The 232,001-nt window shown below is 38.6% G+C and overlaps 4 protein-coding genes and 2 long non-coding RNA genes across 22 annotated transcripts; 4 read left to right on the forward strand and 2 right to left on the reverse strand.

Annotated features, from left to right (window-relative positions):
- Window positions 1-23,879: 23,879 nt before the first annotated feature.
- Window positions 23,880-160,428, forward strand: MICU2 (mitochondrial calcium uptake 2). Its single transcript, XM_086881873.1, has 12 exons — window positions 23,880-24,134; window positions 98,756-98,903; window positions 122,991-123,022; window positions 123,135-123,210; window positions 127,904-127,951; window positions 131,642-131,724; window positions 137,770-137,832; window positions 145,696-145,793; window positions 153,644-153,815; window positions 154,091-154,199; window positions 156,905-157,062; window positions 157,350-160,428. The coding sequence occupies exons 1-12, from the start codon at window positions 23,895-23,897 to the stop codon at window positions 157,452-157,454; spliced, it is 1,332 nt and encodes a 443-aa protein (XP_086737999.1). The 5' UTR covers window positions 23,880-23,894; the 3' UTR covers window positions 157,455-160,428.
- Window positions 51,311-64,604, forward strand: LOC147654233 (uncharacterized). The gene is made up of 4 exons (XR_015284754.1): window positions 51,311-55,066; window positions 60,464-60,575; window positions 61,998-62,167; window positions 64,213-64,604. It is a non-coding gene; the product is annotated as an uncharacterized LOC147654233 (long non-coding RNA).
- Window positions 160,429-162,477: 2,049 nt separating the features above from the next.
- On the reverse strand, window positions 162,478-167,358 carry LOC147654234 (uncharacterized). The gene is made up of 3 exons (XR_015284753.1): window positions 167,271-167,358; window positions 166,066-167,008; window positions 162,478-165,968 (listed from the first exon to the last, which is right to left on the reverse strand). It is a non-coding gene; the product is annotated as an uncharacterized LOC147654234 (long non-coding RNA).
- ZDHHC20 (zDHHC palmitoyltransferase 20) lies at window positions 167,276-216,565 on the forward strand. 7 transcript variants are annotated; one of them, XM_086881877.1, is made up of 14 exons: window positions 167,445-167,670; window positions 185,338-185,364; window positions 190,165-190,259; window positions 194,268-194,388; window positions 195,740-195,809; window positions 196,916-196,948; window positions 197,755-197,875; window positions 203,074-203,109; window positions 204,184-204,316; window positions 205,900-206,026; window positions 207,165-207,254; window positions 208,369-208,484; window positions 208,869-208,946; window positions 211,113-216,565. In XM_086881877.1, the coding sequence occupies exons 1-13, from the start codon at window positions 167,553-167,555 to the stop codon at window positions 208,904-208,906; spliced, it is 1,125 nt and encodes a 374-aa protein (XP_086738003.1). In that variant the 5' UTR covers window positions 167,445-167,552; the 3' UTR covers window positions 208,907-208,946; window positions 211,113-216,565. The 7 variants fall into 7 exon arrangements, with proteins under 7 accessions (XP_086738002.1, XP_086738003.1, XP_086738004.1 ...); XM_086881874.1 differs by having other exon boundaries at window positions 167,489-167,588; XM_086881876.1 differs by lacking the exon at window positions 203,074-203,109 and having other exon boundaries at window positions 167,276-167,588.
- A 725-nt stretch (window positions 216,566-217,290) lies between these two features.
- Window positions 217,291-218,960, reverse strand: MRPL57 (mitochondrial ribosomal protein L57). 4 transcript variants are annotated; one of them, XM_023919607.2, is made up of 3 exons: window positions 218,832-218,911; window positions 218,230-218,257; window positions 217,291-217,765 (listed from the first exon to the last, which is right to left on the reverse strand). In XM_023919607.2, the coding sequence occupies exon 3, from the start codon at window positions 217,758-217,760 to the stop codon at window positions 217,449-217,451; it is 312 nt and encodes a 103-aa protein (XP_023775375.1). In that variant the 5' UTR covers window positions 217,761-217,765; window positions 218,230-218,257; window positions 218,832-218,911; the 3' UTR covers window positions 217,291-217,448. The 4 variants fall into 4 exon arrangements, with proteins under 4 accessions (XP_023775375.1, XP_023775385.1, XP_023775365.1 ...); XM_023919617.2 differs by lacking the exon at window positions 218,832-218,911 and adding an exon at window positions 218,708-218,769; XM_023919597.2 differs by lacking the exon at window positions 218,230-218,257 and having other exon boundaries at window positions 218,832-218,960.
- Window positions 218,881-229,752, forward strand: SKA3 (spindle and kinetochore associated complex subunit 3). Of its 8 annotated transcripts, none has more exons than XM_023919559.2 (9): window positions 218,881-219,153; window positions 220,682-220,746; window positions 221,640-221,805; window positions 223,723-224,143; window positions 225,763-225,866; window positions 226,583-226,764; window positions 226,967-227,182; window positions 227,321-227,433; window positions 228,260-229,752. In XM_023919559.2, the coding sequence occupies exons 1-9, from the start codon at window positions 219,048-219,050 to the stop codon at window positions 228,291-228,293; spliced, it is 1,407 nt and encodes a 468-aa protein (XP_023775327.2). In that variant the 5' UTR covers window positions 218,881-219,047; the 3' UTR covers window positions 228,294-229,752. The 8 variants fall into 8 exon arrangements, with proteins under 8 accessions (XP_023775327.2, XP_086737995.1, XP_086737996.1 ...); XM_086881869.1 differs by having other exon boundaries at window positions 226,586-226,764; XM_086881870.1 differs by having other exon boundaries at window positions 218,904-219,153; window positions 226,970-227,182.
- The last annotated feature ends 2,249 nt before the right edge of the window (window positions 229,753-232,001 follow it).

The raw sequence follows: 232,001 nt of genomic DNA on the forward strand, positions 1-232,001 counted from the left end.
AAGCAAAGCAGCAACATACAAGTGCTTGTGTCTTTCTTGGCTGGCTCGAAACAGGTGTTGCTTCTGCAGGGCTCCCTGTGAAATGTTGTACTCCAGCACTGAGCTGCAGCTCTTGACTGTGGATCTCCATCCAGCACGCAGAGTGGCGCAGGAAGAGGCATTGGGCTGGGTTTAAGGTAGTCCTGATTGCTGCTGGAAGGATTCTCCGAGGTCCTAGCGCTCAGCCCTACCTGCTGCAATACCGAGCCGCTTCCAGCGCTCGGCACGGCGCGGAGCGGCTCTTGCTGCTCTGCGGCAGCGCGGCGCTCGTCGGCAAATAAATAAATAAGTGGGCGAAACTTTGGGGGAGGAATAAAGCGATGCGATGCTAAATATACCGCGCCCGCCCGCTGCGGGAAGCGGGCTCCTCGGGAGATGCCCGCATAGCCCGAGTCCCCCCTGACATTGGCGGGGGGAGCGGGGCGGGCAGCGCCCTGCCCGCCCAGCCCGAGCTCGGCCCGGGGCCCGGCCCCGCCGCAGGGGAGGCGGAGGCGAGCCCGCCCCGCAGCGCTCCGCAGCCCGGCCCCGGGCCGCTCTGCCGCAGGTAACCGGGCTGCCGCTGTCCCAAGCGGCTTCAAACTCAGCTCCGGCGGGCAAAGCGGAGGGGCGAGGGAAGTTGGGGAGCTGGGGCGGGTGGTGGGGGTCGTTTTTGCCCACGCTGCAGTTTTTGCCTTCTCCACTCTGGCCCCTCGCCCCGGCAGCCCGCAGCCCTCCCGCTCTGCCCCTGCGCTGCCGCGGGGCACTTTCGGGGATGCCGCCGCCCGGGACACCCCGCGGGGCTACCGTGGCTCCTCGCTCGGCCCCAGCTTGTAAGAGCGCGGTGGAGGGAAGGGAGAAGCGAGCAGGAGGTGGCATGGGGGGAGATAGGGGTGCGGTGCGAAGTACGCGTTCTCTTTGCCCCCGACCCCTCCCCCCCACCCCCCAAAATGAAGTTATTTAAAACTGTCGGGAGAGACTCGGAGAGCAGAGAGAGGGCTTCTGTTTCTTCTGATTATGTCCAGAATTGGTGTTATTGTGGTTTTGCCCTCCGAAAAGAGCTGTGTGAATCAGCAAAGAGACAGAGGGTCTCCTGCATTTGTAGAAGTGTTCTTGAGCAGAGCTCAAGGACTGGGCACGATGCAGAGCCTTACAGGACGGAGAGGACACCCTGGCAGCCCATTGAATTGAGCACAAAACCTAAAGACAGGCTCTTTTGGGAATGGTGGGGGGAGAGGGAGAGGCAGGGAGAAAAGGAGAAACATAATATCTTGGGGGCTGGGGGAAGAGATTGCATGGTGTGAATGATGATGTGCACTGCTGAGGTAGCGGGGTCCGCGAAGGTCATTGATGGAGCCTGGAAAGAGAACTCTAGAGAAGGAGAATTTTGCAAGGGGGTTAATTAAAAATAATCGACTCTGCATGTCCTCTGCTTAATGGGCATGCGGTGGAGGGGGTGACTCTCTTTGCCTTCCCCACCACAAAAGCCAGCAGTCCAGCTCTGACTGGTGCAGCTTTCCTGCATCCCCCCGCTTGCCAATGTGACTAAAAACGAGAGGAGGGAGAGATACTAGTTTCCATGTCTAGCAGGGAAACTGCAGCAGGGAAAAGCTGTGTCCTGAATCCACACGGACCTTTAGGGAACTGACTCACGCCAGTGGCGCATGAGCCACCCCCTTTTTATTTGACTCCAACAGGCTTTAGTGCAATTTGAAGGACAGGATGCAGAAGCTTCAGAGCAGTGTCACATCACTCTAGTTCTGTACAAACCCACAACAAGAAACAGTTGCTGCATGTCAGCCCATGCATTTCAATATGCAGGAATAGAAAAAAAAAAAACAACACCAAAGCAGCAAAGTCCTTGCTCTCTGACAAATAGTTCCAAAGCATTTACCCTTTCTTTTAGAATTTAAGGACACTGCTCTCACACACTGGTTATATCAGCGTGAACAACTGCAGAATGACTTGGGAAAAACTGCAGAACTCACCATGTCAAAAATCATCATTCTTTATCAAGTGGATCATGGCAGTACCCAGAGGCCCCATTCAGGGCTCACAGTTCCATTGTGTCGGATACTGTAGACACATGTAATAAGAGAGATGGTCTATGCCCAAAGAGCTTATGATCTTAACCCATGATGAAAGACAACAGGTGTATAGTACAAACCCATGGGGGAAGGATAAGGGAAAAACAGCATTGAGAATAAAAAGCAACAGGCCCAGCTATGACAAGTGTTTGGTGTCAGAAGGAAGTTTTAAGGAGATTTGAAGGAGAACAATAAAGGAGCTTTACGGTTATTAATGAGGAAATTTTTCATGCATAATGGCTAACTTGGAAGAGAACATAAAATTGCTTGTTCAAAAATTGGACTGTGGAAAAGTGAAGGTTTGTGCCACTGGCAAAGCAGAGGGGAATATTGCTGAGTGACTGTAAGGGCCTGGTATCTGGTGTGCTCTCAGGAAAGGGGCTCCCAGCTCCTTTCTAGTGATTTAAATTTACATTTCTAGTCCCAGTGAAGAGTATTATGTGGATTTTTTTTTTTTTCTTTCAGGCTTCAGTATATTTTATCTTGTGCTTCACAGCAAATTTACCTCATGAAAAATATCTGAAGGTAAAGAAGAAAGTATTGGTATAGTTGCCTCTTTCTGTTTTAAAGGAACTTAAATGAAAGCCCACAGGTTATTTGCTATAGGAAGTTTAGTCTTATAAAAGTGTTATCTAAGTTGAGGCTTTGATGTCTGAATTACTCATAAGTATCAAAGCCACACATGAATTATGCAGGACATCCCCAAAATTATACCCATCTGTGAGTAGGTGGTGTTCCAACCTTGCTTCACATAAAATCTATGTGTGATGTGTAATGTCAAACTTACCCCTTGCAGAAGTTTGGCATTGCTGATAGCCAGGGCAGTATTAAAAACCTACACTTTTATCCCCAAGACACTGAGGCAGGAACATCCCTAGCTTCCCTCTACTCGAGATTCACACCCACTTCCCTTATACCCTCCTGAAATTAAAGACTGCATCTGCCACAGTGAGTCATCATGAGCTTACTCATCAGCTTTATGCAGGATTTTAACTCCTGAGAGCAGAACTGGTCAGAAGTATTCTGCATATCTTGAGAAGTTCCTGGTACACATTCTCTTCACATGTGCCGCACTAATGTGACACCTCTGTCAGGTTTTAGATACTATGACACTTTTAAAAGAAAACTGTTTCACCTGTGCTCTGTCAACTAGTTTAGTTTTAAAAGACATTTTCATATATCATTTTTGAGTTTCATTTAAAAAAAAAATAATTCAGCCTGCCAAAACAGTTTTTTTCTTGGGTTCTTGGGGGTTTTTTTAACCCCCCCCCCCCCCCCCATACTGTATCATTTCACCAAGAGCAGGTTCTTATTCTGGACTTTTAATGTATCTAACTCATTTATTTCCCAGCCTTGCAGACAGAGAACTAAAAGACTTAGTTATTAAAAAGAGAGGTGTTATGACTTTCCCATGAAACACATGGTATTTTCCATTTTTACAAAAATGTCTTGAGGCAGAAAATTTTTAAAGCGGCTTTTTTTTTTTTAATAAATGGAGAATAATATAAAAAGTAATGCTATTTTCAGCTTTCTTGACAAATAGGAATTTTTAGGGTATTTCAAAGCATGACATAAACCTGGATGTAAGACTATCCATTAATCTCATCTCACTTGAGGCTGCTAGAATTGAGACATCAAGATATAAATGACTTGTTCTTTAACATAGAGAAATAGGAGCAATTTTAGGGCACAAATCATCTGACCTATTCTAGGCATCTACTTTAGGATGACATGACTCATGTGCTAAAGATGCTTAATTCTTCCTTGTGTATGGAGGGAGCCTATATTAGATGTAGACCTCTACATGACAGAGGTCTAGATAGCACTGCATGGATCCCACCTGCTGCCTTTTACATGTGATTGAGCATTTCCCCAGAATGGCTGGTGAGAGCACTAAACTATTAATACGGCTACACAAATTAACACTCCAAAGAAAACTCATGTGATCTCAGCAATGAAAAATGAATGAAAGTCATGATTATCAAACATTAGATTGACTGGAAATAAAGAACACATTTGTCAAAACAAAACGAAAAGCCATGTGATTCAGGTTAACTGGATTAATGAAAGAAATGTCTACAAATTTAGAAAATTTAAACTAGAGGAATGTATTTGCTTTCTCACTTTAGAGTCTGTAAAAAAAATAGCAGTATCTATGACCAAAAAGATTCCTATAAGAATTCCAGAATTCAGGGCGTGTTCCCATTTCATCAAATTTTCACACTAGAGAAGTGTAAAACATGCAGTTTAGATGAAAAATTCCAAGAAAACACCAGTGTCAGCGTCACTATGGGATTCACTGCAACAGTAGGATACCTGATGTGGATTCTTCATGGTGTTACGGTAATTTGTAGTGTACAGGAATTAGTGACTTTGCACAAATACTGGCAGAATATGATCTTTGTGATCATCCTAGGGAGGGAGTTATTAGATTCCACGTTTTAAGATACCTTAATTTGAGCAGAAAAGTAATATTGCCATTACCAGCCAGATAAAGTCAAGTGCATTGACACAGGTGTCAATACAGTCTTTTTGAATGCACATCCTTGTTGATGATACTTGAATGTAGATAGGGTGGTGGGAGTATGAAAACTGCCAAATATGTTTGAAATTTCTATGTGATGTGTTTATTTGTACACAGCTTGTATCTGCTGATTTTAATAATGAATTGATCATCCACTACATTGCTAGTCCCTCCAGCTCAAGAGCCAAAGTGCCACTGATTGGAAGGAGAAAGGGGGAGGAAATCAGTGTTGCCATGTGTGCAGGTGACGGCAGAGGCCTCCACATGGCACGCAATTTGTGTGGCAAGGCTCACGGAACTGCTCGTTGTGAGAACCTCTTTGCCATGGCCACTGTGTTGCTTCGAGCACCTTCCCTGCCCGAGCACATGCAGTGCCTCATCAGAGCTTTCTGCCTTCTTCACGCTCCAGTACTGCCGGTGCTCAGTTCTAGCTGCACTCTCGGTAGGGTTTGCCAGCAGGCTACAGGGCATCCCAGAGGCTCTTCTTTTGCCTGATATTCTTCCTCTGTAGATAATTCACTGCCTGAGAGATGAGGCGGCCTTCGTACACCAACCAGGGCACATAGCTGGACCATCAGCTGGATGCTACTTACCAGTGCTAGACTGGAGCTGCAGCCAGCAGCTCGGCAGGTCCTCGTCACCTTGCCGGGCAGGGAGAAAGTGCCTCTGGGCACCGGGCCAGCTCGGCAGGAGCTGGGTGCGTGCCCCGCTTACGGCCCCATGTGCGCTGCGGCAGGCACAGCGGCAGCCCCGGGTGCCGTCCCCCGACGGGTTAGGTCCGTGCCAGCTCCATGATGGCTCTATGCCCGCTTTCTGGAACGGCCAAAGGCCTTGAGAGCTTTCCCGATAGAAGGGATTACCTCTCCCTCCACGGCCACCTAGGCTATTTCATGCCGACTGGCCCTGAGCCCGGGCCCGCTGCGGCCACCCGGGGCTGCTCCCCACGGGGCCGCGCCGCTGACCCCGCCGGGGCAGGAGGGGCCGGGCGCGGCGGGCCGGGGGCTGCGGGGCAGGGGCAGCCGCGCTTGTGCGGGGCTCTCTTGCCCTCTAGCGGGCGAAGCCAGCGGGGCGGCCCCGCCGTGCCCCCGGCCAGCGCCGCCGTGCCAGGCCGGAGCCTGCGGCCCGCTCTGCCGGAGCCCGGCCCCCGCCCCGGGACAGCCCCGCCGCACGGCGCCGGCAGCGCGGGCCGAGACCGTGCCCTGGGGCCGGGGCCGTGCCCTGGGGCCGAGGCCGTGCCCTGGGGCCGGGGCCGTGCCCTGGGGCCGGGGCCGTGCCCTGGGGCCGGGCTGCGGGAGCCGGGCAGCCTGGCGGGGCGGCACGGCAGGAGCAGCGCTCCGAGCACAGCGCCTGCCCAGGATGCCGCCAGCACCGCTCAGCCAGCTGCGGCCAGAGCGACCCAGCGCCACGGTGCCAAGCAGCAGCACGAAGAGCTGACGAGCAAGACCGTAATGGGGCAGTCAGAGACACCATTCGTCTTTGCGATTCCTTCAGCCGGTTTGGTGGCTGATCGTGACCCCGTAGCTGCGACCACAGCTACAGATGGGGAGCCAAAGGGGAGCTTGGAGCTGCGCACCCCAGCTGCTGGGCAAGCATCGTGCGCCCGCTGCTGCTCAAGAACAGAGCAGTCGCTGAGGACGAGGGAGCGCCGGGCACGGGCCAAGCAGAGACCTGCAGGCAGCTCTGCATCAGCCCACAGCTGAGTGGGATGGAAGTGGTGCTGGAGGCTGTGTTTGGGAAAGGAAGGACATCTGTGTTCATGTGGGGTGTGCTGACACATCATAATTTCGGTTTTTTGAGTTGTCTAGCCTGTGCTTACTAAGAATTTTCCTTTTCTGCTAATGGTTTAGAAAATATTTCAGTATTGTCATGTCCATCATCTTCCTTCCCAGTTCCAAATCAATAAAAACTTAGTCCTTTCCTACATTATTTTAAGTGTACTATCTCCATCTAACAGAAGTTCTTACATTATCACTAGGAATTCTTGCTTTACAAATACTTTAGAAAATTCATATGCCTTTCTAAAACTGACAGTGAGTGACTTTCTTCCTGTAGACTTCAGCTTGACTTTATCATTTTTCCCATTCTGCAAATAAATTTTATACTTTTTCTCCCTCCCGAATATTAAAATTATTTTCAGTATTATATATTGCATTTTTACTCTGACTGTTGTAACCCCTGAACCACAATAGGCTTAAAAGTTATCCTTTTCATGAAATGTAGCTTGTTAGCCATCTAACAGAATTCAGAATTTGTTTTCTTCCTCTCTAAAGCTTTCTTACTCTCATTTATAATCTCACATTTTTAGGGAATCACTGATACCTCAGGGGTGACTGTCCTCTCTCGTGATTTCTTGAGGCAGGGTAGTGATGAGAAAGTCCTCTGTTTGCTGGTAGTGAGTATAGCTGGGTCACTAGGAATGCAGTCACTTGGAAACCTCCACTCTCTGCTACAGTTATTGTAATCCTTTGCATGCCTGTCTGTTTCATTTGCTTAAATGCTATCCAATTACTTTGTTGATAACTAACATATTTTGCGTGGTTTTGCCTGATGATTTTCTTAATCATTCTGTTGCTATTTCACCAATAACTCAACAGTATGTAACTGCACTCTGATTCAGTAATGTGAAAGAACAGAAAATAATAAAACCATTTGCTTTAAATAACTATCCTGGATATATACTAATGCTTTCCTTTTGGCTGGCCAAGACAAAAGTATCCCTGACTAGAATCTTGCTTGTTTCTCCTGAACTTACTGCTTTGACAGCAAGCCTGGAGACCCCAAGAGGGGAGAAAAAGGAGAGAAGCTCTGGAGAAGTCAGTAGCTGTGGAGAGCTGAGGGACTGCAAGGTTACTGAGCCATTTCCCACAGAGGACTGCCATCTCCTGTTTAACCCATTTCTGTTTGCTCAGCCTGAATAAGTTTATAAAGGAACTGGGCAAATGGTGAAGGGGGAAGAGAAGGGACCATACTGTATAAACTGCCATCAGCGTAATCTTTTCATATGCTGTTGTGAGCTACCAAAAGTATTTTATATAGTGTCCTATTTGCAGGTGAAGAATTGGAAATGCCTGCAATGTGTATCTAAGGTATTTCAGATAAGGAGTTTTTCTGCTCCAGATCTTTGCCACGAACAGCTACAACCCATGTGTGCTGTTACACAGGGAGTTAATGGTAATAATAATAGCTGTCTCTTCTAGGTTTAAAACAAGTGAATTCAGGCTTTCCAGAGAAGGAAAAAGAAACTAACATCTGTGGTTCTGAGCTACCACACAGCCATCAATGTGACTCTCCCTGCCTTTCTCTGGATCTCAAGGCATTGCTTTTATGAGGGTCACCAAGACACTTCTGAGTACCAGGCTGTATCTTTATCCCTAGCTGGAATATCTCCTCCTTGCAGAGGAGCAGAACAGAAATGTCTCCATTCATTTGCCCTCACTCCTCAAAATTCATATGGGTTTCCACATCCTACCCTTCATTTCTCAGAAAAAAATTGTCAAGGAGATGAAAAGCTCTCTACTAACAAGAACTTGCTTCTCTGCCTTCATAGCTGCTCTTGACAAAAAACAGCTTTCCCACCCTGTTGTTTAGATTTCATCAAAGTTTGCAAACCTGAAATCCACCATAGGAATTTCAGTCCCTCCCAGAAGCTGTTATTACAAGAGAGCTTAGGAATTCATCAGAGGGTCTGAAAAACACATCAGCACTGGGAATCCACAACCAGGATTTCACGCCAGAAATAGATGCTGCCTGAACTACTTTGCTTTTTCTAGGCATTGCAGTGAAATCACTGACAGGCAACGGGGAAATAAACTGTTCGGGAAGTTCCTGTGCTTCCTCTGCTTTAAATATTGCTCTAGGTTTGAGGAGGAGAATGACAATTATTGTCAGGGATTCTCAGGGACTGACTTCATAGCACAACTAAGCATTGAGAACTCACTTCTGCAGATACGGACAAATTGGCTGTAACTACCTTGCCTTTACTGCAGTAGCACTGCAGCCAACAGAACTAAGTATGCAAATGTTGAGACATCAGGCAGATACCTAGTATTAACTATCCTGCTTTTTTTAATGGGGCACAGGCTTGCAAAGAAACACATGGCAAAACTGAAGGAAAATTATCTTGCCAAACCTCATGTTATGCTATTTGTATAAATCTTGATATGAACAAGCAGAAGGAATTTGCTTGAACTTTCTGGAATCCATATCTTATATTCCTGTGATCATCTAAGCGTCCCAGCTCTGTATGTGGGAACCTGGTTCTGCTGCCCTGCTGGGGGCTGCTGAGTAGAGCTCTGATATACTAAGCTTGTAAGCTTGCTCCTTTCTCTAGAACAGACATCCTCTGGTTGTGTCTTCCAGTGGAGAGATGGTGATGACACTGCAAACCCCACTCTTCAAAAATAAATGGAGCAAATTCCCACCTGAGGCAAGCTACCACAGCACCACTCCATTGCTGGAGCTTTGACAATTGATACAAATGCAAAACAAGCATATTTGAGTCTTCTATTCCCTCAGGTAAAAAATCCTCTTACAGTTTATCACTGCAAACACTCAGAATTTGTAGGCCATTCTCAGTCACAGCTTACATAATTAGGAAGCTGTGGAAGTCACCATGGTAGGACAGATGAAAGCAAAACCCAGGTACACCAAGCACAGGGGGATGAGTCAAAGATCCAAGAACTGCTTAAACATTTACAGAGTCATGCACTGGATTTCTGGAAAGACTGCAGTCCAGGTGCTCAAAACACGTGACTCTGTAAAACTGTAAAATCATGAGGACTGAGGGCTTAGAAAATGTTCTTGAATAGTCCTCTCTGTAGATTTGGTTGCCAGATTTTTCCTGCCTGCACACTTTGGTCCAGTAGTCCCCATATTTTATTTATTATTTAGGTCATATGCTGCTTTTATAATTTTTTGTCGAGTCATTTAAAGAATCTTTGCACAGTATTCAGACAAGAGCAAATCTTGGGGGTTCTTATTATGTTTTCCTTGGGTTTAAGCAAAATCTATACAGTGCAGAGTCTATGAAACACTTCAAATTCACTTTGAAACTTTACTTCAATTCTACTCAAAAGTTGAGGCATTAGAGTTGTCTATGAACAGTGAGAATGAAGCTCATTTCTTAACATTTCTGAAAGGTAAAAATAAATCTGTAAGATTTTTATGCAATTTTTAAAGCAATTTTTTAAGTGATCTAAAACACTCTTTCATAACACACAAATGTCACACTCAAAAAATAACTATACTGGTAACATACTTTGAAAAAAGTCAGCCTCTAATAAGGATGTTGTACAAGTGGAGTCTCTCTTCAAGAACAGAGAATCAGAAAACTTCCATTACTGAAATAACTTTAAATTATGCATTTATAAGAACAAATATTTTAAAAAAAAAAAAGAGCCTAAATTAAGACTGAAAGGCTAAAGATAAAAGAGTCTCAGTTCATTGGTGTCTCTTTTTGGCCAATTACATTCAAAACCTCTGAAGATGTCTTACATGAGTGCTCTGCACTGAACTGCAGGAAATACTTGGGAGAAAATTAGGTTCATTAAGATCTCTTCATAGAATCATAGAATTGTTTAGATTGGAAAAAAACCCTAAGATCATTGAATCCAACCATTAACCCAGCACTGCCATGTCTACTGCCACTAAACCATGTCCCTAAGCACCACATCTACATGACTCTTAAATACCTCCAGGGATGATGACTCTACAACTTCCCAGGTCAGTTTGTTACAACGATCGACAACCCATTCCAAGAAGAAATTTTTCCTAATATTCAGTCTAAACCTACTCCAGAACAAATTGAGGCTGATCTCTTCCATCCTGTCACTTGTTACCTGGCAGAAGAGACCAACCCCCACCTGGCTGCACCCTCCTTTCAGGCAGCTGTAGAGAAGGGTGATTCACCCTGAGCCTCCTTTTCTCTAGGTGAAAAAAGCAGCTGCTCCTCACAGCACTTGTGCCCCAGAGCCTTCCCCAGCTCCGCTGCCCTTCTCTGGACACGCTCCAGCCCCTCAATGTCTTTCTTGCACTGAGGGGCCCAGAACTGAGTACAGCATTTGAGGCGTGGCCTCAGCAGTGCCGAGTCCAGGGGGACGGTCACTGCCCTGCTCCTGCTGGCCACACCACTGCTGATCCAGGCCAGGATGCCATTGACCTTCTTGGGCACCTGGGCACACCCTGCATCATGTTCAGCTGCTGTCACCAGCACCCCCAGGTTCTTTTCTAATAGGCAGCTTTACAGCCACTGTGCCCCCAGTCTATAGTGTCGCATGGGGTTGTTGTGACTCCTCAAAGTCTTTTAATTATTTAATTACTTATGTCCTAAGTAAGGATAAGGACTTCCGTGCCTGAGGTTAAGCTCACACTGTTTAAAATTTCTGACCTCATCTTTTTATAGTAAGATCACACTTCCATTAATTTGTGGTAAGTTTTTCATATGAAAATTTAAAATACTCACTTTACATAACTTCATACCTCCTCAGCCCTTCTGAAAATTATGTCAACCCAGACTAATCACTACAGGTTTCCTATTTCATAGGATACACAGACATCACTAAAGATTTCCTATTTCATGGATATACAGCTATGATCTTTGCTTTAGAGTATTTGGGTAACACAGGGGTAAATCCTGCCAGGTTATGGAGAACAGACATAAGCTTCCAAGAAGTCTAATAAGCACAGTACTTCCTAATTCATGGTACCTTTTTATTCACATGATTCTCAAGCAAACTGAGAAGAAAAGCTGGTGCATGCAATATACACCATGAAACAAAGAACATTTCAAAGGTAATACTAAATCCTGCCTGTAACTGGCCTTCCCAGAAATTCCTTTCAAGAGTAGTCCTTAGATAAGCTATTCCCAAGTAGAAGGTAAAATTATATACTTTTTACATCTTTAAAGAGCATTTAAGAGCAGAGATCACAGCCTTTACTCCTTTTCCCATTAAACACAGATCAGTCTGACTCCTTCCCTACACTTTTTAGGTGGGCAGCACAGGCATACAGCTCAAAGCTAGTGTGTGTTCAGGGACTTACGGCTAACTGCAGCTGCTATGACCCTCAAGACTTCAGCCACCCTTGTGAGGCTACAAATGCACATCCAAATTCTGTCCACTGGCCAAAAACATTTAGCAGCAACCTCAAACCTCCTGAGGCAAGATTCACACAAGTGGTTCCAGTTTCAACTGCTTGATGATATAGAACTGCATGAGCTGTTCAAAGGGAAATATAAACAGCTCAACTCAAGGTCAGTTATGGCCAGAACATTACAAAGCACTAATTCACGCTGAGCTGGAGAGGAAAAGCTCCTGACATTGTACTCCTTCTTGAATATATTCACAAATGCAAGCACCTTTGCTCCTCCTAATGCTGATATTTAGAATACATGTAACTGCTGAAAATATCCATTAGGCTGCATTTACAAAAAAGAAGACTCTTCCATCCTCACTGAGAACCAAACTGAGTATTTACAGACACTAAAGAAGAAAAAGGCAAAATTCCTATCTCATGAGAGATACAGGTCCCAGTCCACCCAACAATCCACTAGTTTAGACTGACAGGCAAGGACTTCTCATGCTGCAGAATGCTGTCTCATGCTCTTCGGAGGATGTCTGCTCCCAGTCACGACAGCCTAGTTGGTTGCCATCAGTTCCAGCATTTCAATAATACTGACTGCTGCTGCATGGCAATTACTGTTGAGTCTGCAGAAACTCATCCAATCTCTTTTTGCTGACAGCATAAACTATGAGATTACAGCGTCATGTGAGCTGTTTTTACATCTTGTCTTCTGGCGTTTGTTTTCTCCCTCTGATTACTTATAATTATTGAAAGGTTCTTACCCTTCCCTGCTTCTTTACTTTTTAAGCAAGGTGCAATCAACTCAATTCAATCATCTTTTGATCTCATCTCCAGTTCTGCTCTCAGTATGGAGATATCTCATCAGCTCCACATTTCACTGCTGCCTTGCCTTTCTTCTTAGTCATGCTTTAATGTGGCTGTTTGATGACTAAAGCAAGAAATACTTACTCATGTACTCTGTCCTCAAGCTCTGAATCACTGAGCATTTAGCACAAAATTCTAGCATTTTGCTCTTAAGAATAATACCCAGAGATTTTGCAGTGTGCAAATTTGACATTTCATCGTGTTCCTACCTTTCTACTAAAAGTTCATTTAGTTCTTCGTCTGTAACAATAAGATTCTCTTCAACTTTTTTTCCTAAATTTGTCATCCTCAAACTATGAGTCTCCTCAAAGACCTGTATCTGTAAAACAGAGACTAAAAGAATGTGGTATTCTAGAGTGAGACCCTGTCTCTTCATAACAGCTATGGACCCTATGCCATAACCTCTTTGACAAAACTACCTTCAGCACCAAGAGCTCTGCATGGTAGAGACATCTTCATTGTGCAGACATCTTCTGAAATGCCAGGGGCTAATAGCCTTCTCCCACTTGTGACATGAGCATTCTCAGCTGTGGAGGGTTAGAGCTACAGCAGAGCCAGATGAACAGCTGACTTACTGCGTCCTGTCAATGATGCACCACATCCACACAGAGACAATCCCCTTTGCACAAAGTGGTCACTAGAAGTTCTCAAACTTCAAGCTCTTCCTTTAATTGAGCTTGTCAATATTAAGCAAAATTTCAGGCCTTTTTTAAAATTGTTTTTCTTTGCATTTGTGTGACCATTATTCTCTGTGATTTCTAAATGGCAATGTCCCTTCAGGAGAGGAATACTCTACGATACACTGGTTCTCTGGAACACTTCTTTTTTATCCTTGTTTAACTCTTTTGCCAGTTTTAGTACAGCCAGCAGTCTTTAATAGATGATGAACCAAAAAGAAAAGTAACTTCAGCTTTTAAATATCTGAAAGTCTGTAGAAGTCCCTGGGAAAAACAAAAACTGCTTGAGTTTAAATTGCATACACAAAAGGCAGTACCTGTAGGAATTAAAAAGCTCCACAATACAAACGCAATTTATGTAATCCCAAAATAACAGGCTGTCTTAACATACATTGATAAATAAGACAACATCTGTGCCACAAACTGGGTTAAGAGGGTTGGGGTACCAAGACTCAGAGGAGACTGACATGAGCTACAAGAAAAGGAAAAGAAAAATTTTTTGTGTATCTGTTGGATTGGTTTTGAACAGACCTTTTATTCAGCACTTCCTGACATGAAACCTTGATCCAGAAGCCTTCCAAGCACAAATTTAATCCAGAATTCATCAGAAATTCAGTGGATGCAGAACTCACGAGATTATTTCTGGTATGCTGTGTACAGTGGCAAGTGCTCACATATGCACATAAACAGCAACATGTTCTTTCTAACAGAAATTTAGAGATTTGTAGGCAGAGTTGCAGTGCTACCTTATAAAGGCACACTGTAAGTCACTGAAAAATCTAAAAAGAGAACACTCTTCCCCCTGAATTGAAGCTTTGGCCTGAGGTTCTAACCTTCATTTAAGTTAGTGACATGTAAAAACTACAGACAAAGACAAACAAAATTCCTCTTCCTCCTCTCATCACCATAACACTCTTGATCACAACATTCTTAGGTATTTTTCATGTTGCTAATTCAATGCCCACTGGCAATTCTGCTCCTTCCTCTTCAAGCACATTTTTAATGTTATCCCATCTGAAATTCAAGTCTGGTAAATATAATAAATTTGATTATAACTTAGATTCCCTAGTTATTAAATTAGCTTATTTTCATAAACCATGCTGAATCTAAAAGGAGAAAAAGCAGCAAATTATACCTGACAGCTTTAATGCTTTTATAACTATATGAATAAAAGATGTGATTCATCATAGATAATAAGTCTTGCAAAAACTTTGGGTGAGCTAAGAAAATAATGTTAACAGCTTTGCAAAACTACTTATAATTTTAAATCATTTGAGTGGTGGGGAAAATGTAGATTCCAAAGACTACAAAGTGGTCAAAATTCCATTAAATTTGCTCTTGCAGAATTTCTGTTTTTGTGTAAAACCACAGCAGTAATTTTTAGTCTCATAACTGCTGTTGTAAGATCAGGTATGGAAAAACGAGACAAGGCACCTCTTTTGAGTAAACATCTTACCATTCTCTGATTTGCTAGAGGACAATATAAACCTCACTTTGTATCCACAAGCCTAACACACAGTATTATCTATAACCTCTATTACAATAGAGTTGTGTTTTATACACTATCAGTACTGTAACTCCAGGATGCACAGGAGAAGACAGGACAGATGACTTTAAACCCATTTCTGTAGAACATTCACTATTTGTTCTTGCTAAACAATTTTTAAGGGTAGGAGACAAAGATGATGAATAAGGCAAATTAAGTTTTAGGCCATCAAGTATATGTAGAAGTACAAAAGCTAAGTTCTGGACTGAAATCTGGAAGTTTTGCTAATTACTCCAAGCATCTCAAGATCTTAAGAGATTGTCTCAGTCTTAGGGAATACAAGGGATTTTAAACTTGTATCATTATATACAAAGGAATTATAATAAGGTGCACTAAATAAGGCATGAAGTTAATGGTAGTAGTTCCCACCATGCTTTAGACATTTTTTCTAGTTAATTTTTTAGACATTTTTACATCTTATTACTTGCTTTTATTGGACTATAGTCTGTCTTATCTCTTCAGAATGTAAGCTACAACAAATTAGGAGCTATAGCTAGGAAAATTTAAAAACTACATAAGAAAGTGAAGAGTCATAGCATCAGACTGACAGATCTCCTTGGATTTAAAATCAAATGTGGACACCAAAAATGTGGTAATGCAGAAATTTTTATTTTATTTTTTAAAATTTGCAATAATCAATCAAAAACTGTCCAAATAAAGAAGTATTTGCAGAAAATATGTTACAAATATCACCTGCCTCCAGGTTTTTTCAGATTATTTCCAGCTCTGTCACTGCCTTGTTTTAAGATCTTAGACAATTCCAGCCTAATGTGTTCCATGGTACAAAAAACAAGGTAATCAGACTCTAGTGACTCTCCATGGATGCTGTTCTTCATACGGTACCCTGACCTTTCAGAGCAGCAGAATCCCCTGTTGCTCTCCCTGCAGGGATTCTGGTACCATCCCAACTACTAGTGGCAGCTGAGTTTTTGGTGATCAGCAAGCAAACTTAGCTGCTGAATACACCAGTATTACATATAATAAACCAGAGATTATATAAAAAGAGATTGAGGAGGAAAGTACACTAAAAGGAGAAGACAAAAGGGATTCCATGGATGTTACATCATTTAGATCCTAGATTTAAATCTTTTAATTTCGAACTGCTAGCCTACAATTTATTCATTATAGTAATGCAATATTTATCCCTCAAACTTGCCTTGCACTTCGTCCATCCAGGTCTGAACAGAGCAGTGGGCTCTTTGGGTGCTGAGATGTTATCAGCACTGACAGACCACTATCGTGGGTAGAGTTGGGGTAAGGTCACACCATGGATAGTCCCTGGTTTCCAGCAGATTACCCACAGGCTCTTCTGGTCCTCAGTGCTTCACTGGTGTCAGCTTCCTGGAGGCTCTCAGGGCTTATGGAGTGGGAGGCTCATGACTGACCTAAGGTCCTCTGAGTGAAAATGGCAGTTTCTCGTGCTGCTGTGGAGAACAACCAATAATTTGCTGTCATCAGTCACCCCCCTCCCTTCTCGAAGAATCCCTCCCACCTAAACTCGGGGGCAACCTAGCATGGTATGCTGAGCACTCCTAAATGCCTTCCACTACCACAGGCAAGTAGGCAAGTATCCTCTGGAACATTGGATAATCTACCTTTGAGCTCCCTTCAAGCTCTCTCTGCAGCAGATGACAGCAGTAATGTCTGGACTGACAGGATATATATATATTTTTCATGTAAGTCAAGACACAAAAAAGACATAAATTCCAGTGCTCCCAAATACAGATGTTCATAAGCCTAGTAACAAGTTAGTACACAGGGAGAGAGTGAGGATATCACAACTTCTCCCATGCAACATTCTTCCCACAGATGCACCTTGAAGTAACATGTCCCTGCTTTCATCTGTCATCAGGGTGGAATCCATAATCAAACCCTGTGTGATTATCTCCTTTGTTGCCAACTCTGACAGCATATGTGCCCAGCAAGTTTGATATCCAGATTTGCAAGAGTTCCTTTCCAACAATCTCTGCAGCAACTAGACACAGTAAAGAAAAGTGTAGACATTTACAACTGCACAAAAGTCATCTCTGTTCCCCTTACAGTCAGAAAGACCAATAATAGGTATTTCTTTGCTTGAGATTCAACTGAGCCACTTCAACATTTATCTTGGGATGAGACAATGATGAGATGAATACTTACCCTATTAATAAGAGCATAAGGAGATAAATTCAGATACAGACACCTATATGTAGACATTTCTTTTTAGTGGGATGAACCTTACCCATGTCTTACACACCTCTGCCCTTTCACAGAAACCTCCTTGTGAATGCTTTAGTTCCACCAGACTCCTCTGTTTCTCAGAAATTAAGTTATGGCTGATGTGCTGTGGATCCTCTGGACTACTTCAACTAAATCTCTCCATTATAGACCAGCCACAGGAGTCTACACCTAAGCTGCAGGAACATGAGGCCCATAAACAATATAAATGCCATGTGAGCAGGAAATTCCCTAAATCTTGTAAGACGGTCTGTGTATCCCAGTTTTGCTCTTGGTATAGCTTATACCTTCTCGGACACATGCAATTCAGATTTTCCAGAATACACAATACACTTATAAATAGTATTCCAAGCAAAAGAAGAAAACACTGTTTGAAATAATGGAATACATTAGAGAAAACAGTAATTTAGAGTTTTATTATTCCTTTCTTTTTCACAGAAATAATTATATATACTTCACCATCTTCAGTAGTATTAAGGATGCGATAATTAAAGTAACTTTCATTAACAAATCACAGTAGCAGTGCAACATGTTATTAATAGTTGCTTTAGACTGCAGTCTGGGAAAAGAAACAAGAAATAAATATATGATGCTTCTTCTACTTCAACATTTCCAGAAAACATATATTTTAAAAATATTTTACAGGTTACAATACTGATAATTTTATAATTGTGTCTTTGGTAATACTGTGAAGTAATGCCTTGCCACCTTTATAGTATTTCTTGAACTACATAGTAATAATTATTTTAAATTATATCAGTCTCAGTCACATTGCACTTAAAAATATAGTCAGAGTCCCTAATAAATCCTTCTGGTTTTTCAAGTAACACAGATAAAATTAACTTTGCTAATCTTGACATGTTTTATTGTACCCTTACACACAATTTCTACCCCACTCTTTTTAAGTACAGAATCTATACAGCACAAAGTCTTAGGCAATCTTAACTATAGTTATTGCTGCCAACTCTTCCTATAAAATTCAGGGCGAAATACTGGTATAATTAAAATTGATTGCAATGCTCACACTGATTTCAGAGAATGAAAGGAAAGAGAAGAAACACTCCCTGAAATATAGCAAGGTCTCAGCAACACAATTCTATATAGGAAGCACCAGTAATAAGATTTCAGGATATCCTATGATCAATATATTATAGGCAAATTACATGTATAAATGTGCATATATTTTTATGTATATAAAAATACAGGTTAAAGGTCAAAATAATAGGAACCATTTTGGATATGGGTCTCCTTTTAATCACTGCTAGCAGCACTGCAGAAGAATGTTTGCAAAGGAAGAAAAATGAAAGATAATTTACTCAGCTGGAAACATGAGGAAAATATAACCGCTAAAGCACATAATGTAATTCCATTACTTAAAGTGTTTTCAGGGGACCTCTACTATTGTTGCAAAAGTGTCATGGGATCTTATCATTAAAAGATAAAACAGAAGTTGAACTACATCTCTCATCTAATAGCAAGAAAGTCCCCAGACTTCAAAGATTTATGTGTACAGCTAATTTTATGTAGTCAAAGCAGTCTTGCTTCAGACCACAGAATTTTTCAAAATGCTTAAAATTAGGCATAATATATGAAACTTGTCACCGAATTGAGACCTACAGCCTTACCTGGAAAGTAATAGCAAATATACTTTTCAAATTTAAGAAATGGCTATTCCTTCACAAAAGTGTATCAGTTTTGATCTGCCTTTTGTATTCACATTACAGTGTACCATTTCTTCAATAAAACAAATATTTATCACAAAAAAGTCACTGCCAACTTAGAAACCGCATTTTAAAATCATTCCAATTCCATTACTCCTATCTTCCATTCTCAGATAATTTATTTTTTTTTAAGTAAGAATTTTGCTTTAAACTTTTTTCTCTGATTTTGAACTTAACTTCAAAAAAGTAATTCTGAAGCTTGAGGGAACTTGTTACATATGCCAGCAATGTTTTTCAGCTAACTACATACAAAGAGTGTGGGAAAACAGTGTGTTAGAAAGGTCAATATAAATGAATGCTATGAGAAGTATTTGGGGACACATATCTTAGATAAATTTTAACTCTTTTCCTTTTAAATGGACTCTATCATGATAAGCTTTCTAGTAACTTTAGCAAGTTGAAAATATTTGAAGTTATATTTATAGTGTAGCTCCTAACTGCAAAAATTGCTGTGAACTCTTATTTATGAGCTGAATAGTGTTATCTAGCCACAAAATGCTCACATTTATTTTCAGTTTTACTAGTGGATGAATGTTGACTGTAATTAGTTCCATTTCCATCATCTCCAAAACATACAAAACGACTGGACTTTTTGTAAACTAACAGCTTAAAAGATTCTTCACCTGAGGAAGGTAATTCAGATTCCTTGAAACTAATCTCTCCTCTTTTTGTTGTTTTTGCTTGCTTGTTTTTCTTGTAGAGGAGGGATGGATGCAAATTATGAAAATGGTCAAGGTTGAACAGAGCTCTGAGCAGCCTGACCTAGCTGAAGATGTTCCTCCTCATTGGAGGGAGGTGGACTGGATGACCTTGAAAGGTTCTAACTATTCTATGAATAACAGTCATACAAAGCAGCTTTGGAAATCCCTGAAGTCAACTTCTAGCCTTCACCATGAAGACCTTGGTAAAGGACTTTTGAGCATCTGGATAGAGACCAAGGTATCAGCTGGCCAACTTTAATAACTGTCCAGTTCTGTCCAATTACCCTGTACTTTTCTAAGTGTGCTAAGAATATTTTGTGCTATCGCATTTTGGAAAACTTGTCTTCCTGTGCTTACATCCTTACCTGCTTCAGAGTGTTTGCCTTTAATCACAGCAAACATGTTTGCTAAAGTAAAACAGAAGTGATATTCTTAAGAGATCATATAAGTTTGAAGGGGTTAAAGGAGGTCTGGCTTTGTGAGACCTTCCATTTCAATCTTCTGTCTGACATTGGGCAAAATATCATCTTAAAATTCAATTCTTGACTTACAAAACCAAGCAGTGATATTTGCTGTCTTTTGATTAGCTTGTCTGTTCACCTCTTCCAGGAAAGTATCAAAATACTGTTAGAACACTGCACAGCCTACTGTAATCTCACATTTGGTTGGAGCTTACTGTCATATGTACTTATGTTAAGTAAGTCAGAGCAACCCCCACGCTATTTCTTGTGAAATGGGGACACGTATACAAAAGATGGCTTGCCAGCTTCCCCCGTCAACTTACAAACGGCTGATCACTGCCTTCCCCAATCCAGTTCATGCAGCATTTGAAGTCCGGGAAGACTGACAAGCATCATGGGTGGCCTTCAGACTAACTGACTGAACTCAGCTCTCAACTCTTACTCTGTAAGAAAGGGTTTAGACAGAATGTAACAGGAGTTAATTTAAGCTGTTCTGAGACTAAATGAATGCTGGCAGTAAGCCTAATGCTCTTGCAGGGATTGGAGTTCTAGTAGAAAGTGAATCCCTCTTGGAACCTGGCCTAACACTCTTAAAAGACACAGAGATGTGGAAGTGGACCTTCAGACACGATGAGACGTCTGTTTACTCGGCATTTTAATTTTATTTTTTTTTTACTTTGTAATGAAACTTAAAAGAAATATGTTTCTGCCAAACATGATTTCCTATGAATGACAAGACTCACAAGGCTTTTGTCTCACAGTAGTATGTTACTATCTTTTGATGTGACTTTACATTATATTCATTATGCCTAATGAAAGACTAAGAAAAGACTGCATTTAAGCATTGTTACATAACTATTCAGTGGGACATTGAATCTTGAAGAAAATTTACATTTTAAACATTTCAGAAAACATTTTATTAGTATTTTCATTTGCTTTTTCCAATTTTCAGCAATGCAGACACCCCTAGTACAAAGTCTAGAGACGGAAAGTACACAGAAAACATTTTTTAAAAAAGCAGGTAGACATCTTGCTAAATGTAATGATTTCTGATTTCTACAAGAGCAAGGAAGAGCAAACTGAGCAGGATGGCAAAGGGAGGTAACATTTTAGTGCTGCAGTATACAGTAGCTGATGACATTTGTCACCACATAACTCAATTTGTCTGGTGAAACTTGTATTGCATTTATCAGACTGTCAGCGTCATTTCTACAGACCACAGAGATCTTTGCTTTCTGTCATAAACTCCCCTGCAGTGATACTGCATGGGGTGCAACAGAACTATGTCTGACTCACCAAGAGTATTCTAGCTGTTTAAGGCGTGTGTTCTAGCACTCACAACTGTAGCAGCACAGTGACAGCAGCACAGCTGGGAGCAGCACTAGCACAACAGCAGCTTCATACTCCGGGACCCTTGTGCCCAAGAGGTGAATTTACTGCAGAGAGAGAAGGGGTGGCTAAGGACACTTAACTCGCCCATCAGCATTGCGTGCTTGCAGCCATATGAGGATAGCTCTCCATTCACACTGCAGTTGTATCTGTTCCAGGCAGGAATGTCATCTGAGGAAAGACAAATGACCTACTTATTTGTTTTTACTTAAAGAAAAACTGAGAATGCCTGTCAGAACAATGAATTAAACCTCCTTGCCTAAGCTGTGGTCGTGTGTTCGACATCAAGGGATCTGGCATTCAGAAATCAAATCTCTCAGCCATCCTTTATAAGACATTTCTAAGATGTTGCCAGCACTCATGAAATGCTTGCTATTGGCTGACACAGAAAGCAAAGTACTTTTAAGGTGCTGGCACAAATACTATGTATCAAACTATAAGATTGGGATGGATGGAAAATATTTTGTCTGTCTAGAGGGAAACAGAAATAGGCATACAGAAAAAGTGGGATTTTACACTGTGTTTGAGTATAACAACTGACAGATTTTGCTCCTATGTTTTATATTGGGATTAAAAAGGCTTTTCCCATATGAGGTAGTTTCTAGGTCTCTGGGAATAGGAAAAAGCTTTTGCAATGTATATTAGCACGTAGAGATGGAAACCATTTACCCTGCAAGTAGCAGGGTAAATCACTGGGTGATTTTGCAATGAGCAGTCATTTGTGCTCCCCAGAGAAACTGTTTTTGAAGAGTTTGTATCCTGCTAAGGACTTGGGTCCTGAGATTCCTGAAGATATCTTAAACACCTCACAGAATGACACCCACTGAACAACTAAAAGAAAACTGCATAAATTCTGAGATGCCATTAGTAAAATGACTGAAATTATGTTCTATGAAACTGAATTAATGACTTGGAATTCAGGTCAGGGAAGGAGAGTGAAATGAAATTACTTTGGTGGCACTGATGGATGATCACCTTTTGTCAGTGAATGGAGGGCAAAAAAGCCCTGTTTTGAAACTGTTCCGTGTTTCAGAGCCTGTACCAGAACATCTGTAATGCTGACAACACAGTACTGGCTGTCATATCAGAAAGAGAAGGAAGACACAGTTTGATAAAAAAGACTGAGTACTTTCTGAAGGCACTCAACCAAAGACCAAAGTAATAGAAAATTGCATGCAGCTGTTCTCTCAGCAGTCTTTCTCCACATGCGCGTGGAATTGCCAGGTGAACTACTCTCATAACATGGACACTGGTACTGCCAACATAAAAATGACATTTAACTCATGCTCCATTTTACTTCATATGACCTTATCATTAATTTCCAGATGGCCCAATTTTCGAATGTGATCAACTAACTAATGTTTAAGTGTAACCAACCAAGACCTACATAGTTTTGTTAAAACTATGGCAGTGAGGGGGGGAAAAAAAGCACTCTGAAGCATTCACGGTGAGTAGTAGTCTTTTGGCACAAGTGTTACTACCAAAGAAGTCATTCTGTAATGCTTCTCAATTAACACCTCTGCCACGACAATTTCTGTAAGCACATCTTCTGTCATCTGTATTTCATGAGAAACTCTACTCTGCCCTTGAAAAGGATATTCTAAACTTGCTCATGCTTTTGTTGTTTCTGATCTGGATCACACACTGAGCAACACATCCATATGGGCCATCAACTCCTAGGAGATCATCAGCGCCGGGCCAGTCTCGCTTGTGGAAACTCACTTTAACCTGCCTTGCTCACCTAACCTGCCCTGCTCAGTACCCCGCAGGACCCCGAACCCGACTCGTGTCCCACTGTTCCTCATGTACTCAGCAGCGGGAGCCTGCTCTGGGAGCACAGTCCCATCAAGGAACGAGGTGAAGCCGCGCCCTGTGACAGACACCCGGGGGTGGCGGGGGCACCCCTGGGCCGCAGGACCGCTGCAAGCGTCGCCACTTCTCACTCCCTACCGCACAGGCCAGGCCTTCCGTGCCCTGTCCCCTGACACAACCCTGCCCCTGCCCTGCCGGGCCCTGCCCTGCCCTGCCTGCCTTCCCGCCCCACCAGGAACCCGCCTGTCTCCCAGCGGAATCCTGGAAGGGGGCCCTGCCGCCTGCCCTCACCTGGGGGGGCTCCCTGGTCCCTGACGGAGGCAGCGGGCGCACTCCGCCAGCGTTGCAGAAACAGGGCATCAATTGGCTTGGAAAAGACTTCCGAGATCATCGAATCCAACCTGTGGCACATCACACAGCCATGTCAACCAGACCACGGCACTGAGTGCCACGTCTAGTTTTTCCTTAAACACGTCCAGGGACGCTGACTCCACCACCTCCCTGGGCAGCCCATCGCAATGTCCAACTACCCTTGCTGTGCAGGAATTCCTCCTAATGCCCAGCCTAAGCCTCCCCTGGCGCAGCTTGAGACTGTGTCCTCTCGTCCTGTCGCTTGTTGCCTGGGAGAAGAGGCCAACCCCCGCCGGGCTACACCCTCCTTTCGGGTTACCTCTCTGCCAGCTCCGTCCCTCTGGCAGTGCGGATGCCATCGCTCCCGACAGCGGAGCGGGGCCAGCGCGATCCTGGCGGGACCGGGCCGGAGCTGCCCCCGCCCCGCGGCCTCGGGCCCGGCACTGCGCATGCGCCACGCCGCCGCCGCGCCGCTTTCCGGGAAGATGTCGGCGGCGTGGAGAGCGGCGGTGGCGGCGGCCGCCCGAGCCCCGCTGCGGGGGCGGCTCGCCGGGATGAGGCCCCCGCGCAGCCAGCGCCGCCCGCCCGCATGGGGAGCCGCCGCCGCCGCCGCTGCTCTGGTCGGGGGAGGCTGCCTGGCGGCGTGTTACAGCGGGCGGCCGCGCGTGTTCCCCGCGGTCCTGGCTCAGGTAAGGCAGCAGCATCCCCGCTCCCGGCGGCGGGCAGGGCTGGGCGGCAGCGCGGGGAGCCGGGGCGCAGGGGCGGCTGTCGGCGGCCCCCGGACGGGTCGGGGTCCGCGGTGTTCAGACCCCGTCGTGAGGCGAGACGTGGCTGTGGGAGCCCTCCTGGCCCCGGTGCCCGGCAGGTAATGCGCGTCCCCGGCCCCCTTGGCATCAGCAGCGTGTCACTTGGGCTGAGCAGCCTCGCCTCATCGACAGCGATTCCGCCCTTCTCCGCAGCGGGAGAAGGCAGGGTTTGCCTTAGCACGGAGTGTTTGCCCTCTCCCCTTGACAGCCTGGTGGTGCAGAGCGATGGACCTGTGTGCTTTGCACAGACACACGGCCTGTGGTGAGCTCCGGGTCTTGCTGGTAACTTTGGGGGCAAACTTCCACGGTGCCCGGTGTGCACGTCAGGTGCTGTTCAACAGTCATGCACGTTTTTGTCTCTTACAAAAATTATATCTGTTTCACGGAAGTGGTACTTCCGTAGTTCATACTTTGTCTGAAATGCATCACACAGAATGGTTTCTTCTTACTATGTCCAAAATGGGTGCCCTGGATGCTAAGATGTGGTTTGCCTTGGAGCATCAGGGCACACTTAGTAGGGTGCTCAAAGACAGATCGTTATTGTTTATAAAATAATCTTTGTACACGGTTTCCCAACTTCATCCTTTTCATGGAGGCAGTGACTTTTTTCCTGTTCTTTCTTCAGATAAGAAGTTACTGTCAGTTAGAGTTGGTTTTTTATTTCAAATCTGGAAGACCTAAATGCTTTGTAGGCCAGAGGGTTTAGGTGTGATGGGGGAAGAGGTCAGTCTATGCTTGCAGCGCCATTCATCTACTTATAGCTAAGAATTTTTGGAAGTATTCAACACTTTGTATGCTTTGATGTCTTATCTCTTAACAGTGATTAAACAGGCTGAGCTACAAGCAGATAAATAGCAGCCTTTATTCTTAAGGACAACCTTTATTCTTGAGGACAACCTTTTTTCCTGAGTCAAGAACAAAGAATTACTTTTTTAATACTTTTTTTTTATATATTGTAGTCTTCACTGTCGAAAATATCTAAGATACAAAAGTTTTTAGAAAACTCAATTTTTTTATTAGATGAGTATTTTTCTAACTAGATTGTCTTGTAGTCCTGATTCCTTGGACAACATGTGTTAAACTTCAATTTTCAGTATGCATCTCCTAGCAAGGAAAGCATCCATTATGCAGCAGATATCCTACTGAAAACATATCTCCTTGTTTTTCTTCTGTTTAATTATGTGAGGTTTTTAAACAGCATTGCATTATATTTTAAAAGTGTTGTCATTGAGACCAATTTCATTTATGCATGGAATTCTTGCATAAGTAGATGTGTATGTAGGTATATATAAAAGCTGTTAAATGTGGGAAGTAATAATTTTTAAAGAGTGTTGAGTGAAGGGGGTCTAACTCTGGTGCTGCTGTGTTCTCATGGAGTAGCTTCCATATAATGCAGGACTGTCCTACAAATATGCTTTTAATAATTTGCAGGAGACAGTCCAGAAATCTAGGACTTATTTAACTTATTTGGTTTTGGAGATGGTAAGTTGCTGGACTCTTCAAATATTTATTCAGTTTGAACTTTTTAGTTTTGCAATAAAAGGACTGTTGGAGAAGCTAATTCTCCATATGTGTTGTACTCCATATTGTTGCAGGCTATGTACTGAACATCTTAAAACTACCTAAGAAATGACCATGCAGAGCACATGCTGCAAGTGGATTGTGAAAGCTGAGAGCAACAGTGATAGAGCCAAAGAGGCACACTGCAAATCTTTTAAGCAGTTTAGATGTTACTTGTGGCTTCTGATAGAAAATATTCCAAAGCAAACCAAAGTGTTAAAACAAGTAGTCACCTTTATTACATGTTTTGAAGCCATCTTTTTCCCAGTTCAGAGATTGTGGAATCCTGACAAATGAAAATTTTTTATACATTCTCATCGTGGATAAACTTACTTCCTGTTATTCTTCCTTTTCATTGTAACTAATCTTAACCAGCCTTGCTTGAGCTTGTGCTGACAAACAGTATTGAACTATTTGTTCCTGTTATAGTATGCTATGTAGTGGGAATGTTGGCAGCATGGTATGTGAAATATTACAGGTTAAGGCAAGTATTTGAAATTAAACAGCGTAATTTTCACTACCTTTTTATAAAGGAATATGTAGTGGAAATATTTATACTTCTGTATCAACAACAAAGCTACTGGTTGCTCTTGAGAATACAGGGAGATTATGCTACAGTGCTTCCCAATTTTCCTTGGTAATTCCTTGACTGTTGAATTCCTGCAAAACAGGCCGTAATTTTTTAAGATATTTGATAAGATATAAGTGAAGCTGACAAAGTGACAGTGTATCTCCATGCTGTAAAGAACCAATATAATAAGACTGTATGCTTTTCAGCAGCATCATGTTTTGTTTAAAAATTCTGTCATTAAGATCAATGTCTGTGTGTGACTCTGGTGTAAGCATAATTTGAGTCACTGAGTAAATTTCATTCTTGTCCTAAATTACCATTAGTAACTTTGTTGCACAAAGACTTCGCTGTCAGTACTTCCTGATTGTTTCGGTCAAGTAGTTGAAGTTGATAGCTCTATTCAGATTTTCCGTTTTTCTCACTAAAACTAGTCTCTGTCAAAGTAGTTAGACTTTTTTCAGTTTTTCCTTGTTCTAGGCAATTTCAGACATAGAGTTTTTAGTGAAGCTGGCGAACAGCATGCTGAAGGTAAAGTTCTTTAAATTTAGTACTTACTCTTTTTTATTTCTTTCTTCTAAAGCTTTTAAGAAGTCTAAAATCAAAGACTTACACATTTGGCACCTATTTTCTTAAACCTATTTTTAATTCCCATCTTTTCTTCCCACTGGAGTGGGTTTAATCCTGCTCATATTGGTTAGGGGCACTTCTGAGTTCTGCTCAGATTAAATTAAATTAAATTACAGATTAAATTACTCAATATTGTGTGTGAGTCTTTGCGGAATCAAAGATCCCGAAGGGTCAGATAATCTGTTTTCTTTTTATGAGTTGTTTGAATAGTTTCTGGTTTATTTTGTAGTGGTGTATGTTTGGCTACTGTGTTTTAATATAATTGTTTATTCTGACAATGAGTTTTCAGTTCAGGCTTTTTTTTTTTTTAATTTTGGCACCATTTTCTCACCATTTTCACTGCCATTTACCTGTTCTTATAATGTACATTCATTGGTTAACATCTCAGTAATAAAATGTTTTATATTTAATGTAATAATACCTCTGATGTAATCTTTCATGATCTATAAAGTTGTTTTCATTCTCTATCTTCATTTCCTGACCTGCTGTTTAGAAACATATAGCTTATATATGTTGAAGTAAGTCCTTAGTGTTGATAGTAAAACTACAAAGATTATTATAGCAAAATAAACACAATATTGTTGAAACTTTTTCTTTATAGATGCCAGGTTTTGGTTCTATCTACACTTGATAATTACCAGTGAAGCTGCACTGACAATACCCAAACCAGATAATAGCTTTTGTTGGAAAAAAGACTAGATCCATTTTTTTTAATAAAATGAGCTAATCATCTTGTATCAAGAAGAGAAAAAAAGAAGGAAGGGGGTAAGGGCTTTTGTTCTACCAATATAACTCAGAATGGGAATTTATGTTGAATTTACTAAAAGTGTTTCTTCTGTTATCCTAACCAACACAGCCAGGTCCAAAATGTCCACATTGCTCTGCACACTGCATTGTTATTATACAGACTGCTTTTCTTTTTTTTAGTAGTGGAAATCAAATTGTGCAAAGGTGTATGGTTTGTAACCTAGATGAGACTTGGAGTATTGTTTCTTGTGCCTTTATTCTCTCAGAGCATGCAGTTCGCAATACTAACATGGCACACTGAAACTAAATTAAGAACTTTCCAGCAGACCGCAGGTTCGATCTTGGACGCATGCAAACTGCAGATGATAAGAAAATTCTGAGAAGCAGCAGGCTGCCAGAGGCAGTATATCCTGCCCCTGCTGAGTTTTTTATGGCCATGTTTAGGTCACTAGCTTCAGGAAGAATATAATTTGATTTGCCCTTGAAAAGTTGTGTTCGCTTTGGTGTGTCACAATTTGTGCTGAGTCTAAGTCACTGTTTTCTAAGTGAGACTGAAGTTGTTACTAGCACATATATGAAGTTTTATGTGTGCGAAGTCTTGTCTGCTGGTAAACATTACTGTGTTTCAGCATTCTCTTTTTAGGGTTGTGTTAGCATTGGCTGGTACTTAAATACTTGATACTGCTTACTTGAGGTAAAGAGGAACACATAACTTAGTAACAGCATTTTTTTGGGTTTATTCTTGTTAATACTTTCTGTTACACGATTGTAGTCTGATTGGTTCTCTTTATCTTACCTTTTCTTCTACTGCTGTCTTGCATCAGCAATCTTCTTCTAAATCAGAGGTGATTCAATTTGTGTCCTGTATATCTTAAATATATATGTTGTATTTGATCATACTGAAACTATTAAGGTAGTGTTTATAGCAATAAAAATGGTTTGTGATAATTTGTGAAGTATTTTTAAGTGTCTAAAATTCTAATTTTATTTAAAATACATTTATTGAAACAATTCTATTTTGGACTGCATTAATTTTTTTTTTTCACTTAAAAATGCATTGAATGTTTCATCATTTTTTCAAGTGTCATGATACTTAAGAGAAACAAAGATGGGGATGGTGGCTTTGTATGTCTCACTTCATGGGAGTGGTGACCCCCATGTCACACACATGGCAGTGGTGACTTTGTGTGTCACAATATGAAAACTGTTATTCTGAGAAACTGGGAGTAAAAAACTTTTTAGTGTTTAAAACTAGAGCTTAGATTTGTTTTCCAGGTATATATGCATACCCACCACAAAAACTTATTTTGGAACTATTGCCTTACACTGTTCAAAGAAACAAGAATACAGTAAAAGATTCTCCAAACATTGGTTTGTTCAGGGTGCACTCCCTTGGTTCTGCCACTGTGGAAAGGCAAAATGGTATATTAACAAATCCTAGGGCTATGGAGAACTCAGTATCACAGCTCATAGGATAATCTAGGGAGAGTGCATATATTAAATATAACTTAGGTTTGTCCGGGCTTTAGTAAAAGCCTCTGGACTCCCAGACTTGGAAGCTGATTAAAAAACAAAATCTATTTTAAAAGTTTTGTAATCCTACCTGTGTTTTTTGGTGGCACTTTGAGACATGTGCTCTCTCCAATGAGATTAAGTGCTAAAATGTAGTTCAGGCAAGTTCCAGTATTTTGTGCATGGTTTTTTTCTCAGGTAAAGTTTCCAACCCAAATCAATAGAAATTTTTTCAAAATAATGTCTGCTACAAGCATGTTACCTGTCTAGTATATATTTGCTTGACTGGTAACTTCTGGCAAAAACATGTAAACAGCATGTGCTTCCAAAACAATTGTAATCAGTTGCATGCAGGTCAAAACAGCATTTTTTTAAAACCATCTGAATTAATTTCTTCAGAGCAGTGGAAGGAAGAAGTACATAGCTCTGGGATTTTAATTGGACTTTTACACATTCTTAATAACTGGGATTGCTTTGTAACTTAAGTTATGCTTACACTGCTTGTAGGCCACACTTTCTCACTCACTACATTTACGATTGATTGGTTGGTTTTTTTGGTAATAGCTAGTGTTATTTAGGAAGCTGTGTATAATAAGTGCATGTGGAAGATTTTTGGCCAGATAAAAATATATATATGGGGTGTTTGAATTCAGTCACCAAATAGACAAAAAGAGTGTGTTTCTTATATATTAATAATGATTCCTACAAAATTAAACATTAGTGCTTTAAATTGTGAGACACTGATGAATCGTGTTAGAATGGGAATTTTTGTGAGGGTATCTTTGCCTGGTTCATGCTGAGGAAAGAGCACTGCTGTTAAGATGAGGCGTCTTGATAAATATAGAACCTGGAATAAAATTGCATAAGGACTTATAATGATGTATAGTCTCGCCTGGAGGGAGGAATGTGTTTCTAAAATAAAACCAGAAAGGATGTGTGCAGTCTAATCTAAGAAACATACAATAAGATTCTTGTGTTTACTCTGTCATCAAAAGAAAAAGGTTGCCTTTTGTTGGAGGAAAAATCCCAGGATAGGTAATTTTCTCCTAAGTAATATTTTGAAGTGTTTATCTTCAAGTCTTTATTCTATTAGAAATTAATTGAGAATGCAGATGCACATAGATTATTACTGGCATGCTCACTAAGTAAAATTAAGCATGTATAAAATAAGTCTGCATCATAATTTTAACATGCTTTTGAGACTTGTTGCAAATGTTTGTAATCCACATCAAACAAGCTGCTCAGTGATGGCTCACAGGCCTCAGAGAAGCCTCACAGTGGAATTCAATTTGTGTGAAGCTGACCACATGGTTACATTATTAATTCTTAAAATCTATGTAGTAAAATAATACCATGTGAAAATAATGAAAATTACCATTGCTTTTGTGGGTTGGAGCATCTTTAAACAAGGACTGTTTGTTTATTTATTTAGGTTTTTTAATCTCCTGCTTTGTGACTCCCTTAAAGGAAGGGACAGCTTTCTCAAAATGTTGTCCATCTTTTTGTATCTTACCTTGCTGCTGGTTATTGTTCTCCTTGCTGTCTTAGGCTGTTCTGAGTGGCAGTACACAGCCAGGCAGTGGTTCCCTGCACAGCCTTAGAGTTTTGTTCTGTTTGTAGCATGGTTGGAAAGGTCTTAAGAGTATTCTGACAGTATTCAGGTTGTGTCCTTGAACTACCTACAAGATGGTGCCTTTAAGTCTTCGTGATAAAGGACGTGCAAGACTTGCAGCCTTTGGAGGAGCCCCCCCACCCCACTTGGATTCAAGGTGCTTTGAAACCCCGGTGTTCTTTTCCAGCAGTGCCCAGCACTGGAGAGGCTCCGTATTCAGCTGTGGCAAACTACAGGGGATGCTCTTGTTAGCACATGCTAGCATCCATCCCTCTGCTGGCTTCATGGTTTATTTTCCACTGTATCCTTACTGCTGTATTTACTAGCTTAATAAATATTGCCAAAGAAAAAGTTGTCATTGATCATGACAAGGCACTTGACAAAGTAGGTAAATGCATTCGATACTGCCTACTCTATACAGGAAATCAGTAGTCATTTTTTTATTAAATGACTCAGATACCTGTAATATATGGCTATGAAAGAGTCAGTTTAACATAATTCATGCATGTGCCTGCTAACTCAGGTATATCATTTGAATATATTCCTATTAATTTTTTTCCTCTACATATAGAAGTAGACTGAACTACTACAGTTAGTTTGGTTCTGAGTTTAAATGACTTCTAACATTGTTGCCTCCAAATTAATCTTCAATGAATGAGTTTTGGGTGTTAGTCTCAAAATATTCTGAAAATAGTGTGTGCTCAAAACATTTTTAAACAACATTCCTCCATTTTTTTAAGCACTGATAAATATACATCTCTCCTGCAAGTAGACTGCTAGCTCAACCTACCCCGCTCTTTCCTTTTCCTTAAATATGCTTCAGGATTTCTGAAACTGTTCCTTTGTGCAGCCAGTGAGGGTAACCTTAGCTACCTTGTGTTTAATTCTGTATTTCACTGTGTTATGGAAATACTGTATGTATCAGGTATCCATCAAGCAGTCTAAATCAATAACTGGGATATTAAATATATCACAAGCATCATTCTCAGCATTGGTGACATACAGACATTGTCATGTTATGTGCCTAAAATAGAATGTGGTATAGAGAGTGTGGAATCTCTAGGACCGTGATTTTATAATTAATTATACCCTTAAATATTACTTATGTATGTGCATTTGTTCTACAACTTTAAATATATGGTATTTCTTCAGCTTTTTGAATATGAAATATTTATATCATTAGGTTTCTGGCTTTGAAAATATTTACATTTACTCCCTTCTCATTGTGCATGGAGATTCTTTGTGCAGGTGTCTTCATTGATACTAAAACAACATGATGTCAAATGTCATCTTGGAGGTCAAGGTTAAAATTTGACTATCTTTCATCTCATCTGTCACTTTCTCCTTGAATTCACTCTTGCTATATGACTTTAGTGATTAAATAAAATCTAACTAACATTCCTTCTAGGCACTTTGATACATGTGGACAGATGGGATGAGTTAAGCTGCATGGTTTTGTGCTTTTAGCTAATGTAATAAAAGGTTAGTGCTTGAGAGTCTTTGGCTGTTTATGGACAAACATAAACAGATAAGAAAATAGCTTGCCTGAAAACAAAAAGCCAGATTGATTAGAAAGAATTGGAGAAAAAAAAAAAATCTGATTTTTAACAAAGAACCTCGAGAAGAAATTAGCATTTATTTACTGGTTTTTCTCCAGTAAATACAGTAGGTGGTTTCAACGTAGATATTACAAAGTTTCTTTTTCGTTTGGTTTTGTAAGCTGTTTGCCTTTTTTCTCTTAGAAACTTTGAGCTTATTGGTAATTACCCTTTCTCTTTTTTTTGTAAGAAGTGGTCTGTTCTGTACAAGCAGTAACAACTGTTCTCCCATTGCTGCTGTTTTGTCCTGTTTTCCAATTTTATTTGCTGGGTTAGCATGACAGCTCCGTACTACACTTACTTGTAGGCTTCTGTGTAACATTGTGACTGAATATGGTTATTCTGGGCAAGTGGCTCAGCACTTCGGAAACATAATCTAGCCAGAAAGAACAAATAACTCAGAATCTGGTTTAATTAATCTTCCAAGATAAATGACAGGTGGAACTAAGTGAAATGCCCATTCTGAACATGTGTAGTAGGCTATAGCTACTTGCGGCTACTCACCAAGCTTTTTACTACACATACAGCTGAAAGACAAAAGAAGAGAGTCTTGCCAGCTTTAAACACCAGATGTCATTTCAAGTAGTTCCTCAAGGTTTGTGTCCCCTTCAGGCTAGGAGAAATTTCAAGAATGACTGTCTCGCACTCACATAGTCTATAAAAAGCGCTTATAGCAGATGTAGCTAATAAATATTATCGGTACTGATGCCTTCCCTGCTCCTTTGCCAAATAATCAGAGAAACTCCTTCCTCTGCCTCCAAAAACTGCACAAACTCTAGCACAGATGGAAAAGTTACATGAAATCAAGAAAATTGGTGTTTCCAAATACTTTTTTCTTAATATTTCATTTTTTTAAAAGTAGGCATTTTCTTTGATAATGCCTTTTATTTGCAATACTGCCATATTACAATAATCTATTAACAAATAATGCTGTAATATTAAAACAACATACACCAAGCTGCATAAAAAGCTATGTACATATATATTTGTAATTTAAATTTATACTTCATATACATTAGTATGGATATGTATGTGTATGTATAAAATACACTTCAAATACAGACTGTGTGGATACAATAATCAAAAATAAATATAAGAATGTGCTAATAGAGAAATTATGGGATTTATTTTGAAAATTTCTAGTCTAAATGGCCAGATGTGTTCAGAATTTAAAGGACTAAATCTGCCTGAAGTTCTACCAAAAGCTTCTTCTGGTGGGCCTGTAAGAAGCTGTGCTGCCAGAGCAGGCTTGGCTTTCAACTTGACTGCATGGGCTCACTGATGTGAAATCTTGCCAAGGAGGAAAGCACAAAGTTCTGTCATGTTGTATTGCTCACTGTGGTGAAATGGACTTTGTAATTATATTTTATGATCTCACAGATTTGCCAAAATGAACTTTATTTTTCAGTAGAGAAAAGTCTTAATGGTTACATATTGACCACATTATCTGACAGTCTGCTTCTCCTTTTATAAAACTATGAAAATTGGAAGATAACAAACCTTAATAGCGTAGCTGACAGTGTAATTGGTTTGGAGATGTAGTACAGCTTCTGTACCAGTCCTCTCTAGGCTTGTTTTTGAAGCAACTGTGGACTTGTCTAGTAATTTAGTGTCTTTAATGGGAATGCAAAATCAAAATTATACTTGGCATGGAGACTAAGAGAGTGTTCTTTGCTTTATAGCCTTATATTGTTTAAATGCATCGAGACAGTGGTCTCAATAGCCTGGGATTGTCACAATGAAATGTGCTCATTACACTCTAATGACTTTCCCTCGGGTTATAGTTCTTACTTGGAAATGCAGTAAAGCTGATGGATAAAACATCTGGCACCTTTTTTACTGAAAAATGCACTGGATGGTCGTAGGCATCCAGTGGTAGCGCCACTGCTGTGAAGATGTGAAACAGCAGGCGTAAACATTGTAATCTCCAAAAGATGAAAATACACAACATGCATCAATTTAAAGCCATCGTTTCCCAGATCAATTTAGATGATTTTATCTAATGTAAAGCATTAATATTAAATCTGTACTGTTCAATATAGAACAAATGAGGAAAACTGATGCTTGACTTAGTTGTTCACATTACAGAATCACAGAATAAGCTCAGTTCAAAGGGACCCTGAAGGATCATCAAATCCAACTCCTGGCCCTGCACAGGACCATCCCCAAGAGTCCTACCATGTGCTTAAAAGTACTGTCCAAACACTTCTTGAGCTCATTCAGCCTTGGTGCTGTTGATTCTTAGATGTTCTTCATGAGATCCATCTCCACTTAAGAGAAACCTTTCTACTTTTTGTTGTCATGGTTTAACCCTGGTTGGCAACTGTGCATCTCAGAGCCTCTCATTCCCTTCAGGGAGAGTCAGAAGGGTAAAGAGGAGAAAACTTGTAAGTTAGAATACAGAAAGAGTAACAGGTAAAGTGAAGGCTGTGCACACAAGCAAAGTGAAATGGGATGTTTTTCATCACAGCTCTGCAATGTGTAGATGCTTTTTCTGTGCTTTGACTTGTTTTGTCTGCCATTATTTTCTTCTAACCCTCCGCCAGACTATCTGCAGTGCATGCTACTATTTTTTCTTTACTTAAGTGAGAATTTTTTAAGTTCTGTGAACTCTTTTTATTTGAATTGGATGTAGCCAGACATTCCCATATGGAAACATCTCAACAAAATCTTAAAATATGTTTGGATTAATTTATAATAGTGAAACATGCTCTGTTTTGTCATATACAGTTAAAATGTGTATTGTAATTTGTCATTCCAATTAAATCAACTTCTGTATTATATCAGAGCTGGGGTTTGTTTTTATAGCTTGGTTGTTATTGTATGTACATGTTACTGTTACTGTTTAATGTTGCAGTATTTCTCCTTCTGGGGAAAAACCCAATTGTTAATTCTTTCACATAGAGCTGTAGTTAAGCACTGCTGTAAAGAAATTTGTCTTTCTGAGCTCTTTCCAGGAAATTTCTTGAAAAAGAGTACTAAAGATCTAAAAAGTCCTAAGTAGCAGCATTTAGGCTGTGACCTATGGAAAGGACTCAACATGGAAAACAAAAACTAAAGTAAGTCTTCTGTTTCTGGATTAAAAAAAGTCCATTAAAACTTTAGATTTTAATTTAGCTGAAGAACCATCATGAATTCTTAACAGTATAAAGGCTATAAAATTACTTTCCCTAGATCACAGTGTTTTTTCTGAATATACCAACTGTATGTAATGTTCCTACTCAGTCTTCTGGAAAAATACATTAGGAAATTGCTGTTAATTTTTTTCCCAACTGCTGTTAAATTTGGAAAACTGGCAAAGTCATATTGCCAAATGGTGTTGCATTGTTATTCTTCAATTTTAAGATTTGTGTTCTTGTTTCTCTTCAGCCTCAAAAATGAAAAAATAAAGAAAAATCTAAATATTTAGGTGCACCAGAAGTGTTGGATGTGTTAATTGAGCAGACTTTGTGTAGCAATACATAGTGGATCCTTTATATTAACAGCCTTATGAAAAATAATGCACTTGCATTGATAATACACCATTTGTTTACTGAATGTTTTTTGTGGGTGCCTCACTTTACAATCTGGGGTCTGAGACACTCGACAGTACTGCTCCTTGAAATGACAGCAATGCAATCAAGATGCATTGTGTGAAATCATGGAATCATAGTCAGATTCCTTGGTGTAAAACTTTTAAAGGACTATATGGTATTCCAGTACAGATGGATTTTTCCTTGCAATGTACACTCATTCTCTCTGGCAGTGGTAGGAGGTACCACTTCCAATATTGTAGAGTACTGGTACTGACAGCAAACAAGGAGTGATTATCCTGGGTGTCATCATATGGCTGAGTCCTTTGTGGGTAGGATGTGTGGGACTGTAGTTGTGGGAGTAATGGGGCATCTTTATTCCTTCTTCATCCCCTGTAGCCTGTGGGTTAGGTCACTCTCCCTCCACAACTTCCAGAAGCAGCAAACTCCGTGTGAGGGGCTGCTCTGCCAGCAGGAAGTGAGACTGCTTCCATTGCTGAAGCAAATGGACTGCTCTGGGCTCAGCTTTGAATGCAGAGTTGGAAGGTGATGAGTAATGGAAAGCAGACACAGTGGCTCTGGGCCAGGCTGCATGGGGATTAAATTCTGGATGTGGTATTAATAGGATGGAATGAGACCCTTCCATATGGTTCAGTAGAGAGCGTGTGTGTGACTGCATATCACCTCGGTGAATTTATGTTACATGCATCCAGTTCTGGCCATCAGAATACCCAGCTGATCTGACTAGGCCACTGTAAGTGGATTTAAAAGTTGCTTGCTGTTCTTCAAAGTGTATAAAACTTCATGCATACAGTTCCTTGCCATTCTGGAGGTCACGACCAGGCTGTTATCCTGCTGCGTCAGACCTGGGGATTGTAAGTTTGTCATCACTGCATGCTCATGGGATGTTTCTGGCCCATTGGGTGTCCCTGTGAGTGTGTTTGGCAAAAAAAAGTTGATGGACCCAACATCCTTTATTTGAGCAGCTTCTGTAACTGGGAACATTGCACAAGCTTTTGATCACCACACCAAGCTGTAGAACGTTTTCTGCTGGTAAACTTTGAATAAAGAGATGATGAGTTACTGATGGTGATCAGGTTATGTTGACATAGCCATGAGACAATAAATGATGCACCTTTAATTGTGGCTAACGTATTGATCCTTCAGACCATAATTTCCAAAGAGCAGACACCATTAATAGTTTTCATAAGAGTTTGAAGGTGACATGCTAGCAACACTATTCATAGCATGCCTATGCATCAGTTGAATAATTTTTTATATTGGGATATTTTGCTGAATGTGTGAAACTTCTATAGGCAGTTCATAAAAGCAGTTGTGCTTTTGCAGCAAAAATTTCTTTTGTTCCTTTATAATATTGGTTCTGCAATATTACTATTGAATATAATACTTTTATAGCAGAGGAAGCAGGAAATGGGAAGTGGATCTTTTCTACTCCAGGGGCTTCTCTACCATAGTTTTGCATGCCTTATGCATAAGGCACTGAGGAAAGCACCCTGTGTTGTTGGAGTTGTCTCAAAAAATATTATTGTATGCAATAAATGTATAAAATAACATCATTAATTTTCTGTTATTCATAAAATAGGTATCCATGAAATGTCTGACATTAAAAGAAATTATAATATTATGAATTATATATATCCACAAGTAATTTAAGTACTACATAGCAATGGTAGAACAGTGCTTTGGCAAGAGAGTGGAACTTCATGGTAGGGTGATTCAGTTGTCATAAGTGTTCAGAAATCATAAATCAAACCTTAGAATTTCACTGGATGAAGATGTAATGTTTTTACTTAAGGTCTGGTGGATTCCTTCTACTGGTTTTAAACCTCTAGGCTTGAAACTTCTGAATCATATGGGCTAGAAGCTTTTAAATAAAAATTAGATACTTTCTCATCATTGTGAACATCTACATGATTTTGATAGAATTGTAGGATATTAAGGGTTGAATGGGACCTTAAAGGTCATCTAGTCTCAGCCCCCCTGCCATGGGCAGGAACACCTTCTGCTACACCAGTTGCTCAAAGCCTTATCCAGCCTGGCCCTGAACACTTCCAGGGTTGAGGCTTCAATATTTTCTCTGGGCAACCAGTTCCAGTATCTCACCACCCTCACAGCAGAGAGTTTCTTCCTAGTATCCAGTCTAAATTTCCTCTCTTTCTGTGCCCATTACTCTGTGTCCTACCACTGCAGTTCCTGAGAAGAAATCCCTCTCCAGCTTCCCTGTACCCCTTTCAGACACTGGAAGGTTGCTACAAGGTCTCCACGCAACCTTCTCTTCTGCAGGCTCAGCAGCCCCAACTTTCTCAGCCCATCTTTGTAGGGCAGGTGCTCCAGTCTCCTATCAACTACATGGCCTCCTCTGGACTTACTCCAACAGTTCCATGTCTTTCTTATGTTGGGAGCACCATTACTGTGCTGGTCTCACCAGAATAGAGCAGAGGGGCAGACTCCTCTCACTCATCCTTCTGGCCATGCTGCTTTGGATGCAGGATGCAGTTGGCTTCCTGGGATGCAAATGCACATTGATAGCTCATGTTGAGTTTTTCATCAACCATATCTCAAGTCCTTCTCCACAGGGCTGTTTTTAATGATGACTTTTAATACTTCATTGATACCAAATGCTTTGCTGGTATTCATTATGGAATTAAATGGAAGAATTGATGCACTTTACTTTAGAGTTTAGACTTCAGAGTCAAGTGTAGGAAGAGCCTTGATGAGTTCTTTGGTGGCCTTTGTTACATCGCAAGGGGAGAAACTTCACCGAAGTGCCAAGGTGCACTACTTAATTGTGAAAAACAAGCCTGTAATAATGGAAAAAAGGCTGTAAAAATTGACAACTGCTGCAATCTTGTGAAATTCCTAGTTGGCTATCCATTTAATATCTGACACCTTTCCTAATAGTATGGATTTGCTCTATATGACTTATTTTCTTGCTTTGTTGAGGGCTGGTGGTCTTCAGAGAGGAGGGGTGAGAGAGGATCATGTCCCATGCAGAAGCAGCTTGAGAAGATCTTAGGTTTGAAAAAAAAAAGTGAGAGGGGATTTTTGTTATGTGGAAATAGTTTAGAAATATAAACTTAGATTGTCTGTATGTCAGTTGTTTTTGTAGCGTCTCATACGTTGAGATAGTTTTTAATAATAGGGTTCTCATGTATTGCAGAAAAACATATATAAGCTTATGATACCTGAGCTGTGAATCTATGAATTGAGATTTTGCTCTGGGAATAAAGAGCCCCTTGGGTTTTTTTGTGGTAGTGTGGGAGCGTAGTGTTGCAATTTGGGTTTTTTTCTAATTCTCCTCCTTATTAGCATAGGAATGAACAGCTGTGTTCATAATGCCAGACTTGGTGTGGAGTTTTAGTGGCCTTGTTAAAAGCAACAAGGCTGCACCTCAGCATAATGATAACTGTGCTAGTAAGTCCTGGGCATCTGCATTTCTGTGCAGAAAACCTCAGACTCTTCTGTAGTAGTAAGTCTGCTGCAAATGGACAGAAGTTTTTTTCAATGAGGTTTTTTCCCATTGAAAACAAAACAGGTGGGTGTAGTCTGCAAAGTAGAAATACAGTTGTTTTGATAATACATGGGAAGATTTCCACTGCATACAAGAGGAGAAGTAATTTTTCAGAACGAGAGTCTGAAAATTGGGATATGAACTATTTTGTCTCAAATCCATGATCTGGATACAGCAAAAAACAAAATTCAGTCTGCATCTTTCAGATCAGATATGCATGTTATCATCCAACTTACTGTGTGAGCTGATTTATTTTAAAAATAAAAAGGCACTTTCTGGAGAATTGTCTATTTTTTTTGCAAGTAAAAACATTTAGGTTCTTGTGGTACTGTTAGTCTGGGATAAAAATATGTATCTTTGGGGGCCAGAGTAAAAGAGACACACAGAATCTCAGAGGTACACCATTTCTCAACTGAATTTGGATACAACTGTTTACAGCAAATACCCATAACTGAAGAAAAAGCAAATCAGTTTTGAAAGGAAATGTTATCATTATATTTTCTCTATCCTCTGTTTATTAAGAACTTCTTGAGAAGGACTCTTTTTTTTATTGAGACAGTCAAAGTAATTATTTTTTAGTCAAAAAGAATTTTTTTTAGGGACATTTAGAGGATTCTTATGCAGACAACGTGGTATTCCAAGTCTGGGTAATTCAGTGTAGCTCATGTAAGCATCTGTGGGAACTGTACTGTTAGTTTAATTTGCTGTTTATAAAGAGCATTGGGAAGATAGCACAATAATTTACCAACTGCTAAACTGGGTTAAAATCCTCCTTAATGGTATAGCCTAAAATATGCATCTCAGATACTAAAGTTAAAAATAAAGAGGAGGAGGGAAGGCATATCTCTGGTGTCAGAGAGGTATGTGGTAAGCTGTTGTATAAAGGGAAGGGAATGGATCTGCTTGGAATCCAGCCAGTGGTGCCGGACATGGGCATTTTGCTGAGCCACATTCCAGGGCATTAAGAGCAATCCCTGAGTGTGCTCTGCATAATTCATCTTCCTCATGGTCCACTATGCCATGGGCCAGGCACTCAGTGGAGGTAATTTCATTTGCAGTGCAACTTTTTGGTAGTCACTTTTTCAGTTCAGGGCAGTGTTTGTCTTCTGAACAATTGGACAAGGGTGGAGAGCTCCATTTGAATCCCCTATGCAGGCACCGTCTTTCATCTTGCTGTTGCTTGGAATGGGTTATTGAATCTTATCTCTGCTCTCAGTTTCTGTGTTATAAGCAAGTCATCTTAAGAAGATGGCTTTTTAATCAATGTCTTATAAATGCTTTTGGGATTAGTTGCAAAATTAAGTGGTGGTGGGATTGCCTTTTAACCTTTCTGTCACATTAACAGCTTACTCTGATGCTAAAAGCTGTTGGCTACTTTATAGTGACACTAGAGGAAAAACTGTATAATGCATTTTTCCAAGCACAAACTGGGAGAACAGAAGGAAAAAGGCATTATCCATCAGTGCAAGGCACCTGTGTATTTCAACAAGTAATGAAGCACCACAGGAAAACTCACACCCCGAAGGTTTCCACCATGAGAGTTTGCATCCTCCAGTCCTTGAGTCTTGTCATTCCCATTTTCTCCACAACCTAGTTTTCCACCTTTTCCCATTTTCTTGGCCAGTCAAAAGCAAGATTAATTTGCCATAAAACTTTGTGTTATGTCTCCTGAAGTATAAACCTTCGAGACACAGAAATGTTTGCAGGGTTGCCCTCCTTCTCCTTCCTATGCTCAGATCTCCCGATGACAAGCATACACCATTTTGTGAACTTAATTCCTCCAAGGCTGTCTTTGACTGTGGGGATTATTTGGCCATTTGTTTTATGGAATGATCAGAGAGAGCCTGAAAGCACCAACTATAGCTTTGAATGTTTGATTATGTACAAACTCTTTATTAAAAAGTTATGTTATGAAAGCATCTAACAAAATATAAATATTTATAATGTTATAGCTTTTAATTTTGACTTTTCATGCTAACAGCTATGAAACAGCTTTTCATTGTTATTGAAAAGTTCTTTTGTAACAAGACCTTTCTGATAAATATTTCACGTCAAGCTAGGTTGAAATTGTCTAAGGATATCGTTATGCCCAAGGCGACTGTGACCTACACTTTGTTGAGGTACCATGCCTTAAAAATATAAAATGACCTGTATTTCCAGCATGAGTATTTATATTCACTTTTTAAAAGCTTAGTGACCAAAATCTATTTTAAAAATAACTTGTTTCTCTGATGTGTTGATAGCAATTAATCCTTATTCAAAGATGTACTCTGAAAAGTTAAGCTTGTTAAATTAAACTGATCTGCCTTTCACCTCTCCTGCCTTCTTAGAAAATCTTCCTACTTTGAGTGCTACATAATATTGTTTATAGTTGTGGATGCAAAGAACTAGAAATACTGGACAGTGGGAAGAATAAAGGAAGGGATGCCACTTTCCTTCTCTAGCACTGGGAACATAGTACACTGATGTCCGTCCACTTGCACTCCCACAGCCTTTCTTAAAAAGAAGTCAAGGTCCAAAAAACTCTTGTTTAATTTGATGCTGTCATTTAACATTCTCTGTGGTTCTGGAACAAAGCTATTTATGCGTGGGACCTAAATAGTCATTCACAGCTGCTGCCAGCTTATACCCTTGGTGATCGTTATAGCTCCTCGTCCTCACACTGGAAAGACTTCTTTTAGATAGAATATTTGAAGAGCACTGTGTTTCTTGGTTAGAGCTGTTGTTCATGTTTCACACATACAGGAGAACTGATATTAAGATCATCTATGTTAAATATGGGGACCCATAAGCACTTGAGAAGACAAAGAGTCTTTAAGAACAGCTAGATGTAATTGAGCAATCGTAGTGTGAAATGGTATCAAATAGGCCTTAGAATAGATAGTCTTTTGTGCCAACAGGAGAGTCGTGCCTCATTTTTGGCAAATTTCTCTGATTCTAGAAAGAGGCATTTTTTAAAATTGTAGTTGAACTACTGTGTCTAAGCTGTGTAGCTGTCCTTTTTTAGTTAATTTTACTGAGCTTTCCCAAACATTTAGCGTGTTGGGTGTCTAAAGAGAAATTAATATGAAGCTGAACCAAAGGCAGTAGTGTTTACATTAAAACAAACAAACAAACAAACAAACAAATCGTAACACTGAGAAATATCATCTCTTTCTCAACTCTGCTACCTGTTCATTCACGATCCTATCAAAATAAAGATAAGAAAATAAGTATCCACATCTTAAGTTGATGCTAGTGTGTAGAGTAGCATGGGAAACTGGCCCACTGGTACTTCTGACCCCTATTGGACAACCCTCTCAGGCACATGCTGTGACTCCTGGGGATGGTGCTGTGCCAGGCCAGGAGCTGGACATGATGAGTCTTGTGGGTCCCTTCCAACTCAAATTATTCCGTGATTTTGTCTTCCCAGGTAAGAATTTTCTAATTCTTTCTTCCAGTTTGCTTTTATGTCATCTTCCTCTTGCTTCTAAAGAGCATTCTCAGCCACCTTATTCCCACTTCAAACTTCCAGTCTCTCTTGGTGCATTTTGAATTAAACAAACATCTGTTTGAGGAATAATGGAGAGCTGTATCCTATCTTGAAGCTAAAAAATATGTATGAAAAATGAGTTAGAGACAATGGAATAGTTTTCTTTCTGCAGTAAGTAGTATAGCTTAAAGAACCAAAATATATGCTTCAAGGTATCCATGCACAACTAAGTAAAGCAATCAACTTCTTAAAAATTCTTGCACCTAATTTATACAGCTACTGCTGTACCAATCAGAACATAGTATTTTGTGATTTACGTAGTAAAATATACAGATCCCTGAACTACAAATTTCTTTTATGTTGTAATGAATAATGAGCACATATATCTTAGTAGATAGGTGCAAAATGTTAAATATAAATAATGAAAAGATACACAAAATATAATTTGGAAATTAATGTTATTTTTTAAGAGTTACTTTCTGTTGACACTGAAAGGAATTACATACTGTTTAGTTGCCTTCTGTAATTCATTAGGGCTTTTAAGCTACTGAGTTCAAGACAGCTTGGACTTCCCTCAGTAGAAGCTTTAATGACTAGCTTGAAGCCATTTTCTTTCAAGGAGTTAATATTTAGATGTAACATTAGATATGGGGGTAATTAACAGGTTTAGAATAATTAATTAATAAAATTTCAAGGGCTATAAATTGCCTTGTATGATACCAACTGTTAAAGGTTTCTTTAAAGATTTTCTCTAATTAAAATGCTAAATTAATTTTATTTCATGAACAGGATATGGAAAAAATTGCTGTAATTTCTTTGTAGACTCCATTAAACTTGACTCTTCATCAAAATCAATCCTGGATTAACTAGGAAGACACACTCAAAAAATCTCATTTGGTATTGTCTTTTTTTAAATCTCTGAAATTTCATTTTATTTTGATTAGATTTGCTTGGTTTTATTAGAAGTAAATACTTTATAGCATATATTGGTGGAGAGAAGAGGAAGAAGAGAGATGGGCTTTTGGATGGACTTTTGAGTTCAGTTTTGTGCTAAAAACAGTTTCTCCAGGGTGGAAAAAAGTTCTGTGACTGAGACAAAACATATTTAATGATTGCATCTTAGTTGACACACTTCATTGATGTTCAAATTGAACTAAGTGGATAGCATTGATATATGAGAAAAAGTAGAAGCACAACACATATTATAAGAATGCACGTTGTGCCGAACTTGTAGATTGGTATTCCTTCAAATTCATTATTGTTTTTAGGAAGCTCCTTTCAGGTCTTCCAACTCATTATTAGAAATGGACACTGCTAGCTGATATGGGAGTGGCATCCCAAAGCATTTGATCTTTGGTGTTAAATATTTTGTATTGGAAAAAATAATAGTTTAGAAAAACTTGATTAAAGATCACTTGAAATAAAAATGGATTTAATATATGGTTGCTAAACCAACATGTGACCTATAAAATTAAGACATGTCAGACAGCAACACTACAGTGAAACAGCTAGGCAATGCTTTATTTAAATAATGCTTTCAGATGCAGTATACATGCTTTATTTAAAGAATGCTTTCAGATGCTATCATACATACAGATTATAATCAGAATGACTATTTTATCTAAAGCGTGGGTAGAAACCATAAGAATCTGTATTTTATCAGTAAATTGCTCCAGTTACTGCTCGGCCCAGCTAATTGCCTTCCTTTCTATACTTTCTTCTAATCAAAGAGGAAACAAAACTATGATCCAGTAATGGCCAACATTGTGTAGTAGGAGCTGTCTCACACTGGTGTTTCACCAGAGAAGTGAGTTTTGTGCTATCTGTCTGAATGAGGTGTTTGGTTATGAGGCGTGATTATTGTTGGGTATGGTAAAGTCTCAAGTGTTTGTTCAGGACACCACTTTCCCAGCCTTAAGGATATATTGATCATTTGAAGTTGTTTCATTTGTAGAATATTTTTCATTTCTATGAATAAATATATTAAATCACAAGGATTTTTTTAAAAAAGTTTTTAAATATTGTCTTTCTTTTAAAAAAAAATGGGTGAGTTTTTACTATGTCATGCATGTTTTCACTTCAGGAATAAATTAAAACTTCTTGCATTTCTTGAATTACTGTGTCTGTATGTGTCCATTCTTGATACCTGCATCTTAAAAACAATAAGGCTTGATGATGACTAACATTTTATTAGCATTGTTATGTGATGTGGTGGCATGTAGCAGTTGTGAGAGAAGATACTGTTCTCTGACATGCTAATCCTCTGTTATGCCAGGCCATTCACAGACCATTCACATAGTCTTCATTACTTACCATTAATCTTCTATGTCAGATCTTCTGCCTACGATCATTCTTTACTTTAAATCCATATTTAAATATACAGAATGTGGAATTTGTGAGTAATGTGATGCCCAGGAAGGATTAACACAACTATCTTGGTTCTTCTTGATCTGGGTTTTCATCTTAGTAATTGATTCACTTTTTAGATCAGACTGTCAAATTCTGTCTCCTGGTTTTTCAAATGAATTCACTAATAATTGCAGACTTTCCTGACATCACTCTAAAATTATGCATCAAAGCACAGTGGTTCTTATCAGGTTTGTGTGTATTTAAAAATCTCCAAACCTATGTTGTTTTTACAGTCACTTGTTCTGCTTCACTCTCCTAGCAGCACTCAGTGAGTTTAACTGGAATCTGTGAGGTGCTTTGTAATGAGTATCTGTGCTATTACTGTGTTAGAAGACAAGAAACTATTTTCTTTGTAGTAATTAATTTATGAAAAGATTAGTTTTCATTGTAGCTCATGCCTCTTTCAGTACCTTTCAATAACCGTGTAGATTGTTTTCTTAAGCTGTTAGTAGCTTACGTAATTTAAATAAAGATTAATATATAGGTTCTTTTATTTTAACTATGAGTAAAATTACAGTGCTTTTAAGTGGTCTGTTGCAAAGCTGGCCAAAATTGGTGTAGCATGTCATTGCAGAAAATAAGCAGAAACATTGATGCTGTTGTGTTGTGTGTGCTTGGAGGTCAGCAAGATCTTCCTTATGATGAGCATAGAAAATTAAAGGGGGATTGTACTTGTGTTCTGGAATTCGAGTGGAGGATGAGTGGTGTGTCAGTTGTGTTTCTTCTACTGTGTTTTTTTTTAATGTAGTGGCTTTCCTTAGTTTTTCTCTTAGGAAGCAGTTCTAGTTATTCAAATCTTTTCTTATTGAGAAAAAATACCTGTATTTGATAAGTAACTGTAAAAGTTAGGTGTGAAGATTTCGGGGGACTTAACCAAATTGCTTGTTACTAAAGGCATATTTCATTTTACTAGTAGCATTAGGTATTTATAAATTCTGCAGATATAATACTATACATAGATAATTTAAAAATATAAGTATTTCCTGTTGTATAAATGTAGAAACTGTTATTGGTAAGCTACCAATGGTAAGTACCATTGTTTAGTAAGCTTAAACAAAGCTGTGGAGCAGACTGAAAAGTAAGTGGTATGGATAGTAAAATAATAGCAGACTTAGGGTCTTGTCATAATTCTTTCATGGATTAGATACATGATATTTTGCTGGCATTAAGTTCAAAAACCTGTTCCTTTACTATCTGTAATTTGACTTCAGTCACGCATAGACTTGCTGACAGCTATTTACTAGAAGCCTGCCTTTGCCAGAGATTGGTACCTTGCTGTGTAGTAATAAAGATATCAATATACCAACTGCAAGAACTGTTTTACAGATATATTAATATATAAGCAATAGAAAATGTGAAAGATTTACACTTTGAGCAGAAGTGTGCAAATACACTTAATTTCTGTAGTTACTTGGCTGCCTGATGATGATGTTTTCATTAGAATTGTAATTTTTTCTTGTGTATCTTTATTAAAGATTAGTACTCAAATTACTTTTTTTCAGGTTATCTGTACAAAAAAATGGTCCTGCTTAAATGTCCCTTGTGTTTAAGGCTTGTTGTGTGTTAAACTTCCTTCTTAGTAAATTGAAAAGAAACATTCCATTTGTGGAGGTCTTCTTCCGTATACTGAATGATAGATAGAATGAAGGGGAATGGCCTCGAGTTGCGCTAAGAGAACTCAGGTTTTATATCAGGAAAAATTTATTCACTCAAAGTTTGGTTAAGCATTGTAGACGCTGTCCAGAGAAGTAGTGTCCCTGTAGTAGTGTTCAAAAAAAAGGGGGCACTTCATCATATGCTCAGTTTAGTAGGCATGGTGGTATTTAGTCAAAAGTTGGACTTGATGATCTTGGAGGTTTTTTCCAACCAGTGATTCTACGATTCTATTCTGTGATGATGTGTAATTTATTTTTCTGTGTGCTTTCTTTTTAATTTACATGGAATTTTATCCTTCAGTCATTTATACCTTTTAATCAGATTTGGTTTTGATCATGCCAAATATTTTTTGCGTAATTATTGAGCCTTTTGACTTTTTTTTTAAACTGGCTTTCTAGACCTTAGATGAACTGAATCACACTGGCTCTAGGAGCTCCACTGGCAGAATCTCTCATATGAAAAATGCTTTATTTTCACTTTGGCTTGTAATTGTTTTAACTAAATATTTAATTCTGTTAGGATCTTCCCTTTTGTCTTGTGTTAGCATAGTTTGTTTGGGAGGTTTCTTACCTTTTGTTAAGTAGTTTGTCCAAACTTCTTGAAAATTCAGATATGTCCTGATACTGAAATCACACTTACGCAGCTGCTTTTCCGTTCTTCAGCTGCTACTAGCAGTAATGACTTACCACTACAAAAACTGCTGGGTTTTCCCGTGTATTTATCCATGTGCTTAGTCTTGCTGGTGTTGCTACAGTTTAAATTGTTTTGTTTGGTGCAGGCCTGGCTTATCTGTACCAAACTTCCCTGTCTGCTCCCAGAAAGCTATTTTTTTATTTAAATGATACACTATATGAGTATCGTTGCTGTCTTATGGAGCACTTTTAGGGGATAAATTTCACACCACAGTTGCTAGATCAACTGTTTAATATTTTACTCCGTCTGGAAATTATGGGTGAACACTGTCTGATCTTGATGACTTGTTAATGGTTTTATCTAGATTAACTTATGCTGATTGCATGAAAGGCTATCTCTTCTAGCCTTTTGGAGAAAGACTTGTGGCAAATTCCATCTGCTCTTCTATAGTCACCATCAGGGAGAAAAAAATCAACTTAGCTTTATTGGTGCTTTTGTTTGAGCTCTCCTTTCATGTTTCGATTACATATTTGCATTAGTAATTCTTTCTTATCTTCATGCTTGTTATTGGAACAATTGGTTTTAATTGTGAACTGAGAAAGTCATTAGAAAATTTGCTTTAAAACTTACTTTGCTTTTTCTTTTTACAATTTCTAGTTAACCCACTAAAGTTTATGGGAATTCCCCCTCCATCTGTTTTCATTGTTAAGGAGCAGCATCCGTGTTTAAAAAGACACTTTTCTACCTAAAATGACATTCTGCAGTGTTGTTTTTAATTAAGCTGGTTTTTCTACCGTTTTTATTGTTTTTTGCTTGCTTGTTTTTACTAAGTGGTGTGTGTTTAACCATTTTGGTGATTTTTATGAATGATCCCTCTCGTGTAAAATTTTGCACTTTGAGGCTCTTCTTTTGAATAGCCTCTTCATTTTTATGTAGCTTACTTCTGTGAAATTTAATTTTATAAAAAAATTGATTCCAAACAGGTTTAATATGCGTGTATTACAGTTGTGATTAGTGGCTCTTTGATTCAGGATGTAACTGGCATGTTGAACTGTGTGCTCCTGCATCAAAAGAGGTTTCTAATTTTTATGACAGCTTACAGAAGGAATAATTTTGCTGTCTAAAATGGTATAGTTCTCACAGTTGTGTTGTGTTTGCCTGTCTAACAGTGAGAGATTTTGGTTTCTGAGTAGCTGCTTTTCTGCTTTGAAAATTCCTGCAGATTTCATTAGTGAGTTACATTAACTCTTGTTCACGTGGTTTACAGTACTGCTTTTAATTCTCTGCTTGGAGAATGCTGTGGGTACAGACCTCTTGGCTTTTTGGTGCATAAGGGAAGAGCAGTGGGAGGTATTTGCTTCACATGTTTGTGAGGCCTTCGGTGCTGTCTCTCACAATATTCTTGCCTCCGTATTAAGGACCACAGTCTGGATGGGTGGACCAGATGAGTGAAAGAAAGGATCAGCCTCAGAGAGTAATGGTCAGTGAGGCCAGTGGAAGTGGACTGTAGGAGTCTGTCCTGGGACCAGTCTTTTTAATATCTTTGCCAATCAACCAGACAAGGTGACAGGATTCACTTGGCACATTTGTAGGCAACACTAAATTAGAGAGAACCAGTTTATAGGAACAGATCTGCTGCTAGGAGAGACCTAGATAGACTGGAGAAATGCGACAACAGGAACCTCATAAAATTCTAAAAATGCAAAGTTCTACACCTACAAAGAAATAATTCCTTGCAGCAATACTATCTTGAGGAGAGTTCTGGGGAGAAGAATCTGAGGGTTTTGCTGTACAGCATCCTGAGCATTAGTTAGCAGTGTGCCCTGGCTGCAAGGAGAGCAAAGTATCCTGGGTTGTATTAGTAGTATACTGAGAGAAGGAAAAGGATTGTCCCTCTTAACTTTGCAGTTTTTTGACATATGTAGTCCAAGATACTTCCAGTCTAAGACTCCCAAGTACAAGAAAAGTATTGACAAACTGGACTAAGTTCAGTAGAAAGCCTCCAGGGTGGTTTGGGGCTGAAACACTTGTTCACTGAAGAAAGATTGAGGTGTCTGCACTTGTTAAACATGGAGAAGAAGCAGTTTCAAGAGGACCTAATAGCAGTCTTCCAGTGCTCAGGAGGAGGTCATCAAGAAGACAGAGCCAGATGCTTCACAGTAGTGAATGGTGATTACAAGACACAATGGGTATGAATTTAAATAAAGAGGATCTAGATGGATTTAAAAAGAAGCTTGGTGGTGTACAGTAGCATTTTATGGCTGTTGAATTAATGTTGAATTTTTGGCCTCTCTAACTTTGACCTGATTTACATGGTAATTCTAACATTCTTTTAACACTCTTTCCTAAATAAAAGGAATTGTTACTGGAAAAAGTTAGAAATGTTTTGGGCTGTTGCTGTTCCAATTAGATCGTATTTGCATTCCACTGAACTTGTGTAAGAATGTTGTTCATGATGTACAGTCTAATAGTGTTGAACTGTATCTGGCTCTGTGGTTTTTGGGTTTGGTTTTTTTGCAACTTATCTGTCTCGATGCAAAGTAATAACCTTTAGGATTGTGGAATCCACAGGTAGTCATTATTTCAGTGTTAATGTTCCAGCTGTTCAGAAAACAGATTTATAAGGAGTGTTATGAATACAGATATGAAAACAATCTTAACAGAAAATATGTGTAGGTAAAAACAATTCCTTTCAGGCACTTCCAGACTTGCAAAATTGTAAGCATAAATGGAGAGATGGAAAATATCATTAGATGTCAGTAAGTAGGTTGGAGATGTCAAACACACAGAAGCCCTACCTTTATTTGTTGTGGAAAATCACATAATATTTAGTCTTTAAGAAAGAAATTTTATTCAGACTGTTAGTGAAACTTGCTGTTTTCTGAACTGTCTCAACTTGTACAGGTAGTATTATTTCCTCTGTTATCGTCAAACATATTTTTTCAGTTGGAATTCAGTACTGTAGGACTGAGTCTCCTAAGGAAACTCTCTTAACCTCTGATGATAGTTGTAGAAGACTGTAGCCCTCGTTTACTGAACTTGGAATAAAAAGGATGGGTTTCACTGTTGTTATTTCTTCTCTTAAGAAAAGTATATTACCTGAAATTCTCTGTAAGATATTTTATTTATCAATAATTTTAAAAAGCGACTCATGTTGGTCAAGGGTTTGTAGTTTGCTCTGCTAACTGCCTCATATTTCTAATTTCACAGTTGAGAAGTGATTCTTTTCTCAGAAAAACATGAGAACAGCCATCCAGGTTCAGCCAAGGAAGAACGGAGTGTATATGGCACTTTTTGTAGTATGCTGGCTATTTAAGGTTGGACAGCCTAAGGAGGAACTGTGTTTTACTCAGGATTTACTGGCTTTCAGGTTTTGGCAGTTTTTTTCTCTTTTCGATGGACATTTCCAGTTTTCACTTAAATGCAAAAATTTTTAGTGTCTGCAACATCAAATGACAGCCTCTTACAGCTGGTTAGGTCATGAACCATCTCCTTTCGGTTTTGAGCATTTGGTGTCCAAGACAGATGTCTCTTTTTTTATCTTTAAGGTAGAAGTCAGAATGGAAACTAGAAATGGACTGTAATGTTTTATTCAAATTCTATTATTTGCAGTTGAATAGAGCAAAGTATCTCAAGTCTATCATTAACAGGTATAAAGTTAAATTAAAAGCTTCTTTTTAACAAGGACGTTATCTTTTGTAATGAATCCTATTTGTAATAAATAGAATTGTCAATACAGAAATCTTCTAGAAATCTAGCACATCTGATTCCAGAAATATGCAGCAGCAGATATTTGTGCAGCATTCCTTTCTGTTTGTGAATATACTTGTTCCATCCAGGTTGGATGAACATAACAATGTGCTTAGTCAGTCATTTCTTCACCCTGTCTTCAGTAGTTCTCTTAGAACAAGAAATAATGGAAATTGCCTTTGCAAGATGAGGGTAACATGTTCTTTAAAAAGCGTAGAGAAAACGGATTTCCTGAGGTTGGTCTGCATTGTGATCCCAAAATTGTAGACTAATCAAAGGATGCAGAAGTGGTGCTTTAACGAGCATGTCAGTGGCCCAGAACCAGTAGCTTGTTTATCACCACAGCATGGCTGTTTGGTCCTGCTGAAAACTTTCAGCAGAAGATAAACTTGAGAAAAATCTGAATTGTGTTTACTTGCATTTATCAAGTGAACAGCTGCAATGGAGTTCAGGAGTACTACATGCTGTGCTGAAACTTTTTTTCTCTTTCTTTATATGGTTTAAAAGTTCCTTTGTCCATTTGTATGCTGCAGGCAGCAGCTGCCAGTTCTGGATCCAGCCATAAATATCAAAAATGCAATAGCCAACATGTTACCTTTTTAAAAGCAGGCAATAGGTTTAAGTTTGGCTTTAGCCAAACAGCAGTCTGGTAGGTTCTATGACCGGAAGTATTGTGCTTAATTTCTGTTGCAATTTCAGCAGAAATGCTCAAATAATTGTTACATTTGGTAGAGATTTCAAAGCCAAGAAGGGTTGCAGTTAGCTGCAGAACAGCACATTTTGCGTAGATAGCCCTTTGTTAAAGTCAGCTGAACCAAACCTTAACAGTAAGCTTTCTCAGCTAAGCTAAAGCCTTGATAATACATCTGCATCTGTAAGGGAAGCAAAAAAATATCATTCCTTTGTTGTCAGGTGAACAAGGATATATTATAAATTCTAATCCTATTTGGAAAGCATATGTGGCCCAGGATTTGCTGCCTTACTGCCCCTGAGGGATTCTTAGGAAAAGGAACAGCAGTGAGTACACTGCAGTGAGTGTAATGATTTAGTCTGTCAAACTGTGCTGCACTTTAGGTAATATGTTCTTAAGAGTGTCTTAGGATTTGCGCTTTCTCCGTTGGATATAATGGTTCTTATGTCTGCCAGTTCTTATGTCAGTAATAGATTTATGTTGTTGAATAAGTGGTCTTTCTCTGTAAGTTTCTGTGAGCAATTTTCTCTTAAGAAATTAATGTTCTTTAATGTTGACAGTGATATTTTGCCACTAGAATTTCCCCTTATTCCCATTTTGTAACCATCTACATTTAAAAGCCCCAAATCATAGGGGCTAGGGTCACCAGTATGCTTGAAAACCATGATACTAAAGAAAAAAATATCCCTGCCTTTAAACAGTTTTTCTGCTTAAAGAACTTATTTATCATTGCTTATAGACTCATGTATAAATTTACCTGCCCTTACTTCAGTACCTAACGTTAGTATTTTTGCAGAATACTTTTAGTTTTAGCCCATGCATAATTTCTCTCATTTTGTAAAGCATCTCTTCTGTGTTTAGAGGGATTTTTTTTTACACTGCTCATTTCCCCTTTGAATGGCTTTCTTTGGTCTGGCATTTGCTGATTATCAGTCACTTTCCGAGGCATAACTTGTGAAGGGAAGGAAATATGCTCAAACTTACCTCTCTAGGGCCGTGCATGATTCTGTGCAATTTCTTCTTCCCTTTAATTTGACTGGATTTTTTTTTTCTTTTTCTTTTGTCTGTGGTATTTAAAGGCAGGCTGTTGCTTGTACCATTTCTTTGAATATCAAGGTTAGGTGGCTGCTGCTATGCTGCAGTTTGTTGGTGAATAAAACCTGAAACTTTTCAAAGCCAGTTACGTCTTGGAATGATTGTTTTGTTGCAACCAGGAGATCTTTTTGTTAGCTTTTGAAGTCTGCTTGGCTGTGCTGCAGTAGTTCTAGTCAGTTTGAGAATTGTGTGCCATTCTGGATCCTGATTAGTTGGTAGCATACAACTTTCATAATGTATCACTCTTTATTCTTAAGCAAAATGATTGTATTTTCTACCTGTCCTTGGGTATATTGTTTAGCTATTTGTATTATTTTTGACCATAAGTGCATCTTCTCTTTTTTCTTTCACATCATTTAGCATTTCCTTTCCTTTGCTAATATTTCTGGCTGCTTTATGTATGCATTATGTCCCTCCATCCACCTTCATTAATTTACATTCAGCTTATATACATTGAATTTCAGCTGTTAGATACCTTTTTTTTTCCTCAATGTGCAATTAGCTCTGCCTTATAGGAGCATTAAAAATTTTGTGTCTCAAACTCCCTTGTCCTTACTGCTGTCGACTGTGGAGCACATTTTTTGCCAAAAGTATCTGAGTTGAACAACCTGGCTGAACCTTAACATTGCTGGTAAGTGTTATGACCTGGAAATGTCAGACATTTACATCTCTGGTCTCATTTTTTAACTATGCCTGTCACCCACCTAATTCTCTTTTTCTGATATCCTTCTTTTGCCTCACAATGTTTTGTTGTCATTGTGGTTTCTATTTGTCATGTAAAACATCTGTTTCAAATTTTATGGAAAAAAAATGTGTATTCATGTTCACACATTTCTATACTACTTTTTTATCTGTATAGAATCTTACCATTCACTTATTCCTATTACTTGCATTGCTTTAGGTATCTAATTAATTAATTAATTAATTTCCTCCTTTAATTTCCCTCAGAAACTGTCCTAACATTTCTGAAGATCTATTCCCATATTTTGGCATATTTTTGTTCTGAATTACTTCTGTTTTTTCCAGTTGTCTTCCCTTTCTAATACTGTCTGATTTACTGCCTTGCTTTATAGCTTTTGGAACTGAAACTGTTGTTGTTAATTCTGTGCTTCAGCAGTTCTCTCTCAACAATGACAGTGGTTTAATCAAGTTAGAGTGGATAAGTTTAATGGGGAGTGCACTCCCATTCTTAGAAATCAAAGAAGGTAGTATATCTTAGTGCCTTCATTTAGTATTTTACGCTTTTTAACTACATGTGGTCTGTCATTCTAACTGTGGTTGTTTCCCAGACCCTCATCAGTTGTGAACAAATGACTCAAGAAAAGTAATGTCTTGTACATTTTCTCTTTTTAACATATGTATCTTTGGAGAAAATTACATGTAAATCTGGTTTAGGATGTAAAGTTATAGCAGATTTGTACCAGTTGAAATCTGCGTTGCTCTTGTGGCCCAGTCTGCTTGGCAGCTTTAGGGGAAGGTTGTTTGATTTACTCTGGGCAATTTGAGGCAGTAACAACAAAATTCTCAGGAGATTCAATAAGAAACTTCTATGTGCAAGCTTAAAACATTAAGATAGAGTAAGGTACTTGGCAAATTTCAAAATGTAGTTGTTTTGATTGCTGTTACTATCTATAGAAATGTAACAATACAGCCTCCAGTGGTGGGTGTGCACCCCTTCTGCACCCAGGCTGGTACCTTGGGCATTGTCAGCAAAGCACCTGCCGCTTTCGGAAATGGTTGGTTGTCTGAGCCGTTCACTTGCCAGTCTCTCACAGTTGCCTGGTCCTACAGTGGAGTGGAGAAGACAGTACAGATTAATTCTATAAGGAGATCCCCAGGTTAGTGGTTTCTGTGTGTTTGATGGTGCTTGTAGATATGTTGCTGCTCTAAGTTTGAAATATTCTGAAACAGAGATTGTCTGAGAGTAAGAAATTGCTAGTTTCTTTGAAAAAAACAATTCAATTTGCCTATGTATGCCAAAGCAATATATATAGACTCCACTTAAAAGTCTAATGATGTTTTGCCAAATGTTACAAAGGCATACTATCAATATGACTTATAAAGTTTCTGAACTTTATTCTAGAGTTTTTATTTCTCATAAAATTTTGCTGCTCAGTTTCAAGGGTAATTAGAAAGTGGGTAGATATTTTTAAAGATTAGGTTTTTTAATTTTCAATAATATTGAGAAAAAACATACACAAAAAACATTTAATACTAGGTACTTTCTAAGTTGTTTATACCAGTGGCATTATTTTCCAGTTAATAGGACACTGAGTACAGCTGTTAACATATAGCTCTTTGTGTGTTTGTGCGTGTACACACAAAGACACAGAGTACTGTAATTAAGTCCTCAAAAATAAGATAACTGTGAATTGTGTCACAAAAAACCAGCTCTTGTGCACTGTATGTGAGAGGGAGAGAGGCATGCTTCCAGGTAAGGTAGTTCATGGCTTAAGGCACTCGTGGTGTGGTTCCAGCTATGTGTGGGCATGTGTGACAGGGGGCTCATGTGAATGAAGCCTGATGTTTCAGGCTCCCAGCCCTGGGCAGATAGTGTGCATTGGCCTTTAGATTTACAGGAATTTTAGCTAGTGCTTTAAAACCATTACACTCAGCCAGTTGCAGTGATAGTCTCTTCCAGTGCTACCTGTCTTAAGTTATTTTTACAAGGCATGAACGAGCAAGGTACATATTTCCATCTTAAACACTTAGTTTTTTTGCTGGCTTGTTATATAGCTTAAGAAAGCCATCTTCATTGCTATCCTTACAGATATCCTCTGTTCACCACTTGACTGTTGTTGTTTATGCTCTCTCCCCAGTCTGAAACTTGCATCTTCTTGTTATTTAATCTTGTTAGGACTGTAGATTATACATGTCAAAACAAAGAAATTTTAATATTTTTCTAGGGAAGAACAGCATTAAAATAAATTGTTCTCTCTTCTTTTTAGATCGAAGAAATAGATTCAACTCTAGATATGTTTTACAAGATTGCATCATTGTTGTAGCTCATCTTTGAACCTTATCTACTGCCTTGTTTGTTTTTTCTTAGTGAGCTCCAAAATTAAGCTTAAGTATTTGTGGTGTCATGAACTCATGTGGGAAGGCAACATGATAGCAATACTCTAGGATTTTTCTTGTTTAATTCCCAATGACAAAAGTATTAAATTTATGATATTTAGAAAAATGCCTATAATAAGCCCTGAATCAAAATGAAAGCTCCTGGCCAAAAAATTTTCAGTGTGCAACATAAAGAACTTAAACTTAAAAGGTTCTAAAACTTAAAATCATAATGGGATAGGATTTTCGCAGGATGGGAATCATATATGTGGATGCAAGCTGAAAGAAAAGCATTGTGCTGTGTGGGGGGGGTGTAAGTCTCTGGGTTGCCTTTTGTGGCAACAGATGACATTGCAAATTTTCTGCTGAAGTGGTGAGGCAAGTTAGTGCAAGTTGTGGACAATGATTGGAGCCAGGTGTCGATGTTCTGGTGATTTTCTGTCCTATATCTTAGAGAAGGATGGTCAAGATGCAACATGATCAGGAAGTCATTGGTGACAGTGATGGACATTTGGGGCTCTTCAGTTACTGGAAGGCAGTTGAAAAAAGATGACTCTGATGTATCCCAGCTAAATGACTGAGACAAATTGCTTCTGGATTCTGAGACAGAAGGTCCCATATAAACTAAATAAACTAAGAGCAAGGAAGAAGTTCAAAGTTTGAAATAATGACATAGAAGTTTCTTTTCCTGGTATTTTTACCATGGAGGGAAAAGTTAATCAAATGAGGATATAGCTGTAAAGGAAGAGATGAGAGTAGGACACAAATGGAAGAAAGCAGTAAGTAGGTGAAATTGACTTCATGGGCAGTTTCTCTTCTGTACTGTTTGCTAAAAATGTGACCACCTCTATTATTTTTTCCAACATCGTGAAGAGCTGCTGCTCTCCCTGCAGCCAAGCTGTGTGAGCATTCCCCATCCAGCTTCATGCAAAATTGACTATAGAATCATTTCCCCAGTTATTAACTGGCAAACAAGTGCTAATAATAGTGGCAAAGCCTGTGTGTTCCTGGGTTTAGCAGCAGCTATTGTTTTTCACAGTGTAGCTTTGTGCCTTCAAAGGAATATGCTACTTGTAGGCTATCTTCTTCAGTGTGGATGTTGTAGAAGCTTGACTAATGGTGTATATATGTAAAAATAAATTTGAATGTAAGACAACTATAACATTTTAAAATGTATAGGAGTTTTGGTTTGATTTAGTTTCAAATTCAAGTACAAACTTTGAAAAATTAAATAATGCAGTGGTTTAAGAACACAGGAGCACAGTTATTAAGCATAGAAAATAATCAGAGTTTCAACACCAAACTAAAAGGAGGAGCTTCCCAGGAAGGCTGAGAGAGCCTTTTAGAGGCTTATAAGAGTAATGGGAACAAACATTTTTAGCAAGGCCTGTAGCAACAGGACAAGGGCTTATGGTTTTAAACTGGACAAGGTTGGAATTATTTTATACATAAGAAGTTATTTACAATGAGAGTGGTGAAACATGGCAACAAGCTGCCTGGAGAGGTCTGTAGATGGCCCATCTCTGGAAACATTCAATCAAGGTCAGGTTGGGTGGAGCTCTGAGCAACTTGGTGTAGTTAAAGATGTCACTGCTCATGGCCCGGGAATTGGACTAGGAGGTGACCTTTAAAAGATCCTGTCCAGCTCAAACTGTTCTGTGACTCCAAACATAAGGGAAAATAAGCACCTCGAAAAACAGAAGACTACAACAGGAGCTTTAGTACATAAAAGGTGAAAGGGTATAGTGAGACATGCTAGAAGTCAGGCAAATTAAGCTTTCTGGAAAGTATTAAAGACCCTGCTATCTGAAGGTAATGAAAAGGGTGGTGTTAGATATTTATAATGCTGAAACAGTTTATTAAAATGGAAGTAAAGGTTTTGACTCAAATTTAGATTAGGAAAGTATGATAAAACAGAATAGAAAAGGCAGAAGGTTTCTATATGTGTTAACACCTTCAGAGTGGAAGTTCAGATATTGATATGTTCCTACCAGAATTGTGTGTATCCAAATGACCCTGCTACGTTCCCTGGTGCTGGAACTGAAGTGGGAAAGGTGGTGCAGGTGGCTGTAATCCCATTGGATTTACCTCACCAATTTATGATTTCCAGAAGATACTTAAATGAAAAAAATCACTAATAATACAGATGCATGACAAAAGACAAGGAGATTACCAAGTTTAGATTACTTCAAATTAATGCAGTATTTTTAAAGTGGTTTTCTTGAGGGTATGGAGGCAAATAGACTGCTTCTTGGAAAAGTTCTGACTTTCAAGTTGCCTTTCTCAAGATTTTTTTTTCCGATTGGTGCCTACATAGGAAATATGAGAAGGGAGGGTAAAACGATATCCTTTAACTCGTCTGGGGACAGTGCTGCCAACGTTTGCTATTTGTATTAACAGATCACCTCCTAAGATATCTAATAGCAGCCTTATCTCTGAAATATGGTGCAGGGTGGATTAAATACTGGAGGACTGGGAAGGATAAATGTACCAGTTGTCAAAGGCAGGAGAGGAGTCAAGGAGGGAGGGTTCAGCTATCCTGCTACTGATGGCCTAAAAAAAAAATGTTAAACTGTTTTTATTTATGTGCAAGATAATGAAGAGATGAACAATTGCTAGCATGGGCTTACCAAGAATAAATAATCTCAAATTAGTTTAATTTTTCTGTATGAAAAAACAGTTGAATCTGTCAATAGAAACAAAGCAGTAGCTGTCATATATTTTTACTTTAAAGCTCTTCATAAGTCTGTGTTTTGTAATATTTTTATAAATAATGGAGAAAAATATGCTTTAGGAGATATTAGTGTACAGTAAGTGCAAAATTAATTGGATTAGTATTGCTGTTGATTATTGTCAATGGATTGCTCTCAAAATGAAAAGGTTTATTGGGCAGGATTTTTCTACAGACCTGCCAGAAAGGATCTGGCTCCCTTTCTGTTTTTTTACCTGATGTATTTAATGTTAGCTGGAATCACTCCTTGGATGACACAGAACTCCAGAAGGACTGGAGAACAAGAGCATATTTCAAAAAGATCTTGCAAAACTGAAAAAATAATCTGCACATGAGTAGATGAAATCCAGTGAAGATGAGAAGACAGGACGCTTACCCATTAATAAATCATAGCAGTCCTTCAGAAAAGGATTTGATAGGATTTTTCATTTGATAGAAGTACAATGTATCAAGAGATAATCCTGGCACTGGCATGCACGGGTACAAGTGCAGCCAATGAAATGAGCAAAGTTAAACTTTTATTGAAGTCTCTGCTGGAATTGTCTTCTTCTTGGGGAGAGATATTGCAAGGAAAACTTGAACCACTTTGAGGCTGAACAGAGGCATGACAGGTGATCAGAAGATAGGAGGAATCTCTTAGAGGATGCTTCATTTATTTAGCCTGTGGAAGGAAAGACAGTGGAGAAAAGAGTACGTTTTTTTTAATATGTAAAAGTCTGTTGCAGTGATGCCTAGGGAAGGCTGACCTAGGACAGAGACTAGACAGAGTTAAGAACAAAGAAGGTATTTATTGAAAGGCCTTAAAGGATACACCTTGGGCATTACAAGAATCTGGCCAGGCTAAGACGGAGCTAAAAAGGTCACAAAATGGGCAACTGCTCACGAGGTCTCACATTTTTATAGGTTTTGGTCTATCTGCATATTGGGGTTAATTGTCCAGTTAGAGCTTCAGGTTATGAAATCACATCCTCCTTGTTTTGTCTCTTCAGTCCACTGTTGTTTATGCTTTTGGGGCTGAAACTTGTAACAATTGTCCTTGGTATCAAGCTAGAAAAGGAATTGTTTTGCCCACCTACTCTGTGAAGAGAACTCACTAACACTTCATATGAAGCTCAAAACTACACACCTAGAGAAAAATATGAAAGCTAAAACTTAAGGCATCAGCAGAAGAAATAAATAGTTCCTTGTGTTGATAGTGGCCTTTGATAAGTAACAGCAGTTGAAACTCTATCAAGAAGAACTCAAAGGAGATATTAGAGAAACCTTTCTGAATTGCAATTAATGAAATAATTAAGTAGATTGCATGAGAAGGCTTGATTGAATTTTTGTCATTGCTAGACTTTGAAGAACTGGTTAAAGATGTGTAGCTATAGATTTCCCCACTTTTGAGATTAAGGTGGAAATTTTTTTTAAAAAAACATTGTTTCTTTAACATGTATTTTTCTAGAAGTTTCTGATTGAATGACTGCCTGGAACAGAAGTATACAAGTTGAAGTGAGATACCATCAGCAGTTAACATTTACACAACACCCTACTCGAATTCATCTTTGAGAAGAAAAGTGAGGAAACCTTTTATTCATTGTAGTGGGGAGAGGGGGGAACAGTTGAAAATAACATCAAAAGATTGCTCTAGACTATAGAGATCATTATATATTCATATTGGACAGTGAAAGTGATAAACTCTTCTCTTGATTCAAATATAATATATTTGATTTAAGAGACATCTGTTTTGAAATATCCCATTAATGCATGAGCAGGAACTTGAATTTTAGCAGTTGTTATCTTCAGATGAGTTTTAAAGAATATATATGTGTTTGTATAATCATAGCTTTCATCTGTCCCTCATATTTCTCTGATTTGATTTTGAGAGGTATCTCTTCAACATGATTGTCCAGACTATTTTATCATTCTAGATGAACTTTCTCCATTTCTTCATGGATGGTCATCTGTGTGGGGTTTTTTGCTGTAATCGCTATAGAGAAGAAGCCCCATATAGCTTAATTAAAAATTCATTGCCATTTTGTGTTTGACAAAAACTAAACAATGCATTAGACTAAATTGTCCATTACACTTTTTTGCAAGACAGTGTAATTACTTGAAAAAAGCCTTAGCAGTAGGAATAAAATTTATCATAGGATAGTACTAATGCATTTATGTGCAACAAGAGTCACTTTAATTATAGTACATTTAAGATTGGTATGCCAAGGGCAATAAACTTTATAACAACATACAAAAGTTTAATAAGCATGAAACATCATAAGAACAATGTAGACTAAACCTTCCTTGCATCCGAAAAGCTGAAATGCAAAGAAGTTTTTATTTATTGCCTCAGGTAAAAAAGTCTGTAGAAACAGATAAGTGATGACAAAGCTTTGATGTTAATAAACCCAAATGGAAGTAAAAATCAAAGTGTGTAAATGGCTAGGTTATAAAAAGAAAGATGACAGAGTTATACCCTGTAATTAGGTGTAATTTGTGCTTTTGGCGCACTATTTGTCCTGGATGAATGAGAGGTTGTCTTATGTTTTCTTGTCCCGGTATAATAGAATTGCAGTGTGGGCACATCCCATTTAAAACCTCCCTAGGATTTTTTTTTCAATAAGTATTTGATTGCACTCTACATACTGATCCCCTTCTGGGAGCACTATAGCCAGTTTGCCTTTCCTAGTGCTTAAAAAGAATCATAAGCTGAGTGTTTATAAAACACTTCAAGCTAGAAACAATGTAATAATTTTAGAAAAATTGGAACCAAATGACAAAATTAATTTCTACCTTGGGTAAAATGACAGACTTATGTGTCATACAAGTAAATTACATTAAAACTAGAAAATAATTAATCCAGTTAAATTATTTAATGAGTTGTTCTGTTTAGCAGCTGGTTGTCTCATCCATATTTTAAACTGTTGTAGAACAAATTGCTGATAATTGAATAATTTAATTTAATTGATTCCTGTCTTTGTTTTATGGTATCTCTACACAAGACATCAAATTTTCAGTGCTGAAACCTCTTTTACTATCATCTCTTGCTGCCATGTACTGTGAAAATTTGTAACAGCTCTTTCCTTCGACTTTCTATGCTGCAAAGAAACGGAAAAAGTCTTGATTCAGGGAGAAAACAACGGATTTTACTAAAGGCTACATTTCTGTACAGGTATCAGGTTTTAAACTTTCCCATTTAGAAATAATTACTTTCTTTTTAGACATGCTGCATTCTCTGGGTCTTTATTAAATTACTGCAAGGTTTATAGTGATGTGTGGTTTTGATCTCTGATGTGAAGTTCACAGCTCTCATTTGATGGGATGTGAATTACCCTCACAGAGCTTTCACTGAGCTACATTACATGGCTACTGTTGTGAGTCCATGAAATGCAGTGCAAGAATTGGCTGCTTCTGCACTGCAAATCCAGCTGGTGAAGCTTGTAGTTCTCTTACACATAAAAATTTGTGAAACAAAATGAAAAAAGGTAGAATGATTCCTTTTTGCCTTGACCTAAATATATATTTTCTTTAATTTTTCATCTCTTTTTTAATTTGAAAATTAAAAATTAATTTGGAAGTTGTGTCTGGCATTCAGAAATTTTCTGATGATTTCTGTAAATGCAGTGTGGTTCAATGGCAGTGTTCACTGGTGGCATGAGGTGGCCCTCTGCCTTTTGTGGGTATCCTTCTGAATTCTGAAGAGGTGTTTGCTGGTCCTGCAGTGCAGAAATATACCACTTTCTTCCTAATTGTCTTTCCAGTTCATGAAATCTTTTTCATTAATTCTGCCCTGAAGGACAAACTCCTTCGTGGGAGGGCTCTCTGATGACTCAGACATTTCCTTCTGTTTGGGCTGGTGGGGCTGCAAATTCACTTTCTGGGGGTCTGTGCTAATTCAAGGCTGAGGGATTCCCTTCTCCCGCTCCAGTGTCACTCCTGACCTGTTATATGCCTCTCTTCCCACTGATGTCATGCCTTGCCCTAGAGCTGCTATGGCTATATTGGGGAAAAGGATTTGTTAAGTCTGTACTTTCTTCTGCTATTAAAGGAATAATCTCGTTGTTATAAAACCAGTTATGTAAGTGTTTCATTTCAGAGGTCACATTTTGGTAAGCTAAAAAGGTTGGCTAAAATTTCTGAACGCCTACATGGGATATTATTTCAATAAAATTTTATAAGTGCAAATCCTCAAAGAGTGTTTCAAGTTCTGCCCATGCTGCCAATACTTTAAAATATCTTCAGAAGATTTAAGTGAAAAGTCACAGTATAGGAATAAGATGCTACTGAAGTAACTTCATCTTTTCTGTCAAGAAGTGAAATTCAGTAGAATTTCAAACCCCTACGGGCTACGATGAGAGTAGAACTTCTGATAGAAATTGAGTAACAGTCCTGTGAGTTAGTAGTTATAAAAGTAGATGCTTGTAGACAGGTTTTTAACTGATTTTTCCAAGCACCATAGGATTTCTGCAGCCTTCAAATTTTGGGAAAAATTTAGAAAGCCTTGCGTACTGTGTAGGTTCAACAAGTGCCAAAGCTGCACATTATTCTACCTTATGTGTAAAACCATGCTGTCTCTTAAATATGTGCTGGTCATTATTTGGTTTTTCTTTTCAAGTAAACATGACATTTACTTGTAAATGTGACACATGAATGAGTATTTCTCTTAGAGGCTCAGAAGTGAGGAAATGCTGATCTCTGGGAGGGTTCTCAAAGTGTGGTCCATGCTGATCAGTTACTTACAGACTTTATCTCCTTTCCACACCATTGAGATCCACCTTTGGATTTTACGTGGAGCTTTCAAGTGGCATTTTCTAACTGCAGTGGAATGAAAAGTAACCTGTACTTCTCTCTTAAGTCATAGAGCCGTACTCCAAAAGGCTCTGTGCATTGTCTTTTCTTTAGCTAGCGTGAGTTAAACTCTCCTGGAAGGACTGATTTAAATCTGTTTCTTGGGCCCAGATATCTGCTCAAAATCACTGCTATTCTCAAAGTGCTGGTGCTTGTTGAAAATTGTCACAGTTTCAGTCCCACTGACAGTTTTCACTCCTAACCAGATGACAGCTGATGTTTTCTTAAGCCCACAGTCTGTAGCCATTAAATTATACCCTTACTTAAGCTCAGTATTTCCCTCTGTGTATCTGATGTTTATTTGCTTTCCTCTTTTGCTTACCCTTTCCCCTCAGTTAATTATAAACTTTCATGACTCTCAACTCTTAGATCTCAAGATCTGTCAGAATGGAGGTTCTCACTCTGACTTCTAAGCCAGGTTCAGTTTTCACCTGAACCATCTCCCACACCACCCAACAGACGTGGGAGTATGAGGCACACAGTTCCTGGACCTCCTCTGGGGTGAGCAAAGCCATGATCCTTCCAGTTGTGCCAGCTGCCACCTTTCTGCCGAGATGGTGTGATTTGCAGGACAGAAGTGCACAGACACTGGCTTCATATCCAGGCACCATACCTCTGCAGTTCTTCAGCTCAGACTCAGCAAGGAGTGCTTTGGAGGAATGGTTAATAATGATTTGGGACTTCCAAGTTATCATGCTGTAGAGAATTTCATTTGCCTGTCAATTCCCTGAAATCACAATGTGGGAATAAAAATCTGAAAATTCATTCTTCTGAGTTTTTAGTCTGAGGTGAATGAACTTGTGGAATTTCTTTTTAATTCCAGTTTGTAAACCAGAACTTTTTTCTTGTTTTTGAGTGGAGCGATTTCAAATTAAAGCATAGTTAATTCTGAATAGAGAGTGTGGAGTAGAAATTGAGAAGTATACTTTAATAAGATTTCCAGTGTTTGGAAGAAATGCTAACTTGTAAATCTGAAGAGTTTGACAGCCATGAAATTTTTGTATGGTTTCTTCCTAAATTGGTTTATACACAGTATTATAGTAATGTTCTCTATTAAAACTGATTATTTCCATTGTCCCCTGACTCCTTTGAGGTGCTGCTACTTGTTAGTAACTGGGAAGATGCCTTGAGGTGAAGGAAGAATTGGAATTCCTGTGTGCAGAAATGTAGCTTTGCTTAGAGATTTAATTTTCATTTTTAATAATTGTAAAACCAATCTAGGTGTGTATTTACAAAGATTTTTTTATAATGATTGGAAGAAGTGTATGTAGACCAGAACTAGAAGAGTGCAATAAATTGTCCTTTTTTCAAATATTGAACTGCAATTATGTTAGATTTATAGATAGGTGAAGTTTTCTTTCTACAGGCTCTCTCTCTCTCTTGGAGCCTGTACTAGTTCTGGAGTTCTTTGCCTCTTTTTGTTAGTGTAGTTTTTCAGTATTGATTTGATGGATGTCAAAGCCCCATGTTTATTTAAAGTGTAATAACATCTTTATTTGAGATGGAAATGTTTTTATCTGGATATGACAGGCTATTTGTGTTCTCTAAGGCACTTTTGCTTCAAATAATGACTTTTGTTGTAACTGGTACTTGGAGAATTTGGCCTACTGGTTAGGCCAGTGACTGCAGTTGTAAGTCAGTTCCCTCCAAAAGATAATGATTGCTCTAAATCAGACCAGCGTAGGACATCATATTGGTTAGATGAAGGCTGCTGCAGCCCCTGGACCACTGGAAGGAATGAAGTTGCCAGGGAAGCCTTAATTGTTTTAGGCCCAAGAACAGAAGGTGTGTACTCAAGAGACTAGCAGGAGCTGAAGTGTGGCTTACTTACCAATTATGACTTGCTGGTAATCCATTTCTGTTGCTTCAGATAGTTGTGGATTTGATGAGTAAAATTTTAAATGTATACTAATTAAATTCAAATTTTGTGCTTTTTACTGTATTTTCGGTAACTATACATGTGTATTGGTATTACAGATGAAGTAGTAGAGAAAGTGCAATAAAAGTTGATTTGAGTAAGGATTCATTTGATCCTCTTAAAGTTCTAGATATGAAATTTTACAGTTGATATATAGTTTGGTTTCTCTTGAGTGCACTGATTTTTTAAAAAGTAAAAAAACTTGTTCTGGAGCAGATAAGCAGGCAAGTTGAAACTATCTAGAAGATAAAATGGTGAATTTTGGGTTATGTGAAGGATTCTTCTAAAATGTGTTGTCATTTTAAATTTTTAAAATAAAATTAAAGATTTGAAATTAAATTGCACAAAACCACAATGTGATTTATTTCAGAACATTCATTTACTGAAGCATTAGAGTACTATATAGATAATTCAGCAAAATCAAGACACTTAAATATATGTACAATCTATGTGTATGTGTGTGTATGTTGGCACTTTCACACTGGAACCTGCTGAGAAAAAAAATGGGAAGCTTCCCATGGCTGTTATGCATTGTTCCAGTAATATGCATGCCATGAGGAAACACCTAACTAATTATTTAATTATAAATATATAATAATTAATATATATAATATTTTATATACAAGATTGGTATGGTTGTCTTATCTGCTCTGTCTCTGCCTTTCCTGTTGAGATCATTAAGAAAACGGTTAGGTTTTCTTTGTTTAAATTAAAATCCTGTCCTGTTCTGGAAGTATAAACTTTTGTATGAAAATTGCTCTGTGATTTCTCCAGTAAGCTCTAACTTGGCTTTCTCATGCTTTGATATCAGTGTTTTGTTTCCAAACTGTGATTCTAGATACTGTAAAAATGTACTGATAATAATATTTTCAGAACATCTTCTATTTGTTTTGGTTATGAGAAAATGTTTTTCATTGTTTCAGAAAGAAAGCACCTCTATTCATCTCTGTAATTTCAACTATTCTGTAATTCCATTATTTACATTTTATACTGTCTTTGGATAGAATCATGGTGAATTCTTATGACATTTTTACATCTAGGCTTATATATTTAGGTTTCTTTTAAAATCAGCTTTCAGAAATCTTGTTTTACTCAGTTACTTTTATCTGCAAGTTTTAAATGAAGCGTAAGTATTCTATTCTGCTTTTTAAAACAATAATAAATTTGTCCCTTTAAATGGAAGTGAGAACATCATTATATAACTGCTGGTTTTAGCTCAAACTCTCAGACTGTACTGCAGATAAAATCCGAGTTTTTCTGTGCCCATTGAAAATGTCAAGCAAAACATAATGACCTTGATGATTTCTGACAAACAAATGAGGGTTACTTATGGCAAGCCAGCATTGTTGAATTAGAAGCTATATTCCAAGGCTGCTTGTAAATCTTCACAAATCCTATCACAATGGAAGCCATGGAGTAACAAAAATATTGTGAAACAAATGCCTCCTGGGTGGCTAATTATTGGCATTCTTTCCTTTTTTCCTCAAAGGGAAGCTCTGTATCTTCCCTGTAAAATGTTGTCTGACTCAACATCAAGAATGTTTTGGGGTGGGAAGCTGAAATCTCTTCAGTGGTTTATTTGTGTAGGTTTTCTTATTTATGCTTTTATTTTATTTTAAGAAAACAGTTCTTGAAAGGAACTTCATGAAATCTTTACTGTCATAAAAGACTGTTAATACCTTGGCTTTCTCTATTACAAATATCATGTAAACAATTATTACATTGTTTGTGCAGTTTCATGGATGTTGTTCCAGTTTGAAATAAATGTTGAATTCAAAAGAACAGTTAATACACATTCTTAATTTCACATATTTTGTTTAGATGAACTAATGGAGTAAGAGGGCTTTTTGATTTATTATGCTTTCCTTTTAAGTGAATGCCAAAGCTTGTCTTCTGATTTGAAGTAGAACTTATGGTCATATTACTGTTTCTCATGTGCTGATTATTTCCTTTCTGTGAGCATTCCTGTGTCAGCTTGACTATTAAAATCTTTAGATATCATAATGCTAATTAGAAAATTATAATAATGTAGTTGCATTCTCCTCATCATGGAAAAGTGGCAGTTCTCAGCGAAGGAAGGAATAAAAGTCCAATATATACCTTCTGATGTCTGCCTATAAGTGGTTCAAATTATAGAAGCTTTTCAATGGGCATAAAAAATTACAGCCTTACAGTTGAGAAAAAATTAGAATCATAGAAGATAAGCTGTCTCTAGGAAGTGTAAATCTGAAGGAAGTAAATTTTCCCAAATGATGCTTTTACATTGGCCATGCAAGACACCAGGCCCTTCACTTCATTTCTAATAGGCCATTGCTAATGTTCCATTAACTTCAGGTCCTTACAGAATCTGGAGAAAGATCACTGTAAATGTGAAGAACCACCACCTCTGGTGATACCTTGATGGACTGACTTTCTATTTTTTGCTTTCTTTAGTTGTGTTGTGTTTCCTTAGGAGATTAGAAATTCATTGTTGTATTGTTCTTCCTTTTTTGTGGAGGCTCTCAGTCCAGTATTTGGATTAAGGTTATGATTTGGAGGAAGAGATTATTTATTGTTAGGGAGGAGGGAATCTATTATCTTCTGACCATACTGCAAGCAGCGTTTGTTACAGCATTTTCCTGTCATGATTTTTCAATTTTCCTGGAGAACTAAAACAAAAAGACAGTGATCCAGCATTTCTGACATTAGAGATGTGAAGTCTGTCTGTGTTACACAAAGCTTTGGTACATTTCTGGGCATTCAGGGAGTTTTTTCATTATGTTACTTTTCTTAGTCCTAGGATAGTGAAGGGTAGAAGTGTTTTACTGCATGATAGTTTTTCTTGTTCCGGGAATGTGCAATACTTGTCCTAAATCTATTTTAAACAACAACAATTAAAAAAAAAAGAAGTAAACTGTCATGTATTTTATAGGAAAAACTTAGTGACACAACTGACACAGTATAACATCACTGGCTTGTTCAAAACTGCACCAAAGGAAGAGGATTTAGTTGTAACTTTGCAGAGTGAAGTAGCTTGCCTCATCAGCAGAAAGCTCTCATAGGCTGACAAAACCTATGGCTTGAAGCTATGCAAAAATCTTGAAATTCTTACTTATATATTTTTGATGTTAATGAGAAACAAGTTTATAATTCAGAATGGTAATTCATTAATGTAATTGTAGAATATGTAAGTAGAAACCCTTTAATCAAATATTGGCTTACAGTATTTATTTAAAAATCCTCAGTCAGTTTACAATGTCTTCAATTTTTAAGAATATTAGAATTATTTTTCTGTCTTTCCTTAGTAGTGTGTACCTATGTGTTTGTATGTGTATATATATTTATAAATGAAAGCATTACTGCTTGTCCAAATATGTATCTTGTAGCTAAGGCTGGTGCTTAGTAATCTCAGAGCACTACTTTAAAATCAGCCAGGCCTGTAATTTTTTATACATTAACAAAAATTAAATAGGTCCTCCGATCTATAATCAGGATAAATCCACTGACTTCATCTGAGTTTTCTGAATTATACTAGCTTCACCTGGTTTATGAAAGAGAAAAATTTAGTAGAGACTAGCTAGTGCAAAGAATGGGATAAGGCAGGTGGGACAAAATGGAATGTTCTATGGCCATTTTGACCATCAAATAAAAAAACCAGAAAGCCAAATCAGGAAACCATGCTCCCTGACCTAACTTTGGAATGGAGAATATGGAGAAAATGCAAAAATGGCCTGGGAATTTCTCTGTGCTTTGCCATTGAGAGAGACCAATCGGTGTGTATACACAGCACATCATTTTTATACTTAATTTTCAAATGTGGTAAAACAGCTCAGCAAAGAAAGCATACTAAAAAGCTTTTCTGAAAAAGATATCTTCAAATTATGCTTAATCCCAGTCTTCTTAAATTCTGGTTAAACTAAGCAAGCATGTGTGCCCATAGGGCTGAGCCCAGACTTAAGTTTTTTGTCAAATGGAAAGACTTAAAAAGTTTTGCATGTGTTAAATGTTCTGATCTGCCTACTGAGTACCTGTATTCTGAGTCTAGTAAAAAACAGTCTTTTAGGTTGGAGAAGCAGGGTCGAAGGTGTTTGGCTTTAAGTTCTTATGTTCTCTTCATATTCTGTAGCAATAGGCTGACTTTGCAGTATTAAAAAGCAGAAATGGAATCCTGGCGAAGTGTGTGGTATTCCTATAAACTGCTGCCCTCACAACTTCTCAACTGAAATGTCATCATCAAGCATCAATGTTTACAAAGCTAAACACAAAATAAGTAAATGAGTGAAAATAGAAGAATTTAAAACCAATTTTCAGCCTCTTTGACATTTAAATATTTTTCTAAAATGTAGGGAGCTGTGGTTGTGCACAAGCATTAGAACAGTTGGTGAAGCTTGATGTAAGCAAACAGTCGCACTGAATTGCTTGGAAAAATGTAATGAAGGGTTGGCATGGATTTGGGAGCACAAGAAACTTGAAAAGCTATAGTAATTTGATATGTAATCATACTTTTCCTTTAAACATAAAAGTCATGAAATTATACCCTGTACTGAATGTTCCTGCTCTCTGTATGTTTGTGTATATGTACATGCGTAAAAGGCAGTACACACAGAGTGTGTGTGTGTGTGTTTGTGTACACACATATATATGAAAATCCCAAACTGGGTGTGTGGGGTGTTTTCTTCCAAGTTAAAATTCACCCATTTTAGTACATTTCATCTCCTCCTTCTCCCACCATCCTTTCCCCAATATTTTGTTGCTTTCTGTACTACTAAATGAAATGTATCTGTTCCAAGAAGGGACCAGTATCAAAACCAATAATGATCCCTTTGCAGAAGTAACATAGCTGTCAAAAGTATTACTAATTTGATGAATAAATGAGCTATTCATTTATTTTTGACCTCTGAAAGTAAGAAATTGTGCTTATTCTGAAGAAAGATTTCTTACTACTTTTAATGGTAACAATTTCCAGACTAAATAAGCACAAAGGTTGACTTAGGAGCAAGACATTTAGAATATTATATTTAGAATTAACTGATTCAAGTGGATAGCTATTGTGTAGTCATTTCACTGCCCCCAGTCCTGCTTCTAGCTGCTGTTGATCATTAAAATTTATAACAAATTTCCCAGCTGCTGATGCTGTTAACCAAAGTAATAGCCTCTGTTAAGCTGTAATTGGACTCTCCCTGCATCCTCCCATGCAACATTTTGAATTCTGTTAAACTTTTTTAAACTTGTGACACCCTGTGGCAGTGGTGAGCCATTGCGCTGCAAAAGAGGTGTTTTGGACACCCTTTTTTGGTGTAGCCTTCACTTGTCAAAAATAGAGTGACTGCAGGTGACTTTTGGTCTCCTGGAAGAGACACTCCTCAGAGGCAGAAGTCATGCTTATTTGCAGCATACTTCATTTTACAAATAAATGGATTTGCTGGACCAAACAGACACACTGTATTTTACAGTTTCAGTTTGCACCTGCCTCTTTATCATTGATGTTTCTGAAACAGCCATACATCTGTGTGTGTGCACAGCAGCAGTGCAAGAAGCAGCAAGGGGAATAGCAAGGACAAGCCAGTATTTCTGAAAGACATGATCTTCTCTGAGCTTTGTTTTGTCATACACCCTCAAAGTTATTTCATAAAGCCACTGTTAGCAATACTACCAACTAACTGAGTAAGGTGGCTAAGACAGTGTTATATGGACTTTCAGATCATTACATTTATAGTGCTCTTCAGGGATTTGTGAAGGAGATTGTTACAACCACTTCAGTTGTGTATTGGCAGACAGAGGTTGGGTCCTTGTGAACAACTCTTAACACATCCTCACACAAATACTCACCATAATGTTTGAACCTCTACACTGTAAAAAAATGTTTGCCTCCCTAATCTGTGTTTGCTGAAGCACATTAGTTTGTGAAAATGCTGTATTATCATCTACTAATAACTGTTTATTGGTCATTTGACGATTTTGCTTTATGTCGCTCCCAACAGAAAAACTGGGATGTGATTTAGTGCATCCATGGTTAAACCCTGGCATTCTGACACAATGTGGCAAAGTACCTGACTTTTTTTGCAGATAAATATTTAACTCGCACAGAGGACAAATAATTTGTGACATTTATGTGTCTGTGTGCACATAGGTACGTACTTATTTATACATGTATGCCTACTTTTCAGTGCTGCTGCAACAGTTCTGTCTTGACACTTCTATAGAGCATCAGTAAAATTAAAGGGCTTCTGAAGTCACTGATGCTTACAGCTTCCAGGTAGCTCCAGTGGCTTTGCTGGTAGATAAGGTCTTTCTCTTTACAAGCCTGTTTCCAGTTTTCCACAAGTGTAAAAATTGTAATTGCTCACTCTGAAATTCTCTGTGCCAGGAGTCAGCCTTAGCTAGATTTTTCTGAAACTGTTTAGGGGAGGTATGGAAGGTATGGGCACCTTAGAATCATGTCACTGCATCTAATGAATTAGTAGCTATATTTAGGGCAACTTTCTAAGTCCTTGATTTTGAAACCATAATGTTCAATACAGCATTTATACTACAGTATAAAATGTAGTCAGTAAAAATGTGACTAATCAAGATACTAGAAATTGAAGACAAAGCTTAAATTAACTGTGGTAGGTGGTTGGGTTCCTTTTTTTAAAAAAATCACTGAAGAGTTGAGAAGATGACAATACACAAAACATTTAGCACAATTCCCAATCTTGTTGGTTTTGCACCCTGATTGTAGATTGATTTCCTTATCCTTAGGTTTACCTTCCTCCCATAAACAGAGGAGCATATTCTGTGCCAGGGATATCAATTCTTCATTACAGCATTGTTTTTGTCTTACATGGTTAATACAGTTGACAATCAGTTTTTCTGTCAACAAGCACATAACTATGAGGGGAGGATTTTACTGGTTTTATTACTGAATATTATTTTGACTATGATAGTAGGTACTTACAGGTGCCTTAGGTGATGGCATAGATGTTTTTTGTCCACTTTTTCATTTTTGTACTGCAGGAAGTGACTGTGCAATATCTGTGTCCTCTTAGAAGAGAAGATCTTTTCCTGCTGGGATTATTTTTCTTGGGCAAACCTTATCCTTAGGCTGATTAGGGTGTGATGAGTGGCTCTACTGAGAGCAGAATTGCTCGAGTTGCTGGTTTTATGTAGTTAAGTGTGTTGGCCTGTGGGCTCTTTGCTTGTGCTAGCAAGGTGACATATTTTGCATATCTGTTGCAGTGCCTAGGGAGCTGACCTTAGAGCAGGACTGTATCAAGGGATGGTTTGGTGAAGGGAGGAGGTTGCTCTCTTTGTCATAGAAATCCATGAGGAAGTTGTTAGGTTTGCTTCAGATGATGGAGAAAATAATTTTGTGTGTCTGGTCACAGCGTAATTTTGCTACTAGAAAGTCATTCTTGAGTTGATCTGCCAAGATATGGAGTGTTCCATGCTTGTTCTGATCTGTGTTTTGAAGAAACTCAGTGGGTAGTCTTTGGACGCCTGATTCCTGTGTCTTAGGATGTGTCAAAACTTGCTTTGACAGATTTGATCATAGAAGAGGAGAACTGCTTGGTGGTAAGTCTTAGGTGACTCCCATCCATGAGTTGCATTGCTGTATTAGTGCAGTGGAAACCATAAAATAGCTCTTATTTTCTCAACCTTGCTGGAGGTAAGCTGTGTAGCAGTTCATTTTATAAAAATCTGAAATAACAAAGAAAAAATTATTAATAAGCTGCAATGTATTTTCCATTGGCACATACTCTATTCTTATTTGAAATCTATTCACCATAATTCCTTTCCTGATAACTTATGGATCTACCTTTCGTTTCCTTTCTATTCAAGGAAGACTGGGTTAAATTGCAAGGCTTTTTATACTTCTTGGCTTGCTTTCCAATTAATCAGTATAGAAAAAAAAATTACAGGCACTGATTCTACTACTGTAGTTTCAGCCATGAAATAATTTCTAATAAACATATAAATACTGATAAGCTCAGAACAGGTGAACACTGTTAACTGATACTTTACTTTTTTTTATCTATCAAATTGGATTTGTGCTTATGGTGTTAGATTAAGTACTGATATTTTTGTTAAAATAAGTTTGTAAATAGCTGATAGAGTTGAGTTTTTCTGAAGCTTTTTGTGAGTGTCTAAAGATTATTAATCACAGAATTTTTTTAAATGGCTAGCCGGCTTATTTCTAGCATGGTTTCTTTTGCAGGTGGCTTTTGAAAGCTCTCTGTATTTAAAACCCTAGCATGGATTTACAGTGGCTTTGAAATACTTTTCAAGGTGGCAGGATAGAAAGAGTGTGACTTGACTACTTAATCTCTAGCTGGGGCCAAGGGTTCCTTTTACATAATCCCATCATTCATACACTATGTTAATGCAATGGATGGAGTAAGTGACCAATTGCAAAAAAAATTTATGATAAACCAATCCCTTATAAATTTGACTGTATTATACAAGAAGTTGTTTCTGAAGAGCTTTGTTACTGGTAAATTTAAATACACTTGTCCTTTTTTTTAATGATTGTTTCCTTTTTTTGGTTACAGATGACAGTTAACCAAACATTTTCTTAAAGGGGAAATAAATAAATAGCATTTATATTCCTTCCACTAATTTTTGCAACCTGGTAACAAAGACCATCCACATTCTGTAAAATCACAATAAATAGTACTTTAAATAGTGTGTTGCATCTGCTATTACACTTTGAACAAAAAGAAAAGGACTATTTTCTAGTAAATGTAGTAAATGTAAATGTAGCTGTAAATGTAACTGTAAGCTGAAATGTAAAATATTTAATTTTACAAATTTGTATGTTGATACTCCCTTTAGTCATGCATCATGATTTTAGTTTAGTTTTAGACAAAAGTCTACAATCCAATTTTCACTGTACCTCAGTTTTAACTGACTTTAATAAAAGTTAGTTTAGCGAGATCATTACTGTGAATCTGTCACGATCAACAGGTTGAAAATTGTATATAGAAAAGAAATCCACATGATCCTTGAAATCTACAAAGGTGATTGAGTATATGCTTTTTCTTTAAAGATCAAACTTCCTCTAATAATTCCCATATAATCCCTGTGTAGTTAAATAGCACAGTAGTCATAACATGCTTGAAATGTATGCAAGGCACCAGCTCAAAAGTTTTAACTTTTAATAACAGAAGGATCAAAGGACTTCACTGACACAATTTTATTTTAAAATAAAACATGATACAGACATAAATGTTAGTATAAGTAAAAGGCTTTTATAGCATACATTTTAGATATTTTATGTTGTAGATTAAAATCAATTCTCCTTGTCTTAGCCAGAGAAAGAAGTCTTGCACACCTTCATAGTCCCAAAAACAAATGTTGTGGTTTCAGTTTGTTCTCTAGTTAATGTCTGTACTGAAGAGCAGTGCTTTCAGGAAAGGAAGGTTGGTGATTGGTCACCTGCAGCTTCGTTCCCTCTGTGCAGAAATAAGGTGTCTATGGTTGAAAATGTGCTTTGATGTATTAAAAATTACTCTTAGCAGAGGGATCTTTATGTTTTTAACTTGCCATGTAACTCAAGTAACTGTGTTGCTTTAGGGTACTGAAAATAAGAAAACTGTAATATCCCATTCACAATTTGAGTTATAAAGACAGATCTGTGGCTTTTGCTTGAAATTTGTCTTTTGAGAACATGTTGTGTGGGCTTGCACAATTGGCTTCTTATCTTTATACGACTCGTGCTAAGATGAGCTAAATCACAAAATCTGCTTATGGATGTGGACTTCAGCCGGTGTCCCATTTTGGTTCATTTTAAATGACATGCTATTTTGTAGAAAGTTTCCATCCACATTTTACAGGCTGCTGTTCTGAAATGTCAAATTACAAAATAGCTTCTGCTGTGGTGAGGTGTGTTTTGTCCCAGTTTTTAGAGGTTTTCAATTTCTTGAAGTGTACCATATCATTAATGCTGACATAATCTCTTTTTCAAGTTAATGCAGTGCCAAGTTTACACTTTAATATTTAAATTAAATACCTCCTATCAGACATTCAGAAAGCCAGCTTTCAATATTGAAGGTGTGAAAGGATTCATCAGTGTGGAAATCCACTTTACTGTTGATGACCAGCAAAATATTTTTCTGTGCTTTAGCAAAGAACATATTACATATGCAGTTGATTAATTGCCAGGTTTTGTAGTTTAGTTGGGTTTTTATCCTGCTGGAGCGTAATGTTGACATTATTCTTTTAAGTAATGGTAGTGTGTAAACAGTGCTAACAATTCTCAAGTAGAAAATTATATGCCAGGGAGAGAGGAAAGGATTTTAATTGCTTGGAGCACAGTGGTGTCTATCAGGCATGTAGGTCTGATTTTTAATTTTTATTTTTTTTTAATTTTCCAAGCTAGGTCTTTATCTGCCTGTCAATTTTCCTTTTGTCATGTGTTGAAAAATAAGTATTGTTCTTCACACATGTTTAGCTTCTATATTCTTCAGGCAGAATATTATGCTGGTTTGATAAGGGTTTTCTTAAACCACTTAAATTTTAATTAGCCAAACTATACAGTCATTTCACAGTTGATGACTGGGCCCTTAGAAGCTGGTAAAACATGCTGGCTTTTTTATAATGTAACTGCTATTAATGGAAATTCATTTAATCTGGAAAATGGGTTTTCATTTTTCATTTTATTTAACATATATGACATAAAAATATATTCAATATTCAATATAGTAGATGTTTGGAACATTATTTTCTTTTCTCTTGAGTAAAGGGGACTATTTTTAGTATCCAAAGACAGTACATTCCTGGTTTTGTAGCAGATCAATAAAAAAGGTACAGCACCTTTTTCATAGTTAATGTAAATTGTTTGCCACTAGGAACTACTGGAAATTTCAGATCATTCAAGATAAACAGCAGTCAACAGACCTTGCCTGGGTTCAGCTTGAGCTTTCCCTTGAAGTTGAATGGAGCAATGCTTCACAAGGAAGCCACAAATCTTGAATCTTTTTAGCAACAGAAACAACGTTTCTATATTCAAAAAAGATTTTCCCAAATGATTTTGTGATAAATGGAAGATAAGTAAATTGTTATACTGGATATCATTTCAGTCTGATGATATATTATCAGTCCATCTAGTTACATTTGTAAAATCCATGCAGTACTCTTCTCTAGTGCTGATTAAGCTATGCTGTTGTGTTTAGCATGCACTTTTTTCTTCTCATCCTGTTATTTTTCCAGGATTTCATCCCCTCCCTTCCAAATTTTCTTTGCTCTCTAGCTGTTTTCTACTCATAAATGAAACACCTGTTCCAGTTTGAATGTAGTTTTGAACATACTAATAAGATTATCATGATGAAATGGAATACATTCTTGTTTTCATGTTAAAAAATTTCAGTCAACTAGTAAGTAGAAGTTCAGCTCTTTACACTTAAGCTTGTTCACTTGGCCAATCCAGCAAGTAACTGTTGACTTTCTCTTAGCTTGAATGTTTGCAACTAAAAAGGTAAAATGAGGCTCTTTGGCTGCATGTCCTCTGTTTAAAAAAATGGCAACTTGTGCTGGATTCTGATATTTCAACATACTACACAGATAAGGTTTTCTCTAATAAGAAAGTTGTGGTAAAGCTTTAGAAAACATCACAGAGAGACTCTTCTTCAAGAAGTCAGATAACAAGATTGTTTCCTTCATTTCTTAAGCTGGGAGATGGATAGAGAAAAAAAATCAGCATAGTGCGAAGTCTGGGCATTGTAAAGGATTGTGCTTATAATGTGTAACATGAAGCTGTTTCATTTGTATTCTCAGAGAAGTCCAGAGGTAATCAAAACTAGCTAACACAATGAGTTTTGTTAAATTTATTAGGGGGAAAAAAATAGTAAAAGCCCTTAAAACTGCTTTGAAGTTTTGCTTGCACACAGTATAGCATCCTGATAGCCATCAGGTGTAATTGGGACAAAAGGGACTTTGATCTTCTTAGCATTCCAGAGTGGACCACCTTTTGAGGCAGGATCTCAGCTCTTCTAGCTAACAGATGCTCAGAGGAGGGATTAGCTTCAAATTTACTTCCAGATTGTGCCTGCTTATTTCAGACTTTCTGCATTGTTACTGCATTGTCAGTTTTGTATTTGAAAACTTAACTCTTTACTAGCATAAAATTGACGGGGTTTTGCTTTGGTTGCATAACATTTTAATAAAGTTTCTGTTCTTAGGTAAACGTAATATATAATTGGGATTGTAGTAGAATCTCTCCAGTGTCTGATGTATTTTATGTCTGTTCTCAAACTACTAGTGTTAAAGCTCAGCAAAATTGGTTTTCACATTCTCAGCACTCATTCCTGTGGATGTATCTATCACAGACAAAAAGGTTATTATGCTGTTACTTTTCCCATCACAGAGTGAAATTCTTCATTTCAATGTATGAGAAATATTTGCTTTCCTTTTTTCTGCATGAAAATGTGCAGCGTCCTATAAGGTATATACTTCACTACATGGAAGGTTCCCAAAATTCATGTCAATGAAAACAAATGTGGATTTAGGAGTCATCTTTTCTCACTGTCTTTTCACTGCTCTGTGGACAGCTGCAGGAGGGGCTTGTTACAACATCCCATCAGCATCCTACTCTTGAAATTCAGAACTACAAGCTCACACACCTGTACTTACCTGACTTGTTCGTGGGTTGTAGCTGCCAGTATGAAAAAATCTTTCGCTGCACGCTTCAAATGGTCCAAATGGCCTACATGTGTCAGGTTGGGCCCTTCAGTATTATGTTAATTGAGTTAATTCAGCATTTAAATGTTCTACCTTGATGCCAACAATTTGAAAATATACAGCTTATCATTTTGTGTTAAAACATCTCACTCCCTAGCATTGCTGTAAGTTGTGTTTTGATGCAGAGAGGCTTGTAGCACATCTTTTTCTGAAAATGTCCCAATACCACTTCTGGTAGCTGATCTTTTTTTCCTCCACAGCATGTTTGCTTTACCCTAGTTGCTTCTTACATCACCTCTTGTGAAGGTTATCTGAGATTCATTTTCAAGTTCCAATACTGTTAGAGTTTGTAAAGTATTGTTTACTCCTCCAGATAAGGTTCTTTTAAATAAAGTTTGAAAGCTACTGTGTCATGGCTTGTTAATGTGTTCAAATAGTGAAATTTTTATTGCATTTTTCATAGTAATTTATTGCAAAATATGTGGTATAACACCATCTCTGTCTTTTCAGCTGAAGTGTTAGCAGTTTTTCCATAGGTAATGCAGACACTGTGCAATTCATTTGTGTCTCCTATGGCTGTGAAGAAAGTATCCAAATATAAACATAAGCAGTGCTGTGCTTATCTTTAATTTTTCTAGATTTTCTGAGAACATATACCTCCAAGAATGGTTGGTCTCTTTTAGTCATTTAAATGAAGTGCTGAATGCTGAGCATGTAAGTGTGGGTGATAAGTATGTGCTTGCTGATCAAAGGAACTAGGGAGAGTGCAAGTCCAATAATGACTCAGATGATTTTTCCTTATGAAGTCCCCAGGAGCCCTAGGCTTGATCAGACAAGATAATTGTGCTTTGAACACATGTAAACTCACCCCGTTGTCCGTGTTTTCTTCAGATGCACCTAGTAGCTCATGAAAAAGATAAGCAAAGGTCTTAGAGGTCCTTTCCAATCCTATTAGTTAATGTTTCTAATTTTTCTATTGCTATCCACTGTTTAATTTTCCTTCTTTTTCTCTGTTTGCTAAAAATGCTTCAGAAGGTGGAATGGAGATATATGGAGACATCTCCTCTCTCCCACTTTCCCCACCGCCTCCATAATCTACTATAACTGTTCTCATTTGATTCTGTGTGAAGTTTTTTGTACTGTGTGGAGGTTTTTAAGACAGGGATGTGCTTGCAATGCATTATGCTAGATGCAGAAGTTCCTGTTCAGTTTTTCACCCATTTCTGGCCACCGAAAGGAATTTAAAGACAATGAGCATGTCTATCTTAGCTTTGTCTCTTGGGACCTTGGAGAAAGGCATGCTTTCTGTCAATTCTGAAATGTGAAAATGCATTGTCATTGTCTAAGACTAGCTAAAAACTAAAATATGCCATTCACGACAATGATTATTGTACATCCTGATATGTGCTCTCCAGTGAATATGCTTCAATGCTCTGATGAAGTTGGGTGTACTTTTAGGGGCTTGGTAGGAGCTACCTTAGTGTTCTGGCAAATGAGGTGTTTCAAAGCCAGTTTTCTTGCTTTCAGCATCATCTTGCTGTTCAGCAGTTTAAAGCGCTTGATTCCCTTACCAAATAACCTACCTGTTAGTGCATCTTTTTTGATATTGACATAGGTGTAAGAGCAAAATACTGTCACTGCATTTGCAGGTAGCATTGGAGTGCTCTTCCCAATAGCCAAAAAAACCCTTTAAGTCAGTCATACATGAAGTTTGCAGTCTGTACAGCTCCTTTGTTCCTAGTTACAAGATGACTTTGGGCTGGTACAGCCCCATGTCTTGCAGTGTGCATGGGTTCTCCTGCAGCTAAGAAAGAGGTATCTCCCATGGGACAGAGGGCAGTGGCACTACACATCTGTCAGTGTGTCTCTCTTCCCCAGGTCCCTGGGGGTGCTCAGCAGAGTGCAGTGCTTTTGTGTGCAATAGCAGGCTGCAGTTGTGTTAGTCCACTGACATCTCCATGGTTGGAAGGACAGTCTTCATCTGTATGTTCTGCTGCGGTGTGTTTTTGCAGTGGTGTGATTGGTCAAAAATGGAACATTCAGTCATCCTGCATTGCTTGGAGTCACAGCTCATTGCCATTATAGAGTTGTACTTTTGCTGAGTTCCAGACAAATTGTGTCAAATAATGAAAATGAAGGCAGCTTTCTAGTCAGAGACACAGGTTATATTTATGATCAAGCATCTGAATTACAAAAGAAAAAATTACCTACCATTTAATTTTAACCAAAATAACCATAGCTGTCAACATACAAGTTTTATGTATTTAGTCTTTTAGAAAATATAGCATGTATATGTCCTTAAAAATAAGTAAAAGAAAAATTCAGAAAAATCAATATTTCTCTCTGGATAATGAAAGTAGGAGTTCATGCAGGATTTTCTGCATGAACTCAGCATCACCAAAAATCTACCTGAAATTAATAAAAATGCAGCAGAAAACTGCTTCATCAGATATCAGACAATTGACAAAAATTAGAGTCAGATTCTGTAGACTTAATGGATTTCTGGCAGAAGCTAGAAGTAATAATTAAACTAAAACCTTGAAGTCATTTTATTTTGGTCTGTTTAAGCACAGCTTGCCATTTTAAATAGTTATAAATAAAAAGCAGAGCACATTTAATTTGGGAGTTGGTGATTATTCTGCAGTATTTCTGTAGTGTAGGTAGAACTAGCATGTTGCCAAATGCTGATGTTCCACTGAATGCAGTCTTCAAAGTGTCCCACACCATTTTTGTCAGCAAATCAGTACAAGTTCATGTCAGGTTTTAGGTTTGACTAGTATTTATTCTTTTAAAGTAATTTCCTTGTAATGCCACAGGAATGGCATCATAAACATACAATTCATGGTCTTTAAAACATATCTTTGATAGTCTCAGCAGTGATAATAGTTCTATGAAAGAGGAATTAAAGGCAGAGAATAAGGATTGGATGGAAGAAATCACAGAAACCTGCAAGTTCTGTTAAAGCGTTCTCTGAGCTGATAGCATAGAGAGAAGCTAGTGCCATAGCACAGTTAGCCAGTGCTAAAATGTTTTCTGACTTGATAGCCTGAAGAGGAGCAAATGCTTCAACTTTTTTCTTTTACAAGGAAAGAAAGACATGATTATATAGTTATGCTGGGGGGTTTCAGCTACTAGATGAGTTCGGTAACTTGCCCATTGAGGTAGAAGGTGGTAGGGTGTGATTTAAACTATGAGTCATAACTCCCCAGATTTGGAAATGGAAATATTTGTTGCATTAATACAGTGAAAAACTCTGCATCAAGCTTTCAGAGTTTAAAAATTCATAAGGAAGTAGCAGTTTAGGACTTCCTTTAAAGAAGGAGCAACTGTACATAAAGACCACATACAGTTAAATACCACTGTATGAGTGGTAGCAACTTACATGATTTATCTGCCCTCCCCTCATATGCATAATAAGTGGTCAATGTCCTTGATTTGTTGGTGGCATGAGATGAGCAGAGACTCCTTTAATATTGCATCAGTAATTAGGAAGGAAAATTAAAATATTTGAAATATTTCTAAAAATTGTCTTGCAAAACACAGTGGTATTATTTGAAATTCTGGTAGTTTTCTTGCAAAAAGAAATATCTGCTGGCTGCATGCTTAGATAGTAGAGTTTGTGAATGTTTGGTGAACCTGGTTCCCACCTCCATCTTCAAGGGTTCACAGATAGAAGCCATCACCTGTCCCAGATCCTAGGCAGAATATTGCTGGCTATCCCAAGGTTGAATATTGAACTTCAGGTAAGTGTGATTTGAAGTGGCAGGATTGCATTTGGGAAAGTAAAAGTGGGATCTGTGGCAGGTTTGTTGGTTTTTTCCCTTACGGCAGCTGTATGAAGCTGCTCAGAAGTGTGGAGTGGTCGAAGTAGTCCCAGCAGAGATGGATTATTGGAAAAATGCAAGTGAGGTGGGCAAAGCTGCCTGATAGATTGCAAAACCATATGATTAATTATACTGATCACATGCATATGGCCCCCATATAACTAATGTATATTTGTGTGCAGAGATTTATCCTCCCCACCACCCTTTTTGTAGTAAAATTCAGAGCAGTGAATTAGGAACGATACAATCAGATATAAAAGGATTTAGAACTGTTTAGGTGACTGGGCCAGCAGCTGGCAAACGTGGTTCACTGTGGAAAAATGTAAAATAATTAGTCTGGGAGTAAGAAACCAAAGGAAACACAGTGTGTGCTGCAATGGAACAATCATTCAGCACTCTGACTAGGAAAAGGATTTGAAGGTTATTGTGGAAAAATCATTGAAACCATGGGGCTTATGCACAGCTGCAAGAAAGTAAGTTACTAGGTTGTATCAGAGGGATAAAATACAAAATAAGAGGCGATACAGTTACAGGAGTGTTAGGCTCCATCTGGAATACTGTATAGAGTATTGGTCAACGTGCCACACAAGAAATACAATGTCTGGGAAAGAGTGAAAAAGCACCAACAGAGATAAATATTTTACGTGTACAGATTAGGGAAGATGATCTCGGAAAACACATGTATATATGGATAGATAGATAGATAGATAGATAGATAGATAGATAGATAGATAGATAGATAGATAATCTCCTATTTTTCCAAGATTTAAAATTGGGAGTAATCTTAAAAACGAGGAAATAGAACTTCATATAAAAAGTGGTAAGGATCTGGAATAAATTATTATTTCAGAAAGTCTTTTGGAATGCAAAATATACATAAATTCTGTAGACTTCACAAAAAGAATTAAAGGGAATGACATATGAGGTAAACTTGTGATTGAGGTATTTTAATTTGAAGGCAGGCAGATTAAGCTGTTTCCCTTCCCACCCCTCTTAAAGGTTTGTGACTTGAATGATCATAGTTTTCAGACTTATTACAGCTTGTAGTGAGAAGGGCACATAGTTTTCATCTACGAATTACGCTTTTTTTTGTCTGCTAAGACTGGTTTTAAGTACATTGGGGAGCACCCCAGATTCTTCACATTGTGTATTAGGAATAATAATGTGTTCATTCTGCCAGCACTTTTCTGTATTGCAGAGACCTGCAAATAGAATATAAGGCTGCCTGTCTAGTGCTTCTTCAGTGCCATGTCAGGATAATGATACCCATACACACTTTGCCACAGGTTTGGGAATGTTTTAGAGCATTTACTCTTTTGTCAATCTTGGTTCTTCCATTAAAAAAAAACTGGAGAGAGAAAGGCAAAGAATATTAAAGAATATGGCATTTAGAGTTTGTCTAAGTGGCAAAATTGTAGTTAAGATGAAAAATATGCTAAAGCAGTTAAACTATTTTAAGTAATAAAACGCCTTTTTTTCAGCATTCAGCACTTGGCTGGGTGGGATGCTTAGCTCTTAATATCTTGCTAGCTGCTGCAGGAGCAGTAAGACAGTATGTGAATAAATGAGAGATAACTGTGGACTTCAGTTCTGTGGAAAAAATTAGCTGTTTGCATCTTTGGATCTAAACCAAATGCAGAGGGTCACTGGACTGAAGTTTGAAAAAGCAATTTATCAAACTTGGTGTAAATTGCTAACTTCTTCAGGAAACCTTTTCCATTTTGATAACCTGATCTGAAAATGTTGGAGTTCCTTGGTCCCAGCTGCTTCTTCTCTTGTCACGTAGTTGCGACAATGAGAACAGTTCTACTGTAGACTACAAAGTCTATTTGATGTGCTGGGGCCATTGCTCTCTCAGAACTTCTGGTGAGGTATGCAACAGAGCCCAGTTGTGATTTTACTTTTTTAGGTAGATATTCAGGAGACTGCAACAGACTACCTCTGAGACAGGCACCCAAATTCCATATACATTACATATACATTACCAAGGGAGTGGAGGAGCTCTGAAAGAGAGTTATGAAGCCTGGGAGCTTTGTAGACAGCAAAATGAAACCAGTGTGAATGGCAGTACTGCTTCTGCTGTTAACTCTGAATGGCAATTCAGTTCAAGTTGGAAAGTAGCCTCTCAATAAAGCCAGTTGCTGAGCGTTCGATAGTATCATTTTTTGTGTGAAGGGCAGCTGACCCATTTTTGTCAGCTCCCAGTGACTTCCAGACCACCAGAATAATCAGAAGCACTGTGGTGTGCCTGTCAAAAGAGATCTTGGGAGGGTCTGTGTGTCAACAAAAATCTGACTGGATGCTGCTCTGTCCGCTGGGATGTGACAGTGCCTCTTCATTCAGCTGGGGTGGAGTGACATAGGACAGACACTGGTTTGCCTATGGCAAGGCAGACTTAGGTGGCTCCTGACAGCATTCAGAAGCAGAACTTGAAAGACTTCAAAATTAAATAGCAACCTTGATATCTGTATCTCTCTTCAGTTTTTCCTCATAGATCATGCCTTCTACATATATCTTTTACTCTCAGTTTTACTTCCCTTTTTCCACCATCAAAGTCACCTCACTAAAGAACTTGATCTTTAAGTCACTCTGCAGTCAGTGCAATCTCTGCAGTTTAGATACCAGCAATGTATTCTGTTATTAACACTCCTCCCAATTACTGCTTGAATTCTGGGGAAAAATATATCCCAAAGATGTATTTTTAAATGTTAATCTTTACTAATTAAACAAAATCTGATTTTTCAACCATATTGCTTTTGACCTGCTTTTGATAATATAATTTCAAATTGTTTCTGAGAGCTAAAGAATGACATGCATAATGATTAGACCTAGGTCTGAAGAGCTTCAAAAGTTACCTTAAAGACAATTTGGCAATAATAAAACTGTTCTAGCTGGATTGATGAGATCGATGAAGTGTGAGAAACTAGATCAGTTTTGAGTAAAAACTATGTATAGTTTAATTAGAAATGTGCAGCTGCAGTTTTGCAGAAAACAAAATATATGGCAGGCACAATGCTTATATTCAGCCTAAAGTTAAAGCATTTTTTTCCAGCTATCAATTTACAGCTTAAGATAATGGATTTTGGCAGTGTGCAGAGCTATTAAGTAATGTTTATTAAAATGGATAAGAAAGGACTTAAGAGGTGGCCTGTAAAAGAATTTTTAAATGGTTCAGTGAAATAAAGAAATAGCATTTTCTCCTAGAAGTAAGGTTTTATATCCCTGGATAAGTCATTAATGAAAAAGATTGCAGTGATATCATCTTATTATTTAATGCAGTTTATGAACTGATATGGAAACTGTACTTAGGATATTTTTTTCACCTCTACTGTAAGACTGCAGTGTGTTAAACATCTATACTAGAAAGAGAAATAATCAATTATATTTAAGTTTGCCTCAGTGACAAAACTAGCATGCAATTTGACATGACCTTAATATTCCCAGGGTCTATTATGCATTGTGCAGTTCTTCAGAATAGGCCATAGATGTGTGAAACTCCATGCCAAAAGTCATTAAAGCACTAGAAGTTTGCATGGACTCAAGGAGATGTTGGGTAAGTGCCAAGGGCACTTACATAGCCAAGGGTTGTTAAATACATATGAACCATTTCCAGCTCAGGATGTCCCTGAGCTCAAAATAAATTAATGCTGAGAGAATATTATTATTCCTTCCTAAGTATTTGCTTCTGACCAATGCTTGAATTGATGCATATACACTGCAATTAGATTTTAAGTACTATGTCCAGCTCACTGAGATGGTCTAAAGTTAGAGCAGTCACAGACCATAAGGAAAAAGAAAGCAGGTTGTATGAAGTGGACCTTCAATCTGACTCAGCACAGCCATTCATCCTTTCTTCTGAGATCATCTGTGACATAATTCAACCTTGAATGTTTTATAAATACTTTCAAGATAGGACTAGACACATGCATGAGTTCAGTTCTGAACATGAACTTAAGTCCTGCAGTGTATGTGTGCATGAATTTGTTTTTCTGAATAGAAGTGCTTTTGAAATCTGTACATCTGCTAAAATTGACTGTCAAGGTTATTGAGCCTTGGGCAAAGACATACTTTTTCTGCAGCTAGAAGCAGGGTATCAGTGTAATTGCCTTAACTGAATATGTCTCTTTGCAGTAAAGTGTGCCTTAGGGTCCCATTTTTCACTGCAGAGGTTCCCCCAAAGGTTGCGTGCCTGAATGGACATGATGGCAAGGAGAGTTTGAGCTTGACAGAGCCCATGCCCTGGATGCAGTGGAGACCTCAGAAGTATACATTTTCCTCTCATTGTCTTTCAAAATGAGCAAAGTTTTTTTCCTAAGCACAGTGAGAACCATCCCGTAACTGGTTTCTACCCATCTCTTCACTGCCTTCAATGCTACCCCCTGAATGAAACTGGGATTTGTGGCTGATAATTAGTACCAGCTAGAAATCAAGTCATCCATTTGTGTTTTTAAACCTTAAATTGTTCTGGTGGCTAGTGAGCCTTCTCCATCAGAGCAGGAGAAAACTAACAGGCATTAATTCTATTTAGTATTGTAAACATTTATGAATAGACAGTCTGTCTTGAAAGAATTTACAAATACCTGAGGTCTTAGGATGTCTGAGAAGTAATTTTTTTGTTGAGAGAAAAGAGTTTGGACAAAGATAGCATTAATTTGACTCAGTTTGAGTTTTACATAATTTCATCCTTCTTGAATTAAATGTCACAGTCAAACTGTTTCACTAGAGAACTCTGAGATAAAGATAATCTTAAAATACTTTTAAGAGGAGAAGAGTGAATTGCATCAGATAGAGTTTTGGACCTCCCAGAGAAATGTAAGGTTTGTGCTAATAGCACAGTTTGCTTCCAAGAATATGGCAGATTTGATAAATGAAGCAACACTGATAACTACAGAGGTCTTGAAAAAGAAAATCAGCACATGCTTGATGACCTGCTTAAATGGTACTACAACCTCTGCAAAAGCTGTTTAAGGTGCAGCCAGGATGGCTGAAAACAACTTTATCTCTGGTACAGAGGAATGTAGCACTGAGAAGTGGATGACCTACTAGGTACGGGGTTTTCCTAGATTCAGATGTTGCAGAGAAGAAATTTTTGGTTCTGGTTGTGGCCTTGCAGTCTCACTGAAGGTGCACCAGTGATGGGCTTTGAAGGGAGGATTGAGAAAACATACTTGAAGTTTGATTATAGAAGAACAGTAGAAAATTAGAATTTTAAGGATTATTAAAAAAATTAAGGAATTTATAAACACTGGTAAAAAATGAAAGGTCAATACAACTCTGCTGTTATCAGGAATACTGTGGTTTTATACTCTAATAGCACCAATTAAAATAAGTATTTGACAGTGTTACTCTATTCACAGAGTTTGATACTGAACTCAACTTTTAGGATAACTCTTGAGAATTTTAAATGGAAAAGTGACCTTTTGAATTTCTCTGATGTAAATCCAATATTTTGAACAATTATCTTCCTGCTGTTCAGTTTAAAGATAGTAAGACCTCTTTGCAAATACAGTGTGTGTGTGTGTAAATTTAATTAATTTAACTAATCCAAGCTTCTGTTACCTTCTGCTGGTGCCCTTAACTATATCTTGTCTGTTCAGTTTTCTGTGGGTTTTCTATTAGGGGCTGTCAAAAACTGACTTTAAACATTCTGATCTACGTAGCAATGTGCTGGAACTTTGAAGATTATCCTCACCAGTTTCATGTGTGATGTATTTTGCAGCCTATTGAAAACTTCAGCTATTGCACAAATTCTTTGATTAAATATGATGCTAAGTTCAATGTAAATAGGTTATTTTGAACGGGGGAAATTCTAAATTTCTGAATTATTTTTTCAAATATTTTGAATTCCTTGTGAATTTTTTACAAACTAATGTTGATGAAAGTATTTCCATTAGTAAATGGAAATACCAGAATTTTGATAAAACTTTTACTGTGGTTTCTGTTTTCCAAGTGGCACAGCGGAACTGTTTTAGCTGTCCCTCTTCATCCAGTCCTTCCATACCTAATCTCTGTGTCAAATGGAAGTGCCGTAGAAGAAAAATTCTGCATAGGTAGAAAGTTTAAAAAAATAAGCAAGTCTATGAAAAATATGCCTGGCTATTGGAAAATATAGTGTGTTTTAAGACATTCAGGTTTTACACATGACATTATCACAAGATCGGTGACTCCTACAGAAAACAAATCATTTGTTTAGAAGGGAAGTCAGCAGCTTTATGGAGAAATAAATATAATTTTACAACTTAATTACAGTATAAACATTTCTTGTAGTTGCAATGACTTTGTTGTTATTGTTGGATTAATCTTACAGGACATATGGATATTTGTTTTGGTACCTCCTGGGACCTGCTTAATCCTCTGAGCATAGCTCTGACCACTCTTTTAAAGAGCCTAACTTGCTAGCCATTTTTCATTTGTGTGATTAAAGTTTAATAAATAAAGGGGGGGGGGGAGATAGAAAAGCTTTAAAAATGTTCTATTTTCTTTCCTTTTCAAGTTTTTATTCTGTGATTAATTTGCTGCTCTGGAAGTTTTATCTAATAGTGTTAGTTCACTGAAATAAAGTGAAGAATTTCACACTTCCCAGCTGCTGTTGAATGCTTTAGGAGGTTTGGTGGTGGTAGTCTTTTCTATGGCAACCTAATCAGTTAACTCCCCTTCACATACGGCACCTTTTTAAGTACCAGACTCTCTAAGAACTGAGAAAATATCTTGGTATAAATAACATAGATAATAATGGGGGTTAAAACATGGTAGAATTCTTGTGGAGTAAAAACTATATTGTGACTTCCAGATTCCTTTTGTTTTCAATTTGTTTGTTTATGCAAAAGAACCTGGAGTGTATAGATCTATCCTTTTTATTTTATTTTTTTTTCCTTCAATTTGTGTGTGTCTTTATCTTGAAAGATTTGTTATAAAAGGGCTGGAGAAAAGTTTAGAAAACTTAACTTCCCCCTCACACACTTCCTGGAAATTTTCAGGTTTCTGGGGAAAGAGTAATGTGATTAGTTCTGTGATGTTCACATTATCATAGAAGGGAATGCTGATATTTTTGGAACACAGTTTTCCTGTCTTTCCAGCAATCTACCACATCTTGGATTCTTAGAGGTCTTCTTTATTTTAGACAATTTTTTTAAAATTTTTTTTTCTTAATTTCAGAATATTTATAACAAATGCATGTGTAGTTACAATGGCCTCTTCTATTTTGTTGTGTTTTGATTTTATTTGGGGTCTGGGTGGATTTTGCTTGTTTTTTATTTTAAAAAAACCCAACAGACCATAAACTGTAAAACTCCTTTACCAGTATTTACTGGGTTTTATGTGGCTTGCTGTAGAAAGCCATCCTAAGGGTGTGTGCAACTGGACTGTTCACTGCTATAATGTGCAGTGACTTGTAACACTGTTAAATACATATGTGGATTAAAACAAGAGCGTTAAAGCACAACCCTGTAGATCGTGCTTTGTAGAAAGAATAAATTAAGGGCTCCTGTCTCAGTTGAGCCAGCAGAACTTTCTTCTATGAATCATCATGTCTTTAAACCGAGTTTTCTTTATGTCAGAGCCTTCCAAAAGGGAAACACTGAAATTTGGATAAATTCGTAACAGCTACAAGTTTCTTTTAAAGTCTTTGCAGATTGACTAAATAGAAACACTCATTTACAGAAACTGATGACAGCTAGTGTATATGATAGTCGGATATTTAAGATTCTACTTGGGTTTTTTTTTTTTTTTCATTCTTTGATTGTGTCATATAAACATTTTTAGACCTTATGTACATCTTCTGTTTGGTTTGAGTTCTGTTTACTCTTCTATACCAAAACATAGTTCTTAATCCAGGAAGGTGAAATCACAGGGTATTTCCACTTAGGGAGAGCTTGTCTTTGGTGGAGAAGTGGTTTTAAATCCATAGGTTCTGCTGCTGGATGGTTGGTTTTGATCAGTCCTGTGCTAGCCTGGTTGGCAACGGCAGCACTAGGTGTATTTCTTGTAATGCTGTCTCAGTGTCATGATGAAAATTCCCCGGCAGAGCAAGTATGAAGTACCTAAGTTAAAAATTAACGGGATTTGCATAATTATATTTGCCACACAGCGTGTTTCAGGGAGTGGTACAGCAATCCAAGCCTTTTCTACATCTACTCTTGTTAGAAGCACCATGCCATCAGCCACTGTATAAAACATTTTGGATGTGCAAACATGTTAAGAATAGTGCTTAAACAAGATTGATATTCTGAAATATATTTCAAAAACAAGTGACAGTGTTCTCTGATGACAGAGAGGCAGTTTCTTTCACAGTGTTTCCCTTGAAGCACTTACATTGTGTATAAAATATCATGCCGGTGTAACTACTTTGAGGGACTACTCATTTGGCACATTGTTGCTAACCTAGGGTATACAGAACTCAAGGAAGTGTGTGTAACCATTGACAGAATCACTTGGAAGTTGTAAAAAGCTTGTGAGACAAATTCTGGTATGTTGCTGTTCTTTTTTTTTTCTCCAGTTATCACTGAACTTCCCACTATCTTAATTCCATTGTGTTTACTACTTCTTGCTCAGCCATTGCACAGATTAAAGTAGAAATCTTGTTTCTATTCATTCTATTCATTATGTGCTATCACATGTGTTTAATTTTAAAAAAAAAACAAAAACAAACAAAAGAAAACCCACACACACCCTCAAAACTTGAAAGTGTAACCACTTTGCTTTTTACTATGTAACTCGACTGTCCGCTCCGTCAAATCTAGCTCCCTTATCCTCCGAGTTTAATCTCTTTAAATTTGAGTCTGTACTGCTTAGTTTACCTATTGGAAAGTTGCCTCCTCTTTTTGTCACCTTCTATTGATCTAGGTTTTAAATATGCCTTCCCTTAGGTTCTTCTGCTTAGCTCACTATGTCCAGCATTAAATATTTACTCCTTTAAATTCTTCCATATGAGCACTGAGTCCAGAATTTGTCTTGTTCAGAACAAAAGTTGTCTGGCATTCAACCACCTACTATTAAAGCAGTTAACATTTTTTTCTGTCTGTACAGTTGTTGCAGGACCAAGCACTATGACAGTAAAAACCTTTTAAAGATATAAATCATCAGGTAAATATATGGCACCATGCAGCTGGCATGAGTTGGACTGCAAAACTTCCCAGAGTTTGAAGTTGCACTTCTCAAACTCAGGCATATATAGTCCCGTTTTCAAGGGTGTGCAGTTAAAACTGAATCTCATGTAATAAATGGATTATCTCCTGATGTAGTTCAGAAGAGATGAAGTAGAGCCTCTATCTGAGATACCCAATCAAAGTGAGCAGTTATTTGAAAGGGCATATGGTTTCCTTCTGCAGCAAAAGTACACTTAAAGAGGTAAAGTCCTATCAGCTTGAAAATCCTGAAGATCTGCAAGCTCAGGGTAAGCAAAATCAGATGGCTTAGAGGCTTTCCCAGCTTCCCCTGAGAAGGTGTGCAGAGAGACAGTCCATACATCATTTGAATTGAGAAGGAGGAGGTAAAATAAAGATATTATGGTGTTTCAAAACAAGCTTGATCAGCAGGTCAAGGATTTCTGCCCCTCCGTTCTCTCATGAGACCCGATGTGGAGAGATGCATCCAGCTCTGGGGCCTCCAGTGTAAGAAGGACATGGACCTGCTGGAGTGACACCAGCACCTCTCCTATGAAGCTGCTGGAGAGGGACTTTTTACAAGGGTATGTGACAAGGGGTGATGGTTCTAAGATGAAAAGAGGGCAGATTTAGATTAGATATTAGGAGGAAATTCTTTACTATGAGGGTGGTGAAGCAGTGGCACAGGTTGTCTAGAGAAGTGCTCCTTCCCTGGAATTGTTCATGGCTGGGCTGAATGAGATTTAGAACAGCCGGGTCTAGTGGGAGATGTCCCTGCCCAAGGCAGGGGATTGGAACTAGATGATTATAAGATCCCTTCTCACTCAAACTATTCTATGATTCTATGATTTTAAAAGCACATAGTTAAGCACTGTGTTTGCACATTCACACATAGTATCTTTCAAAAATATCTATCTCCTCTTAGTTTTTAAGATAAATGTGTTTGTGTCTTCACATTTTAACTGCAGTTTAATGTGGAGTGATTGACTGAGAAAGATCAGTGAGAAGAAGATGTAACACATTTTTCACCCAAGTCTACTGACTGTCAAGTACAATGTAATGAGCTCTCCCAGAAAGTTGTATGGACACGTTTCCTGGGTGTGTTGTCTTTGAGGCATCAGTGTGGTCCCCCTGCCACTCTGTATGTATTTAGTAGTTCTGCATCAGTGTTTGAGTGGTGTGTCAGCCTCAGTAGGGGAATGTGTAAGTAGGCTGGTGTGATAACTCGCAAGTAGAGGTGAAAATGTATGGTTTGTTAAATTAATTAACTGGTTTCCTGGCTTGTTAGAGCTTGGGTACCTTATCTGCCTTCCTTATATTCTGTTTCGGGAAATGTATTAGTTTTCTACTTTGTTTCATGCTTACGTTTAAAAATGAGCTCTGGTAAGGCAGAAATTCTAGAATTAAATGCTGAAACTAAAAACCCTTATAAACTGAGACTGCTTTCTGTATTATCCTCATGTTTGAGTTAATTCTCCATTTAGGGAGAATTACGGTGTAAGGGTGCTGGTAACAGTAGATCTGCTCTGTGTGCACAATTTAGTCTGAACTCAGTGAAATGCAGAGGGGGGGAGAGAAAAATTAAAACCAAAAATGGCAGGGGTTTAGATGCAAATAAACTCCTCAGCTGCTGCTTCAAACATAACCGTCACTAATTAGTACCAGCACAGCAGAAGTGACTGAGCAGCTATTTGAAAGAAAGGAGGCGAGTGGCACCTGTTAGTGCATAGAAAGGGCTTCATCTAATTTTCAAGTGTTTATATTCAGCCGTTAAGAGCAGCCAGACACGAGAGTTTTGCATTCTCGTTCTTCTCCTGTCCTTATTTTAGCAGTCTGTTCTCTGTCTCGGAAGTAGTTCCTGAGAAGGTATTTTTAATCTCTCTCCCTTTTCGTACTTAGGGATTTTAGGATGGTTTGAGCTTTTAGTAATGTAGTTGTTTGTTCAGTTTCAGTCACTCAAATACTTAGAATTGATTTCCAGAGAAATACGTTGTCTGTGTGAGTTCTGTGCTTTTTTTTTTTTTTCACCACCTCTCAACCCTACCCCCCAGCAGCTTACTTTGTGTCCAGGCTAGCAGATTGATTTGCAAGCTCAGAAAACATAATGCTGAAAAAAGTGATACAGATCAATTCACATCACCAGAACATTTCAGTTCTGATCTTATTTCTTTTACATGTTGCTGGTTTTGGTAGCTGTGGTGCATTTGATCAAGACATGGCTCACATTCTTTATTGTAAAAGCACAAACTACTTTTGCACATACTTATGCAAGCTTTCTTAAATATTATGATCTTGAGCTTTCTGTAAGTCACATATTTCTGTCAAATGGATTTCTTGTCAAAACTCTCTTTCTTCTATCAATTATTGCTTTGAAACATTCAGCTCTGAGCATTATTCCTCTGTGCATTCAGCATGCATGCTGGGTACGTTAACTTGTGCAGCAGAGTTGGAGGTCGAGTTACCTTTTCTGTTATTTTGATTATTTTCAAATGGATTGGGTTGAAATTGAGATACAATAAAGACACTAGTTAACTGCAACGTTTTCATCGGCCGTGGAGAAATTTGATACAGAGTTGCTAAATCCCTCTGTAGATCTAGTGTGAATTAATGGATCCAAACCTGAAGCTCCCAGAGATCCGGCTGGCACCAACTGGAATTTAATGACATCCGACACATTGGTTTAGTTATTCTTGTAGCAGGTAAAATGAGTATTACATGTTAATTCTACCAGCATAGAAGAAGGGGAAGAAAAAATAGTGATCCTCTTTTCAGATGAGGAGGGGGAAAAAAAACTGGTTTAAAAAAATCTTGATTTTATTTTTTCCCAAGGAAAAAGGAAGGAAGGTATGTAGATAATAGAAGAAAAAAAGGCAATGAAAGGATACAAAGAGACAAAATAAGTAGATTGTATGGAAAGAAGTAGGGTAAAGGAAGAAAAACTGTTGGAAAAATTAAATGGAAAGTGTATTCTATTTTATAAATAGAAAAGATTAAGATAGGAAACTTGAAAGGCACAGGCACATTGAAACACCAAATTCTGTGCAAAGGGACAAAAAATAAAATGAATGAAAGGGGAAGACACAATTTTAAATTGAAGAGAGAGATCACTGCATACAATATTTTTAAATAATTTATCTCTAATAGTCAGCAGTGTATGCTTGAGTTTGTACATAAGAATTACTTTGATTTTTAATGGATACAGAATAAGTGTTACCAAAAATCGCATTACAGTGATCATCAGTGTTACTAAAAACACAGGTAAGGGTTATTAATGTTTTATTTATGTAACCCTTCATTTTTATTTAATTTAAAAAAAAAAAAGCTACAGTAAATGTAAGGGGTTTCTTTGACTTAAGCTTGCTATTTTTCATGCCAAAAAAAAAAAAAAGCCAAAGATTGAACACCATGAATTCTATAATAGCATTTTACGTTGAGGAGACTGACTGATAAACAGATTAATTATATCAACATGAAAATTAATGGTATGAAGTAATGTTGTTGCCCTTAGGCATTTCTCAGTGCAGGAAGCCAGGAAGGAAACCATAGTCTTTGGTAAGGCTTGTAGATATCAGTGGCTGGTCAGCTTCTGATCCATTGCCATGCCAGCTGCACAGCATCCTCCTGGAGCCCTTTTCATGTCATTCAATTCTAATTTACCATCAGCTATCATAGCTTTACCATGCACATTCTGAAACTGGCACTGGAGGCTTGACATAGAACCACAAAAACAACTAAATTCCAAGTTAAAGCTGAAATTTCATTCTCAGTTCTCTTGCTTGTGGGGGTGCTCTGGACCATGTGGGAACGCCCAGTGTTTGAAGCCCCGGCTGGACCCACACACAGAAGAACAAGCTAAGAGTGGAATTTCGGCACATGCCTTAACATTAATGCCATGTAGCTCTTTGTGGTTTGATTTCTCCTATATGGCACTGTTAGAGGCAGAAATAAGCCAAAGTCAATCCCAGAGTTATTTTAAACTATGCTTACAAGAGTCTTGTGGTGATAGTAATAGATTCTTCTCACCCATTGTGCCTCTGAAATTTGAATTTTTCTATCCAGCTTGCCTTGACTTTGCAGTGTTGGAAACTGCTGAGGTGTTAGATTACAGATAACTTAATTTCTGAGATTCAGCCTTAAATACACAATTATTTCTTATAGTATAGCTGTCTTCACTTGAAACTCACTTTGTGGAATAGAATTAAAGAGGAAAACTCTGCTTTTTGCTCAATACATGCATTTTTATAAGCAAAATGAGCTTTCACAGTATTTTTTAAAATGTCAGGAATGTCAAATCTTTTTTATCTGAAGGACTTATTGGATGACTCAGGAAAATCTTGGAAATTAGTCAGGATTTAATTGAAGTGGGAAGGATACTGAATTGTGGAGAGAGAACTTGCTCCCCTCTGCACTCTTTAGATTGGTACTTCAAAAGAAGATTAATCTTAATTGTAAGTGATTGAATCAGCGTTTTCTTAAAAAAATTATTTTTATTTAATCTTTGGTTAGGCATTTGGAATAATGATTAGAATAGTTATTCAAACATTTATCTCTTCTAAGAACAAATGGGAGTTACGCTTATAATTTATTTTTTTTTCAAAAAACAAGAGCTTTATACTTCTTCCCATGTATTTCCATCCCTTACCAGCTGTCTTTGGTGGGCCTGGCATCCCTGCTTATTGAAGACTTGGAGAGATACATATTGGTAGAAGAAAATAAGAGTGAATGAGAGTAAGGGATACAGCTTTTAAATGAGGTGGCAGCTGCTCTAGCTGAGCTCATGCTCATGTCCTGAAGGGTGTTCTTTTCAGGTGACAAATTTCTTCAATAGTGACAGGAGGTCAGGAATTTTGCAAAAGCTTAGAAAAAAAAGTAGGAGATGGCACAGCTGATTTATTTCTTCCTGTTTCATCCTCATTTGTGCTAGTTTTGAAGCTGATGTTCATAAGAAGTTAGCCAGGGCTGTTTTGCAAATCAGGGATGCCAGTGTCACAAAAAGAAAGGGGATTGATGCGTCCATAATCACATATTATTGTAATTCTGATGGGAATAAGTTCCTTTCCAAATACAAAGCACTCTTCAGAGTTAATATGTGAAAATGTGAACACAGAATCGCAGAATATGCTGAGTTTGAAGGGACCCATCAGGATCATCAAGTCCAACTCCTGGCCCTGCACAGAACTCCCCAAGAACCACACCATAGGCCTGAGAGTGTTGTCCAAATGCTTCTTGAACTCTGCCCGGCTGGTGCAGTGACCCGGGGGAGCCTGTTCCAGTGCCCAAACACCCTCTGGGTGAAGAGCCTTACCCTAATACCCAACCTAAACCTCCCCTGAGACAACTTCAGGCCGTTCCCTTTTGGTCCTGTCACTGGTCACCACAGAGATCAGTGCCTGCCCCTCCTCTTCCCCTCACAAAGAAGCTGTAGACTGCAATGAGGTCTCCCCTCAGTCTCCTCCAGGCTGAACACACCTAAGCCAAGTGACCTAAGCCACTCCATATACATCTTTTCCTCAAGGCCCTTCTCCCTCTTTGTTACCCTCCTATGGACACTCTCTCAACAGCTTAATATCTTTCTTATATGGTGGTGACCAAAACTGGTACCTTTGTATTTCAGTTAAAACTGTGGATTGCTGAAATTCAGTGTTCTGTTATCAGTAACAAAGTTAGCTTTAGACAGAATTCAGATAAATACTACAAGACTTAAGAAAATTGAAAATCCAGTCGGTTCGAACATGTTGTAGAATTTGCTTTTTACTTCTTGTCTAAACTTTTTTTTTTTATTCTGTATTTATGCAGAAAGATTTCTTTTCATTACATAATTTTGGTTAACAGGTAACTGTGAAACCATTTTCCACTTTTTTGTCAATTTGCCTTTGGGGAAAAATTGCTTATGTTACTGTGAGAAGGATGTGATTTTAATAAAAATGCAGTATGTTAATACCCAGCGACCATGAAATACTCATTTGAGATTTGCAGCGTTTGTTGAATCTTCTTAACTAAGCAATTATAGAGTGACTTGTCCCCTAAAGTTTTTAAGAGTATAAAGCTACATTTGTTGCTTCATTTGGTTTATTTTTAAGCTGTATTCTCCAGAACACTCAGGTCTGAACAGCAGCAGTGCACTCGAGTTGTAGGCCATGACAGAGCTCTATACTGCAAAAAGCTTAAAGCAATTCTGTCTAAACCAAAACAAGTCTTGGCTTCAGATACTTAGAGGTAGCCCATATTTTCCTTGCCCATATAGACTATGACAGTTCTAAATCTAAATAATGAGTATTTGGGGCTTTTTCTTCTTGTTGGTTCCCTCCCACCCTTCATTGAAACTGAGGTTTGAAGCAAGTAAACATGCTACGAGGGAGAACTAAAATTGACTACAACAGGTGCCTGTAGCCTATCATTCTGTGAAATATTTTAACAAGTCCTTCATGCTAACACAGAGGTGCAAGACATGAGATTAAATGGCAAGTTGAAGCCTTCTATTTAGAAATATAATAACATACAATATAATATATGATGGTAATTGTTCTGTGATTAATGTTCAAATACACAGAGTGTGCATTCTGAATTTTAGAGTTTCTTGTTTTCCTGTTGTCATTTACCATTTCTAAATTCTAAATTGTAAATATCTCTGTTTCACCAGGCCTGTGTTCCCTTTTGCTGCCAGTAAATGCTGGTGCTACTCATCAGAGTATTGACAACTTGTATGGTTTTGATCCTGAATCTTTCAATATTTATGAGAAGAGGGTCAAATTGGAGATTTTTTGTTTTCTAGACTAGTTGAATCTTTGCATTTGGTGGTATGATCTCTGCCTCTTTTGTTGGTGTTTTCATTGCTTTTCCCATTTTTCTGACTTATCTGAAAGACAGGCCCATACTTAAACTAGAACATCATTATTCTCCCATCTTAGCAGTTGCTCCATAATTTGATAATTAACTTCAGGAATGGGTCATTTGCACGGATATGCAGCACAGTTTAGCCTTTGCTGAGCCTGCCACTAACCTGGCAAGATACTGTTTCCTGTTGGGTGGGCTTAGGTTTTTTCTTGAGTTAGTGAGCTAACTATGCTCACTAACTTATGCACTAACAATTTGGTTCAGCGAGAGCCCAACAAGTGGCAGAGCTGGCAAGAAAGGAGGTGCAGGACCACTTAGCCAAGAGCAGGGGAGTGGGAAGCAGGAGCAGCCTTTGGTGACATCCAGCCATTAATTTGGCTCACCTGTATTGTTAAAGCATGCTGTCAATGAAGCCAAAAAATACTTTGACTATCATATAAGCATGTCATTCTTTAAGACTGTGCCATAAAAGCTTTAATTGCTGCTAGCTTTTTGTTGTGGTTACCCACAAAATACTGAGGTTGATCAAGACTGAGTATAGGATTTTTTCTAATTACATCTTTGGTCTACAAATGTGGTGGACTTTTTTTCTTTTTCAGAAGGAAGATGTCATTCATGCAGACGTGGATGAAAGACTGTCTCTTCGAAAGCACCGCTTCATGCATTTTGCATCATTGGAATATGAAGGAGAATATTACATGACACCAAGAGATTTCTTGTTCTCAGTGATGTTTGATCAAGTTGAACGTAAGTTGTTTTCATGTCATTGTATTTGTGAAGGAGAAGAAACTTGCTGGTCCCCTTAGAGATGTCAGTTGCAAATTGCTGGGATGATACCCTTTATGTTACATAAATCAGCAGAAGCCAATTTTTAAATGTTGCCCATGTGGATTCTCACAGACACCACTACCCTTTACCCAAATGAAGTGAGGCTGATGATTTAGAAACTGGTGACTTGCTGATGACATCACTGCGTAATTCATGTGTCTGATCAGTATGTAGTTCCTCAATTGCTTACATGCCACAGAAAATAGAATGAGTGTGTTATAATAGTGTTCATACCACTCCTGGTACTGTTATCTTCTGTCCACTTGACCGGTGAGTAATTCGGTGACCCTTTTTCTTAGAAGAGGCAGTGATGGGAGTGAGATGAGAATAATAGAGCCCAGAGTTCAGTTTTACATTTTTGGTTTTAAATCTCCTTTGATTTTTACATAACCTAATTAAGAACAAATCAAAATCACAGATGTCTTTTCAAGAACTCCTTATAAAAGTGCTTTCTGAGGAGAAGATAGGAACAGCGCACAAATAAAAAGTGGATAGATCATTGTCCTTTTCTGCAGGTTTCCTGGCTTCATTAATTCTGCCTCATTCCTTAAGCTTCTTTTGTCTTTGTCTCTTCTATTATTTTCATGATACAGTAATTTTTTTGATGATACATGCTTTTATCCTCAAAAAAATTGGGTTTTACATTTTCCCAAGATTTGGGTTTTTTTTGCTTTTGAAAGGTTGAGCTTTCCAGTTTCCAGAGAGGATTGGCACTTAGAGGACAAATACTCTGTTAGTTCATCGTCTGAGGGAAAGAGGGAGAAATCCCACCTTTAGTAGTTATCTGCTACAATCTTCACATGCTGACCAGGAGAGCATGTTGTCTAGCAAAAGCTCTTCAAAGCCTGTGATGCTCTGCCCACCTACCAGCAAATGCTGTAGTGACTTGGGAGTATTGAACTGTCTGGAATCCTTCTGACAATCCAGAAGGGAATTCAAGGTCCTGTGGAAGGGTTTGAGAGACAGGGAGGAGGAAGGAGACTGGAATGCACTTTGATTCAAGCCTGTCAAAAACCTAGGGCAGAAAGCAGTTTAAAAGAGCTGCAAGTGGTCAAAGAATAAGACGCAAGTATCTGAAATAAAATGAGTTTTCCAGTATGTGACAAAAATCTATATGTGATAAAGATACATGAATTCACTGCTGACAAACAGCTTCTAATATTACTCAAAGCTGAATATAAATCTTTAGAAGTACTTTATGACCTTCAGAGTCACGGAGAATTTTAAAATACTGTTTTTTACTGTATGGGTATTAGACTTTGTTCCCCCTCAAAACTTAAGTCATTAAGTTAAATACCTAAAAACCTAAAATTTTGAGTTTTCCAGCCTGAAAGACAGTGAATACAGAAACATTTAGTTTTGAAGGTGTGGTTTTCAGACAGTTGTCTCTGAAGACAAGGTTAAAGAGATAAGTGTTTTTCAGTCCTAGCCTTTCATACATATTAATTGGTTACTCCAAGTATAATAGTACACATGCAGATTTTTAATGAAGTGGTATGTGGTGAAATTTATTTGCAATGCAGCCAAGTTAATTTCAGTTCCTTTGTTAATATGAGTAGGAAATAGCATTAAACAGAAACGAATAAATAATGACAAGAGAAAAAAAAACAACTTTGCTCTAATGCATATTTAGCATTTCAAATTGAGGTCAGGCTTGCAGCAGTAGCATCATAGATGCTTGGTAGAAAAATGCTGACACTTGAATCAAATGTTCCTAAATATTTTTTTAACCGTCATTGGTATGGATTCCTTGGCCAGTAGCATAAACACAATGGTAAGCAATTAATTTCTCTTGATTGGGATTTTACACTTTTATGTGACTGCAAACAGACACAGAATTTGATAGTAGAGAAATATGGCAGTTGAAGTATTTTAAAGGCAATGGTTTTATTCATCATGTTTAGAAGAGTTTCATATGAGGAAAATAAACAGACCTATCTCAAGTGTCTATCCTGTTTTATTCAGAGTAGGTCAAGACAGTGAACTTAATACCAAAGCAGCAATTATTTTGGAAGCCTTCCACTTTTATAAAAAAAATAATTATTTTTCACCCTGAACAGTGCCTTTAGAAAGGAAAAAGGTATGACTTATCCTAGAAAGCCCTTCACTTACTGCATACTTAGATGCAATTTTAACATGTGATCCTGCATACAAATGGTGAGTCCTACGATGCTGAACTTTAAGCTGTAATGATTTGGTTGTTCTTTACCTATTTTTGATTAATTGCTAATAAGTAAAAAAACCCAGACCTCTCAGCAAAATCTGAAGCACCCTGGCAGTAACCGTTCATAAATACTTGCTTGGAGTTTTCCAATTGGATGCTGTTTATAGTAATGTGGAAGACTTAGGGCTGTTCTAAAGTTTTGTTTCTGCTGTACTCTTTACAGACAATAAGCAGAAATGTATGACATGAGCAGTTTACTTGTGTACCTCAAGAAATATTGCTGAGGTTGATCTGTCCCTATTCAGAGATAAACACTCCCACAAGGGAAAAAGGGAACCAAAAAGAGGGATGAGAAACTGTTATGAATTGAGAATAGGAGACCTTGGCCAGCCAGCTTTAGGCTTTTTTTCTCATGGGTGGTTGTCACTGGAGAATTACTTTGAAACCTCCTTAAACATTGTCGAATTTAGCAGAAAGTAAATGTGTTGTGTAAACCAGATGAGTTGTTGGTGCTAGCATTAAAAAAAATACCAAAATATTTTAGCTATGTGCACTTTGTCAAGTGAATTCCTGTACATAGTTGGATGGAATTTATTACTGAAGCAAAAATCTTAGGTGTGCCCTTTGACAAGGTTGCAAAAGATGCAATAAATTATGATTTATTATGGAACACTTTACCAGATAAGAAAACAGATGAACTGTACTGCAAATATATCAGCTGTCATCCAGCCTAAGTGATCTTGAGCCCTGCCTGGTAGACCTTAGTTCACTACCTCTGGCCATTTGTTTCCTGGTACATGGGTTTCTCTATTACCCATTTTCTTTAAAGTAGGCAAAAGTTGTGAAATATAGGCATTCCTGCTAATTAAATCACACCTTCCAAGTTATTTACTGTGAGGGTGATAACAAAGAAAAATATTTACAGTACTGCCATGTAAGGAGAATGAGCTGATAACAAATGCAGAGTTTCCTGACAGACTTTTTGTTCTGCATATTGACAAAGCAAAGACCTCTCTAAAGGAATAAAGACACCATCCAAAAAAAATTTGCTTGCTTTTAGAGGCAGTGCTTCACACCAAGTTACTCTGTAAATATGTGCCTAGTTCTATTGCTGTTAGTCATTTTATGAAAGGAAGCAGCCACCTCTTTATAAACAGCGGGAAACAGTAAATGAGATGTGGTAGTGTGGCACAGCAGTTGTGCCAGCGCAAAACTAACACGACAGCTTTTTTTTCTAGCAGTTAGTGCAGTGCATACTAAACACAACACCATTGGGGATTTTGGATTCATGGCTGTATGCCATGTAATCTTGTGTTAAAACTATGTTACCACAGGAATATGCAAAACCAGCCAAGTTCTTCTGGGTAATCTGTGGGATGTTCATGTAAATCATCATACCTGATGCAATAATGGTTTAGTGAAAAAGTGTTCTCTGTTACTGTTCTTATTGTGATGTAAAAATACTTCAAAATGTCTAGTAATATCTAAAACAAATAATATAAACTTGTTGTGTTGCATCAGAAATTCTAGCACTTTTAAGATCCCAGGTACAGGAAGGATAAAATTCTGCTGCTTTACACTGAGTTTTCATTGCAATGCAGGAGCATTTTCAAGAGACCCTTCATGTAAAAACTTGTGTCTTAAACAGCTGTGCATACTTATTATTAGGCTCATATTCCAGATTAGACAATTAATACTGTGTTAGAGCTCCATGGAAATACCATCTCTGATGTGCTGCTGCAGAACATATAAGAAAATCTGTATTAATTTTTGAAAAGAACAGCAAGAGTCCTTTAGGAAATTAGGATTTTCCAGTGCATTGAATCTAAACTGTGCTTGTTCATTTTTTTTTCTGGAGAAGATTATTCTAATCATCTTCCAGGTAGAAGAAAAACCTTCATGTTACCTTGTCTGATAACAATTGACACTTGCTAAATAAAGGTCTTAATCCTTCTGTGCCTACTCAGTCCAGATTTAATGTGTCATAGCATCTTCATTCATTCAGCTACTGTAAAAGAGATTTTCCTGCATTCTACAGTACCAGGGTACCAGAGGCAGTATTTCCATGGCAGAGTCCTATCTGTCAGTGAGGATTAGTGTCTTGTAAGTTTCCTTGGAGAAGTTGTTAAGCTTTGTGTGGGAACACAGTTGGCACAAAATTGTGATGTGTTCGCAGGCTTGATATTTGACTTGATGTGTGGCTTCCTGTCACAGCATCAGCATGGCCATGGCTCTGAGTGAATCTGAGGAAAGGACACAGTGCAAGGCTGTGGTGGTTAAAAATTGAGTTCTCCATTGTCCTTAGTTGAGGTCAGTGCTGGTGCAGTCAGTGGTGTTAGGAGAGCCAAGAGGGACCAGTCGGTAGATGAGCACTTTGGAATGAGCTGAGTCAGTCCTTTTATTTTTGGGTCTTGAGTTTTTTGCTTTTGGCGGGAGTTCAGATGCCTATACTTTGGTGTCTTCTTTTTGACCTGAATTTCATACACAATAACTAATCATACTCATGTGAGTCATGCATCAGTGTCAGATCTAAAATCTAGGATTCAGAGTCAGAGAATAAGATTGAAGCTTGTCTAGATAGAGAAGCTTCATATGGGAAGCAGGGATTGAAGTGTTGTATGGGGAGCCATTCATACAGCTGGGAACTGAATTCAATCCTTTCAAATTTCTAATGTGTTAACAAGGAAATTTTTCTTCCCTCTATCTCTGCATTTAGTGATTTTTAAGTACAAATATGTCATTGTTGCTCAGATCCCCGGAATACAGTAGAGAACTCTGCAAGCTGAGTATGCACGACAAAGACGACGCTTTGCCCAGTGATAGATGGAAGCTAAAATTAAGATAAATCCAAAGAAATAACATGATGGTTTAAAGTCATTAGATTAATCTCTTCTGAATTTTAGAAAATGAAACAAAATCAGCCATTTCTAGCCAAAGCTTCTTAGTCATCATTATTTACTCATTTCTTAAAGTGGGGTTGTGAGTAAAGGAAAATAATATTCCCAACTAACTGAACACAAAAGCAAAGATAAACATTGATTGCTGAAAATGTCTTCCATACTGTGGATTTTTCATCCTCAACTATCCTCCATCAACCAAAAAGCATTAGGAAATCCTACCACAACCCTGTCAAAGTCTTCAAAGTATCTCACTTTCACTTTCCCTTAAGTGTCCAAGTAGAACATTAAAATTGGTGTTGTGCATAAAATACTATATTGTTTTGGATCTAATGTTGTGCCTCAGCCAATTGTTGGTAATTAAATAAGCTAAATAAGGGAGATTTTTGTTTTTCCTTTTGTCTTCATCAATTAAATGTTAACTCTGATAACTATTGTACGTAGGCTGTGTGTTTATCTAAAAACTAATTGGATGGTAAATAGTGATTTGTTTAGAAAAAAGGCAGAAATTCCTATGATCTTGAATAATGTGTATTTATGTCTGGACATATGTTTTGTTGAGAACTCAAACACTAAGGCACTTTCATAATGGTTGCATCACAAGTTACTACACAACAGGATCAAAGATGGGATTCTTGTGGAGAAATGCAGCGTTCCCTTCTGCAGCGTTCAAATCTGCTCTGCTGGCCAGGCTTCTTTTTTAGTGTATTAACCACTGGCCTCTGCAGCAACTTATTTGTTTGCTCCCATTTTTCAGAAAAGTGTGTTTGGTTGAGAGTCTGGAAAACAGCTGAAGGGGAGCAGTGCTGAGAAAAGAGGTGTTAGGTGAGTGCTGGCTTCCAGCACTGTAGCCCTGCAGCTGCAAGGAAGCCTGCACAGTCAGATGGGAGAGCAGGAGGAAAGGGAACCATGGAGTGTGTTTTAGCATATCATTGCACAGGGTAAATATGTATCTTTTTCCCTCCACTTCTATTTCCATGCGTTCAACCGTGTTGAAAATACCTGAGATACATTCCTTGTACAGTCAAATTGGAAAATGTATTTTTGATCTTTAAATTTATACTGACATTGTATTAATTACATTTGTTTGCTTGCAGGTATGTCTCTGACATAACCTGCATATGACAGCAATAAGGTTATACTGAGCTCATGTCTCTGTTGTGATTGATTCCTATTTTTCCCTTTGTGGCATTGATGACTGACTGAGGAGTGATGCAGATTCAGAGTTCTTACCTCAGTTGACTGCAGTGCTTACTGATTAGGTAAAAACTCGGGCAAGATGATTTGAAAATACATTACTAGCTATCTAGCTTTCTGAAAAACAGTTCAATGAGAAGATAAATTACAGCTTCTCAGTGAATGAAAGCAATTTTTAAGAACTCAGCACAAAAATAGTACCGATAATTAAAGCGATCAGGCTTCAGCAGAGTTGTGAGCAAGAGGCAAGTGGTCTCAATGCACATCTTGAAGGATTTGGTTATTTAAAGTGTGAAAGTTATTGGCTATTTAATGGCATCTGAATGGAAAACAGATTCCCTGAAACGAATGAAAATATATTGTGCGCGTACAGAATACTTGTAGTGCAAGTAATGGAAAGATCTGGTTATTAATAACAGGAGTCTGCTTGTTGTATAAACATTGTCTGCCTTAGAATTTCAGAAGTCTTGCAACAGTTTCTGCTTTAGTCAAGTATTCCAGTTTTGTGACATGCTAATATGATATTTAAATACCTAACAGAGAAATCACTTTTTTTATACATGTGGGCACATTTCAAGAGCTCATTCTTGGTCTCTGAATATTTTTCCTATCTTTGAAGACTTTTTTAATTTTTTAGAACACTGTTTCAACTACTTTTATAACATACTGTCAACATACCACAGAAGATATCTCTGGGATTTGTTCTCCCACAGGTTCTGAATACTTTTTGACAGAGTAGTTCAGTATATTTTTTTAAGTAATGCAGTGGAACTTAATCAGTTCTGAAGCATCCTGCTTAGCTGACAATTAAGTCTTAACAGATGTAGCGTGAAAATCAGATTCAATGAATTTTTTCACTCTTAAGTGTATTTTAATTTCTTACAACATATGTCCTCAACACAGACAGGTATTGGTTTATACCTAAGAAGTACAGTCTGGTTTTAAAATTCCTTGGCTTGCATTCAGTCATTTAAGAACTGATGAGGATCTGCAGACCACTGGCAAATGATAGCAGGTGCTAGGAGTGCAGGTCAGGCTCCTGCCAAAATCTAGCATGCATTCTAGCCTCATATTTTCAGTTGTTTGTAACTCTTTTGGTACTGATGGTTCCGTGCTTTTCCTTAGGCCAATGATGAATTTTTATTGTATTAGTCATACGATTTATCCTTTTTTGACTAACTTTGATACAGACTACTATTTTCCCCGTGCTTGGTCTTATAAGAAATCTTATATTAAGAGTTTGTTAAAAATGCCTAAGGTAGAACCACAGAGTATCAATCACCTTTCTTCTAGGCAGTAGCAGCAGGCAAGATGTGCAGCCTGCTTTGGTAGGTGAGAGGAGCTGTCCTTACTTGCCAAACAGCTGGCGTCTCCAGGGGCACCTTTGAGAAGTTCCATTGCTCCCTCTTTGGAAAACACTGGCACTGATTCCCTAAGGGAGAAACTGGCCAGGTTATGCTCTGTTTTCCACTGCCCAGCCTTGCACCTGCAGTGGGTTATAGCACCAATCGTGCTCAGTAGCCTTCCTCATCTGCTGTGAAACAAAAGCAAATACTGAGTTCAAAGACTTTTTTCCATGTGTAAAACACACAGGTTCCTCTTGTTAGAGCCACCTGCTTATATGGCATTGCCCTCCCTTGGGTTACCAGCTTCGTTAGTGCAGAGGAGAATGCAGACAAGAGACAATTCTTAGTAATCAAGTCAGTCATCCAGTCCCTCAAAGAGCTCAGGTCCTCACACCACCATCCATATTGCTGGCAAGCACTTGGTCATTCTGCTGGCTGCATCTTTTTTAAGTGTCTTTCCTCTCAGACTTGGAAAAGCCTGAACATGAAAGGATTTTACAGACACAGCTAACAAAAAAAGACTACATTTTCTAACAAATCCTGCCTTGGTTGTTACCAGACAAAAAGTAGTTCAGCATTGCTAGTAGATCCAAATCCATCCTACCTGGCCATTCTTGGTTTTTCTAGCTGCTTTTTTCAGCTAATCAGTATGCATAAAATGCCGTTGTCCAGGGACTTTGTTCACCAAGAGCTGCAATCATACTTGGCTTAATAAAAGTTTTTAAATGGGCTCCTTGCATGGAATTTAAATAGAAGACATAGCCAAGACAGCCACCTTTTGATGTTACTCAGTTTATTCCAGTTGTCTTTCGGGACTGATGTTTGAAGTCTTCAGAACGATGCAGCTCGTTTTCCCAGGCGCCAGCCTTCTTTTCAAGTCTTGAGTGCGTGTCCTTTGTGCCAATACCTCTAATACTTCTGGAACTACTGAGACAGTGAAATCTTGCTGCTGCATCAGTATTGGCAAGCACGTAGTAGGTCACGTAACCCACTAGAGAAACTGCCAGTTCCAGAAAACAGAGGACTTTTCTCCTTTTCTGTTGCTCTCCAAATGTTTGGGGTTTTTTTTATTTTTGTTTCTCCTGGGGAAGGGGTGTGCATGTGTTTGTTTGTCATCCACACCCTGACAATAGCATTTATTTCTTTTCTGTGGATTTGTTGGAGACAGAATGTGAGAGCTTCCTTCTGTTGCACTGTCAGTTTCTTGGGAGAAACTATAAAATCTAAAGCTCAAAAATTTCATCTGCTTCTCTGGCTTTCTTTGAATTGGCTAAGGAGAAATATTTTTTGCCAGCTGTATGGTGGTGAAGGTAGTCTATACTGCTGAAAAAGTGAGAGGGTCTTTTAAACCAGTATGGTCATTTTAAAAGTACACTGGGCAACATAAATTACTCTACACTTTCACTAGAAGAAAGCTGTCTATTGTTTGCTTTTCATCTGTACCAACTGTGAGAATTATAAAAAACCCATTTAAAATTTGATTTGTTTGTTGTTTCAATCTCTTTCCTCTGCAGCTAAAATAAATGCTTATTTCAGGAGGACAGTTGTTATTCTTTATTTCCAGTATTTCTGTAAAGAGGAGAAATGATATCTGCTTAGTCAAACCATTGAAGAACACTCATATTTATTGCCACTGCTCACCTAAGTTAACATGTAATATCTCATAATGTACTTTTATGGATTTGTATCCTCTATTAGGGGAATACTTAATGGCTTAGTGCTTGTCTTTAACATTTCATAGCTAAGTGTTTCAAAATGTATCATATATGTTCTGTAAGTCAGCTCCAATTTCAGCAATATAAAATAAAACAAACTTAAAATACAGACCTCATACATTTTTCCATACTCAATTTAAATCATTTTTAACCACTGATTATATTGGAAAACAGTGACACAATATCTCTGTGGCTTAAAACCTCTGCTGATATCCACCCTAAAAATGAAATGCATATAGCCTCTGCTCCACTCACAATCACAACGTGCAGAACAGCTTCCAGCACCAAAGGTGCTTTGGTCCTCAGTTGTACCTCCATGTGTCAGCCAAGCTGAAGATACTGGGGTAGAGAAAATTATTTTCTGCATCCTTAGGTGAGGAAATTATTTGTATTGTGATTAAAACAGAAAAGAGAGATCTGGAAAAGAACATCCGCTTAGGAGGTCGTGTACAGTCAAGGGCTTGATGCTCCCAGGTAAGGTACGTTTTTGCTCAGGGAAAGAAAAAAATATTAATTTTCACAGTCCACAGTTGCCCTTGGAGGAGAAATTAGTTTTATCAGGGAAGCTGAGAATGGCAAGAAGGAGACAACACAAGGATAATTGGAAATGGTGGACACAGAAGCCCAGTATACTGAAGGCTGCTGTAAGTTAAATGAGGCATTAGTGGGAATTTTGATGTAAAATGTACTTCTGCATTTGGTTTTGCCATCTTAATTGTATTTACTGAATAAATGTTTCTGTTCTATTTCTGTCGTGACCTATTACAATGTTTCCTCCAGTGCCATAAGGTCAGAATTCTATAGAAAATCTGACTGTAAAATAAAAGCCAGGATAAAGCCAAGTGTGTTTCAGAGGTTTGCTTCATCAGGGTACTTTAATGCAGGGGGAGAAAAGTTTTTTTCTGAGGAAATAAGAAAATTCTAGAAAAGAACAACTTATTTTTTGAAAGAAACTCATGATCTTATTTGTGGGTTTTTTAATTTTTTTTTTCTTTCTGGCAGTTTTCTTTTTTCCTTATCATGTGAGGAGTTTGAAGTCAAAGGGTCAAGTGGTGGCTTATCTTTTCTTCTCTTATTCAGTCTGCAAAGTTCATTCTTTAATGTAGAGGAGGTGCTCTAGTTGGTGCCCAAGACTTTTTGTTTGTACTGCTACAGAAGGCTGATGAACATTACGTCAATAATTTTTGAACATATTATTAGCAACATTAATTTTCAAATTGACCAAGCTGTTTTGACCAGTGCAATAAGGTATGATTAACACATGTTTTTAAGCTCTTCTATGATTTCTCTTAACTTCAGTTCTTTCCAGTCTTAGGGGAGTTCTCAGACTTTACATGATCCTGTTCCTCTTCCCATTACCACCTAGTCTGCTAAATAAAGGCGATGTTTCAAATTAGTTTTATGTAACTGTCTTCACTCTGCTGTTCTGAGAAACTAATAAAACCTAGCAAAATCTCTTCAATGAGGTTTTTGTATGGCAAAAATAGGTTAAACCTTTCATAGCTAAAAAACAGGAGCATCCTGTTATCACTGGAGCCCCTGCTATAGGAAAGCTTTCCAGACATCTGTTAATTGCTGTGTGGCAGATGTTAATGATATATAAACAAGTCAGACACAGCAGGGGCTGTAACTGGTTTGCTTAGAGCTTCTCTGTGAGCTAATAACAGAATAAGCTAATCTTAGAAGTGGAAAGAAACTCCAGGCTAATTTAAAGATAAAGGTGAGAATGATGTGGACCATCAACTGAAGGAAAGCAAGTCAGCCACTGAAAGGAACTCCAATTAAACAAGAGAAGAAAGAAGGAAAGAAAAAGTAGAGATTGGGATAATTCTTGAAGCTGGAAAGCTATGGAAATAGTGAAGTAGGTCTGTGCAGGATCAGTAAATGCTTAAAGCAGTAGACAGTATCTTCTATCTGAAAATTCCTAGACATGATTATTAGAATGTCCTTACCTTTCCACAATGGCAATTGGAAAAAGTAATGTCATCATTGGGGTGATCTACATTAAAATGGCCTTCCTAAAATTTTCACGTAAGGTTGCACTTCAGAGTTTCCTTCTAGAAATTCTGCAATGCCAGTATTGTCTTAATTCTATTCTAAACAGCAGCTCCCTTTACCACTATCATCCTTGTCATCCCCAGGAATCTAATACATCTGAAGTGCTACAATACCACACCTATGCCAAAAGTCTCTTCTCTTAAATTAGCAGTTTTATTATTTTATCTTTTTTTTTTCCTCTCATTCCTTAAGCTGATTCACTAACAGTAATGGGGATTAGTTGCAATTATTAAGCTTCTCCTGAAAAAGAAATTAATGCATTAGATTCTGCTAGAATAGGAATCCAATAATTCAGTTCATCCTTTAATAAAACTAATTTCAAAATGGATGTGTTTCTTTGGTGAGTGGTTATGAACCCTTATCATTCAATGGTTGGTATCAGCAGAATTTGGGAAGGTGGAGAACAGACGAATAATATCATCAATTGCAAAAATACAAAGTTTTTGGAGTAAAAGTGTAGACTAGTAGCAAGTGGACCCAAAACAACCTTGTGTACTTTATTTTGCTCATATTTGCCATATCTTTTAAAGGTCCACTTAATGACATTCAACACAGATGGTAAATAAGTTACTAAAGCCTTTCCAAATTTTTAGTTAAGAGAATTATTTCATCCCCTTTTTGTCCTCTGATACAAATGTATGTGTTGTTTCTTCAAGAAAAGTGTTGCAGAGGTGAGTAAGAGGTGTAAGTAGCCCAGTCACCCCATGCAGTAATTGAACACCATCTAGTGGGTGTCCACTTAATCCTTTTATTCCTAAACAGAGTCTATATTGGTTATAATTTACAAAGTAATTGTTCTCTAAACTCAAAAGCAACGCCCTCTGACAGCTAGTCACTGTAAATTGAATGTTCATGAATGGGGTTTTTGTTCTGGAAGAGAAGCATAATAAGGGTTTGAATTTTTGGTGTTTATTGTGCTCTGGACAGTAAGACGAAATGTCTCAGGCCTTGAACTTAAACACACATTTCACATTAATGAAATCACCAATATAGAATTGTTTCCTTCCAGTAAAATTCTCCAATTCACTGTTAAATCCAGTGCTTAGTACTCTCATGCCTCAACAAATAAGGCAAAAATGCTATATTGTAGGTTGTCAGTGAGAAGTGAGGCCAGGCTACAGCCTTCAACTGCATGAGAATGTTGTTGCCCTTAGGATAAGCAAGGGGGCAAAAGCCAAAAATTGCATATGAAACCTACCAACTATTGCATGTATTTGGTGTTAGTGTATGTTACAAAAGTACATAAATGGATGTTTTCTTTATGTAAGGATTGGTCAGGTGACTGTATTAAGTTAAAGAGATTGTATTCATAACCTTTATAGAAAACAAATGTTTGCAAGCATATACTAAACTCAGCTAAACATGGTCTTGGGCAACAGATCCTGACTGATCTTGCTTTGAGCTTTTTCCTGTTGTCATCGTGAGAAGATAAGGACATTCTAGTTACTGCAGTAACCTCCAGAGCTCCCTTCCAACTTCATCTGTTCTGTGAGTGAGGTAATTTCCCTTAACCATGGGGGAACCCCACTTCATGGGTTTTCCCACAAGCTTCTCAGAAACTCCTGAGACCATCTTTCACAATCACCAAAAAGGTGCTGTTTGTGATATATTTCTTAGAATGTTACCACTGGAAAGGAAATAAGAAAATAAGATGTTCAAAACTATATGTTTGCTCTGTGAGGGATGTAGGGTAGCCCTGAAGGCCTCAATTTGAAGACATCTGATGGAAGGACAAGGCACTAGGAGAATGAAACATGCTTACCACCATCATTAGAATAGTGCAGCAATAGAAATCAGACATCCTGCTGTTGAGATTTCCAGATTTTGCAATATTTTGAAATAGCAATAGCAAATTTGCATCAGCCATCTCTTTCTCTCTAATTTTTTTTTCCTTCTAGAAGTCTGACTGGGGAGTGCTATAATATGATGAATGGCAGTTTCCCAAACTGATATATCTAGTAAAATTCTATTATACTTTTCCAATCAGCTGTCACCTCTTTGAAAACTTTTGGCAATATTTCTAAGGCCTTTTACTGCATGTTGCTGTAATGGAAGTAAATCTTTTTTAAAAATACAAAACATAAAAAAAGAGAAAGCATTAATGATGGTGTAAATAATTTTGATATGTGATAAAGTGAAACAGGAAAACCAGTAAAAAAAAGTGAGCTACTACATAAACTGGATCTAAGTAGCTATTTATATTTACAGTACTCTTGAGAATCTGTTCAATTTATGTGAAATGTTAATGCTCCTGGTTGCTTACCCACTGCAGTAATTTAAATTGCCTAGACGCACTGATATGTCAGCTATTTACTGCTTGGACACTAGCACAATAAATGTCCTATATCGGAAGAGAATTACAGTAACCACTGCATTTTTCATGCTGATACCATTAATAGATACAATTTTTTCACTTAATATTTCCAGTTTTAGTTTTAAAATTTTAAATTACTTCAAACCATTAGATTTTTTCTGTCTTATCCACTAGGAATAAGCAATATCAACAGTATCCTGAAGTTTGTGCTTGGATGAATAAGTTTAAGAAGCAAACTATTTCATAAACAAAGGATTTTAATTAATTTCCCCAATTTTTAACCTGCCCAGTGGATGAGGAAAAGGCTATGGATGTTGTCTACCTAGACTTTGGAAAAGCCTTTGACGCTGTTTTCCTCAGCATTTTTCTGGAGAAGCTGCCTGCTCATGGCTTGGGTGGGTACACTTCTCACCGGGTAAAAAACTGTCTGGATGGCAAATCCCAGAGAGTGATAGGGAATGGAGTTACATCCAGCTGGGGACTGGTCATAAAGTGGTGCTCCCCAGTGCTCTGTATTTGGGCCAGCCCCATTTAACATCTTTACTGATGATCTGGATGCACTCTCAGTCAGTTTGCAGAAGACACCAAGTTGGGTGGGAGTGTTGATTTGCTGGAGGGCAGGAGGGCTCTGCAGAGGGATCTGGACAGGCTGGATTGATGGGTCAAGACCAATTGTATGAGGTTCAACGAGGCCAAGAGCCAGGACCTGCCCTGGGGTCACAACAACCCCGAGCAGTGCCACAGGCTGGGGGCAGTGACTGGAAAGCTGCCTGGTGGAAAAGGACCTGGGGGTGCTGGTGACAGCAGCTGAACATGATCCAGGGTGTGCCCAGGTGGCCAAGAAGGCCAATGGCATCCTGGCCTGGATCAGCAGTGGTGTGGCCAGCAGGAGCAGGGCAGTGACCGTCCCCCTGGACTCGGCACTGCTGAGGCCACACCTCAAATGCTGTGCTCAGTTCTGGGCCCCTCAGTGCAAGAAAGACATTGAGGGGCTGGAGCGTGTCCAGAGAAGGGCAGCGGAGCTGGGGAAGGCTCTGGGGCACAAGTGCTGTGAGGAGCAGCTGAGGGAGCTGGGGGTGTTTAGCCTGGAGAAAAGGAGCCTCAGGGGGGACCTCATCACTCTCTGGAACTGCCTGAAAGGAGGGTGCAGCCAGCTGGGGTCGGCCTCTTCTGCCAGGAAACAAGTCACAGGATGATAGGAAATTGCACCAAGGAAGATTTAGGCTGGGTACTAGGGAAAATTTTTCAGCAAATGGGTGGTCAGACATTGGAACAGGCTGCTCAGAAAAGCAGTGAAATCACTATCCCTGAAATTATCAAAAGACTTGTGGATGTGGCACTTGGGGACACAGTATACTGGTGGACCTGGCAGTGCTGCATTAACAACTGGGCTTAATGATCTTAGAAGTCTTTTCCAACCTTAGTGATTCTATTGTCTTTTGAAGCCAAATTATGGAATCACAAAGGTTAAAAAAAAATCTAAATCATCAAATCCAGCTATTCACCTAACCCTGTGGAGTCCACCACTAAACCATGTCGCTAAGCAACACATTCACATGTCTTTCAAATATCTCCAGGGATGGTGCCTCCACAACTTCCCTGGGCAGCCTGTTCCAGTGCTTGACAACCCTTTCAGTAAAAATTGTTTTCCATTCTAAACCTCCCCTTGTGCAACTTGAGGCCATTTTCCAAACTAATTTTAGTATTTATACAATCTTTCAAATGTGTGAACATGTATGAACATGTGCCTCTAAACTGATGAGATAATGCATGAGCCAAAGTCTGTTGAGAGCAATAGGACAAATGGTTGACCCACATGGTTATTTCTGGCATTGTTATCTATAATTCTTTCATGTTGGAGTATTCAGTACATATCAGAATAATAAACCACACAGTTACTTCAAATAATTTGACACAGTTTGAAATGATTTGCAGTTCCTGCTTAGGTGATAAATTGCATCAGAGCAAAAAGGTGGAAAAGATGGTCCTCTCTGACATGTCCTCTTTTTTCTTATTCCAGAAAGTAGATAAGGTAGCTTTATCCTAATGATAAATTTCCACACAATGGGTGAATTCTCCACCTGGGACCTCAGTTAAGTTTGCCAGCAACAGAACGCAATTTTTAATAAACAATCTTTAATATTCTAGTGCTTAGTCTTTAACTGGTTTAGGGGGGATGTTTGCATTTTGTAAGATGCATGTGAAAAGTAACAGTTCATCATGACAGGGAAGTTCTCCAGAATATATATTGTAAAGGAAGTAGCTGAATGAGAAAAAAGGAGTGTTTGTTACTGTCGTAATGGGGGCTTTATATTGAGCACATAAGCTTAAATCAAGTTTTGCATAGTGAGATAAGAATCAGTTTCTGACTTTGTTAAGATTTTGACCTTTTCTTCATTTTGATTGTGGGATGATTTGCACACATTTTCATTCTGAATTCAATCTCTGCTTATAATCTCTGCTTATAATTAAGAAGCAATTTTCTCAAGCTGTGTATGCAGTCAGATTTTCAACTGTCATTTTGTTGTTGTTGTTGTCCTACCCCTCTTTATTTGTTCTTCTATAATAATCTTCTCTAGCAATCTGCAATCAAGTAGGTTGCAGAACCCTTAGGCCAGGTATTGTGACTTCAGACATTGCCTAGTAGAGGAACTAAGCCTCTACAGAATTAAACCTCTGGTGCTAGGAGGCCATCATTATAGATCACCTTCGTCTGATGTTAGTATCCTAACCTGGCATGTGCTCTGATACTGTAGGATTTTAAAACTAGGTTTTGTTAACAATAGGAGATGATGACTTAAAGAGGGTGATGCTACACAAATTATACCTTCCTTATTTCTGAGCTGGATCAAAGTTCATTGAGTCTTCTTGAAGGCGTGGTCTAGCTTATACTGTTCTCTTTGCTAGATAAGTCTGACTACAATCTCAAACATTGTAACAGGAATTTTGGGGGGTTTTGGCTCTGCTTGCCTACTCTTTGTGGGAAGGTCCATAGTTCTGTGCAGAGTCACAAAACACCATCAATCCCAAAAGTCTGAACTGCATAGTGTACTCTGTAAATTACAGGAATTGTTCTCCACCCTTCTGGTCTCAGAAACATGTATTATGGATACAGCTCCTTCCAGGTAGTCTTAGTTGTCCTTTATAAGACTCTATTGCTGCAATTATGCAGCCATTCTATCTCTTGAACTGTAGTAAACTTTGTCCTTGCATCTGATTAAGTTCTTATTAAAACAGAGAATACATGACCTTAGCACTGCTAACATCAGGCTGCTAGATAGAAGGTTGGAAAAAACAGATTACAGATGTAACAAATACAGAAAGCAGTCACAGTGTGAGTTATCTGGTTGCATGAAGAAGGACTCACCTACATTCAATTTACATATATAAAAGCTGAATGTCAGGTCAGAGGAAGTAATTGTAGCATTTCTTTTAAAGAAGGAAACAGTTAAGTGCAAGACTTGGATTGGACACTGGTCTCAACCTGGAATAAATTGTTCTTTCTTTGTCTGCTTCTCTCCCTTGACTGTAAAGGGAGTCTAGCCATCCTCCTTAGTCAGGATGAAGTTTGCAGAAAAAAATAATATCTTTTATTAGACCCAGTTGCTCTAAGTTGGAAAAATTAGACAAGCTTTTGGGCATATGAGCTCTTCTTCAGATCTGAAATAGGAGCAGCAGATTTCAAAGTTAATTATAAACTTTTTTCTGTGTGTGTCCTCACATCATCATAGTTACAGCAGAGAACCACAGTGATCACTAGCTCAGATTTAGGCACCTAATTTTTAGACATCTAAATGAAGCCAGAGGAACCAAGTGTAAGGTGCTTATTTGAGAGTTTGAGGACTTACGTTTCACATGATAAGTTTTTTTTTCCAGATGCACCCTCCAGTGCTGAGCTCTGCCTGCCCAGAGGACTGGCAGCCTCTCCTGCTGGGGAAATTCTCAGCTGCAATTGTGTTCTCTGCTTGGCTTCTTGCTGCTTGTGTGTTTCACGTGAAGTCTTAGCTCGCTTCACGTGCTCCCTTTGCAGGGCTGCCCTTACAGACCTGTGAGACTGCTCCAGTTTGGGAGAAGTGACTTTCTGTATCCTCTGTGTCCTTGCAGTACAAGTCTTGTGGTAAGCTTGGAAGTTTGAACATATTCTCAGCTTTTCCTTGCCTGCACCTTGGATATGCTATTCATTAAAAAGAGAGTGCATCTGGGACTATGTCACTTTCCCTGGATAATATCTACAAAGGTGTTCCCCGGCTCTCCTTGCCATTCCCACAGACTCCTGCTACAGTCCAGTGAGGACTGAGCAGTTTGCAAGCACTGTAGTGGGCCCCACAACACCTGCTTTTACCCTGGTGCCTTTGGTTATTTTGGAACTCCTGGTACTTGGTGTCATGGTCTCTTTAAGAGGTTTTGAGAACTGACTTATCTTAAGTCTTTTGCCTGTTTCAGTTTCCTAAAACACTGTGTCATCCTTTGATGTTTCCTCCCTGCATCAGCATCCCACCCTTTTTACCCCGGGCTGCCTGACTCACTGAGAAACCTCCTGGTATTGACTTGCTCTGATGCAACTGCTCTTCTGAAATGGAGATTTGCCAGTGCTGGCCCCATCCCAGGGCTCTGTATTTCTTGTTTCCTCAGAGGAGCGATTGCTTTAAATAAAGAAGGACAGATGCAAAGCTTGTTTTGTAAAGCATAGCAGAGGCTTCTATTATTGCAAATTGCCTTTTCCACTGGGCATACTTGAATTCAATTCAGGTGGTTCAATTTACTAATTCATGTGATTGAAATGACTTTTATCAATTATCTTTCAATGGAGCAATGCAGTAGCTCAGTAAAAGCTTTCTAGCTGAAGTAGATTCTTAATTCATTTAAATTGCATGCTCATTTATTATTCAGATATTGGTTTGCCAGGAACTAGCATAGAAATCTGACAATTTGGTTTGCCATGCTTTCAAAAAGCCTTGAATTTTTTTGCTATCCTTAATTTATCTCTAATATCACCAGTATTTCAAAAGGAGGCCTTAAAGAACTAATTACTTGAATTTTTGTCCTTTATTGGTTTCATTAGCAGTAAGTACTTTATAAATGCATAGAAGAGCTGTAAAGAATGAGAATGAAAATAAGGTAGGTTAAAAAGGCACACTTTGTTAATATAACATACTTGTCCAGTATTATTAAAATTATCTAAGAGAGCTGAGAATTAAATACAAGCTATTGAATTTCAAAGATCTTCTATTTCAGGCTAATTTAAACAGAAATTTTAACAGCATCTCCCCAAGGAAATCAACATACACAATTCACTGGTGCAGGATTCTCAGAGTTCAGCTTGCATGAAAGCTGGCAGCCAGTTATAAGGAAGAAACACAAATTCTTGTTCCCATGGCAGGCAAGGCTGCAGGGTGGGCTCTGCTGTAAAGGCCACAGCATGAGCTGCATACCGTGGGTGTGGTTTTTAAAATGCTCTGATCCTCAAATTAGGACTGTGCTGAAATCCCATCCAATTTAAAATATTTGTTTCACTCATCATTTTGCAGAATGAGAGTTTGTTTCAATTGTGAATATACTTAATGCTATTCTCATCCTAATTTTTCATAGAAAACCAAATGGTTTTATAGTACCTCTGTATGACCTTGAACCTGCCAATATTCAGCAAAGATAGCAATGAGTGCCAACCAAAATTAAAAAGCTGGGAGGTCAATTTTTGTTTTATTTTTGTTTGTAATTTTGTCTGTTTGAAGTGGAGCTAAAAAGAGATTTGTGTCAAACCATCTTAGTGACTTTACTGATAAAGAGGGCAGAGATTTGTTCTTCTAGGAAAAGATACCTATTTTATACTGTTCACGTTTGAATTTCAGGCTGTGAAAAAGATTGATTCAAAATTTAATTTAAATTTCCATATTACAAAAATAAAGCAATCTTGCAGACATGTAAAACTATGTTTTCTTGCAAATAATAGTAACTAATTTTGCTTTGTGGTTTGGTTATTGTAGTTAGAGTTGTTGATCTTCTGTGATTTTGCTCATTCTTTGAATCTAAACATCTTTTGTGAGATCTAAGCCGTTCCTTAGCTGTACAGGTGTAAAAGGGTGTTACTGTGTGTGCAAGTTCAGCCTTGTTTAGTTCAACTCAATAATTAATTAATCCTTTTCCTAACAGTAATCCTAACATAATCCTAACATTGATGTCAGGTTCCTTCTGCGTCTCAGTGTAAAAAAATGATAGATGATGGAAACACTTCTATTGTAAGAAACGTAAGTGACAAAATACCCAGGTTTGCCGAGGGCAAATTAAGACTGATGGAGCTGCTCTTGGCACTGTTTTCTTAATTACAGTTGTCAACTAACTTTCTTGGCTAACGACACAGAACTTGTGTGTTAATAAGTAGACTCAGTATTCATACAACTTAAAAAGCCAAAATGCCTTTTTTTCCATGAGAAGAGCCTCTGTACCTCATTGTTTCATGGATATGCTGTAGGTGGGGAAAATTAGATGATTGCATCTGTAAAATATGTAGAGACACTTGAAAATACTGTCCTTTAAGCCAGCATTCCATCATAGTTGTGGCAGGTCTGTAGGGAAAAAAAAAAAAAAAAAAAAGTTGTTCTCATTTATTCAAGTTCAAAACAATAAAAATTCTAAGTTTCTTTTTTTAATATCAAAATAAGACTCTAATAACTACAAACAAGTTTTGCACTTTGTCATTAATTTTCCAATTAGTAAAAATCTATTAAGATAAAAGAATAAAACTAAAGAAAATTGAATCATATGCATCTTCTACTTATTAAATTAGATTAAATAGTCCCTAATAATTATATCTGTTGCCTGTAGTCCTCAGAGAGAGACTTAGATCCTGATATATTTGTAGTCATATGTGAGAATGATAGCACCAAATTTAATTCATAGAAAGAAAGAGGCACTTTTTTTCTTCAGTGTGCAAACTGGCTAAGAAAACTTCAAACCTTTGCAGTGCATCTTCTGCAGAGAGGAGTTAACCTGTTCCTAATTATTTTAGACAAATTAAAAGACCTGATTCCTCAGAGGGCTGCACATTTGATGTTTATGGAGCTTTCCTTGTTGGTGTTTAAAGCGATCTCACTGCTAGGAAGTAAATAAATTGCAAATATAAGCACCAAGAACTAAATTAGCATACAAGAAGTATATTTCCTAGTGAAAACAGAGATTTGAGTCTTCACACATGATTTTTTATGGTGACAGTACTAATAAAATATAACTGGATGTAATTCTTAGAAAACATTAAAAAAATTATTGGAGGAAACTCATTCTACAGTTTAAATTACTATATTATTATAAGTTTGTATTCTAATATCTTACACAAATCCCAGTATGAAAGATAACACTACTGTCCCTAGCATCAGGGTGTTCTTTCCAAAAAATTCCTATATTCCAGTACATATGCTTGCTGACATCTGCCCATGTGAGAAGAGCACCATTAAAAGACTCCATATTTATTACTTTGCTGTGTTTACTGTTTTGAAAAGTAGAAATATCTTCATTTCTCCCTCAATCTGTCCCTTTCCCTCCTGCCTTTTTTCCTTTCTTACTGTAGCAGCTGCCTCTCGTCCAGTCACTGCAAGGACTGATGCTGACCCACCTGGTGCTGCCTCTCACCACGCCCTGGGGTGATTATTACTCTTCTCTCCTTCTGCCATTCAGCAAAGACTTCTTTTCTTCTACCAGTCCTTTCACCCATGCAAGGGTAGCATGAGCATCTCTGTATCATTGTTGTTACTATCTTTTCACCTCTGAACAAGGTCAGTCAACACATCAGCATCTTAAATATCCTCCAGAGGGTGACTGTGGCTGGATGCAAGAGGGCAGATGTTGATGGCTGCCACGGCTATTTCTGTGAGCTCTAGGCAGTTGCAGTTGTGACTGCTGGCTGGTGGAAAGAGTCCATATGGCTACAACAGACTTCCTTTTGTTAATTTTTATCATGATGCAGTAATTCTCAGTGAGGATATGTTGTTCTGCAAAACCATGTAGCTGAAGAGTTTCAGCATTGTTGTGCTGAATGCAACTCAAAGAAGAGAAACACAGATTCAATCAAGTGTACAGCCTCACAAATTTGGCCAACTATTGTCTCAGCTGTAACTCCCAGTGCTTTTGCCTTACATTGCATCACTTATCCATGCCTTTGCTGTTCCAGCTCGCAGAGTTCAGCTTGTCTGCCTTCATCATCCTCCTGGATGCTGGCAAAAATTAGTCCCCAGTAGGCTACTGTGGTAGCAGGTGACAATCCAGATGTGATGTTCTTGGGATCACCAGGAGAATTAAATTACTGGAATTGCTGCCAACCAAATAAGGGTGTATGGCTGGCTTCAGTGCAGACAGCAAGTGCAAGGAGCATGTCAGTGAAAAACATTACAGGGTGGTTTTTCCCTTTTTTCTTTCAGATACCATTTTTTGCAGACCTGCAGCCTGACTCGTTCCCTTCTGTAAGGCTGGTGTCTAGGTGGGTCTGCCAGGGCCAAAAAAATAGCTGAACTTCAGTTTCACATTGAAATGTGCTGTACAGAAGCAGTGACATTTCAAAGCTGAGATCTAAATCTCTTAATTTGCTAAACAGCCATTCATGAAAATGCTCTGCAGGAGGGACTAGTGTTAGATGTAACTGTGGTGTTGTATCACACTGCTGAGGACTCAGCCTTAGTGGATGTAGCTGTTGTTGCTTCTTCTCCCAGTCTGTTATTAGTCTGACTTCTTTTGTCTCAAATGAAGCAAAGTAGATGGTTTCATGTGTTGTTTTACTTAAAAGGTATCTACCTATGGAGCTTTATATGTGTGTGTGTATATGGGTGTAAATGTGTGTATAGGCATTGCACAAAAATGTATTCATCCACAGTAACAGGTGGTACTGGCAACACCTGTTGCTGGGGTCACTCAACACTCCAGTATTAAAACCCTAATTTTAGTTGCTTATAACTTTTGTCAAACTTAAACATTTGTGTTGAAATGTTATGTGCCAGGTGTCTGCCTTAGGCTGATTTGGGGGAGGGGATGTGGGGAGGCGAATTTATCAGCAAAACTATTACTGCTAGTCCAGGGAGCAGAGGCCAGGGTCCTGGTTTTCCTGTGCTGAAAAATGAGCTATTGCTGGTTGAGATGTTCCAAGCCAAAAGTTGCCAGTGGAGACCCCTTGCAGCTGGGTGTGCCATTTGCAAGCACTGTGGAAATTCACTATTTTACTGACAAAGCACCTCTGTCTGGCCAAATTATGGGCCTGTGAAAATGCTTGGTAGATGTTTGTTGACAGCTGCCCACCAGGCTGCCTCCATCGTGTCCATTTCCAGATAGTGGTGCTGCACTGGTGACCCTTTGGATGCAAAGTGCCTGTGAAGCAGCAAAGTAGCCTTGGAGACTGCGAGTGGAGCACAACAGGCTGCTGCACAGAGGGGCAGCAGTCCACAGAGCACATCCAAGTGGCTCAGTTTGTGCTTACTCAATGGGAATAAATAGGGAGTGTCTGGCTGGAATGCAGAGGAAATGGTGATGAGGGAAGAGTGTGATGGGCTGAGAGTGGTGAGAGTGAAGGGCAATAGGGTTTGGAGAACTATATGAGGAGATGGACTGAGAAGGGACATGTGCAGCTCCTGCAGGTCCATGACCATAGGGTTTCTGTAATCCCTGCCTAGCCAGCTGGAATGTTCCACTCTTGATACATTGCAGCTCCTCAAACATGTGATTTACACAGGAGCATAACCTGTGCTGCCAGTGGCTCCCCTGTTTGAGTGAATACATTTGAACCTGCTAAGAAACACTTAAGAGTTTGCATTATTTTTGTCTGATGCTGTTTCAGAAAGCAGAATTGTTTGATTTACTTCTGCTTAATAGAAACATCAACATTTTCATTCATTTTTCTTTTTTTTTTTCTTTTTTTTTTCTTTTTTTTTTTGGTATTTCTTAGCTTTCAGATACTCAACTTGCAACTCTTCAAGGACTATCATGTGTGCATGGACATCCCTTTATAAATACTGCAGCTGTATAGTCTTGCTTTGGAATCTGTGCAACATTTGTAGCTCACAGTATGCAAAGTCATACTAGTAAGTTGGTCACTGATACAAAAGTGGGCTGTGGTTTAATCTAGGCTGAGAGAACATTTGAACAGACTGCTCATATTATTTTTAAATTTTGTCCTTTCATGATCATTATGGGAATTAGAAACAAACTGTCTGTTGCGAAATACTCTGTTTCATATTACTTAGCATTTTCCCATAAAAATCTGAAGAAATGCCACAGAACCTGATCAAAGTTCAAAGTCAGTTTGTTATTGAATGATGACGATTTTTTTTTTTTATTATAGGCAAAGCCTCAGCCAAGAAACTGACAAAAAAGGTAAGCAAAATGTTCCTTTCTTTCTTCAAAAGAACTTGCATTCTTTCTGTTACTGAAGTGATTAAGTCTCTTTCAAAACTGGCATTATATTTTCTTGTTTGTGTCTTTAAAGGAGGTAGATGCTGCACTGGTGTATGTTGCCAAAGCTAAACCAGGACCGACCTTTTTTAGGGAGCTTGGTGATAAAGGTAATGAGAACTTCTGATACTGAAAAATACATCCTGCTTTTCGTCTCATTATATGGTGTGAGTTAAATGTATTTTTAAAGACGTTTTCATGGATTTTACCTCATCCCCATCTAGCCAGTAGCTGCCTCCTTGGCAAATCTCTCAGTTATGCAAGAGAGAGTAAAGAGGCTGGGAATTGAAAGCCTTCCGAGGTGCAGGAGGAGACATGAAAGAAACTGAAGAGCCTACTTGGAAGAGAAAAGGGCTAAAGGGATGATCTGAACACAAAATGGACTTTTAAGACTTTCTGTTAATAACCTGACTGTTCCTCTATATAACATACATGCATGGAAACTAAGAATAAAAATGAAAATAAAATTTGTACCTAGTTACATTAAGTGGTATCCCTGATTCCAAGAGCAGTTGAACTTATTTCTCTGTCATCAGGAGCTCTGTGATACTTCACAGTGTTGATGTGCTTTGTTTTCTTTTCACCCAGCATTTCTACTTCATATTGGACTACATAAAGAGAAAACTAAGAGCAGGGATATTGTTAGTAACAACTGGGGATTAAAGAACACTAAATAAACATCTCGTTAACACAAATTAATTGAAGAGAGAAAACAAACAAAAGGATTGAGAAAACCAAATAGATGAGCAATTAACCATTTCACAGTAACAAAGACCAAAATTCCCAAACTAATGAGAAAGACCTACAGCGCCTATTCACAAACTTTCTGTATCATACAGTTCAGCCTGAATCCCTTATCCCATGGATATTTCTGAAAAATAAAGCTGCTGTTGCACTGCTGCAGTTCCTTGGCAGACATGAGCCATGCTCTCTCCATGCACAGCAAATCCTCAGACACAACTGGAAGCTTGTGCCAAGAGAGCAGCCCTCGATCTCAGCCTGCAGCATTTCATCTACCCTTCAGCCTTACAGCCTCTACTGCCTGCAGTTCATTTCTTGCAGCCTTGTGCAGACCTGCAAGGGTCTCCAGCTGGGTGCCTTGCTTATCAGTCCACTGCTGAAAGCCCCAGCATACCTCAAAAGCCCTGAAACATTTCTGAACAAATTACCTATTCTTTCCTATCCTAGGAAAGGCTGGATTTTGTACTAGTCATTCCCCGTCTTTTCCAATCATCACATGTTTTCCCCAGATTTGGCTTAAAGTATTTTCAGTCTTGAATTTTTGGATATTTTCTCTCCTTATCTGCTTTTTTAGAGCCTTTCTTTTTCTAGTGATGGGCATTGCAAATCCCCAGAAAATGCTGCCTGGGAAAACCAGAAATCCACAAAGAGAAACTGAAAACAGCAAATCTATGCAGCCTCCTCTTACTGCACCTCTTCCCAGCTGAGTGCTTGGCAGAAAGTGGGCTCAGTGATACACTCAGATTTGGCATCTTCTGCCTTCTGGCAAAGATCTGCCCTTGCTTAGCACTGTGTGTTCAAATCTCTGTCCTTCAAAGGTCAGGTAGGAGTTTGAGATGATGCAGAAACATTCAGTGCAATCATCCATAAACTCAGATATTTTATCTAAAACACTCACATTTTTTACAATATTTGGTCATGATGCCTGTTTAGCGACTTCGATGCTTTTACTTTGAGATGCATTATTATCACAGTTTAAAAATGAAAATGTTTATGCTTTTACAAATACCTGAATAATGAATCTACCCCTGTCCAACTGTTTAGCTGAGGTTATTTTAACTACCTTCAAATCGTTATTTAAATATCAAGGAGAGGGAAAACTGCTGTCAGTCTGGTTTGTAAAATGTAATGTTAGGGGATTCTGCCTTCTAGTGGACAGTTTTAAAATTTGTGTCATATTTTGTAGGTACACTTACAATTCATTCAGCAGTAAGAATATTGTACTGCTAGCATTTGCAAGTAAGTTTGAGGACAGATATTTCTAGGGAGGGCTAAGGCAGGTTCCTTTAGCTTTAGAAAATGACAGTATTTTGCCAATGCAAACTTCACATCCTTGACTGCAGGTATGCTGAGTCATTCAACAGTGTGTTTTATCTTTTAAATTTTGCTTGTATATCAATTTCATTTTCAGTAGGTTGTTTTATTTTGGGTTTTTTAAGTTTCCTGCATTACATCTTTTAATTTGAGTACCTTTGTAATAATTATTGTAGAATGAAAAATAAAATTAGTAAGAAAAATATTTCATTTACTTTATGCATGAGGTCTGTTGGCCACTCACTGCATATAGTAAAAGGGCAATAAAATTAAAATAAGTTTTTAAATGGAAATTAGTCCACAAATTAAAAAAATCATATGATAAGTTATTTTAGTACAATCAGTCTTCCAGAGAATATCATGCAGGCTGTGAATTTTCTTTAAAGCCTTGTGTCAGGTTTTAAAGAACAATCCAAAATGTTTCTATATATTTTTATTATATTTACCTTTTTACCAATTCTACTATAGCGACTTTTCGGTTAGATTACAGTGAAGTGATAAAAATGGAGTCTGTGTCTTACTCCTGCCATTTTTTGCAAGGCTTCTCTTTCCAGCCCTCTTCAATTCAGGTGCTTCTCCCTTGAGCCAGTCAGCAGGGTGTTGTCTTTAAACTGATCTTTCCTTCGCATCTTACCATCTCCATAAAAATTTTTCAGATTCTTTCTGCAAAATTTTTTAAGGTATAATGATCCCTGTCTAGCTATAAAGCTAAAACTCTCCAGGGCTCAGTATTTTGTATCTCAGTTATTACAACTTTATTTTTTCTCAGACTTTTATGACCATAATCTGCCATGTTAATATCCTTTCAAAAGCTTCGATAAACAGGTTTTCCTTTCACAACTTCTTTGGGTTGTCATCTCCTATTTTGTATCCCCACACTGGGCTCTCCTTGTTCCATTTTGTTTCCGTTTTTGTTCTGTTTTACGTAGCATAAGCCATTTGTTCTCAACTTCCAGGTTTTCCTTAGACTATCCCATGCAGAACATCTTAAGACAGCTGAGGGGCTGACTCCCACTTCTCCTTGCCCAGTAATGCCATCCTTCATTGCTTGGTGGTTATATTTCCAGTCAGGGATCTTTGTGCTGACATCACTGCAGTCCTTGACTGGGAGGTGTTTTCTATACAGACCTGGAAGTTGCCTCTATCTATTCTTCCTTTAAACATTCTTTTGCTGTGTCACACACAAAACAAAGTTAGGAATCTTGATCACTACTTATCACACTGTTTGCTTGAATTCTTTTTACCACCTATTTGTTTCTGTCCTTTTTTTAATCTTGTCATATATAGGCATATAAGCTTAAAAAATGGGACAGGAGTTCTTCCTCTGCTTATTTGGTTTCAAACTTGTAGAAAACCTAGATGTTTCATCTAAGAATAAAATTCCAACTTTTACAGCAATGAATATAATAATTTGCATTCTTGCAATGACAGAAATGCTAAAACTTGTAAGCCAAAGTCTTTGAGAGGAGAGTATATTTTATTTCCACAGTGTATTGTATGATTGTAGTACTGTGCTGATTTACATGATTCATCTGGGATAATAGGGTAAATAGTCCTATTTTGATGGAGAGGAAAGCTGATATATGGAACCAGAGTGTGTAGGCAACAGGATCAGCATTAGACCTTCCTTTAGCTAAGGCTCGTTCTCAGATTTTCAGACTCTTGCATTTAGCAGTTTAATATTTCTGAGCTCTGGTACTTAGAAGTGTTAAGTCACTATCTGAGGTCAAATACAAATGCTGTTGCTTCTGCATAGTAGTTTATCAGAAGTTAATTGTTTATCACTGAAGCTTAAGTGGGTTCCTTATCTATCAATTAACTAAATATAAATTACAAAAATAGTTTATCTTTGCACAGATAGGCATGTTTGAACTTCATTATTTTAAGCAATTTCAGCATTATACAATGTTTAGCTCACAAGTTAAAAGTAGCTCAGTTATTCTGAAAAGTGATTTATAAAAAAGCCCTTTACATTTTTTTCCCCAAACATTATTGCAGGGCAGATGGTTCAGATTCTGTTGTTTAGCCACCCTCATTCTGCACTCTATCTTTAGCTTGCACACTCTATTTTGACGCTATCACATCTTTGTGTTTGTTCAGGCTTTTCACTTAAGGCGGTATTTCAAAAGAAAACACTGGAATTTTCCTTCAAAAGGGGGTAAAATACTTTCACCTTGTAGAAAGGACATGTTCCTATTTAAAAAAAAAAAAAAAAAAAATAAGAAGCCTCCTCTTGGCACAGGGCCCAGCAGTACTATCAGCACAATCTAGCAGCTTGGCAGCTTTGCGTGTTGCCATGTTCCCTTGAGAATTAGAGGGAAGCTATTCTCCGCCTTTTGCGAGCCTGCCAAAGGATGGAGGACTTTGATCCTTCAGGGTAATGTTAGAGTAGTTCTCCTCCCAGGTACTAAATGTGACAAAGCACATTTAATTTATTTGCCTTTTATATAAACATTGAATGTTTTCAGTGAGAATCCAAAGATTTAGTGTAGGCCTTTTGTTAATACCAAATAAACCTTACTTTCTTGGTTAGACAGGATCATTGATGAGTCTCAGGTTAGGGAATTTTACCTTCAGAGTACTAAAAACAGAATTGAAAAATTGATTAAATAGTAACTTGGCTTACTTTAATACACGTATTTCATACAATGTCAAACAACATTTTTTTATATTTGTAAGATTTAATCTTTCAAATTTTGCTGTAAGTTTTTGGGTTTTCCACAAGTAATTTTTTAACTTTTTTTTCAGGGTTGATATCTTATGCAGAGTATCTGTTTTTGCTGACAATTCTTACAAGTAAGTATTACATATTTAAAATACATAGGCACAAATACTCAGCTACTAACAGTCTACCAGGAACTTTTCTTCTGATATTTTTTAGCTTCTAAATTTCTGTATTATAGTAAAATATAAAAAAACTACTGTATATAGGATGACAATGCAATAATATAAATGGACATCAGTGTCATCATTGGCCCATAGCAATACTTCAAAAAATCATGGTACTCCCTGCACAATGGGATCAGAAAAGTCTTTTGAAATCCTTTGAGAGGATTTACAGAATCACATAATAAGGGGAAGAAGAACTGGATGGGAAGGTAAATAGTTTTTCTTCTGGATAGTAGTTTTAGTCATTTTGGACAATGAGACATTAGCAATATGGCTCATGCTGGGGTGGGAAAATTGTTATAGTGTCTCAAAGATTGTTGCCTGTTTTTATTGTGTTCAGATTTGCAATGGATGCAATACATAAACAGCAGAATTTTTCAGTGACTTTTTGTCTGACTTTTAAGTCCTTTTTCTTTATGTTCTGTTCCTTTTAACTTTATTTCCTTCAAGAATTGTTCATGTATGTCTTCCCCCCCTCCTTTGCTTCCTTCCTTTTTCTCTCAGGCACTTTTTTTTAAAACAACTTTTGTTTGGTATGTGCTTTATCTACAAGCAACAGGCATTTTTTGGTTTTATGCATGGAAGTGATCTGTAATTGTCTGGTACTTACTCTGAGCCATGCTTGCCACCCCCCCCGTTTTGTTCTGATGTGTAGGTGATGCTTAAAAATACCAAGATTTGCATCAATAAGCATTACATGGCAAGACCCCTAGAGCAGTAGTGAAGTAGTCCATATGCATGTCCATGGAATAGTCCACAGAATAGTCTACATGCAGTCTTGTTCCACTGACTTAGACAGGTCTAATATTTTCAGCAAGGAACAAAGTCAGGCATAATAGATTTATTGTGTCAGTGCATGAGGAAAGGAGAAAAGGAGGAAGTCACCTCTTCCCTGACAGACTCTAGAGGCATGACTCTCAGATGACCCTCCATCACTTCCTTGGCTGCAAGGTCCATGGCTGGGCCTGAAATAAATTGACAAATTTTCCTTGCTCTGGAAATTCACCCTCTCATGGTATAGTATGAACAAGTAATTTTGGTCTCCAGAGAGTGGAAAGAGTATGTCCAGCCTTCCTTTCATTACACACCTCTTGCACAGTTCAAGTGGCCCTTCTGCAGCTTACTTCATTTCTCAGCAGAACTGCATTGGTTCCTGTTGCACAGCATGAGGGGTGGGTAATCTCTTTTGGCAACTTCAGCTTACACAGTATTAAATTATATGTGTAGATATGCATTAAGCTTTAACACACAAATATGAATACTGATTTTAAAATATTTGTTGCAACTCAAAAAAGAGGAATTTATGTTAAAAAAGGACAACTATGACAGCCAAATTATAACTTCAGAAGACTACCTTAAAGTTGCAGAAATAGGTGCCAAGGATTCTATTTCTTTAGAAATTTATGGCAGCTGAAATTGAATTCATGCTGAATTATTGGCTGAAGCAATTAGAAAATTGAGGCAGTATCAGAGCAAATTGTTCCACTTCTCCAGACAATCAAATAGCATTATTTTTCACAGAATTTGTATAGGAATGTATTGAAATGCAAAAACAAAGGCACCTTTTGATACAGGATAAAAATGCAGTGGTAATGTTGCTGCTTTGGTTACACAGAGGGTTATCATACTGATCAGTTTGAAAGCAAATGTCAACAAGTGTTAGTGCCTCTATCTTTACCTAACAAGTATCCCCTGTCAGTCAGCCCTGAGTTACACAACCTGTCTCTCTCACTAGTGAGAATTAATGTGAGATTTCTTAAAGCAGGCATCAGTATTTAAATTACTTCCGAATCACTAGCTGAGCAATAGGGAAAGGGAAAAAGAGTCATCAGTTCCAGGACACTGCTGACCAGACAATGCTGCCTGTCATACAAAATCAGTCTGTAAAAATGCTAAACTTGAAAATGTAATTTTGTGACAGACAAAGGTTTTATTTTTTCATTTTATTTCATTTCTAGCAATAGGTTAATGCATCCCTGCCTGGTGAAAAAGCCCAGGAACTGAAGTTGTCACCTTTACTTAGAGCTCTGTTTCAATTACCCAGTCACACGAATTGGCAGCTTGGTCAACACAGGAATATTAGGAGAGGAAGCACCTAGGTCTAACCGGCACTCACAGCCAGGATGAAGCTCTTCTGTTCAGAGTTTGGAATTTTGCCTGATTCTAATTAAATACAAATATATCTGTGGTAGTCTTTGAACTATGCTTATTTTACGAACACATACCTTTGGGGTTACATCATATCAGATAAGTATGTCATCTCTGAACAGTATAAGCAGCTTTAGGTCTATATTTTCACTAACAGCTCTCTTATCTGAAAATTGGAACACAGATGGTATGAATTGCTATTAAATACATCAATTACTTTTGTTCTCTAAATATGTTATTGGATAGCCTTTTCTTGCTTTTATACTAGTAACACAAATTTAGCATGTGGCATTTCCATGGAAAGGAAGCCAGTTTTGAGTATTAAATCAACCCAGTTGCTGGGGACAGCTCTGCTGTGCAGATTGCAACGGTATTTATAAAATACCCCTGCATCACAAGATTGCGTCACATAGAATATTAGTTAACTGCTGAAGATGTAGTTATTTCTAAAATAGTACTTTCTTTAACCATCATGTTATGACTTAAAAGGAGTGGGATATTTCTTTAACTTGTTCCCTTTGCAGAAAGATTCGCTAAAAAAAAGGCAAGGCTTAAAACTTTACAGAATGTAACTAGAAGAATATATTTCCAGAAGCAAAACTCTGAAGGCATTAGAGTTTTTTAGAGATAGTGCTTCGTTGCCCTCGTGAGTCCAGCACTGTTCTTGGAAGCATCAATATTTTCCAGAGACAATAAGGCTATGACTTTCTTATTAATGCCTGACATGACTGGGTGGTGGCATTAATTCACCTGCTCCAGAGATTACTGGGATAAGGACTTGCTACCACAGTGCACTGTAGCTACATTTCAGCAGCATGCTGCTCCTGTGTGGCTTGCTAATGATCAAGGCCACCTCCTTGTGGAGCAAGCAATGTAAGATCAAGAAATTGTGGGAAGGAGCTCAAAACATACCACACTTTTATAGTGTCTCATTACATTTTTGTGTTGAAAAGTCCACTCAGTGAAGGAAATACAGGGTAAAATTGTGTAGAATTCCTGAAAAAAATCAGTTTGATAGGAATCACACAAAATATGCTTATGTCAGAAACAGCCAGAAAGAGTTTTTTACTCTTCTCTCCAGAAAAGGAGCTCTTCTAAACAAGGCAGAGCTAGACTGCAGAAGTGACATGGGATTATAGATACATCCTTTGAGAATTCCTTAAGACCTGGCCAGTAAGGGCTACAGTATTTTTGTGGGGGTCAGATTGACATTCATGGCTCATACACGGCATTTCTTACTTTACCATTGCGTTAATTATCCCTTGAAATAATAGTAAAAAGTTGTTTAAACAGTTCACTTATAATGGAAGAGGTGTGTATGGTTCACTGGAAATACCATGTGTGTACAAAACGATGGAGAACTAAACCAGAGTCAATACTCATTTTATATTTGGTATTTGAGTCCTAGTGTGTGATATTTTCAGTTAAGTTCTTTTGCAATTGTTGCAGAACCCCAGACTGGACTTCAGATTGCCTTTAAAATGTTGGATGCAGATGGCAATGAACAAGTTGAAAAGAAAGAATTCTTTAAGGTAGGTGTATTTACATATGTTTTAATTTTAAAGCATTTAAATAAATCCATGGGTTATATTTGCTCACTGAAGATTCATTAAAATCATCAAGCTATTTTTCAGTCCAGTCTATGATCACCTGCTTACTAAAATATTTTATATATAAGGGGCACATACTGAAGTATTGGGATATCATCATAACTGAATCCACTTCTATAAATGTTACCTTAGAATTGTAAGTAAATATCTGCTACTGGAAAGGTAGGAATTAGTGTATATCCCTTAATCACATGAGCTAATTTAAATAATCATCTGGAAGAGTCTTTTGTTTTCTAAGTATGTTGAATAATTTCTTTAATTCACCATCCTCATTTGGTCTTTATTAATTTGGCTTGCTGTTGCAGAAAGGTTTTTATGAATTCACACTTTGAACAGCAACAGCACTTTTTTTCCCATATTACATCTAAATGGCGGGAGAAAGGTAGATGCTTCAAAAACTAAGGGAATCTTGCTCTGATGTTTTTAAGAAGAATAGGCTTAATTATATAGCTTATTCAACTTTTAAATACTTAACAGGAGACTAACTAAGTACTTCTTGTCAAAATTTGAATTAACAATCATCATTTTTAATAGAATCACTCAACTTATTTCAGATCCTCAGTTCATAGTGGATGTAAGTGGAGAGACAATTTTATAAGAAGCTGACATGGCTACTACAAGTCAAATTATTTTCTGCCAGTAGGGTGACGTTAAAGCTGATCATGAGCTCACATCTCCAGAAAACCTTAAAATCTAAAACTTTTTAAATTAAATGTACCTGTTGATAGAGAAATTAGCAAAAATTTATTTAGGTGAACTTCATAGCCTTAAATTCTGAATTAATGATAGAATAGCTGTTCACATGTTTTGCACTGGTCACTTTTTTTTTTTCAGTGAATTCTTAGCAAGGTTACAATTGATAAATCATGCTTTAAATCTGTTTTAAAATGTTGAAAAAATACTTCTAGACTTAGTAATACTATTTGAAAATAATATTTGAAAGTAGATCATTTTTCAGGAATGTTCCCAGAAGCCTCTAACTGAACTTGCAGGTACCCTTGGTTGTGGTGTAACCCCAGCCAGTAACCAAGCCCCAGGCAGTTGCTTCTTTCTCTCACCAGCTGGATCAGGGAGAGAATCAGAAGGGTAAGAGACGGAAAACTGATGGATTGAGATATAGACAGGTTAATAGGTGAAGCAAAAGCTACGCACACAAGCAAAGCAAAACAAGGAATTCATTCACTGCTTCCTATGGGCAGGCAGGTGTTCAGCCATTCCCAAGTGAGCAGGGACCCACCACGTGTGATGGCAACTTGGGAAGACAAAAGCCATCGCTGTAAATGTCCTCCTCTTCCTCCTTCTTCCTCCCTTTTTGTACACAGAGCATGATATCAGATGGTCTGGAATGTCCCTTTGGTCAGCTGGGGTCACCTGTCCTGGCTGTGTCCCCTCCCAACCTCTGATGCACCCACAGCTCCCTCCCCAGCTTGACAGTACAAAAGGAGAAAGGCCTTGGTTCTGTGTAAGCCCTTCTCAGCAATAACAAAAACATCTCTGTGTTATCAGTGCTGTTCAGCACAAATCCAAAACACAGCCCCACACCAGCCAGTGTGAAGGAAATTACCCCAGCCAAAAGCGGCACAGCCCTACACCCATTTGTTGCTACACAAGATCTTTTAATTTTGAAGAATTTATTCTGTTAAACTGTTAGTTATTCTGCTGATTAAAAAGAAATCAAATTCTAGTGAAGCCTATATTTTTAACCTACTAAAACAGGTGCAATCATAGTGAATGGTTATCAGACTAGCAGTGCCCTGATTACCAAAGTAAGTCTATTATGGCTGTATTATTCATCTGCAAAACAATGTTACAAGTGAAAGTAACTCCATGAACATGGGTGAAGGTGTTCATCTGGTAGTACCTCTGTACCAAAATGCAACATTAGCAGTGCTTTTTTTAAAAAGGTACTGCCAATTAAGCAAATAAGAAAATTCTTACAGAAATACAGCACTGCTCTCTTGGGGAGATGTGCAACATGTTATATATTTAGTACCATTACCCATTTCAGGTAATTCTAATTGAATCAGACAGTACAAACAACAGAAAGTCATCAAATGCAGAGGTGAAAACATTATATAAATCATTAAAAATAATTTGATTTCTGTTGAGACAATCATGTTAAATGAAAATTATTCTAGTTACATAGATTGTTACTTTGCATTTCCTTTTTGGGCTGTATTGATCAAATAATATTGAGTGGTAAAAAAACCCAACATATAAATTACTGTCAACTCACAAGAATAATTTCATTCACATAAGTCCCAAAGGATGCAAGTTAGTCAGAGGATGAGTTTTCTCTCATGACTATTTTCTTAATATTTACAAAGGAGACTATTTTCAAGCAAAACTTTATAGATTTGGTTTAAAAATAAAATTCTTGGAATGTAAGAATGTGGAAATAACTGTGTGTGTGTTAATTTGTATACTCTAGTTTATATGCATCATAGAAAGTTTCTAGATAGCTAATAAATCAGTAAATTATGTGGCTAATCTATCATTTGTCTTGCCCCAACTGGCAACATAGGAAAATATATCTGAACTACTCTATAGTAATTTCCACACTATATTTGATGATAACATCAGGAAATGTGTGTAAGGAAAATGCAGTGGAAAAGAATAGTGAAGAGGCAGTAATCAGGAGGCAGTGTCTGTAGGCAGGGCACAATGGGGAAAAAAATTTTATTGCTAGTTCATTCTCTTGCTTTGTCACTTGTACTCCCCACTTCCCATCATTATCTACTGATTAGACATCTATGTGTGTCTGTGTTGTCTGTCCAACTGCTGATCTAGATTGTAGAGTCTTTGAGGTAAGAACTTGCCTTTTGGTTTGCAAAATGTCCATCATTCTTTGAATTGTGTGTATCTCAATTCTCACGTATTCCTGGATGAACAGGCACAAGATGTGTCAAGCAGGTCATTCAGGAAAGGGAGACAAGCAAAAACTCCAACCCCAGTCCTCAGTGCCTGCATTATGTGATGGGATATAGGGTGCTCAAACCTGTATGGATCAGGCACTTCAGGAGTGTGACATGCAGAATTTCCCAGTGTTCTCTGCTAACAAAAATGGATGTTTGGGAAAGCAGATCTTGAATGCAATCCCATGTTTTCAATAAGAGAGTCTATCTTGTCCTCCGTAGCCTTTCCATTTCAGTGCACATTTTCCTCATTTCCAGTAAAAGTCTCTCCCTTCACAGGGATACTCTTGTTCTCTCTCCTCCCCATTTCTTTGTGTTAAAGCCAGTGTAATTCTGCTTCATCCACATTTCAGTGGTAAACAGTCATAGTACAAGAGACATTCCAGTGTTAGGACCAAGAGGGTTTTGTTGCTTTGCCCTGCAACTCCAGGGTGAAGAAGACAAGGAAGAAATGGCATGTTCACAGATGCTAGTTGCCACTGTTTACTCAGCCCCTGCCAGAGTGCAGAATCATTTCTCAGAGCCACGTTATCTGCATCTCTGTGAGGACCGTAAGCTACTTCCATGAACTCTGCACTTCCAAGACATTCACTTGAGACTTGGTGAGGGGGATTTCCAAGCACATAATAACCCATGCACATTAATCTGAGACCTCCCACCAAGAATAAGGCTACCAAAGTTCCCAAAATTCCCAAGCAAGTAAGGAATTTCCCTAACTCACTAAATCTGTCCTGATTAAAGATGTCTAAGTAAAATTAATGACAGTTCAAAATTATTGGGAATAAAGGCAGAGTAGCTCTGATGGGACATGCAGGAGCTATATGGCTTAGACTTTCTAAGTAGACTGTCTTATACACTTCTGCTGGAGAGCAGATACCACAAAATAATTGTAGAGCTTCATCTAGGGCTGCATGAGCCAGCACTCAACACTCAGCAGTTGTGGCACAGAATACTTCTGTAGTCTTAGAGCATCCACAAGCACTGATCTCTCTCAAGCAACTGGAAGGTGCAAAAACACCCTTTTTTTTCTTTTTTTTTTTTTTTTTCTTTTTAAGACTGACATAGTCTTTTTGCCAGAAAGGCTTATTCAGAACAGATTACTTCTGTCTTTAGTAAAGGCTTCACTTGTGCATAATAGGTCTCATTATCTTTGAATTAGCTATTATTAGAGTGAGTGGTAAGCAGATATAAATATTAAATACAAATAAATGTTACATGGAGGAGTCCATTTCTTCAGGGCAGAATTCTTCTCCCTCTGTGAGTAGTTGATGCACTGTGCTGGAAAAAAATCAACCAACTTCTGGAAATAGTTTCAAGCACTCTTAAGAATTTACACACAGTGTAAGGAAACAATAAGTGAAATCTTTCAGAATAGTGAAAATAATTGTACTGTGTGTCTGTGCTCTTCAGTAGCCTCTGCTATTGTAATCTACTCAACAGATTAGAAATTTTGGATTTAGAAATAAAATCCAAAAGAGAAAAAAATACTTTTTTTCTCCTCTTTGGAAAGTATTTACCATTTTATTCCTTATGTGTGATCAAATGATTAATTTTTCAGGTAAGAAAAAATGTGATTTCTCAGTGAGAGTATGGATAAACAGTTGTGGTTTTACCCAGAACTCTATAATGCTATTTTGCTATGAAGAAATTCATAATGTTTTTACTATACTAGTCATTTGTTTTGTAAATGATCAAAAATTAAGATAATTTGGAGGAACAAGTGGCGTTTAATTGCCTTGTTTTGTGGCATTTCTTTTGGTAAATACTATCAAGACATGCAATTTTAAATTCATAATAGAAAGTAAGCATCCTGAGAAACTAAAAAAATTAGGATAAAAAAACCCAAACAGATCTAGAACAGGTGAATTACTCCAAATTTAAAGATTGAGGGATGACTTTGGCAGCACAAATGGATAGCACGTTTTTCTTACTATTTACAAGACCATACTGCTTCTCTGAAGAACAAAAATTTAAAAACAAAGGTTAGAATTAAAAACTTCCCAGAATAATTAATGACTGTGGAAATTTGGTAATGAACTTTTTCCCAGTTGTAATGAGCAGGTTGAGGAATCATTCAGAAATGTTTGAAAAGCAAACCAGCAGTTTTTAAATGTTTAAGCTTTAAAAGCATCTTTCAAAGCCTCCAAATCCAAAGTGATTGGTGTAATTCCATATCTCTACCTGAAATGTATTAAGTCCCTTGTTCTTTCATTTCTGCTGTCCTTTTGAGGATCCATGCAAGTGTCTGAAAGGTAGGTGTACTTTGTGCTATATTAAATCACTCGTTCTTGTGTCAGTGTTCATCTCTGAAGCTGAAATACAGTCAAAGAAACCTTGTAGCTCTGACATACTTGAGGTACTGCAAATTAATGCACTGTTTATATTACCTTAAAGCTTTATTTGGGACAGTGGAAGTTCTGTTTTTAAATGTGTTTCTTTTCAGTAATTCTAAAAATCTTCTTAGCTAATACATTCAAGATTAATTTTTTCTGGGGGTGGAGGGGAAAACTCAAACCACATTCTGCCTAATGCAAGTTCTAAAAAAAATTATTACTTATTTCATTAAATTATTCTTTATTGTTAGTTGTATAGTAACTCATTTGAATGTGAGTAAGGTATGTTTTTCATATCCAGAAGATCATGTTTATAACAGAACTGTGTGAAACTATCTAGAAGGACAGCATGAAAATCAGGATAATTTTTTTTTTTTCTGGAATGATCCTTGATGTTATGCCCCAGACTTTCAAAATCTTCTGAAGTGAAAACTAAGCTTCTGGTGCAAGAAAATCTCCTCTAAAAATAGAGGAAGCACTGGGCTGCAAGAGATAAATTCATGTTTGGTTATATTAACCACAGTAGATAAGACATTCTTAGAAAAAAGTGTGTCTAAATAGCAAAATATCCTCAAGTATGCAAATACTTTGTCATGACTACAGAACCTTGCAGAAATGTATAATGAAGAAAAGGTGCAATTAAACCAAGGTTCAGAAAAAGAGGACTCTTAAAACATCAAATTTGTAATTTTCCTGTTCTCATGTTTCAACAAATACAGCTACAGAGAATCATTGGGAAGGAAGATGACTTGAAAGCAGCTGGAGATGAAACCATGCTTCGGGTATGAAATAGAGATATATTTTCCTTACAAAAACATTGTCATGTTTCCCATGAACTTTGTTTTTTTTTCAGAGTTTTTAGATAAATATGTAAGCCATAGTGCTTTAATTAAATGAAAGGGTATTTGTCAACTGCTTTCTAACTGGAAAAGAGAAATATTAGTCATTTCTCAGCCTTCTGATGAAATGGATGCAATCAGTGTGTTTCAAGACTGTGTACTCACTTGTTGATTGGTTTCCATGAGCCTCTCTTTCAAAGTAACTCTCTTCTATTAATGAATGTCTCAGAAAGAGCTCCATATTGCCATAGGAGAATAGAAAGCTTTCCAAATCGATAGCATAAGCTTACCTAAGTGCTGCTGTTGTAGTGATATCAGCTTATTCTGAGTTGGTTTGAAATGTGGTTATTGTCACTGAGATGACAAAGGCAAGGATTACTTTAGTTAAGTCCACTTCCTGAAAGAGACAACATAGATGCAGACCAGAGGAAACAATCCTAGTGTATGATCATCCAGCTGGGAAAGAAGTTTCACTGTTTTGCGGACCACTAGCAAATTGTAAATATATCTCATCAACAAGAGGGACAGGTAAATTTCTGCTCTCTCCTGTTTTCCCCTGAATCCAGCCACCTGCAACCTCCCTTCTTCTCAGGTAGAGTCTCTCCCTGAGTCTGTAGTCAGCACAGAGACGAGATATTCTGTAGCCTCGGTGATGAAAACAGAGAGGAGGAATCCTGACCATACTGAAAACATCCTCAGAAGAAGCTGATGAACCATGTCTAACAACTGATGGAACAAATAAAAATGGCCTCAAGTTGCACCAGGGGAGGTTTAGATTGGACATTAGGAAAAAAATTTTCTCTGAAAGTGCTCAAGCACTGGAACAGGCTGCCCAGGGAAATGGTGGAATCACCATCCCTGAAAGTGTTCAAAACACATGTGGATGTGGTGCATAGAGGCATAGGACTTGGCAGTACTGGATTAATGGTTGGACTCAATAATCTTAGAGATCTTCTCCAATATAAATTATTTTGTAATTCTAAAGAAGAGGAGAGTATGGCTGGGTTGTCTCCATGTATTACTAAAATTACATCAGCAACTTGCTTTCAGCTGTAAACTTTCAGTTTACACTGGGCATGAGGCAGTGGCTGCTCATGTTGGAAGCATTCAATAAGGAATTTATACAGGGCTCTGCTTTGTAAATCATGCATCAGCAGTTTCTACAAAGAGTTGCTCATGTTCTTTACTTTTTCATATGCCTGAGGAAAAAGTGGAAGTGGCTATTGCTGACACCCTTAAAATTTATTAGACATAAACTGTCTTCTGATTCACAAAGGTTTTCCTTCCTCAGTGTATATTGAAAGTTCAGTTAAAAATTGTTTGACTGACAAGCAACCATCTCCTTTCTTGAATCTTTTCATCAGTCACCAGATTAAAATAGCTAGGATTAATAGGGTTGTCTGCTCCTCAAAACCTGTTTCAATTGAGACTTAAATACCATGACAGTGAAAGAAAAAGGATCTTTATTCTGCATGAATGCACAGCTATAGTATAAAATTTCCAGAGAAACTTTGATACAGTTGGACAGATTAGTTATAAACACATAAGCTTATTGTGAGCTAATTAAATACCTGAGCTGGAATGTCTCTGTTTTGTTTTTGTCTTGCTTCAAAATTTCTCTTCAGAGTTCTCCATTGAGAAAAATCGGAAGTTATTGTAACCAGAAAATGTTATTTAATACAGTTTCTTAGAAGATTATAAATGGAATTCTAGTACAAAAGAAGAATTAAATAGCTTTGGGGAAGACAGTTAACTTGAAATTATTCTTGTCTCTGTATTTCTTCTTGGCAAAATCCAAATTATCACATTTCTCTTAATTTTTATTTTCCTTCCTGTCTTGTTTTCTCACCAAAGAAATTGATTATCTTTGTAAACAGTGAGTCTAACTATACAGTGTAGTCGTTGAATATGTTTTTACCCTTTATTTTTTATAACTATGGCAGTCATAGTATTACCTTTAAGCAAAACAAATGAAGCATAAAAATATGGGATTTAAGTTGATTATGTTTTTTGAAAGGCGAGATACTGCAACAGAATTTTGGTTTCTGGAATGGTTCTTTATTTCCACAACTAAATTTGTATATGACTTTGCTATTTTTTCAGAATAAACCCAGTCCCTGACACCAGATGGCAAATGTCACTAACCTAGGAAAATACAGTTTAAATGGTAGTCTGCAGCTTTGTTTATCCAGCAGGTGTATCCAGGTGTCTTCCCTGTACAGTGTATAGATAAAGATCCCAGTCATTTATTTATTTTATGGTGATACCACTTAATACTCATTGAGTTACTGTATAAGGAAAATCAGTTTGCTTTTCTCTCAGGGTGCTTGTATCTCTGCCTTTTTGTAGACACTTATATGCCTAAAATTCAAATTTTAACCACTTAGTAGTGGCCCTTGAATGGGATTACAGTGGAATTGGTTATCCAGATGCATATTTTTCAATGGAGGGCACTTTTTTCCCCCAATATTATAATTGATGGTGGAAGAGAAGAAAAAAAAAATCTGCCTAGCCTTAACTGGCTTCATTTTTTGGGAAGTTCCGTGCTGAAGTTTGCAGAGCAGGCAGTCTGGCAGTCTTGTAGCAGAGGTGCCCATGGTGAGGAGAGCTGCAGGCAGACTTAAAACACTGGAATCTGGTTCCTTCCAATCAGACTGGAGAAAATGGTGCAGAAGTCAGCAGAGGCAGTGACTGCCTCAGCTCAAACACCCTCCCCATAAGCCAGAGGAAATGCTCCATCTGGCTTCCTGGCAGAACTGTTCTTCATATGGAACATCCAGCTGAACCTAGTGACCATGGTTCATGGAGGAGGAGAGCCAAACTCCCTGCCTGGAAGTGATCTAGATGATAGTAGGAAAGTGCATGAACTAGAAATCTGGTTTAGTTTGAAAAGGTGTTGCCCAGTGAGCAACACTTTTCTGTTACTGCCTTGAGTTCCTTAAAAGGATACTTCATCAGTGTAAGGTGCTTTAGGTTCCTGGTCCTGAAAACAGTGCTAATGGTGGCAAATACCTACTGGACAGACCAGTTGTCTAGGTCAGGGACTTTGCTCTCAGGCCCTTCAATTTAGATTAATGAGTTATCAAGTACTTTCAATACCTCTCATTCAATATGCTTTATGTAATGGATAAACTTACAAATTACTTTTAGCTACTGTTAGAAAAGGAATAAAAATACAGTGTTCTATATTTGTTCTTGAAATGAAATCAGTGTTGTGAAATGTGTGTATTGTCTCATTTCCAAATGAAGACATGCTTCTGGATTCCCTAGTGAGTACATTTTCATACAAAGTGTGAAAAGTATGATTGGGGATTTTTTTTAACATTTAACTAGTAGTTGGGGACACAGCTACTCATCTCTTTTAAAAAGAAAACTTACAAACAGAAATTGAGTCTAACTATATGGAGTGTACTTTTAGACTCACACATGAACAATTTCCTATTATTTGAGTGTAAGTTGTTTTATCCTGTCTACTTCTCTTTTTTCTCTTTTTTTCTTTTTTTTTTTTTTTCCTGTGGTTCTAAAATAAGTAAATTACATTCATCATTCACACGTTTCTCTCTGCTTACCTGGTCAAGACAAGGTTTTACACTCGGACCTTAAGACATTGCAGAATTGTGATGCATGTCCTCAACCACAGGAACTATGCAGGTCATCATAACTTGCCCATCTGCTCCCTGGAATCTTGAACTGGTTTAAAGTTTTCTACCCAGTGCTTCCAAGTCTGCATAGCTCAGTATAACTGAAGACTGCCTAAAACCAAAGGAAGGTGATGTTTGGGACCTGTGCTCTTTTAGTGCAGCAGTGCTCTGTAACAGGGGTGCAACACATCAAATTTTACAAGAATCTAGTCCAAGACTAAAATTAATATCCCTCCCCAAAGATTCTGTTATTAATCTTGTAACCTCTCAGTTCAAATGGAATGCACATTTTTTTTCTTGACCTATCTTCTCCAACATAAATATGTATGTTTTGTGTCAGAAATTTAACACTGAATTCTGATGAAAAGCTTTTAGATACTTTAAACCAAGGAGCAGTGTGGTGCTGTGCTTTGAACAAAACTCTCCAGACAGGTAAACCCCCTAAAGAACCAAACTCCCTGACACCAAAATATGAGGCTATTAAAAAAATGCTGGGTCATTTTTTACCTCATGGACAAGGAAATTAGTTTCTTTTTCCATATGATCTGATGACATCGTAACCTCAAGAGAGAGAAAGAAACACATTTGAGCAGGGGCTGGCTGGGGAGTTGGTGACAAGCCACTGGGGCTGTTTTCAGTGCCAAGAGGGTTTGCACATGCTGAGGATGGATGTGCTCGGCCTTTGAGGCCAAGGCTGCCTTGAACAAAAGAGTGGGCTTCATAGCTCATCACACCTCCCAAGGGGGGTCCTCGTAATGGAATCTCTTCTTTTAGTGCAAAGTTATATTTTTAAAGTATGCCACAGGAGAGAGGCAGGGCCTGAGTTCGTGTGAGGAGCTGTCCCCAGCTATGTGTAGGAGCTGCTTTTCCAGGCTGCCAGCAGGACATGGGTCAGGCAGCCTCAGGCTTTGCCATTCCCCCACTGCTTGGCACAGTCCACCTGCTCACAACAAGACAAGCTTCAGGCTGTTTCTATTTGGGGCTTAAAGTACCTCCTACAGCATCTACTCCCAGGTTAGTTTTAGCCACGTAATAGAAATAGCACTATTTCAGAGAAGTGGACTCAAAAAAATTGGCAAAGATTTAGTCTTAGCTTTGGAAAGATTTGGGACATCACTAGCAGACAGAAACTAAGGTACCATCCTCCTTACCCAACCTCACTTCTCTGCCTGTTCTTCCATCTACTCACTCTCCTTCTGTCTTAAATGAAAAAAATACTCAATCCAAAATACTTACTAGTTTTACAATTTCTAGTTAAGTAAGACATTGCACAGCAAATACCATCTCTCAGGAAGTAAGCAAGAGAACAAGAAACGAATTGCAGATTTTAATCATGATGAATGCTTTCCAGTCATGCCTCAGGCAAATTCTGCAAGGAAAGGTGGCAAGAATCTAGAGACAGTAAGTCTATTAACATTTCAGATGAGTTTGGAAAATCAGTTAGGTACATTATTCTGAAAATCCCATCTCTCTGTGCGATAAGTTTCTTAGTGGCACTTGTCAGTACTTGCTGCAGTATCAGGTCCTAAATGTCAAAAACTCTGTGGGGAGCTACAGGATTAGGTAGGTCTTTGCCCATGACTCAGTGTTTGCAGCATCAGGCCTCTTATGTTAACAGCCTGTGTAATGTAATAAGGAAATAACTTGTTTTATCTGATCTTGCTTAAAAAGGAATAATTGCATAATTCAGCAGTTCATGATACTTTTGAAAAGTGCAGGAGGCGTTAACATTACTCTGGGAAAATTAGCCTATGTTTGTAATATGTACACACATGTTCATTAATTCATAGACTTGTGTGGCATCAGATTGTGTGGTCTTTGGGATTCTTTGTCTGAACCAATGGACCTTGGAACATGTCTGAGTTCCCCAGTTGTGATACATGTCTTTGCCTAATCCTGTGCTTGGATCAGGATGAAACTCAGACCACTGGGATCCTTTTTCCACTCTGTGCCTCAGCTTTCTGTAAAATGCACAGATCAAAAGGGTTCTATGGTGCACTGTCCCAGGGCCTGAAGTAGCCAGATACACCAGATTACAGACTTTCACTCAGTTTAGATAGTGGCTCAAGTCTACCAGTCTGGTCTGCTTTACAGCCTGGGATTGGGTTACCATTTCATTCTGATTGCCAAGAGAGACATTCCAAGTGTAAGCTATTCTTTTACCCAAGCTCACGAGGGCAAGGTGTTGGAAATATTAATAGAATTCTCATTATCTTCTAACAAGTATTTGTCGTGTCGGTACTAATTTATACAGATCAGCAGCAAAAGCTCCTAATGATTCTGTGGACAAAAAGGAATTATGTACTAACATGTACTTCAATCTAATAGCATTAACTTTAGGAAAAGCAATTTTTTTGAAAATTTACCCTTAAGGTGTAGTCTCTGTGGTCTCCTATTCCATTTTGTGCTTTAAAGAAATGTACTGTTTTGTAGTTTTAAAATATATTTAACTCTCACTAACATAGTGTTTGGACATACGCCAGTTTCACTGTGGAATTTCAACTGATAAAAAAGGTAGCCAGCAAGTAGGTGCATATTTATTATAAATCCTGGGATGGGCTTTGTCATCTTAGATAAGATGAGGCAAGTATTGTTTGTATGCCTTCTTCTAGCTTGTAACTAGAGAAACATTAATAGAAGAAAAAAGCTTCTGCTGTAATAGACTTATTTTTGAAAAGGTTATTTTAAAACTCATAATAAAACTCCAGTTTGTTTTCACTGATTATAATATGGAGTAATTAAATTAGAAGCATTAAATTGTGTAATCATAAATTCAGTTTTTAATATTACATTAGCAAATTTATTCCTTGCATTTTTCAAGTCTCCTTTAAACATGTAAGCAAAACCCACAAAAAGCAGATTACAATCTAGCTGCAGTGAGGGATATGTGGATTCTTCTCTGTTTCTTTTTAGAAAACTTTGCATTTTGATATAAATAGTTTGGGTTTGAATTTCAAATAAGCATACATGAATGTTTGACTTTTGGCTTTCAAAAAAGCATATACCAATGTTTATGCATCAGTCTTCGCAGTAATCTGAAGTGTTTAAATTTCAGAAGGATGGATCTTGTGGGTATTTAAATATTCTTTGCCTGCAATTAAATTATAAAAGTTCAGTAAGTACAGTTTGCATATGGCTTGAAAAGTGTTTTTTCCTAGGTTCACTCATACATAACTCATATCACTGGCATTTGGTGAACTGTAGCTTGTAGTAGAAATGAGGAATGTTACTGCTTTAACTATAAAATAACTGTGTCATGTATGCAGTAAGCATGAAACATGGGGGACTAATGGGGCTTGTTATTGATGATGCTGAAAGCTAAATAACCATTAGTATTAAATCTTATGAATAGACTCTTGTCTTTCATCTTACCTCTTCAACCAGATAAAAGACACAGAGGCTATTTAGATGTCATAAGAATAGTTTGCTGAAATCCCTACAGACTTTAAAAAAAATTCTTTCTTCATGTTGCTTAGTGTTTTGTTGTGTTCCAAGAAATGCCAGTATGCTGGTGCTGAAAGAAGAATAGAGCAGAAATCCAGCATTATGTGTGGGTTTAGGCTTCTTAAAGATTGAGTTGAAATAGCATGTATCCCTTCTCTGCAGAAATTTCTTCTTCAGATATTAAAAATATTTATACAAATGTCCCTGAAAGTTTCCAAGAAGCCTTGTAAGACCATATTATAATAGAGCATTGTCAGTATTGGTTTTTTCCTGGCTTCATTTATTAGACTGTCATGAATGTTTTTAAACGGCTGTAGCATGTTAGCAATACCTAACTAAAAACTTCCTAACAGATATTAACTCTATGTAAGCCTTCTATTTGCCTAAGAATAAAGGTTCTTAAAGATTTAACTCACAACCTTCTCCACTTTAATAATAAATAGAATAAAATATTATAACAAAATGCACTGATGGTGGTTGTAAATCGTTCTTATCTTTCATAGAGAGTATTTAGAAGCAGAATTTATAATACACTGTTAGCAGTTAATATGAAAGAGTTGTTCAGCTCTGAGATCCTATGCGATAGCTTTGGGAACCGTAATTAAATTTCAAGTATCTCTTGGGAAATACTAGTTCAAATAAATATTTTTAGATTCATGGTGAATATTAATGATCATGCAATGACATTGCATAACAATCATATAGGTTTTTTGTTTTATAGGAAACAGAACTGGACAGCTGTGGTGTTAATACCGTGTTGCTGGTACATTTCTTTGGAAAACAAGGAAAGGAAAAACTTCGCTTTTCTGAGTTTTTCAGGTATTCTTTCCAGCTAGGCAAACCTAAACAGGAGCCAGTCTTATTCCTACCCCCTGTGCTTTACCCCAACTCTGGCATTTATCTGACATCACACTGAGCTGATTAAGAAAATCAAGCAATGAAGTGGAGATTATTCATGACGTTGCATGATTGAATTCCCTATTTAGCTCCTAGAGTCTGCTGTCTGCAGGAGCTGAGCACCATGATAACTCCTAGCAGCAGTGGGCTGGGAAGGTTGAGATTTCTGTTCTTGGAAGCTATGTGGTGACATACCTTAAAACAATGTGAATCATGAGTATTTTTTGTGACTAAATCACAAAAAAAGTGACTTCTAATCAATTAAAAAATACTGCCTGAGGTGAGATACCTCCTTTCCCATTACAGCTGTCATGGTAAGCTACAGGCAACTTCTCCACTTGCTGCAAATTCCAGCCCCTGTTGAAATTTTCCCAGTGGTTTTTCCTCTACCCTTTGAACTACTTTTGCAATGAGATTATGCAGATACCAGTTTGAATCTTGACACACATATTGTAGCATGGCATCAAGAGAAGATTACCTACATCAGTATTACCTTTTCTACAAAAATAATCAGTCATTTTCAGACTGCAAAAATAAAGTAGGATAATGTGTTTTGCTTCAGTTTGTATTCAGAAGTGGAGAATGTGTGACAGCCCTCTTAAAAATTAATGTTTTTGCAATCAGTAGACTAAAAAGTGTTTGGCTCCAGTGGCTCTGGTACATACCAGTCTTCAAATAAACAACCTTTCGCTTTTGAAGACCTCAGCTCAATAGGAATCTAAGTGAGTAAAATAAGTTTAAGATGTCTCCAGCTCCCTTTTCTATAAATACCATAGATCCTCTCAATGAAACAAAAGGCAGAGAGCACCAGTAAAAGGTTGTGTTTGCATATACAGTGTAAACTGAAAAGCCTCAGGTTTTAGATAAAATCCTACATTGACCCAATGAGGCATGACATTGATGAAACTATGTACCTTGTACATTCGGAGCGCATAGGTTAAAGACCTTTGCCTGCCACACAGATAGAGGCCTGTAATCAAAATCAAACTCCCACATCTTGCTCTTAAAATTTGTGGGATAAGTGTAAGGTTTAATGCAGGTAATTTTTCAACAGTGGCAGTTATGTTTCGTGGGGCTGGAATGTGCCTCTTTATCACTGCGTAGACACTCCATCTCAGCTGCAACGTGACAGTGGAGTTTGTTTAACACGCAGAAAGGTGAATAAAAGGATCACTGTCTTTTTAACCTCTGCAAGGATATCACCTTTCACATGATTTTATTTGCAAGTAAATCAAGCACATCATTTCTGTGTTCCTATTGTTCAGAGAAAATGTGATTTCTATCTGATGGCCTCTCATAACACTTTACCTTCTGCGGGAAGCTATTGTTGGCTGTTTGATCAAAGTGTCACAGTGTTTTTACAAGAGATGACTGATGAGCTGTACAGACATAGATCATTGTCAAAAGCAGAAAATAATGATGGCAAATGCTTTTATCATTTTCCAGGTTCTTGCCTAGAAAGCTTTTCCATTGATCAGTGTAGTACCTAGTAGAAAGTAGAGGTGATTATGTTTGATTAGGACAAACTAAAACTTGTCACATTAGTTAAGTACACAGATATTGGTGTGCTGCGGAGTCCATAAAACTAAAAAAGAAACAACTCAAACCACCAAAGAAAAGAAAATAAAAACAAAAACAACAACAACAAAAAATAATTCCCCAAAAAAAAAAACCAAGAATGCTTTCATTCTGAAATTTCACTGTACTTACATGGGAGTTCTGAAAGCTGGGACCACTGTTCTCATCTCATTACTGACTTATATTTTCCTCGTGCTCCCTATTTTCAGTTTGTCTGGCATTAAAAAATCCTTTTGTAAGTGTGCAACCATCGTATCTACATGTGTACCAGCATTGTACAAGCCTTTTAGCCCACAGTCCAAACATTTTAAAAATGTCAGACAGCCACAGTTCATATACCAGGGCAATTAATTTGCCCTGTTCTCCCTTCTTTGCATTCAAATAGCACAAAGAAAATGGAAACTGTCTACATCTCTTGGGGCAGTGTGAGGCTGATATAAACCAGTTCTTGTGCTTCTTTTCCTACTGCCCTGAGTACAGGAGGCACATTGAGAATAGGGAGGGAAAACAGTCAGGCATCTGTCCCCGGCTGGTGCCTCTTGGGAAATCACAGGTTTTGATACACACACGGACGGTCTTCAGGCAGTGTTTTCATCAAATGTAAAGGTACTTTCAGAGATCTTCAGGCTTCTTAAGGTAGGACCCAGGGAACATGAGTTCAGCTTCAGAATGAGATGAGTTCTTGTTAGTTGTATTGTCTTTAACATAGGACATTATAGTAATTATTAGTAAGAATTTACAATTTCAAAAGTAATTGTTTCCCTGGCAAATGTTAGAAAATATAAATTTCTGGAGTATGTTTAAGTGTATCACAAATAAAGGTGTGGCTTCTTATTCAAATACATCTGGAATAGTATTCTCCTGTAACATTTTAAGAAAATATAGGATAATATGCAGTAAGCCTAAAGTCATGTAACAAAAAGGGTAGATTTACTACAGGAAGCATTCTTTCTTCTCAGCAGATCTGATCAAGTTTCTGTTTCAGATGACACCACTCAGTTTTACACCTCAACAATAATGTCATCTTCTAATACCAGGTCCTGTCTTAGAGAATGTCCCCAGAATTCAAGGCCGTTTTATTGTTTTGTATGGATTTCCCCTGGTTTTTAATACAGAAATAATTTTTGGTCTTTTCCTTCTAAAAAAAAAATTTAACTTGTGCTTTAATTTCCAACTATAGCAAACATACTACCTTTTATTCTGAGTAGAAAACTATTTAGTTTTCTATTAACATTAAGGAAATATTTCTTACTGACAGACACTGGGTTGTTTTTATTCCCTGAAAAAAGTCCCTTACTGATCTTGTTTAAGTATGTCTAATCCCAAATAAAAGAGGAGACAGTATTTCACTCCCTAAACAGTTTACGACTGCTGCAATTTTTTTCTGTAATCTGTCCCCGAGCAAGCTTAAATCTCTCACAGTCTCCTTGGAGGAAAAAGAAAGTGCAAAGAGTATGGAATGGTTATTCAAAAAACTCTCTGTTGTATTTTTTTCTGGCGTGTCTTACAAAAAAATATTTCCCAGTGCGGTTAAACAATGGGCATCTTTTAATTGTATGAGGAAAATAAACATTTCAGTCCAGTTTATGTCACTTTCTTACCTGATTTCTTGCTTCCAAACATCTGTTTTCATCTGTTAATAGAATAATATACAAGAAATATTCTTTAATTATGGTTCTTTTTTAATTTCTTTATTAGAGTGAAGGTGACAAATTGTATAACCATACACAGATCATGTCTTTTTCCCTACCTATCCTGTTTCTTTCCTTCAGTATTTTGAATTCCTTGATAGATTTTCATTGGAACCTTTCATTTAAGAAGCCAGAATGATCCAGGCTGGACCCCATTGCTAGTGCTGACATTTCTGGGGGGCTGTGGTGTGTGTGTGCCAGTGCATGGATGAAGGATCTTTCAGGTATCATCATCAGCCAGCATGCCGTGCTTCTGCTGTGATGACAGCTTGTACATTTTCAGTGATTTTCATCTGGGGATTTGGAATTGCTTTGCAGAAATAGAGTATGATTGCCTCCTTACTTGTCTCTGTTCCTACACTTTTATCTATGTGTGTACATATAGAGAGAGCCATAATACATAGAGATTACATCAGGTACAGCCAAGATCAAGCAGTGAGGAAGGGGAGAACAGCAACAAAATCTGTTTTCACGATATTCCTGTCATAACTCAATCTGAATATTTCCCAAATGCTTACTAAAGAGCTTGAGGACAAGATTTTTCTTCCTTTCCTGTGAGCTTAGCAAAAGAGTAGCTTAGTTAGTCTCTACAAAACACTTAAAAACGAAAGTGAGTTGTTTGGTTTGGAAATGCTAAGGACAGTAAATCAAAGAGGGCTTTGCTTGCAGTTATGAAAATGGTGAGATTGATTAAGCGTCTCAACGCTTGTAAACCTGAGTTTACAAGCATAGATCTAAATGTTCTCTAAAGGTCAATGGTCAAGCCTTTATTTGATTTTCTATATTCTGGTTTAAAAGTCAGCTTGCAAAAAGGCAAACTGCAGCTGGTTTGACACAGTCTTCTGGTGCAGAGAGGGTTACCAATTCTTCAGAAGGACTTTGGTGTCCAAAAGCCAGAGCATAGTACAAATGCTGGGGTGGTATATCCACCACTATCTTTGTTGTTAGATTCCCTTCCTATAAATCAGAGCGACAGGAACTGGTCAGTTCTGTATTAAGAGTGTTAAAGCTCTGTACAGACAGTTCAGGTCAAGAGGTGGGAAAAACACTTTGCCCAACATTTCCTTTAGTGTTTCAATCTACTTCTTTGTGTGCCATAAAGAATACAATTCTTTATTCTTTTACAATACACTTCTCCACTTAGAGGGGGAATAGCTGCATTCCTGAGGTCTCCCCTCCTTTATTACATTTTCCCTTCTATTTGTGGTGGATTAACACTATTAAAGCTGAGTTGCCAAAAGCCTTGGGAGACTCCCTCTTTCTGTAGTAGACCCCATTACAAAATGAGGGATAAATCCTGATAAGGTTTCTGGATGCTGTTGTAACACGATAACTAATTTGGCCATTGGCCTTCAATGTGGGTGTTTTAGAGAGTGTGGATAAAGTGGGCTGTCTTAAAGAAAGTGCTCTCTGTTCTTAGCCTTTTCCCCATCTTAAAAATTTATGGTATACCTCTTCTTTTTGTTACTTGGAAACTCAGAGCTTTCTTTTATTTACAACCTACTATAGCAAAAGAGTATTCCCAGTGTAATCATTTTTTAATTGTAGAGCATATCTACAATCAGAATCCTGTATTTGAACTCTGACTCCCTACAAAGATCCCACTGACTTTGGGAGAGCAGGAATTTCATTCCTGTGCTTGTTTTCCCTAATACCTGGATACATTTTGAGGACTTCACAGCTGAAACTCATTGCAGGGTGATCCAGAAGATACAGAAGCAAGTATCCCTAGTGGTGTCTTGACATTTATGTATCAAGTTTTACTTCCTAACTAGAAAGTTATTTTTAATAACTTTTAATAACTTTCACTTAAAAAAAAACCTCATTAGGATTTTTAACTCTCACATCTGGGAATAAGAGTGACCTAGAATGCCGATGCGATGATTCATAGTATTTTAATTTTTGTAATATGGGAAACTATCACATAAATTTTAAATTGCACATTTCAGCTACTGCTCCAAGTAGGATTTGATATGGCCAGAAATCTTCCCACTCTGGCTTGCCAGGAGCAAGCCTGCAAGTTGAAATGAACTTCAATTAGAAGAGGGGGCAGAATCAAGAACACACTAAAAATGCCACAGCCAAACCCTTCACTGTCTGCTCTGGCTTTGCTTCCCCTTTCAGCAGACTGATGTGTGCAGCTTGGTGGGCTCCTTCCTCATCATGGAGGAATGATTGATCTTTCAGCTTTCCTGCCTTTATTGGGTGTGGCTAGAGGGCAGGTCACCAAGGCTTGTCTGCTTAAGGAAATGCAATATTCAGAAAAGGTGGAAGAATCTATGTTGTTGCCTGTGGCTAGCAACCAGTAAAATAAATGACTGAGAGCTTGCTCCCCAAGCAATAGCTCAAGTCTCAAGACCTTAAGTCTGTTGCAAAATATGTCCACCCTTCATAGATAAAAATCCAAGAAAATAAAACACATTGTCTGTTTCCCTGCACCCAAGTTTTAGGCTTATTTCTGTAAGACATCCCATTTTCAGCAACTTCTCCTCCTCCAGGCCAGATGTTACACGAGTTAGAAACTACAGTCAAAGAAATTGTCCTGTACGGTCTTGGCTGTGCCTTCCAGCCAACTACAAACCACACATGCCAGATACCATCTCCTCCTTGCCTTTGTGGCCACTCTCAAAATGGAGCTGAGTGGCCCTATTCAGTCTGTGCTGGGCTGACTCCATGCCTGTTCTGCATGCCAGGTCCATGCTGTTCTCTCCCTCTGCACCTCGACCTCCCTTCCCAAGACCTGGGGGGACTCTTGGGGGCTGTGGGTGCAGCAGGGCTGCTTGTGCCAGCTCATGGAGCCGGTCTCCCTGGCACATGCTGGCTGTGGTGCTGGCTAGAGGCAGCAGTCATCTTGTGAATTACAAAGACAGCAGTTGGGCCTGAAAACACAAGAGTGGTTTCCAAGCTGTGCAGGGCAGCTCTCACCACTGTGCAAGACAAGGAGCTGCCCAGTCACACTGGTTGCACTACCTGGGCTGAGAGGGAGAGCCAGGTGACTTGAAAGTGTGTCAGGTCTTAAGGTGGACTGTGGAGGAACACCTCAGTGTTTGGCTATACTAGACCAAAAAAAGGCCCATAAAAAATGTGACAGCATTTTGAACCCCTCCTCAGTATTACCCTTATTCAGCCTGAAACTTAATTTCACCTCCACGATCAGGCTTTCCATTTACCTGCATGTCCTGAGCTGTGAAACATTTGTTGGCCCTTTATTTGCATGTGCAGCTCTACCTGTTAGAGCGAAAAACACAAGAGAGAGCTTATGCTGCAACAGCAGTCTTCAGCTAACCCCTTATAGACTTCACAGAGCTTCAAGCTACTAATTGTCCAAGTGATCTCATTAAAGAGCTAAAGATAGCTGTGTGGACTCAAATACTGTAATTTCAAGGGAAAGAATTCAAACCCAGTGAGGCCAGGCAAACACTGATGAGCAGATGAGCCTCTCCTGATGTTGGCTACACAGACCCTTAGCTGTCCTCTTCTCCAATTAATTGCTTTGTCCTAATACAGGGGTATTTCATTCCCTCCTGTAAGTAATTTCTGCAACTCAATAAAGCAGCGTTCTTCAGAAATATGGAGGGAATTCTGGCTAGCACCACTGTTTTTAGCCTTTATTTAAAAGTCACCACTTGTTTTTGGACTGCCGTATTTCTGAAGTGGAGAATATCAAATGTATCACACCCTATTGTCTGTGTTAACTTTTTCAAAATTAATACTAGCCATCTAGACAAAAATGGGGAAACTTGAAGCTACAACTTCCAATTACAGCTCTGTATCTGCAGGTTATTACTTGCTTCTTGTAGTACTTTTTTCTTTCTTTCCCAAAAGAAAGGGAGTCTCCTAAAAACCTTGATGTTGACTCTTTTCAGGCAGCTCTCTTCTTACCTTCCCAAACCCCTGCAACATTTTCTGTGCTCTTCTGAACTCCATACAAGTCAGTTGTAATCCTCTCTAATCTGTCCTCTAGTGAGCACAGAGCTGATTCACCAAACCTCTGTATGTAGTAATAATCTTTAATACTATTCAGTCATCTTCTACGGCAGTGATTTCGTTTCCTCTTTCACCTTTGTGGTTATTATGGCCTCATCTTTTTAGGCACTTTGCAATCTTGTCATTCCTCTCTTATTAATATGAAACCTCATAAATCATGTGTCAGGCCTTCAGTTACCATGTCCTTTTTCATTCATTCGTTTTGCTGCTGCCTTACCGATTCTTTTACCTCCTTTATCTGCAAGTAAAACGGAGATGTCCAATGCGTCCCCAAGCTGTGCTGGCAGCAGCTGCCTGCGCAGGCCGAGAGCGCGTCCTGCCGGTGTCCTTATGGAAATGCAGCCCTGGAAACATCCGCGAGCAGCGGGAAAATGAAACCAGTGGGGTATTTCAAACAACAATGCCCAAAGTCTCTGTGGCCAAGAGCCGGTGTCTGCTGCACTTAGTAGCTGAGGTAGTAGTGGTGATACAGGGATGGAAGTGTCAAGTGGTGGGTAATAATCTGTTTACACTTAGATTCATGGAAAATCTGCAAACCGAAGTCCAGGAAATGGAATTCATAAAGTTTTCAAAGGGTTTGAACGTCATGAGTAAAGAAGACTTTGCGGCGTGGTTGCTGTACTTCACTGATGAGGAAAACAATGAAATTTACTGGCAGAATGTGAAAGACAGAATCAAAGCAGGAGAGGTTGGTACCCAAAGTATGCTTTGTTTTGCTTCCTTCTTTGCATGCACAGGTTTTCATTTGAATGTGGTTATCTATGAGCTGCCGAATTAATTACTGCAGCCCTTGAATTTTATACAAGTAAGAGCAATGATAATTGGCCAACTGAGAAATACAAATATCAACAATGAGTAGGCAGTCACATCTAAACACTAAATCCCACCAGATTTAATGACATAGAATAATTGGGCTTTGAATGTATATTCATTATATATCATCTGAATTCTGTGGCACTCTAGAACATCAGTTTGGAAGAATTCAAGACTTTTTGCAAGTTTACAAATAATCTGGAAGACTTTTCTATCGCCATGCAGATGTTTACTGTTGCAAATCGTCCTGTTAAACGGGGTAAGTCCTGTACACCTTTCGTATAGTTTTCTTTAAAGGAAAATAAAATTAATTTTAATTATTAAATTAATGTAAATGAGTTATCCCAAAGTACCACAGTGAAGTCTAAAAATGTTATTCTGCTCTGTATTTGGACTTAGTTATATTTCATGAAAAAATAATAATATAAAGTTTCCAAAATGTTTTCATTTAAAAGTTCTAATGTGCTGTCATATGTAGATTAATCACAGCAGACTAAAGCATAATCATAAAATGGTTTGGGTTGGAAGAGACCTTTAAAGGTCATTTTTCCAAACCCTCTGCCATGTGCAGGGAACTCTGTCACTGGATCAGGTTGCTCAAATCCCCACCCAGCCAGACCCTGAACACTTTCAATGATGGGACAGCCATAACTTTGTACAGTTTCTTCCTTATGTCCAGTCTAAATACACTATTTTTCAGTTTGAAAGCATTTTGCTTGTCCTGTCATTACAGGCCTTGTTAATAAAAACTCTCTTTCTTATAAGCCCCCTTGATATAGTGAAAGTCCACAATAAAGTCTGTCCTGAGGTATCTCTTCTCAAGGCTGAATAACCCCAACTCTCTTGGCCTTTCTTCACTGAAGAGGTGCTCCATCACAAAAATTATCACATCATTTTTGTGGCCCTCCTCTGGACTCACTCCATGTCCTTCCTGTGCAATTATGTCTATCAAAAAGAAACAATGTCATAAAGTGGGGTTTAAAATAAAGATTTTGAGGAGGGGAATTGCTTCCTTCCCATATAGAAGAAAGAGGAGCAATGCATCAAAAGTTTTATGGACATAAAAATGTTTTTTTGTTTTAATCCTGAGGCTGTTACTTAATTAGTTGTTACTCTTGAAGGACAAATCTCTTAAATTATTTCAAATTAGCAACATAAAAAGTTCCTGAGGAAATGTGAGGAGGTGTTAACATTCATTGAAATTAATATTTGATGAGCTCATGTGAAGAAAGATGAGATATGTGAGAAGACAGAAAGAGAAACACATAATCTTGAAAGAGAAATGTTTGGATGGGATTTGAACCAAAGAAAACTGGGGGATTTACAGCTTGTGACTTTCATTACTACTCTGTTTATGCTCTGAACCCCACTGTAATCGAAAGCAGTCAGCTGCTGAGGTAACTCACAGATGTTACTTACCTATATGTCTAATTCTCTCCTGAATCTGGCTGAGTTCTTCATCTTGATGTTTGCATGTGTGTGTATTCACATACATTTGACCATTTACTTAAAAATAAGACAGTCTTTTAGTCCTTCATTTTATTCTAGACTTCTTTTTCGTCTAAGTTTGCAACTTACCTTTTCTCTCTGATAAGGTGGCCCTTCTCTGTTTGAAGATTGTTATGCCCCGCTCTTGTAGAAGATCTTCATTTATTCATGTTGTGTTCAAAGAAACTACAGTGCCATGTCTGGATTTAAATTCAGCTTCAAGAGATGAAACAGTTAACATCTTTTCAAAGGCAAAATTAAGACTACTATAAACATCCCATGTTTTATGTCTTTTTCAAGTTGTGGTATATCCTTTTACAGAAGGATTTTTAACTTAATTCTATTTAAACCAACTGTGAAGTAATCAACTACATTTATACAGGAATTGTTGAAAGAGACAAAGATGAGAGCTATGTCAGGAATGCTCTTCCCTCTAGTAAGCTTCAGAACTAATATGGATAACACTATTTTTAAACAACACTCGTTTATGAAAGCAGAACCACATTAATATTGCATTTATTACTTAATTGGACAATTTACTGCAATGATCTACAATACTGCTCTGCTTCAATAACCTCCAGTTCCTATTTGAAATTCCCACTTCCATGATGCCTTCAAAAATTTATCCAATTCATATGTTGCAATTGTGCTTGCTATAATAAACAGTAATCCTTTCACTCTCACGAGCTGCTGTTTTGCGGCAGTCTCACACACTTCCTCGTCCAAATTCTGTGCACCACAGGACCAAAAGTGGGGATAGTGGATGTTTCTATACTGCAGATGGTGGTGTAAAGAGAGAATAAAAAAGCTGAAGATTGAAAGTACATTTCCAGAGAGGTATGGCAGCTTTTTCTGCCACAAATCCTCAGTAACTCTTCAACATCATTTTAGAGTGGGTAGCCAACTTCTCTCAAAACCAGAACTACAGGTATCTAAAGCCATGTGCTGTAAGCAGTGCATTGACCATTTGATGTTCTATGTTTCTGAAGAGTTGCTTCAGAAGAGGAGATTGTTAGTTGAGGTGGAGCATATCATAACCTACTGTTCTCTGAGAAGAGTTTTCTTGTAGAATGAATTGTCATGAAACTGGCTTGAGATAAAATGATAAGGGTTTTTATGAGAGGATAGTAAGGCAAACCATTCCTATGAACATTACCATTCCTGTGAACAGGTAACAGCCAAAAGTATATAAGTGTTCATCTATTTCTAGCAAAAATTATCACTTTTACTGTTCTTAGGAAGTAGTGCATTGCTAAAACTTTTAATAAAATTAATAAAGATAGCATTAAAGAGAAGAAACAAGCTCAAGAATGCATGAACTGAGGCCTCCTATTAGTTTAGTAGTTTATACATCCCAAATTTTCCAGGTAAGATACCCATGAGCCATTGTAAATTGGACAGGATCCTGCTATTTATAAGTTTTCCATTTTCTTTGTAAGTTCAGTCACCTGTGATGTAATATTGTGTCTTTATTAGCTGAGTTCAAGAGAGCAGTGAAGGTGGCAACAGGACAGGATCTATCAGATAATGTTTTGGATACCATCTTCAAGATTTTTGATCTAGATGGAGATGACTGCCTCAGCCACAGCGAGTTTCTTGGAGTCCTGAGGAACCGAATTCATCGAGGTTTGAGGGTAATGAGCTGACATAATTGTTTGTAAATACTACAGATGATTGCTACAGCTCTCTTGTAAATGCTTGTAGAAACACAGGTGGAGTTAATGAATAGCAAAAAATACATCTTTTAAACCGCATAATCCTTACTGCATATGAATCTGGGAGAAGAGCTGCCACGAAGAGCTTGTTGTTACACATGTGAACTATGTAAGGAGCAGCACAACATTATATATTGTATTTACACGGTCTGTGAACAGCAGTTTTTTTTGTGTGAATGCTAAACACACTTTAACTTTATTGACAGGTACCACAGCAGCAAGGCATTCAAGGTTTCTGGAAGTGTGTGAAAAAAGAAAGCATCAAAGAAGTCAAAGAACTGTGGAAGCAAACTGGGAAAAGTCCTTTTTAAAGCAGTCCATTTTTCTTTTGCTTAAGTGGTTTTTCTTTAGGGGAGTTTGTCTGTCCTGTTTACATAATAACTAAATCAAAAATATTCAGTTTTTTTTAGCTGTAGTTCAAGTTTAATTAACCCAGACTCTAATGCAATAGTTTTATAATCGTTCCAATGCAATCAGTTTGGTTTACAGAACTGGTATTGCTTTTGACCTCCATACAGAAGCACTCTTGTTCTGGGGAATAGTGTTGTTTGCTGCCCTGTGGGGTCTGGCCCTGCACTGCGGGATACAGGATGCACAAGACTGAATAACAGCCCCAGGCAGGAACATCACAGCAGTATCATCTCCTGTTGAAGGAGTGGACATCATCTCAGCCACCAACACAACAGCTCTCCTTCTCCAGCAAGAGCAGAGGTCCACAAGGCAAAATCACTTGCACAACACATTTTAAACTAAGTTATCCTAAACCAAAGGGAAAATTCACACCTTGTTACGGGGATCTGCTGAGGTGCTGGTTCCTAGTGCTTGAGTCCACCAGTTCCTGTGGGGGTGTCTGGTTTGTCTGCCTTCATGGTGTTAATATGAAACTGGAAATACAAGAGTGATAGGCTTGATGCAAGGTTTAAAAGTTGTACATTGATCAATGAGTGTGCATTGAGTGTCTCAGACCTCTTCCACATAGTATAAATGAGAAGAAAAAATGCTCAGTCTATCAAACACAGTGTAGCTACAATTTGACTTGTGACTATTGTGCTTTAATTGTATGGCAGAAGATGAATGCATAACAAGCAGTTGTTTTATCTTACTAAAAGTTGTGACAGGGAAACCTGAAGTATCTCAGGAATTCAAGGTTATAATAAGCAATTGTTGAGGTAATATGTCCAATAAAAAAACAAATACAAATGTTTGTTAGTCCAAATGCAAAGTTAGACCTAAGATCTTAAATACTAAAAGGAGGAACAAATAAAGACTAACACTTGGAAATTACAGATGATCATTTTTTAGCAGTAACACAAGGTGTATCTCTGTATATACAGGTGTGCATGTTACATGTTTTGTCTTTCTTACAATCCCAGGAGCCAGTAGCCAGGTCCAGATCACTCTTCCTGGCTGGCAATATATAGGAGATAGACTTATCTCTAAAGCTGTCAAGGTTCTTCTTCTTTCCCCCTCTCAGTTGCCTGGCTTGTCTTGGCTGGGGTGAAAGCTTAACCTTCCAGGACAGGTTTGTGATACCAGAGATAATAGATTCAAAAGGTGGACTAGGGAAATGTCTCAAGAAAAATAACCAAGCGATCTCAACACTCATCGAGGTAATATCCATCCATTTTTTTGCATGACATCAGCTATGTTTGCCCCAAAGTTGTAAATAAGCTCAATATGTGGTGCTGGCTTGTCATTTCTTTGGGTTGTGTGAGAAGAGGGGAAATTTCCATGATAGGTAAGATATCAGGGCAGCTCTCACTCTGTGCAGGGACAGAAGAGAATGCATTGGGAAACCCTAAAGGTCCCACCTAAGGAATACTGAGATTACTGAGAATGTGTTTGATGTGTCACCTTTGTGCTGAGGACAAGTCCTAGTGCCCAAGCCTTGGCGTAGTGATCTCTGCTAGGGAACACAGTGAGAGGCCTGCAAAGCAACTCCTCCCTCATGACCTCAGCTTGGAGCTTTAATCTAAAATGTTGAAGACAAAATGCTTGTAGTCCTTTCATGGACATGTACCCAGAACAAGACCATGCCTGTGGGGATGTCTCAAGACTGTCTGGAAGATCAGGCACCAGTGACCATTAAGGATCCCTCTTCCCCCAGGAAAAAATCCATATGGAATTAACCATGTGGAAAGAATCCAAATCCAGTAAACACCTCAGCTTCCTCCCCTCAAACTGAGCTCACACAGTTCTGTGAGGGCATCAGGATAGCAGGTGGCTGGTTTACTTCGTGTGTTTGGAAATTGTTTCTTGCTTCTGCTGGTGGGAGCAAAGGTGGGGCAGTGGGACTGGCACCACAGTACCATGGCCAGCTGCACTTCACCAAATTATAAAAAAAATTACACTATTGAAAAAGAGCATCCATGGCACTAAAGTGTGTGTGTGTGTGTTCACCCAAAGTGTGCTTTGTGGCTTTACTGCAAGACTGCCTTTTATTTGTTGCTGTTAATATTTTGGCAAATTATTTTTACTTTGGAGTGGAAATTATTCCCTATCATTTTATTCTGTGTGAAGTTAATAGGTTTATGATGTTTTTTATTGCTTTTGTGGTTTCTTTTGTTTACTAATTACTTTCTTCTTACAAGCTGGTTTTCCTTTGGAAAAATGAACTCATTTAGCTTTAGTGTATTTAGAAGTTTTAATTCCTCAGTGCTCATTTCTGTCTGGGTTTGTGCAATCAACACTATCTGCTTTCAGGGATTTAAAGTTTTATTTTTCAGCAAAAGCTTTGGTGTCAAATTCAGAGGAAAAGCAAAGAGATATGCTTGAGTTTTATATTAATTTTGTGTCTATAGTGAAAAACATTTTTGATTGGAAATTAAAATAGAGTTATGAATCATTTTTAGAAGTTATCCTGAAAGTGCAGCTGGGAAGGAACTCCTTTAAAGGCCAGACATGACTTGTCCATCAGGCTTGAAGAATCAGACTTGGTATTTAATTTGTAAGTTTATTGTTATTTGTCAACTAAAATGCTTTATAAAAGACTCTAAAAATAATTTCTCATTTTTAACATCTTAGATTGAAAGAGATGTTTATGTATTTAGATAAATCCTGGTTTATAAGAAATTCATTATAATTGAAATGTTTGATGTTTTAGTTCCTTTTAGTCACTGTATGGTATTTGCAGCCTGTGAGCATTACTCAATACAGTTTAGTTAAGGTTTATGCCAGCTACCAATCTAAACATATCACTTGTGACTTGTTTTAACATTAGGAACTCTTCCTCTGAACAGAAGTATATATAAAAGCTAAATAAAATTGATTTTTTTTTTAAATCAATCGCATTGCACCTGAATTTTATATGGAATAAAGATGAATATGTTTCACATTGCAGAAGTCTCAAAAATTGATACAGCATGGCAAAAGGATACACCAAGAAAGTGCAGTCACAGCATATAACTTCTTTACAGAATTTTGGTGGTTGTATCCCCATAATAACACTTTTTACATTGCTTTGTTTGTTTAAGATAGTATCTAAGAACCATTCATTCTCCATTTCCAAAGGAAGCAAAGGCAGAAATGCAGTGTGATATACTAAAGTAATAGAAACTCATTGGTTGTTTCTAGAAATTAGTTCTGGTGTTTTGGTTTGTAAAAGCCTCTTTCTAAAAGCAAAATCCCTCTGTATTCAAACCAAGTTGGCAGGTTTTAACAAAACAGGCAACCATCAGGAGTACATAGCAGACAAAGAGCCAGGCCATCAACTGTGGTTTCATGGCACTTCACATGTTCAGTGCATAGAAGAGAAAAAAGGATCACTGCCCAATAAAGGGCAAGAATGGGAACAACCATGTTCCTTAGAGGAAGTATAAAATTCAAGTATACTGACCATATTTTGACTAAAACATAGAAATGGATAGATAAGTGTACATCAGAATTTAAAAATACAGGTTTTTTCTCATGCCAGAGTCCTCAGAGGAGATGGCAAGCATGCCTCATACCTTCAGTTTTAATTTTTCCTATAAAATAATCACAGCTGGGTCAGGAAACTACTCCAATGCAGAAAAAAACCCTTCAGTAATTCTAAAATACGTGCCCAAATGATGTTGTGGTCATTATTAGTGAGATCCAAGTGGCTCCAGCAAACAGCTTCTGTAATGCCGTTGGTCACAAGGGAAGCATGAACGTGGCAGATGTAGGCACACTCTTCTAGTGCCCAGCTGGCCATAGAAGTTCCTCCTGCAGAAGCTGAAGAAGTCACCCAATAAGAAGCCGAAAGCCCTTTGCAGAACAGAAAACCTGAGAGACTTGAGCATGCACAAAATTAATCAGCAGACAAGTGCATGTCTCTTCACTCATTTATTTGAATGTTTCCTGTTGGCTTTGTTTATTAAACAATTCCTAGTTGATTCAATAATAAAAAAAAATCATACAACATATGTGGAGACAGATTTCCCATTAGGCCAGTACTGGCTTAGTTAATAATGTTTCCAGTTCATTAACTGGAGTGCCCTAGCACGGAGCTCTGCTTGCTGTCCTCAGCAGCACAGCCACTGCTCCTGCACACCGGCAGCGCAGGGAGCCTGCTCAGCGCTGCTCCCACCTGCACGGGCTTAGCCACAACACCTCCTGCCCTGGGAAGTAAAATGCCATGGTTTTCCTCACCTGTGTGCCCATTGTGAGTTTAGGTTGGGTACTAGGGAAGAATACTTCAGATAAAGGGTTAGCAAGCCCTGGAACAGGCTGCCCAGAGAGGCAGTTGTGTCACCATCCCTGGAAATGTTGAAAAGATGTGTAGATGTGGCACTTGGGGACATGGTTTAGTGGTGGTAGATGTGGCAGTGCTGGGTTAATGGATGGACTTGATGATCTTGCAAGTCTTTTTTAAATGACTCTGTGATTCTCTTCAGCCTCTGGCAGAAGGCTGGCCTTCCTTCCCAGGCTGACAGAGTGGTGGATGGCATCAGGCTGTGGGAGAATGGACACAACACCTTGCAGAACACTGTTTATGACTGGGTCTATGTTGGCCAGATTTCAGACACATAGATTTGAAAAGCTGGGGGGAGGAGTATTCCATAGGTGATTCAGAGGAATGTGGGGGAGTTTTTCTCATGGGATTTCAGATGAAAGCTCGCTGCTCTGAAACAGCCTTGGAGGCCCTGGCCTTTCTCCGTGATCTGCAGAGGGAGCACAGGAGATGTGCCTCGCTGAACTAAACCTGTGCTTTGTGAATGCCACGAGCACTTTCCTGGAGAAAGGATGTTCTACAGAGGTGTTCTACCATAACACTGTGCCTCGGGTCCACTGCTTTAGGGGAAATTTGTCAGTTTTAGTGTTAGCCCATGGAGCAACTGGTAGCTTTAAATCACCTCAAAGAAAACCAACTGGTTTAAGACTTTTCAGTAAAATGTTTTATTTTTGCTTTCTGTTTCAGGATACAGATTTTGTGTTTTAAATTATGTGGCCTCTTACTCTGTTTTAATCTACTTTGAAAATGATACTATTAGAGTGAGCAAACATTACTGAAAACACAGTGTACGTCACTTAAATAATGCACAGAAAGTAATTCCTAGAGCAATGGCAGATGAGTCACAGGGTAGAAGATTACATTCACTGTTGAAAAGAAAGGATACCAAAATATGATGCTTTGCCACTAACCTGTAGAAAAGGAGACTAATGATATGATAAGTCCTAAAGTTAAAAGAAACAATGTTATTAGAAGAAACAGCTATTAGAATAAATAAAAGATTTAAGAAACATTAATATCACTGCTAAAAGGATGCTAGATAAGCAAAGAACAAATCAATATGGCTGAAATTAAGGTTTTTAAAATGCTGTTTGACCAAAAATGCATCCTCAGAATTTATAAATTTGATCCAATGCAAACAAGGGCTACTAATCACTGCTAGTTGGTGTGTACAAGATTACATGATCTGTACTGGAAGGTGACGAGCAAATACTTTACCTAATCTCGGTTGGTTTTATGTGTACATCCGAGATGCAAAGCCTCCAAAAAATAAATTTGTTGCATATTACACAGAATAAATGAGAGAAATTATGGGTTTGTGTCAGTCTCCATCTAAGAGGTTGGGTTGCTTCTGCCTGGGGATTGTATGCTCCTAGAATTTAAGATGAGCTACTTTGAGAGGGAAAAAATACAGAAGCAAAATGGAGATTAAATTGTTGTAGATTACAAGTACTAAATAGTATAGAGAGTAATTCTGAGTAGGAGAAGTGTTTGCAGTGCCTTGGTCTGGGACCAACAAACATCTGGAAGAATGCAACAGACCTTAACTGGTACTGAGGCTGCAAAGGGAAATGTTTAACTTCTCTTACATGCTTTTTAATGTGGCTAAAGTAGGTGGGCAGCCAGAAGTGGAGGTGTGATATGAAATGGAAGCCTTTTTTTTCAATATTTGACAATCACGGGATCCAGTGAGAATGTGGTGAGCAGCTGTTCCCACAACATGGCATTCTGAATTGCTCTTCAGCTTCCCAGAGTCTGCTCCAAGTGTCAAGTCCCTCTCCACAAGGGAGGAAAAGTTTGCACAAGCAAACAAACAGGCAGCAAAGTTTGCACAAGCTGCACTGCAGCCATTTGAAGCCAAACAGGTGTTCAGTGATTCCTAGCAGAGCTTCCTTACATCCTGCTTGGCTTCTATTCAAGGAGCTGATTTCTTCTCAAGAGGTCCTTGTAGAGACATCACAGGTGGCTTTCAGAAGTGGAAGATGATAGTTCCTGCCAGCTGTGCCAAGAGGCTTCTTGTGCAGCAAAACTCTGTGGGGAGCACTGTCTGGGCATAAATAGTCCCTCTCTGCCACCTCACAACCTTGGTGTTGTCCTTCTTTGATTCAGCCTCACTGCGCTTCCTGACATGGGAACACTGCACGGAAATGTTGCTGAATAGTAGCTGGTCAAAAATAGTTTCTTCTGTCCAAGGTATATGCTGCAGCCACTGGTTTTCCATGCTACCCAAGGCATCTGTCTGATGCAGAACTGAAATGCCAGCCGTGTCACAGCTTCCAGCTTTGCCAGCATCAGACTCTATCCAAACCACATGCGGTGGCAGCTCCTGCAGCTCACTGTGGACCTGCTGAAAGGGGGAATGTCAACACACACATGGCTCCTCTGATACCTCTGTGGGTAAAACTGGAGTCAGCATCGGCAGGGAAGACTGGGATAGGGAGGATCATGTTGGATCCCCTCACATCTTCCCTTGCACTGTGAATTGTTTGCTGGCTAAGCCTTTTTATTCATGGGTGTGCTCCTTGGTCTTCATGTTAGGAACTGTGCTTATTGTGAAGGGTCATGGGATTTTGTCAGGAAAGTTGGTGGAAGCACAGCCAAGAGGATGGTCAATGCACAGGAACAGCCAGCTACACACAGCACATGCTTGGCAAAAGTTGTTTAGAACTTTGCTTCCCAAGTGCAGGTCCCTTCTCCTTAGATTCCTGAAGGTTTGGAAGTACAATGTCTCTTCACTGAATGCACTACTAAGAAACTAACACACCAATTAAATGATTAAAAGCACACAGAAGTATCAAAGTAAAGTAAAATCAGGTACTTCTAAAAGCATTATTAACAAGTGTTATTTCAACACCAAGAATTTAAATCCTTTCCCGTTGTCTGAGGCCAAGCATTAACAGTCCTATAAGATCTTAAGGTAAAGCACATGCCAGCAGTTGTGGCATGTTTTGACACCCTTAAGAAACAGAATCATGGAATCATTAAGGTTGGAAGAGACCTCTAAGTTCATCAAATCCAATTGCTAACCCAGCACTGCCACCTTCACCACTCAAGCATATCCCCAAGTGCCATGATTAATGAAGGTGAATGGAACTGGAATACTTTAACTATACTTTAATTATATCCCTGATGTGCTAATACGTCAGACCAAGACTGTCCTAGTTCACATGAAATCCAAACTGCTCCATCCTTGTCAGTACTTCTTGTCAGAGTGATAACCCCATAACCAAGATGCTGTTCATGTAACCAGTCACTCCTCTCTTGCCTTACAGCTCTCCACTAGGACTGAAGTTCTTACACCAGCTCTCTCCCTCTCCTGCAGTCCCTTTCTTTTGCAGCCCTTGCATTTCTGCATACAATCTTGCAATCCCCTTCCCTGCTGCCCTGATCCTGCTCCCATACACAGAATGCACAAGCATGCACATACCCAGAGTTGATCCCAGACTGATCTTCAGGCACACATCCCTGCTCCCTGTACATCAGGACCACAGGTCACTGCTTCATTCCTCTGCTCTGATACGCAGATGAACACCCCCACACACATTCCCACACATAAAAAGGCATTTGGACAGTGTCCCCACTCTGAGGATCACAGAGAGGTTTGGGTTGGAAGAGACCTTAAGGATTGTTAAATTTCAACCCCTCTGCCATGAGCAGGGACACCTTCCACTAGATCAGGTTGCTCATGGCCCCATCCAGTCTGGCCTTGAACTCTTCCAGGAATGGGGCTGTAAAAGGCTCACAGGCTTTTGAATTCCTGAGCAATCTCCTTAGTATTTGTTATCTCACCAGCAGGTGAGGGTGAGAGGAAATGGCTTTAATTTGAACCAGGGAAGGTACAGATTAGATATTAGAATAACATGTTTTTTCACTCAAAGGGTAGTCAGACTTTGGAATAAGTTGCCCAAGGATGCAGTGGGGTTGCTGTCTCTGGAAGTGTTCAAGGGGAACACTTGTTCTGGATGTGGCACTTGGGGACATGGTTTAGGGGTGATTATGCTGGTGCTGGGCTGACACTAGTTATGTTGAAGGTCTCCCAATCTCGATGATTCTGTGATTCTGTGAGCAGGCAACTGCCCCTGTCCTGCCAAGGCAATCTCACTGCCACCGCCCACTGCACCAGCTCCAGGGGCTTACAGGGATTATAGGGCACCAGCCCCACCCAGTCCTGTTGTGCCCAAGCCTTCTTTCAGGGCACTCTTTGGAGCTGTTCTAGCCTGACCCCTCACCCTACGGACGCTGTCTGTTCCCTATGGACGCTGTCTGTTCCCTATGGATGCTGTCTGTTCCCTACAGACGCTGTCTGTTCCCTATGGACGCTGTCTGTCCCGTTCCCCTCGGCTCGGGCAGTCCCTCCCGCCGCCGCCAGGTGGTGCCGGAGCGCTGCGGGAGCCGCCTGCGGGCCGCGCTGCTGGGCGAGCAGCCTCTGGCTCGGCAGGGAGATGGGGATGTTTGCCATGGCGAGGGCCGTTCCGACCCCGGCATCCCAGTGCCAGAGTAAGGATAAAGATTTCAGGCTCTCCGGAGGCTGAGCCCCCCAAGTCAGCGGCGGCGGCGGTGCCCGCCCGAGGTCGCGGTGCGGCCGCCGCTGTCAGGCGCTCACCGCCGCTCAGGAAGCAGCCGATAAAGCAAATAGCAGTGAGTCATTTCTAAGTTCCCTTTGCAGCACCCAAGATGCTGCTTGAGCGGTGTAAGTGCTCAAGTGCGAACACAGGCAGGCAGCAGCCCGGCAGCGCCCGGGGACGGAGCTGTCCCACAGCCTTCCTGCCCGACACCGACCCGCCCGGCCAGGACGGCGGAAAAGAGAAAAAAAAAAAAAAACAAACCTGGAGGTTTAAGGCCAGATTTTATGGCCAGATTTTATGGCTGGAGGAGCATCTCACCCCGAGACGGCACCGCCGGTGCGAACAGAGGGAGGCGGAGGGCGGCAGGCCCCCGAGGTGCACGGCGAAGGATGGATGCATGGGGAAGAATGTGGCCGGCAGGTCGAGGGAGGGGATCCTCCCCCACGACTCAGCCCCATTGAGGCCACATCTGCAGTGCTGTGTCCCATTCTGGGCTCCTCAGTACCGGAGACACAAGTTGCTACTGGAGAGGGTGCGGTGGAGGACCACAAGGATGATGAAGGATCTGGAGCATGTCTCTTATGAGGAGAGACTCTAGGAGCTGGGCCTGTTTAGTCGAGAGAAAAGAAGGCTGAGTGGAAATCTTGTCAAGACATATCAGTATCTCCAAGGCAGGTGCCAAGGGGATGGTGCCTGGTTCTTTTCTATGGTGCCCAATGACAGGACGAGGAGCAATGGCCATAAACTAAAACACAAGAAGTTTCACCTCAACATGAGGAAGAACTTTCCTTGGAGGGTGGGCAGAGCACTGGAACAGGTTGCCCAGGCAGACCATAGAGTCTCCCTCTCTGCAGAGATTCCACACCCACCTGGACGCGTTCCTGTCACCTTCTCTAGGTGATCGTGCTTTGGCAAGGGGGAGCTGGACCGGATGATCTCCAGAGGCCCCTTCCATCCCTTACCATCCTGCGATCCGCTGAGGCGTTCCGGCTCCCCGAGAAGGAGGCGGTGGCGGGCGCTGGGGCCGCCCCTCTCCCGCCCACTGCGGCCCGCCCAGGCCCGCCCGGGGCCGGCTCCGCAGCGGCGGCCGGAGCTGCAGCCGCCGCCCGCCCGTCGCAGCGCCGGCGCTGCCGCGGTGCCCGGCAGGGAAGATGGCGCCGTCCCACGTCCTCAAGTGCTGCCAGAAGGTGCTGGCCTGGGTGCCCGTGGCCTTCATCGCCCTGGTCGTGGCCTGGTCCTACTACGCCTACGTGGTGGAGCTGTGTGTGTGTGAGTGGACCGGGAGGGTCGCGGGCGCCGGGAGCTGCCGGCCGGGCGAGCAGGACCCTCCGCCGGCCGCCTCCTCCCCTGCGCCCCGGCGGGCTCGCTTCTCCCTGCGCCCGCCTCAGGCTTTCGCTCAGGCGGCGGAAGGAGAGCCTGCCTCGGGCGCTGCCTCGCTCCCGCCGGCCGGGTTTACCTGTTGTCCTCCCGCCCTCAGGTGCCTCATGGCGGCGGGGTCCCGGCCCGGGGCCGCCTGTGGAGACGCAGGGAACGGGTCCGGGGGAGGGGAAGGAGGCCCAGGGTGCTTCGTCTGGGGACAGGGACTTCCCGAGGGCTCAGCCCCTCGTGTCTCCTCGTGAGGAGTTTCCCCTCTATTTTACTGTTGTTCATCCTTCTGATGTATCAAATAACTCTTTTAAGGGTGTATAGGAGCCTCCCCTCCCTCCTTTTCATTCAGAAGCCCGGTGCCGTTGAAGCATTATGAGGCTGGAAACATCCAACTTAAGCGGGCTGGGGAAAGGATTTAGGGCTTACGGGGTTTTGTCAGGCCGTATCCAGGCTTTCTGGACGAGGATTCGTCTTTATATAAATCTGACTTGCAGCCGATGTCGGTCAGGGTGATATTTACCCTTTGCTGTCTTCAGAAGGAAAGTTCAGTTCAGGAGGATGTTGGCTTTCTCTGGGCAGGGTAAATGGAGGGGAACCGTGATGTGCAGTATTCCTCAGACTTGCTGAAACTTGGAGGCAGCATAGGAAAACTGAGGAACGGGTTTTACTGAGCATTTGACGTGTTTAAGTAAGGAAGCTGAAATGAAGAACCTCAAAAGTTCTGTGAACTATTTTAAGCTACGTGTAGGTCTGTCTAGTATCTGTAGGTCCTGGTACTACTAGTTATTTGTGTAAACTACATGCTTTGATATCCCTAGCTAGAAAAAAAAAAATTGCATTTACTTTATATCTGGATAAATTGGTATAGACAGCCTTCCATTATCAATAATCAGTTCATTTTTTTCTGTGATGACTTAGTATTCTGGATAACTTCTCTGTAAGCTGATGATATTTCACAGCCTTTTGTATTTGGAGATCTGGACCGGAACATGAACCACTGGTAAAAATGTTATTTGAAGTTTAAATAGCTGTAAAATAATGCTTGTTGAGGTACTACGTGAAATGTTGACGTGAGATACTTGCAAATATGTCAGTGTATCCAAACTTTCCAAATTACTTTTGTTCAGTTGTCTATGTGAATAAATAGGTTTTCTGGGAAATCATACTAAAGACTGTAAACTTTTGAAAACAAATTTGAGTCAGTTTATTGGAGGTCTGGGGCATGGCTAGCTGTAACAGTAGTCCTGAAAAGGGCTGTGTGAGGTTATAGACTCACATTTTACAAGTTTTCTGTACCCACTACAGTCTAATTAGTATGACAAAAGGCAGATTAGGGCTATTCTTAAACAAAGAACAAAACCTCAGGGATTAAGAGACTTGCCTAGGGTCGCACAGGTGGTCTCTGCTTGAATTGAGAACGGAGCCTCAAGCTCTGAGTCCGAGCTTTGTGTCTTGATCACAGAGTGGGTCAGGACTAGGTGCTGGTGAATGATTTCTCTATCTTGGAAATAGAGAATCTGCAAAGAGCTCTTCTGAGTTCATTAACGTTTTGTTTGTGTGAAAATTATTGAGAGGATTGGCTCCTGTTGATGCGAGAGCTTTTGCATCCCTAAGTCTGGTTTCTAGAAGACTGGCACTTTTTGCTCATGAATCAGCTCTATTAATATCTGCACATACAGGCTCTTAAGAAAAAGCATCATTTAATAAGCAAAATATTTACTGACTTCTGTTGCTGTCACTGAATTTTTCAGTTGTTACTTGTCTAAATCATGCTTGATGACCAAGGATTTTATTTGTTTTGTGAGTTTTTTCTGTTGTGAGTTTGGAGGTTTTTGGGTTTTGTTTATTTTTAATTTGTTGAATTTTGTTTACACTCTTGAGAAATGTCATCTCACCGAGGGAGAGGAAAGGGATTTTGTGTTTGGGTCTTTCTGGCGTTGTGGGTTTTTTCCTTTGCATGCTTTTACTCTGCAGTTGAGCTCAAACCAGGATTGAGAGGATTTATAGCAAAATACAGGATTTTCTGTTTGTCTTGGCAGGTATGTTTTCTTTCTGCTGGTGCTCCCTATGTTCTGATTGTTTTGGGAACGACAGCACTGTGTACTGCGAAGAAGAGCAAGGATGTGCCTCCAGCACGCAGCTAATGAATGAGGCAATGCTGGCCTTTGCCGATGTTCACATGGGGCGGGTGCAGAAGCAGGGCTTATGGCTTTGATAAGAGGCTGATGTGTCCTCGTAAAGGAGAGAGAAATGGAGGAAAGGAAGCTTTAGAAAAGAGGAGACACAATAGAAAAATTTGAGTAAATAGGGTAAAAGAGAAATGAAAGCCCCACAGACACCAGTGTTTTTTTCAAAGTTTATTCTTAAAAAATCAAGAACTATTCAGATGTGATACTAACAAGGAAACAGGAAGAGGGAAAGCCTGTATTTCCCCAATTATTACTTCTTTCTGGATTGGTTTTTTTTTTTTTCCTTGAAGTCCTTGGTCATTTATGAGAGGTTGGACATACTAGTAGATCAAGTGGGAAGCCAGGCTTAGTGTAGTATCATAAAGTAGAAGATGGTAAAGTTGGGGCTGCTTCTTTTGTCAACCTCACCCTTTTTCCTTTCAGTTTTACTTCTCAGTGCTGCTTGCCCCACCCTCCTCTGATGGGGCACTCACATATTGCTCAATGACTTTTGCTGTCTGATGGACTCAGGCTTCTCTGTAATTCACTCCTAATATGTATTTACTGGGTTATGCCTCTTCTGTAACCCTAAATTATATTACTTACACACTGGCTGTGAACACTGAGGAGGACTGGTGTGGATAAGATGAAAGGAGACTCATGAGCTTGTCTATTGTTTTTCTCCCATGGAAACTGCCAGCATCATTCTGTCTCTGTGAAGATGTTCAGCACTGGCTTGTTTAGACCACTGTTGCTGTGTAGTTGTGATCCATCAAGTAAATTAGCTATTATGCTAATTGGAAAGGTGAAAGCAGCCAAATGTGTGTAAATTGAGGGAATGTTAGCATAGTGTAAAAATTTAGTGAACGTGTGTAACTGAAGGAACTGCAAAAGACTCAAGGCAGGTCTCCTTCAGAGGGCTTTTTTAAGTGTTTTGAAGTAGAAAAATCTGAATGAACACTTTCTAACTAGGTTATTTCTTCTTTTCACACATAACTTGCCTAGCGCTCTGTTTGCTCTGCAGAGCAGACCCTAGCAATACATAATTGCTACACCTAGCAATACATAAAGGATGTTGTAAAATAGCTTTTTGTTCGTTTAAAACCATTTTGCGTGTTCCTTCATGTTATCAAAACATGTTTTGCTTTAAACATTGATTTTCTAAACAATGGCTATATTATGCTGCTGCTGAATTGGACTGATTGTGTTTGCTTACCACATCCCTCAGATGCTCGGAAAGAGTGAAGTGCTTCTCTCGTGGTTCACTTTCATTTATGGCTGACTTGGATCTTATTATCTATCCCAAACATTTTTGTAGGTGGTGGGCTGTAATGCAGACTGGTTAGAGGGTGGTCACAAGACACTTGTTTTGTCACATGTAGTCAGAGTTGGTGGGTGAAGTCAGCTCGTTTCTTACAGGCGATCCTTTTGCTAAAACACTTGCAGATTTTGGTAGTGCAGTCTTGCACTGAGAAAAAGAGGAGGAAATTAACTTTGAGTTGTCTGCAGCTCCCAACTAAAGTGTAGTGACTGGTCTTAATAAAAAGAAACAACGAAAAAATCCTGATCAGGTTAGCTTTTTACTTCTATTCTGAAGACTACATTTTCTGAAAATCACAGTCCTGACTCTTCTGCTGAACCAGGAGTTTTCTGGATAATGACTTGTTTTATATATTTAGTGGGCTTGTGAATGAATGAGTGTTTTCATGCCTCAGGGTCTGCAAAATATGGAAAACTGATTTTGAGAGCTATGGAAGTAACTAGTTGTGTATTCTTTTCATAGCATCTAGTTGCAGAAGGTTGGGGTTTGGTTGTTGTTTTTTTTTTGATACAGTGTAATGTCTAGGATTTCTAAAATCCTGGCAAACAAATCAGTTTGTAATTTAGAATGAATAACTTCATGTTAGTAGTACAAATTATACTCCTTGCTGTTCCAGGAGACTGCAATGTCTCTTGTCAGTAGGGAGCTAGCTCTGATTTCCCCAAAGCACGGCCCTTATGAGAAGCACATGGTGGTTTGTTGTAATGCTCCCATCTGAAGAGTCTGTTGCATAAACAGAGAGAAGGTAATTCCATCTGCCTCCTCCAAAAGAAATCTCTACTGAAAATGCTAATGAATATCTCTCAAGCAATGGCAAGGTGATACCAACAGCAGTTCTGATTTCAAGCCACAGAAAAAGCTGAAGTATCAGCACTGAGGTACAACATTTGCATGTTAAACATGTAAAAGGCATTCCCATAAGAAAAGAGGCTTACCTGTCAAGAAAAGGAAAGCAAATTAAACAGGTTAGATCATTAGTTAGTTAACTATGTTTACGTGCCTCTCATGAATTTAAAAATACAGAAATTGAACCACTCTGCATACACTTAATTTTGTTGTAATCTCTCAGCACAAGCATGATTATTGTCATCTTAAAAGAGAACCTTTTTTGTTACTATAGATAATTAGAATTCCTTTTGAGGTGCTCCAACTGGATACAGATTACTGGAAAACTAAGTGCTCAGCTGAGGAGAAATAATTCTATGGTGCCTTGCACTGCATTGGTCATACTAGTTTATAGGGACAGGTGGACGTGTGCCTTTTATATGAAAATGCGATCTGCTCTCTTGGCAGTCCTCTAATGAAAAAATGAAAAAAACCAACAACCTGGTTTCTTGAGGAGTACCTTGTGTCTGCTCTTTCTTCTGTCATCAGGACTCCACCCTCTTCTCCCTCCCTGCCTTCTATCTGCGCTGCCCACCCCAGTCCTTGCATCTGCTAAACCATTCCTGACAGCTCTGCAATAGTTGGCATCTTTCCTTGATCCCTAATTACCATTTGGTCAAAAAGAAGTGTGATGCAGTGGCCAGTTTGGTGTTGCTTAGCTTGCTCAGGGGACTAGGCAGAAAACGAGCAGCTCTCTGCTCACAGAGAGTTTGGACTTGTCTCTTCTACTGTCCAACGGCTTTGATGAAACTTAGCAGTACATACTTTGTGTGAGACCTACCTTGAGCCTCAGCACTTGTCTGGTCCATGGGCAGGATGGTTTTGGAGTAGGGTAGAGAAGTGGCTTAGGGAGAGCAAGGAGCTGAGTGTCTGAGCTAAAGCAGGAACTCTTCCTGTGGTTTTACTTTCTTGTAGCCATGATCACTCACTGCTGCAGTGCTTCTGATTACCTTTTAGATGCAGACTATAAAGCTTTCCTTCTAGCTTTGAAAGGGCTTGGATAGCATGAATATTTAATATTATGGAAAATAACTTCTCTCAAATTTTTCTCTGGTAACAGCAGTAGGAGATTTCTGTATGCCTCTAGAGTTAGAACAGTGATCTAAATATCACTTTCATTTTTAATCAGGGGGTTTATGTTCCTTCATCACTTATGAGTCTCTGTTTTCCTAAAGACGCCGTGGATAAAAGCCAGAATTTCAAGCATATGTTTTCAGTAGACATTACTTTGAGGTCACTGACAGTACAGTGAACTTCAAGTTCTTCTGTCTGTTGAAATTTCAATAATTAAAAATTTGTTCTCTACTGGCTCATATTTTTATGAGTTAATGTAATATGCTCTTCATAATCAAAGAATTTACAGAGTTAAAAGATGGGTGTCAGAGCTGAGTTCTTGTATACCTGTGATAGTTGAAATACTAGGATGGCACTGGACCTGCTTTTACTCTTGGAACTCAAGACTGTGCCTGAAAATGGGAGTAAGATAGATTCTAATTGTCTGCCTAAAATTGTGCCTGTAAGTGCTGAGGGCTTGTGCCATTAATTTTTTACCCATTCAGTACATCACTGTTTGTTAAACAGTTTCCTGCAACTGGAAGAGTTTATGCTGGTTTAACAGGTACTTTCCTTACAAGTGTTACAAACTGTAGGTTCCTGAAACAGCTGTTATGGAGTTTTGATCTCAGTCATTAGCTTCTTCCAGCTGGTACATAATCTTCTTGTAATACGATAAGTATCCAATTTTTTCTCATTAGAATGTATGAAATGTAAGAGAAACATTCAGTAAGTTAAGTACAGACCACTTTTTTTTGTGCAAGCTGAATCTCCACCAAGGTTTGAATCAGATATGAAAGGGATAATGAGATTGCAACAAATACATTTGTTCTTTTAGCCACTTCCTCAATATTACCTCCTTCTGCTGTCACTAAACTGTTTTCTATGGGATGTGCTTTACTCCTCCTCTCCTGCATTTAGAAACAAAGAAGCCAGATTTTTTTCCATTCTTCTGCTTTCCTTCCTCCCAACAATCTTCAGTAGAGTACCTAATCTTTGACTGTCTTCCCTTATCTGTGCTAGAAGTTTCCCCTTTGCAGCATTTCAAGCCTCTGCTTTGCCTTTTTTCCCAAAAGACCAAATGGCTCACCTGTTCCTTTTTCAACTTTTCTTTTGACTCTTAAAATTGTCTTGTGAGATTATCAAAGACAAGTGGATCACAAGAACAGTGTGCTTTGCCTTTGCAGTTTCTGCAGCAGTCTCTCTCATGCTGTAGATGGTGCAGCATTGTCTTAAATACACACTGAGATGCACAAGTGAAATACCACACACAAAAGAATGCTGCTTTGAAACCCTCTCTCTGTAGATCATATGATTAAAATGGTTCCATGCTTCACATTTGTCTCCAGAGTTGGGAGATTTTTATGCATCTCTTGTGAAGTGCTAAGTACAGAGATAGCTGTTTGGTTGGGATTTTTTTCCTTTTTTTAAACCTTTTCGTGACAAAATATTTTAGAGCTTGAAGTAATTCATCTAGAATTAGGCAAGCTGCCAGTGCAGGGAGAATGAAACACAGATTAAATTTAAGTAGCCTTGAAAGAAACAGACATTTATTTGAGGAGACCTAAACAGATAGTTATTGTATGAGCTGGTTTGCAGTTGTGTGTGGTAGACTTAAAACTTATGTCAAGCACCTCATCTATTGCCTTGTCATGGGTGTGAATGGAGAGAACCTGTTATTGTACCATTCTTCATGACAAGTAGTCATTGCTTTTAGCTTTGTCAAGTTTGGATTAAAGAAGAGAGAGAAAGGAAGTGTATTTCCATGTATTCATATTGCTTTGCAGTTGAAGGTTTTCACGTCTGTTGGTTTGTGACCTGCAGATCTACCCTGACCATTGCAAAAGAGCCCAAAACTTGGAGCAGGGTTTGGTTTCTGTTCTGTTTTGAAAAATCCCATGTGACTAGAACTCAAGTGGGGGTTTTTTACAGTATCTGAAAAAGGATGCAAGGTATGCATAGAATTTTTGTGGGTATGTTTTGTGTGTGTTTATTTTTAATCTATTTAATCTGCTGCTCCTTAAGTTTCACGTTGGGGGAGTTTAAATAAGTGTATTTTTGAAAAGTTTGACTTCAGCTTTGTAATTGCAAACAGAGATGTTATGGCCTTGTTCCATGGAAGATACCTGCTAAGATAAAGCTAAAGCAGCAAGTGGCAGAGAGTAGGCTTGAACTTCTGTAATAATTCATAATTTAGACAAATTATAAATTTTGACAATGGAAAGCTTTAGGACCATTGACTACTAGATTCTGTTATTTTTTCTCTTTTGTGTGGGCATTTTCTGTTAACATCCTCAAAGCTGTAAATATCCAGTGTTTCTCACTACTTCCCACACTTGCAGAACCCTATTGCCAAGTTAAGAGTGGAAACGGGAATCTGTTTGTGAGCAGAAGCAATGGTCTGGGGAAGGTTTCAGGCACATGCAGAGCCTCAGGAGCTGTGCTTCCATGCCTCAGGATTTGTGGTAGTCTCCTACCACATGACAGCGCTCTCCTCTTGCTGCACGCCTTCTCTGGAAGTCTTGAGACTTCTCTCCAGTCTTTAGCTGATGCATGCCCTGGTCCCATCCCAAACGAGGTTATTGTGTATCCACTCAAGAGACAGCAGCTTTAAGGGTCTGGGCCAACTCGCACCTAGTTGGAGGAGTTTAGAAGCAATGACACTCCTGATCTAACTCCTACAGCTCACTGTGGTCACTGACTTTTGTGTTAAACCGGCAGCAGTCGTTTCTTGGACATCACAAACATTTGTTCCCACCAGAGTGCCCCACTCGAGTACTTCGCCTGCAAGCGAGGGTGTTGTTGCAACTGTGTTACGGTGTGTGTGATAGCCTAGGGAGATGAGGCAAGTTAATTCTCTTAGTAGGAACTATGCATGCATCAAGCCCTGCTTGTTTCTTGTTAGGCAGCGTGCCAGCCCTGCAGTGTTTTGCCCTGGGAGCCTTAATGCATCTCTGAGGGGCAGTAGGCAGGACTGTTCTCCCCTTGGAGACATTAGGATCTACAGTATTTCTTAGAGTCCTGATTTTATGCTTTCCAAGAACATGTGGTGAACTATAAGGAGGCAGGTGAGCTCTGAGGATTTATTTATTTATTTATTTATTTGCTGGAAGCAATAGTTACTGAATGAGAACTCTTGGATGATAGGTTCTGCTCTTTTGTGTGCTTGCCTCTCTGTTAGTTCTGGACTAGTATCGAAGACTTAGTCTAGATGTTCTGAATATCCAGAAGTCCCTTTGCAGTGGCTCACACAGTCTTTGTGCTGTTGTCACTTTTTCATATTCCTAAGGAATCTGGTACTTAAATGAGACCTGGTGCAACAAAATGGTGTCTTCTGTCCTTGTCCTCTATTCAAAACTTTGTCCTTTTTTTAGCAGTGTTTTTTTCCCCTCTGCAACACCAGGATCTTTTTTTATGTTCCTGGGGAGTTGCTGTTATTTCTTCCTTTTTGCAAAGAAACTAGAGGGTGTAGATTTAGCTACAGTCAAGCGTTCCCTCAGGATGTTTCAGTCTAAATAAGGTTTAATGTATAACATTTTGTTTCACCAAAAGAACAAGCAGCAAAGCCTCCAGCATCAAAAGATGGCATCATTTGTTATCAATCAACTTGATAAGCCATATATGAACAGATTCCCTAAATCACCATGAGAGGTCTTTAAGCCTTTGTTTGTTCCATAAATATTTTTATAATTAAAAAAAATACTAAATATTTATTAGTATTTACAAGTCCAGTTTATTGAAGACAGGAATTCCCCATCACTGCTCTCTCACAACTAATATACTTGTTTTTAAATTGTATGTTTTTCAATACAAAACTTCCTTGAAGGGCTGAGTCCAGGAGCTTGGCTTATTAATATCTTGATAGGAGTTAATGTAGATTACATTACTGCTACTCTTTTGTCAGTGCACTGCTGGCTGAAAATTAGCTCTTATCATAGGTAGCTCCATATTTAACCTCAGGTGGCAAATACCAGTCCTGGCCAACATTGCAAACTTAAAACTTCATTTAGGGAATCCAGTGACATAATGCATGAGCCTCCGGAGGTCAGCTTGCTGGGCAGTTCGATTTCTTCTGTTACTCAGTGGACTTGGTGATAGCAAAATCCTCCTCTCAGAAAACAGAGTGCCTAATACTTTCTAAGGAGATTTACAAGATCCTTATCCACAGAGTTTCACAAGGAGATTTTATCATCACATTTGGGGAAACACTTGTTGCAAGCAGGGCCAGTAAGTAAACAAGGAAACAACTGATTTTGGAAGAGTCTGAAGCCAAACATGGTGCCTGATTAGCAAAGCAGGTCCCTCCCCAGCTGCTGACTATTCTCACTGCTGGGTGAGGGTTCAGGTCTGCAGGTCACAGCAGCTCTGTCTGGGATTTTTGTTCTCCTGCCATCATATCTCACAGCTCTGTGGAATAGATAAAGACTTGGTTTTTTTCATCTGTCTGGTGTGGAAGTGAATGGATGTACTAGTAATGTCGTGAGTCTTAGTCAGCTTTAAGTGATCTTTATATTCAAGGAAGTTATTGAGTGGCAGCCACAAACTGCAAATTAGTGTTCTTTTAATCAAAAAGAATTGGTAACTTGTTAATTACTTGAAAAATACTGTTATGAAAATGTGTGTTGGTTGGGTGGGATTTTAGCTTGCTTTGGTTTTTACTTTAAATATACTGACAGTTTCTGATATTACCTGCAGAACACCTGATCTTGTGCAGGGTGTGGAAGACAGCGCTGTACAGCACAGTGTTTGTCAACACCAGCTGATTATCCTGATTGTCACTTCTATCTCTTACAAGTCTCCTAGTAGTGTCAGCTACAGAACTACTGGAATTATTCCTAACACAAAAAGTATTTTCACATGTGCAGATACTTGAGTGTAGTGTTACTATGAGCTTGATCTGGCCAGCCTGAGGATAAATACCGCTCCTTCAAGTGTAAATGTAATTAATTAATGGTGTGGACATTAGCGAGCTCTACTCAGATGCTTATGAGTTTCCATGCCTTTCTGTCAATTCCTTTTTTTTTTCCTATTCCCTGATGTGCCAGAGAGCACAGCTCACTGACTGATGCAAGTAAGAGGTCTCTTTGTCTTTCAAGAAGAAACCAGGCTTTCTTTTGGCTCTCTCTGATAGCTTAAAGGCAATATTGGAAGCAATTTATGCACAGCACTTCCATGCTACTGAGCAATAAAGCTGTTACTGTTATGATAAAGCAGAATTTTTGGTAAAGAATTTAATGAAGTCCAGTAATATGAATAAGCAGCTGAAGAAAGTGTGTGGAAGTAATTCTAGGCTTTAAAATTCATCAAAATGCAAATAGAATGAGCAGTGTCAATAGTGATTAAATAGCCGAAGAAAATCAAGTTACATTAGGGGGTTTTTGAGCAATTATGGTAAATTGAAAGTGAGTAGTGGTTCTTGGGGAATAAAGCTTTTCAGGGACAGCAAGCCGGGTACGTTGTTAGAGCTGAGTGCTACCTTCATATTTAGAAAAATCCTTTAGTTATTTGGCTGATACATCTTTTAATACTCTATAATTGGTGTGGATGCAAGTGTGGGACTGAGGTTGACCTGGCAACACTTTCTTCTGCATGCTGACCAAGCGTAAGTCTTGGTTTTTAAGTCTTTTAAAAAGTGCAGGCACCCTTGCTGAGACCATTAGGAGACCTTTGGTATAACTTTCAAAAATATTTTGTAGATGCAGAGGTAAGAAACCATCTCTAGGATTTTGTGGGTTCCAGAAGTCAGCTGCCTTTGTGGCTATGTTTTTGAACTGTGGAAGTGGTAGCACATAATTTACTGTTCCCACAATTCATGGCAGAAATCTTCCCAGTTGTCGTAGCTTGATTCATTGCTAAATGTAACTCAATACCCAAGAAGTCTCTTGCATTGCTTATGTTAATTTCTGCTGTAGACTTTGTATTTATGCAGATGCTCTCTGCATTGAGGCTGAAAAGACCTTGGCTAAATAAAATGCTGCTTCATTATTGTGATAAGAGAGTATTTGCTGGGCAGCAAGCCTCTGGCAGTTACTTGTTCTAGTGAAAGAATCATGTTCATATTTTTTAAACCATAAATCATAATGATAGCTGGTAACAAATAACAGAAACATTCTGCAGTGCAGCTTGAACTGCCTTGTTTGAACTATTCATTCATTTTGCCCATCCCTGTGATAAATGCTTCTTTGAATCCTGTAGCAATGGGCATTGCAATTATGAGCACAGGAAATGTGGTCATAAAACAGAGCATCCCCCTTTGTACCGTCTCTTTCCTGTCTGCATTTTCTTCCTCCTCCACATGCAGTACCTGCAGTGCCTTTGAAGGCATCATCTTGTGATCACTTGAAGTCACAAGGCAACTCTCTCAAGTGCTCTTGCTGAGCACAGGCTGTGTGAGGAGTTTGGGCTCTGGCTTGTGTGCTTTAAGGCATTGGTGGCCCTGGCAGCATTTTTTTTCCCCTCTCATGACTGTGCATGACTCAGGACAGTGAGAGGCCACTTGCTGTCATTCTCCCTTCACCCCTGCAATGCCCTGCTGTTTGGGGTCACAAAAAACTTGTAGTGTAGTAGCTACCAACTTCATTGGTAGTTCAGACATGAACCCAAAGTGTCTGCAAAGGTGAGTGCTCACTTTTGCTGTTTGTCTGCCATAGGAGAGTGGGTAGATGGTCAAGAGGGGTAACTTCATACACCCTGCAGCAAGAGTTGTCCACCACATGCCACACCTCTGAGACAAGCATCGTGTCAGACCTGGCTGATGGTGCAGCCATGCTGCAGACCAGCCCCAGGCAGTGCTGCTGCTGAGGCACATGGTGTGGCAATGTGACTCTTGGTGCTGGCTCAGCACGAAGGCCTGCTGAGCCACATCTCCTGCAGCACCATTCTAGAAAATGTTGCTTTCTGAATCCCCTGGCAGTGCACTGGGAGCAGAAGAACCTGTGTCCTGTTCCTGGATATCTGACACTGAAATACGTCAGTCTAGCACCATATGAAGATAAAACAATTCTCAGCTCATATGGCTCAAATTTCTGCAAAGAACATTCATGGTGGAAATTGAGTGTGTGATTCCTGGACACCCATAGTCTTTTAGCAAGGACCTGGCAGCATCTTTCTGCGTTGGCTTTTGGCTACATGATGCTGTCAACTCAGTCATCTTGAATCATTTTTCTAAAACAACTCCCAGCTGTTAAGGGAGGAGAGCACCTAGTGAGTGCCTGCCAGTTGGGAAATAAGAAATATCTCGGTGTGGGAAGGTCACAGAATTAAGGCTTTTAGAGAATAGTGCTAAGGTCTTTGTATTCTGTTGCTGCCCTGTTACAGAAGCCAAATGACTATTTGCTCAGGGAAATTTACTCATTTTCATGCTTGTATCAGTAAATAAATAGTGTTTCTACCAGCTTCTTGGGAGTGATTGAGGTCTACATTTGCAAATAGAAATTATATAACCATAAACCTAAGTTACACTTTCAATAAAATGCCATCTTCTGAACAAATTAAATATTGAGATGATGTCAGTGGTGCTTGCCTTTGCAGACAGGGCAGTGTCTGTGGGGGGTTTCTGTTGAATTTCAGTACTGGTAACTTCTGGAAATATATGAGTGTGTGTGTATATATATGTGTGTATGTGTGTTTATTTATTTATACCCTTTTCATTGAAAGCTAAGAGAAGTTAAGCCTGTGCATCTGGTGAAGGGATGCAATTGCACTTTTATCACTCCTTCTTCCCACCCTTAAGGAATGTCAGCCAAAATGTGAATGTTACTTTGAAATTTATGGAAAGGCTGGAATAACCGAAGTATGACTCCTGCTAAGAGCCATCGTGGGCGAGGATGGGGAAGTAAGCATAGCACTTCAGTAACAAGATCAGTTCTTGTCCTTTGCTATACTTCTATATTAGTTAGAGTTGAATTTCTTCCTCTGCAAGAAACATATCTAGCTATGGTTGGAACATGCCTTTTAGGGGAGTAGGAAGATGTTTTTGGCGGGGGAGGGGGGGGAGTTTATTCCAAGCTTGAAGGCAAATGTCTTGTCTTTTAGCATGCCTCTTGAAAGGTCTTGCGAGATCATAGGACCACTTTGCCTCAGAATAGAGAGATTTGGTTTTTTCCTATTATGCAGTGAGTTGGAAGATGCTTGAACACTTCATAGCAACCCTGAAAATAATCCTGAAACTAAAAGCAAACCATATTTTTCTTTCAGAGATGAGATATTCTGAGAGGTTTCCTTGAAGCAGCTTTAAGAATGCTCCAAAGCTTTCTGAAGTTGACATTTCTATCAGTTCACACTCCAAGAAGAATGCTTCCAACAAGTGACATTTTCCCCCAGTTTCATTTGTTATACAGCTAATGATATCCCTGTGTCTGCAGGATTGTTTCCTGTGATAAAACTGTAGGCTTCTGCCTCTTTCATTCTTGTGACATAGGTGAGATGAAAGATAACAGACAACAATGTGAGGAAGAGTTTCTAGGAAAGTGTAACCAACAACTGGGGTCATAAAGGAAAAAGTTCTTGTTGCCAGGGGTGATGCTATGTGTCTAAATCAAAGCTAAGACAATTTTTTTCCTCTGTGAAAATCAAATGTTTGTGATTTCTGTTTGTCCTCTTAAGTGGACAGTTATAAAGTAGATTTGAATCCAGCCTGATAAAGGCTGTATGCTGCATTTTGGAGGTAGTGTTCTGTAGAAAGTGATTCCACATACTTGAAATTGTGAGCTTCATCTTGCAGGGACCCCAAAACATTGTCCAGTGTGTAAGCAGCTCAGTGGACCAGCTGACAGCATGTTGCACCTGTACATCCCTGGGCAAGCTGCAGCAGCCTGAAGTTCAGTGTAGGCCTGTCTACCTCTCTTTACAAGCAGGTTGGCTGCACTCCTTCCTTATACTGATTTTGGAAACCCTGAGGTAGCCAAGATAAAGCTCTGCATTGCAGTCAGACAGACAGGGCTTGTTCACTTTGTTCAACATCCCTGGTGCTATAGCACTGAGAGGTGAATCCTTTGAAAGTCTGAGGCCATAGTGAGAGCTCCATGTGCCTGGGCATGCAAGTGCCTGCTTCTGAGCTCTTTTCACTGAAGTAAACTGCAGCTTTCACTGTCTGGTCATGTTTTATCCTTCCCTGGCAATATCTTTGTAGAACTTCTTAAGTCTTCTCGCAAAACCAGGAACTTAATACTAAGAAACAAATCCAAATAACATTTTTTCTTTTTGTAGCTGAGCAATAGACTGATATGGCAATATATTTTAAAATTCCTCAAAAGAGAAGCTGTTTTACACCAGTTATGTTTCTGAATCATGGACAGTTTGTGTTGATTGCAGTGCTTAAGGCACTAACATTTGCTGATGCATCTATCTAGTGTATAGTGCTGTTGCATCCTGAGGTTAACATATAAATCATAAGCAGTGTTTATTTTGTTTAAAAAAAAAATAAACCAATAAGCCAAAAGGCACTGCTGCCTTGGGATTTTTCCCCCATCCCATTCCTAAACAAGAAATCATGTTTCAAAAATGTTTGAAGTGAAAACAGTACTAATTTAGCAGAAGCTGGCAGCCATATCTAGACATCAGAAGCAGTGGAGGGGAAAAGTGATAGAGAGCAAACTTATAACTACAGGCCAGGGATGGGGCCCACAATGGCAATGTCATGTTCTGTGAGGTTTTTTTCCCCTGATATAGAGTTCAAAAGCAAGAATTGATTTATTGATGGTACAAAGCTTCTTGTTAGATGGTCTGCCTAGCAAATACTTAAATGTCTTTTTTACATAAAGATTGACTATTAACTTATGTGAAGAAAGGCTTCACTTTGGAGTATAAAGATCCTGTAAAACTGTTCATGTGCCATCTGCTGAGTGAATTTGGACTAGTAGGCTTCATTTAATCTGCTTGACAATGGGCATTAGAACAGTGAAAAGGATAGAAACAGTAACATTTAACTTGCATGAGCCTCTGAGACAGAAGAGAACAGGACAGCTTTTATTTCATCTGAGGATGTTAAGACAGGATGAGAATCACAAGCATTTCCATGTTGGCTTTTACCTCAAACTGCAGGTGTTTCTCGAATGAAAACTGTTCTACACAGTCCAATAACTGTGTTCTAACCTAAGGGACCTATGTGTGAAAGAGAAATCATCTTCCTGGTGCTGTGAAACTTAATTAATTTTTTGAAGGTTATTTAGGGCTCTTCTTGATGAAGTCCCACATGTGATAAAATACTATCCTTTTTTTTTTTTTTCATCTTGTCTTGTTCTTGCTTGTAAAACCTGTTCATTATTCTAAGTCTTCAAACATCAGATTTGGCTCACAGCTTTGTTTTGTGCTGACAGCAGAAATGAGGTTACAAATTAAGGAGTACATCAACCAGAATTACTTCCAAAAAGATTTCCTGAAGTTTTATAGATAACTATGTTGTCCCACCCCCAACAGAGGATGATTAAGAACTTTTTGTATTTCTTGTCCAAGGAAATAGATATTTATGAATGAATGTGTGCAAAGGTGTTTACTTAAATTATGAGAAGCCAAAGTCAAAGCTAAATATAAAGTACTTTTAGTATTTTTTTAAGTTAAACAAATATACTCTGTAAACTTATTTTACTTTCCACTTTTTAAATAATTTTTATCTTCTTGCATTGTTGAAAACATTTTAGCTGGAGAAATAACACATTAGTAAAATTTTAAGCAAAAACACTCAAAGGATTTGCTTTAAGAATAATTTGGCTTCTGAAGCGTGCAGTGGAATTTCAGGCAGAAACATGGGAGCAGGCTGTGCAAGTATGCATAACTAATGTGAAATGAAGCTGTTCTTTAGGATTGATCTCCTTGAGTTTGAAGCCAACATCGTTATGTTCACAATGGTAATTTCCTCCTCCTTTAGGTGGAAGGAACCAGAACCTTTTCCATTAACTTTGCAGAGGCTTCTGTGTATAGACAGAAGGTGGGCATTTAATGAAAAGGGAGGGGGGCAAGAAAGAAGAAAAAACCCTAAAACATGTCTGAACAAAAAGGGGTCATCTATACATTGAGGTGTCATCTCATTATGCCTCTTGTTGCCCATAAAAAGAGGCACAGGTGCATAATACAGTTGCAGACCCTTTCCCTTGTAGGTATCTACAGAAAAATGACAAATGCCACCTCTGTAACAAAGCAGCCCTTCCAGAGGAAGTCTGCAATACACACTCAAGCCCTTCAGATTTAAGAGTCTAGTGTGCATCTGGGAAAAGCTCTTTTGAATTTTTGCACAGGTTAATGACAGTAGAAATGTCAGAGCTGGGAGAGGGGAAGCAATGTGTACCAAGATAAACTGCAGGAGGCACAGCGTGCTCTGATAGGATTTTGCTCATGCTGGGGACCAGAAACTTTAATTTACTGTGTAAGATGGAATCAGGAAAGATCCTTTCCTCACTGAGTTTCAGTAAGTCAGTGTCCAAGGAAGAGATCCAGCGAGGGAAGGGATATGAACACAGCAACTAACAAGTACAGCAGCTCTCCGTTCAGCATCATCCTTGAACTGATAAACTGAGAGTGAAGGTTTTGGAGAAGCCTGAGGGCAGGAAGATGTACTAGTCAGGCAGTATACAAGGTAGATCTGAACAGTGGAATTTGCTGTTGGCGTAAAAAGAGATGAGGCTATAGGAGATAAGGAGGTGGGAGAGGTTTTAACTATGCCTGAAAAATTCAGGTCAGGGAGAAAAAAAGCACAAAATACTATGTGACAGGAAGAGAGAAGGGAGAGAAGAAATTAAGGAAGTAGGTTACGTGTAACAGTTGCACAGGGATTTTTGTTAGAACTTTTAATTTCATTTTCTGCTTTCCAGTGGTACACCTGTTGGCCTAGCTGTTGACTCAGAAAAATTAGTTAGGTGCATGTGTGAAGGGGAATATGCATAAATTCTGTCTAATTATTGTCTGTGGAGTGTGCTCACTTCATTAGCCTCAGGAAGTGCATCCCTTCAGCTCTTCCAGTAACTCACCAAGCATCAAGGGCTGGCAGGAGGAATATTGACTCCTGTTTTACCCTGGTGTCGGGTGGGGAGGCTCTGCTAACACCTGATGTATGCTTTGGAACAAGTCAACTACCTCATATATCTCGCTTTTAGCTAATTATTTAATTCTGTACAAATTTACCTAACTTTTTTTTTTTTTCTCTTCCAGTTACTATTTCTTCAACTGCTGAAAAAGGTAATTTTAATTTTTTTTTTTATGAAGACATGAATAGCTGCTTTGCATGCAAATCTAAGTGACATAGAATTGAAATGTACTCCTTTATGTGGAGCTCTGTGTAGTGAGTAGATTAGTGCTAAGAAACAAGGTAAATATTGTACAGTTGAGTCTGTTTTGTTTCTAATAGCACAAACTTGGGATGATGACAAGACCTGTGACTAATGCAAGTAATGCAACTATGATTTAAGTTTGCATTTATTTTTAAATGGGTCCCTACTAAGAAAAAGGAGAAGAGAGAAGGAACTGCAGCACATGCACAATTCTGATTTCTGTTTAGGCCTATGACCTGAAAGATTTCTGGAAGAGGATGAGTTGTTGTTGTACTGCTTAGTATTTTCCAAACAGATTACCAAGTTCCTCAGAACACAATTCTTAAGGAGTAGTTAAAATTGTGCAAAACACAACCATTTCTAAAGTGGCTACACATTATAAGCTTAAATTTCCAGGTAGTGTTTGAGGCCTTGTTTTGAGAAGTTTTAATCTTCATATTGGCTTTAGCAAGTATATGCCACAGTGGGTAGTAGTACACAGTGATAGAAATACAAACTAACAAAAAAAATTCTATCATATTGTTGCTGGAATATTTGTTTGGGAGTTCATTCCATTTTAAAGGGAACATGAGCAGTGGATTAAGCATGGATTTGCACTTTAACTATCCACAGGGGGCTGTTTTGGACTGGTAAAAGCTCTCATCTCTTAAATATTTTGCAAAAGAACACTGGACTAGAAGCTAATTAGCAGTTTTCTTCCTGGTGAATATCTACCAGAACACTGTAAAAAGAGGGAATCTTGATGGAATTTGTTGGTTTTCAATTTCCAATGGAGAGCTGAACGAGCAGAAAAATCTTGAAAATAAACTATAAACCATTCAAGATGTGAGTTTGTGTTACACCAGATCTTTTCCATCCCATTTTACAGCCGGGCTTTACCTTGACTTCACAAAATTCTGCAAATAGATGAATAAGTTTTGCTTCCTAAGTTCTTCTGGAAAGGCAAGATCCATTAAGGAAGTCTGGCAGAGCAGTGTTTGTGTTACAAAGATCTCTATTTCCAATGCAGTGCCTGTCTGACTGAAACAGGTTCTTCTAAATCTACCAGAGAAGGAAAATGCAAGATTAATTAATTAGAGTGACAGTATCACTGGAACCTGTTAGGTTCTTAATAACTGTCACCTGCACACTGCTTGCACATCCCATTCTGAATCATGGCATAGGCATCCTGTATGCATGAGTTGATCAACCATGAAAGTTGATTTTAAAATTACATGTGAAGTCTTTTTTCCTTTTGAAAAAAAGACTGGCATAAGTTCTCTAAGGTTCATATAAACTAGCTTGCAATAGCCAGGAATCAACATCAGAAAAGTTGAAAGACCAAAGTACCAGAAATATTGATATGCAAATCAATAATATGCATCTTAGCAAGTGTGTTTTGCTCCATATTTCAGTGTAATAAGTACTGCAGTAAAATTATTTGAATATAATGGCAACTTTTGATTAAATTAGTGGTGATTTCTTCACCCCATTAAGGCTCATTTTTTTCTTTGTAATTTTATATTCTTGTCTAGTTTTATATCCATTAGGAAAGGGGAATAAAGTCAACTCCGAATCTCCGTTAACAGTGTTACATACCACTGTTATATATTATTGCCTCTCTGTAATCTGACTGTCTTGGAAGTAGTATTAATGATTTAGAAAAGAGTGTTAAGGGTAAATTTTAGGAGGGCTTAGCATATTTTTGGAGGATTCTGAGAGCATGTCTTAAGACACTGTCTTCCTGAGGCCATAAATTTGGTATAGTATGCATCAGTGCCTTTAAAGAGAACTGACTTGCAACATGGCACGGAGAATCCTGGTTTGCCTTAGTTTAGCCAGGATTTCCTTGTGACTGGGTCTGGCTAAACTGGCAGATACTGGGGTTTGAGGTTTTTGTTGTATTTTCCATCTAGCTTGTAATTACAAGAGAATGAGCTGACTAGGAATGAATCCAGTTTACATTTGAACTGGAAACAGATGCAAGATGCTTTAGGGAGTAGTCTGTAGAGGAGCTACTGATATCCAAAGTAGTGGGTAGATGGACTGTTAAGGAAAACTGTTAAAAATGGTTATCTTCCCTCCCTCTCATTTCCTGGTGAGCACTGACAGGACAGTTATGTGTAATCACAGTAGGAATGGCAGCATGGGAGTAGGAAAAGAAGCAAGAATTTATTCAGAGTGAAGCCCTGGGTCTTTCCCTGGGTGGTGCCCATCACTGACTACTGACTGACTCCTTGGCTTTTAATGGTGGTGACAGATTGCAAGAGCTCTTACATGAGGAGCACTTTAATAGCTGCCTCTATCTAATAAATATTGGTAGCACTGGCACAGATCTTCTGTACCCTTGACACAACCAGCTGTGGTCCCTGTTAATCTATGTGTTTTAGGATCATTTACAGCCTGTGACAAAGCTTTTAGGTTCTGCTGTTCGACACATTGTGTGTGCACTAAAAATAATTCTTCAAAAGAATCTGAATTCTGGGTGATTTTTATGGACAGAGTATAGCTGTTTACTGTGTAAGTTAGTTTTGCTGTGCCTTGCCCTCTCCCGTATCTCATTTCCTCTTTCCTTCTATTCAATTTCTCTCGCCCTCTTCTCCACCAAAGTTCTGATCTGTGCCACTGATTCCACTCCAGTTTTATGTGCTTTTCTCCTCTCTTCCAAACCATTTTCTCATTCTTTAATAGCTTAACCACATTGTGTTTGAATTTAGGGTATTTTTTTAATAACAGACAGCTTTAATTATACAGTGCCTACTACAGTAATATAAAAGTTCTTTCCTATCAGGAGACAAATTTAGGATGGCTTTAGAAAAGGGTTTTGTTTCTGGCAATTTCAGCCCCACAGCTGAAAATTTGCCAAATCTGCCCATAAGGTTGGAGGAATCAGAGGCAAATGTAAAAAAAATAATTCTCTGACGAAAGGTCAAATGCAGTTTGTTTGTTTTCATTGCAATAAGCAGTGAAAATCTTGAAAGATGATAAGTTAAAGCCATGTATTCTGTGACTGTGCATAAGCATTTTCTGAGCTGTTGGAGGTTCCCAAAGTTTTAAGCCTTTTTTGCCATCCCTGAAGTACATTCTACAGCTTCTTAAAGGACTCCATCTGTACAGAAAAGTAGGTCAAATTTCCCACTTAACTGCAACTGAAGATAATATAAATATTTAATATGACTTCTCTAAGACTTGCTGTTCTGGCACAACTGATCTGTTTCCTCTTGACAAGTGATAAAAGAAACCATTAGAGGAAACAAGATTGGAAGGAGCTTCCTGGGTCATAAGGTCTGGATTTCTGGTCTTTAGGACAGCGATATCATGAAGACTCAGAAAATTTATTGAGCTCTCTCCTAAAGCCAGCTACATTTTATTTTCACTGTGACTGTAATAGGACTTTTTCAGCTTGTATTTCTCAGATGATTTGAAAGCAGATAGAAAATCTTTAACTTGCATCTGGCATGACTGGAGTGCAGTACTCTCCATACCCCTGTTTAAGGATTTTAACTGTCATTAATGACCAGTGTCTTCTGTAATGGCACAGTACTGTGCTGTTTCTGTTAGAAGTAGAAATTAAATTGAATTACGTAGGTCAGTGAGTAATCAGTTACTTTGTGATATTCTAGAACAGAATTACAGCATCATCTTTATCCAAAAAGGTTAGTCACATGCCAGAAGTGAGGCTGTGAGACTGTGTTCAGTTCTGGGGCTTGGGGTTTTTGTGTTTGGGGGGTGTTTTGGTTTGTTTCTTTGGGGAGGGGTGGGTGTGGTTTTGTTTTATGGGTGTTTTTTTTTGGTGGTGTATTTTGTTTGGTTGGTTTATGGGAGGTAGGTTTTGTTGATCTGTTTTTTCCTTCAAAATCTGCTTTGGAAAGTTCAACAAGGCCAAGTGTAGGGTCCTGCACATGAGTCAGGACAATCCCAAGCACAAGTACAGGCTGGGCAGAGAATAGATTGAGAAGCAGCCCTGGGGAGAAAGACATGAGGCTGTTGGTTGATGAGAAGCCACACGTGGCTCAGCAGTGTGTGCTCCCAGCCCAGAAAGCCAAAGGTGTCCTGGGCTGCATCCAGAGCAGCGTGGGCAGCAGGGCCAGGGAGGGGATTCTGCCCCTCTGCTCTGCTCAGACCCCACCTGCAGGGCTGCAGCAGCTCTGGGGTCCCAGCACAAGGGAGCACATGGACCTGCTGGAGTTAGTACAGAGGCAGCTACAAAGATGATCAGAGGAATGAAGCACCTCTCCAGCTGAAGGGAGCTTAAGGGAGCTGGGGCTTATTATCCTGGAGAAGGTCCAGGGAGACTTAATAGCACCTTCCAGTACCTGAAGGGGACTACAGGAGTCCTGGGGAAAGATATGTTATGGGAACATGGAGTGATAGGACAAGGGGAGAATGACTTCAAACTGAAAGAGGTTTGAACAAATTAGGTATTAAAAAGAAATTCTTTATTGTGGGAGTGGCGAGGCAGCTACAAAGGTTGCCCAGAAAAGTTGTGGATGCTCGATCTCTGAAAGCATTCAAGCTCTTTTTGTGAACATATAATAAAAACATTATTTCCTTGAGGAAGAGCAGCCATCACATGGAGGGAGTGAGGGTGGGTGTTTATTTAATTTTTTTTAAGTGAACAGTCCTAGAGTGTGAAGTGTAGTTGTTTAGCCCTCCTCAAAGATCAAGGGGTTTATTTCTTGTTCTTTTCAGCTCTATTCACCAAATTCTTATTTGTATTTTATTGCAGTTGTCTATCTTGTAGTTTTTCATCTGTCATTCGTCATGTTTGTATGGTCCTATGGGAAGACAATTTTCACACCTCCTGCAACCCCCTCTAATGAGGTAAATATAATGTTAGGAAAATGTCAATGCCTTTTTTATAAATAGCTGAACTGTTTTCAGTGATGAAATTTGTTTGCAGTACTGCATGATTCACCTTTCCCTTCTCATTGTCTAAAATAGAACAGCATGACTGTATCATGAATGAAAATGATCAAGTTGCTCTTAAAATACCATATGCTTTGTGTAATGATATTTCCTTATACGAAATATGTGTTTAAATCATCACAAATTTGGCAGTCTTGTACAGTGCTATGCTATGAAGCAGCTTGCTTGACACTTGGAACTTTAAAAACTGATAAATGAAGTGCTGTGACAACATTTTTATGTCCTTTTTAGGCAATTTTGACCATTGTTTGAGTAAGAAAGGGTGGTAATGCAATATATACTTATGACCTGGAGGACTGAACCCACTTATTAGTCAAGGGTTAAGATTTAGGAACATTGAGATGTAACTACATAAGGAAGCTTTATATAATAGCAAAAGAATGCATCATGACTGTAAGAAGTTTTGTTTTGAAAAAGAACCATATTCATTCCAATAAGCCTGAGATGGATTACCTTGTTTTCTGTTTTCTCTAATGTGTGTGTATGTAAGATTAAATATGGGCACTGAATTTAAAATGTTGCACTTCTCTTCCTTGTTTTTACAAAGGTTTTAAACTGCCTAAACTGTTTGAGGTGTTGGTTGCTCTGTGGGGGTTGAATTTTTATTGTTTTCAGCAAGATTGACATTCAGTGCTAATGCCAACCTTCAACATTCTTGAGACAAGTTATTCCCATCCTTTGAAGAAAAAGCAAACACTGCTCTGTAGTGCTTAATTATGGCTTAGAGATCTGTATGTTAAAGCTGTAGAATATAAAGTGTAAAAAACTAAACACTATTCTGCTTTTTAGCTAAGGAGAAGTCTAAATATAGCTGTTGAAGGCTCTGGGGCACAAGTGCTGTGGGGAGCAGCTGAGGGAGCTGGGGGTGTTTAGCCTGGAGAAAAGGAGCCTCAGGGGGGACCTCATCACTCTCTGGAACTGCCTGAAAGGAGGGTGCAGCCAGCTGGGGTCAGCCTCATCTCCCAGGGAACAAGTGACAGGACAAGAGGACATAGACTCAAGTTGCACCAGGGGAGGTCTAGATTGGATATTGGGTAAAATTTCTTCACTGAAAGGCTTGTTGTCACAAGCACTGGAACAGCCCAGAGAAGTGGTTGTATCCCCATCCATGGAGGTTTTAAAATATGTATAGATGTGGCATTTGGGGATGTGGTTTAGTGATAGACTTGGCACTGCTGGGTTTATGGCTGGGCTTGATGACCTTAGACGTTTTCCAACTTAAATGATTCTATGATTCTATTAATTGCTACTGTTAAAAATTTAAAGGGACTTGTCTTCAGGGTAATTTGGTTTTGCTTTTTTGGGGGGGATGGTTTTGGAGGAAAATTCTAAAGTTAAGCAGTTTAACTAGTTAAAATATGGTTGAAATGGTGTTATTCTAGGTTTTCTAAAGCTGTATGAACTAGAGCTGCTCTTAATGCGAATGCCTAGTAACTTTTACTGTCTGCTTGAATTCTTCATTAATAGCAAACTTATTCTGGCAGTACTTTTCCTGTAGATGCTGTGAAGATGTGGCAGGCTTTCTGTATTCAGCAAGTGAAAGGGATGCCTTGGGCATATGGCATGTTATGAACTTTTGTATATTAACTGTGGAGATAGATCAGATTTAATAAAATTTCTTCTACAGCTAGCTTTAAATGAAAAAAAAAGGACAAAAAACCTCTCCCACCAGGACAGCAAAAAAACACACTCAAAAATTTTTAAAAACCAAAAAACCAATCAAATTAAAAACCCAACACCACTTTTTCTTTTTCTGGGTAAATCCCTTCTGTTCATGTACTAGTGAGTCATTTATGCTGGTTATACTTAAAAACAAACATGACTTCAGAATCTTTCCATTGTGTGAGAGTGTAAATGTATATATTTTTAGTTATTCAAATTGTCCATTCTTGCAAAACAAATAGCATCCTGTGATCTTACTATTGAACTAAAAAAAAGATTCTGCAGCTGCTGTTGTCTTAGTGTAATCCCTGTACATTTGTCCTAAGAAAGAACAATCAGCATTATATAAGATCCAGAAAGAGGAAGGAAACAAAGGGATTCTTTCTGTTTTCAATAAGAACTGCTGGAACCTCATTGGGAATTCTGTTCGCTGTGTGGTAACAGACAACTTTTGATGTCTTTGAACATATCCTGCTATTGTCCTGAGAGACTGTGGTCTCATTGCCCTATTAAGTTCTGAAATTAGAACAGAAATGTAGCTTTTCAGAAAACCAAAATCCTATCCAGGATTTTTGGAGTAATGCTATGATGTTATGTGGACAAATGTAAAAACTTTTAAATCTTGTCATTTGCTTCCTTTTCTGTGCACTAATGGTTTGCCTTGAAATGTCTTCTGGAAGGAGTGCTCATGTTTCTTGCAACATCTGCTTGATTGCAGGTCACAGAGACCTGGGTTACCTAGTAGACTCACAAGGGTAGTAGGGATTAAGATGTATTGCACCACTGTTTGCTGGAATGATGCTTCACATCTGTCTTAAACTCTTGATGTGAGCGTCTCCAGTTTTCATGCTTGAATAAATATCTGAGTGATTAAATTTAAATAATGAGGTCAAGCTCTTGGTGCTGGCTGAAATGTTAAACTTTAATTTCACTCTTCGAATAGAGATTAATTCTAGTGTCTGGTTATTTAAAAGGGTATTATTTTAACATGTTCCATGTTTCACCCTTGAAGAGTAGGTAGGCTCAGTAACTGGGATGATACTATATGTGACAGGAGTCTTAACTAGGTGCTGTGAGACATCTTGCTTGCATTCCGAGTTAGGAAATAGCGCAGAGAAATTGCAGCAATGTCTTACTGTTTCCTCCTTGCTGTAAGTGGAGTCTTCATTGTTGCTTGCCAACTGACTGTAATCCAAAAGAGGAAAAAGTACAGGATGAGGAAAATCCATGTGAGCTAATCATGCACATGTTTTTGGTAGGAAAATACAATCATACTAAACCACACTGAGCCAGATTTTGTTCCAGCTGCACACTTAGCATTTTCCACTCTCTACCATGAATGCTTTGTCTATGTGTGCTCATAAAGAGGGTTCTTGTAGTCCATGCAGGAAGCTCAGAGGTTAGGAGTGCTTCAGTACAGAAAAATACCAAGAAATTGTCATTTCAGCCCCTGCTGCACAGTGCCTTGTCAGCATGCTGGGTTTTGCGGGGCTTACTGGTAAAAGCTGTTTCAGCAGATAGCAAACTAAGTGTTTCAAAAATGAGTAAAAGCTCTCCAGTTTTTTCTGGTAAGGGTTTACATTTCAGTGAGGTTTCAACAGGAATGCTCCTCAGGCTTTACTCAGAATTGTAGTGCACTCTCAAACTGTACAGGTTTTGCTGAAGTTGCTTTCAGTGCAACCTAAGAGTTTTGAGACTAGAGTTGACTACTAAGTTAAAATTCCAGTTAAACTCTTCCAGCTTCTGTGCTGGAACTGTGAAGCCCACCACACCCCCCAACCTGTCTTTTTTTTCCCCCCATCTGTTTTGTACCCCTCTCTATGTTAGAGAGGAAGTGGGATAAGAGAACGTCAGTGCCTTGTAGCAAGAAAGGACTGTTGCACCTTCTCCTGTTCACAGATGACTTAATTTATACTTATGCTTATCAGGAATTAAAGGAAAGTTTGCACCTTAAAGCTCTCCCTGACTCACTGTTCCCTTGTGTTGAAGAGAAAATACTGTAGATAATAGAATGGCAATAAAGATTATTTTCTTGAAAATATGTCCAGAAATGAAATACACACAGAATACATCCAGAAACTTAGGCTTTCTAAGGATGTCCTTTAACTCCTGTAGCATTCTTTTTTTGTTGTTGTTGTTGCTTTTGGGTCAGTGGATGGGGGCACCCAACAGATCTTTTTTCTGGAAAATAAAGTAATAATTAGTATCTTCCTTCCTATCCATTTTCTCCATCCCTCCTAGTTCTGCTTATCAAAAGCTGATAAAGAACAATATGAAAAAGAAGAGAGACCAGAATCTCAGCAGGAGATTTTGAGAAGAGCTGCTAAAGACTTGCCTATCTATACGACAACAGCATCGAGAGGTGAGATATAAAGATAATTCTATGCTCCTGAAGTTGCTTTTTATTTATTTGTTGCCACTGAATGAACAATATATTAAGCACATATTGAAAATGCCATGATGTTTTGGTTTTTGTTTGTCCTGTTGTTTAATCCCCCTGAGAGAAACAGCAGTCCTTTTTCTGGGGTTCTCAATATAAAACCACTACTTGAAATTTAAAAAAAAAATTATCTTTTAGCAAGAAGAGAAATGACAGCAGTTACCTCCAGCTGTGGCAATTAAAAATAAACACAGCAAAGAAATACAGCTTAGATAGCTTGAAATAGGGAAATTCAAATGAGTTGCTCAATTTTATAATCACTTTTATCCTCATTTAAACTTTTTTTTTTGAGCTGTTTTGGTTCTGCATGAGAAAGAACATACTTAAGATCTTAACATACTTTTGCAATTTAAAAACAAATAAATGTTATTTTATTTCCCATCTGCAATTCAGTACAAATCTAGTTATGGACTATTTCTGGATTTGCTTTTAATATATGTAGGCATTTTATTCCAATTTATAGACGAATGATCTGTGAAAGTGCTGTCTTATGCATATGTGTCTTCTTTAAAAATCTATGGCTTTTATAGGCATATATATATATTTTTCTCTTTCTTGAAACTAGCAGCCCCGTAGAGTTTCCAAAAACATAAACTTGTCAGAATAACCATTGCCAAAGTTTATTGTGACTTTTCCAAACAAAGTCTAAGAACACCTGGCTCTCTTGAATATGAGCCTCCATTTAAGAGAGTCCTAGTCTTAAGTTCCTGGAGTGGTCTGCGAAGTTGTTGCCAGCTCTTATCAGTATTGTTTAGCTATAGATGTTGGCTTTCCTCCTGCTTTCAAACTGCCTTTGCTGGTGTCTTATTTCCATTGAGGAAAACTTGAAGAACTGTTTAAAAATATCCAGGAGATGAAGAAGAACTGATTTACTGAACAGTCTGCTAGATCACTGTTTGGTGAAGTGGATACAGAAAGACAGTGCAGAAAGACTTGCTGAAAGAGTGTAGCTTCACAATGAGATGCCTTAGTACCCTGTGCAGGGGTGAAAGGGGAATCAGTACCAGAAGATGAAGGATGGGAAGACTGGAGAGTCAAAGAGAAAATGAAAATGGACTCAGTAGAGTAGTAATAGATTCTTTTGAATACTTTCATATGTTACATTTATTTAAAAAATCAAAACTACATATCATATGAGATTAGGTGCATGACAGTCTGTGAGAATAGGTGTGGCAGGGGGGAAGCTCTTTTAAGATTCAGTTCATGTTAAGGGGGAAAGCTTTCATAAAATCAAGTGAGTTCTACTGACCTGACCCCTTGCACTTAAATACAGCAATCAGATACTGTGATCGATGCCAGCTGATCAAACCTGACCGCTGCCACCACTGTTCTGCATGTGACGTGTAAGTGTCTGAATCTGGAATTACAGGTTTTCTCTTCCCTGCGGTCGTCACTTTAGTGTGTTCATGCCTTCAGCGGGTCAGTTCCTTCCATTGGTGCAATATTATGGTGCTGCCCTATTATCTAATGTGGCAGAACTTTTTAGGAAACCTGCTTGTAGCTTTTTAAAATAAAGCTTATATTTAAAAATAAATTAACTAAAAAGTAAAAAAAATCATAGATTAAAAGTAAAGAAAGGTAGGTCTGAGATACCAGCACCAGAAAAAACTTATTATTGAACTGTTTCATTGTATCTTGTTTCTCTAGCTTTGAAACAGATTCATTTTGCTAAAAGTATTTATCTCAAAAATTGACAGTTATCACATGCCTTTAACATTTCAAAAACATCACTGTTACTCCCTATTTTCACTGTGAATCATCAGAGGAGTCTGCACAGGCACTGAAGACTGAGGCTATGCATGACAGTTCAGTAGGCTGAACTTGAGGAAATCTCATTAACTGAAAAACCTAATACACATCTTTTGGCTAAAATCAAATTTGTTAGCAAATACAATTAATGTCTCTGTGTCTGAAATGTCTAGTATCTGTCTTTATATTAAAACTGGATTAAAATGGGATGTGAACTATTCAAATTGCCCTTTGTGCTGATCTTTCCCTCCATTAGCTTTAAAAAAAAAAGGCAAGCAGCAAACAAAATGGTAGCAAAAACAGCCCTAAGGTAGACTTAGTTGAAGTGAATGCCAGGCTAACACACCTTATCCATACAACCCTGAAAGATCCTCTGGATTTGTTTTCTCTGCATGCACATAAAAACTGGTGCGGCTTAATGAGCTGGTACATGGTGTTGCTCAGTAATGCTCCCCGTGCTAATTTAGGAAACTTTCCTCATAACTCTTCTGAATCTCAATTGGTCCTTTTGGGTGAAAGAACAGCTGCTGTAATATAGAGAATTGGTATGATTGAGAAAGGATTGAAAAAGATATAGTAGGGAAAATACTTGGAAAAAATCAATCAATAAAAAACACACAAAACTGTAGAAGCTAAAGTTGTGTATCTTAGAAAGAAACTATATCTTTTGTCTTAACTTGCTGGAAATTCTCTCTTTCAGATGTGTGTTAAAAATGGACCACCACTGTCCATGGTAAGTTTTTTTTTAAAAAAAAAGTCAGTATAAGAGTGATGAATTAATTGCTGCTTAAAAAATGCACTTCTGAAGTAAACCTTGATTGTCACAGAAGTTCTTTAATATGTGGGAATATATCTTGTTCCTAATGTGTGTTGGAGCATAGAGTTGTAAGCCCAGTCATCCAAACTGTGCAGTTTCTCCTTGTGTAGAGAAACCTTGGCATTAACGAGACCTAAGAGAAAAGGCATTTCTTTTTTTTGTTTACTCTGGTGGTGGTAGCAGGAGAGGAGATGCCCACTGCAATGGAGCCCACTGCCACATACAGTGGAGATGATATGTATGACCCATTCAGACTCTTCTGCAGTTTGTGTTCACTGGCAGTCAGTAAAAATATTATCTGCTGTCACTGTGAAAAATATTACTACCAGTGGTTGACTTAGGGGTGGTTTTGTAACCAAAGCTGCATCCACTGAAATTGATGGCAAGGTTCATGTTACTTTCTGTGGTGACTGCAGTTAGTTTGTGGTGGGAATTGCTTCCTGTATGGACTGTCTGTATTGTAACGCTTTGCCAGCTCGTGTCCTGTCCTACAAAATCATGGGGGGCAAAATTTATGCTAGAGGCCCAGATCATTCAGCCTAAGAAATTTCCTTCAAAATAGTGGCTTAAAATGCTTCTGAAACAGTAGTGCCAGAGTGTTTTGAACATACCACTGACATCATACACATTTTTCTCTGCAAAAGCTGAATGTATTGTGGGTTTTTTGTTTGTTTTATTTTTTGTATACCTCAGTAACATTTTTCTCTTTCCCCTCCTTCTAGGGTGAATAATTGTGTGGGATTTTCTAACTACAAATTCTTCCTCCTGTTTTTAATGTATTCCTTACTGTACTGTTTGTTTGTTGCTGCTACAGTCTTGCAGTACTTCATAAAGTTTTGGACAGTAAGTTCTAAGGCTTTTTTTGGTTGCTGTTCATTTGTTTAATCCTGCATGTGTTATTGGAGGCTGCATCAGCATGTTGTCACTCACCATTTACTCTGTTCTGTGGTTCACTGTCATTAATGACATCAATCAAAGTGACTGAAGCAGGAGAACCTTATGAATTTTGATGAATTAAATGTATTACACTGCCCAGGATGAATAACTGGGAGAAGGAGTTTTGATGAGGACACTGTGTAATTTCTCCGCTCCATCAAAATTGAGTGTCACAGCTCAGGTTTTTATGAGACCATGGGATACAGATACATAGGTAAAGGAAGAACTGGCCACATCAAACAATTACGTATGTGTAGGAGTATATATATGTATGTCTATATAAAAATATTGACAATTGTAAATATAAATAACAATTTTGTATCTTCTCAGACTTGTCTATGGATAACCTGCTGCCAGATAAGGCAAATTAATTTGTTGTGAATTGTCTGAGCTCTGTTTTGGAGTTCCTACATAGGCATGTCTGAACTTCATATTAGTGGCTTTTATGATCTGGTATGAGTAGAATGCGAAGATATGTGCAGTGTGAATGCTATGCATCTTCCCTGCAACTGTTACCAGTTGTCAGACAGTTAATACATATACATACATCTTAATATGTTTAATAATACATATACATACATCTTAATATGTTTAATGATATTTATGTGAAGGCAATAATCCTTGTATGTCAGTGTTATATTGCTCCTATCAGTTTTGTTCCAGTCACGTTCCAGGCTGAACAGAGTGCCTTCTGTAGTTGTTTCTTTTCATCTACAGAAACTTGTAGCACGCATTCCTATCTCTAGGCTGAAGTGTTAGTGGCAGAATTCCCTTAATCATTTCCATTAATGAGCATGCAAAAAAGGACTGCAAGTGGAAGTGTCTCAATCACATCTTTGGGTAAATAACACCACATATTTCTTAGATGCTGGCTGCTGTCAGAGTAACTGGGAAAAGCAGTAATTATCTGCAGGAGTAGATATCGATATTAGCTTTACTGGAGCAAAAGGTTGCTGCCATGTCAGGGTAAGAGAAGCTTGATCATGTATTCAAAATAACTATACTTTGAGACAGTTGGCATTAAGTAAGATAAATGGTGCAAAAAAGTTCATACTCATCTAATCTTGTGAGTCTGATCTGCCAAAGTACTGTGTTTCTCTTAACCTGTCAGGTCTGTATAGCAGCATGTCACTGGAGATTAAGGAAACGTGGGGATTGAGCTGTCAGTATTGTGAGATGAAAGCCATAAACGTGTTTATCAGTCGTAGCTGGATCTTAAAAAATATTTCAAATTAAATGGTCTGATTCTGCTATTCAGTCTTGCTTGGCTGTAAATAGTTAAATTTTCAATCCATGAATGTGCCATTTCCAAACATCTGCCTGGCTGCTTTCCAGTGCTTTGTGCACAATTTCTAAGGAAACTCTTACATATTTACCAGTCAGTGCTTGAGCAAAAAAAAAAAAAGAAAAAGAAGAATTTGCTTTCTTAGCTTGCTTTATAATCGTTAGTGCAACAAAAAAGGCCACAGGACAACTGACTATGATGAACAAACGTTTAATACCAACATCTGCAGCAGGACTCTTCCAAAGCCCATCGGACACAATGTTGAAGTGGACTCTTGAACAGAGGAAATAAACTCAAGAGGGATTTTTTTATTATTATTGATTCAGTTGTTAAAAATGCTTCCTGCAAGAATGGGCTACTTCTGAAATGTTACAATAGACAACGTAATTCTGTACTTGCTTTCAATTCCGGATGCTTCCAAGGCAGAATCTAGCGATGGCCTGATCTTATCAGTAGAATAGGTCTCTGACTCACTTTACTCATATTAAGTCACCCACTCCACTAAGCTGAGGCTCCTCTGATCTTATAACTGACTTACTAAAGTACATTTCCAGAAAGAGGTGGCAGCTCCCTAATCATGTGGGCTTGCAAATTTTTGTATGTCTCATGAACATAAGCTTTTAGGCAAGTGCCTCTTGGAAGGTTCTCTCCACATCTGCATGCAAACCAAAGCAGAATGCTGCTGACACGTGCTGTCTGTAGACTGCTTCAGTATATTGCTAATGCTCAGCTTTGTCTGCTACAGCATCAGGCAGATTGCTATTTGGACATTTTCTGCTGAGACTGTCGAGATGCACAGAACCACTGAATGTTATATGAATATGAATGACTCTCAAAGATCATTAAGTCCAACTCTTCTGTAAATGGCCCATACAGGGATTAAAAACACACAAGCTTGGTGTTACTAGCACCATTCTCTAAAACTGAGCAATTCAGTGTTGGTTTTTCCCCCCAAAGTTTGACTATAGGAAATGTTGCTGTATACCTTCAGGAGGTAGTGCTTATTTTTTGCTTCCTCACAGATGTTTTTCAGAGATTGTGCAACGAACAGTTGGATATATCCAGTGTTGGAAAGAAGTATGGACTGCTTCTTGGGGAATGTAGCCTGGGGGAAGAACTTGTAATGAGGTTGTGGAGGTGTATGTGCTAGCTACACAAATGTAGCAATCCATTGTTTTGCAGTGTTGATAATACTTGCACAGAGACACGATGCTCCTACGCAAATACTTGGAAACATTGTGAGACAAGCACACCTACCAAACTCTTCTATTGAAGAAAGCCTTTGTGTTTCTCACTTGCATGTGCAAGACTTGTACACAGCATATTTCATGCTCTATGCAGAAGTGCTGAAGTAAGGTCTTGATTTTGTGCATACAATAGTGGAACGACTACACTGGCTGAAAATGTTTACCACAGGCTTGCACCCTGATGCTGATGTTAAAATCTGGTTTGTAGATCAAGGGAATGTGACTGATTCCTTTTCTTATACTCATAACTGCTTTTTCTGTACCCATGATGTTTTTATTTCTACCTCAGAGGTTGTTAAAGAAAAAAAATACCTGTTTAACCAAATGTATTTGACACAAACACCAGCGCTGGCTGGACACCCAGTGCTTGATGCCTTGCTTTCACAGTACATAGTGGTGCTCCCCAGCTTATATTTGTGTCTGCTCTTATTCTTGCTGCACTGACACCTCCTTAGAACTATTAGGTTTTCCAGTAATTTTCAGTGTCTTTCACTGTCCTCCAAATTAATTTTCAATCCTGAGTATAGCTATATAAATGATGTGATACATGTCCTGGGTGGATGGCACATGCTTCTGCAAAACTGTTGTTGTATTAACAGTAGGAGGGTAAAAAAATAGGAGTAGTTCCATATCATTAGTTAGAACTCAATCCTCTTGCCTATACTAAGGATGTAGACCAGATCTGAGTTTTTTTCAAAGATTAGGCTAGACCCTATCTACTGAAAAATGATGAACAAATCAAGCTCAGACAGCACTTTTTTGTTTGAGTGTTTTTATGACCTGATTCCAAATGACTCTGTGAAGGAGTTTGCAGGGAACTCTTGAATAGCGACTGGCTTCAGCCTATTGTGTGCTAAGTAGTCCAGATTGTGTTGTGCAAATTGCTTCCTTTTGTAAACTCTGCAGCTCTCTCACCTGCAAGTCTCTGCTTCTGTGCTGCTGCTGCTGAGCATAATGATTTTAAATAACCAATTTCTAAAGTTTCACTCTTTTCACATGAGGAGGCATGTGGACTGCTGCTAGAACACCACTGTGAATAAGCTTGTTATACACACTCAAAAGACTGCATGCTTCTCTCCAGTAAAAAACTGGCCTTTTTTGAAAGATGCTTCAGTTCTGCAACTGTCATTCAGGAAGTTACAACCAGTGGCTGAATCTGGGTAGTCAGAAGAGGTAAATGTTCCTTGGGGATCATACAGATTAATCATGCATAATTTAAAAAATCCTCCAGGTTATAGAGCTGATGGTTTAGGGATATGCAAGTGAAATAAACTTAGATTTTCTGACCCACAGAAAACACAAAGACTAAGCTGCTGCTGCTCTTTCAGCATCAGAATAAACTCCTGAGAATTCCTTGTAGAGAATTATTTTGTTTAAATATGTGATTTCAAAAGAGTCATAGGAATTAGAGTTATAAAAATCAGTTGGGCAGGTGGGGAGCACAGCAGTGTGCTCTGAGGTAGAAAGAGTTATTATTGCTTCAACATGAAGCTTAGGAATAAGCAAGAACTGGAGTATTTTGCTAGGCTGGATTTCAGTGGATCGCAAACCACAACATATCCCTACTGCAGGTGGAAGAGGAACTGTTGCACGAATTGTCAGTAAATAAAATGGCCAGCAAGAAGGAAGCTGTACTTAAATGGCAGTTTAGATAGCTGGACTCTGCTTGTCATTTGCTTACTGTAGAATAATCTGATGGCAGCCAGCACTTTTGAAAACACTGTGTATATCTGCCTGACTCTAATGTAGATGCTTGGGCTCTCACTAAACTTTTTGCACATATTAATGTAATTTAAAAGCCATGCATCTTGCCTCCAACAGATTAAGTGCTAGCTTCTTAGCCAATACACCACTCTTTAGGTATAAAGTTTGGAATTAAAAGATAATTTGAACTCAGCTTTCCTGTTTCTTCCTTTGTTTTCTCAAGCACTGGTTCAATTTCAGGTGTTATACTAAAGATGCATCCTACAAACTGATTTGTATTGAAGGAAACTAGGAAGGCTAAAAACTGCACTGATTTGTTATCTGATCTTTTTTGAATGAAGAAAATTGTGCAAAGAATGGCAATTTATTTTTTATGGTTTTGGCTGAAATTACCATCTAATGGTAATGGTTGTGTTCTGAAGTCAGAAAGATTTTGTAATTAATAAACCATTACTTTATACCTCAGGAGTATTCTGAGCTTTTCAGACCTTTGTGAATGGTTTCATCATACAGAATATTCACATAAACCTTACTTGTGTTGGAAACAACTAGTAAGCAAGGAAATTGGAATAATCATGCTGTCCAAGCTGAGCAACCACTTGAAAGAGATCCAGTCACAATCTGAATTCCAGTACTTCTATGCTTCAGTAGAAAGTTTCATGCCTTGGAAGTTAGTAGTGGGTTCTTGCATACTTCTCCATTTTCTTGGAGAACAGGGGATAAAGCTGCTGATGTGCTTCAGAAATTGGCACATCCAAGAGCACATTTGCACACCAACCATTTTGTTCTTAACAAAGCCTGTGCTGTTTTCAAAAACTCTGTCTTAACATAATACCAGTGTTTAATAAATTGTCTTTCTTTGCACAAAGCTTTGCCGCAGGAAAGCTGCAGAGAATTGTCCTAAGGTAAAATTCAATATTGCTGTCATTATTTAAATATTGTTCCTACTACAATTTTTCTAGTCCAGTCATTCGTGGCAGATATTTACATCATCACAGAAGGAAGGAGACTAATAATCTGTTGCCTATGAATATAAGCCATGTAAAGGGAAAAGGATATGCCTATGTACACTTGATCTTAATTGAAATGTGTTTTAGCTTAAAAAAGAAAGCCAGCCATAGATAAATGGGTGTACTGAATGTGCTAATGGAAAAAGTAATGGCAGTAATGCTAAGTAAATAGCTGAGTAAAAATAGCCTCTCTGGTTTCATAATGTTGTTAAAGGTCAACTGCTTGAAAGTGCTGTGATTTTGAGGATACAGAGCTGAAATAGTATTCTTACAAATCCCATTGGCCTTTTGAAAGTGAAAGTCTGAAAATAGTTCGGGGTGGAATCGACAATCTGATATGAGTGGGAGTTGGTTTCTTTATGGTGGTTATACTGAAATTGTTGTTTTTTACATAGATTTCTGGTGATTCACTTCTACCTGGTCAGATGTGGCAAATTTGTTTTGTTAGGTACATGCTGGTTGTTGCTTAAATATTAGAGGTCATCAAAAATTGAAGATCTATCCCATGTCTTATTTAGGACTTGTTCATAACAACCATTTCCCTTTTACACTCATTATTTCAATTAAGAATTAGGTTCAGTATTATTAGCTTGTGGCAGGAATTACACTTTTTTTCCCCTTCAGAGGAAGTGACTTTGGACATATTTTCCCCATGTCTCTTCGGCTGTGGCTGCACAACTAACATTTTCTGATACAGAAAATGTTTTGCCTTGTCCCCTACTGTGCATTTGAAAACCACGAATGAACATGTGCCCTCACAGTACTAAACATGATGGGGAATGGGTACCCATGAGATTTAAATGCTGTTGTTTTCCACATTAACGTGACATTAAAGGAAAGCTGGGCTGCTGCTTTTCTTTCTTGGTGAAAACTGAGGTGAAAGACTTATAGCAGTCTGGGTGTGGCAGGAAACTGCCTTAGTTGTTAGAAAGTGTTAACATATTTATCTCTTTCTCTCTTTCTCCCCAGAATGAGTTGCCAGATACCCATGCAAAGTTCCACGTCCTATTCCTTTTCTTTGTGGCAGCCATGTTCTTCATCAGCATCCTGTCACTCTTCAGCTACCACTGCTGGCTAGTTGGCAAAAACAGATCAACTATAGGTCAGTTCATTGGGATATGGAACTTTCCCTTGTCCAGAAAAACAAGAACTCAGTGAGAATGTGAAGCCTACATGATCTGTCATCACATATAAATTTATTTTTTCAACACTGTGCAATAAAGAGCATATTTGGTCAAAGTAATTAAAGGTGAAACAGATGGGAAAATTAAGCCTGTGGGGTGTCCTCTGCTGGAGCCAAGCATTCAGATTCATGACTGTTCATTTCTCTTGTTGATATTTTTGAGACCTCTGAGGCACCATGCCTCAAATTCGTTGTGTTTTTAAGCGTGAAGTACGTAACCCAGTTGCTACTTGCCACTCTGTTGTTCTAATACTTTGAGTAGCTAGGTAGCCCAAACCAAATCAGAGGCTCTGCTGTACATGAACATGTACTACATTTTGAACTAGACACAAATGAGTATTCTTAAATCCTGTGAAAGAAAACTGACCTTATTGTTGGGAAGTGGCTTGTAAAAGTGCAATAAAAACGAAAACACTGATGCGCATTTCCTAGATAAAAAGAGATTCCCATCATTTTATGCCTAAACATTTTAAATGGCATTGATCACTGAAACCAAGCTATGTGCATTTAATTAAAATATTTTAAATTCTTGCTAGAAAACACTTGTGAGAGTGTTTTTTGCAGTGTGTGGGAGGACAGGGACTGATGAGTATTTCTACAACTGAGTAAGTCAGAATCTTATATCTTTCATTGGAATTTAAATTTCTAACCTCAAAAATAAGTGGATTGATTAAAAGTAAAATAATTTCATCTAGAAATTTTTTGCTAGAATTTTTTGGTTGGCTGATAGGCGAGTTATTTGAATTCTTTTTATTTTGACATAGCTACAGTTATGGAATATTCACAATTTCTTTTTAGCTTTGAAGAAAACTTCAGCATATTACTTACCCAAAAGTCAGTGGTCATAATTGGCAACACAGTATTTTATCTGTTTTCTGGATCATGATTGTAAAAAGACAAAATACTGGTATGGAGAGAGAGCGATGAGTCCTCTCAGTTTTTAGCCAAGGGTGTAACTGGACTGAGTAGAAAAATGGGGGTGGTTTGCTATAGTTCATGGTGTGTCTGTTTCTAATGTAATAGATTTTATCTTCCTCTGATAGCATGGGATGCTCTTAATTCAGCTTCCTAACTTGGCAGATGTGAAAAAACCTCTTCTGTATGGGCTTAGGTCCAGCAGTGCTTATGATAAATTACTCCTAAATGGGAAAGTCTTCTGCTTAAAGAGGGCTGAAGGGAGATCAAGTCATCAAGAAATAAGGGATATATGTGCCTATCTTTGGCATGCTGATGGTACTTAGCTTTGTCTCAGACTTCGTTAAATGTAAAGAGAAAAAGTTAACAAGGTGACTGCTCTGTTTACCCGATTTTCTCATTTTCCACTAACCCTGTGGTTTCTTTCTCTGATTACTTGAGATTGTTTTTTCTTCCCCTCTGCCCCCCATAATATACATCAAGATCACCTCACCTTGCCCAAAACTGGTTCCACAGCAGAGAAGTTTGTTTCTTTATGCTCCCTGACTCCTTATTGGTTTAATGAATTGCATGTTTTTATTTTACAGAAACATTCCGTGCACCCACATTTCGAAACGGTCCTGATAAAAATGGCTTTTCTCTTGGATGCAGCAAAAATCTAAGGGAGGTTTTTGGAGATGAAAAGAAGTATTGGTTACTCCCTATCTTTACCAGGTATTCAGTCTGAACAGTAATGAATTAGGGAATTAATTGATTTCAGGACTTCCACCTTGCTTCCTTATCTACTGAAAAATAAGGCACAGCTGAAAAGCCAGCTTTTGTATCCGGTACAATAAATATTGGTGCAGGGAAAATGTGCAAGAGAAAACTATCATACTCCACACAAGGTTTTCATTCAAAGACAGTGAGTTTGTTGACAAGAGATTTTTAAATGCAGAAATTTGGAAAGCTTTTAGAAGCGTATTGCAAAAATTATACACATTTTGGTGGTAGTCTCAGTGATTATAGAGCAGAAATCAGCAACTCAGGGGAGATCAAACTGCATCACAACAACATCAGTTTAAAACACCCCCTCTTGCCCCTGGAAAAAATCTGATATTATGAAAAATGCTGGATTTAAAATGTCAGCTGAGCCAGCATTAGGTAGTTGCAGACAAGCCTGATGAAGCAAGACTGACATGCTGCCCACTCCCAGCACTATCAAACTTCAGCAGAATGAAGTAGGAATTGTGTTTCAACACTGCTCTGTGTATCAGGTAAAAATGTTGCTGAACCTGTTTGTGAAGCTGAGATCTGGTATCAAACAGCAGAGGCAATACCAGCAGCTTAAGTTGACTCAGCTGTTTGTTCAACTACCATGTGATTAAAGACAGAAACTCCAGTGTAGATGGCTCCATCTGTTTTGCTACCACATATTATCCTGATAAACTTTAAAAGAAGGCTTAGCTAATTTCAAAATTAGGGGTGAAGGGGAAATCATGGCCACCAGAATGTTATTTATGATACAGCTTCTGAGGCTGTAAATACCAGAGAGTCTAGCCATGTGAGCATGCTGGTTTGGGAGATGATTAGGGCTAGAGCCTACTGAAATACATCTGTGTTTCTGAAATCCACAGACTTGTGTTGTGCATAGCAATCCATACTCAGTGATAAGGGTGGGAATCAATTGAGCTCCAAGATTTAATTAACTGATCATCTGATTTAATGGTAGAACTGCCTTGCTAAAGTCTGGAGTTCAGTACTGTGCTCAGCTAATTGATTGAGCCTGTAGCCTTTGCCTCTTTCATGGGTCCTTGTTCAGATCATTTAAGTCAGCTACCAGCAGTGATTTGTGTCTTTGTTTCTCATTTAGTTTGGGTGATGGATGTAATTTCCCTACTCGTTTGGTAATTATGGATCCAGAGCAATTTGCAGTCTCAAGCCAAAATGATCCTGCCAAAAGGTAACTATAGCACTTAAAATTCTGATTTTGTACTGTTTAGTACTTATCTAGAGAAAAAAAAATTGTCTCAAAGTTAGTTTTTTAATTCTCTATGCTTCTTGTCATCTTCAGAGTAAGTTTGTAAGTCTTCAGTGAAGGATAGAATGGATTAAGACTAAAAACTTGACTGTGTGTTGTTTTTGTTGTAACAGAGGACAAGGCTCTAAGGAAGCATTAATACAGAAAGTAAGAGAGCTTACTGGCTCTTAACAACAATCAGAAAATTCCTAGGAAAGACTGAATAGTCATCCATGGAAAAAAAAAAAGTTTTGATTATTTGTTTGTTTTGGTTTTTTTTTCTGAAAGGCAAGGTATTATTTGTATTTCATCTCCTTGAGCATGCTTAAACAAGTAATGCTGAGACAGTTACAAGAGAAGTAGATCTCTCATGCTGGGGATTTTAGCTCATTACTTTTTATTCCTCCCAAATTTGCATGTTTTGTATCTTCAATGTATTTCCAAAGAGACAAGAGTCTCTGTGTACAGTTTCTGGGATGTTTACATTTGCCACTTTAGAAGGCTTCTGCATAGTTTGGTGAATTTGTAAACTGAAGATTGTTGCCAAGAGCTACTTGAGTTACCAGGCATTAGAGGACTGAAGGGCAATACAGAGAAGAAGTTGCTTCCAGTGCAACATAACCTGTGGAATTTACACAAGAATAGGACCCTTGTGCAAACAGCAAAGTATCCTTTTACATTCAGAAGATTGTTCAGAAGAAGGCCCTGGCATTTGCATGGGATAAGATGGCATTTGTTTGCTCTTCCAGATGGAACTACATAGATTTTCTTTTTAGCTGTGTGGCAGTGTTATTGCCAGGGTGCTATTTTTTTATGTATCAATCCATGGGTTTTTTCCATTAGAAGGGAGTGGCCTGTGTCAGGTAGGGGTTTATTTTAGACAGATGACTAGAACAAGCCTGTAGAGGAATTAGATTTGGGGGCAGGCAGCCATTTCCAGTTGGCATCATAAGGTCTTTTGTTGTTAGCTTTGCTTTTAAGTAACTTCACTATTCTAGAAATGTCTGAAGCAGCTACTGGTATTACAGAATTCCTGTTGACTTTGCTTATTTTTCAGCTCTGTAGCCAATCAGTCCTTTCCTGCTCGACCACTCAGTGAATCACAAAATCGGTTGCTATCTGGTGATTGTCAGTGGGTGGAAACTGGCCCTGAAGAGGAAAACGTGAAATCAGGTAGTGGTTTTGTTTGTGGTTCAGTTTTCCGTTTTTTGTTGTTTTTTGGTGCCTAGAAAGACCTTAGGAATTGGCTGGAGTGATATAGAAGAAAATGTGTTCCATGGAATCAAGTCAGGATATTTAGAAGTTAAGGCTAATTTGCATCCTATGTTTTGCTCCAAAATTAGTTATTGTGTTAAGGTAGTGGATGGCAGATGGATAGATAATTCTCACTTTTGCACTTCAGTTCTGAGATTTGGGATCTTTTATGTTTGGTTAGGGGGAGGAAAATATTTTTGTAAAGTAGGCACAACACGGTCAATGTGCTTTCTAGTTTGAAATCTTTGCTATTTGTTATGCAAATCTGCAAAAACACATAATTGAGATTCTCTCACCTTCTAGGTGCAAAAAAGCATATTATAGTTTCATTGGAAAGCTGATCTCAGCTAATTACTAACCAACCATCTCAATGAGAAACAGGTAAGACTAACATAACTGATTGCTGTTTCTGTACATGTATGAATAAAATTGATGTCTCAAAGTCAAAAATCAACTAGTCATGGAATGCAGAGGAGTCCTCTGATACTGGATGAGTAATAGTGAAGTCTAAACAAAATTCAGAGTGGCTGTTGAGAAGACAAGAATGGGAGTACTGCTGTAGTGCAGGAAACATGGGCTGGCTAGGCCTGGGATGAGTAAGAATTATCCTGTAATTTAGATTGAAGTGGGTAGTGCTGGATTTGTTACCAGAAAAGAATCTGATGCTAAATGCAATTCTGAGATGAAATGCTGTCTTGAGGAAGAGCTCCTTAAATGTCTTTTTCTTAATCATATACTGGTGGGCCATGTTCTGCACTTTAGGAAATTGCATGTGCACAAGGAAGGTCAGTAAGTGAATACAGGTCTCTGCATACAGACTGCTCTGTCACATTTGGAATTGACTGTGATCTTTTGGAATGTTTTTTGCATTAAAATGCCCTGTATGCTCTTTGCGTTTAGGAAATACAGTGAGTGCTGGTGTATATATAAAACTTCTCTTGGTGTATTTCCAACGACTAGATTAGACTTCTTTTATATTGACTTTCTGCTGTGGTGAGCTTATAAGCTCCCATTAAGTCTTTCTGACTGGAAGAGAAACAAATCTTATTTGGACAACTAACAGCTGTAGAATCTAGAGCTGAGTCATTACCCCCTGCCTTTTTTGATTTTTTTTTTTTTTTTTGGTTGTTGTGGGTTTTTTGGTGGGGGGGATATAACTTTTTTTTTATTATTATTAGATATAAAACACTACATTTGAATTTGGTAAGCTCAATAATTTCAGGATTACTTTTATTTTCCCTTTTAATTTTTTTTTTAAGGAGCCTTCTGACCTAAAATTATAGTTTTGGGGGAGGGTTGTTTTGTTTTCAAGGAAAAAGAAACCTTTCTAAAAGGTCTTTGTGGGTGATGGTGTGATGCTTGGGCTGATGATGTTGGTCAGACGGCTCAGTGTAAACACACACAAAACCAAGATTAGACTAGTTAGTTAGGATTTCTGAAAAACCTATTCAATTGGTTCAAACTCACCAATGGTAAGTTTCCCTTTTCAACTTTTCTTAGTGCCATATAGATGTGCAAAAGAATATCCCAAGCAAGGGGTTCCTTTCAGCCTCCAGCTATATAAAACCTAATCTGACCTAAATAGGTTACGAAGGCTTTTCTGTTCTTCATGGAGCAGAATAGAAGTTTCTGAGAGCAGCTCATCCCAGCAGCCTTTGATAGGGTATTATAGAAAGATCTTAATCTTTCTTTCCACTGACCTAGAGAGAAAGCATAGATGACTGTCTTAAACTATACAATTAATTGGTAATAGTTTGAGATTAATTTATTTTCTATCCTCTCTCTTTTCCTAAAGTGAGGCCAGATTTAATAAAGGAAGAATTTGTACTTTGTGTTACACTTGCCCAAACTACACTAGTTTTAGAAGTTCTATAAATAAAAGTGTATAATTGTACCCAATGCAAAAGCATTTGGATATGTATTACCTTAAATTAACTCTGTAACACATTGTTTGAACCATTCTGAGTTCAGTTGGATTTGATCACAGTTTAGGCCAAGGTTGTTAATTCCAGACCTGCATTTCTAAGCAATTCTACAGTAGCTGTGAGATCCAGCATGTGTTCTATGCACTTCCATAGTACCCTGTAACAAGCCAATAATTGTATTTTTAAATTTTGGGCCTGTAACACACAGCAGAAGCAAAGTCATGGATTATTCTAGTGTATGGAGCTTAATTTGCAGAAGACAGACATACCCCAGGCTCACCTAGGCAAATACTATTTGTGTCCTCACATCTATCAATTTAATTCAAAACCTGAATTGCCAGTCAGGGATCAGGATACTTTAGACACAGATCAGCAGTGATAGATTGATGTTCTTAGCACTGATAAGCTTCTAAAACATAAGAAGTGTGAAACAAAAACGCACACCTCCCAGAAAGCTATTTCTGAGTTGAAGTTGCCTTAGCTACCTATCTTAATCAGAAGTCTGTAAATCATATGACCCAGGTGCATTTGTGTAATGCATGTGTTTTTTCAAATATGTGTTTTTTCAAAGCTGATTGGATAATTCCATTAATTACTTTTTTTGTTGTTGTTGTTTCACTAGGTTTCTGCAACACATTTTGAGCTTGAATATTACTTAATTTTGTTTGGAAGAAGCTGAGCAGGAAAAAATGGAACATGAACATTTTAGGAAGAGACAAGAAATTCAAGTTTCTGCACAGTACAATGGATTCTTGTAAGCACTATTGCAGAGCAGGGAAGTTAAGACAGATGCCTTAAGATTCTTAATGTGCATTTATGCAACATTGAATTATATACTGCTACCAAAGGGCCAGATCCTGAAGTGCCCTGCTTGGATGCACAAGGTCCAGAGTGGGAACTATGCATTTCTTTTATGCTGCAGTGGTGGGGGTAGATTTCAGAGACTCCTACCTCCTCATGGGCAAACTTCATACCTTAGGCACTGCAGAAGTCACTTCCATAGCAGGTCTCCAGAGTACAGAAGGAAAGAAAAAAGGAAAAGGAAGAAAAAAAAAGAAAAGAAGTCAGCCTAGAGCATGATCAGCAAGTCTGAAGTGGGAGTATACATAGTTCAGATGCCAGGTGATGGGGAAGGGACTAGATGATATCTTCTCCTCTCCTCCTATTAACCCCATGATCACAGGCTCTCAAAGTCTTGTGGGACTGAGGGTTCCTTCTACTAGCTGTGCTTTGGAGCAAGGCAATGCCAACAACATAAAAGCCTTTAACTTGGGTGTTGCTTTTTTGCTATAGGGTTGAGCTTCCTCATCATTTTAACTTGATTTATTTAACCATACCAAGGACAGAGCTCAAAGAAGAAAGCTTGTGTTTTAGTTGAAAAAAACGTGGATTATTACTTTCCAACAATTGTCAGCATACAAGGAAAAGGCAGTACAAACAGGAATTAACAATTACTGTATTTTCTGTTACTGTTTGCTGTGTTCTTTGTAAGGCAGCAACAAAATGGTAAAGTGCCCCTGAGAAAAATCATAATTGCAGTTGTTGTGTTGCTAGAAAACAGAACCAGCAGAGTACTGCTTTTTCCATGGGAGTCTTGATGGTTTATAAATACTGTTTTATACTTTTGTTTTATCTTTTTAATGAAGGCACAAGGTTTTATTGGTTCTAAAATACAAATATCAGGTACTTACAAGAAGATTAGTGTTGGATAATAGATCTATGTTAGCACACTGAAAAATTGCATCCTTTAGTCTCCCACTTTCAAGTCCAGTTTGAGTGATGCTGAAACTGCTGAAGACTGATGGCTTTGTGCAGCAATGTACCTATTCACAAAAGGCAAAATGTGTTTCCTGTGTGAAGAATCAAGCCTGTCCCATCCTCAGCTCAAGACCTACAGCAAACAACGTGGGGTTTTTTTCCTCATTCCTCTACAGAGAAGACTGCTAACTCATCTTTGGTGGTATTGGAATTTTGCACCTGGAAAAAGTGACAAATGCTATTTTTCTGTCTGTAACTTTTCTGGTGTTCAGCCGATGCTGATTACAAATAGACATGAGCCCTCTTGATACAGACTGAAGGTAGTAGTCAAATTGATGATCTAGTCCAAAAGAACCTGTTTGGTTTGTCTCCCAGACTGATTGCTACTTGAGTTAAATATGTTTATGATGGAAATACTAAGGTATCAAGTATACTGTAAGGTTTAAAATAAGTATTTTTTGTCTTTGGATATCAATTTTTTCTTAAATATTAATCTTCTGGAACAAGAACTCTTTGAGAATCTGTTATCATGATTTCACTGTTTGATGTTCTTGAGACAGAAGTAATGGTCCAAACTTGCATGTTTTATAAAAGTTGTAGAATGTTTCTTCAAACTTTGTACAAGAAATTTTGCATTTGCTAATTCCAAAACTTACAAAAAACGTTTGCTACACATCTTGATCTGAAAGGTTTAGCTTTTTCTTCTCAAGTGTTAAGTGAGAAGTGCCCATCTTAACATAAGCTCTCAGCAGTATCGCACCAGCAAAATTCCTTGGGGAAGATAACAGAGAAGGAAGACTGCTTGTTCAAATGGCTTGTTCTGAATACCAAAATTTGCAGCCCCAAACACTGGTGGAACTGTCATGGAGGGCCTGGGATAACATCTGGCTTTTACTTCATCCATGTATTATATCTGAAATAAAAACAACATGTCCATGCATGGACATCATCTAGCAGAACTACAAAATGTTTATCAGAGTCCTAAGTATCACTGACTCGGCAATATGATCTCTGCTCCCCCCCACCCACTCCCCAAAGTGCTTCATATACCGCCCCCCCCATGAATGTATGTATCCTGGAGGCCAACATCAAGAGAATTTGTTTGATTTCTCTAGTCAGGATAGTGAATATACAGGAAAAGTTGCAAGTAAACAGGCTGGGCTATTTCCATGTGCATTTTCTAGCAAGTGCTGCTTTTCTGAAATCACTTCTTTGTATATCTGATGGACATTTTTGAGGCTTTTCATGAAAAACTGACATTTCTGACATGTTTATGCAGATCACAGGAATATTTTGTCCTAGATTTTTCATATTTGAGGTGAATAAAGGAGAACAGTGGTTTTAGGATAATCCTGAGGTCAGAGTTATTGTTGGTGTAAAAGTAGGCATTACTGAAAGTCACTTTGACAAGTACAAAACATAGTAAAATGATTGAAAAATTATTCTCCCACATTTACCACCCCAAGCCCTTTTTTTTTTTTTTCCCCTAGGGGACTGAGACTAAGAGAAACCACAGGCTGATTTAAAGGAATTAAGTTCTCTAAGGGAATTGTACTGCTGAACTCGAAGGCCATTGAGTGGGATGGAGGAGTTAGGTTTTCCTGGCAGGCCTGGGCTTTGGGGGAGGTATCACGGCTAAGGCACCAGGAGGACATCCTCTGCCTTTGGAGTCTGTCCTGAGCATTCCCTAGGCTGTGCTGTGCCAGGAAGTCCATGAGGGAGCAGGATGGCTCTTTGGCTGTCAGTCTGCAAGCAGTCCTAGAGTCCCTAGGGCTGCAGGAAGAGATCATGTTGGTCATGAGATCAGAAGGGGGATGAATCCTGAGAAAACAACTGTTTAGGCTGTTGGGATGTGTTGTACGTGCTGGTTTTGTGCTTTAACCTACTCTGTATCAGGGAGTCTTGAAAATACCTAGGATGTCATTAAAAATAGCAGTTCTTAAGTTTTTAGATCCATTAAAGTAATGACTACTACAAGCCATACATAGTAGTTACTGTAGGATAGTTGATATTGGCTGCAATTAGAAATAGCATTTGTGTTTCATACTGTTTTTCTCTTTTAAAAAAATCTACATACACTCAAAAAAAAAGGTTTTAAATTCCCAGTGTGAGGACAGAAGCCTGATGTAGGGGAGGATTTCAGTGTGATTTGTTCTCCATTTTTCTGAAATGTCTTGAAATAAACCTGTGAATATGAGGCAGGAAAATACATCAATAGAAATTACTTGAAACTACACAATACTGGGGTTTTTTTCTTACTCACAGAGTGTCCAACACACACATCATTGCTGTTCCTGACAAAGGTGTATTATGGGAGGAGGGCAGGAAGAGGAATAGGTTTCTGTCATTAATTGACTTCCTACAGTATTGAGACTGTATTGATACCAGTCAGATGTGACTAAATGTGATTAAAAATCTCCATTTTAAGTAATCAAAGGGTTACTTTAGAGGAAGTTTGGGCACTTCTATTTTTAGTGATTTGAGTAGAAATCATGGTAACCTTTTTGTTAAAGCTGCCTCTTGAGTGTGAAATTTGCAAGTACCAAGCTACTTTTGCTATGCTATTCTTACAAACTGGTCCTGTTCTCCAGAGTGCTGAATACTTAGAGTTTTCAGGTACTGTTTCTTTCCTCTGGTCTTGTGTGGCTCTTGTTTATTAATTATAAATCATCTTTTGGGTTGGGATGAATTTCCATACCACTGAGTATGCACACAAAGACTTCATGATCTAACTGAAGCATGGTCCGGCTATAGCTAGGCAGAGCCCCAAGAGGAAGGAAACTGCAGCGTTTGCAGCAGCATTAGTGTCTGGCAGGCTTACCAAGATGGGCTGATTCTGACATAGAATTGACCAAATATGCCTGGATCTGGAGCACTGACTGACCAGATTTTTATTAAAAGGTAAATAATAACAAAATCATGACAGCTCTGGGCTTCATAGTTTATGTTCTTCAAGGACACCCTCTAAAGTTGTGTCTGACTGGGGCGTTTGGGTGTGCATTTAGGGAGGCTCCAAACAGCAGTTACTTTTAGCTCACAAACATGTATTTTCACAGTACCTAAAGAACAGCGATACGTGCAAATTCAGAAGCTCTTCTATCCCCAAATGGCACCAAAGAGAGCAGGTGCACATGAACCAATTTAGTACTGAATGCATTTGTTACACTCATTTCTATCAATTTATTTTGTATATAGAGCTTTTTATACACATTTTTCTTAATTACATAACTGTCATGAAGCTATGAGTTGTAGTTTATTTTAATGCAGATTAAAACTGGTGTTTGGCCATTTGTTTTCTGAAGCCATTACTTGAATTTATTTCCTATTAGGTAGTGAAGTCTGATTATGTTTACAGGATTACTTTCTTTGGTTCTGGGAGATTTCCCCATTCTTCCTACCAGCCCTGTCCTAAGAAACAGAGCTCATGCTCAGCAGTCAAGCAGATGTGTCAGCGATGAAGTATTTGTATTAGTTTAATTATCACCAAAGCAGTGGGGGTGACGTGCTGATCCCCTTCCGTTTACACTGCTTAGCTGACAACTTAAGACACTTAGCATGGTCCTCTCTGATTTCTCCTGTCCTTTATCCTGTTATCAGCTTTATTGTGGGAAACTTAAATCTTCGTGAATGATGATTTACAATCATGAAGCTATCCCAGGAAGAAGCAGCGTTCCTGCTGTTAAGTCTGTTCTGTTTTTAACTTAGATGAATGAAACATCCCTGGGTTATCTCTGCAGTTCCTTTTGTATTTGCCAGCAAGGGTCATCAACATTTGCACTAATCACAATGTCCCAGCTGTTCTAGTTCCACAAAGTTGTTTTTTTTAATTGTGCTGCCTAAACTTGTAATAAGCTGTATTTAAGTTTGGGATGACATGTAAAAGATACCTGTAATAACGATGCACTTATTGTATTTTTTTGTATGTTACAGATAGGACTCATCCTATGCACAGAGAAAATGTTTCCATTTATAGTTTAATACTTGAAGTAACTTTTTGAAACGGGCTTTTATAAATGAATTAAATACAAAATCACATTGCTTTGCCTGGAAGTTTCTTCATGTTTTAATTGTATTTGCAATTTCCCCCTATGTATACTTTTCCATTAAGTTCTCTTAAGCCATTTATAACCAATGAAAGTGCATTCAAGATTTTGTACATCAGTGTTCAGACCTGTTCATACTTCTCTGAAGTATAATTCATGTTTAATAAAAAAGTACCATTTTAAGCCTCTTTTCCAAAGTGGTATGGACTTGACACTTGAATTCATCAGTGAATGCAACATCAACTTAATAAAAGTATGTGAAAGAATCTGAAAAGTGCTCAGCTGTAGCATCTGTGTATTAAATCAGTGAGAAAAACTGTCTACCTGGGAGGCACTGCACCATTGCTCTGGTTTTTACACTCCAGCTACAACAAACCTAAGATTACACTCACTCTTGACACATCTTCCAGGTCACTGGGTCTTGAGGGGAAATAAAAAGCCTGACTTGTGGCTAACTCCTATTCCTTCAGGTCACTAAGCCTGACTTAGAAGTCAACTGCTCAAGCAGGAATCAGCCATGTTCCTTTTAGATGAGGAACAATCTGTGTAAGAGAGCTCTAACACCCAAGCTGACACTGACAATGACACTGGCAGTTAAAATCAACAATTCTTTCCAGAAAGTTTTTCTAAAAATGGAAAATTTTATAACATTCCATGAATTCCAGCTTCATCCCCCTGTCTCTGCAGTTCTAGTTCCCCTTGATCCTTGCATGCCTGACCGCAAGTGTCATGTCATGCCTCGAGTACTGGCGTACACAGAACAATGCTTGAGAAAGGGAGAGTGACCAGCCCAAGCCATGTGGCCAGAACCAGCAGATGAGACCTTTCAACATTCCAGGCTTTCAGAAGGCAATCACTGAAGCTATAAACTAGGTTATCTATAAATCACCACCCCTGCACCTGGTAACATGCTGTTTAAGCCCTGAAGAACAGAAGGTTGGCAGATGGTAGACAGCCACACAAAGAACTTCTCTAACAGAGCAATAATAAGAAAACATATGCTGTTCCAGAGGACTACTTTTAATGTAGCATTTTGTACACCACAGCAAAGTCTTATTTGTCACCCACCCTAATTACAGTGAATTACCATAATAGGCATGAGAGCAGATCCCACGGTAGTGCATGACAGATGCCAAATACAAATATGCTGTATTTATTCAACATGTCCACTTCTTTGACACATTTAAGTGGTTTAAATGATCGCTGATGTATCTGTGCTCAGGAAACTTGGCTTGTTTCAGGCTTTTGAAAGCTTCCCACTTCGCACGTCTCTCTTCGGCGTTGTGTTTGTATTCCTGTTCCGGCGTCAGGTAAGGTTGGCTGAGCCAGTATTCATTCTCTGCTTCAATTTCCAACCTTCGGATCATTGCTTGCTTCATTGAAGTGGTAACCTGTCTTGGTTGCCTGTACTTCCCAATCCACTGTTTTCCAGGAATTCTCTTCCGCAGTAATACTGTTGTTAAAAACATTTTGCCTTAAAACATAAATAGAAATACAAAATACTCATTACCTTAGGGACAAAAATAAAATTTTGACGAGATTAAAAGCTCTGCACTCACTCCACTGCCTCTTAGCTGGCCGGTTTGAAGTTTCACACTCAGAACCTGGTACTCACAAACCATCACACAGCAGGCAGCACAAGGCCACGTGCACTAGAAACTTAAGAATGAGAAAAGGGGAATTGAAATCTGTGTAGCTTAAGGATTTATTCAGTTATCCTTACACTGCAATTAAAACATATCCTCCATAAATTATTTAAGAAAAATCCAGTTACAGATACTCAAGAATGAAGGGTTCGCTTCACTCACGCCTTCTTCAAATAGCTGTGTTGTCAAAACAGAGTATTTCCAGCTCTGTCTTCTCACTCCAAACCTGACCTTTCCTCAGCATTAAGTTTGGAACTACAGTCTCTCCGTAAGCTTATTAGTATGTAATTACCTAGTCCTGTATCCTGACCGAAGGAAACCTGGTTGGTAGAGAAAAACAATATCCTGAATTAGAGCAAGTGGCGTAAGCGGAAAGCACCACGAGACTCTGACAGAACACGCCGGGTGTAAGGGGCAGGAAAGGCCGAATGACGTTCAGACTTTACGCAAATGCTCCTCGTTAACCTGTTCATTAGTCCCAAACCCGCTAACACCCAGGTTATTATATCCCAGGTTATTATATCCCGCATTACACGGGATTCCATCAGCTTTAGAGAGTCACAGAAAACGCGGAGTTGGAAGGGACCCACAAGGATCACCGAGTCCAACTGGCCTTGCACACGACATCGCCAGGAGCCACGCCATGTGCCTGAGAGAACTGTCCAAACCCTTCATGAACTCTGTCAGCCTTGGTGCCGTGACCAACCAAGTCAGCCAAGCACTTGTACCACAGCGCGAACCAGCACTGCCGCTAAGGGAAGCCAACCCACCCCGTTCCCACGGTGCAGCTACACGCCGGCATCCTACTCTCTGGTCCGATTTAGAAGCGAAGCCGCGGGGATCCGCGGGGGCACCGCAGCCCCAGTCCCCAGCTCCCCTCCCGGCCTCACTCACCGAGGAGTTCCGGCGGCGGCTGCAGCCCGCGCGGAGGAGCCAAGATGGCGGCGGGCGGGGGCCGCGGCTCTCGCGAGAGGCGGCGGTGGGCGGGGCCCGGCGGCACCAATGGGGCTCGCGCTGGCGGCAGTTTGAAGCCCCTCAGCGGCGCGCGCGGCCCTGCCCGGTTCGGTTTCGCTCAGCGTCGCCTCGGTCCCGCTGCCTCCGCTCGGAGCCATGGACGACGTGACCAGAGGCTTCTTCGGCAAGCTGCGGGACCTGGCCCTCACGGTGGAGAAGGAGGTGAAGCAGCTGGAGCGGGCCATGCGCCGGGAGGACTCCGGTAAGGGCAGCCCGCGGCCATGGGCGGCACGCCAGGGCCTGGTGGCTTCGCAATTGTTCCTCCTTGTTCCTCCTGGGGCTCCTTGCTCGGTTTGCGTTCCCCCCTGCCACCGTTCCCCTGTGCTCCCCTGGGAGTGCCTTTGGTGGGCCTGGAGGTCAGCCTGGGAGTTGCCCGGCTGGGAATTGTTTGGGCTCCTCCTCGTTATCTCTCTGAGCTCCTTTGTGGGTGAGTGGCTGAGTTGTTATCACGGAGAAAAACAGGATGACTGGGATGAAATGGAAATCACATTCCTGCTTCTCCTTCTTTTCGTGGATCGATATGGGAAAACATTTGCAGGGCACGGTCTCTCTCCGGACAGATAGCCCAGGCTTCTAATTGCTCTTATCTTGTCACGTAGCAGGCCCCGTCTTTTTGCAAATAGTGTTATTTGCATAGTGAAACAAGTGGTGATTGCTGCGTTGAGTAAGTGAGCAGTGCATCTGCCCAAGTGCGAATACGAGGGGAGAATTCAATTTTTCGCTGATATTTGGTTTTCACTGGTCTCTATATTACTTTTTTTCCGATTTCGTCCAAAGCTCTGTAAGGATAGAATTTTAATGTAAGTGATTCTTGACAGCCCAGGGACCTACTTGTTTTATCAATATCTGTCGTATACAGTATTAGCTGCAACATTAAATGGAAGCCTGGGCAGTGTCTCTGTGGAGTTTAACACACTGTAAAAAGAGCAGGTTTTTGCTGTGTAAGGTACCTGACAGGAACTAGTTCTCTTTGGTTTTGTCTGTACTGACTCTCTTTCTCTAATGGATGAATCCAACATGTCTAAAATATTAGAAGCAGAATGGTTTGAGTTGGAATGGACCTTAAAGGTCGCCTAGTTCCAACCCCCCTGTCATGGGCAGGGACACCTTCCACTAGACCAAGTAGCTCAGAGCCCCATCCAACCTGACCTTGGGCACTTCGAGAGATGGGACATCCACAGCTTCTCTGGGCAACCCGTTCCAGAGTCTCATCATTCTCACAGCAAAGAACTTCCTCCTTATATCTAGTCTAAATCTTCTTTCTCTTAGTTTGAATCCATTCCCCTCGTCCTGTCACTACATGCTTTTGTAAACAAAGTCCTTAAGTAGCCTCTCTTTCAGGCTGAACAATCCCAATTCTCTCAGCCTTTCCTTGAAGGAGAGGAGCTCCATCCTTCTAAACATCCTGGTGTCCCTCCTCTGGACTGGCTCCAGCAGGTCCCCATCCTCCGTGTGCTGGGACCCCAGAGCTGCTGCAGCCCTGCAGGTGGGGTCTGAGCAGAGCAGAGGGGCAGAATCCCCTCCCTGGCCCTGCTGCCCACGCTGCTCTGGATGCAGCCCAGGACACCTTTGGCTTTCTGGGCTGGGAGTGCACACTGACAGCTCATGGCCAGCCTCTCATCTGCTAATACAGGAAATTGCATTCCCATGTAGATTGTTACTTTCATGCTGAAACACTAAGACACCTCTTTTGTTTTCTAAACTATTTTATGTGAACATGTGTCTTGAAGACTATGAAGATGAATCTCCACTAACAGTCTTGCTTGACCTCCATTGCCAAATCAAGACTCAGAAGGTAACATCTTAACTTGCTTCCTTGTTGAAAAAGTACATGTGTGTGCATGTTCCATAGACTGATGGTTCTGTTTTGATCATTATGACACAATTCAACTTTGTTAGTCAGCAATTGTAGCCCTTATTTTTACTCTCTTATCTCTAAATCCTCATAAATAATCATGGATGTTGGGATAATGCCAAAAAACTTGTGGGTGACCCAAAGTAGGTTAGCAATGTTTCTTAGTTTGCAGTCACTATTGTCACTCAGGTCAGCAAGGAACAAAGGTTACAAGGGAGTTGTAGCTGTGCCAAGGTATGAGGAGAACGACTGAGGAACAGCAGCCATCAACAAAAAAGATAAGCTTGAATGTTTTCCATGACCAGCCTTTAGAGCAAAACCAATCTTCACAGAAGTTTCAGTACCTTCAGCCATTTAGTTCAGCTTGTGAAAAATGTTGTCTATTTCTTATACAGAACCAGAAAAAATGGGTTATAGAAATGACCAATATAGAAATAATTTAGTGATATTAAAAGTGAGGTTTACCTTCTCCTCTGCACTAATTCTTTGTACATATGGAGTAAGAGTCCAAGTTAATTGCTGTTATTTTTCTGGAGTAAAAGCATATCATTCTCTTGGCAAGGTTACCAGTAAGTAGTTATATTGTAAACTGTCATTACAGTTACTTTTGTAAGTTTCCATGCACTTATGCCCTTTATATTCCTGGTATTCCATAGGTATGTATGCCTGATGGTTTTCAGGTATAGAAAAGACCCAAATTCACTGCTTATCTTCATCTGAATTGCAGTTGAATGCTTACTCCCAAAATGCTTCATTGTTGATGTAGTTGTAAACAACTACCATGGGATGATTTGAAAATCAGTATTTCTATATTCCCCTCTCTGTTCCCAAAGAAAGATGTTAGTACCAGTCTTGACAAGAGTTACTCTGAAAAAGAAGCAATTCAAGAATTTATGAAGGCAAGTGAAACCTTGATGCAAAGAAATGCAGCAGATCTTGGAAAAATAAGAGAGCTGTTCCAGAAATATGGCTACAAACCACATGTCAAAGACTCTACAGGTAATATTTCTTGTCAGTAGAGTATGTGAAGGAAAGTATTTTTATAAAATGTTTCTTCTTAGCTATGTGTATATTTCTGTTAGTCAGGAGATCAAGTACCTCCATGTCATTTGCTTTATAGTAATATCCAGAGGGTGAAAGATTTTGTTGTGATTGGTAAATTTGGTTTGTGATAACCAAAACACAAACACTTGGAATTAGATCTTCTGGCATGCCTTTAGGTGTGTTGGGTTTTTTTCAATAATAATTATATTCAGAAAATATGTTAGCAAGTATGTTTTTATAACCCAGAGAATTACACTGCTTCAGCTTCTCATGCATGAGGAAATATTGTAGATCCACCTCATTTGATTTGTATTCACATGTGATGGTTTCATTAAATTAAATCACCCTAGAGAATATCTTAAAATATGTGTTTCCCAGCACAAATGGAACAAGAGAAGAATGTATGGGAATTAGATGGCATGTGACAAGCAATAGCATCTTGATCCTTGGAGGGGAAGGAGGTCCTTAATCCAGTCAGAAAATCTGCATACAACTGTCTGAAAAATCCAGATGTGCCAAATGAGTTAAAGTACTACACCTGTCAATGCAACACATACTCCATTTGGTATCAAGGGCCCAATCAGGCTTCAAAAAGCCTTTGCCAGGGTCTTAACCTTCTCTGAGCATTATCCTAGTCATTACACAAAACAAAATTATGGTTGTGAACCATATTGATGCCAAGTTTAGTTCCTATAGCTGTTTTATACAGAGAGGGCAGAAAGCTCTGATTTTTACCTTTCTTCCTATACTCCCTTTGCCTTTAAAGAAGTCTCCTAACAGAGCTACAAGGTTAAATTATTTAAGTTGTATTTTTGAGCTAAAAGTGTATCTAAAGACATAATACCACTGTAGACCAGAAGGTATAGTACTTTAAATAGCCTCCCTCCCGCTACCCACCTCACAGAATCAATTAAGTTGGAAAAGACTTCTGAGTCATCAAGTCCAACCTGTGGCCGAACACCACCATGTCAACCAGACCGCAGTACTGAGTGTCATGTTCAGTCTTTCCTTAAACACATCCAGAGACAATGACTCCACCACCTCCCTGGGAAGTCATTCCAATGTCTAATTACCTGTTCTGTTAAAAAATTCTTACTAATGTCCAACCTGAATCTCCCCTGGTGCAGCTTAAGACTATGTTCCCTTGTCCTCTTGCTTGTTCCCTGGGAGAAGAGGCCGACCCCAGCTGGCTGCACCCTCCTTTCAGGCAGTTCCAGAGAGTGATGAGGTCCCCCCTGAGGCTCCTTTTCTCCAGGCTAAACACCCCCAGCTCCCTCAGCTGCTCCCCACAGCACTTGTGCCCCAGACCCTTCACCAGATTCATTGTCCTTTACTTTCTACATCATGCAGAAATGCACAAACGTTTTGGTTTATTCAACTCCAAAAAGGAACAAATTACACATTTACCTATTTTTGCAGTGGACTCCTGTTTTTGAAAAAGCTGTCTCCTTTTACAAGTTCTTAGTTGCTGCTTCGTAACCTTTCCTCAATACTGTTTTTCTAAAGAATGAGCATTCTAGTACTGTGTACAGTCTTTGCTCTTTTCCCAAAAACCTTTTCATGTCTGTGCAGGGAAAAAATACACTTAGGTAAAAATCTTTGAATTTCATTTTCCCTAGAAATAATATTTACCAAGAATGAAATTCAGTAAATGTGTGACTTATAAATATAGCTTAGCTATAAGATACACTTTTAGCTTTTGATATCTGTTGTAGCTTCAGGTTCAGTGCTTTAAAGTGGAAGAAGGAATCTGTTTTTTGCAACAGCAAGCGAAATGATTTGAATACTGGGGAAGTGTCCCAATTTATTTTATAAATTCTTAAAACAAAAACTTCTGACATAATTTTTTTTTCCATTTCTTTTCTTATAAAGAAGAGGAGGATAAAGTTAACAGTGAATCAGCAGCGTCTGTCCAGAATAAATCTGATGAAGAAAAAGCAAACGATGTATCTCACCTCTCTGCTTCTACAGAGAAGCCACCGTTGCCCAAAGACGCCCTGCATAACCCCGAGCTCTCCGACTTTGGTCTCTCACAATACGCTTTCTCCAGGCCTTGGAGCGCGCTGAGAGCACAGCACACAAGTGCGCGCCAACTAAAGTCAAAGCATGAGACTCCGCTAAAACTGCGAACTCCCCGGGCTTTGCCCAAAACACCCAAGTGTAAGCTAAAGATGGATGACTATGAGTCTGCAACACCAAAACTTGAACACTTTAGCATGAGTGAACATACCATGTGTCTGAATGAAGATTATACGATGTCACTTATTCATAAAACTTCTCATACAATCAAAAAGTAAGTTACTGGAGTTCAGATTGTTTCTGTACTGAATTTTCTGTATTTTCTTCTTGCTAATGTATTGCCTTGCTCCTTTTGCCCATCTCTTTGTCTTCAGGTGGGTGATTGTTATCTCTCAGGCGCTGGGTCCTGTGCCATTGAACTTGCTACATATCTTTTCATGTATCCATTGTAGTGCCAGATGCTGACATGAAATACATCTGGATGTGCTCCTTGCCTTGACTGCACCATAAGAACCTTCCACACACAATTTATTTACAAAGAGAAAAACACAATGCGATCTGTTGTTTTCCTTAACCTTGAACCGGGGCTTGTCTGCTGTAGATATTACACAGCCAGTGTAAAGGTTGCAGAAGCTTTATTAATATAAACAGAAAGCAGTTTGTAAAGCATTCAATAAATTTATAGAAGCACTGTACTGTTTCTAACATAAGCCCTACCTTACAGTATATTCCTTTTGCTCCAGTCTTCTGCTGAAAAGACTTCTCTAGATTTTCACTGTTCTAATTATAAAGAAAAATAATTGCAGCAGTGAGGTCATGTGTGTAGTTAATAGGTCATGTTTTTATATGTAGTATTAGCAATTTCCATTTTGTTCCATGTTGAAAGCTGACAGTACCTAAATATTTGATATTCAGAGAAATTGTTTGGAAAATAAGGAACATATGCATGAAAACCACTCTAAAAATTCTACTGGTTCTACTCATTGTAAAAACTAAAAATCATGGTTTCAACTACCTCTAAGACTTCAAAGACAAAACGGACTTGAAAACTACTTTTTTATTTAAAGTTTGAGATGTGTTCATCTAAGTAAAATATACTGCTTATTGGGTTTTTTTTTTTTTTAGCTTAGACATTTTGTAGAGAAGATCTAAATCTTGTTATGATAGTTAACATCACTTTTTAAACATTTAAAATAATTTTTTTTAAAGACACAGACTTGTGTGCAGGTTAGGTAAGCTTCCTCTCTGCCTGGTATTGTCTCTTAACTTCACTGTTTCACTAGAATATTTTGGATATGAAAAAATAATTTTTAAAATTTGTTTCCAGTGTTATGGAATTGATATTAAATAGCTTGTCACTTTGAAATCACTAAATTTTATTTTAAAATAATTTTGGGATTTCTCATTTTAAGTAGTTATGTAATTACTAAAATTACTTTAAAGCTCTATATATTTGACTAAGATAAATAATCTTATTTAAAGTTAAAAATTCAATTAAAAATCTTTTTGTGTTCATAAAACCCTTATTAGTTTAAAAGCAAAAGATATTTCCTCTTGTACTATATAATTTCATAGGCAACAGGCAGTTCAAAATAAAACCCCTAACACAGAATTGATCATCTGTCCAACCCTGGACATCTGGTTTGGGTATGTTTTTTTTCTTAATGCCTTAGATTGAAATCTCGGTGATTGATCATTTGTGCCTGGACTGAACATTTGCATAAGACAAATTGCAGTAGAATCACAGATGAAAAAATCTATAAAAAATTCAGATTTGAGAAAACTAAATTTTTACTTGCGTATTCATGAATGAATACTAGAAAAGTGATTAGGTTGGCAATATTCCTTCAATTGTGACTTCTTCATAATACTTGAGAGCTATTTGGTTTGCAGGTTGTTTAAAAGAGGAGATGATACTGGAAGGAATTTGCCAGAAATGAGAGTCAAGGAAATCATGGTTACTCCTGCATCAAAATCAAGTAAGAGAGCTGAGAATGGTAAGTTAAAAATCTATGAAAATAATATACATATGCACTTTTACAGAATGCATGTGTAAATGCATTGTAAACACATGGTTAATTTAAATTGTGTTTCTAGCTAAATATGGTTATTTCAGGGCAAGTCATCATATGAGTAGTAATGTCTAAAAAAACGCTAATGGCTTCTGTGGGAAAGTTTCTTACTCCCTATAAATTTTTTCCTCATTCTTGTACTCATACATTCATGTACTCATTTGGAATTATGCAGAGGAATTGACCATTTTGTAACTGCAAATAATGTTATCCATATTTGAAATAAAATTACTGTTTTGCCTTACTTAGCCTTTTTTTTCTGGCGAATACTCATTGGATCTATTTGAAGACAGGAAAGGAAGGGGCTAGCAAGACAGTAATTTTTCAAGCGTAGTGCTAAAACTTCTTTGAGAGGAGAAGTAGATTATTTTAAAAATCTTGAGACAAACATAGTGACAATTGAGTAAATGAGAAGGTAAAGCAATGCTGATTTAAGTTTGGCTTCTCCAGCTATATTCAGTAGTGGGACTAGAACGGCTACTTTGCATTTGCTGCTTTTAAGGAATACTGTAATTTGGCTCAATCAAGCAAAATATCAACTAAAATGATACATGTTTTAGAAAATGAAACTGGAACTGGTAATAGTAATGTGTGTGTGTGTACTTATATACTTCTAATTTTATTTTGCTCACCCTTGATAGCAGCAGCTGACTGGATGGCTTCTCCTATGGTATTTGTGTTCTGTACTCCGGATGTGAAGGATAAAACAAATAACACAGTATCATCAAGGTCACCAGAGACAAAGGAACTGCCTCTTCCCAATCGTACAGCAACACCACAGTGTCCAGATTTTCAAACAAGATGGCTAAAAGCAGAAGCTAAGGTAGTAAATAGCAGTTATGTACATTTTCATACACTTTGTCTTAAGCAGATTTTAATACGTCAGCTTGGGATTCTTTTCCAATACTATTTTTTCTTATGTCACTGTAGAAGTTCTTTCTAATAGTAATTCTGTAAGAATATTTAGTAAATGCTTTACCTAACATAAGTAAATTAACTGAAGGCATTTAATACTCCTTTTGCAGCAGCAGGTAATGTCAGGGGGGAAGATTGAGTCAGTGACAAAGAACGATGCAAAAGATACACCATACAAAGAAGAAAAAATTCCTTTTGCTGCGAGCTCTGATGAGTATCTTAAACATTGTGGTGACCCTTCCCCTCCCAAACTGGAACACTATGACCATTTACTCAATACTCCTCCACCTCCAGAAATAACAAGGATACCAGATAATGTTCTAAAGGTTAGCTAATATGCTTTTTTTTCCCTAGCTATTTTTAATATCAAAATACTAGTATTAAAAGGGCTTAGTTCTATCTGAAATCCTTCTATTTTGAGTTCTTAGGTAATTCTTTTTATTCCTGTTTAATGTTTCCTATAGATGCTTTCCCAATATAATAAGGTAGACTCTTCTAAAGCCAAGGAAACAGAGACCAAGGCAGGAACTACACGCTATGAAAGCAGTTCCACTGATTACTGCAACAAAGAGAACAGGTTTGATTACATTTTACAAATTTGGTTAAGTAATTTAATTTGTAGGAAGTACAAAGAGGCTTTAATGCACTTAGAAATTAATGTAGCTGCTTGCTTTTCTACCATCAAAACAGCCCTTGTTTCTGTGACTAAATAACTGGGTTTTTGGCATGGTGTATGGCTACCTGTTTATAAAGGACAAATATTATAGCTGATGGTGTGTTTGGATCCTCCCAAACTTTAAAAAAGAAAAAAAAAAAGGGCAGAATTTTACTGTAGGTTTATCTCAAGGTATACTTTGTTTTGTGGCAATCAAAGCACCAATTTTTCTGAGTAAATTTAGGCAGTGAAACAAAAGAATTTGGAGACAAGTATCTAAGTGAGAGATTATTTCACCCTTGTTTTGGTAAAGACAGAATTCTTTAAATTAAAAGCTACAATAAGTATGAGTAATCTTAGAACAATTGAATTATAGTTTTATAAAGAACACCATCAATTTGAATATAAAAAAGCTTTTACAACAAGTTTATTAAAGCATACATATTCCTGATTCAATGTAATCTATATTATGCTTGTTGATTATCTGTTAAACTTAGAGTCTGTAGAGTCTCTTATTTAAATAAGAGGTACAAGGAATATGTAAGGAACAACAACCCAGAGTGAAACTGATAAAAGTTGGTATCTTACTATACTTGGGAGTTGGAATCCATTTGAGTCATCTCACTTTAGCTGACTCTTTATTTTTTTGTTGTCAAAATAAAAAAGACAAGTTTTCAATATTTCTGTCTTCTGCTAATTAAAAATATTATTTAAATAAGCTCATGATTATGTCTGGGTATATTTTCAGAGGATATCATGGAGTTTTCAAGACAAACATCTGAAATCAAACTGAAGACCATGTTGAAACTTTCATATTCATGGATCTTATCACCAAACCATAACAAGTTCAAAAAGCAAAAGGAAATACTGGTGGGAAGAAAGAGCCATACTGAGAAAAGGCTTTTTTAATGGAGAAAAATTCTTTATCCATTATGTGGATAAACTTGTTTGAACTAACAGCTTGTGCTTAATTTTCTATTGAAATTATTGGCAAAATGCATTGAGGAGCTTTAAACATATGGCACTTCAAAGAGGAATGAAGATCCATGTACAAGGTGGTACTTCAGTTGTTTGTTGTGTAGGATTGCATTTGCAGTAGGCTGTAGAGAGTACACTCAGGTTGTAATAAAAGGTAAGTCCAGTATATTGCTTTAAAAAGAGGATATCTCTGGCTGTTCTGGTGACTCTGCCATTTTAGGGCTGAGGCTGAAGTTTGGTACTTCAACAGTATTTGATATCTTCAACAGAAACAAGTAAATTGTTTTGTATTGTAAGAGTAACTCCTGCTTTACTGTTTAAAGTACTTCTGTGCTTTTAGTCCTTTCTGCATTGCTAAGATGTATCTGACACATTCCTGCATCAGACCGACTGTTACCGCTCTGGCAGACAGGCATTTCCCATGCAGCTTCTTTCTTTATACTTCAACGTTGTATCAGGTGCTGTGCATCTGGTTTCTTTGTAGCCCTAGAAGGTGACTCTTGCTCTACTGTGAACAATTTGAAAATGCATGATCATTACTGGTTATGTGTATCTTCAGCTGCTTGGAAGAATTTGCTGGCAGGTAGGTGATTGCTTCCTCTCCTGCTGCTGCCACGTGTATTCTCTTCAGTGCTGGTGTCACTTCTAACCCTTTAGTAGCTGACCAAGCTGAAGTTCTCAGAGCTGTTTGGCACTCTTTGGTAGTCATAGTAACTAGGATTTTTTTCTACCTGCACTTTTTCTGTTTTCCACTAGAAAACCCAGCTCCATATCCTTGTTTGAAGCCAGTTTGCTGTTTCCAGTGTCAGCTTTTCCTCTAAGTGACTGAGGACTGTTCTTAGCGTTTGCCTTCCAGCTGATGACTGAAATTCCGTCATTTCTATGAGGGCAAACATGCAACACGTGAGAGACTGTCCCGGGAGATGAGAATAAGTGGATGTTTTTCTGAACTCAGCTCCACTTTTTTTTTTTGACTCTTCAGGATATGCAAACATCTAGAGATTCCCACAAGTATTTCTTCATTTGCTTAGACTTGTCCTGGTTAAAGCTTAACAAGTAAAGGTGCCTTTTTTCCTGCTATTAGTAATTTTCCATTATAAGCATACAACAAATTAAGTGGAGAAAGTAATTTTTTACTAGTTCTGACCTAGGCACACTGTCATCAAAATTGATAGTTTCTGTTTAAAAGTGTGAATGTATTAGTGTGTCAGTCTGTGAGCTTAATTAACAGTATTGGATGCTAAATAAATCTGTCTCAAATGCTTTGTGTGTGCTATAAGAACACATCTCTACCCATCCTCTTCAGAGAGTGAAGGCCACACATGCTTCCAGCTTTTTCATAGATTAAAAACCTGGTGGGGTGAATGCTACTTCTGGAATTTAATGGCCTTGGAAATGCACAAAGTATTCTTGCTTCAGAACAAGAAGGTTTCAACCAAACAGATTTACCAGCACTAAACAGGAGGGATTTCACAGCCTGCATTTTCTTTCCTGCCCTGAAGCAAGCCAGATACTCTTTTAACATAAAATGGAGCAAGAAGCACTACCGTCCCAGACCTTGCTGTATTCCCCCTGCCTTCAACTAATGAAATTCACAAAAGGGCTTAGAAAAGTCTCTTCCCTAAACTTGAGAAATAACTCAGCACTCCACTGTGCTTTCCTCCATTAGAGAGCTGTGGAGCTGTACCTTGCAGTGCTGAGGTTCTCCTGCAAGTCACTTGCATAATTTTGCTTGCCTATTAATATTTTTTGCTACATATTATTAACTAATAATTATCTTCATTATGACAAATGAAACCTTAAAATCTTCTGGTCTACTCAAGCTGTTGTGACATGATATAGGGATGAGACTTTTTGGAATCAAGAAATTAAGTTATGTCAGTTTTGTTTTTCTTGCTGGCAATATTACTCTAACACACATAATATTGTTGTTTGTATTCTTTTTCTATAGGCAAAGCACTGCTCTGAGGTAGATATAATCACGGCAGCAAGACAAAAACTACTTTTAGTTTGCTGTACTGCATCTTTGAAATTCCTTTAGGTTTCAGGATGTCCTAAGCAATAGTTTGAATAATGGGGGGGGGGGGCAGAAATGGCAGAGTGAAAGTGTAAGCACTGGAACACTGCTGAGAGAGGCAGTGGAGTCTCCTTCTCTGTAAATATTCAAAACACACCTGGATGCAATCCTGTGCAATCTGCTATAGCATGGGGGGTGGGACAGGTGGCTGTGTGAACAAACCAAGGATGTAGCCATGGGGCTGGAAGAGGGTAAAACTCCTCTTAAGCCAGTGTTGCTGCTGGAGGAAGTTTCATCCAGCTGCACTCTCAATAACACATCAAACATCAAAGTGGGAATGATGCAAAATAACCTAAATTTTACATGTTGGTTTTTTGTGGGGTGAATCTCTTCAACAGCATTGGCCTGTCAAGAAGTGTCATTTGGATAGCCAGTAGCCACATAAGCAGCAAACACAGTGGTTCTGTAAGAGACAGTCATCACCTGAAAACAAGCAAAATTGCCAGAGAACAGTTTTGTGTTGTGCTTTATTTAGTTTAACTGGAGGCTGCTTCCACTAGAGCCTGTTTCACCAATTCCCTTGCACAGAATCTAGGGGTTATACAGTTTTACAATGGATTTCTTCATTTGCCAAGACACTGAAAGGCTAATTATTTTTGTTTTCTAGTTTGCCCTTCACAACAGTAATCTTAAGCTCAGCTTTAGCCTGTGTGAGTGCTGGGTCAGATGTTAGGGAAGGGTGAGAAGGGGATCACATCTCCTAGCAGTGCCTGCTCTCAGAAAAGATTGAGCCCAGCACAAAATTGCTTTTCAGTATTTAAAAACATGTGGGGAGTAACCATAAAATCATAGCCTTTACTTTTCCTTCATTTGCTGTGGTTCTTAATATTTTTTCTCTCTTTTTTTTTTTTTAAGTGTATCAAAAGTATTAGCTGACAGTACCCCCCTAATCCCATTTGTTGTCAAAGGGACATCTCAATTGTTCTGCTCAGGAAGCCCCTTAATAAGGTGGTCAGTGCTTCCTTATCTGGGAAATACTTTGACCGAGGTTGAACACAATCATAGGTCTCTTGGTGGAATGAAACTTCCGAGATGGTTGTCAAAGGGATAATTGACAAGCATTGCTTCTAGTGTCTCCCATTCTGCTTTTATTCATGTTTTTATTAACCACCAGAGTAATAATTGGACTCCAGGCTTCCTTGGTTTTTTTTTAAAGCACCATGGATGCTTTAAATTTCCTTTAAAATGTCGTATTTGCTTTGTTCCTATTCAAATGTTCCAGCACTCTTGGCAGTTGCACGCACTCCATCAACAGCTGTAGCTGGTGTTGGATCTGCCTTCTGGTTTGGGAATACCTTGTTGTTTCCCCATGAGACAATAATACAGATACTGTAGTGTTTCTAAGGAGCAAAGACAATACCCAGTGGCCGCACTGTGGAATCACACGTGTATTTGTCCAAAGAAGCACAACTTTCTGCCAGAAAGACATTGGCTG

The sequence above is a fragment of the Cyanistes caeruleus genome, chromosome 3 (genome assembly GCF_971803275.1).
Source record: "Cyanistes caeruleus chromosome 3, bCyaCae1.hap1.1, whole genome shotgun sequence".
Taxonomy (NCBI): Eukaryota; Metazoa; Chordata; class Aves; order Passeriformes; family Paridae; genus Cyanistes; species Cyanistes caeruleus.

Coding starts and splice junctions, on each gene's coding strand:
- ZDHHC20 (XM_086881876.1), top strand. CDS start 167,333: ATGATCTCCAGAGGCCCCTTCCATCCCTTACCATCCTGCGATCCGCTG. Junction 197,876..204,183: donor ACTTCATAAAGTTTTGGACA/GTAAGTTCTAAG, acceptor CTTTCTCCCCAG/AATGAGTTGCCAGATACCCA. Junction 207,255..208,368: donor CAAAATGATCCTGCCAAAAG/GTAACTATAGCA, acceptor CTTATTTTTCAG/CTCTGTAGCCAATCAGTCCT.
- MICU2 (XM_086881873.1), top strand. CDS start 23,895: ATGCGCCACGCCGCCGCCGCGCCGCTTTCCGGGAAGATGTCGGCGGCG. Junction 127,952..131,641: donor TTTGCTGACAATTCTTACAA/GTAAGTATTACA, acceptor CAATTGTTGCAG/AACCCCAGACTGGACTTCAG. Junction 154,200..156,904: donor AAATCGTCCTGTTAAACGGG/GTAAGTCCTGTA, acceptor TGTCTTTATTAG/CTGAGTTCAAGAGAGCAGTG.
- MRPL57 (XM_023919597.2), bottom strand. CDS start 217,760: ATGTTTTTAACAACAGTATTACTGCGGAAGAGAATTCCTGGAAAACAG.
- SKA3 (XM_023919531.2), top strand. CDS start 219,048: ATGGACGACGTGACCAGAGGCTTCTTCGGCAAGCTGCGGGACCTGGCC. Junction 221,806..223,722: donor ACATGTCAAAGACTCTACAG/GTAATATTTCTT, acceptor TTTCTTATAAAG/AAGAGGAGGATAAAGTTAAC. Junction 225,867..226,582: donor AAGTAAGAGAGCTGAGAATG/GTAAGTTAAAAA, acceptor CACCCTTGATAG/CAGCAGCTGACTGGATGGCT.